The sequence below is a fragment of the Apteryx mantelli genome, chromosome 9 (assembly GCF_036417845.1).
Source record: "Apteryx mantelli isolate bAptMan1 chromosome 9, bAptMan1.hap1, whole genome shotgun sequence".
Taxonomy (NCBI): domain Eukaryota; kingdom Metazoa; phylum Chordata; class Aves; order Apterygiformes; family Apterygidae; genus Apteryx; species Apteryx mantelli.
In genome coordinates, this window is record NC_089986.1 from 29,212,067 (window position 1) to 29,489,590 (window position 277,524).

At 50.3% G+C, this 277,524-nt stretch overlaps 7 protein-coding genes and 1 long non-coding RNA gene across 24 annotated transcripts in view; 4 read left to right on the forward strand and 4 right to left on the reverse strand.

Annotated features, from left to right (window-relative positions):
- The first annotated feature begins 269 nt into the window (after nt 1–269).
- Nucleotides 270–82,341, forward strand: MAP3K13 (mitogen-activated protein kinase kinase kinase 13). 5 transcript variants are annotated; one of them, XM_067302050.1, is made up of 17 exons: nt 282–306; nt 680–821; nt 9,305–9,430; nt 30,053–30,198; nt 53,228–53,802; nt 61,830–62,013; nt 62,491–62,682; nt 63,917–64,075; nt 67,693–67,851; nt 69,187–69,295; nt 70,253–70,362; nt 71,379–71,495; nt 72,016–72,153; nt 73,127–73,871; nt 75,332–75,402; nt 77,305–77,602; nt 78,376–82,341. In XM_067302050.1, exons 5-17 carry the CDS (start codon nt 53,301–53,303, stop codon nt 78,475–78,477), a joined length of 2,886 nt encoding a protein of 961 aa, XP_067158151.1. In that variant the 5' UTR covers nt 282–306; nt 680–821; nt 9,305–9,430; nt 30,053–30,198; nt 53,228–53,300; the 3' UTR covers nt 78,478–82,341. The 5 variants fall into 5 exon arrangements, 4 of the variants coding, with proteins under 4 accessions (XP_067158152.1, XP_067158151.1, XP_067158150.1 ...); XR_010885060.1 differs by lacking the exon at nt 282–306 and having other exon boundaries at nt 615–821; nt 78,376–79,017; nt 79,218–82,341; XM_067302051.1 differs by lacking the exon at nt 680–821 and having other exon boundaries at nt 270–306.
- Nucleotides 82,342–83,447: 1,106 nt separating this feature from the next.
- Nucleotides 83,448–85,540, reverse strand: TMEM41A (transmembrane protein 41A). The gene is made up of 5 exons (XM_067301493.1): nt 85,403–85,540; nt 85,137–85,290; nt 84,860–85,021; nt 84,202–84,340; nt 83,448–83,887 (listed from the first exon to the last, which is right to left on the reverse strand). The coding sequence occupies exons 1-5, from the start codon at nt 85,498–85,500 to the stop codon at nt 83,667–83,669; spliced, it is 774 nt and encodes a 257-aa protein (XP_067157594.1). The 5' UTR covers nt 85,501–85,540; the 3' UTR covers nt 83,448–83,666.
- A 947-nt stretch (nt 85,541–86,487) lies between these two features.
- Nucleotides 86,488–104,330, forward strand: LOC106493214 (uncharacterized). 2 transcript variants are annotated; one of them, XR_001294119.2, is made up of 5 exons: nt 86,488–86,571; nt 99,364–99,437; nt 100,176–100,916; nt 101,619–101,836; nt 104,032–104,330. It is a non-coding gene; the product is annotated as an uncharacterized lncRNA (long non-coding RNA). The 2 variants fall into 2 exon arrangements; XR_001294116.2 differs by having other exon boundaries at nt 100,176–101,836.
- Nucleotides 86,565–100,177, reverse strand: LIPH (lipase H). Of its 3 annotated transcripts, none has more exons than XM_067302062.1 (9): nt 100,019–100,177; nt 95,141–95,508; nt 93,696–93,804; nt 93,484–93,585; nt 92,153–92,242; nt 89,787–89,882; nt 89,165–89,276; nt 87,832–88,005; nt 86,565–86,741 (listed from the first exon to the last, which is right to left on the reverse strand). In XM_067302062.1, exons 1-9 carry the CDS (start codon nt 100,068–100,070, stop codon nt 86,651–86,653), a joined length of 1,194 nt encoding a protein of 397 aa, XP_067158163.1. In that variant the 5' UTR covers nt 100,071–100,177; the 3' UTR covers nt 86,565–86,650. The 3 variants fall into 3 exon arrangements, with proteins under 3 accessions (XP_067158163.1, XP_067158161.1, XP_067158164.1); XM_067302060.1 differs by having other exon boundaries at nt 86,654–87,030; XM_067302063.1 differs by lacking the exon at nt 93,484–93,585 and having other exon boundaries at nt 86,654–87,030.
- ANAPC13 (anaphase promoting complex subunit 13) lies at nt 102,943–106,710 on the reverse strand. 3 transcript variants are annotated; one of them, XM_067302065.1, is made up of 3 exons: nt 106,654–106,710; nt 105,999–106,124; nt 102,943–103,577 (listed from the first exon to the last, which is right to left on the reverse strand). In XM_067302065.1, exons 2-3 carry the CDS (start codon nt 106,095–106,097, stop codon nt 103,452–103,454), a joined length of 225 nt encoding a protein of 74 aa, XP_067158166.1. In that variant the 5' UTR covers nt 106,098–106,124; nt 106,654–106,710; the 3' UTR covers nt 102,943–103,451. The 3 variants fall into 3 exon arrangements, with proteins under 3 accessions (XP_067158166.1, XP_013808640.1, XP_013808648.1); XM_013953186.2 differs by lacking the exon at nt 106,654–106,710 and adding an exon at nt 106,419–106,570; XM_013953194.2 differs by lacking the exon at nt 106,654–106,710 and adding an exon at nt 106,234–106,368.
- Nucleotides 106,711–106,757: 47 nt separating this feature from the next.
- On the forward strand, nt 106,758–132,728 carry CEP63 (centrosomal protein 63). Of its 5 annotated transcripts, none has more exons than XM_067302056.1 (15): nt 106,758–106,834; nt 109,468–109,536; nt 111,264–111,441; nt 112,825–112,920; nt 115,194–115,319; nt 116,201–116,314; nt 118,753–118,989; nt 119,249–119,394; nt 120,196–120,324; nt 120,943–121,057; nt 122,926–123,123; nt 123,610–123,696; nt 126,454–126,659; nt 127,223–127,541; nt 130,323–132,728. In XM_067302056.1, exons 2-15 carry the CDS (start codon nt 109,493–109,495, stop codon nt 130,479–130,481), a joined length of 2,154 nt encoding a protein of 717 aa, XP_067158157.1. In that variant the 5' UTR covers nt 106,758–106,834; nt 109,468–109,492; the 3' UTR covers nt 130,482–132,728. The 5 variants fall into 5 exon arrangements, with proteins under 5 accessions (XP_067158157.1, XP_067158155.1, XP_067158158.1 ...); XM_067302054.1 differs by lacking the exon at nt 106,758–106,834 and adding an exon at nt 107,070–107,252; XM_067302057.1 differs by lacking the exon at nt 106,758–106,834 and adding an exon at nt 107,070–107,252 and having other exon boundaries at nt 118,756–118,989.
- A 4,124-nt stretch (nt 132,729–136,852) lies between these two features.
- KY (kyphoscoliosis peptidase) lies at nt 136,853–160,174 on the reverse strand. Its single transcript, XM_067302059.1, has 13 exons — nt 160,054–160,174; nt 159,708–159,719; nt 158,625–158,687; nt 156,154–156,216; nt 153,251–153,330; nt 152,315–152,342; nt 151,455–151,505; nt 149,248–149,330; nt 148,761–148,869; nt 145,044–145,161; nt 139,538–139,726; nt 138,749–138,939; nt 136,853–137,757 (listed from the first exon to the last, which is right to left on the reverse strand). The coding sequence occupies exons 1-13, from the start codon at nt 160,172–160,174 to the stop codon at nt 136,853–136,855; spliced, it is 2,013 nt and encodes a 670-aa protein (XP_067158160.1).
- Nucleotides 160,175–183,976: 23,802 nt separating this feature from the next.
- EPHB1 (EPH receptor B1) overlaps nt 183,977–277,524 on the forward strand; it is a 119,372-nt gene continuing 25,824 nt past the window's right edge. For all 4 annotated transcript variants that reach the window (XR_010885061.1, XR_010885063.1, XR_010885062.1 and 1 more), the window contains exons 1-9: nt 183,977–184,053; nt 215,889–215,953; nt 223,476–224,157; nt 257,272–257,427; nt 261,836–262,171; nt 266,233–266,414; nt 268,133–268,295; nt 272,153–272,261; nt 272,685–272,749. Coding sequence is in view for 1 of the 4 variants with exons in the window: in XM_067302053.1 (XP_067158154.1) it covers nt 183,990–184,053; nt 215,889–215,953; nt 223,476–224,157; nt 257,272–257,427; nt 261,836–262,171; nt 266,233–266,414; nt 268,133–268,295; nt 272,153–272,261; nt 272,685–272,749 (1,822 nt within the window). In the remaining 3 variants the exon portion in view is untranslated. The remainder of the gene's footprint in view (nt 184,054–215,888; nt 215,954–223,475; nt 224,158–257,271; nt 257,428–261,835; nt 262,172–266,232; nt 266,415–268,132; nt 268,296–272,152; nt 272,262–272,684; nt 272,750–277,524) is intronic.

Here is a 277,524-nt window from a genome sequence, read left to right on the forward strand (position 1 = left end):
CAACTGTTCTCCGCTGAAAACGGATAGGACCGGGGACGAGGCCTGCGCACAGAGCGCCAGCACCGCCAGGGCCCGCGACGGGCGAGAGCCGCCGCCGTAACCGCCGCAACCGCCGCCGCAACCGCCGTAACCGCCCCGGCCAACCGCCGCCGCAACCGCCGCCCCGCGCGCTCCGCCGCGGCGGCACTGCGCATGCGCGCCCCGCCCCCGCCCCCGCCCTCACCGCCCGCCGCGGAAGTGACGCGAGCGGGCAGGGCCGGCGCCGGGGCTGGGGAGGCGCTGCCGCTGCGCGGACGCGGTGCCCAGGTAACGCGGCGGCGGCGGCGGCGGCGGCCGCGGGTCTCCTCGCCCTGCCCGGGGAGTCCCCGCCGGGCACCGGGGCTGCGCGGCTCGGGGGCTGCGCGGAGCTGCGCGGGCGCGGGCAGCCGTTGCGCGGGGCGGCCCCTTCAGCCTGCCGCGCAGCCGGGCGCAGCCGCGTCCCGGCCCGTGCGCTGCCGCTGGCGGCGCCGGCTCCCGCTTCGGGGCGCCGCTTTACACCTGAGCGCTGCGCGTGTGCCTAGTGCTCGCGCTCCTTCGCGCACCGAGCTGCCGATAGCGCCTATAAAAAGCTTCTGAGCCAGCGCAGCGCTTGTGGGGTATTAACGTCGAAGAAGGAAGCGTTTAGGTAAATCTTCTCCAGACAGACGCTGGAGCAGATCGTTTCCGAGCCCAGATTGCGGTGTCCGTCCTAATCCTGTCTGGGCAAAACGTACCAGAGGCTCCTGGTGGTTCAGAGCAGTCTGCGCAAGCTCCCGGAGCGCTGCGCCTTATTCAGCAGAAAGGTAAGCGCGGTAGTTTGTGCGCTTCTCTGCTCCGAGGTGAAGTTTGGAAAGTGGAAGGGATGGCTCTAGCTGACACTGAGCTTGCTTCGCTTGGGCTGTCCCTGGCCTTGCCCGCTGGGGAGAAACAAGGTGGTTACTGGTAAGAAGTGCAGCGCTTCAGCTGTGAGGGAGACAGCACCTTGCCTCCTCATACGCGAAGGCAGTTCCCAGGGCAGAATCCAGGACCTCAAGCTTAGATGCATTGCCATCGCTTCAGGAAAAATCAACAACACTTGCAAGTGTAGTGCAATAAAAACAAACCATTAGGAGAAAATGGATAGGAACATGCCATTCTCCTTCCCCAGTTGAGCTCTGTGGGACTGTTGCTGCTTGAAACTACAAAGACCATGTTATGGCTTCTCTTGCAGCTTCTTTCCTGCTCTAGTTATGCTAGCTCAGAGGTAGACTGGCCTTGACAACCTGACCTTGTTCTCAAAGCAGCAGGAAACACTTCCTCCTGCATTTTCTCTGAGGTGGATTTGATTCCCGATCTGACTGCTCCAAGAAGGCAGTTGAGATGTTAAAGCCCACGTTTTCATGGTAACCGTGTTAGTAAGGATGGAATTTCAGGAGCATTTGAGATGATGCTACTGTCAAAAAGGGGTGGCCCTATGCACCTCTCTTCCAGCCGTGTGGTTATATGTTTCCGTTGCCTCTCCTGTGGTTGTGTGATCGCCTGGATTCATCCATCGAACTGGCTAGCAACTAGCACTGTATAAAAAGTGAGCTGATCGAGCTGCCTGTGTGCCGGTATTAACGCTAGTACCTATAAAAGGGAGAGGCAGGTCCACCCATTTTGGCAGTGTCATGGATGAAAAGCAGTTAAGCTGCTTGTGAAAGTGCACCCTGAGGCTGCGGTTCCCTGGGCAGCGGAGCTGGCCTAGTAGTCTGGTTTTTCCTGAAACCAGAAGATCTTGCTCCCGGCTCCCCTCCTCCTCCTCCTAGCCAGTGCCTCTAGCTAAGAGCTGTGCATTACTTACTGTGTCTCTTGTGTTCTGGTGTGGCTAATTTTCTACCAATTTAGTAGGTTGAATCAGCTTACAGAGGGGTCTGATGAGCACTAGAATTGACGCTAGTTAAGTGACAAAATGCTTGAGGACAGAGGTTAGTTAATTCATTTCATCACAGTCTGAAGTGTACTCTCAAGTGTTGAGAGAGTGTATCTCTCTGGAAGGATAAACCCCGTTCAGAGTCAACAGATTCACCCTCTCCCCCTTGCTACTTTTTTACAAAACAAATATTTTTATTTTGTTTATTTTGTTATTTCTGAAAGTTTACTTTTGGGTGATGACCAAACTGGTAAATATTAATATTAGAATGTAAGGATTAGGAGAGTAGAATTGTGGAAATCTTAAAAGTTTACCTGTAGTGATTATCACTAATAACTATGTTAAAATCATTTAAACAGATGTTCAATTTTAGAGTACAAAAGCAGTTTGCTAAATGTAAAGATGGGAGTACCAGCAAAAAACCCCCACATTCAGAGACAGTGAACAGGTGGATAAAGAATGGAAGCAAATGTGGTCAACAAGAAATTACTCTCCAGTGCTCAGTTTCGGTCTGAGCTGTATTTTAAAGAGTTGGTTTTGACATCAGAAGGATCTCTATCCAGAGAGATAATTAGAGATGAGAATATTATTAATGACTTATGTCAAAGGTATGCAAAGAATATTTCTGGGGTCTAAAGAATTTGCTTAACTTCACAAAGATTAAGAACAATATGCATTAAGAATATCAGTCTTTTGTTTATTGTACCGTTTTAAAGTCTGTATTAATAAAGCAGTTCGTACATTCTGTTCAGCTATTTAGTGGGAAATAAATGCTTCTTACTGTAAGGCCCAGGAGTTTTATATAAACCTTTATGACAAAATTTAATGGGTTAATTGCAGTGTTTAAAATGCTTTCTCTTGAAAAATGCTGAATTGCCAGAACTTGGTGTCGTCTAGTTTTAAATGACTTTTGCACTGTGGCTTCTGCTACTCTCTTGAACCTGTTCTGCAAGGTACGTGTCACATTGCTTAGATCCCCTTTTATGGAAGCATTTTCTTTTAGGTCCTTTATTAAGTTTACTAAAACCTAATCTAACTGCTGTCCTTGTAGAATTTATCTATGTTGCTTCTCATAAAGCAGATAAATTGTTGTTTGTTATCCTTGGTTAGAAAGGCTAGCGTAAGATTTAATAAATTACTCCATCAGATACTCTAGGCAGGTCTCAATAGTACAGTGCTTAAGTTAAATATTGACTTGCTGTATAGGACTTTGGTCTAGTGTAACCCCGCCGAACATCAGTTGCTGCAGCCAAGAGGGAAATATTGTGGCAAAAATAACGACAACTTAAAAATTACCCCGCTCCAAGTTGAAGGCAGTCTAGCTGTGCGCAGAGACTTCTGTCCCAAGCAGCGAGCAATCGCAGGGGAGTCTCAGCTGGGTAACGCTTGTAACTGTTTAAATGTGGCATTTAAACAACTCGCTCCTCTGTCTCTTTCCTATTTCTGTAGAAGATAAAAATTAATTAAAATACCATTTCAAGGAAAGTGGGAGTTAGAATGTAAAAAATGTTAGTTTTTTTGCAGCGCAGTCTTCAGCTACGTATGCATAAACCATCGTTTAGCATACTCGGGCCCAGTGACAGCAGTGTCTTTGTCCGCAGCATGACGTGAGTAGCTAATTGAGTTTGTACCTGGAGGAGCGGGAGCAGCCCTTCCCTGTCCCTCTGTACGTGGTGAAATGACTAGCATTTGGGGTCTCGTCGTTGGTGCCAAGTCTGGGTGAAGTCGGGCGGTCGTTTCCAATCTTGCTCACACTTGGTTATACTTAAACATACCTTTAGCTGGAAGAAATTTTGTGTGCAAATAGGCCAGTTATCGATAAAGTCTTGCCTCTGGGACCATTCCTCCCAGTGTAGAAGGCTTTGGGGGTTTCACACACATTATAATTTGAGGAAAAAAAGAAAAAAAAAGTCATTCTTGCAATTACTCGCTTTCAAATATGAACCAAATATAACAGGTTTCTGCCTGCTCCATGCCTCTTTCCTTGCTGCTTTGGGCTTTCTTGCAGAGTCTAAAACCCGACTGATAAAATTCCTTGAAAATAGAGGAATTCTTCTGGAACTGACAGGATTAGGTGCATTCCTCTGTGATACGGCATGTCTCACTCTTGAATGCTTTGCTGTGGGGAGCTCAGCATATGACGCTGAGAGGAGTATATTAAATAAAACTCATTTTTCTCTAGTTAAGAGGCTTTGTACATGGGGGGTGTCCGAGACAGTTCTTACTTCCCAGTGGGAAACAGGATTTTCAAACAGGTTGAGAGCTTGTTAGCAAAAATACAGCCAGTCCTGTATGGTGCTTTTGGTGAAGGAATTTCTGCGTGTTTTAATGGTAAAATCTTTTGAGCTATTTGTACATGAGTGAGGGGGAAATAAGTTATTTTATGTCTTGAGTAAGTTGGTTTACTGTCACAATCTAGTTCTAGGAAGATATTCTCCTGTATATTACTGAAAGACGGTTGGCTGTGTCATGCATCAACTTCATTTGCTATAATCTGAGGTTTTTGTTTGATGGCAGGTACACTTTGTTTTAGATGCGAGATTGGTTTGATAAATCCTGCCTTTTTATTTATTCATTTTGAAACCATTTCCCTAAATGTAGTAGACATAAATTGTCCCTGGCTCGCTCTGGTTATTCTGGAACGTGCTTTTATAGAGCTGTCTAAGAGGAGCCCATGGAATGAGTGATTCAGGTTTTTTTAGTGTTCCCGTCAACTTTTTTCACTTCATGGATTTAAAGTCATGATGTGGTTCATCCACGGATATGTTTATATTAAAATCCTGGTTTCACGCATGCATGGTTGTTTAGAGTGTGCGAGATCAAGATTTAGACTGAGCTCCAGATGGTGGTCGGGGATTACTTTGAGAGCTAATTATGAACGTTCTTTGTGCAAGTCTCAGTCTAATTAAATAGTTACATCACAAAGATTTTTTATTATAATGATTCATCAGGTAATTTAGTGAAAAGGGTATCTTTTTAACTTTTCAATGAAGCTTGCTTTCCGCTCTCCCATCAGGCTCACATTGAGTTGTACCCCAGCACTTGCAGGCTATTTTAATGGGCTTCATTTCTGGACTCTGCAAATGAGATCAGTGACCTCTTTGAAGTCTGAATGTCCCTTCTCTGCATGTGTGGCCTGCATTGCTCCTTGCATCCTTCTGCGGAGTGACTATACTGCTGTGGTGCGACCTGTGAACAAAGCCCTCTCTGTGGTCTGTTCAAACTTAGGCTTTGTTGAGTTAGTGTGTGCTATTTTTGGAGTATCCTAGTGAAAAGGTGGTCAGCCTAACCTCAAAGCCAAGCAAATAGGAGTGTAGCAATGCTTGGTGTCACTGCACTCATCAGCTGTTGGCTGCTGCCCTGTCAGAGAGCACCCTGTGTCACTGCAGGGAGGTGCTGGGGGTCATCCAGCAGCAAGTTGGTGAGAAAACATTCTTCATGTTCCTTTTGTCTAGTACTGTTGCCAGGAAACATCGAGTTTTTGGAGAACTGTGAGCTGTGGCTGCTCCTTTTTTGGCTTAACAAATTTGCTTCATTCATAAACGAAGGCCATGTGCTCCTGGCGTCTGCAGCTCTGGATCACTGTGCCACCATACCTTGCCAGGCTACGTTGTCTGCGGCTTATTTGGGGCCCAGTGCTGTGGCTGCAACAGTTTTGGCCTTTGCCAGGCACAGGAGGACTTGGTGCCAAAAGGGATGAAAGACTTCTCTCAATTATCCCTCTGTATTTCTGGACTACTCGGGGATCCCCCAGAAGATCCCAGTTTCCACCACTGGTGTGGTGTATCCAGCCCTGGCTTTCAATCAGCCAAACATTTATTTTTTGGTGGAGAAAACGTAGTGCTGGGGTCTCATGCTGGTGGTGCCAAGGACCTCAGCAGAAGGAGACTGATCTCTGAGTTTTCCTTAACGTCACCTGCTTTCTTCCTGGTTTCCTTGTGACGACCTGAACACTAAAATCTGAGGTGTTGCTCGGTGGCTTTAGGACCTCCCTTTGGGAATATTTGAATGCCCTAGTCACAGGGTTGCTGGGAAGACTCCTGTCTTTTTGTGTCTTCCCAAGTGGAAAAAGGAAGGCCTGCAGTGGTCTCATATTTGTGCCAGCAGGAAAAAAACACTTGACGGAGAATATAAAGCAGGGTGAAGGTTAAAGCTCTGCTGTTGTCTCAGTACAAAAGCTAATTGACTGGTTGCAGCCTGTTCCTATTTGTTGATACTTTGTAATCTGCTGGGACTTGTAGGATGCAGGAAGGATTTATTATGCCTCTCTCAGTGAAGGTTACTATGTTATATAGCTGACCAAGAGTACTTTGACCTTCCTGGTTCACTTACAAACACAGCACTGTCTGATGGGTTCTCTGGATTCCTCAAGGTACAATGTCCTGTAGTTTGGGCATGTTCTCCTCTCTGTAACTAGAGGAAATACTAGAGCTGGTTAGGTGATTCGATGTGTTCTCTCTGTTAAGAGACGTTTCTCCTGCAGCCTTGTGGGGAAGAAGACTGAGCAAAGGTGTTGGCTTTAAGCCAGGAATACTCTTTTCCTGTTCTATTACCTGTTGCCCATTCCTTGGGATTAAGAGCTGCTGGGGAGAGATAATGAAAACTGTTGAGGGGAACTGTTTGGTGCGGTCAAGTTTGGGAGCTCAGTAAGGTGCCCAGGTAGATGGCCATCTGAAGAGATAGCTGTATACAAATGTGCTAGCACTCGGAGCCATAGGGAATGTTTGCAGAGTCATTTTCCATGTCTAGGGCCATTACATACAAATCACAACAGACAGAGCCATCATGATGTCCCTTACAGATGGCGGGTTGGTACTGGTTTCCCTTTCCCTTTGGCAGGAAGCAGTTGATCTGGGGGGCCAGTGCCTCAAACTTGCTGGTGAGCTGATTGCTTTCCCATGGTTCTGACCGCAGCCAAGATCATTCCCCAGACTCTGTGTGATTTGATCAGTGCCCTCTTCAGAAACCATGTTACCTTGAAGTTGATTTCTTGCCTTGAATTCCACTGGGAATTGTCAGTTGTTCAAATCGACTACAGCTCAGGGTCTTGCAAAATGTGATGCGCTGTGTTGAATCAGATGATGCTTGTGTAATTTTGTTGATTCCCTCCTGGCCAAGGTGGTTTTGCCCCTGGAACCTTCTGCTTCTTTTGTGGGAGGCGCATATGGATGCAGGACTTGGAGACCCCTAACCTCAGATTTGTGCTTGTTGCATTTCATGGACTGAGTGCTGGGTAGATCTTGACACTTCAAACAGCCTGTTTTTCTCCAGTAAGAAACTGTCATCAGTAGCAGAAAAGATTTTAGTACAGAACCTGCTCAAGCAAGTAGCTAGTTTTCCCTCTTGTGCTCAGTGAGCTCACTATTTTCTTCAGAGGTCACAATACTTAATCCTCCTTAATTTCTCCTCTTTGCAGATGAGTCAAGTCATGCTTTTTCCATGTTGCTCCCTAAGATTTCATTTGAATCTATTTTTTCTTTGAAACCTCACATCTCCAGGGCAGAGGCACTATGCCATGCTTGTGTGTTGAGAGCACTTCTTTCCATAATCAGAGGATTAGATCTTCCAGATGCTCTTTGAGGCCACTACTGAGAAACCAGGGCTATTGCCAGAGTAACCTGGAGGTCCACTAGAGACTCTTACGAGCTTGATTATGCCTGTGTGAAGAGAGTTATCCCCCCTACCCTGGCCCATTCAAATTACGCTGATGGAAGCATTCTTCACTCAAACTAAGTCTGCTATCGCTCTACAGCAAAAACCTGGATGTGTGTTCAGATACTCACCAAGCACTGTCACTTTGCAGAGTCATCCAGGAACAAAACTGTGTTTTTTGGAGCTCTGGTGAGATTACCATTTGTGTGGAGGACTCTGACGTTTCTAGAGAGCTGGGAATGGGTGGCTCCCAGAAGGACTGCACACGTATGCTGGGCATATGAGCAGTTGCTTGAAGACAATTACTTTCCAGTGGTGGATGTTCTTAAATCTAGGTTGTCTGTATGAAATTCTTCCTACTCGCCTTCTCTTTTTGCAGCTCTTTTAAGCTGCAGCAACAAGTTGAGAAGAACTGACAGTATGGGATATATGCAAAACCTGTGTGTCTGCAAAGCAGTGTGGGACTTACCCTGCAGACACTGCCAAAGGGGGAAAAATCTTGAGACTGTGCATCTCAAGCAGTCAAGCATGAAAATGAAAATGGATAGTACATACTGCACTGTAATTATTGGGAAGTAGCTGTCTTTTCCTAGACTTCCTGGCTACTGGGAGCCTTGAGGGTATGACCTGAATAAGCTAAAATAGATGGAGAGTTTCACTGCCTCGGATAGTTTTATAACTCTTCGGCAGACGTTTCAAAGGACAGGCTACAGTGTGTTACGGGAAAACAGGAACTGCAGGACAGTCGGTGTTGAAATTCTATCTGCCTAAATAGCTGGTAGTCCAAATCCATTAATATTTGCTTATTTAAGTTGCTTTTAATGTCGGATTTTAATGAGTTGGAGGTTGTCTCTGAAAATCCAGTGGCACCAGTCAGAGTCTAGGTGTCTGGCTCTCAAATACGGATTTCTCACATTTCATAGGCATGAGGTCTGTCCTGGAGCACTCAGCGTTTGCTAGATTATAGCATGTTTTAGTTCAATTCATATTGATGTAGGTAAACAGTGAGTTTCTTGATTTGGGTGGAGCCCTAGGGTTAAGCCTTGAAGAGGGAGGAATCCTCCAAGAAGCTGGGTATAAGAAAACGTGACCTTGGCTATTCTCATACCAATCCATTTATATACTTGATGTGATTCTTGCTAGTGATGTAATTATTTTGGCTGCAAAATGGGCCTGTTGGGGAATTTGTTTCTATTTGTTTCTATGGCATTTGCTCGTTGACAATCCAAATACTTTTGCTTTGCCTTTTCAGTCCTAGCTTCCAAACATATACCAAACTCCTCAAAACCCCCAAGTGCCCTGGTGGTGTGGCACAGTTGGAATGGGATGCCCCTAATGAGGCTGGGGAAGCTGATCTATTACCTTGACAAAATTAAGCAGAAAAAGACAGTGTTACTACTTTTGAGATAACCCTAAGTGTAGCAAATATATATCCATAAGTAAAATGCAGGAGATGCAATGAAAAGGGATAAGTCGCTGCTCCCCGCACCCAATCTTCAGGTTAAATTCTCAACATGCTACTGTAATGCAGATAATAAATATGTGAACTGTGACGGTCAAAGATGTAAAGAAAGAAGCTCTTGCTGCCTCTTTTGAACTCTGGCAACATAGTTATTCAGTAACTGTACCCATCAGGTTGGTTTCAGGTAACTTTTCAGTGTGCCATTTAAAAAGCAGGAAAATGTAATGTTTATGTAGCATGGTATCTTTGAGAGCTGTATTTTAAATTGAAATTCTTTTCAGATGTCCGGAATACCAGTTTACAAGAGGAACAGCAGAGAGGTCTAACTACAAGAACTGATGGACCATTACATCTTCCAAAAATGAGCCAATTCACGCTTTTCTTCTGGAAACGAAAATGTCTTGAAGGTGAGTAGATTTTGTTTGTCTGTGACAAATGAGCTTTTCAATGTCTTGGGCCTTGACCATAAGTCTTCCCAAAGACTGGTCTGCCCTCATTTCGGCTCAGTGTGCACCTGCCTTTCTGGGATGGCTCAGCCCATAGAAAAACGCCTATGAATCTGTGCATTTTGTCAGTGGAGGAAATATCTAGCAAGTAGGTATGTTTTCCACCATGTCAGTTAATTATGTTTAATTTGGAAGTGTTTGAGAAATCTTGAGTACTTGGACAAAGAGGTGATTTATTTGGATTTTTTTTTAGTGTTTTCTTTAAAGTTTGTAAGATAAACTTTTGTTTAGTTTGGTGAATATATCTAACTAAGTAAGCCATTTTAAAGTTCTCTTCCAGCAGTATCTCAAGCAGTATTATCACTGCTCAGAGAAGCTGAGGAAGAGTGCTTGCTGTCAGAGACGATAAATCAGTTTCCCCAAAGTACAGAACATGCTTGAGTGAAATCTAATCAAAATAATGTTTTGTAGAGTTTGTGTTATCTTTTATGTTATTTTTGTACTCAGCCCCTTAGGGCTGTAGATGGTGACCGCACACTATTCTTTTATAAAATCCTTTAATAACAGAAATGAAAATGGGAAATGTCATGTAAGTTCTGCTCCCAATATTGAAATAGAGGTAAAGGATTTTTGACACAAACAATTAAGATTTAAAACATCTTATTTTAGACTTTACTGGTACTTTAATAAGTAACATATAAAAGAATGCTGTAAGCCTAAGTTTGCCTGATTAGTTACATTAATTCTGATTTTAATTAGGCTCCTTCCTCCTTTATAATACTCTTGGCTGGTAAATTTGCTTTTCCATTAGTTAATTTACCGATATATATATTTAATATAAACACTATAGTGCCTGTTAATTCAAAGCTAATAGTGGAGTGTAAATTGTGAGAAATGTGTCTGGGTGATTACCAAGTGTCATTCTGTCTGCACAGAAATGATTTCAGTGTCCTGTGCTGGAGCCACAGGCCTCTGGTGCACAAATACTTTTCAGCATGAGAAGCAGGCCTGGTAGAAACTTTACGTGCACCGAATTCAGTTTTCCTGTGTTTTTGCAGACTTGAAGCTCCATATCTCATTATCCTTGAGAGTTTTTTAAGTCTTTGTATACATGGTAGCACTGGTGAGCATCTCTCACAAGTGTAATACTCGACAGAGGTAGGAGAGGATGCAGTATCGGGGGGGGCATTGCTAGTCAAGAAAGAAAAGAGTCGTCGTAGCTGGCGAGGGGAATAGTTTGCATCATCTACATTATTTGGTCTCTGCTGTTATCTGTATGGGTCTGAATAAAGGGATGGAAAACTGAACCCCCAAACCCAAAAGTGTTGCTCAGTTCTGAAAAGCTTCTCTTGTATCAACTAATTGCCTATATTTTGTAAGAGCCCTCTTTGTATTCAGCCAGATGAATTGTGGGATGTTTTGGGAACGTGTTTGGGTAACTTCATTTATATATTAGACCCTTGGGACTTGTGTATGAAAAGTTGTCCTGAATGAAAGTGAGTTGCAGTATTGGGCCCATGTTTGACTTTCACTAATTGTGTGTTGCAATGGGCATTCCTCCCAGCTACGTGTGGGGAAAAGGTAATTCTTAAATGCTCAAAAGTACAAACCAAGGACAACTGAGTATCTTTTTTGCCAGCTGTGACAACCGGATTGTGTGTTTCTGTTATATATAGTTAGATTCTGAGGACTCCTGGAAGACTTTAAATAGGTAATTGCTATTAATGTTTCAAACTTTCTACTTGAAAATATGAACAGTAATCTAATGTTACAGAAAAGTTGTATGTGTTTTAAGGTCTATATATAAGTTGAGTGTCTCCCATGTGTAATTCACACTTTTTGCTGTACTGTGTTTACAGTCAACGCATTCAAAACACACTTGAAGTGAAACTTGTCATGCCCTAGTTTCTTTCCACGTTATGCATTTTTTGTGTGTAAAGAGGTTGTGAATGGTTCCATATATGTATAATGATTTTCAGTTATTTTGAGGGAAAGGGTCTTTTAAAAAATCAGTCTATGAATTCTGTGCCAGTTACTATCTGTATATTAATCTCCAATATTAAAAAGTTCTTCTTGTGACATTTGAGTGATTGCAAAAGTCAATAGTTACAGCAGGTGCTGTTGATATCCGTATGTTTCGAAGGTAGAGATGCCATCTGTGAATCCTTTTGCCAGAAAAGCTGGGAATTAGGGAATCTCACTTGGAAATATTTATTCGTGTGTAGTCTGTCCTTTCCTATTGATATGGGTCAATAGAAATAGCAGTTCTTCCTTCTACTCTGTCCTCTTTCTTCTGCTTTCTCACCTTTTCCTGTGAAAATCGCAAATTTCATCTGCGGAGAAAGATTGCGCGACAGAGTAAAGACAGACTGAACGTGAAAGGAAGATATTTTTCCTGCTATAAGGCTTTTTTATTCTCAATGGTCAGGAAGAGCTGAGCTCCCACTGCTTTCCCAAGCTCTGCTGTCACCTGATCAGGCACTGGTCAGCGAGCCTGGATGGAGGGATCCTCCTCTGTATGAGTCGTTAGGTAAATACCGGAGAGTGTTGGTGTTCCTGAGACTGTCTGCCTCAAGTACTTGCTCCTGTTGACTTACTGAGTTCATTCCTGCTGTCAAAACCCCAGCTATTTCTCCGCACAGGACCTTCCCACTGTTTGCAGTGGTAGAGAGAGACCTCCGCTGGAGCTAGTAGCTGTTCCGACCTTGTTAGAGCATATTTTCAACAGTCACTGGAAAATACTTGGAGGTGGAATACCTGGAAAATACCTGGGGAGGAATAACCCCATGCAGCAGTACAGGTTGGGGGCTGACCTGCTGGAGAGCAGCTCTGCTGAGAAGGACCTGGGAGTGCTGGTGGACACCAAGTTAACCATGAGGCAGCAATGTGCCCTTGTGGCCAAGAAGGCCAATGGTATCCTGGGCTGCATCAGGAAGAGTGTTGCCAGCAGGTCGAGGGAGGCGATCCTCCCCCTCTCCTCAGCCCTGGTGAGGCCACATCTGGAGTACTGCGTCCAGTTCTGGGCTCCCCAGTACAGGAGGGATGTGGCACTACTGGAGCAAGTCCAGCGAAGGGCCACAAAGATGATTAGGGGACTGGAACATCGCTCTTATGAGGAAAGGCTGAGAGAGCTGGGCCTGTTTAGCCTGGAGAAGAGAAGGCTGAGAGGAGATCTTATTAACGTGTACAAGTATCTGAAGGGAGGGTGTCGAGAGGATGGGGCCAGACTCTTTTCAGTGGTGCCGAGCGACAGGACGCGAGGCAGCGGGCACAAACTGAAACACAGACACTTCCATCTTAACATGAGGAAAAACTTTTTCACTGTGAGGGTGACAGAGCACTGGAACAGGTTGCCCCGAGAGGTTGTGGAGTCTCCTCCTCTGGAGATATTCAAAACCCACCTGGACGCGATCCTGTGCAACGTGCTCTAGGTGACCCTGCTTGAGCAGGGAGGTTGGACTAGATGATCTCCAGAGGTCCCTTCCAACCTCAACCATTCTGTGATTCTGTGTTTCCAGCAAAACAGTTAGTACTGGTTCTTGTCATGATCAGGGACAGCATCGTGGTTTGCCAGATGGCCTGCAAGCCAGATCTGGTCTGTGCTCTGGTCACATCCCTCCTGCAGGACAGGACACCAGTGGACATGCTGCTCTGGTCTCCTGTGGAAACACCAGAGCCCACTGTGCTTTGAGCTGTTACTGGAGCGGGGGGTGGTCAGAGCTCATGGCTGCCTTGCTGCTGTTAGGGGCAGCTGGCTCCTGCGTGTAGGGTTTTAGGTCTGGAGATCTGAGCTGTGCTCCTCAGGCAGCTGTTGTAGCCCAAGGGTGGCTGAGTAATGATATGCTGCTGTCTCGTTGAAGAGATTTGCAGCTCATGCAGAGGGACCAGGCACTTCAAATATTTCTTCAAATATTCAAATATTGGATGTTCCTTTGCTGTTACTGGTATTTTCTCCAGGGCATTGGTTATCCCCTTCTGCCAAGGGAATCTCTTCCTACCGTCTCCAGAGATGCTTAAAGAAGTCCAGCTAATTAAGGAGGTATCTCTGCCCCCCCCCCCCAACTTACCATTTTCAAGGCAAAGCAGCTGCCACGTGATGCTGAGATCTGAAGAATTTCATGTTGTAAACTGAAAGTGCCATGGCAGCAATTCAGCTGTGGCACAAGTAGTGGAAGCAGCCTAGGACATAACAGCAGGTTTCCTAGAAAGTCAGTCAGACTCATCCCCACATTGAGTTTATAGCTTTTGTCCAAGTTACTGCTGTGAATTTTACAGCTTGCTTGGTAGATATACACATAAACTTATTTTGGATATTTCATTTGCTGTGTTGGAAATGATTTGTTTTGCTTTGACCAGTGAAATATTATCGCTGGGGACTAATAGGATTCATTCGATGTCAAAGGAAGCCGTCCTATCAGTGTCAGTCTAAGGCGTGCTGTCCTTAAACGTTTTGTGCAACCGCTTCGCTTTAAATGGCTTTCCGTGAGCAAACCTTTGGGAATCCCTGATCCGGTTCCTCACTGTGCCAAGAGGGGTCTGCAGGCCTGTTTAGGTAGAGAATGAGTGTTGGGATTAAAGGCTGCAGCATGCCTTTCTGTTATTAAGATCTGCTATTAAGATCTGCTATTAAGATCTGCTATTAAGATCTGCTATTAAGATCTGCTATTAAGATCTGCTATTAAGATCTGCTATTAAGATCTGCTATTAAGATCTGCTATTAAGATCTGCTATTAAGATCTGCTATTAAGATCTGCTATTAAGATCTGCTATTAAGATCTGCTATTAAGATCTGCTATTAAGATCTGCTATTAAGATCTGCTATTAAGATCTGCTATTAAGATCTGCTATTAAGATCTGCTATTAAGATCTGCTATTAAGATCTGCTATTAAGATCTGCTATTAAGATCTGCTATTAAGATCTGCTATTAAGATCTGCTATTAAGATCTGCTATTAAGATCTGCTATTAAGATCTGCTATTAAGATCTGCTATTAAGATCTGCTATTAAGATCTGCTATTAAGATCTGCTATTAAGATCTGCTATTAAGATCTGCTATTAAGATCTGCTATTAAGATCTGCTATTAAGATCTGCTATTAAGATCTGCTATTAAGATCTGCTATTAAGATCTGCTATTAAGATCTGCTATTAAGATCTGCTATTAAGATCTGCTATTAAGATCTGCTATTAAGATCTGCTATTAAGATCTGCTATTAAGATCTGCTATTAAGATCTGCTATTAAGATCTGCTATTAAGATCTGCTATTAAGATCTGCTATTAAGATCTGCTATTAAGATCTGCTATTAAGATCTGCTATTAAGATCTGCTATTAAGATCTGCTATTAAGATCTGCTATTAAGATCTGCTATTAAGATCTGCTATTAAGATCTGCTATTAAGATCTGCTATTAAGATCTGCTATTAAGATCTGCTATTAAGATCTGCTATTAAGATCTGCTATTAAGATCTGCTATTAAGATCTGCTATTAAGATCTGCTATTAAGATCTGCTATTAAGATCTGCTATTAAGATCTGCTATTAAGATCTGCTATTAAGATCTGCTATTAAGATCTGCTATTAAGATCTGCTATTAAGATCTGCTATTAAGATCTGCTATTAAGATCTGCTATTAAGATCTGCTATTAAGAAGAACAGTTTTGGTAAGCAGAGCGTGTTAAGCTGTCATTTAGTTAAGGCAATAAACTGTAAAAACCTTTTAACACATGGGAGGGGAAAAAGGAGGTATCACTTCAGATACTTTTGTTGTTTCCAACTTCCTGAGTGTAACAATTTTATTCTTATGGTATGTTTTTCCTAAATCTTAAATATTTTTACATTACGTGGATAAATTTTAAAAAAGTTGGTTACATAATCATGTGTTAGGGTTAGGTACATGAGAATGAAAGAGGTACAGCATTCAACTCATTGTATATTTTCCAGCTAGCGTTATTTAAGGGCCTGCGTGATATCTTATCAAATAAGATGATATTGTTTCTCAAGCACACTGCACTGGCCATCTTGAAATAGAATTACCTTTCCATTACACTTGCATGCTTGCTCAGCATGCCCAAGTAAAGGGTAAGTTTAATAGGACTGCTACGGCCCACAATAAACTGGTGCTTTTGTTTATTTAGCACCTGACTTGGTCTCCGTTCTGCAGTGCCTAAGTGTTGCACTATTAGTTATTTTGAAACAGCTATGTTTTGCAAGGTGCTCAACTCTTCCGTTCAGACTCATGTTACCACAATTTATTCTTCCTTGCAATCTAAACCCTGTCTGTGAGTTGATGTATCTGTTTAATCTTGGTCAAAGTGGAGCTCTGATTTAATCTTTTAATTTAAACAGCTTTGATGAAAGCAGCCAGGTTATGCTGAAGTCACATTTGATGCTAATAAATAGAGTCAGTTTATCCACCTTCCGTTCGTTCTTAAGCTGCAGTGAAAGGGGAATAAGCTAAATTTTCTGGTTGTTCTTCATGCCTTTTTGTCCAGTGTAGGAAAAAATTAAGCTATATTGACCTTTCTCTGGCGTGTGCTGTCAGTGAAGATGAGGGCGGCGAAAGACCTTTTCAAAATAAATGAAGTAGGTAATGGTCTTTTTAAAATTGATATTAATATGCTACTTTATCGCTCCAGTTAAAGTCACAGCCTCTGAAGGAAAATGCAGGCAATCTCAGCTGCTATTCCATCTACCACCATGTATTACTTGGTTTTGGATTTTTGTTCTGATCTTTGAAACGCTCTCTGTCACAGAGGCTTTGAGTAGCGGCTCTGAGTGATTGCAGTACATCTTATGGCAGGCTTTTTACTGCCCTTCACCTATAATATACTTTTACCTCCAGTAAATTGGCTGTACTGAATCTGAGCAGGGCTAGCTAGAATCGAGAGTGCTGGGGTCTCGGACGTAACCTTGTCAGTGATATACGTCCATAGATCAAAAAAAGGGTTTGCAGTAAACTAGAGGATTTTGAGATTTTAACACTGTGTATACCTTTGCGAGTATTGCTGTGTACCTCTTGGAGAGAGGATCGTAATTCTCCATGAAAACGGAGAGGAATGAGGTCTTCCATAAACACTGCTAGACATAATACTGCCGAGTGTCAGAGGAAGAAAAATTGCCTGCTGATCCAGTGGATGTGCCAATGTTTTTTATTATATAGTTGATAATGGCAAGGAAAACGGGGCAGAGCTTTAGCTGCAAGTCGTCTGTGTTTAAGCTGCGCTGGCCTTGTTGCCTTCATCACAGGAAGGGCTATGAATTCGTTCTGCCAGGGTTGCGCTGAAGACGAGAAGGTGAGTTTGACAGCTTGTGGTGCCGGGTACTATCCCGTTCATTCATCTGCCCGCAAACTTTAATCCTGCGGCTGGCAGCTGCCTGAAGTGCTCTTCTGTCCCTGTGCTAATTTGGGGGGGGGGGAATTAGGGGACATGCAGATAAATCAAATGGATTGTGCATTTGCACTGTCCACTTTAGCTGTAACTCATGAAGTGAAACCCGAGCGTTTGTTGTTCCCCATGCAAAAACTAATTGCGAGTGTGCTGCGACTTTGTAGCTTTTCTGCTGGGTTTGAAGAACTGAGCTGTACGGTTTTAGGTTGATTGTGTTTACTCCTTAGATGACGGTGAAGAAAGGGATGGCTTAAGACTGTTTGCTTGACAAAATATTGTAGCAGTAGCAGAGGGTATTTGTTCTCAGTCCATTTAATTCCAGGTCTAACACAACTCCTAACCTACTTAGGCTTTGGTGCATTCTTGCTTCTCTACTGCGTATTTCCTGGACTTGTGCTTGCTCCCGTATCCAAAAGCATGGTTATACTGATATCTTTACTTGCTCTACCATTTATTGGTATCAGCCTTCAGTTAGCTCTCTTTATTTCCAGCATCAGGTTGGGCACGATGCGGACAACAAAATGAGCTGGTGCTTAATTCCTTGCCTGTGAAGGGGGAAGCATTGCACGCTGAGAATCTGAACAGTGTAACTTAGTGGTGAGCTCGAATCATGGCTGTTTGTCCCACATATGGACTCCAGGAAATTGAAACCAGCCCTGGTTTTGCCTGTCAGAAGGGTTATGCTTACAAAACTTAGCTGATGTGACTCGAAGAAAAGGCTTTTCTGGATGCACTTTTCTTCTAGAAAGTAATAATATGTTTATCTAGCATGCTGCTGCTTGCAGTTAATGATTGGCAGTTTATGGGTAGTGCCATCTGAAAAATGCGAGTGATTTGCTTTCTCACAGTATAGAAAAGAAAGCTTAAGTGTGTTGCTTCAGCGCTAGAAATGACAAAGCACCATAATGGAGTAAGAACGTATGCTATTACGGGCTTTCATTTTGTTTTTAGTCCGAAAAGAGCTCGTATCTTCAGTGGTACCCATTCTGTAGCTGGAAAACTGCTGCTGTTATAGACGAGTTGAACAAAATTCGTAGTCTCTGTTATGAAAAAGGGGATTGCAGGGAATCACTTTGCATCCCTCTAAAAAAATAAAAATGTGTGGGTGCAATGGTGTTGGGCACTGGATGGTGCAAAGAGAAGGTCCACGTTTGAGAAGAGCAGGGCTGTTGGTTGTGTCCTGGCCCGCTTGCATCTTGGTGAGTATACTCTGCCAGTTAAACATCCCTTGCGTTTTTGGTTGGATGTTCTAGCCTAGATTAAAACAAATGGGGGAGAGTGGCAGTGTATTCATGATTTGAAAGTCAGACCTTTTAGTTCCACGCCTAAACTGGTGGATAGTATTCTGCATTTTATAAGCATGCAATATTTACTAAGATTTCTGTTCTAAGGTATTATAAATGCTTCAGCATATTCCTTAAATAGCTGAAATTAATATCTTGCCTAAGAAATAACTACACTTTAGTGTTGGATAGAAATTTAACTTCTTAGAACTTCTTGGAAAGAATGTTGTTAAATAAAGTTTGTATGTCATGTATAGCAATGAACAGATTTTTTTTTTTTTTAACACTGAAGTATTTGTATGCAAAAAGGAAGTACCTATCTGTAGCAGTAAATGCAATTGCTATAGATGCTTCCAGTAAAAATGGTCAATTTTTTAAAAACATGAATTTAAGGGAGTATTAAAATGATTGCCTGGGGCTTCAGTATGACTTCTCAGTGCTCTGGATGGTTATTACAGAATACCCTCACTGCTAGGAGAGAGGAGCCCAGAATAATTTTCCTTGTCCCAATTAAGTCAAGAACTATTAGAGCAGTGGTAGTAAGGTTTCGACAAGAGGGGGAAAAAGGGCGAGGGAAGTGTCAGCTCTCACTCTTGCACAAACATACCAGAACTCAGGATTGGAGAAGTGTAAGTAGTAGTTACTGGTGGAAATAGAAAACAGACTAATGTTGCCAAAGTGTGTAAGTGGTTTAGGAATGAGTCTCAGTCTTTTCCTGGTGCTAAAAAAAAAAATAAAAAAATTTGGAGTTAAAATAGGAAACGAGCAAAGCAGCTTCTTGTTCTTCTCCTGCCATGTCTTGGGATATCTGACTATGATACCGCAGTAGAAGTAACATTTGTGAGCAGCACGCTCAAGGAGCAGGAGCTTAGGAGGTGGGCTGGTTTGTGTGCAAGGTATCCGTAACCTTCTCGCTGCGACACCCTGTGGGGATTTCCTGGGAGGTTTTCAAAAACAGAGTTTCTAGGCTCTTTTTGAAGTGAGAGTGATGCCCAGAAGGAATGAAACGATGTATTATAGAAGGTCAGGTGTTAGTCAAAACAGTCCAGTGTGAGGCTGTGCATGAGAAGGTTGTGTGCTCTGCGACCATTGTGCTTCCTGGCTGTTAGCCTTCAAGTCCAAGAAGTTAACAGTCAGCCGGCTGCCTGTTAGAAGAAATGGGTCTCTTCTCTACAGGAATGGGTATTTTGCTTTGCAAGGAACTCAGCATCACGTTTGAGGATTTATCTGCAGGAACCGCTATTGATAGTGGTGTATCTTTAGTCTCCCGTCAGCAATCTGGTTGATATTTGAAGCTACGAATTTGAAAAATGACTATTTCAAATTCTGGCATGACTTCATGGCTGACACTTGTCTCTTACCCCGACCAACTGTTGATGTGTCAGGATCCACACAAAAAGGGTCCAGGAAGCAGGAGCCGTCTTCAAAAGCCACCCTGCCTCGTTCCATGTCCCAGTGATTCCCTTTGACAAATGGATTTTGAATGTAATAGTCCTGGGCAACTCATTTATTATCAGTGCTGTCCTACCTTAGCATATATGAGGGATCTTCTGTGTGACACGCTTACCGAAACAAAAAGACTCACAGGTGTGTTCAGGCTTGCAGGAGAAATTACACCAAGGCGTAGGGAAGGGACTTCCACTGCATGTGTTTCCTCAGGCTGAATTTATGGTATGTCTGGAGCCTAAGGAAGCTGCTCTCGCACTTGGGTGGGCATATAACTCTCCTGCACTCCCTGGTGAATGTTTTTCAGCAACAGGATTAGTTTTTTGTAGTTCTCAAAGTAAAATACATGTGCTCCTCTGCAGCTGAGATTCATTACATGTCCAACACATTGCCTTTTGAACTATCCAGAGCAACAAGGTTATTTCTGTGATGCCTCCCAGTGATGTACATGGGAAGGAAGAATTTGTATCTTCCCCTGTGTAAGCAACAGGTCGATCAAAGGCATACCCCAAGGGGGGAACAAACCTGAGTGGTAAGTGTTCTCCTCTTCTCAGCTGGCTCCTCTAATTGTCCTTCACATCGTCTTAGATGATTATATTCACAAAAAACAACCTATAAAAAAATCCTATCTGTATTGGGCACCTACCATCTATACTCCAAGCCTTATTCTGTGCCTATATCTTGATTGCCTTTTTTACCTTGGGCACTTGGCAGGAGGGGAAAAAAGTCACATCTTTCTGATTGCTTCATGTTTCAAAGATGTTTTTTACGAGAGAGAATTTTTTCTGAGCTTCATTCAACCTCTGAGCTGGAATTCAGTCTATCTGGGAACCATGTGAGATCAAGGTGATTGCCTGAAGCAGGAGACTACATACTGAAGCTGAGATAGCAAAAATGTTGATATCAAAGGCCTTCTGCTCTTGCTGTCCTCCTTTTCAGTCTTAAAGTTTACCAGGTTACAAATGCAGCTTGTGATCTTCCTGTGTAATGGCTAGCAGTTCTTCGGCAGATGAAAAGGATGGTTTCTCAAGGGTTGTTTCATATTTCTATTCCAGACAGAAATCTCCTGCATGAACCTCAGTGAAGCCTTCAAAAGACATACTGAGTTGCCGCCTTTCTGGATGTTTTTTTTTACCACCTTCTTGGTCTTCGTAGTGTCTGTCAGCTCAGCTAGGGACAGTCAGCAAATCGGGCTGTGTTATACATTTCGGTATGAGCTTTCCTTGGGAGAAAATAGAGCTGAGTTTCAAATAGTGGTCATGCTGAAGGTGCTTTGATTTGCATTTAGGCCTGTTAACTGGTTTATTTGGTTTTGGTGCTTTTTTTCCTGCAAGTACGCTTTGGTCTGGAATAAAATTGTTCTAGATACATCTAGAACTTTGGTTTAAGATCCATCTGTGTAATAAAGCATTCAGCTTTACCCAACAGATTATGAAAGAGCAGGCTAGGGAAAAACAGAAAATTTAAAACAGGGCTTTGCTTAAATTCCCACTGCTTGTCCAGCATGCTAGTATATGTCCAGATAAAGGCTGTGCATGTTCAGGTTTCAGTTTGAACAGGCTCACAATCTTTAATCTTTGAAATACAATGTAAACTTGTACAGCAAGTATGCTGCTAAATTTAAGATCCATCCTAACAAACAGGAATCGGTGTTTGCAAGTGAACTTTTGGCTCCTTGTTGGCAAATTTGAAGCATCTTGTGTGTTTGGTGTGGGAACAAAGTTGAGCAGTAAGCAGCAGTAATGTGGAAAAAACCCTTTATATCCTTGAGTGTCCCTAAAATGGGAAGGAGACCAGAACCTCCCCCTCCTTTTAAAGTCAAATAAGAAAAATAATTAGTTTGGAATATACCTCAAGAATGTCTTAAACCAGCAGGAATTCAGTTTTGAGGGAGTCTCTGTAACAAAGATTTTCCAGACAGCTGGTGAAAGTGTGCTATCACCCCACCACGCTGGAAGTGGAGTAGTATTGGTTCCTGATAGATGCGCCTGGAGAATGTGCTGTAAATACCTGCAAAATATCTTTTGCTTTTTAAGCAGGTGAAATTGTTTTCTTCTTCTAAACTTAAAGATTAATATAATTAATAAACTGGGACTTGCCTAACTATGGCATTGACTGCAGTCTACTAAGTGGAAGGAGATGAAACTCATGTAGCAAGAAAACAAGTAACTCGAGCTATTCTAGACAGTCTTAAGGTCAGCAATCACTTTAAAGAACGTCCCAGTTTGTAACTGTGCATCTTGCTGTGTCACGAGCCGGCTGCTCTATCTCTTCCATCCCATACCTGGGTGGCAGTGATGTCCACTGTGAAGAGTGCTTTGTCATTGGAAATGTGCACGGTGTCTTTGTGGTCGCGTGTCCCTAACCTGTGTTGAGCGCTGAGTCTGGACTGGGGAGCTGTGCTCAGAGGAGCACCGATTCTGCTGCTCACTGCTGTGAGGAGCAGTATTGCTCGTCAGTCAGTCTTGCAGTGAGGATCCATGCAGACGTACTCAAAGGAAAGGGGATAATGTTGCTTCTTAAGGGTGTTTTAGTTGATGGAGTCCCCACAACCTGTTGTCCATTCCTCCTCTTCTGCACTGTGGTTAGACGAGGATGCTAGAGTTATGCAGGAACTTGGCTGTGTCTTTTGGGCTCTTTGTACTTTGCATTAGGTGTTTGCACAACACTGCAAACAGCACGTGCCTCATCTAAACTGCTGAAAGATCATAGCTTCTGATGGATTATTCTTTGTTTTTTCACAACCCGGGAGAGAAGAAAACTACTTGTCAGACCTGCTTCTTAAACTCATGAGCACTTTCTAAGATATACTCCTGACCATGAGGATGGTGCAGAATAAGAGACTACTACTGTGTGTGTTTTAAAACCTGCTCATACTTCGTAAAAGGGAAACCTTGTATTCATTGATGAATTTGTTGTGTGGAAGATCTCCAGAGGCTGGACAGATTTCAATAGGCTCAGTAGCATTTGTATTTTTTTAATTTCCAGCTTGCCAACATGTTCAGCTTCATGAGGCTCTCAGATTGGGAGTAAGAAAAGCTAAGCCAAAGCCTTTCCTGCTCTTATTTTGATACATGCTTGTCCAGTCAGTACTTGGAGATAGCTGGCCTGGGCTAACAAATAATTCTAATAAAATAAAGTTATGCTGCTGGGGTGAAATCTGGGTCTAATTGAAGTCATTTGGAACTTTGCCATTGATTTCAATGAAGTCAGGATTTCTCTTTAGGGTTGGAGACAAGGAGGCTGCCTAGATATGCTTGTGGAGGTGGCAGAAGAAAGTTGTATGAATTTAGGCAAGTGGACTCAGAAGCAGGAAAATGAGAATTAAGTTGGAGAGATGGCAAAGATATAAATAGGGAAGGAAAGTGGGCTCCCCTCTGAAGGCAGAGGGGAAAGAAGCAGATAATGGTTCAGGGGAGATGAAGAGCAGGAGGGAGAAGAAAAATGGAAGTGGAGATCTCCAAAAAGGTCATGGAATGCATTGGGGGTAGGGGGCGAGTGTTTGTTTGTTTATTCTTAAGAAAAGCTTGCATTTTAGAGAGTAAGAAAAAGTTAATTGGCAACTTTTTCCCCCCACAAAATTATTTAACCAATCTGAGCCTGCTGTTTAGAGTGGGATGGGAGTAATTCAAGGAAATGGTAGGGAAGGGACGATCCTTTTATTTGCAAGGGAAATGGCACAGAGAAAACAAGAGTTGCTCTTTTATGGGAAGCGTTGCAAGAGTTCCAGGTGAGTCCCTTTTCTGTTCCCAGGGCTCTGTGGTTTCGTTTTCTTTGTATTGCCACATGTATCTTCGTTCTCTGGTTCTACAGTTTCACTGTTTTCTTAGCTGGCAACATGCTGCCCTTAAGAGATTTGCAGCACTCGCTGTTCTCCAAGGTGCGGTTCAATAACTGTTGTTCTCTGGTGATGTTATTCCCAGTGTCTTTTTGGACTGTCCAAGTTGTGAAATTGAGGCAACTTCTTTAGAGCTCCGTTTATGTATTTTGCTAGCGCTTGTGCTGCTGCGTTGTGTAGTAGTGAAGGGAAGAGAGTCGAGTAGGTTTTTGCTGGTTTGTGCATACTGTATCTGCAGCGCTGGGTTTAAAGAGTCTCACTGCTCCTTTTTTATTTTTATACTTATGTTTTCACTTTGTGTCATCTAGAAATCAAGGCAGCAATATGCAGTTCAACAATGCAAGAACTATGCTTACTACGAATCTCCTGTTTTGCACAAATTAAACGTTTGTGGGGCCAGAGACTCCTCGCTGCTCTATCTTGAGTCTTTCCGCCTCCTACAGCGTGAAGTTGTGTCTTTGCACTTTGACACAGCTCCTGCAAAGAATGCAGTGAAACTATCCTCTGTTGGCTCCTCTCCTCTCCAGCCCATCTGTTCTTTGTGTGTCCAGCTTGTTTTTCCCTTAACCACAGCTTATGGGGAGAAGTTGTCATGGTAAGTAATACTCCCTGCGAGTTGGAAGGGAAGATTTCACCCCAACCCGATGGGCATAGATCTGGCCTCAGTTATTTGTACCTTTCTCTGCTTTGAGCAGTCTATAACAAGGTGGTGTAATTGGGTAGGAACTTCTTATTCCTCAAATGAGATAGCCTGCAGCATTCTGGGTTGGTACTTACTGGCACTGTAAGCTATGTTGACTGGCTTGGTTCTGCAGGGAGCATTTAGGTACCTTCAGAGGCTTGTGTCTGGTCTGCCGGCTGCTCTGTGGTCTGCAGCTTGGAGTGAGAACTGGGCAATGGTTCTGTTTCTCAGGCACCCTGCTAACTTCTGCAGAAGAGAGAGTTGTCCTTGAGCCTAGTCAGGGACTTTTACAGGAACTGAGGCATGTTGCAAATGCTCAGTCTTCCATGCAAAAGCATGGTCTACTTCTTTGATTTACCTTTTTTTAGCTCAAAACAGTGCTGCATGGATGCTTGAAAACCCACGCTCCTAAAATAGATTGAGTAGAACAAGCACTTCACTGATGACTGTTCTTCAGGAGAGAAGAGAGAGAGAAGGTAATAATGAACAGATGGCAGGTATTAGTCATATCATTTAATATATCTGAAGAACTCAGATACTATGGGTACAAAGGTGCTGGAGGAACTTAGAAGAGATGAGTCCTCCTAATCAACCGGAGTGGATGTTAGAGTTGCATAGCATGCAGACATAACGGACCTGAGAAGACGAGAGGACCTGTAGCCGAATGAGCTGTGTCAAGATGAGTATGCTCACAGAGGTTCAGCAAAGCCCTGAGCAGATCCCAAGCTTGCTTCTATCTGCTCAGTTTGCAAAGCCATCTCTCTTCTACATTTGACATGTCCCGCAGAGCAGAGCATCGCTGCTTGGAGCTCCCATGCTTATAACACAGCCACCTGTGTAGAAGGGCTAGTACAAAGGTCCGATACCCCAGAAATAAATGAATTTTTCCAATTTCAATATCAGTTTGAGTTATTCTAGCTTTTAGCGTAGTGAATGCCATACAGCAGCTGCTTGATCTTTTCACATCGTAGCTCGACTGCCAGTGGGCACCTTGCAGTCCAATTTAGCTGGCTCAGCGTCCCCTCAGTTCCTGAGGTCGCCTGTATCTACGCATTGGCTTTGGACCAGTTGGCAGCAAGCTCATAGGAAAGCCTCTGAGATGCTGCTGCCTGCTGATTTGCTGGGAACACATCTTGTAAATGAATTATAAAATATGTACAGCCATTTTTACATTAGTGGCTTCCAGCAAACTTGACACCGCAAAACGAGGAGGCCGCTGAAGTTCCTGCCGAAGCATAGTGGGAGAACTGCGTTGTTTCCAGTTGCTCCCTCTGACTGCGTTGGTTGTATCATAATTTGCTTTCAAGCCAGCCTGTTCAAAGGCATCGTGGCTGTGGGCTCGCTAAGGCAAAGTGCACACGTGGGCTCATTCGTCTCCCGTGTGCAGAGAAGGGGTTGTCAGAAATCCCAGCCCGCTCTGACCTTGATTTGAAAAATCTTCAGGGGCTGAATATGCCATCTCCTCCTGCTTTTCTTTTGTTTCACTTTTTTGGCGTTTGTTTATGAAGGGAGCTACTCTCTTGGAGATGCTCCTGATCTCTGCCTAAGCCAGCACCGCGTAGGCCTGGAATTACAAGTACCGTTTGGATGGCGCCTTACGTCTTCGGGTTTTAGCTTTCTCCAAGCCTGCAGTGAACGTATCTGAGTGAGTAAACCACCTTCTCTGCTGTGGACCCTGCTGATGCATCAGGGGTTAAGCTAGGCTTTGTTTATTAATGTTGATACTTAAATTGAGCCAGAACACTTGGAGAATGTGACAGCGGACAGGGCAGCAGGCAGTAAACACCATTAAACGACGATACTGTTCAATATTTGCTGTTAATTGAGAGAGGCAGCAGCTGCTGGTATGCAGCTTCAGCCAGGATGAATTAGTAATGAGCCGGTAACTCAGGGTGTTTTGTGTTTCCCCTGTTTTACAGTTGCATCAGCCTTTTGCAGTTCCGGAGTTTGTTTGGGATAGAAATCAAAGGCACCCCCAACAAAACCAAAAACTGGTTAAATTTGAGAAATGATACTGCCCCTCTAAGGTAGAAGGAATAGTTTGGCTAAGATTTTGTGATATGGTCTATATAGTGTAAGGTATTTAGTGCGTTAGCCGATATGTTGAAACCACCCTAAAATCCACACAAAACTGGACAAAGTCAATAGAAAAACCCACAGGAATTTAAGTGGAAATCATAGCAGGCCTTAAATTGAGGGGTTTCATGCTGTTTTGGTTTTGTAGTCAGCTGTCATGGAGCTCTGGTGCCAAAGTGATAAATTTGGCAACAGTAATAAAATTGCCTTGTATTTAGGAATCAGCCTTAAGGAGTTGGGTTAGTCTTCCCAACTTGTGTGCGGCAGAGGGTGGGAATGCAGCTGGCAAAGCAATCTCCTGTGAAAGAAAGCATTTTTGTGGCTTCTGAAGCCCTTTTCAGCTATGGCTTCTTTTTACCAGAGTTTTGGTTTAACCTTTGTGGCGCTGCAGGTGTTGGAGCATGAGGCTTGTTCCTGCAGGGCCCCAGCCTAGCAGGAGGGAGAAGCCAGCTGGAAAACTTCCCTGTGCTTCCTTTGTGCTTTGGCTAGGCAAATATGTTGAGGCCAACCTTTGAAAACTTGCTGATAAGCTGTTATCAGCCCACAATTGAAATAACAACCCCTCCCACCCTGCTGAGTTGGGACAGGAGGCTTCGCCACCTGGGTACCGCACGAGAAGGCTGCGTTAGTCCGGGCAGAGCCGCCGGCCTGGGGACAAAGTTCCCTCTCTGAAGAAATCAACTGCAGCCGCCGGTGTCGTGCTGTTTGTGCGGCCTTCCCCGTGAGTAGGTATTTAGCACAAAATGCTTTGAGCTAGACGTGATCACGTGCACGCGGAGCCACGTTGCGGGGTTTAGCAGCATCCTTAAGATCGGCAGTCGGACGCAGGAAATGAATCGGAGCTCGGCCGCGAACAATGCCAACGGTCCCATTGATTCCAGCACAGCCGGGCTTTCACCACGAGCGGGGGAATTTCGAAGCAAATAATGTTCTGTTTGTTCAGTTCTTTTAAACAAAATGCATCTGCGGGGGATAGCGTTCGAATGCAAACGCTCCGGATTCTGCTGGTATTTGGTTAGGAGGAGGAACACTAGGCTGAAGGGATTCCTTGGGTCTAGGATAACTAACTGTGTTTTTTTTTTTTAATTAATTATTATTATTATTTTTTTTTTAAGGAGGGGAAAAATCCAGTCAGCAATAGTTTTGTGACTCTGTTACCAATTTGTATGATTTTTTTGTATTACGCACTTTTGGTTTTTGTATTTGTTCTATCCACACTAACAATTTTTATCAAGGGGGTAAGTGGATTTATGCCTTTTTAAGAGTTTAGATCCATGAGGCAGAGTGCAGTTTATATACTGGCTTATATATGCGTAAAATCTTTCAGGTTGAACCTGGGAGGCAAAATATTAAAAGCCGATAGAAGGCTATAAAAGACCACGGTAAATGGAAGCGTCTAAACTGATCTGCTGGTAAAAGTGCTTCGGCCCCAGAAGGCTCTTCTCATCTAGGCTACCGGCAAGTCTTGTCTTGCTTACGGGTTAGGAAAAGGTGTTTTAAACTCTGTCCTAGAAGGCTGTATTTTTCATTTGAAATTCAATAATTTATTTCAGTGGCAGGCTGCCAGCTTCGGGCATCTACAGCCTGATGGTTTTTAAGAGCATCTCTTCCATTTAGTCTGCTGTTTTCTGTGTATGTGAATTATGTGTGTTTAAAACTACAGTGAGATCAACGATGGTCTCTCCTTTCTAATGGCTTTTTTGAGTTTCTCAAGTCTGTGTTGTTTTGTCTGTAGTATCTTATAGAGTACTTACTTTTTTTTGGTCAAAGAAAATAAACCTTGGGAGTGTGTGTGTATATAAATATATATCTATAATATATTAATTTGCACATCATTCTTGTCTTAAAACAGACATAAAAATCATAATCACTGGTTTTCTGGATTTTTTGTTTGTTTATTGACTTAAAAACAGAACCACCAAAGAAATACCTTGTGAATAACAACAAATGTTTACATTTGTGAACATAACATAGGTATGAACCCTGAAATTCATCCCATAAGCCTGTTGAGACATGATGCTCTCCATGCAGATTTGCTCTGGCCTTCTCATTTTCCAGTTCAGAAATCGTTAAAGCAGCCTTCCACGGCCCTGACTTTAACTGCTTAATGAACGTTGTTCTCAGCAGCTGCGGTATGCACTCAACGTGGCAATTAGTGAAATAAATTATATACTTATATAACCTATTTCTTGTTTTTTTGCTAGGTGTTTGACGTGGTCTGTAACAGGGCACATATACACTCACGCGCCTTGGAGCGGTTAAGGGTTAGCGCTTTGAATTTGGATGCTGCGTCTCACTCGTTTGGTTTGTGCCCTTTCCCTGTGCCGCGCTCGGGACTCGAGCACCTGGCCAGCGCGCTGGCGGCCGCCTCCGTGACGTGACTGCGCGTGCCCCGGACTCCGCCGGAGTAAAGCTCACGCTCACGGGCAGCTGTTCTGTACAGCAGAGCTTTGCTGGCCGGCGTCTGATTCGGGGACTTGCTCATGCAAGGGGCAACAAAACTCGCGTTGTTGTCGGTGAAAGATCAGCAAATGCTTGCTGAGTTGAGGGATCAGCTGGGAATTTATGCTGCAGGACTTGTGTTACATGCCAGTTGGTAGTTGTTGTTTTTTTTTTAAGGCATATTCCACAGAAATTATTCAGTTTCCAAAACTTTTAACTGTTTTTTCTCAAATACAAGCTGTTGTTATAAATCTCCAATTATCATGTTTCCTACAGAACTTCTGAAATAATACTGGAAGTTCATCTGGAGTTAAATCCAAATATGCAGTTTTGGCATGGGAGGGGAATACATGATGCTTACTCCTACTTCTGCAAAAGATTAGGAACATGCTGTGCTTGACGGACTTTGGGAGCGGTCTTGGTATCGGCCGAGTTGTGTGTGGTGCATAAAACGAAGCAGATGGTGCCTATGTTTTTGCAAGGCGATAGCCATCTACCTCTTGTTTTCTAAAGCCTCTTAATTCTGGGAAGGCAGTTGTTTTGGCATTACTGAGTCCCTTTTTCAGTGCTGCAGTAGTTGTGTTGTCTGTGATGATCCATGGATGTAAGGAAAATGATGTTTGCAGATAGAGCTCTTACCTCTTGAAGACCAGCTAGTTCAGTCTTTGCATTGCAGGGGAGCATCGGTCATTTGTGTAATTTCAAGGTGTTGTGAAAATGTTCTGTTTAGTTTTATAAATAATTGGGATAAGTCTTGCAGCCTTTTGGATTCTGTGGTGTGGGAAGAAGATGCAGGAGGCTCAGGATTGAAAGGCTCAAATAACCCTTGTTGTCTCTATGCTTGTAGGTGTGACAGCAAGAGGATTAATGGTATTGTGAACTGTGTGTGTGTTGGAAGACTGTAATGCCTTATATACTTTTCCTAATACTTAAAATAAAAAGAAATAATGTGAAGTGTAGGAATAAAACTAAGTGAAAAAGTTCATTTATAGATTATCTTGAAAAATATTTTTTCTAAAATCTAATCCAGGATGGTGTATTTTTAAAATATGGAAAGCTATAAGCCCTTTTATTGGAGCTACTTGCTTACTTTTACTGGTATTTTCTTTTTTAATCAAAAGGATTGTAGAGTTTATATGCCTGTGCTAAGAAAGGATGTGCTAAATGAGCCAAGAGGTCTTTTTCTACTCCCAGCTTCCATATTTCTTTTCAAAAGTGCACGTTTTCCATTGCATTTAAATGTGTGTGTAACACTGGGATGTGCTGATAGGATGCTTTGAGAGTCATTTGTCTGTATGGTTCCCATCTGAAATGGTCCTTCTGGCATTAGATTCTCCTGCTGTTATGTTTCAAATGGATCTCAAGGACATTTATTCAACTCTATTTTTGTTTAATGGGATTCTGAGTTTTCTCATTACTGCTCTTTCTAGAGAGAAGTCGTCAGTGCTGGACTGTATTAAACGTTACTCGTGATGCAACTTCAGAGAGCAGCTTGATTTATCTCACTTGAAGAGGAGGCATATGTGCAGGAAGGCGAGAGGACATGGGCTTTCAGTGCGTCTGGAAAAATGATCAGGTATCAGCAATCGTTTGTCTTTTAACTGTAGTAACTAGTTAGACACTTGAGGAGATGTGAAACCATAAAGCCCTCACTCCTGCAATTTTCCTTAAATTTTAGATATTCTTTCCCTTTAAAAGGCAGGGATGAAGTAAATTTACCTGTTGATTTATATCGTGTTCGTAGCTGTTTCATGGCTAAACTTGCTCACTTGCAGTAGCCCAGTTGCAGGACACCTAACGGGGGTCCAGTTCAGATGCAGTTCCTGAGTGAGTAGATAGGGACAAGTGCTAAAGGGGTGTTTGCATGGAGTATGAGTTGAATTTAATCTGATAGTGTTCAGATTTTTCAAATATTAACTTGACGTCTCAAAGCATTTGAATTTGTTGATTCAGATGTATTGATGTTACGAGGGGATAACTTTGATAAATTAATTTTCCATTACTATGGAATTACTCTTTCCATTACTATAAATACTCTTTTGTTGTACTTAACTCTGGTAATGGGCTGCTTTTTGGAGAATACAGATTTCGTCACAGGACTCCAGGCTATTTTAAACTTGGTAGAGATACCAGTGAAGCTCCGGCCAACAGAGAATAGTAGTTCATTTTGAAATCTGAGCATGTTATAGGGTAAATAACATCAGAGCTATATGTCTTTAGCTAAATGTTTGTTCTCAAGCAACTGCTCGTCTTTTATAAAATCCTAAGTAGTGTCAAACTTTACTACTGGAGATAACCCCTCTGCCATGGGATTTGGATTTGCTGGCTCACTTGTTGCCGATTCTGGGTCTGCTGTTCGGTGCCGTAGGTGGTGCAGAGCTGCTGCATCTCCGGTGTCCTGCCTGCAGTGCTTCCATGCGGCAAACCTCCGGTGCGATCGGGAGCTCTATTTGGGAAGCTCGTGGCCCACTTTGTGATAAGGTGGGGGGCTCATTTAAAAAGTGGCTTGGCACTTCTGCCAAGGCAGGCAGCACTCGTGCATTTTGTCCTTTGTTCACAGCTGTGCCGTCCCTGAGACGACAGAGCCTGGATCACGGAGGAGGTGGCTGCTGTCTTGGGAGGCAACCGGGTTCTGCTCAGGGAGAGGCCGAGCGTGGCAGGGGAGGAAGGAGCGAGAGACGCAGTAGGCAGCCAGGAGCCAGCAGCTCGCGCGGGGAGGCTAAGGCAATACCGACGGCCCTCGGGGAGGGGGGTGAGAGAACTTCCTAGGGACCAGGCAGCACCGCAGAGCTTCCTGCAATTCAGACGCTGAGGCGCTAAGTAGAAGCCTGGAAGCAAGGCACAGTAAGCAGGGGAGGTGGCGTGTAAGCCCTTCCCATTTCTAGTCTGCCTGACTTGGTCTCTTTAAGTTTCCTCTATTTAAAGTGTCCTAGTTCTAGGAAAATCTGTGTTTTCTGAGTTAGAAAGCCTTCCGGATGTCTTCAGGGAGCCCACTGTAAGGCAAAGGTCTTGCATATGCCTCACAAGGACAATCCTGTTGACTGACTGCAATTTCATTTTCTGAGGAGCGACCAACCATGCAGAAACACCTTTGGACACCATAAAGAGATCACTTAGGACACAGTGTTGGAAGCTTTAAGATGACAGTGGCGAGACCTTTTAATTTCATACGTTATTGGTACTTTGAGCTTTGAAATTCAGCCTGCCTGTCTTCCTATTAAAAATGGTGCGTTTCTAGCACAAGTTAAGCTTGATGCTGCCGATCCCGGGATGATTCTTTCTTCTGCATTGTGTGAGGGGTTAGACTAAATGGTTGGATAGTTCCTTTAGTCTTCAAGCTTATTTTGCTTGCTCTCTGTCTGCAAAGGGAGTCTTTGTGATCTGCTTTCACTTCTGAAGTTTGAAATAAATGGCAGGAGGCTTCTTTCTTTGTGTCTCCTGTTCTCTAATCTCCTAATGCGTATGTGTGAGCCTGTGACATTTTCTGTGATGTATATTGCCTTTGATGGTAGCAGGTTACTTAATGTATTTTGGGTATTGCTATTCCTAAGGATAGGTCATGCTTTGAATGTGTCACATATGCAGTTTTTTAGCTTAACCATATCTGTTCTCTGTTTTTGCAAAGTAAAATGGTAAAACTTGTGCATCACCAAACAATGCTTTGTTGGTGTGCAAGCACTCGGGTAGAATTTATATTTACTTTTAAAGTGGGAAATGCTTGATTATATATTTGTGTGCATGGTTTTCAGACTACTTCTCTTTTGCTTTTGTAATTAGTGTCAAGAATATACTCTTTCTGTTTGACTTCTGCTAGTCAGCTTCAAAACAGTTTTTGAAAGCACATACAATTATTAATTTCTGAGAAGTTGCATTAGTAAAATATTTTCACTGTATTTTTATTTAAGAAGGATATCTATTTGACATTCTGCATTGCATGCATATATCTATGCAAAGAACTGAAAAGGAGCAAATTGTATCATTCTGTGATCTTCTGGGCATTAAGTTTAGAGGAATATTTTTCTGAAAGTTTCCTTTTGTTTTTTGTTGTCTGTGCAGAAGCTAGCTGGAAAATCACTTGCCTGTGTCTCTCTATTTGTAAAATTACCTAAACAGTTTTCTTCAGGTAGTAAATGGGTATGTGCAGAATGCAAGAAAACATTTAGTTGCTTCTCGCAAGGAGACTGAAAATGATTTTGTCCTTTTTCTTTGTTTGTATGATCTTTTTCATAAGGATATACTTCAGGCAGAGAAAGCTGCAGATAGTAAGTTTGGGGAGGTAACTGAGCACCCTGTTTGTAGGATTGCAGGAAGACAAGAGGTGGAGTTGCATTTTGGGATTTGTTTGTTAACAGGTTTGTTAATACCTGTTCTGTGAGGAGTGGTTGGGTGCCTTAGCAGCAGAGCAGCCATATGTTTAGATTCTAGCTAGCTTTATATTATGGATGGTAATTAAGGTGAAGTATTTTGCTGAGGAATTAACTTCTCCTTTGATTTGAACATGGTATCATCTCAATGAAGGCAATTAGTTGCATGAACTCCCCTGTCCTTGCTTCATCAATGACAGTTCATCAGCTGCTTCATCAACTTTGCTTCTTCTTATTTATCTCATTTTTTCAGTTAATAGTCAAGGCTCTCTGGAATGCTATATATAATATAATGTAATAGAGGTGGCTTTAGGCCACAGAAGCACCGCTTGTAAGGGGGTTTATGATCTTTTGCAGATTGCGTGTCATCTGGGGATCAAGTGAATCAGGCAAGTTCAATCTAATCATATAGTCTGTCTTTGTCTTTTTTTTTCCCCCCCTCTTTCACTGTATTATATCTTTATGAAGAGGATGCATGTACTTTCTGCAAGCCTTGCCTGATGGCTAAATGGGAAATTGGAGTTGGAGCATGCTCGCATCTCTCAGCTTGAAGGGAAGGTGCAGGCTCCTGTTTTTACACTGCTTCTCCTTGTGCAAAACTATGCGTTTCATACACTCTTATGAAAGATTTGTCCTAGGAGGTCCCAGGTTACTGCTACAGCTAACACATATTTGAACATGGCTGTCACTCTTTCTCTCTTAATGATGACTTGTATTTACCAACATGGTGCTTATTTTTCTCTGGATAGGCAAAATCCTGTGCAATACAAAATGGGTGCCTGGGTTTAGTTGCAGTATTAGGACATTGGCTGGCTATTCTGTGCCCCCTTGTTGAAGGCCATTTAATTTCTGGCTGTCCTTTAAGGACAGCTCTACGACTTAATTTGAAAAGCAAGTATTCAAAACACCCTGCAGCATCTCCTGAGAAAGTCCAGCTTGGGGCTGCCTTCCGCGTGATATTGCAGTTGTCCAGCATAGTGCTTTAATAAGAAGCAAGATTGCCGCTGCTAACAAGTTTAACGCTCTTAATCTGAATATTCTGAACCAAAATTCCATTAAACGTAATGACTGTAACTGTTTAAAGTGTTGTCATTACTCTTCATAAAATGAGTAGTTCTGTGTTGTGGTTCCTTAGACAGATCAGGAGGATTGAATCCTAGGACCTGCATTTAGCAGCAGTGGAAAAGGAAGAAATGTTTTGGGGAGGAAAGAGAATCAAATAGAAGCACAGAGCTCCAAAGAGGAGGCGACTGGTACCTTCATGAGTGGTGCTAGACTTAGCAGAGCCTGAGATGAAGATACTGAGCAGAGCTTATTTCTCTTAAGAATATTTACATAGGGCTGATCCACTGTTCTTGAAGAAACTGCATCACAGTACTATAGGGAACTGTTAAAATACTAAAAATAGTGCCTTATTCTGGCAGTTTCTGATTTCTAAATGCTTGACTTCTCAGTGGGCTTTCAGCACTACTTGTAGCTTTAGATAGAAATCTGGATTATATTTCTCAAAGAGGTAGTACAGCTGGTAGCATGGGTAGGAAGATTTAATCCAATGAGACCTCATACTGCAAAAGATCAGATTAATTTTTTAACTTCTGGTCTTGCTACAAAGCTTTCAGTTCTTCAATATCTTCATAGGAAAAAAAAGAGCTGAAACATTCCAAAAAATCATTTTGACCCTCTGCCTCAAAGCGGCATCGCTATTGCTAGGCAATTTTTGGGAGAGGATTTTTTTTTTCTCTACCCTCTGATATATGAAGCAACATGACTTCTTTAGGCTAGTGCTTCACTGTATTTACCTTTTAGAAGATTTCTCCTGCTGGCTTAAGTAGATTTCTCTTGTTGCAGTTGAAGTCCATTACTCCTTCTGTTCACCATGGATGTGGAGGGGAGGTTTTCTTTCTCTTTGCAGAAACCGTTTCTATATTTAAGGACCCTTATCATATCTCCTTTCAATATTATCTTCTCTTTTTACTTTTTCAGACTGAGCAACCTCTATTAGTTCACTCTACCCTTGTAGCTCATATTAACCCTTTGGCTTTTCTTGTAGTTCTGCCATGGATTTTCCCTTTCTCTTATATGTGGGCAGATCAGTGCCTTTTTGTAGGAGTAACATAAATCATAGTACTTTCCTTTCCAGCTAGCATGAATAGTGAGGGTTCACTGTCATGGTCTCCCATTTCTTTCTAGCAGTGTTTTGCAGGCTCCTAGCAGGGGAGAGGAAAAGTGACTGCATCTGCTGTGGGAAGCTCAGTCAGCATTACAGGAACCTTTTGCAATATTTCTCATGGCTGGCAGTTCTATCAGTGCTAATTGTTGATATGGAAGACTTTATTTTGGAATGCTTTCTTGGAGGAACATTATTTTGTGGCTGTTTTCCCTGAACAGATAGCTTTTTTTTCCTCACAGGGCCTCTGCTAAAGATTTTTGCAAATGGCTTCAAGGGGGAAAAAAACCAGAAGATGAACACATTTCTTCTCTTTACTGGTGTTACTCTACTCCTGACGATCTGTATTTAGAGTGACTTCCTGTTTGTTCATCCTCTCCTTGATAACTTTCCAACCTGTTGACTGCTTTCAACCACATCTGATAAAGGGATAGAGGTTTTAAGATAATGAAATTCCTACAGATTTTGTGCAAACAGGTGGGCAGCTCAGAGAGAGTTAAATGCAAGTGCCCTTACATGGGACCCCTGACCAAGGGAAAGGTTGTGGCCTGAGTCCATGTAGTTTCAGGTAGCGGCAAATTCTCCAGAGAGAATTTGAGGTTGAGGTCTCCCAAAGACCTCAACGGCTTTGCCAGCCACAAGAAGGGTGGTGTCTAGGTGCATGCTCTGCTTCACGTGTCTGCTCTGTGCTTCTTGCCAGCTGGCCAAGACAACCAGAAATCTGGAAAGAACGTTGTTCTACTGCTGCTGAAGCTGCTGTTTAGGACAGCAGTGAAACAGGTTGTGACCTTGCTCACGTAGCCGTGTTTTCTTTCCTGCTGGAGTTGTAGTGCTTTTCCTGATGTCTGAGGAACTGGGCCTTCTTCCTCCAGGAAGATAAAAATCAGCAGGGGGATTCTTTTGAATTTCCCAGCCGCACGTTTCCCCCAGCCTCATCAGCGCGTGCTCTTGATATGTAGTGGCATGCCTTTCTGCTAAAGCTGCACAGACTTTTATCATGCTCAGGACCTGGAAGGCAAGGCTCATCTGAAAAGGGTAGGCTCACTGGAAAAAACATTCAGAGAGTCCTTAAATAAGCATTCATGCCAGCCTCAGGCTCAGACAGAGGAAGACACAATACTTTTTGTATCTTCATTGTCTTTTATTCCTTTTTTGTTTGGTGGTTGCTTTTTGTTTTTTGTTCCTAGAGTGTTGCTAAAAGCGGTACAAGGCTAAAGCACATTTCTATATACTCCTACGTACTCCTGCCATCATACTTTGCTGAACATGCTTGATCTAAAGACCAGGTAGTAGCTGTATGAAGGATGGTTTTGCTTTAAGAAGCCTCACATCTATAACAGAAACTGGTAGCACTTTCATTTAAAGGCTGTGCAGTGGTGGTGTGAGTGGTGGTATGAGCTGGAAGCTGTGGTGGTTCAGCAGCCTCCACAAGGAAAAGGGAGATGCTCAAGGGCTGCGATCACTGTGGCTGTCTTGTTGTAAACAGACCCCCTTACTAAACAGAGCTTGTAATTTAGGGCCTCCAACTCAAATCACAGCTTGCTGGGTTAGCCTGTTCGTGTGATGTTGCCCATGTCCCACTTCTGGGATTTTTCTCTGTTCTCCAGCCATTTTTTCCTTTGGTCACACTCCAGGTGGCTGTTTGAAATATGTTCTTACATGTTCTTTGGGCACTCGCCATGGGTACCAGGTACTTTGAAAAAGTCTCCAGGTCACACAGAGGACTTCTGGGGGATGTTGGTGTAAGCTAGTTTTTGAAAGAAATGTAAACTTTCTAGAAGAGCCAGTTGCCTCGTTCTGCAGGACTTCCACAGGGAAGTAAGCCTGGGACGGCACCTCCGTTCTGGTGCTCTCATCGTGGCCTTCTGGGCCCCGGCTCTTGGCTCCAGTCCTGTCAAATTCCAGTTCCATTCACCTGCCTTTGCAAGCAGGACTTCTCAAAATCTCAGATCTGGGGAGAGTCTGGTTAAAAACCTGGAGATTGCTGAGATCTTCTGATGCTTTGAGTATGACCTCCTTCCTTCCTGTCACCCACTGCTGAAGATTAGGGCATTTGGAAGAGGGCTGTATGCCTACGGGGTTGGAAAAGTGAATCAAAGGCTTCGCAGATTTTAGAACTTCGGAATATAATGTCTCTTTAGCCATCTTACCTCTGCAAATATTTACCTTCTGTTAGAGAATCATTTGTTCCTTCACTTTCCCTATATATTCCTCCATGTAGAAAGCTTTCACAGTGAGGTCCCTCTTGAACCTCAAAGTCTGCAGAATGGTTTTATAAACAGCCTCATGGACATACAATCATGAAATTACCCTTTCAGTCGCTTTCATTTCTCTTCAAATTTTTGACTTTTTGGCAGAATACACTGCAGAAGTGTTACGGATTTGCTTTGTTCTTATGCGCTTTCCTTTGTGTCTATTACTGGCCAGGACGCTGAGATGAATGGTCCTTCTGCAGCAGACCAAAAAGCCTGTTCTTTTCAGTCAAAGTTTGTATTAGGATTTTGGCCCAAGATCAGTGTCAAAGTGCCAGGCCTATAAATAGCAAACTTATGCTATTTCTTGAATATTGGCATAATGTTGTTATCCTCAGTCTTGTGCAGTTTCGGTAGTTTTCCAGTTTATTAAAATTGAAGGTCACTGGGTCGAAGAACTTGTTAAATGGTTATTTTAGGACTGGGCTCAAATTAATAGTACATGCCAACTTGAAATGTTATGCCTAGCAGATGCTGTATAACATTCTTATTAGTTGCTAATTGGCTCCAAAATACTTAATTATCCTGTCTTTCAAATATGGCGAAAAGATATTTTTTGACTACTTCTGTCTTTCCTTTTGTACCATGATTACTAGTTTTGCCTGCTGTGTCCCCTAATGGTCTAGTTACTTGGTTATAGTATGTATTACTCTTACATCCTTTTAGAAATCCTGCTATCTTTGAACTTGTCACTAGCACTTGTATCTTCCCTTATGAATTTTCTGTTTTTTATACCTTACACCCTTGTCCTCCTTCTTTAATTTGTTATAAATGTCTGTCTTTAACTTCTGTCTTTACTACTGAACTAAACTCAAGCATAGAATCATATTTGGGCACCTTCATAAAGAATTACCTAGTTTGGCTGGTGTTTTTGTCTGAATGAGAGGGGCAGAATAATTTCTCTTTCTAATGGTGATCAACTTTAAAAAGTTAGCTCTCTTGATGCATCAATGGTGGGTATGTAATGTGTGTTATTTTAAAACCAAAACCAAAAAAACTCTGTAAATGGTTGCAGCTGTTCTGTTTTCCAATGCTGCTGTTGGCTACCAATATGATCTTGTAAACAGCTATCAATTTTAGGCCAATGGTTGCTTTTTCTTTTTCATGGTGAGTTCAAGTGGTTATTTGCATTGAGTTCAGTATGCTTGTTTTTGAAAATTTTAACCCTTATCTTCTGAAAAGAATTTTCCTTTCTAATTTTCTCTATTTTTACTAGTTCTTCAGCGATGTGTCTCCTTCTCTTCCAGTTCCTGCTTGTTATTGTGTTGTTCTTCCCTTCTAGTTCATAATCTTAACCCGTCTTGTTCTGGGTAAGAAAGTAACTTACCATTTTTGTTTGTGTTTTGGAGATGCCGTGGAAATCTGTTGGTTTTGTAACATGATGGTGAGGTCAGCTGAAAAGCCAAGCATTGTGCTCTGGAGAGGAAGGACAAGCAGGAGTTCAGACCAGGTCCTCTGAACTAGGGAACCACATGCTTTTGGAGCTTGGGGTTTGGCATGAGGTGATCCCTCTGAAGAGATGTCTTCACTGAGCCTTCACCCCTCCTTCTCCCTGGCATGCAGTAGCCCTCAGTCTTGTAGGAACTGCATTATCTGGGTGGAAATCTCATTATTTGGTTCTTGAAACTTTTGGCTTTAAAGAATAGATATTTCTTCATCACATTTTCTCACCAGAAGTTGAACCTGAAAGTAGGTAACAAGGAGTTTGCATTAGTTTGCATTTTGCCAGGCCAGCTCTGTAAAGCTCAAGTCCAAAATCAAAGCTCAAGTTCTCTTGGCTGCAGTTGAATTCAAAGCATACTAATGTGTTCATATAATGTCAGTTCCTTGGAGTCGTTGTGTTTAATATCCTATGGTACAACTAAGAGATGAAGAAGAGATGATGCTAAAAAATGTCTAGGGAGACCTAGAAGCCCGGTGATTCCCAAATGGTGTGTTTTGGTGCAAGAGAATTGGAGAATTGAGGAACTGGCTGGTCATGCTGTTCTGGTTGTCCTTTGAGATGCTAGTTCCCATATCAAAGACGTGTAAAAAAATCAGCTGCTGTCCTAACACACACAAACACCAACCTAACCCCTCTTATAAGTATATTTTTACATAAATATTGTCTCTGTAGGGATGGATTTTCTAGGCTTCAGGAAGGCTTTTGCAGCCTTCCCTTCTCTTCCCTCCACAAAAAGCTGGTATCAGTGGGTGCTTGCTCACGTGGTGTTAAGTAGCGCAAAACCTGCTCTTCCTCTGTTTTCCAAACCCAGATCCACGCTGCTGTTACATCCAGCCCCAGTTTATTTCAGGGCATTATCCGGTTTCCATAAGGAAAGGCGGGAATATCTCAGGTGTTCTCTTAAGATGTGCTACTCAGGATAAATTTTGGGACATCCTGTTTTAGCTCAATTGCTTTCTACTTGCTAGGAAAAGGGGCAGTGGAAATATGGAAATTCTGGCTCTTAACATCCTGGAGGCCACGTTGTTAGAAGGAATTCTAGACACCAGATCGATTTAATTCTGGTTAACCCTGAGATGGTGCAGTTGCATAGCTTACCTATGCCTGGGTTTGACTTCAAACCTTGACCTTAACTCCTGGTTACGCTCATCTCTGCGCTCCCCCCGTGTTATTTCAAAGACATAAAAATAAGGCAAATTTTTTACCCTTTCTCTGTCCGGATCAGAGTCAGTCATAGCTTCTCTTGCGGGCATTTACCGGGAAGCTACTGGGGCGTTCAAAATGATGCCCGGTGTCCTGGCATGTGGCACGTGGGGACGAGGAGGCACCTTGGCACGGGCTCTCGCGAAGCGGCCACTGGGCCGTGAGAGCGGGGTGACAACCCAGCTGGGCTGCTGCATTCAGAAACCTGTTTAGTTTCTGAACGTTTCGCTGCCCGTTGTTGTGAACGCTGGAGAGGCGAACGCTTGGTATTTTTTTGTCAGCGCTCCTATTTTGATATTTTTTGTTGTTTTTTGGGTGCTTTTGCGTCGTTAGCCCAGCACAAGCCGCCTATTGTTCTCCCTGCAGCTTCCTTCCAGGGCCGGCTTAAATCCAGTTATTTTAATAATAATCCCCCGGCTCTGTGATCCTGGCAGAAACCGGAGAGCGGAGAAAGCCCTTTTGCCGATTAGCAAACACGTTTGATTCGTGGGACAGATGGCCGTCACTCGATACGCCGCCGGCGCCCGGGCAGCGCCGAGGGGCGAGAGGCCGCGCGCGCGGGGGAGATGCCCGGGGGGCGTTCGAGGCGGAAGGGCAGCGGCGGCGCCGTCTCGCCCGGCCGCTTGGCCCGAGTTATTAGCCGAGCGCGTGGGGTGCCCTCTCCCCGGCGCTGCCCGTGGCGTGGCCGGGGGGGCCGGCGCCTCGGGGCTGCCCCCCGGCAGCGCGCGCGCCGCCCGATCGCCGCGCGGCCCCATTTACATCCATTCATGAATCCGTGACGTCAGCGCGCGTCGCTGCTTCTTTGCAGCAGGCTGCAGGGGTGTGTGGGTGGAATTTCCTTTTATTTTGCAACACTTCCTTTTTTCTTTTCCTTTTTTTTTTCCTCCCTTTCCCTTTTTTTTTCTTTTCCTTTTTTTCTTTTTTTTTTGCCTTCCATCCTTTTAAAACAAGAAAATGGAGCATTGCACGGGAATCGGGGATGCTGGTAAGTAACGAGGCGAAAATGCCTTTCCTGCCCTGTGCGTTTGCGTGCGTTTAATGGTCAGTGTTACCCTTTCGCCATTGATTCGAGAAGGACAGATGGATGTTGCATCTGTGGTGGGAAGGGACTGAAAAAAGGAGGCAGAGAAGGCAAGAGGAAATGCGAGACCTTAATTTATCCATCACGGCGTAGAAATGCGGTAGCCCTCCTCTCCTTTTGCTTGCCTGCACGATAGACATTTTTCAGTTACGATTTTGCACGTTATCTTTCTTGTGTCCCCCCCCCCTTTTAAAGGGGGAGGGAATGGCAGTGGAGAAGGGATATTTATGGAATATGCAGGCAATGACACAAGAATCACTCGAGACAGTATAAAGAAGCAGAACTGCATTTTTTGCCTTCCAGGCGATTGTAATTTTTTAGCTTGTGGGCTAGCGAATCAATTCTTCTGTTGTGTTACAATAATGAATAATTTACATTTATTCTTGAAACGATGAGATGTGTTTTTCTTTGTAGCAGCCTGGTAGGAATTTGCTCTATTATTCTTGCAAGCGGCAGTTCTGGCTGTCTCTGTCTGTTGTGCTGAACACATGATTTTAACCCCCCGGTTCCCTAGTAGATGAGGGAGCCGGGAGTAGCGCCGTTCCAGTTGATGATACTGCTCGCTGGGGCAAGATCGGTCCTGTTCTCGCTTAGCCGAATGTGGAGCATGATGTCATGTTTTCTCGCAGTGAAATGAGTGGAAACGTCCCTTTTCTGGGGGAGGCTGGAGGGGGGGCGTTCGGGTGCCGCAGCAGCTCAATCAAACCGAGCAACGCATCCCTTTTCAGTGAATGAAAAATTGTGCATTTTAAGTTGGTCTGCAGAAAGGCGACCGCAGGCCCGTGCGTTTGGGCACGCTAGCAGTCTGTTTCGATGGAAGAAACCGAAGGGAAGTGTTTTGATCGGTAATTTTTTTTTTTTTTTTTGGGGGGGGGGGGAACGTGAACGTGTTTGGGAGAAAAGCAAATGGGCGAGTGGGATGAGAGAGGGGTTCAGCTGGTCTGACTGGCAGACGTGGGCGCTCCGCACGGTGACTGATGTCAGCGTGCTCACGGACATCTTGGGATATCCTCGCATGCGGAGATGAAAGTTGTCTGTCTTTTAAAAGTTTTTATTACTTTTCATTCCTAATCTTTTCTGTTGCGTCCCCAAACGTATGTGGGTTTTTGTTTCTAGAGAGTCACAACGCTTTGAACCTCTGTTTCTGTAAGAGGGACTTCCGTTAGGAAAAGCAAACAGATCCTGATTTTATTTTATTTTATTTTGGCTTTAACACCAGTTTTATTCCTGATTACTCCTTATGTAGCATATTTTATATTTTGGGCCTTCATTCTGATTTGTTGACCTAGAATGGTCCTGTCACTCAGGTTGGTCTTTGTCCCCAGCTGCCCAGTGCTTAGGTTTGTAGCTGGGATTGATTTTGACCCCTCTGCCTGGAATTAGCAAATAACCTATAGCACAGAATATCTCGTGGGCACTCTGAGCATTTCTTAGATAAACATGAGCTTCCCTAAATGTGTTTCAAAATGGTTTGTTTATTTTCTGCTTGCATTTTTAACCTTTCTCTTTTGTCTCCTGTTGAAAAGAGTTGGTAAGTGGCTTATCTCCAGCGGATCAGAAAATTGGGTGATGATTTATTTGAAAATCTTTTCCTAGGTAAGCTGTTTCACAATCGGTATTTATGAAAATATGGTTCTGCTCTAAGTAGTGGCAGCATAAGAAAGGTTTGATAGTATTTCCTGGTTTTTCTGACTTCTACAGCAAATACGGGAAGGGAACCGTGGTTAGACTGGAGGGAGTCGTACCCATCGCAGGCTTTCTGCAGTTTAGGTGTGTGAAACACGTTTCCAAACTTCTCAAAATAGCAGAATCTTTAAATAAAGCTGGTATATAAAAGAATGTTTGATGTCAGTCATGGGAACAGATTTAAAAGCGGTAGGGAAAGTGCGTGACCCTCGTGATGCCTAGAACATTTTAGCCAAGCCTCACTTGAGAGACGGCGTTTGGAGGAAAACGCAGCAGACTACTGGTTTTACAACTTCCCGTCGGCTTCCCGGCCCCAAACTGAATCCAAACAAGTACGTTGAGGCAAACATCCTCTCTGCGCCTGCAGCCGAGGCTGCAGCTCTCGGGAGCTGGCGCTTGGGCCAGGCCTGGCTCCGGAGGCCCAGCTTATTGGCGCCTTTCCTTCTTTGCAAGTTGAGGTGGCAAATGGGCCCTGTTCAGTAATAAACGTAGGCTTTCGCCGGCTGCTGCGGTTGTGACGTTACAGCAAATCACTTTTGCTTGCAGAAAAAGTAAGTATTTTACCTAAAACGCATTCCTCTTTGGACTGGATAGCAAGCAGGTAGCTGCAGCCGAAACGGGGAGACGGGCTGGAAGCAGAAACTCTGCGCGGATTTACTGCCACCCTGCTGAATACTCCGTGGGCGCTTTGACCTCCGTCCTCTTTCCCTGCTTCTGAAATGTGCTGAGAAGTCGGATGTTGGAGTGGGTTCAAAGGCGTTAGCGACGACTGGGAGTAGGCCAGGGGGCAGAACAGATTTTCCTGTAAAACATGCAGTTTTATAGTCCTGCAGTGAAACCCCAGTTATTTGCGCTGCTGCTTTTGTAGCAGTTGCTTGTGAGGGGCGTTGCAAGGGGAGAAGGAACAACTCCTGGTGGGGAGCTGTTTGTAGCCTGAAGGTACCTGGCCGGGATGAACTGAGGAGCTGGGTGTGCTTCGGGAGGAGTCTGGGGGGAGTTGGATGGCACGTGTCACGCCGGGCCTCAGGAGGGTCCCGTACGGCCCTGCGGTCTGCGCCGGTGCACGCGGGTGCCGTCTCCAACGTGCTACCATCGCTTGTGGCTCTGGTGACCTCTGAATAGGATCCTGCCTCTCGGATGCTGGTCCAACCCTGAACGCTGTGCCGGTAATACAGGCTTAGCACAGGCTCCCGAGCAAGTTGTCGTGCTGCCTTCTCTAGCAAGGAATAATCCTCTTTCCTTGCAAAAGTGTTACGATGCTTGCGAAGTGCAACTTAGCGCTACCGTCATTCCTCGTCTGGGGATCTACCAGCTGCGTTTCACGTGGTCCCCGACTCTTTGCATCAGGAGCATCCATTACATGTATCCCAGTGATTTTTGCACTTTTATGGAGAGCTGTTTAATTATTTTAACACTGAGTACTAAGCATGAAACTGTTAGTGATGAGAAATTCATGCATATAGTCTTTATGTCAGCTTTGCAAACATTGAACAGTTAATATCTACTTCAGATATAAGCAGGTGAGTGAATGATACCTGGGACCAGTCTGATGCCTCGCATGAATTAAAGTGAGATTTTTTTGATTCGTTCTTTGTATTGCTGAAAATAGTACCTTGATATTGATCTTCATCCTCAAAGATCTTTCAGACATTAATTAAACTTTACACTACTCCTTGGGGGAAAATGCGACGTTTCAGTTTTATAAATCGGGGAAACGGCAAGGTATGGTTTGTTGGTAGTAGTAGTAGTAGTAGTAGTGTGTTTTAATGGCTGAATGTGGCAACGTTAAGGAAGCTGTAAGGTGTCTGTGAACTTAACTTTGAATTTGCCTGGCTTTTGTAGTTGTAAAATCTTTGAATTTAAATGCTGCAATTGGTTATCGTTATTTAGTAGTGTACATGAATCTTTAATGAGAAAAAAATTGCAGAATTCTGCAGGGTGAAGAGAGAAGGGCTAGAGCAAAGCGTCAAGTCTGCGATTGGGTTTTAAAAGGTGTTTCGTGCTATGAAGGCAGCTGGAAAGATGAAAGAGCGGAGTGTCACCTAAGGTTGTTTCTAAATTTTGTTCTAACGCAGCTTCTAGTAGGAATTCAGTAGTGTGAGAGACTAATCAGAGTTTAGTCTTGCTTTTATGCCAGTTAAATGTCTTGAAATAGTATCAATCAGCCTACGGTGAGGGCTGTCCAGCGGGCCATCAGGCATCACAACGTTGCATATGAAACCTCTGTTTAACATCTGCCTGTAGCTCTATATGTGCAAACAACCAGAGCGAGGGAAGACGGAAGCAGCAAACAGACATTCAAAGCTAAACCAAATTTTGCAGTGTAAAACCGTTCCAGCGGTACTGCACCAGGCAGTGCTTGGTCTGCTACCCTTTCCCCCGCCCCCCAAAGGTTGATAGGTTGTCCTCCTTTCGGTGACCGAGGACCTCGATTTAGAAACATAGAGAAGGGGACTTGCTTTCCAACAGAAATGTCACGTAGTACCCGAATCCTGCAGTGAATATGAGAATCATTATGCAACATCACTTATTTCCTATGGCAGCAGCTTATGCAATTTCTGAGCAGAAGAATGCAAAGCCCTGGAAGAGCACAGCAACATTTCAGCAGATCCAGAAATACCTTCCACAGGATAGAGGAAGCGTTTATGTCTGTAATGCTGAAAATACCCAGTTATGTAAGCTGCTTATTCCACAAACGGCGCTTTGCAAAGCTGACTAGCACGCAGGTGAAATAGGAGTCAGTCTAGCTTTCACAGAAATGAGTTGAGGAGGTCCCCCCGAATGCGAGGGAGGGTGCCACTGGCTCTTTGTCCGCCTCGTTCACAAAGATGATTTTTTGCTTTGTTTGTTCCTTGTTCCAAAAGAAAAGTGGATGCTTGATTTCTTTCTCCAGATCAAGTATTCTTTGCCCCCACCCCTCACAAATTTGTGATCGCATAGTGAAGGGGTTCCTGGTTAAATATTTGTCCTGTGTTTGTGGAGGCAGAAATCCATTCCTACACTGAGACCCAGTGCAGATGCACAAATGTCATGTAGTGGGAAGAGTTGACACAGTTCTTGTAAGGGGAAGTGCTGCCTGGGGAATCTACTCCAGTTCTTTGAAGGAGTCAAGAACATGTGAAAAAAGGAGATCTAGATGAGGGGTTCCATTGAGATTTTGACAAGAGAGACTCTTTTTACCAGATATTCTTAAAGAAACGAAGCAGTTATGGAATAATGGGACACCCCTCTCGCAAATTAATGATTGGTTAAATAATGTGGAAGAAGAGTAGGGATAAATAGACAATAATGTTGAAAAATTTTTCATTGAAAAAGGCATCATCATAGAGCTGTTCTGGAGATTGCTCTGCTCATTCTCTTTACACCTTTCTTTCCTTTATCCATCATTTAGGAATATTCTGAAGCAAGAGCAGTTCTCTCTGAAAGTAAGCTATTCGGGAGAGGAAAAATGTAAACCAATTGCAGAGAGTACTAGAAAGATCTCATGAAACTGGATGATACGGTAACAGTCAAATTCAGTGTTGGTTAAATAGAATTGAATCTTAACATCCTGAATATAGGAATTAGGCTCTGAACTAGCTTTTATCGCTCAAGAATGAGATCTTAAGGTTCTGACAGACCTATGGAAAAGTTAGTGTTCTGAAGCGTGCTTAGAAACCGCATAGGATTACAGGGATTATTAGATAAGAAATGAAAACAAACCATCCTTATGCCTTTGTGTATTCCTGTGGTGGGCCCCCATCTGTATTTCTGTCTGTGGTTTTAGTCATCGTCTCTAAGATGATACGGAAGAAATGGAGAAGGTGCAGAGAGGGATGATCAAAGATACTAAACAACTTTTGTAGGATGAATGACTAGGTAGAGTGGGATGGTTTGGCCCCGAAAGGCCATGTCAGAGAGAAGCATGTGGTGCTCCCTAAGATCGCATGACATCCAGAAGACAAATGGCGTTCAGGTGTCATTGCACCGGTGATCAGCTCTGTTTTGAAGAAAGGAATTAGCACGTAAGAGATTCAAAACAAACAATAGTTGATGTTGCATTACGCAACGTATGGTTAAGTTACAAAACTTCTTGCCACAGCATAGTAATTGCCAAAGTTCTCCTGGATTAAAAAAATTCTTTGACACATTTGTGCAGGAAAAAATACATGGTGGGCTATAAACCAGGAAAATACCATGGCATATGGTTGATGCAGAAAGTCCGTGAGCTGCAAATCCCTGGGACCTGGATGGGACTGTCCTGGGAGATTTCCCTGTCTGCAGATCCTTTTCTTCTCTTGGTCTGTGGAAGCAGGTAATGGGATTAGATGAACTTTTCATTCTTCTCTGGTGTAGATTCTCCCTACGCTATAGTCTAGGTGCCATTTATTTCTTTGCTGAAGAATTATTTGGAATATAGAAGGTGCACAGCAAACCTCCAGCTGGCTCTATGCACAGAGCTTGATTTCAGCTATTATGAACGCTTCTTGGCTGGTACGCCGTACTATTTTTGTCACTGTCAGCAAAGGTTCAGACCAGAAATATCGAAAGAGTTGTTTTTCTCACGGATACAATTGTAATATACTTTTGTCTGTCGCCGTAAAATCATTTTTGCCAAAAGTGACAAGTCCCTATTTGTTTTGGGATACAGACTGAACAAATTGAATAAAGGCTGTAAATTTATCAAAATCAACAAATTTAAATCAACAGACACATGAATTCTAGTTTCTGCTGTCATAGTCTGGATGTAGCTTCATACAACTTGCACTTACATGTCTGGGGTTTCACATGCTTAATCCCTGCGGCTATGTTAAAGTGTTGTGCTAACATTTTGGTATCTGATGGTTGTAAACCCTCAGCAATAGCTATGGCTCAGGAAATGCTAACGGTGTCTGCAAAAGCTAAGCATCTTACGTTGAGGTGGCATCAAAGCATTTGCTGAAAAATGAGTTAGAAGTATATATTCCCATATTTATGGCAACCAGAAAAAAAACCCAGGGTGAAGCACCAAAAAAAGGTCAGTGTTGCACCATTTAGTCTTCCCAGCTAAATCTGCCATTCCGTTGTAGCGCACGTTAGGGTGCATGCAAGAAGTGTTTGGGTCAGGACTGCTCCGGTGTCAGTCAGACAATCAGTCAGTGCTTGTGTAAGTGGTTGCAGCTCCTGTCTCCTCTCCTGCCCCCGAAACAAGAGGGGACCGGATAGACGGCACCCGGGCTCTGCCGGAGTGCTCACGCGGGTGTGAGGTGGGACGTACGTTGTGATGTGGGAAGAGCAGGCCCGTTTGAGGAGAAGGAGACTGGCTCCCTAAAAAGTAACCTGTTGTCTTGGGCTACTTCTGAGTTAGCTTGAGGATCTGCCCTTGCTGTGGACTAGGGTGCACCAAGCTGGTATGGGTTGGCTTAAGAGTGTAGGTTTTGGGGTTTTTTTTGTTTTTGAAAATGTAACAAGATAAAAGTTTTTGTACGGGAAGGGAAAGGAAGGCAGAGCAATTCTTGGCGAAGCACTAGGGTATGATCATTGCAATTCCTTCTCTGACTAGCTGTGCTTCGGGTGAAATAAGGCAGGGATTGCACTGTGATAATCTAGGTGGCTCCTGCTCTATTAATAAGCCTGCGGTTGCAGTTGGTGTTCAAAACAACCATGCAGAACACAAACGTGTAATGTAAAACCATAAAAGTGCAGCATAAGGGAAATAATCTGTTCCATTCGTACAGCTCTTCCCAAACCAAGAGATTATGAAGAGACGGAGTTTGAGGAACCTGGTGGAATAACAGAGGCAGATGACTTCAAATCAAAGGCCTTGAGCGAGCAGGGAGGCTCCAGTACGTGTCAAGTCAGCAACTCTCAGTTCTTTCATCTGCCAAAGGTATACGATGTGCCCAGTCAAGAAAAGGCTGCGTATCAACCTGTTGTAAGGATTCCCTTTGGAAACGGAGAGGTGATCACGAGGGATCAACGGAGCAGAGCTGGGCTGCGGAACGTGTAGGGAGATAACGGCGCTTTGTGAGCACAATCTCTGTGTTTTTGTGTTAGCTGCAGCTTCGGGTGGGTTTTAAGGTGGTGTCCCAAGCCAGGAGCATTGCACTCATCTTCAGAGAATGCATTTATAAATTGCAGTAGTGCTATTGGTGCCGAAAGGCATTGCTGCCTCACTGGATCTAGCGTAGCTGGTAGGGTGTGAGAGGAAAAGCAAGCTGGATCCCGGGAAAATGTGAGGCAGCTCCAGGTCTGAACCACGAGTATGGTACGGATAGGAATTCCTTCTGTCCTTAATGTGTGCCGTGTATCAGCCAGCTGCTTTCTGCCAACTGCTGTTTTCCAGTCCGTAAATGTGGATCAGAGGAATACATTAAGCGCCTTGATTTCCTTTGTAGCTTGGAAGCGCAAGCACAGATCGTGTTTGACTGCGTAATGCGAGAAACAGCGTTTCAGGGAAATTTACCTAATATTACTAGGCATTTGGGCTGTCGGGAAACCGAGCGGGGCTTGATTTGCGCTCAGGCAACCTTTACAGCACGCTAAGATTTTCTTGCTTGTGGGCTGTAGCTGGAACTGCGATTTGCTACTCTATTTTTAACACCGCTCCTTAAAGGAGCAGCTTTCGTTATGGTCTGTGCGTGGCGTTTGTGCAACTGCAAAGCCTTCACACCTGACCGCTGCTTCGACACTGTTATAAATGTTTGATGTCTATAGGTATCTCGTGTGCTACTTTCCTTGTAGACATAAAATAACTTTTTTAGCTGCACAGTGCATGAACTCATCCAAACAGCTCAAATCGGAGGTTCTGCCTCGAAGTCTGCTGCCGCAGAAGCTCTGGGTGAAATCAGAGTATCTTAAATATGCACACAATCCTCCTACGCACGCACGCGGCTTTCAGCTCTTGACTCGAAGACTGTTATAGCACAAGCATCATTAAGATAAAAACGGAGCCTTGCTCGACTGTACTTCCCACTGTAAAAGTTCAGCGGGCATGTACCGGCCTCGAAAAAAGCCAAAAGGCAAAGATTTTGTATAGAATGAAACTCTGAACTTTCAGTAAAAAGTTTCTTCCAATGCAAAGAAAAACAAAGAGATATATATATGCACATATATATATTTTTTTGACAAGAGTTCAATATTATGAAGCTCAGCAATATCACTGGTACTCTGACCAAAGAAATGGGGAAGACATGATGATAAAGCTTGAAAAATTGTCCTCATCCCTTGTTGGAAGAGATGGCAAGGTCAAAGAAAACCTAATTTGCCTGTGTTAAATCAAATCCTGCAAGGGAAAGAGGCTGCTCATTGCAGAATTTACTGTAATATAAGATGATTAAAAAAAAGAAAAGAAAAAAAAAGAAAAATCATTTCACTGCCAAGTCGACATTAATGCATCGTGGCAGTAACTGCCTTCTGCCCCCCAACGAATCTGGAACTGATTTGGCCTCGTACATAGTCATGTTAGAATAAAAGCTGCCTCCTCATGCTCTCGAAGCAGGGAGTTCACTACACCCTCGGAAAATCGGGCTGCTTATGTAAGTACCTAAGGAAGGCTCTATCGTACCGGTTTGAACCCAAGCGTCTCACTTCTGCGTGGCCCCTGTCCCCTCCTCCTGCCCTCCGTGAAGCCAGCACGCTGGCCTAGACTGTGAGACGACTGTTCAAAGGCTTCTGTTTCCTTAAAATAGCCAAGGCTTGGAGAAGACAGCTTGATTTAGTAGGACTGGAGGTCCCCAAATCCGGGGCGCTGCTCTTGGCTGCCTTAAAGCCGTGGCCAGCCAAAGCCACAGCTGACTTGGCCTCTGTAGCGATAGTCCGGCTGCAAGCGGGAGGGAAGTTAAATTTGGTGGTTCCCAGACTTGATGACTTTCCAGCCCATGTGCCCGCGATTCTGTGATCAGCCTACTGTACGGTCCGGAAAATGCATCTGACTTGCCTAAACTTTCGGTGTTTTACTGCAGTCTAGGATCTCTCTGTACGCTTGCACTGCCTGCTCTATTAAGTCTCCGATTTTGGTGGGAGACTTGCAGGCTCCTGTAGAGAAAATAACGCCAGAATTTAAACGAACTGAGAGTCAGGATGGTCTCGTAGCTATATCTGGCTTTACCTTGAAATGCGTGCGCCATCATCAGGGTAACATATATACGTAGTGGGGCTTCATTCACCAGCAGAATGAAAGAGAAATGCTTAACTTTCTAAGCAATACTGAGAAATACACCGGGGGGGGAGTGTGTGTGTGTGCGCTGATAATCCCTTTAGAAACTAGGAAGACGTGAAATATGTGTGAATCAGTACAAACACTCTTTTTTCCCTGTTAAATCACATGCTCAGGCATTGCAAAGTCAGTAAACTGCATAGGAAGGCGAGAGCAAAATCCCAGCCTGTGTTAAGTAGTGTATTTTGAGAATCGTGGAGCAGCAAAACACTTTTATCCTCTAAATCCGCTTTAATGCTGTGCGGACTTCCCGTTATTTGGATTGGAAGTGCTTTCGTTGGGACATTATTTCCTCAAATTCTTCGTTTGGCTCTTATTCTAGGGTTTCTTGAAGGAGAAAATGAGGCCAACCTTTTATCGAGGTTGCCTAATATTCCGTGGTATAAAAAGCAGATTCCTCCATAGAAACGTTGGTCACATTTTGCTTTTGCGTAAGGAATCGCTTGTCTCTTTCCGACTCTTGGAAGTCGGCAGGGACAGTGCCCAGGAGCACCAAGCTGGAGTTGTTTGGGGATTTTTGTGAAATTCTGTTGAGGTTTGAAACTTTTCCCCTTTCTATATCAACAACAAAATCTGTGGTCCTACTACTACTAACAGCAACCATAATCCTGTTACCCCACAGTTTCCAGGGAATCGGGCACTCTGATGCTGGTCACAGGTTAGGGAAAAACCAACCGTGAGGCTCCTGCATGAGTTTAATTCAGCTTCTTTATGAATATGGACTACGACACAATTTTTGCCTCACTTGCTATTTTGCTTGTTCTTAAAGAACTAACTTTACAACCTAAATGACATTCTTCTAGTGACACTTTTATGTGTAGCTGCCATGTGAGCAGGCAGAAATAAGCGAAGGTAAAGCAGGCTCCTGGATGTTCCCATTCGATGCTTCGGCCGCTTGGGCCTCCCACGGACGCTGCTCTGGCGAGGAGGGACTGACGCGGAGGGCCTGAGCTTTTCCTACGCCAACCCGAAGTTCTTATCTCTCGTCTCGGAAATGATTTCATCTCGAGAAACTACGGGGCCTGAGCTGTTCCCTTATGATTGGCTGCATGCAACCTGGCCACCTCGTTCCTCCTTGCAGTGGCTGTTTGCAGAGCCTGGGACTTTGTACCCGGTGTGGTTTGTCTTACTTTTCCACAAAATAGTTTCCCTTTGCCATTTTTTTCTTCTCTCAACCTCAGATGGAGTTTAAGATTGGACTTTGTTCTGCTCCAAGCTGAATGCGCTTAATCAGTTCTGAAACAAAGTTAGCGACTTGTGTTCCAGAAGTGGCTTTACCCGAGAAAAGCGCTTTGGTGCGGGGAAGCTTCACAGTGCAGCTCGGTGTGGCTGGCCGCTGGTGGCCCAGCTCTGTGCGCAGATTTGTTTTGTGCAAAGGTGGGACTGGGCTGGCTTGCAGGAAAAGGCCTTTCGGTGGAACGAGTCCGGGGGGAGAGAGATGGGGAGACTTTTTGAGAGGGACACCTGCTCTGAATTTATATGCAGACTTCCAGTGACTTCACGCAGGGGGAAGCAAAGCGGCGGGAGAAGATGCTCATCAGGCTTGCAGAAGAAGGGAGATCAGATAGGAGGGTATACAGTTCTTGAAGTTCTTTTAGAGATAATATGTGCATAGTTAAAGAACGTGTGTGTTTTTCTACATTGACCTTGAAAGCATAAAACTAAAGGACTAGGATGGTCCCAACTAGGTGGAGCTCTGAGGGAGCAGGTACAAACCATCCTTGGGTGGGTTTGGGACACCAGTATCACTGTGCTTTGGTTCCCTTAACACCTTGTCTCAAGGGTTTGCAGGGGAATCCTGAGCTTGGGGACTGTGCCAGACCCAGGAACTGTGACTGTACTCTACCCATATCAGAGCTGGGAAACTCCTGAGGGTCAGCTTCAGTCTATTAAAGGCTATATAGTAACCCCGAAGAGACAGTTCTTTGCTGTAAAAAGTCTTGACAAGTTTTGACCTTCAGGCTTTTACAGTAAAAATTGTGATGTCTCTTTACCAGGCATTTTTTGCAGTAGGTTACTGAGGAAAAATGCATGCCTTCCCAGTGAAGCAGATATCGTACTGTGTGAGTGGACTTTCTGTAGGAATCATTTATTTTCTCCTTTTATATAGTAATTATTTACTAAGTAACAGCAGTCATCTGGTATTACTAGTTAATTATCAGCTCACCTTTGCAAAAGCACTTTGTGAAAATACTTAAATTTGAAAATTGTTTTTTTTTCCTCTCATTCCAGGTACTGGGTCCACATGTTGCATCTGAATTGTGTTGTACTAATTCTCTAAGTACCAAATCAGACCATCTTCTTGATGCACCCTCACGGCATCATGGCCAGTACTCAGGAGCGCCTGAGCTTGTCTTCCTCTCCAAACTCAATCAGCAAAGCTTTCTGTGAAGATAAAGACTTTGGTAGGATACACGACGAGCACGCACCTTCAGGAAACCACCCGTCGCCTGAACTCATAGAGGACGTGCGCGAGAAGGGCTTGCTGCAGGCAGACCTCATTGAAAACATGAGCAGCCCAGTGACTGCAGCAGTACTGACCAGCATCAGTGAGGACTCTAGGGACCAATTTGAGAACAGTGTGCTGCAGCTGAGAGAGCAGGATGAATCCGAAACACCCATTCCTCAGGGCAACAGGAACACTATGGATGGAGAAAGCAACAGCGGAGCAGATGATGTTAAAGTCCAGTTCAGCAGATCAGGCAGTGGGAGTGGTGGGTTTCTTGAGGGACTTTTTGGCTGCCTGAGGCCAGTGTGGAACATCATAGGCAAGGCATACTCCACGGACTACAAATTGCAACAGCAAGGTAAGCAGGGGAGCAAGCCTTCATTTCTTCTGGGGGAATATGCGAAGAGGAGGAAATCAACCCCGGGCCTTTCCCCAGCTCCCTATGTGACCGTTTTTGTCTGATACTGCCCTCTTATGGGTTTGCAAAGAGAAATCCTGTATATACATCCAACAGCTATCATCTGCAGCAATGGCAGCTAGTGGTGGAGGAAAAAACTGCATGTTCTAGACCATGCCTTGGACCGCTGTGACAGTCTGAAGTTGAACCAAGCATTTGCGTAAGTGAGGATTAGAAATAATTGTTGCAAACCCAGGGGTCGTACCAACTACTTCACTTTTGCAGTCTTCTCATGCCAGATGAACTTAACATGGGCACTTCTCCTGCACATGTATGTGAAGGCTGTCTGCAGTTGAGTGCCAAATAGCGGAAGTATTGCTTGTCTGTGAGTGTGCTACTTCTATGTCTTTTTGTCAGGAGTAGATTCACTGTTTCTGATGTTGTCCAGTTCTTATCTTTCCAGCACCTACGTAGGAAAGTTTTCTTTAATGTTTATACTTCTTTTTTTTTTTCCATGAAAAAGGTATGTAGTTTGAGACTGAATAATGTCCCAAATAATCACATACTTATATCTTTAGCGTATACTGAAAGCTTAAGAGCTGAGTGTATAATGCCTTTGGTGTCTAATTTCTCCCCTAGCATAGGGAGAGGGAAATGGCAGATGGGAATAGAACAAGCTGTTATTTGAATTAAGGAGCTGAAACGATTGGGGTGACTGCTGACTGAGAACGGGAGCAGCCTGGCCACCATGCCCCTGCCGTGGGGCAGAACTTTCTGGTGTGTGGCCGTCGTCATGACTCAGTGTTAGTAAAATGGTTTTCTGACAAAGACAAGTTGTTGGAAAACCAGTTGTTACCATTTGAGATGGTTCGTATCTGAAACCCAGCGTTTTGGTGGGGAAAACAGTTCCTAATATGAAATTCTATGATTTTCTTTAGGGACTGAATATGTTCTCTATATTGTGTTATAGTTGGGCCCGACACTGAACCCATGAAGAGGCAAGAGGGTATGCTCAGAAGTGAAAACAGTAGGGATCTGCATGGAAAAGTTTCATACACAAACTCTGAAATACATACAAAATCTCCTAGTTAAACATAGATGTAAGTGTGACCATCAGTGCTTCTTGGCCAGCCATCTGAGAGAGTGGACTCGCCAAAGGCTGCCTGAGCACCACCTTTCTGCATACAGCAACACCAAATGATCTCTGAACCCAAAGCAGTGGGGTTATGCTAGGCAATGGTTAGTTTTTGAAACAACAGAGCTGTTAAATAGGCTGGATCGAGTTAGACTTGTTGCTCCTTCTGGTTCTCGACTCTGGGCAGGGAGAGCGCTCTCTGCATTGCAGAAGGGCAAGGACCTTCCCAACAGCAGCAGCAGCCTCTTGCACATTGGACTTATCTGCTGAACAAGAGTTCGCTTGTACTTCGGTTCCTCCAGAGCATGTAATTTTTGACAAAGTTGGTTCTAAGCTTGTCGGCGTGTTTTGGACTCGGTATGTCACGCGTGGTTGAGTCTGTAAATAAAAAATGTGACTGCAGGCTCCTTGGGGAATTGACACCACCGGGGGACTGTGCACTATGCAGAGTCGGATGTGGTTAGTCTTGGAAGAGGAGGAGTCTGGTTGGGGATCCTCTCTTGTAAAGGAAAATGAGCTTCTGAATAGTCAGATATCATTCAAAGGAGGCATGGTATCAGTATATCTATGTCATGCTGCTTTGGTTTGTATGCCAAATTTCTCTTATGCGAAGCTGAAGTTTTCCAAGGAAAGGACATGTGCATGCTTGCTTGCTCTCACCCCCTCTCTAACAACAAATATTAACAGCTTTATGTTAGAAACTGTCATGATGAAGGGAACACAAGGCACAATGTGTGTATTGTTCTCAAATGAATATTCATAATTCAGGGTCTTCAGCCCCTAATTTCTCCTGTGTTTTTTTTATTTTTATTTATTTTCATAGAACTGAGGAACCCAAATTTGTATGTGGTATTTCAGAGCAAAAACTATACAGTCCTTAACACTGGAAACTCTCATTCTGAATTGCCCTGCTGTTTGAGGGCCGTATCGTATTGCAAATGCACCTTGCTTGCTGTGATTCCTAGGTCTGTGTAGAGCGCTTTGAACGCCCGGCTCCATCTTTATACTGGGGAGTTATATTGGCTACTCGTAACAGTTCTGTGAATCTTGCGTACAAGCACTGTGCTACCAGGTCAGAGTTTTCAGAGCTGAGTGCTGCTGAGCCATCGCGTGCTTGCATGTGCTTGTAAGCTTGGATGGGTAGCTTCAAGGAAGCGACCTCTGAGGCAGTGTGTTATATGCTGTACATAAGTGGGACGGTGGCTGTGCTGGAGACCGCAGTGTAACGCATGCTTTGACGGTCTCTAGGGGACACTTTCTGTTGTGTGAAAGCTGATAATAGGAAAGATTTAAGCACTAACTCATGAAAATGAACTGCTGAGAACATTGTTGTATGTAGGGGGTCTGCTTAGAGCTCCCGTTGGTATGTACAAACGTTGCTGTTCTTCATGTCGTGAGCATGTTCAGGGCTCCAAATTCCTGCATGCTTTGCAGGTCGCTCCGGTGTAGAACATGTGGCATTAAGCCCTTCCTGAAAGGACAATTTTGAGACAGCTACTGATGTGTCAGAGCTGGAGATTAATTTACATTTGCTGTGTGTGGCCTGTGTGGTTTAGTTGCTTCTCTGAAGCCTTCACTGTCATAAAGGAGTGTGAAATGGAGAAACTTTTCTCTCGGGAGCTCTTCGGCTGGACAGGTCACTGGTGTCAGTGGAGGAGTACTGCTCTTTCCACTGATAAAGCTCGTTAACCTCATTCTGTGCTAAAGCTTGAGGGTTTTGCCAGAATATCCATATTCTGCTCTCCAGATGACCTCGTTCTTGCTTGTTGCCACCATGTCTGTGCATTTCATTTGCTACAATTTACGAACCACCCATTCAGTAACTGATGTTTGGGATTTCTTTTATTTTTGCTGTCTTTTAGCAAGAGCGCAGTGGATGCTAGGTTTGAGTTTATGCAAATGTTATGAATCTGTTCAGAGAAGACAGGCTGAGGAAATGTCTCTGGCTCTTTCAGCAGTAGAGGGAGGTTTGGGATAGCTTTTCATTCCAGGGGAGCTTATTCTCACCTTTTGGGGGTCCTACAGATCTGTGCAGGTGAACTTCCCCCTCTTCGTGAAGAACTACTTTGAGCAGGAGAAGCGGAGCTGGCTGCCACAGCCCTTGTCCCAGAGCTCAGCTCCTTTTGACTCACTGTGTCAAGGCTATGGAGCACCTTGGAGATACCTGGAGCTTGCTCTGTGCTTGTGTGGGAGGGCAGTGGAGGACAGATGTAACACACTTCCCTTCCGGGATATACAGCACAGCACTACCCTGTACTAACTTGTCCTTGGGCCCTGAAGATGTTGTGTCCAGGTACCATGTCACAGCAGTGCAACTAGGCAAGCTAAGGTGGAAAGGCTGAGGCCAAGTAGCAGGATAGGAGCATCCCGTGGCTGTCTGGAGAGGCTGGTGAGCACTGCTCGTGGCACTGCCATGGGAGGGGTTACATTCGGCAGCTAATCCAAGAGCACTCCTTCACGCTGGCTGAATCACCGACTGGAGGAGGGTTTGGTCCTTCAGCCACGGGAGACCGCACATTGCCTGCAGATGCTTCCTAGTCCTTTTGCTGCTCACCAGCATCCCTGCTTGCTTGCTTTGGTCTCCTTCAGGCAGCTGCTCCCCTCCTGTGAGTAGAAGTTGCCCAAATGCTAGGACGTGGTGGTGGTAGTGGTGTAGTCATACAAGGTAAAAGAGCAGTAGATTTCAAGTCATTGGAAATGGCTAGAACATGAGTCCACATTGCCCTCAAGGCTTGGCTAGTGCCTGGGAGACTGGTGAAAAAGATAGGGAGGAGAAATAACTTTTACAAGACTCCACGTTCTCTTCTTCCTGAAATTACTTCTTGGGTTTCCTTCTCAGCACTTGAGGTTGTTATCAAGGCCTGTGTTTTTCCTGAGGGCCCGTACCGGCCAGAGCTTTGATCAGCTGGACACTGGCTTGCTGCATTGTGGTCTGTGTGTGTGGTCGACTAAGCAGTGCTAATTGCTGTTATTAAAAGGCCTGCATACTTTGTGAATAGTCATTGCTGTAGGGAGTGTCTGCTTTTGTATTGCTCAGGGTCTGTCAGTTAATTCTCTGAGGTTTAAATGCATTGGTTTTGACCCAGAAATTCACTTTTGACTGTGTTTTTCCAGTTGTTTGCACTGGTGTTAAAGGTCGTTGGTGGGTGTTTTCAGGGAGATGTACTCAGTTCTTCAACTTGCCTTTACCGGTTATTTGATTGGGGTTATTGGAACTTCAGCACTTTACTGTAAGACTTGTTTGTGTTTTCTGTAGACTCATTAGACTCCTGAACCATTTCCTTTGGATTTACAATCCATTTGCAGGAGTTGCTTTCACCTTCCTTTCCATGAGTTGCAAATTTACCATTGCTGTGTTCATTTCTTTGTAAACCTGGAGAGCAAGGTGCTTTTTAAAGAGTGTGTTTTTGTTCATGGCTTTTTGGAAATCCGGGATGCTTTTTGTCGTAATGCCAGTGCTGGTGAGCGGCCAGCGCTGGCAAACAACGAAAATTTGTTTCAAATAGGTTGACTCCATGGCTCAGCCTGCTTGTCTGCTCCAACATTTCCTCCCCATGGGAAATGCATTCCCGTCATTCTGCTCGGATGGTTCTTAATCGCCTTAGAAACGCAAGCTCTTGGTTTAATTTCCTGTTGTTACTATAATTTATTTAGGGGAAATCTCTCTCAGGTTTGTTTAGGGAGAGTCTGGAATAAAAACTGCCCCACCGTGGTGGAAGATGTCTACCTCTTTCATCTGCTGGAGGATGCTAAGTGCTAGGAGAGCTACAGCAAGCCCTGAACCTGTGCAGTCTCAGAAGATGTTTAGCCAAGCAGTGTCACACACTTCTGAAACCAGGCTAGCAGAACAGCCTAGTCTTGATTAGTGTGTCCAGACATGTCTCTGGGCCAATTCCTTCGTTAGTGTTACTCTTGTAGACAAGCCTCAGCACCTTGAGTTAACCATGGTTATTTGTCATAGCCATGTACCCAAGTTCTTACAGCTGGTTTATGCAAGTCATTTTGGTTTCAAGTTGTTAGGTATTATGGGCCGTTGAGGATGGATTTGTATAGGCGGTGGGGGAGCTCTATAACCTGCTCTCCAGGAAAGGTTTATGATCTTGACTTTCAGCTGTATTCGGCTGTTTCTCAGGTGGTGTGTCATGAGTCCTCTCTCTTCCAGCCTTGCCTGTTGCCCCTTAGTGGAACTGGTGAACTTGATTTTTCAACATTGAACCTTGCCAAGGTGTCCTTGAGGGTAGTTCTGAGGAGCTGTAGGGAGCACATACCCGGGGTAATTTATACATTTTTCTACTAATAGGTAGGTTTGTGTTGTAGTGGAAAATACAGATTTGCACCACTGATGCTAACAAACCCTGTTTTTCAGCTGAATGTAGTCCTCTGCTTTTCTCGTCCGGCCTCAGTTTCTTTGGGAAGTTTTTCAGTGCTGGTTGTGTTATGTGAGCCAAAGTCATCTCTGATGCTGGCTGTCTGGAAATGCAGTAACACATTCCTGTACAGTGAAAGGTTTTTTAATGGATTTTTGTCGTACTGTTGTGTTATATAGACTGGCTCTTTGTTCTTCTTGAAATTCCAGAAGCTGCAGGATGCTTCCCCGGGGGAGTATGCGATTGCTGCTGCCCCTAAACCTCTTCCCTGAACCCTGTCCCTGATATTCAGGGAGCAGGTGGGATGTTCAGACCCTGCCCCATCAGGAAAGGATCTTACCAAATATACACTGGGTGACTTTGCAGGAGCAAGCTATGAACTTGTGCTTACTCTGTTTGCAATCTCTCTCTGCTTTTGCCATTGCAAAGGGCAATAGGTGATATTAAGAGACAATTAAGGCGATATTAAGTGATATCAGCCATTACCAGGCACAAACTCTGGGTGCTTCAGGGAAATCAATGACAAAGTCATGTGCCTTTTATAGGAAAGGCAGTCTTCTCCCGTGCAAAGAAACAGCTATTTCGTTACAATGGAATAGTTTCAGTACTGCCTGGCTAAAAATACTGTTCATCGAGGAACACAAAATGTTAGCTGAATAGGCCACCATCTTCCATAAGCAATGTATTTGTGAATTAAAAATAAATACAGATCCTCTCTCAATTTCTCTATAAATGTATTCTTTCCTTATTTAATTGAAGAACTGTCTTAAATACCGATTGTAAGCATTTTGACAAAAAGTGTTCAAGTTGTTTGATGAAGAAGAACACTTATTTTAAAATACTTGAATGTCCTGTGATCAAGATAGTGGTAGTAGCCTATGGAAAGCATATTTCATAGATCGGTTTATGGTGATGTCTTAGGATAAGACGCAACAGGAAAATACACATATTTGTTAGGTGGGCAGTATAACCTTCACAACGTCTTTTGTGGTGTTCTTCAAAACTGAAGATAGGGATTGTCCACTGCATGTCCACCAGTGCTGCGGGTTGCTTAGATATCCTGTGTTTTAGCTGAGAGCTGCATGCTCTGTTCTCCTTTCCATATCCTTGTACAACGCAAGGTTGCAAGCACACGTCTGTACGAAAAATACTTGTGTGTGTGAAGAAACATATGCTGAAGACTGAACTTTGTCCTGCCAAGTCAAAGGGAATTTTTAGCTGTAGATTAACACTGTTGTTTTTATAGTTCAGTGAGCAGCATGGGCCCCGAGCTCTGTGTCTGGGTGGGAGATGGCTCTCCTCAGCCATGCCTGAAGAGCAGTCGCTTGGAAGGAGGAGCACAGCTCATGTCTGAGGGTCACAGGAGTGATCTGAGGGAGAGCTTTGAATCAGAATCAGTCCAGCTAGAGCTCGGGAGTATGAGTTTCTCTCCAGCGGTGGCAGTATTTAGGATGGACACTCTTGCATGATACAACTGCCCAAAGCTGGCAACACTCCAACAGCTCATTGAGTGCATGAAACGGAGAAAGACGTGTCTTCGTAGTGATCGGAAACAGGGCTCCGTACAGGCATGACTTTATTTCAGAAATAAGTGGGTTAACTTTTGCTGCTACTGCTAAATGAATTTGTACTCTAAGCTCAAATGTCTGTTGAGTTATAGTAAAGAAATTATTGTTTGCCTTTTATCTTACTGGTTGTGTAATGTTAAGGTAATTTAAAGATAACTCGCAGATATCGAGGTTTTCTGTTCTGATGGGCACAACTGTCTTTAAGCAGTTTAAACTGTGTTATTGGACCACTCTAGCAGTACCCCAACAAGATGCATGTGGGTACTAAGAGGAGGAGTCTTTTCCTTAAGATCCCTTTGCCTGTTTGACAATATGCAATGTTGGTGTGGGAAAGACCTCTTTCAGTGACCGGTAGTGGTGGCTAACGGGCTTCGGGCTGGGTAACTTGGTGGTTGCTGGTCTGGATTTTACCTGTCCCCTCTGACTTTCCTTTTTGTTTCCTATTTTTGTCCTGCTTCTAGGGAAAAACCCTTTGATATTTTTCCCCAGTTGTGAATGTTAAATATTTCTTTTCATCTGTGCTTTTCAAAGGGGTCATGTGCTTAAGAACAGATACCATCACCCTTGAGTTTTGGAGTAGAAGAACGCTCCTAAGTTGCAAATACAGTGTCTCAGGTGTGTTAAGTTGTTGCCTGCCAAGTCGAAGTGGCTCACCCAACTGTTGAAAAGTGGTGGTGTGCTCTGCTGAAAAAGCAGCAGAGAGGGTGAAGAGGAAGAGGCAAGTTTCATGGGGGAGAGGGGTACTGGCACCATCCACAGCGGGGCTGTATTTTGGGGAGACCCTGTCTCCCTCCCCCAGCAAAATCCACTTCCAAAGATAACGAAGGAGGTGGCAGGCGCTGCCCCGGGGTGACCTTGCAGCAGAAGTTTTGTGAACTTGCTCTTTGAAGCTGTTCCCCTTTGCTTGCCTGCGCCTAGATACCTGGGAGGTGCCGTTTGAAGAGATCTCGGAGCTGCAGTGGCTGGGCAGCGGCGCACAGGGAGCTGTTTTCCTGGGCAAATTTCGAGCAGAGGAGGTGGCGATCAAGAAAGTGAGAGATCAGAACGAAACGGATATCAAGCACTTGCGGAAACTCAAACATCCGAACATCATTGCCTTCAAGTAGGTTGTGGTATTTACTAGAACCATACCAGCGCTACCTCTGTCAAGGGAAGAGGCAGTAGCTCTCATACCCTGGCCGTGTTTTTAATTCCAGGAATTAAGTTGTCTGTAGAACAAAGTGGGCAGTCACCCTTTGCTTCCTCTTTCAAATTGTGCATTGCTGTGAAAACGAAGCTGTGGACACCACTCCCACCCAATGCTGTGCTTTGGGCATGCTAACAAAATGCGTGCTGTGAACTCTGCTAATGTGCAGGTGTAGGAAATCCAAGAAAACCAATCCCTGTCACAAATGAGGTTCCTCCTGTGCAAAGCACGCCAGAAACATTCCTCTTCCTATTCAGTAAGGAGAGCTGTTAGCTGAACCTCGCCCAGGCAGAGTGCACAGGTTGCTCTCCCGACCCTTGACTGCCACGTTTAGGAGTTGCTCTGGGAGTTGTACTCTGCTGACCCTCATTCCGTGTTTGTTTTCTTTGACAGGGGAGTTTGCACTCAAGCCCCGTGCTACTGTATTATCATGGAGTACTGCGCACACGGACAGCTCTACGAAGTCTTGCGAGCGGGGCGGAAGGTCACGCCTCGGCTGCTGGTGGATTGGTCCACGGGGATTGCTAGTGGGATGAATTACCTGCACCTTCACAAAATCATCCATCGAGACCTCAAGTCACCAAAGTGAGTCTCTGGCTCCTTAAATATGCCCCAATTTGTTTCTTTTTTTTCTTGAGGAATAGTTTAAAGTTAGGTCCAAGACCCCATTTTTTCCCCACGTTCTCTCAAAACTAATGAGAGATCTTTCCTGTGTCACTCTCCTCTTGTGCTGGAATTTGCCTCGACTATGGAAGCTGCACCAATTGCCTACGTGGAAGAGAGCAGTCAGGAAACATTTCCAAAGATGTGATGGTGTCTGGTCCTATTTGAAAGTGGGACACTCTGTTGCCTTCTGTTCTTTTATTTTTCCTTCTTATTTGCTCTTCTATTATTTCTCTGGTTTTCTGGAATGTGTCTTTCTCATTCTTCTGCAGCTTTCTGGCTAAAGCTATATGGCTGTTTATGTCCTTGTCCCCTGATGTTTCTTGATTGCTTCTTTAGCCTGTGACATGACTGTGATAGCGCGTTAGGGTAACACCTTTAGATGATTACAGTCTGTTAAGATACAGCACTGCTAGAAGTTTGAAACTTTCCCAGGCGCAGTGGATCTCTGTTTACTTTAGCATGACTTGCTAATTTGCAAGTAATATCAAGACTGATTTTTGACTTGTAGGATTTAGAAATGCAGTTGAGGCAACACCCCCCCCCCAAAAACAAACAAAAAAAGAAAGTGTGTGCTTTCGTCAATGAAAATACAAAATCTTTTTCCTTGTTCTGTAATCCTGAGCAGAATGGCCTCATCAACTGTTTGTGTTGATCAAGGAGGCATTTACTCCCAAGGGCTGTTGCAGTACCATCTTGAGAGATGTGTGCTGCAACTGTGATCTCAAAGGGAAGACTCTTATTTCCAGAGCTTTGTGGTTTGGGAGAAGCTGGCTTCCGACATCAAAGCAAACCCCGATCTACAGGGCTGGAAACAAGCAAGTTAAAAACAGTCTGACTCGCATATGAATCTCACTCCAGCATAGTGTTGCTTGAGATATCAAGCAAGGAAAGGAGGTGCACTCCTTCAGTAGTGGACAGAAGACGTGGATCTGCTGGGATTGACCACTGGATTTGTGAGTTTAACTGTGGGACTTAGCTTTTGTGCTTGAGGGCCGCGTCGGCCACTAACTTCAGAGTGCCTCAGCTGCTTGTCTAGAATAAGCGTTGTGTGCAGCTCTCAGTGTGCTAACAGGAGGTTGAGACCAGTTGCTGAAAGTCTGTTGTAGAAGTAGAAAATTTCCAGGATGCTGATTTCTTGTTTTCTTCTTTCCAGTGTTTTAGTTACGCACACAGATGCAGTAAAAATCTCAGATTTTGGTACATCTAAAGAACTTAGTGATAAAAGTACAAAAATGTCTTTTGCGGGTACTGTGGCTTGGATGGCCCCAGAGGTGATACGCAATGAGCCTGTGTCTGAAAAAGTGGATATCTGGTGAGTAGTATTGTTGTTTTAAATAAATATCTTCACTTTTTGTTTAGCTGCTTGCTTTTCCCAGCACTCGTGCATTCAGTGCTCTTTTCCCGTCCTAGGGATGGAGATAGTTTGCTCTCTGGTGGAGTATTTCATTCTCAAAAGATCTGCCTTAGGCCCTGAACTGTGTCACTGAACCACGGGCTAAAATGGCGAGAAAAATGACGTGTATGTGTAAAAGCTTAGTGTTGAGATCTGGAAGGACGTACCGAGACTCAGTACAAACTGTCTGCATCATGCAGGAACTTCACAGTAAACAAATGCAGCAATTCTTCTCTGTCTCGGTATTCAGGCCAGAGCTTTCTCTTCCATTACTAGCGCTCGAGGCCCCCTCAGCAACTTCTGCAGCCAGAGTGATTTTTCACTTGCTTTCTATCCTCTTCAGGGCCTCCCTTGAACTGCAGAAAAGCCTCTACTCTGCTGGCTTGAAGGGTCCAACCATCTTTTCCTTTCTGCATATTGGGCTTGGCTGTTACGTGTACAGCCACAGGATTATAGTCCGGTGGAACTAACTCTGGATCCAACAGAGAGGAAACCAGGAAACATCATAGGAATTTTGAACACCTATTTCCATCCCATGTGAAATGTGCTCTTTGTCCCAAGGGTCACAAGGAAAGGTCTCTGTGATACTAAAAATGCTTGGGAGAGAACTCCGCCTTGGAGTTCCTTTGGGATGCCTCTCCACAGGCTTCCGGGTCTTCAGAGAACCACATCTCTGTTTCTGCCTTGTTATTTCTGGTTATTAAATGACAGTAGCCAGGACAAACGTACTTCTCCCCCCTTTATGGCCATGATGAATTTTCCTTTTTGTGGCTTTCAGCTTTGAATGCCGTCAGCCTCTCCTACAGTGTGTGAAGCCCCAGGTCAAAGCTGCAGGTGGTTCAGAGTGTAAGTGGTGCCAAAAAGCTGCTGCTGCGGGTGGTTCAGCTCAGTGCTCTGCTCTCTGTGCTGGCTCAGAGTTGGATCATGACTTTAAACTGAAATTTCCTGTAGGGAAAGGGAAAGTCTTGTAACACGTGGTGCACCGTGGTGAACCTGTGTTCTTGTGCCTTCTCCTGAGAGCCTCCTCCTTCCAGAATTAGTCAGCAAGAACAGTTTTCCCTGAGATTGGCCCATACGCCCAGGACTCAGTCCTAAAAGACATCCAAGTAACCACACGCTCCCATGCCTTGTTTCTTTGAGAGAGCTTTCTTCGACTGAGCCTCAGGACTGTTGTCAGCACTCAGGGGTCCATCCCAGCAGACTGGAGGAGCAAGGAGAAGCATTGTTCGTGTGGTCGAGGCTATGGAAGAGACTAGGGAGAATGCACCTGGGAAAAGCTCTTTCCCCTGTCTAAAACAAACATTACTTTTGGAAGACACAGGGATAAAGTGATGTTTTGTGTGTTCATTTTGTGTAATTTGGCATCTGGGCTTTGGGCAGGAGTCTGGGCATTCAATTTAAGGCAGGCTGCAACATAGCCAACTCTTCTGGGAGAAGCTCTTGGATTGTTTTAGGAAGAAATTACAGTCACCATTTGTCTTCTGAGCTCTTCCCTTTGAATCACAGATTCATTAGGAGGGATGTTGCTGGATTTCCACCCTGAGCTTTTTCTCCTTTAGAGTGGCTTCAATTCACGAGTGTTGTGTGGAGCGACATGTCCAGTAAAAAAGAGTTGCTAGCCCTGCTGAGGACTCTGAGCACTCCTCAACTCCTTTCCCGAATGACTTGCAGATGTTCTTTGGTGTAAACCTAGAGGTGCCTTGGATGCAAGTTGCTGCTAAACACCCTGCCCAAACTCCAGCACATACCACTGCTGCCGTTCCTTTACCACCCCTTCTTTCTGCTCCCAGTATATGGTGGCCTCTCTAGGGTTACTTGCAGTGTTCCACTGAGGCAATATAGGCAACGGCGTGTTTGGCTTTTGCTCTTTGCATGATGGGAGAGAAGCAGACCTCTCCTTCGCAGTGATGGGAGGAAAGACCTGTGTGGAGGTGGTAGTAAATTGTCCTTTGTCGGAGGGTGCAGCAACGATTGCTCAAACTCTTCCTTGACATCCATCCCTCCCCCAAGATGAGTAAAAGCCCCATTCCTGAATGCTGACAACAAATGAGAACAGTTCCTAAGCTGCTTATGTGTCTGCTCTCTCTCATCTTTAACAGCATGCTAAAAAAAAATCTATAATCTTATCAGGAGTCTTGAAAATCCTGTGTCAGGTCTTAATCAGAACAAAGCTGAAACCAGATGGGGTTTCCTGGTAGCTTGTCCAACCACCTGGGATCCCTGCTTTCTTGCAGCCCATGGAAAAATGTTTCCAGGGAAAAAACATTCAGATTCTGACTTTTTTTTGAATGTGCTTTGAAGCCAATGGGGTTTTGAAAGTGAGATGTTGTTTACGTGAAGTACTGTTTCCTGACTGTTGTTCGCGTCCAGGCCGTTTGTCCCTTGGGTGGTCTTCTGTACTTAATAAAAACAATTCAATATAGTATGAGCCAGGAAAACCCGTGTCACTTTTCACCTGGTTTGGCTCACCGGCCGAGCCGGTGCCCCATGGGTGTGTGGGGACGCAGGTGAGGAAATACCTGCAGGTGTGAAATTGAGACGGCTGTATGTCCCCTCTTATCTCAGCCTGGTCTTAATGCACACTATGAGTGGTGCTGGTTCACAGCAGCTTTTGTTTGCTGCTGTGTTGACTGATTTGCTATTTGTTTGCTGTTTTATTGGGTGGATGTTGTAAATAAAACCAATAACTGCTGTCATAAGTGAAGGTTTTGGTCCTTACTTGGTCATTTCACCAATGAAGGGAAGCAAAGCGAGTTTTATAGCCTGTATCTTTCATTCCTTGTAATATGAGGTTCTTACCCAGGCAAAGAACTTTTCTTCTCTTTAATTGTTTGTTTAGTCTCTCTTTGGCCTTTCTTTTTCAGGTTAGAGCACACAAGCAATTCCAGATGAAATTACACCTGCTTTTGATACTGACATTTACACGTTTCATTTGTGTCTTCCTTTCCAGGTTGCAGTAGTTAATAGTGATGAGTCTCATAAGCTTCTGAAACACCTACCTAGGAGTATTATGGGTGGCTGAGTATGCACAGCAGCACAGGGAGCTTTTGGCTAGGAAAAAATGTTAAATGATATAAAAACACAACTTTTCTGCTGCCTTTATAAAACACATGAATTCTGGCTGTCCTGTAGTAGATGATCTGTTCTTACTGATAAAAACAGTCAAAACTGTCTTGGAAAAGCTAACTTTCCCCTTTAACAGAAATTGGTAAGATTTTGTCTATGTAGAAAAGCTTCTAACGTACTCTCAGGATTTTTAAAATCTCCCACTGAAACGGGAAAGGGTGAGTGAAAAACGATGTGGTTTGTTGTTCGGCCCAGGCTGAGACTGGGGAGGAAGAGTACCTCATATGTGAAATAGCTACTCTTGATTAGAAGCTAGTATTTAAACATTGTTGCATCTGCTTGCCACTCCAGATTAGACATTCTTAGTTCCCTGTTTTGCCAAAGGAACGACAGTTTTCCAAGCTCCAGGTGCTTCTGTTAAATTGCATTCATGTGGAAGGTTTTCCCTGATCTTGTTTTTTGTTCACCAGGTCGTTTGGGGTAGTTTTGTGGGAGCTGCTTACAGGAGAGATTCCCTACAAGGACGTGGACTCCTCTGCCATCATCTGGGGCGTGGGCAGCAACAGCCTGCACCTTCCTGTCCCGTCCACCTGTCCGGATGGCTTCAAAATCCTCATGAAGCAGACCTGGTAAGAGCCTCGTCCCCGTGCAGAATGAGAGATGACTCCTAGCTCTCGCCAGACTCGCGGAGAAACCAATGAAATGAAGGTCAGGGTGGGAGTGTTGAGCCCAGAGCGTAGGACACTCTTAAATACTCTGCTGCTTGGCACAAGAGCAGTAAGGTGTAACATTATGGATCCCGCTTTCTTGCGGCAGAAGGCCTGGGTCCCCGAGGACGTTTGGAGCGTAGGGGAAGGAGTAAGAGAGCTGTGTGGTTTGCTGTTGGGTTGGGAAGATGGAGCAGAGGGAAGGAGTAGGCAGACACTGTTGAGATGGGCTAGTGAGGGAGAGGGGGTTGGAAATGGGAGAGTGGGGCTTGATGGAAGCCCCAGGAAGGTGACAGGTTAGTCAGGAGTTGCCAGTCTTGGCGAAGCAGGAGCCCACAGCATAGAGGTCATCTTCAGTAGCCTTCACAGGGTTTGTTGCTTGAGGATCTAAGCAGTTGATAGAAGATAGCTCTGCGGGAAGGGAAGAGAAAAGGAGGTGGTAGCAAGGGAGCGGTGAAATTTCTTGGGGCTGGCTGCAGACTGAAAGCAAATGGATTTTTTTTTTTTTTTAAATTCTCTGAAAATGTCTTTTAAAGTGACTGGTTTTTGAACTGGACAGAGAGAAACTCGTGGTTTGTGTATGAAACCAGGATTTTACATGTGTATATATGGGAGATGCTTCCAGTTTACTCCACCTGCCAGTTGAAATTGGAGATGAAATTCTTGGTCTCTGGTTGTGCATTAATGCTTAATCTTTGTAACTGAGTCTTTCAGCATTTCCCTGCTCTGTCGGTAGGCCAGCACAAGGGGAGAAATAGGCTGAAGCATCAGTGACTCTTAACGTGGCTGTTTACCCTCCTGAGCTGCAGCCGGGCTTCTACACAGGGCTGTGAAATGCAGATGTTGCAGCGCTCAGCGCTGCGTGCGTACACTTGTATCCCCACCTAGCGGAACTAGGTCGCTTGTAGGGGAGAGGTGGCCTAAGAAGCTGTTTCTTCCTATCTTTAACGCTGCGTCCATGCAGCAAGTCTGGTGCGTTGAGTCTCGAAGCTAGGATGCCAATCTCTTTTCTCAAAGGTACTAACGGATTTGTACTTAAGTGGGATCTTATGCAGATGTTTGGTATGCTACAGTACTGCAGGCTCAGTCTTGTACTATATAGCCATATAGATGTGTCTGGTTTTTATAGCTTTGGCTCTAGTCTGTCAGCTACAGGATCCAGAGGACTGATTTTGGTGATAAGCACTTTCAGAAAGGCAGGATTAGATAGTGTTATTAACCTGATCTCATGTTAGTGACTGGTCTGTTTTGTTCCAGGCAGAGCAAGCCCCGGAATCGCCCCTCATTCCGACAGACACTGATGCACCTGGATATTGCCTCTGCTGATGTGCTGGCTACTCCTCAGGAAACCTATTTCAAATCACAGGTAACTAGAGAATGGTTGTAGCCCAAGAGCACCAGAGGTGGCTCCAAGGGTCTCATTTTAGGGGCTGCACTGTGTGCAGCAAAAGTCATGACCCGTGATTTTAGTTTGATTCTTGGGGAGAAGAAAGCTGAGGGGTATTTAAGTCTCTTACCCAGACTTTCACAGACTGAGACATCTGCTAGCTTTAGTCAGAAACTCAGCGTTGTCTCATTCACATGTCTCTGGAGACTGCTGACTTCAGATGTTCTGGTCCCAGCTGTTTCTGCTGGTACAGTCGTACAGGAAACCGGAAAACTCTGCTGTGGGAGGACACACTGCATTTATTAGTGAAGATGAGTAGGGCAGCCAGTGGGACAAAGAGCTGTCACAAAGCACTGAAGGGACTCAGGGACACTCGGGGAAGATCTAAAAGGACGTTCTTAGAGATTCCTCTGAGTCCTTCCCAGTTGGCTTCTCCCAAGGTGGGATGAAACCTTGCCTCGAGTATCGAGGATCTACAGAGTGTTTGGTGGGGGTATGTGCGTGTGTGAGGAAGTGGGTGCCTTTTGTTAAAGCTGCAAGAACGATGGCTTCAAGGGACAAATAGAGTTAGTATCACCCTAGTGACAGTCATCTTTGTAATGAATAGAGCTGCACAAATGATCGACCTTTCAGTTTGTTTTAAGTGCCAAAAGAAAAGAAAATGTCTTAAGTTGAAAAGAGCTTTTGAAGTTTGATTTTTAATATTTCAGAAAATGCAAGTATATTTTAAACAAAGTAATTGGAAATACCAGTTGAAAATGCTGAAATGAAACATGCTGCAACTCTTTCAACAAAATAATTCAGCTAACAGAGGCACGTTTTCCACATGAATATACAATTTCTGCAGTCACAAAGAATATTGCCCAAGAATTTTCTTTCGGAGCAACCAGAGTGCTCAATGCTTTGTAAATACCTGAGAGTAAATTATTTCCCTAGGCTGAATGGCGAGAAGAAGTGAAGAAACATTTTGAGAAAATTAAAAGTGAAGGAACTTGTATCCACCGGCTAGATGAAGAATTGATTCGTCGTCGAAGAGAAGAGCTCAGGTTTGTTGTCAGTCTTCTATGACTACTACTCACTTTTCCCATCCAGCCTTTTCTTCTCCAGGTTAAGTGAACCCAGCTCCCTCAGCCTCCCCTCACAGGGCATGTGCTCCAGGCCCCTGACCATCTTGGAGTCTGTCTTGTACCGTGGGCCCCAGAACAGGACTCAGTATGCCTGGTGGCATAAATTCAGGCAGCTGAAGTTCCTCCTGAGTCCAGACGCTGAAGTTCCTGCTGGCATGTTCTAGGTCTTTAGAACTGCCTGCTTTCTTTGGATTAGTTATTTCCAGAGAAGTGAACATGCTCCTGATTTATTGGTCCACTTGAATTCATTTTGAACATTAGACCAACTTAAAAATGAAAGCAAAAAATTAATTTAAGAAAGCGAAGTGTCATCTTCCTTGCTATAAATTTGCGAGTATAGTTGTGAAAGAGAAAGGTAAAACACCAAGTAGAAGTTCTATGTCAGACCTGAGAAACTAAAGGAAACCTTGTTCAGCCAGTTTAACATAGTTGTTGATCAGTGTTAGCCCTGGGAAGCTTTCGAAGGCCACATCTTTCCACCTTGGTTCAAGATACAACCACAGTGTAGCTGTAGAGACATACTGCTTTTTATGAAATACGAATGGATGACTTCTTTCCCTGTTTCTTTAGAAGCTGTCTTAACCTCTTCTCTATTGAATGCAAACAGAATGGCCAGGGCTTGGCTAAAGGGCCCGTGGATGCATGTGAGGCATTTGCAGCTTTTCTAGTGAGAAGTGTTGCCATTCTTTCAAGTCTGTTAAACGTTTCCTAAATCATATTGTGATTCATTCACTGTATCAAACTCTTAATCTTCGTTCACTGTTAGGTCTACCTGGGATCCGTAATCTATCTGGGGTCCACACGCAATGTAATATAGGTGGCAAACTTGACATTTAGGAGGCGTTATCCTAAACCACCTGTGCTTTTCCTCTTCTCCTCTCTTGGTCCAGGGACAGCAGACTGTGGAATATTGATTTTTCTTTTCTCTTTTGCAGGCATGCATTGGATATCCGTGAACACTACGAGAGGAAGCTGGAGCGAGCCAATAACTTATACATGGAGCTCAGTGCTATTATGCTACAGCTGGAGGTCCGTGAGAAGGAGCTCCTAAAGTATGTATCTCTGGGCAGAATGGCGTACCACACGCATGGCAGTGTGCATAGAGGAGAATAAACCAGTGCTTCTTTTCTAAACTGCATAATCGTACTTGCAGATTTAGTCTCCACTGACATGCTTCCAGGGCTAAAGAAAGGGCTGGCAGGCAGAGGGGCCTGTTAAGAACAGACTACTGCACACCACCGTGTGCACACATCTTTACCCAGCGTTTGCCAACTGAGAGAAAAGCACCTTTCCCATTTGGCGTTGGTATCCTTTGTTGGCCCCTTGGTAGAGAGAAACGCAGTGCTGCTTCCGGACTGTGTGCCAGGGCCGTGTTCCAACTGCCTGATCTCTGCAGAGAGAATTTAGAAAATAACCAGGTCCTTTCCCAGAACAGCGTGTCGCGTTGCACCCAGCTGTAGCTGTGAAACAGGCACGCAGCGTGCTCATGCGGAGCTGCGTTCCTGTCCAGCAGGAGCTGCAATTAGAGAAGAGAGAACTGATCTGAGTTTTTTTTCTTCCCCAATGTTTCAGGAGGGAACAAGCAGTGGAAAAGAAGTATCCTGGGACTTACAAACGCCATCCAGTCAGACCAATAATCCACCCCAATACAGTGGAGAAGCTGATGAAGAGGAAAGGGGTCTCCCATAAACCAGGCAGCCAGACTAAACGGTAAGAAGTAACAACCCAGTCGCTAAGGAAGCAACTGTAGATCCCCACTGAGTTGAGCAGGTGGCTTACATCCCTTTGAGACTGATGACAACTCGGGACAGGCTGAAGGAGTGTTCTCTCTTGGGCCTGGTCTGATCCTGCCTTTCCTTCTACCTGGACAGTTTTCTGGAACCACTTGATCCATAGAAATTTTTCAAAGGTGATGGTGCTCTGGCAGGAGGTATCTGATGTGTCTCCTGAATTTCTTACGGTCCAAGCAAAGAGCAGTTAGCTCATCCTTGACTTGGATGGTAGTAAGCAGGATGAGGGACTGTGGAAATCAGCCAGTCCTCCGGGAGGATGGATTTGTTGCTCGGGAATTAAATTGGGATTCAAGATGTGTGAATTCATTGTCCTTTCAGCTATTTCCTCTCTGCATGACTTTCAGAAAGTGAGATACGGCTGGATTTTTCAGAGGGGTTGTATATCCTCCTCCTCCCTTTTCTAGGATTTCTAGGAGTTAGAGAGTTGCTGATTAACAATGAATAATTACTTTTGAATTAATATTCATATATGCATCTGAAATGAGCAGGCTGACACTGTCAGCAGATTGGGACCCTATTGGGCTGAGCGTGGTATATGCATATGGTAAGAGACGTGCCCTACACCAAGGTCTTAGACATGGGAGGGAGTTATTTTGGGAGTAGATCATCAAACTAAGGGTGAAAGAAAGGAGGAGTGTGTCTCATATTGGGAAGGGCAGCAAGAAAGCAGTGTGGAGCATGATGGCCTGAACAGAAAGGACATTGAGAGGAGAGATCAAAAGAAACTGAAGGCAGAAGTCAAGCATCTAAAGGGGAGGAAGGCCTGTAGACTAAAGAAAGCAGAGTCTGCTTATGGCTACAGCTGCCTCTTCATCCTGGCTCCAAGCTGATGTCCTTTCTCAGTTCTTAGTTCTTCGTTTAATGTTAAACTTCTGCTGACTGTCTCTCAGGCCAGATCTGCTGAAGTCAGAGGGCATACCCACCACAGAAGCAGCATCCAATGGTTCACCAGTCTCAGGAAGTCCCAAAATGTCAACACCGAGTGGCAAAAGCCGCTACCGCAGTAAGCCCCGTCACCGCCGAGGGAACAGCAAAGGCAGCTACAATGATTTTGCAGGGATCTTGAAAAACCAGCCAGTGCATGATGATGCACCCCCACCTCCTCCTCATAATCATTCTCATCACCCCGGTCTACAGCAGCAACACGGCCAAAGCCATCCCCATGGCCATCACTCACGGCTTCATGCTCATGGACAAGATATTGCCAACTGCGCAAACAACTTAAGGTACTTTGGCCCCGCGGCAGCGCTGCGGAGCCCTCTCAGTAACCACGCGCAAAGGCGGATGTCTGGTTCCAGTCCTGATCTCATCTCTGCTGCCATGGAAGCAGATTGCCGGAGGAATCTGGAGAGCAAAGAAAGCAAAGCTGATCATTGGGAGTGTTGCAAAACAGATCCGTATAATTCCTGTCTTCAGTGCAGGCAAGAGAATAGTGGTCAGGTACAGAGGTCATCTCTTGAGACAGGGATCAACCATTCTCAATCACCAACTTGTGTTTCCCTATATGAAAATGCACAGTTCATTGAGAAGATGGAGGAAGAGGGCTTCAGCGGCTGTAAGTCGGCGTCAGCCCTAGGCACTCCCCAGCACATGGCTTCCTCAGTGCTACCTTGCAAAGCAAGACCCATTCAAAAGGTAAGGATGGCGTAGAGATTTTGAAAAAGGGAGGCTTCCTCCCTGTGTGTGTCTGGATACGTGATGGTAACAAAGCCATGTGTCCCATGCACAGAGCAAAGTTGCATACAACTTTATCTTAAAGAGATCATACCTATGTGAGCTTTGCTTTGTGATCTGGACAGTCTTTTAAAGTCACTTCTTATTGAAAAGTATTGTAGGCCTATTGATGAGTACTGCTAATAATGAAGGTGGTTAAATGTGTTTTTGTTAAGACCCTATTTTCTGTTACCTGTAATTTAGCCAGTTTTTGTTTGAGCTGAAACTTGATCTGGCAAATTTTTTGTTGTTGAAACAGCCTCAGAATGTTTTCAAGCCTTTCTCAAAACAAAGGAAGGGGTAAATGCATTGTTTTACGCATGTTAAACACCTTGCACCAGTTTCATTCAGAAATTCTGTAGATCTGCGGTGCTTTGGAACACAAATACAATCCTTGCCGTAGCCTCAGGGACATGCCTTTGGCTGCTCCTGCGAGAACCTGGCCCACTTGACTGAAAGTCATAGTTCTTACGTGAAGATCTGTTAGCTTAGCAGCTAAGCCAGGAGCACACTCTGACCTGGAGCTGCAAGATTGAAAAGAAGTTCCTCAAAAAGGTGTTCCTCACTAGTGGGGAGGAACAGTTGTAGGGAGATGGAGTTCCTCTTTATTCCTCCTGCTTCCATCCAGGTGGTGAGAGAAGAAGCTGGAACCAGTCTGACTGGAGTGCAAAGAGCAGAGAAACTGGGCCTGGGTGGAAAAGTGAAGGGAAAGAGGATGAATACCAGAACAAGAGTGTGTTTTGGGCCCAGAATGAAGGGAGGAGGAGCCCGTGGGCATGGGGTGAGATAGAGGCTGATCCTGAAGTGTGAACCAGGAGCTGGCAGCTTAGATGGGACAGGATTAGCCTGGAAAAAACAAGATTGTGATGGGTTTGGATGGAAGGAGGAGAATAAAAGGCTGTGCTCACCAAAGTAGAAAATGGGACAAAACTCAGATTTTCTAGTTAAACCCACCAGAAAAGGATGTGTCATCCCCTGTGCTGCTTTATGATGGCTTCATGTAGAAGAGGTTGAAGTGGTAAAGCTAGGAGTGCTAAATCAGCTCAGTTTATGAGGATTTCAATGTGATCCTAATTACTTGGTTTGCTTCTGTAAAAATCTAGAAAATTGTGTACGCAGTGTCTTCTTAAAGTACTCCAGTGTGTTTTGAAGTTAAGCTCTCCAAATTTAGGAATGACAGCATTAATACCACCTGAAATAATCCCTTTTTAAGAAAAAGTCACAGTCAGTTCTCGCTGTTAAATAGGTTCTTTTCTCTTCTGGACTGCTGCAGCCTGTTGACACAGTGACTTTGTGCTAGAAAACCAATGGGCAGCCATGTAGCTGTGTGTTTGTTCTTTTACGAATGCAAAATCATTATTCTTGTCCTTGTTCCCTGCCAGAGCGGTGATGACTCCTCGGAAGAGGAAGAGGGAGAAGTAGACAGTGAAGTGGAGTTTCCTCGTAGACAAAGGTAAAAGGTGAATTCACTCTAATCTTTCTTTGGTGGGACAAACCTCAGAAGGAGAACTGTCATAGCAACTGCATGCCAGCATCGAAACTGTGGAAGGTGCTAGCAAAAGAACAGAGTTGCATTCAGTGTGTCCCATCCGTCATCCTCAGTGATCCTGCACATTGACTTGCTGTTTTCAGCCTGTTCTGAGATGTTCTCTCTAGCATAGCTTCTCTCTCGCAGGCTATTTGCAACACAGCTTGGTCACACTTGGTTAGCAAGGGTTAATATTATTCAGCCTATAAAAATAAGCTGCTGCATCTTTGTCACCAGAATCAGCCTTATTGGATGTTGGTAGCCTTTGTGGACTCTTTCAAATGTTGTTTATTAGCTGTTGCTGCAAGGGGCTGACTCCAGCACCTTTGTAGTGGGATTCAAGTAGGATTCAAGAGTAAGGTGACAACACAGCAGATTAAATTTGATGATGTTTCCTATAGAATAATAGACTTGAGGAAGAGTTCCTACCTCAGCATACATAATAATGGGCTTTACAGTCCTGTGCTCAGGCAAGAGATTATGGCATTGTTGCAGTAGCTTTATGAAAACAGCTGCTTGACGTGCAGAAGTGATGCAGCGGGCAGATAGGTTAAGGCATGCTAGGAAAGGAGTAGAGAAGAGAATAAAACCTCATCTACTGTTGTTTACATCCATGGTACACCTGCAGCTTGAATCCTAATTATCACCTTGGTTGCCCCAGCTCAAAAAACGTGGTAGAGGTTTGAAAAGGTACTGAGAAGTGTGATAAGGATGGTTAGAGATGGCTTCCAGAGAAGAAGAGATTAAATGGATTAGAAATCTTTGTCTAGGAGGAGGAGAGGGTATAATGGAGGTCCATGAAATTGTGAATTATGCGGAGGAAGTCAATAAGGAACAATTCCTCATGTTTGTACTAGGGACACCTAGCGAATCAAGCAGTGGGTTTCAATGAAAAAAGAAAGTGCTTTTTCCATCCAGAACTTTGTCAAATGTGGAGCTCATTGTCAAGGGATGCTGTGGAAATCAAAATATAAACAGGTTACAAGTATTAAATTTATGGAGGATAGATCAATTAGTGGCTGTTAAGCACTGTAGTGCCGGTTCAGTCTTCAGCTCAGGAAGTCGGATCTGCTGATTGCTGCAAAGCAGGAAGATATGCCAGGAGAAAGCAGGCTCTGTCTGCACACCCTGTTCTCATAATTTCCCGATTATTTCGGGAGAAAGGGCTGATAAAGAGGAATATGCTCCAGGGAAGATCAGCTGGTATGAACGTGTACCAGAGAAAGACAGATGAAATTAAAGATGTGTATCTTAAACTAAGTCATTTGAAAGGTGGTAGATTCCCTTAGCTCCAAAATGTGAGGGGCAACCCTACACTTGGCAGTGCTCTTGCCACCTGCCTTGCGGATCAGTTGGGACTTGGCAGTTGGAGATACATACTTATGGCAGGGAGAGGCACTTGGAGAGTTGACGGAGAGCCTTTCCTAGGGATAGGACTTGTTCTGCTCCATCAAAGATGCTTCTGGGAGGACCATGCCCTTGACCTGGTGTGGAGAGGAGCTGCTAGACAGCATTGCATGCCCTGTGCCTGAGAGGTAGGGACAACAGGACTGAGCTATTCAGTAACACTGCACTGGTTTGCCAACTCCTTCTGTGCATGTGCAGCAGTGGGAGACCTCTCCACTGAGAAGCTGTAACTTCTCTAGCTAGCAGTGGGCTCCTGGGGACAGGTTCACCCAGGGTTGAGTAGGCACCACGAGTGGGATCGGTTGAGGCCAGCAAACTCTGGGTGATAGGCAGGGAGCCTAACACAATACACTGGAAATTGCTTTACTTTTGCAATGAGAGGCACTGTGATACAAGCTGAACCACTGTCCTGGTTTGCAGACCTCACCGCTGCATTAGTAGCTGCCAGTCCTACTCGACCTTCAGCTCGGAGAACTTTTCCGTGTCGGATGGAGAGGAGGGGAACACAAGCGATCATTCGAACAGTCCAGATGAGCTGGCCACCAAGCTGGAAGATGAGCTGGCCGAGAAGCTGGAGGACATGTTATCTCAGACTCCAGAGATCCCCATTGAAATCTCCACCCAGTCTGATGGGCTTTCAGACAAAGAGTGCGCTGTGCGGAGAGTCAAGACTCAGATGTCTCTGGGCAAACTTTGTGCAGATGAACACAGCTGTGAGGTGAGTTGCGTGCTTAACAATTCCCACTTCCTTCTATCCGATAATTAACAAAACAAACAAACAAAAAAACTTAGGGAAAGAAATCCAAGAGCCAGAAAGCTGGAAGACTGCCTAGGAAACGGTGTGGTAGATGGACCACAGTGAGAGGACTGCTTAAATACCTGGTCTTTCTCATACTAGGCCAAAAGAATAGACAAAATAAGCACAAACTAAGCTGGACATAATTTACTGTTCAGGCTGAGTGAGATATTGGGAGGCCATTGGATCTGCAGTTGCATTAAGGGGGATAAAAAGTAGCAGATAAAGTAGATAATGAAATGGAAGGGAGATAAATATTCTGCCTCAGACCCATCTGTCAGCCTTGCTGATAGACCTGAAATGATTTTCTTCCTTTTACTGTCTTTCAAGTTTTTGGAAGGGGAGAGGACAGAGGCTTCTGCACCATCTTTTGGTACCTCCATCTTTTCATTGATGGTGCAGATATTTTTCTGCCCTAGAAGTATCCTGTGAAGCATTTTAGCAACCAAACACTGCCGTAGAAGGCCTGAAATGCAGTGACTGACTATCATGCTTTCTGCCAGCCCCTCTTCCAGGGGAGAGAAGGGACCTTTGGTAGGGTGCCTGTGTGCTGCTGACATCTCCTGTGTGCCACTGACCTCTCCTCCTCATGCGGTGGTGACCTTTCCCCGTCTCCTGTTATGGACTGGGACAGTGTGGTTGACCGGTGGTGCAGGAAAATCGCTCCAAACGTCTCCTTTCCTTTTGCTTTGCAGAACCCAGCACAGTTTGGAGAATCAGACTGTGACTCTTCCGAAGGGGAGTGTTCTGATGCCACGGTCAGGACCAATAAGCCCTGCAGCTCTGCTACTTGGTAATACAGATCTCCCCCAAAGCTTCCTGATACTGGCATTTTGATTTCCCTGAGATTCCACTTCATTCCCCTTCACCACACTTTACAGGAAGAGAAGATGCTTCTCCTTCCCACCCCAGGAGTGATTTGCAATAACCCGAATCTCTGGAAAATGTCCAAATGAAATTAATTCTCTTTGAGCATTTCAATCAAGAATGGCAGGGATGTATTTTATTGAATAATCTAGTTACTGTAACATGGATATTTATTTTTTTGACATTTTAACACTTTTTACTGTAAAGAGTGGATTGTATTTATAGACACACAGACTCGTTGCAAAAAAAAAAACACAAAACAAAAACAAAAAAAGCTCAGAAAGCAAGCACATTACAGAGAAACATCCTGGGAGTCCTGCCTGGACAGCATTGTGTACGAACGCGGGGGATTCTCTTGCTGCTTTCACAGGGGACCAGGCCTCATGGCCCTGAAGATTGGCGAACAGATCAAGAAAACGAAACCACTCAGTCTTATCAAGTGAGGAAGCATAAAAAGACCTTACTACAAGGTAACCTGTGAACAAAGCGTATTCAGTATAACCAGCTGGGTCATTTTTAATCAGAAGGTGGACATGTTCCTGGAGAAAATTGGTACTGAGGTGCTAACATCCAGGGTCTTCTGAGTCAATACATCCCCAGGAATGTAATAGTGGGTTTTAATTTAAGGGTTTTTAGTTTCTTTTTTTCTTTCTTTTTTTTTTTTAATCAGCATTTTGTTGTGAGATCCTGCAAATGTATTCTAACCTCGTCCTCTTGAGAATTGGTATAAGAGCACTTCTTAATGTCACCCTTGCTTCACTCTGGCAGCGTCGATCTCCAGTCGAGCAGGGAAACCTCTTTCAGATGCAGCGTGCCATTTCCCAGTTTACTTCCTCCTCTTACCTCCTGCCTGTTTCAGTCGGTTGAAGAAATCAATCAAATCAGTGTTGGCAAAGCAAGAAACTTGCAAGCCGTGGAAAGCACATTCTGCAGAGCCTGAGCACGCTTCTGGGAGGAAACTGGAGGGGCCTGTACTGAACATGGAGAAGCAGTCTCTCACCTGCAACAGCATCGATAACCAGCAGAGAGCTGTGCGTTGAGGGGGAAGACTGGGAATCGCTGGCCTAGACATGAGCATCAGCCCTGCTCCGTCTCCTTATTCACTGTACGTTCTTGAAAGCATTAGCAGCTGCCTGCCCTTCATGTCAGGCTTTGTGCAAAACAGACGAGTTGCACAGGGAGTCTTGATTGCGGTTGTGGCACAGTCGTGTGTCTCGGGCGTAACCCTGAGGCCTCCGTTTCTCATCTGAGCTGGTGAAAGTGAGGATAGTCCTGGCACATGGCATTGGCAGATGAGAAAAATTTGTTTTCTGGTAGAACTCATAGTGCCTTCCCTTCAAACACTACTCTTCTAAATCAACGTTCAAAGAGAACAAAACCTAGAGCACGTCTCCCCCACCTTAGTTGACCTCCCCCTGCGAGAGCTTTCGCTCTGCCCTTCCTAGCGTGCTGGCTGGGCCGGGCGCGTGCGGCCCGGCCGGGCGGCCGCTGCTCCGCACGCCGGCACACCAGCCTGAGATGAACGGCAGGAACGGACCACGGACAGGTACTTCTGTTGCTTTGTTTGTTTACATTTTATGTTAAAATATTGGTTTGAATTTAACTGTGGTAATTTATAGCCTCACGGCGAAATGAAGGAAAATGTCTTACTTATACAGAGAGCAGTATTGTATGAGTTAAATTATCCCATATTTTTAAATTTTTGTAGCTGGACTACACACAGATCTTAAGTTATGATGTTATTTTATTATTTATTATCGTTTCTGTAGATCAGAAGGTTGGCTTCACTGCTAGCACAATTGTAACCCATTTGTGTGATGTTACCTCCTCCCCGCTGCCTGGGGGGGACGGGAGCGGGGCTGGGCTCGGAGGCTGTCGGCAGTCGCTGCCTCCCGCGCGCAGGCAGCCCCGGGGGCCGGTGATGCTCCTCCCGGCCGATGCTGCAGTTCGCCCGCGTGTTGCCGGTGGAGCTGACAGCCCCCGAGCCGATGGGGAACAGCGATCAGGGGGCGAGTGGTTTCATACTGATCGCAAAGCAAGTAACCTTTTAGGAAGACCCCCTGGCGAAAGCGTCCAAAAGGACGGGTGGAGAGGAGGGCAGTCGCTGCAGGCAGTGGGTGCGGGATCAGGGGTGGCCAGCGGTGGGGCCATGCTGTGCATCACCGGCGCAGGACCAAAGAGGCTGCTGCTGAGGAGGAGCTACCGCTCCCCGCTGCTGCAGCAGCAACACTCAGACCCGGGGTGGAGGAGGAACGCAGAGGGGAGCGAGGCTCATCTGACTGTGTTTCATGTTCCCTTTCTCTCCCCATCCCTCATTTTTCCTCCCAAATGCTCTCTTTCTTGGCCAGTGGCACGAGGAGGTGGCAGGGCCAGACGCAGCTTTGCTGTCGTAGTGCGACAGGGGTTTTGGGGTGGAAAGAGGTGGTACAGGCGGTTACTCAGGAAGCTGGAGGCGAGGGTGCAGGAACGTGGGCCAGGCCAAACAGTGGAGAATCGTGTGTATGTGTAACGCCCACGCGCACGAAGGGGAAGACCAAATTATTGCGGAAAGAGAGGGGTAACATACGCAAGTGTTGAGAACTACCATCATAGCCTACGCCAAATCTCCAGCACAGCAGAGGGTGCCAGGCCTTACACCCCAGAGAGACCCTGCTGCTCGGATTTGGTGGGTTTCCCAAGCTCCGACGGGCCGGGCTGTTAGCTGGCCGCGGGTCCAGCACGAGCCCCAGCGGTGCCCGCTGCCTGCGCAAAGCACTTGCTCCAGCTTGGGCCTGTCAGAGTCTCAGTGACTTCAGTCCGCGATGATTCGGTCCCTACCAAAAAGATGCTCGAGGGGTTTGGTAGCTGCAGCCTCGGCTCAGCAGAGCTCCACGATGTGATGGAGCTCCCTGGGGAGTCCCTGGCCTTCACTGGCACTTGCTGAGGTGGGGAGAGGCCTTGATGTAGGGGAGTTTGGGACCCTCCTGGACAGCTGTCCTGGATACGTGCTCAGATTTCTTCCTGCCTGGGTCACGGGACACCCGGACAGCCTGGAAAAGCAGAGCAGAAACTCTGGTTGTCTGTTGCCGTGCTCCAGCCCCGCTTCGGTCTAGCTGTTTTCCTTGCCCAGGTCATTGCACTGTAACCTTCCAGCGTCGTTCCTCATAACTGCTGCCTGCTGGGCAGCGTCCCTTTGGGACTGCCACCTCCTTGCGTAAACCAATAGCCCGTACACCAGTGGCGATAGCATCCCCGCCTCCCCCCCGCTCACGTGTCTCTGCACCTCGGCCGCGCGCAGGCAGGGGCCGCTCAGCAGCCCTCCTGCAACCGTGGCCGTCGGCTCCCTAAAAGGGTGTGTAGGCATCTTCCTTAATGCAGCTCATCCCGAATTGCACATAGACGTGGTCTCCGCATCGCTGTACGGGCGCCTCCGCTACGGTTCCTTGCACTTTCTCTCCTAGCAGGATACGGGGGCTGAGGTACCTACATCGGCCTGCTTCCTCCTCCCTGTAACACCTCACTTGCGGGACAGAGGTACGTTGTGGGTTCCCTTTCCAGCGTCCTGACTACCCTGATCCAGATCTCACGGCTGCTGACAGCTCCTGAACACTAGCCTAGATTTTCTCCCAGAGCTGAATGTTGCCTTCCCCACTGTCGTGTTAAGTAACCATTTCATCTTGGCCCTGTCCAGTAGTGTTCATCTCTCTCTTCCCTGCTCTGCGGATTCCTGATACAAACTTGATTTTTTTGTATTGAACAGTGTACAGTGATGGAAACAAGAATGACTATCAAAGCAAACAATGCATGGAATAAAAAGCCAGTGTACTTCAATGCTTCTCAGGCTGGTCTGGTGATCTGGGGATGGTTTGTGATGGACTTCGGGATAAAGTCATGAAGCCTTTTAATAACTAACATGATGTTTGTCAGCAAACAGCGTGTTTGAAGTTACCTGTCGCTGAACTCAGCTGAACTGTATCTCCTGGGTGCTTCGAGAACTAGGGCAAAGGCTTGGTGGGATGCACGTAGCTTACCAGGCACCTTTGCTCTTGGCAAATGAGCGATTTTGCTATGTGAGCTGGGGGGTTGAATCTGCAACCTTGTCTTCTCTCACAACCTTGGGATTTTTCCCTTTGCTGTCCCACTCGGCCCCAACTCTGCTGGAGGGGAAGGTGGTAAAATGGAGTAAGCATCCTCCGTCAGCTTCCCAAATGCTATGGGGTCTCCCACCATGGCCCCTTCCATGCCAGCTAGTCTGCTTTTATCCTTTGAGGGGAGGGCAGAGGTGGGGGGAAGCAGAGCAGTGAAGTGCAAATAACAAAAACCCAGGAACATGGTCTCTTCCCTGGGGAACAGGCTCCAGCAAAGGGGACAGAGCTTACCTACTTATTTGGAAACCATTTAGTGTGTGTTTTTTCAGTTTGGGCCAAAAATGCTGAATGCTTATGGGTGTGGAGAAGGCTGGGGGAGGGAGTAAGGTCTGCCGAGAGCTGGGGAATGATGCTATTAGAATGACAGTGAAAAACAGCCAAGGCTGCTGCTGTTGCTGCCCAACATGAGTCCCTGTGTGCTATGGACTCTGAGTGCTCTCCGATGACAAGGGACAAGGTTGGGGCAGAAAACCACCTGTCAAGGCCCGTGGGGCTCTTTATCCCTGCAGCGTTGCTGCACCCGTGGCAGAGCTGGGGTCGCGAAGCTGGACTCGGTGGGGGATGCGGCAGCCTGTGGCGTGGGCTGGGAGGCAGACTGGAGGAAGGAGGGAGGTGGTTGCCACCCTTATTCAGGAGCCAGCAGGGACTAAGGCGTTCTGGTTTCCCTTCCTTAAGGGATCACGCTTTTTCCTCTGTTGCTAACAAATTTGTAGTGGGCTGGCAACACCGTCAAGCACACTGAAGACGCAAGTTTGCTTAAAAGACACAGGCAATTTAACTAAAGTGTTCATAAAGCCCCTGTATAGCGCTCTCAGTGCAGATACAGGCACAGTTACAATTTAAAAACAAGACCCTTACACCTCCTCTTAGATGCGAGGTGTAAACACTGCACTTGTCCTTGGTCCAAGGTGGCGCAGAGCATGCAGAACAAAGCCCACGGGAATAGAGACCTTCCGTGAGGCAGTCCCCTGAGAGCTGGCGCGCCGGAGCCATCACATGCTCTTTTTGCCATTGAGTAACTGAGCATGCTTGTCCTCCTCCAGTTTCAAGTGCTGCTTGCTGTATTGCTTGATGAGGGTTCCCGGTATCAGCGCTGCCAGAGCCATAGCGAGCAGCTTGAGCAGCGTGTCCCAGGAGAAGATGGCATCCAGAGAGGTGATTTGTGAGAGAATGGCACCTGTCTGCACACAGATGAAATTATATGGTGCAAGACCTGAAAGAATGGGAGCAAAAAAGCCTGTTAGCACCCCCCTTGCCTCCACGCAAGAATTCGAGATTAGTTCAGCCCCCCCCCCCCCCCTTTCGCTAGGCCAGACACAGGGGTCTGAGATCGCAGCAGCAGAACGTGATTCAAAACTCTGCTGCATTACAGCAGCACTAAATTTTGCACAAGGCGGCAAACAGGTACACGGGGCAGAGGCACAAGTAGGGGAGCGCTGCTCTGCCGCCCCCACGTCCGCGCTTACCACCCAGGGCTCAGTGATGAGGAGAGAGACCGTGTCACACTCCAGCCTCCCCAGGCCTTACCGATGAGAACAGAGAAGAAGAACTGAGCCACAGGAATGTTTAAAATGGGGGCTGAGAGATTCAGAAACCAGTTCGGTGTCATAGGGAACAGTCTCAGGAACAACAAGAAGAAAAATAAGCAGCTCCTGTTCTCTTCTACCTGCCAAGAGAAACGTTCCAAATTACTCCTGCTAGTCAGACAGCAGAAACATCTGAACGGCCAGGATGTCAAGGAATACAAGTTTCGTTCTAACACGCCAGAACGTAACATCAGTCCGGAACTGATTAAAAGGGGTGACTTTACATATATATGGGAGCTTAATGGTGGGCCACCCCCTTCCACAAAAGCTGTGAAAATAGGGCTAACCTGAGCATGACGGAACGGAGAAAATCAGCAGCAGACCAACCTCTGGCTGTACAACACAGCACGGGTTTGGTGGGAACACAGGGGCTTCCCAAACAAGCCGAGATGCTATTTTACATCCAGTTTTCCACATATCCCCTCTGCAAACAGATCTGTTCCCCAGAGAGCAGGAGAGGGGCAGTCTAGTCCTAGAGCACGGTAAGGAAGGTCCCGACACATCCATCCCCTGCGTGCATTCATTTTTACCAAGCGAGACCAGAACGCAGTCTCGCCAGAGGGTATTCCGGATATCGCCGCAGAGCGACGGCCGCTTACCTTTCTTTGCAGCACGGCCACTTTATCGGGAAAGTAGTGGACGACGAACTTCTTCCCGAACGCGCCGGAGAGCAGGTAGCAGAAGGTCGCTCCCACGGACGTCAGGGCGGAGCACAGGGCGAGGCCGGTCCACGGCCCGAACAAGGCGCCGGCGAGCACGTTCTGCGGGGCGAGGCCGAGGCGGCGTGAGCGCAGGGCCCGGGCCCGCGCCCGGCACGACGGCCGGAGCAAGGGGCGCGGGCAGCAAGGGGCCGGCGGGCGGGCGGCGGCGCCGTACCAGGAGGCTGGAGCCGGGGATGGCGAAGCTCTGCTTGTAGAGGTAGGCGGCGCAGAAGAGCAGCAGCGCGGCGCCCCGGTGCTCCCGCTCGTAGTCCCGCAGCGCCTCGGCCAGCTCGCGCAGCTCCTCCAGGTCCGATGGGAAGCGCAGCGGCCTGAGGGGAAGCACGGCGAGCGCCGGAGCACCGCGCCTCCCGCCCCCGCCGCCCCCCAGCCCGCCTCGCCCCGCCCCGCCCCGCCGCGGCCCCCCGCCCCCGCCGCACCCACCTGCGCGCGTGCCCCGCGCTCAGCCGCGCCGACAGCACCGAGAGCGCCGCCGTGGCAGCCGCGAAGACGAGCAGCAGCCCGCCGAGCCGCCGCCACATCCCGCACCCGGCGGCGCGCGCCCGCCCCGCCGCCGGCAGCCCCATCGCCCCGCCGCCGCCCCCGTGCGCGGGGCGAGGCGCGCGCCGGGCCGCGCAGGCGCAGGCGCAGGAGCGGGGCGGCGAGCGCGGCCGTTGGCGGAGGCGCGCGCCGAGGGCGGGGCCGCGGCCGCTGGGGGCGGGGCGAGGGGCGGGGCGCGCGGCCGCTGGGGGTGGTGCGCGGCGGGGGCGGGGAGAGCGGCCGTCAGGGAAGGTGGGTGGCGGGGGCGGGAGCGCGGCCGTTGGCAGAGGCGCGCGGGGCGGGGAGCGCGGCCATTGGGGGAGGAGGGCGGCGGAGGCGGGACCGAGGCCGCGGGGGCGGGGCGAGGAGCGCGGCCGTTGGCGGCGGCGCGCGGCGGGGGCGGGGAGCGCGGCCATTGGGGGAGGAGCGCGGCGGGGGCGGGACCGAGGCCGTTGGGGGCGGGGGGCGGGGCGGGGAGTGCGGCCGTTGGCGGCGGCGCGGGCGCCATGCCAGGAGGCTGCGTAGCCGGCAGACTGCGTAGCCGTTGGGTGTTGCGAGCGCTTGTTTCGAGCATCGGAACCGGCGCGGAAAGAGCCGGTTGGCGGGAGGAGCGGTCGCCCGTCGCGGTGACTGACTTCACTGCGGCTCCCGGGGAGCGCTGCCCTTGGCGCCCGAGCAGGCCTGCGCCCGCGGCAGGCCGTGCCGTAGGCTTGCTGCTTCTAAAAAAGCCGTTAAACCAGTAGTTCCGCCTGACAATTACACGCTCGTTACACTGAGTCCACAGGGAACATAAAGCTGTATTTGCTATCGGTGCTTTACAACAATACAGTTTCCTATGGTTTCATAAGCGAGTAGTCGAAGCGGAGGCCCTCATCTTCCCAATTAAAGCCTCTCGGAACAAAGTGGCCTCCCAGCTCCACGGAGGAAGTATGCTTTAAAAATCTAAGCTGTCATAATTTTTGGCACTGCTACAGACTGATTTAGAAATCTCTGCAGTGACGGAAGAACCCCTGAAAGACTCGATGAATTGTACCGGTGTTTGATCTCCACGGAAGACACCAAGAAACTTTACGGTGAGTCCGCTGATTCTCCCGTTTGGCTGTGGTGCACAAAATGCCTGCCACTGCCACGGTGAAAGAACACGTTCAAGTCTTAGCTCGTGTTCTGGCTCTGACATGGGATGGGCTTGAAGGTTATTTTGGTGTTCTCCATCAGGACAAGGTCATACCTGCACAGCTGTGGTCTGCATAAAAAAATCAACCCAAGCCAAAAATGAAAAAATTGCCCTCTGTGTATCATTTTTCCATCCAAGTCTTCCAGCTTGCTGGAGGTTTATATAAAATAAGTAACATTTTCAGGACAAGTGGAAGGCTCCTAAGGTGAGGTGAAATTCCAGCGTGACAAAGGTCAGGGGTGCTTTGAGCGTATCTTCATTCTGTTCTACATGCAGGGGAAAGGGAGTGCCAGGCGGAGGGAGTTGCAGAAAAAGGGCGTTGCACATTAGACGTGCCTGTTCTTTCCTTATTCTGAACCTAAGATAAGGGTAGCAGACCTTCATGAACTGGAAAGAAGCATATTCTGCAGCTCAGTCCTTTTTTGCTTCCCCCTTCTCAGTCTGAGAGATACAATCCTTGTTTTAACACTCATTTAAAGCATATATGGCCTGATGTCCAGACATAGGGTCACCCCAAGAGGTTCTGTACTCACTGGGCTCGGGCAGAGATCTCCTCTTTCAGAAGTGCCCCCAAATCAAGGAAACTTAAGGGTATAACGACATAGCAGGTGGAGGTTAACGAGGTGACTGAAGCCACTGAGGAAATCTCATGAGCAAATGATGTGGTAGGTACCTCATACATGTTGAGGGCAGTCAGTGCTTCAGGGCATAGTGGCCAGGAGCTCCCACATCTCTGGAATTTCAGGATTAAATTAATCTCCCTACTTGTCTGGATATAGAAATTGACTGGGATATACATGTATTGGGAGCAATCTGTGTTCACCTGAGAGTCGCATCTACTTTCAGTCCAGTTTTCAGGCTTGGGCGCCTTATCTGTAGCTACACAAAGGCTAGAACTTATTTTCTTGACCAAAGGTTAAAGGGTCAGACCACAAATTATTATTTTTTTCAATACAATAAGGCAACCTCTGTTTTCAGGGAGGTGTTCAACTATGGGATTTGTTCTGCACTAAAGGCAGAATTTACACAAGGTGCACAGGGATTATTAAGTGTGAAATAAATGTAATTCTTCTGGACTCAGCTAGGCCAGGACTCTAGGAGACTCATTTGCTTCTGTCTAGTTTGCAACAGTAGAAATGGTTTGTTATTCTCTGCTTACCTTTCTGGATTTGTAATTGACCGTAACCTCATTTGGAGAATCCTGAGTTTGAACTTTGGGCCAATGACAGACCCGGTGGAAAACGTCAAGGAAATTCTTTCTACTTTTTCAAGATCCTGGTCAAATCCAATTAGCAAAGGGATTTGGTTGTACTGCTGAAAGGCTGCAGTTTCTCTAAAGATAAAGCAGACAAGGTGTCACAGTCACCAAGATATTAGAAACAGTGCTGGGGAAGGAGGACTGGACTTATGATTAGTTTCTGATCTTGAGGAAGGGGATATGGGTTCAGGTCCCCACACGTGAACCTGCTCTGCCATTTTTGCACTCAGTCGTTCCTGGGGCGGTGCACAGAGGTCTGATGCCATTTACTCTGGTCCCAAACCAGAATCCTCACTGCAGTTCTGCTGGGTGCAAAAACAGCAGAGCTGCTCACAAGAACGCTGTTGCTATACAACACGTTCTTTATACGGCAGGTTGTTGTTTGGCTTCTCTAGCTGACCAGAGCTGCAAAATTCCCTTACAAATGTGCAGAGTGGAGATGTGATTGGAAGTGTATCCCAGTCACAGCATTCCAAACAGCTGGCCTGGCTTAGCAATTTTAGGAGGTCTGTGGAATTGGACCAGTTTTAACCCGTCAAGGGTAATTACGGCACGTGTGTGTAAGCGTGCTGAGCGGTGGGCTGCCGTGCGCTCAGCGGTGTGCGGTGGGCCTGTTGCGAAACCTCAGAGCGCTATGCAGATTACCCCGGTGCAAGCATGCGTGGCTGACAGCCGCGAGAATATGCAGCTGGAGCTGCCACTCCGCACTCGGAAAAACTAGTTGAGCAGCGCTTGTTTGGCCGAAGGGTGTTCAGTCTCTGTTTGCATTGCTGTTTGCGTGTCTGCATACAGACCAGCCATTAATTTGCCTCTCCAGTAGAATGAGTTGTTTCGGGTGTTACGTATTCAGGCCCAGGTTTGTCCCAGCTCTCTTGGGCACCTGGAGCTGGAACTCAGCCTACCTAATGGCGTGGAGCTGGCCCTGCTCCCAGGGAAGGGACGGAGGGAGGGGGAGAGGTGGTTTTCCTCCTGCTTTAATGCAAGCATAGGACAGCCATGCCACTGGCTGAGATTTTCTTAAGTGCTTAAGATGATTGAGAAGTGTCCGAACCAAGGGGTTGGGCTGGCAGCTGACGGGCAGTGGGGGAGTCTGTGGAAATCACACATGGCCAGGCAAGCCCTTACTATTGTGTATCAGCAAAGAAATTTGAGGGGGATATCCTTCCTCTTCCCTGATGCAGTTGTTCTAAGCGATTTGCTATCGTTTGTAGATCATCGACTCAGTAAGACTTACGGATTGCCTTTAGATTCTGCTTTCTTCCCCGTTTCATCGGCTAATATAACGCTGAAGGTGCCTCTTCTGCTACCTTTGTTCCATGTAATAATATCCAAGAAGTAGTGATAAACTGTGAGGGGACAGAGGGAGAGCGCGCAGTCGGACTCTGCCCGCCTGCTTCCGGGGCTGGTGGGCGTTCTTGCGGAGGCATACGGCGAGCACCGAGGGAGAGGGGTGCGGGGGGGAACGACGAGAGCCAAACGACTGAGCTACACCAGGTGTGAACCTGAATCGCAGTACCACGTGCGAGCCCAAAAGAGTGGCCTGTTGCTGTGAAACCCAATTTAAGCACTACCTTTTTACGCTTCGCTCATGTGTTCTCAACAAATTCCCTCGCTCTATAAGGAAGATGAGCCTGTTCTTGCACATCTCTGTTTAACTAGCGCTTTCACAGCAACAAACATGTTTGCAGTTATGGAATATAATGGCAGGCCTGCAGATGGACATAATTCTATCCAGCAGCCCCAGGCTGTATTTCTAAAATGCTGGGTATGATGCCAATAGCAGCTAACCATCTCTCCTCAGCTGTTGCTGAAGGAGGCAGTACACAAAGAAAAATCATTTCAGAAATCTTACTTACTACAGAACGGCTCTTTGTCCGCTGTATCAAAAAACATGCTTGTCACTGGATGACTCTGTTGCGTGAAATAGCTTTTCCACTTACTGGCGTAATAACCTATGGATGGCAGCATAAAAATGAAGCAGAAGGTTACTGCACAGGTATATAAGCAATTAAATAACTGAAAATGTAAAACAGCTATTTAGGAATACTATATTGCTTTTCAGCTGCAAAGTAGTACTGTGAAACATACTCCTATGCGCCGTAGGCTTATACAAGGGCTTAATTTTACTTGTGGTAACTAAAGCCAACTCTGTGTCTAAATATATCTGGTTACCGTTCATCACTTATTTTAAGATCCATCTTTTTTCACCTCTGATAGCCCTGGTCAGGAAGGCTTTCGTGGTCCAGAATGAAAATAATCCCCTGAGCTTTGAAAGCTAATTTCTGGAAGTGTCAGAGTTTTGGCAGCATCAAAATTTCAGACATGACAGTCTGAAGCTGTGCTGTCACGCCCAGGCTGGGACACCTCTGCGGGTGAGTCGCAAAAAAGCAAAATACCCTGTGTTTGCCCCCTCTCTGCCATCCCTTTTATAGTCAAAGAGGGGCGTGTGGTGCTGAAAATTTCTTAGAAAAGATTTTATTTTAGCAGGAACATGCCCTTATCCCTCAAAATCTGCAGCTAATGAACTTCAATTCATTGCTTCTGTGACTTCAGTCTAAAGATCCCAAGGCTTGTTTTGGCTTTTCCAGTTCTGGATCCTTTATATGTGGATTTCTGCTGTAGGTTATGATGTGCTGTGACCATACAAAGAGCAGGGGAACCTCTCAGGTCTCTTTTGCCTGCAGCAGAGGCTTGTACCTCTCAAAGTCAAGGAGAAATCATCCCCCAAAACACAGTGGAAATAATTTATATGCTTTTGCAAAGCACAATGTTTTGTTAGTCCTTTAGCAAAACATTTGTCACAGTCACATGGATGGATTAAAAGTTACAGTAACGGTGGGCAGCTACATCAGAGACGTGTATTCACAATGTATTCACATTCCCTGGATTCACAGTTCTCTTTGCATCTTCCTTACCTAGGATGGGGCATGGCAAAGGCTGAAAAGTTTCGCAGCTGGTGCATTTGCCATTCCTGTAATTTCTGTACGAGTCACACGGGTATGCAGTAATATTGCAGCTCTTTTTCAGGGATGATATGAACAAGAAAACAGACCTCTGGTGGTCACATTTAAAATACTCCAATCCTTAATCATATATAGAGAAGAAATAATTCATTAGCAATCCTTGTGCTTCAGGAGAACAGTGTTAATTTACTAGCAAAAAAGGACACAGCAGCGGACAGTCACTGACCAGTCTGAACACAACAGATTAAAATGGGAAGCACTGGACTGTGGCAGAACAGTAAATGGGCACCAGCCTCTTCCTTTGAGTGCACTCAGCTCTACCAGTGTCTACTTTAGTATTCTACTAGTCTACTTTATTTTTTAAAAGCATACTTGTTCCTACTGTTGCTGCGGTTCCTGAGGACCAGCTATAGATCCTACTCCATCTCAGATGTTGTCTTCTTCTCTCTGAGCCCAGGTGTGACAGTTGGATATCGCATATCTTTGGCACAAGACCTTGCCATTTTTGTTAAAAAACTCTTTAGAAAGATATAACCAATAAAATGAGTTGTTCCATGAGCAACAAAATAAGTGAAGCCTCGTTTCCTCTGCATTTGTGTTACAGGGTTGGTTTTCCTGTGCAGATTCCCTTGAGCCTGATAAGGGTTGAGTTCACATTATTGCCTTTCCTTCAGTAAGGTCTCTTCTTCACCCAGCTTTCACAGAAGCAGTTCTGCTGCCGAGCTGGGAAGGAGAAAGGCTTTCTTGCGGTCAGGACTAGGGCTCTGCCTACTGGGCTGCACTGTCCGTCGCTGCCAAGAAAGGCTCCTTGGGTCTAGTATACTAGTCTAATCTACACTGCGTGTGTCATGAGTCTGTTTTCTGAACAGGTGCTTGCTGTTGCTAATTGTTGGGGTTTTGTATGTTTTAACTATGTAATTAAAAAAAAAAAAAAAGCCCCACCGTTTTTTTAAACATAGTCACAAAATGAGGGTACAAATTCACCTGATGAGTTTTTGCATGCAAAATTCATCCCACTGAGTTTGTGACAGAGAGCAGAAGGACCACCCCGACTCATATCTCTGCCTAGTGCACATCAGCTCAGCTCCTCTTGTGTCAGTGTGCCCCATCGATGCTGGGAAGAGATTGCTTTCGTGGCTTCCCAGAAAATTGTTTTCATATATTTTCTAGCAGTGATGATGTTTCTCTGGCCTTCTCCTCCTTTTCCTGACTGGAAATATTTTGTCAGTATTTTTGCAATTCAGGGCTGAATTAATTACCAGAAAATATTGTTTGTGGACAGCCTGGCTGGTCAGTCCCGCTGTTGGGGTAGAAGTCTATGTGGCCTAGTGCTTCTCTGTAACCTAGTCCTGGCAAAAGAAAATATGGAGGGAAGGGAAGGGATTATTAAACCATAAAATACAGAAAAAAGAAACATAAGAAACTAACTGGAAAAAAATAACAGTTATTTAGCTCTGGGATGCCTGCCTGTGCAGGAGTTTTAATGTCATTCGTGTATTTATGCAGCAGGCCAAACAGTTGTGACCCAACTGTGTCATTTTAGCAACGGCATCAAATGCCCCATATAAGTCTGTGCATGTGACAGCACAGAATTAGCTTTTTTGTTATAGCTGCCTGCAGGAGGGGAAAAGGGCTGTGAAATAGTGGGCGTTTCAGTGCTGCTGAAGTCCAGGCTCTAGGAGGGTTTGGGAGAAGAAAGAAGGCAATGAGGTGGGAAAGCCAAGTGCTTCAGGGAGGATGCCTGCGGGAGCAGAGCTGAGGGATCGCGTCACACCACCAGCCTGGCTGGCGGATTTGAAGACATGCTCCGCACCAGTTGGGAAAGGCAAGAGGTAAGGGAAGTGCCAGACTCAGCCCAGAAGGTGGTTTAAGCCACAGCGGGTGGGAGGAAGGCAGGAAGCATCATGCTGAGCAACCTCCTTTGAGGCTTGCAGGGGACTTTACAGGGAGCAGGAGCGTTCTGGATTACTGACCCTCCGTGCAAGGCATTAAGCTGTGGGACTGGCTTTTGCAATGCCGCATGCTTGGCTGCGGCTGGACCCAGCAGTGCAGTTACTTTGGGATGGCTCTGGCAGGACTGTGTGGTGGGGTAGCAACAGGGTATTCCTGCACTGGTGGCCATCCTTGCACTTCTTGGGCTGTGGGACCTCCAGGGCCTCCCTCCCCAGGGCCATTCCCTTCACTTCTAGGGCAGCAAACCAAGCTGCGCTCAGTATGGTCCAGCACTGTCCAGGATGGTCCGTCCCTGGTGGCTGGGAGGGTTGGTACCTCCCCACTGGCGGTCGTGTCCACCAGACCCTGATGGCCACATTCAGCTGTTACTGCGAATAGCTGTAAAACAGCATGTTTTGAAATGCAAATACAGCAGCAGCGCCTGAGGGAGTCCTGACCACAGAGTGAACAGTACAGGCCCCCAGAGCCCTTCACAGCCCCACGGCGTCTTGCACCTGGAAGGAGACTGCGGTCCGCCTGGGCCAAAGGAGCAAGAACTCCCCCAGCCCAGCTGCCTCCCAGAGCCTCTGGGCTCTCCGATGCTCCCCATCAGTCTCTAGGTTTCCTTGTGACGATAAAGAAGCGAAATGTCACTCACCGTCGGTGTCCGAATGAATGACATCAACAAACTGGGCGTCTGTAGGGTCTAACCTCTCGCTAGGCAGCTTCCCTCTGTACAAAGGGCCTGCGGGGTCAAGGCCTGCAACGCAGAACCAGGCGCGTGGCCTAACGGCAGTACTGGGCGGCTCACGCCACTCGCTGCGCGCAGCTGTGCCCGAAGCGAAAGGACTGACTGGGGGGAGGGCTTACCGGTGATTCTTCCGAGTTTGCCTTCATACATCTGTCCCACAAAGCCGGAGATATGTGCTCCCAGGCTGACTCCTATCATGTGAAAGGAGTCAAGTGATGCTCCCGCAATCTGAGATTTAAAAATACCCATGGTCATAGATGTTGGGCACATTGAAGGCATAAAAATGTCAAGGAGAGGGAATGTAAATGCATCTCCCTACTTTTCCCATATTTTTCAGTGGTATGTGCTGCACTCCATATAAATATCCCCCCTTTCATCCCTTTGATCATCCCACAGTGCAACAACTACTCGTGTTGAGGCCCTTGAGAGAGCTGAGGAGAACGGTTTGGGCAATGGTTGTGTTTTCTTGGGGTAGTGACAACATGTGTGGACAGGAACAAGTAAATATTCATGGACCTCATGAATATAACTCCGGTTGCCAGCATGTGGTTTCCACAGGGCATTAGCAGACACAGAGAGTCTAATGATCCCAGAGCCTTAGTTATGCAGGTGGGTGACAGCAGCTACTCGAGTTAGGGGCCAGTTCTCTGCAGCAACAAGAAGTTTCCCTGTACTTAGGAGGTGGCTCTTTACCTTCCACAAGCATCAAAGGGAATTAATATATTTTTTGAGCAAGTTACCAGCATGGAGAAATAAATAGAACTGAAAAAAATAATAATGTTTAGTGAAAGCTCAAGCAAACATTATAGCCAAATGTATTAAATAAATGGAAGTCAAGCAAGCACAAATATGTTTAGATCCTTGTCTTGCATCCAAATATAAGCATGATCATGGGAAAAAAATGCTGTGAGTTCCAAGGTAATCACTTCTCGTACCAGGAGAGCCACTGCATAGATGTGGAAATTCAGCAGCCTTTTTTTTTCATGGAGCAGCTATAACTTAGTACACTAAGATGTGTACTCATAATCCCTCTTCTGCCCAGTTTAAGGATATCTAGTTAAAATAGTTCACTCCTACTGCAAACTAACCTGCAGTATAGTCTCAGAGACAACTCTTAGCAGTGGCTATAATGAACATGTAAAAACCCCCTAACAACCAGTATCTCTGCCTGTAAGTGCCCAATTTTGGAATCTAATGTCACAGTTGAGCGTGTCTGTGCAATGACAACTAGAGGAGCTGCAAATTGTAGCTGATCCGCGTAAGCTGATGTTTGGACATCCAGAACATGCAAATCAAGTGTCTGGGCATGTGAAAACAAATCCTTAGAGTTTCATATCCAGAAATGTAGAGACTTAGAGTATAAATTGAATATTGCAACAAAATAGCAACATACCAAGACCAAGGATAAAATTTGGCACTGCAGTATAGTTGCACTTATAAAAATGAATGTATCTCTTTTTAGAAGTGTCTTTTCCCAGATATCCTACTGTTTTTAAACACTTCCTTTATGGCCTTTATATATTGTGCTTTAACAACTAGGTAATATTATGAATCTCTAACTTACCAACATTTCATCAATAAGTTTCTTCAAAATCTCAGCAACTTTCTTGCAGTTTCTGGAAGCATTGCTATATATGAGAGTTGTTGCCCCACGGTTCCAGTCCACAAGGATGATGTTCGTGTCTTCTGCAGAAAGCAGGAGATGAACCAAGTCAGGAATCCACAGCGGGGGAGAGCCTGTGAGTCGGTATCCATGGATAATGAAGGTAGTTTTCTTGGTTATATCTAGATACTTGGAGGCTGTTGAATTGAGCTGTTCAGCACAGTTCGGGTTCTGCCTGGTGTAGAGCATTAGCTTCACTTTGAGGTCTGTCCCCGTTAAAGCGTTGCCCAGGCTGAGACTTGTGAAGGCAGGGCATGCCTCCTCAGGATCTGTAAAGAGCGCAGCATGGCAATCCTCAGGTTAGCACCAAGAAACGCCTTGGACTTTTCTACCTGCCAGCTCCACACAGGCTGAAGAACATGCACTGTGAGCTCCCTGAGCTGGGGCTGCTCCTTTCCTCTCCATCGCGTTCGTGACTAGAGTTACCATGAAAATTAGGGGGTTTTGCCATGTTGGGACAAGGCCCTTCATTGCAAACTAGCACCTTCTGTCAAAGGACATATCTCCCTGCTCTTTTAGCTGCCTTTTGCCTTTATCCCACATAACCCCTTTGAACAGTGCTTTTCTGGGCCAGACTGCAAGTGTACCTTATGGGAAGAGCATTCCCTGAAACAGCACACTCCTGCTTCCACCAGCAGCTGGGAGAGAGCATGGGCTCTCTCCCAAAATCTCCTTAGTGTATGTACTGCCTCCGTTGGCTGGGAGATGAGCCCAGCAGGTCTGCAGCTGAACCTGGTCCCACGAATCCCCAGGGGGATTGTGCGGCTGCTTATTTGACTCAGCTCTCCATTCACATAACAGCATTTCTTACAGAAGGTTCACGTGGAAGGGACTAGGCTCTGGCACTCGGGCTTTATTCTCAGTTTTCCATAACTGACTCCCAACACGTGTGCCCTGCCAGAGTGCCTTGGTACTCACCTGCATGTTGTTAATACATAACATACATCCCTCCCGGAAAGGGCTGTCTTGAGACTTAACAGCCATATTGACGTCATGGTGTCTCAAGTTGGGAAGCTGAACTCCGTCCAGAGGAAACATTTCAAGATCTTTTTTGAGGAGGGGCATTAGTGGCTAGCGTGGTTGCTATATTGGTTTGAGAGCACACCCAGATGCTCTGGACAAGTTGTAGGGCGAAGAGCCGCCGCTGTGTTTTGTTTATAAGGAACTCCAGCCTGAAGCTGACGTGCTGCATGGCATCCTGCTGTTGTGAGGGACAGCTCAATGCTTCATTTGCGCTCGCAAATGCAGCCTGCCATTTCAAACTGTGAAATGGGACACCCTTTAACCGCATGGGAAACGTTACTGATGTTGCTTTATACAGAGCTGGGGAGCTCCTGAATGTTTTGTAGCTGCTGCTTTACGCGGTGGTCTCTGCCGTGTGAAAGCCTTTGTTCATCGCTTTTCAGCAGGCCACCAGCCGAGCCTTCAGAGTCCAATACAGCCTCCAACCGGGCAATGGCAGTGAATCAAATGAGTGCGTCTCCTGACAGACACTGCTTATGAAGGCCCTTCCAGGTTTTGTAGCCTCTCCCTGCCTCACAGTCCTTCTCCTCACCCCCCCTTGTTTTACTGAAGGACCTTGTGGGAGGCAGTTGCACTCTCACACATACACCCTGGGCAGCAAATATTGTTCAGGCGGGCTTGCTAGACAGATCTCCCAGACCTTTGATGCTTAAAAGGCAGCGCGGTAGGTGGAAGAGGTTTAGAAAACCTGCAAGTGTAAGCTAAGTGTGCTCTAGCAGATCTCCTGTACCCTGCGCATTTTAATTTTTAAATGATTAATCTGTCACAATTTTACAAGGAACTTCTCCTCTTCTCCTCCTCCTCCTCCTATGGAAATGAGGAGCACGGAAGTGATATAAATGCTATGTACCCAGCACATAAAATAAATCTGTTCAGCTGCCACAGTTCTCCTAATTACTTTGTAAAAGCCCCAGGAACTCCTGAATAAATGTGAATAGGCAAAGAGGATGTTGCAGTTAAGTCCTACTGGATATTTTAAATTGCTATCATAAATTCAGAAACAATTTTATATCTGAAATCCATGGAATCCTTCCTGTGTAAGCCTGTGGTAAAATATGAAAGTGAGACAGGAGCAGTGGAAACTGAACTCTCAGCCAGGCCCTGCGAATACTTGTTGAAATCAGTGGCCTTTGGAATCAGCGTGTTCTGCCTCTGCAATACTTTGAGCAGGGCTCCCAGGGTCAGCGTGACTCCGAGCCCTGCTTGCAGGAGTAATGGTGACCGAGGCGCCTGTCTCCTAATCTGCCAGTCTTAGAGTGCCGAGATACTCCAGAAGAACGCAGTAAGAGTTCTCCTGTTAGACTGCTCGTTTGCAGATCTTGAAGTAACTGGTAGAAACAGGGGATCATTTTTTGCTGACATACATCAGCATACAGAGTGATACTCAGTGACGGTCCTCTAGGTACTACTGCCGTATAAAAAAAATACAATTCTATTTATTTTTGATTAATAACTAGATATTGCCTTAGTTATTGTATAGTGTTATTGTAGAGTACTGTTAATCATCTTTACTGCCACTGAAGCTGTAAAAATGCAGGCAGAAATGCCAGGCAAGAATTATTTCTGTGTGGTACAAGACTGCACTCATTGCTTAATTTGTTCCTATAGCTCGTGCGCTGTGCTGAGACTTGCCCAGGGGAACAGTTAGTCACCCGAGCAGCCCAAACCTTCTGGTAAAGGAGAGCTTTTAAGGAGCTGATTGGCATTTGCTCATACCTAACACAGGAAGTGTTTAAAAAGCCATGTGATATCTGCATCAAGTCTATTAAATTTGTTCTATTTTGATTAACAAAATCAGAGCAGTGCTAATTGCGGGGGACCTGCCAGCTTCTCTTCTGGCAGGCTGGTGCATATCCCAGACTCCTCCACCATGTGTTAGGAAAGCTGGCACATGAGGACAGCCAGTTATGCTGGCTTTGCTCCTCATTCTGACAGGAACAGTGAATCCTACCCAAATGGCTGGAAGTGTCTTTCAAACTTCAACATGAGTTCGCTGATGAGGCAAGACACTTCCTGTGATTAACTCTGCAAGCAAACAAGTGAGCGAGGTGGAGACTCACACCCTCACACTGTGCTCACCTTCATCCAGCAGACCGTTTCGCTCCAGCGAAGGGGAACAAATGCTAGCAATTAACTCAGTGTCCCCTTAACTTACTTCCAGCCCTGCCTTGGCCATTAGCTTGCTGGACAGCCTCAGGCAATTTCTCTTTCTACCTCTGCTCAGTTTTCTTATATATAAAATAGGATGGCAAACCCTTATTTCCTGTGCAAGGTGCTCCGATATCTCAGCCTCCTGCAGCAGGTGGCATGCAAATCTGTTAACTGAAATTCCTGTGTGGGAGCTGGCCATCTTCATCTCACGCTTGAGGTCAGCCTCAGATGCCCTACTGCAGCAGGAGGGACATCTTCAGACTAGTCTTGTTTTTTGGACACAGTGCAAAGATGGGAGTGTTTTAGGAGGATGGCTCCAGGCAGACCCCGTGGTACTTAGTACAGTCAGCGCTACTTAAGGCCTATATTCCCTCTGTCTCTCTCATTCCATTCTTGGAGACAGTGTTCAGAGACTTCTTCTTCTTTTCTCCTGGATGTCCACCCTATGGACAAGCAAGGTCTACCATAGTGATGGTTTTGGGATGTGATCTTGAGGCCTTCTGGCATGAATATGTATCATCTGAACTTTTTAATCCCATCAGTATATCCATTTGCAAAATGAGTTCCAAAAGATTTTTACTTCAGTGGGTCAGATTTGTAGTTACCCTAGCTCTGATCCTTGGAAGGCTGTACTGCTGCTGCCCACTGCAGGGGCTGTTCACCCAGTCTGCACCCTGCGCCGGTCTCAAACAAATGTGTTGCTGCTTCTGTGTCTGTCCACAGTTTCCCTGACTTTCAAAACACCATCACCTTGCTTGGGGTTTACAGTTTGTTTCAAAAGACTAGTCTTAGTAATGAAGTCTTCAGCTTTAAGCACACTTCAAAACTGAGCAGCATTATCAAAGATTTCATCACTTCTCCTTCCACCTCTTATATGGTCTTCATTATCTGACTGGGTTTCCTTGGTGCCTTTTCACACAATTTTATTTTACCATTTACTATTTCCACAGCTCCTACTGCATATCCATCAAACTAAGCAGAAATGAAACCCCACGATTACTCCGGGGAACCTGATGAAATGCGGGTCAGTATTTATAACAATACTGTTTGTCTGTTTGTTTTTAAATCCCGTGTATTTTCCCTACAAAGCAGGGAGCTGTAACATGACTAACCAAACAACTTGCTCCCATGTATATGCTAACAGAAGGCAGTACATTTGTGTATTATTATACAGAATTATTCTTGATGGGGCTATGAAGATACCAAATGAAGTTTTGTGTTTATAAATGCCAATTTATCCTTTGCAAAATTCACTATGAAGTCCTTCATGTCTGTCACAGAAGACACTGCTGAAAAGAAATCATTCTTTGAATATTTCAAACCACATTTTCAGCGTCAATGTATAGTACTTACATAAGAGAAATGCTTGCAAAGTGAGGAAAAGATAGTAAAAATGACTTCTAGTTTTACAATTGAAACTCTTAGAGCTGGTTGCATGCATGTAACCAGTATAGTTTGCTTTGCCAAAATAAATAATAATAGTGAAAAACCCTGCACAGTAACTTTATGATGAGTGCAGAGGGTAGATACGTTCACGTTTCTGCAAAGCACAGAAAACCTGTTTTATTTGACAAAAACATTCAAAACAAATGGTTGATTTCCTACCTGTTTTCACCCCACACGAAAGGTAGATGAACATGACACACAGCCTCAGCATATGGACTTCCACATGGAACTTCTACAGGCAAAAGTTTTAGGGATCCCACAGTTTCTTTGGCATGTGGTAGCTGTCTCTGACAACAATTTGCTTTTTTTCTGCCAGTAACAGTAGGTGTGGTGAAAGGAGGAAGTTACCAGCCAAGAAATGGAGGCCAGTCTTTAGTTATACAACCAAAGCTGCTTCTTAAGAAAGGTGAGGCACCTTCTATTCTAACAGGATTCCTTATTTTAAATATAGTTTGCCCTGGGGAATGACTAATCAAAGACACAAATGGTTTGGTAACATACTGTAAGCAGCAGTTTGACTAGATGTGTTGAAATTAAGGAAATTATTGCATGGCTGTCTTTTGTGAAGAATGCCAAAGGCAGCAAAGAACGTAGGTGTTGCTGCCGGTCTGATATGCATCTGGGCAGGGCCAGCATTTGGTTTCGCAGGGCCCTAAATTGGTAGCAATCATGATGATCCCCACACTCTCGTGTCCCCTTGGCTCTCCTGCACTCTGGCTGTCTCCTGAGGGCTGTGGCCCAACATCCCTTCCGATCTACAAGTTCCTGTGATCTCAAGCAGAAGGCGGATGTGCAGCGCTATGTCATGACAGAGTGAAAGTACGAGCGTCAATTCAGTCTGTGTCTCTGTTGGACTGCCAAGCAACTGCCATCTTGGATGACATTCATACAGCTGGCATCCCTGCCGCGTTTTCTTGCAGCCCTGCTGGAACCTCATGAATCCAATCCAAGTAAGAAATGCTGTTTTCCCTGCTGGATGGGAGGTGGATGCAAAGGCAACTGTCAAAGGCAGAAAAGGACGTCTGAATTGGAGCTGGAAGATCTAATGACAAAATTGGTAAAATAAGACTGGTGTGGAGTTTGTAAAGGGGTGAAAGAGAGGAGGGAAAGAGAGATAGCTGCTGGATAGAAGCTGCTCCACATGTTTTATAGCTGGTTGTGGTGGCTTTGCCTAATGTTTTCATTGCAAATTCTTCTAACCTATGCCAGGGAAGAGGAATATGGGGAGGATCAGAAACATCTCATTGAGCACAGGCTCCCATTTCCCCTGGTGATGCTCGACTGAGGAGCTGAACTATTACGGTTTGCAGCTGCATAGTTCTGTTTCTTTGGTCTACGCTGTACACATTAAGCTTCCTGATTTTGCTGATTCTTGGATTAATCCCTATCTCTGCCTGCTGGCTGACTGCAGCTCCTTCTTGTTCAGGCAAGCGCATGCTGTTTGTCTGATGCTGACATTGCCTGCACCACAGACAGGGGGGCACACCCAGCAACGGCCTTGCTTTTTCCACAAAGCACCCTGAACTCTCCGTCCTTGTGCAGCTCAGCAATCAGAGTCTCGCAGGACACGTGCTGAGCTATGATTCCATTTGGTACTCACACAGGCTAGAGTTGTTTTTTGATATATTGAAGAGGATAAACACTGAGAAAGGACACCAGAAAAACTTCTGTAGAGTCTGGAAGCTGTGAGCTCAAGGAAAATACTTTTTTCTGATGCACTGGCAAAGCAAAACCATTTGAAACATTGTTTTTCTTCCAGATCCTTTCTCAACTTCTCTACTAGTGATCCTAGACTCTGTCAAAATATTTTCTCCTTAGCAAGTTCTGCCAATGGTGTGAAGGAATCGGTCCAACAACAGTGAAACACGCAAGATGAACAGAAGGATTTTACCTATTGCAAAAGACGTTTGAGAATCAGAGATAAAATGGGACAAAGAAATCAAGAGGCCCTTGCCTTTCTTCTCAGCATAAAAAGAGGTAACATCTTATTGCCTGAAGCTAGGCCCCACTTGCTTCTTTCCCCCCTCACTCCCAACAGATTTCTGTTTCCTGGCCTGTGCAAAGGCTGCACATCTTTTCTAGACAGTAAGATGCAAGGCAAACCCCTGCTTGTGGTAGATAAGGCAGCTGTAATTCTCCCTGCAGAGAAGCACAGGACTAGGACTAGATCTGTGAGAGACAACTGAGGTAAGGCGAGGAAAAGGTGCACCTGGAACAGGAGATAAAAGGGCAAGAACCAGGAGTAGAAAGGGCTGTAACTATCTGACCAAAAAGGGAGAGAGAAATCAGAATCCCCAAATCTTTGGTCCCATGGACAACAGCAGCTTAATAATGAAGCTGCATTCACAAGGTTGTCCCTCAAGTCCTGCTCATCCTGTGCACTGAGCGAAGCATGGATCTTGTGAGAGACCCGCCATGCCGTCCTAGAGCAGAAACCTGCATCACAGGGCTTGCAAGGCTGCACTGAGGTGGCAAGGGGCTCTGCGATTCTGGCCTTCCCTAAGGCTAAACGGGTCTGTAACATTCTTGTACCGCTCTGCTACGCGCAGCTCTTAGAAACAGCAGCCCTGTGAAAGGCACCTCTGGCTGCATTACCTGTGTTCCTCTTGCGGCTACTATTCATGCAAATTAATACAATAGGTATCTTGGGCCAAAGCCAGCCCAGATGTAAGAAGCTGCAAATCTCAACAGCTTCCTTGGATATTTCCACTTCTTGTCTCATTCCCTGCATTTTAATAACAGAGTTGGTCCTCTCCCGAAGATGCTGTCTCCAGGGAGAGGTGACAGTTTCATGGTTTCCCAGGTGAGACAGCTCATCCAAGTGTCACTACCCTGAACTAGGACAAAGACAATGACTTTAAATAACTACCATTTTAGCATAAATTAGACTGTCTGTTTACAGTATGTGCATTGGCAAACATGCTGAGGATGTCATCGCTGTAAATGCTGTCCACCACCACTGTCATATCCCGAGGTGAGTTCAAACAGAGCTCGCCTGTGTTTACAGATAACTCCCATCTCTTTCATCCTATTGACCAGTCTTTCACTCCTGCCCCGTACAATGTCCCTCGGTCACACACTAGTTAAAGATGGTAACAACTGGTTTATGGTTATTTGGATTTTGTACAGCAAACTCTAAAACTGGCCCCAAAATACACAGTGGCCCCAAAATACATAGGAACACTTCTTGGGACAAAGGCCTTCACAGCCACAGATGCTCCCAGCGTGAGCTTTGTGATGAATGAATGACTTCAAACAGTAAAAGTTACTTCTTTGATCATATGTGGAAAACAATTAAGATCAGAATTGGCACCAACTTAAATTAACAGAAGATATGAAATAATTTTGTATAAGTAAAGAGAAGCATTCTGATACCAGCTCTGAGGTTTCAGATAGCCATAGTTATTTCACACTGATTATAGACGCACTTTAAACTGTGTTCCATCACTGTGAGCAGAACAGTTGTTTGAATACAAAGCTTTTTCAGAAGCTTTGTTTCCTCCTTAGAGGAACTTATGACAGCAATGGTTAGCTGAAAAACAATTTTTGTATTGCCTTCATGCATTCACTGCATGAAATCTCACTTGATTGGCTAGTTTCCTGTGGGGGGAACATTTTCATGCAGATACTGGAGAGCCAGATCCGTCCACTTCATTTCTTGCTCTTTCACAGACTCCGTTGTGCCACCATTGTCTTGTTCTGGTTCAGGAAGCTCATTCTAAAAACAAAAAAAAGGTACAATGCATTTCACACATCGTAAGCTTCCTAAAAAAACAGGTTACTAACACTTCACACTGATAAATACATAAATCCACACACGAGCCTGGAGGGCGCATCTGAACAACACACATCATACGTACTGATCCAATTAAAAACATTACTAAGCCCTGTTCTGAAGACAACTCTTTTCATATGCATATGGTGCTTAACCTGAAAAGCAGACTGGCTAGCAGGGCCCTGGGGCCCTGCTAGCACTCAGACTGTGCACTTGCAGTGAAGAACAAGAACATACAGTAAATGCAAAATAAGTAAATAATAGCACAGTGCAAATATTCCATTGTTTGTTTGCAATGTATTTCTTTTGCTGTTCAGTCCCGAGAATATAGATATTGCATTTAGTGCAGCTGTTATTAAGACAGCTGGTGGAGTAACATATTATTGTCCTGTTGCAGGTGAGACATCCTTCCTCTGTGTGCTGAAGTCAGGTGTGTCTGTGCTGTATCAACAGGGGAAGTCAGGAACCCTTCCCAGGCGCAACACAGAACTGCTCAGGAGACAGTAAGGAGGAAGTATGGTTTAATGGAGATTTAATCTTCCTTCTTTATATTTTTTGTTCTCTGTGTGGCTGTACTGGTGCAGTCACACAGGGGGCGTGTTATTCTGCAAGATATCATCTGGGCAAGAATTTTGAGTTCTAGATTTCTGGAAATCCCAGCATGAGCTAAATAAAATTCCTCAATTTTGAAAATGGCATACGATTCAAGCCCTTTTCAGTTCATGGGATCTCTCCAGAGAGCACTAGATCAGATACTCAGGACAGCTCAAATATGACTTTACAACCATTCTTTTGGCTCTTTCACAACGTTGCTGAGTTAAGTCTCTTGTGAATTTGTGCTCGTTTCTCTATGTGACCAGAGCCAATCCCATCCCTGGGAATCTTTATATCCACAGCCAGGCCTTTCTTTCTGTCGGTAATTGATCAGGGTTCCATCTATATGTGACTGTAAGTAGCCCAAGGGATGGCTGTAAGGAAGGAAAGCCTTCAAGTCAAGGAAATTTGGGTTCTTGTGTCTGAGAATCATAGTTCTGCAAGATCAAGGCCAAATCATGGCAGGAAAACTTGTGTGCTTTATATGCGGAGGTTGAAGGTGTGCAGCTACTCCTTGCCCTCTCTGAGACAGTGCTGCGTACCTCACTCTGACTGGATCGCAGCAGGGGCCCAGGGGACCAAAGTGATGGATGCAGCATGGTCAGGCAGCACACGAGCAGGTGCCCCAGCTGCATTTCTACCTGGGGTCCGAGCATCTGACAAACCAGGGAGGGCAATGGATGGTCAGAGCGATTCATCTCCCTAGTAACCTTCTCACACAACTACGCTGACTGAAGCATGTAGGCAGCTTAGCTTGTGTCTACAAGACCACAGGGAGAAAAGGACGTGGTGGGAAACCAACTCCTGTGTGGTCTCATCACTGCTCTGAGAAGGGGCTTGGCAAAACCTGAGCTGCAACTTCTCCAAGAATGTTGGGATATCATGATTTAAGGGCTAAACCTTGAACAATATTCGCTTGGTGAGCTGAAGTTACTCCAAGTCTGAAAGTGTCTCTTTGCTAAAAGAAACTCATAGCCAAAGCAGCCCAGGGAGAGCTTTTATGTGTTAATTTAGGACTATGAAATCCCCACAATTTTAGTGTGACTGCTATGTCAGTGCTAGCCAGGATAAAGCTTATGTACCAGAGTGAACGAGGAGAGGAAAAATCCTCAAATGCCTCTCAATTCACTGCTAGCCCCCGAATGGCTAAGGAAGGGGATCAGTGAGGGAGATCTGAGGCTCTGACTTGGAAATCTGTGGGACCAGAGGCAGCTCTTCCCCAGCTGCAGCTCTCTGGCTCAGTAGCTGTACAAGGAGCAGTTTACTGGACGGAAGGATAGCTGCCATACACTGGATGAGGCAGACGCTGCTGTGTTCACTACTATCCTTGAACAGTCCAATTGGGAAGATATTTAATAAATTTTCAGCTTCTTTCAATGGAATTTCAGAAGATGGAAATAAACTATAATCAAGACTATTCAACTGTCAGCATAAGGTTGATCCTCCCTGTTCCACAAACCAACTGGGCAATGACTTCAGAAACAGTTAACATGAAGGGAACCCTGACGCCAAACCCACAATTATGTGATGGGAAAGGCAGTCCAGTTCTAAAGAGATACGGCATCTGGCCAGGGGCAGAGAGAGAGAAACATCCGTGCCCTCATCGGCACACAGGAATCACTAGGATATGGGAGAGAAAAGAGTTAGTCATATCCATCCCGGGAAGCTCTGGTACAAATTAGCTGTACCATGAGCAATACTACCTGCCGTTTCTTGGAAGGGGTTGTGAGAAAAACCTTAACTCAGGTTGATAAGTAGCAATTTACCTACCAACGGGATGGCCACATCCTCATAGGGCAATTTATCTTCCCTCCACGCATCGTCGATCAAGTCCAAGATCCTGCCGTCCCTTTGCACTTCGCTGTCCATCTTCGTGGAGGGCAAGTACAGCTAAACCTGTGACGCAAAGCAGATACTGTTGCAACATCCGCGTTCCCAAGCAGCCGGAGCTTAGGCTGCAGGCTTGCCCTAGTTACGATCCAATTATTATTAAGCTTAAACTCACATGGAAAACCTTGATTTTCCTAAAGCACTCAAAAGGGCTCAGAGCCACAGCAGAACTACTTCATCTGAAAATAACGGTGGCAAATTGCCTTGCAGGTCGGTAAGCATCAGAGGTGAAGCAACCCATAAAAGCGGCCTGTTATTACGGCTTGCAGTGGCTCTCGTGCGGAGCGTGCGGTTACTGACCTTTGGAAGTCTCCCTGGGGCGGGCTTGAGAGCTCCGGTTCCCCCGCGCCCTCTAAGCCGGCGCGGAGCCATTGCTTACTGCTCGCTGCCCCTCTGCCCTGGGGCCCGGGAAGGACAGCGCGGGGGCGGCCGGGCGCTCCCCGGTGCTGCCGCCCCCCCCCCCCAACCCCCCCCCCGCCCCGGGCGGTGCAGCCCCGCGCCGCCCCCGGCCGCGCCGCCCCGCCGCGCGCCCTACCGCGCCCATCTCGGGGAACCGGCCTCCGCGCCGCCAGGGCGCAGGCGCGGGCGCAGCCCCCGCCCCCCCTCCCCGCGCACGCGCAGTGCTCGCCCGCCGCCGCCGCCGCGTCGTCCCGCGCGCGCCGCGCCGCGCCAGCGGCTGAGGGCGGGAGGAGGGGGCCCGGCGGGGAGGCAGCGAGGTAGGGCCGGCCCGCCCGCCCGCCTGAGCCCGCCGCCGCCCTCCCCCGGCCGCGGCGGCGAGCAAGGGCCCCCTGCCCGGAGCTCGCGCCGCCCGGCAGCGCCCTGCCCGCGCGCGCCGGCCTCGCGCCGCCAACGGTCACAGCGGCCGGGGCCGCGGCCCGCCGTGAGGGCACCTCCGGCCCGCAGCGGCCACAAGCCGCGCTGGAGGGAGGGAGGGAGCGCGGTGAGCGTAGTCAGAGCTGAGCTGAGCGTCCGGGCGGCGGGAGCAGGCGGGGCGGCGGCAGCGCGGAGCTTCCCCCGGGAGCCGAGGCGGCCCCGCGGCTCGCGGCCAGGCCGCTGCGGCTCCCGGGGCTCTTTCTCTCGCCTCTGAAGCAGCCGCGGGTGGAGTCTGCAGCGGACAGCGAGCTGGTTCAGCACGTGCGTGTCCTGAACTGCTGGGAAGTTCTCCCTGAAGTCTGATCCCTCTTGCCGCACCTGCTTTTCTCTTCGTTGCAAACCTGTGTCCAGCAGCCTTTTAAGCACTTGGAAATTGCATCCTACCGTAGGGTCTTTCTAAATGCTAAATAATCCCATTCTTCTCTCACGAGCTGTATTTTCAAGGCCTTCTGTGTGTTGTCAGTTTTCTGCCCTTGGCTATTCTGTTGCTCTGCTTCCTTCTTGAGGTGGGATGCCAATAATGACTTTTTTTTTAAAGTTTTCTTTTTCTCTTTATTCAAGTACTTCCTCCTTCTTCAATTTCAAAAGTGACAGGCCAGCTCTCATTGCTTCAGCTGGAATTAATGGTAGAGATTAACCTTACTGTCGTGCTGTGTATTTACTGTCTTTACTCATTAGTCGCCTGTCGTTTGCACATCTTGAGTAGAGGTGTCCAATTCTGAGGTTCTTTTCCCCAAATCAGGATAAGCCGCTAGGTATGCCAGACAGGCAGGCTGAGGCGTTGGATGCTCTTCTTAGAGCCTAACAGAAGCGGGAGTGGATGCTGCCCGGCTTTTCATGGCACTAAAGCTTTTAGCGTTGAACTTATTCCAGATTCTCATGAAAGGAGCGGCTGAAAAAGGGGCCTGGATTGCTCTCCATGTTTTCTTTTTGAATTTTAGGAGAAGTTTTCTGTAATGAACGATGAAATCTCTCTGCTACCCATTGAAAACTAATTCTGTGTGGGCGTGATTAGAATAAAATAGAAGAGCTGCTGCTGGTTAATGTCTGCTGTGGCCACCTGGAGAACTCTCCTGGCCTGCTGTCAGCAGCTCTGGGGAGCTGCTCCTCTGCTCTCACCGGCGGCTCTGCCATCAGCAATACAACCAAGAGGCTCTGCATACTGATTGAATTCTGTCAAGCGCGGGCAGAGCTAAAGAGAGACAAAACACTCTATCAGTGTAGGGTCTTTTTTTTTTTGCCTCCATGAAATATTTATTTTGCGAATATGTGTGGTAGAAAATGCATCTGAACTCCAATGACAGGCTTTAATCTCTTCATGGGGTTTTAAAATGTGCTAGGAGCAGGATGGAAGCTCTGACTTAAGAGACCAAAGCCAAGTCTGCGTGTTTCTGAAAATCTCACTTTCTGTGACCCATGGTGCCCCTTCTGTTGACTGCGTAATAATACCATAAAGATTTTTAAGGAAAGATGTTGTGAAGATCCATCTCTAAATACCTGGGAGAGTGCATGGGTGCTTTGGTAACAGAAGATTGCATGAACACCTCCAAATAGCAAAATGAAGTGTATTTTTGTGATCTCAGGCTGAGTTAACCAAAAGGGTCACTGTTTCATGGACATTTTCATCACATTTTCATGGACAACCCACTGAAATAAAATTACAGTTCCAGTGTAACTTTTATTTAGTTTTTATTCTCCTTTTTTGCCTTTAAACCTTTCTTGCTTTACAAGTGTGTGAGACTTCTGTATGTGCATATGTACATGCGTTCATGACTTAACGGTCAGGTACTGCTACTGTAAACCCATGAAACTTATTTTCGTAGCTTAAGGCACCAGAGGAATCTTTTAAAAAGTCAGTGCTATATTGAGAGAACCATATTAAGCAACAATGTGTCTTGAAAGCAGTAATGAGCTTTGTGCTCTATTTAAGCTGGTCTCTATTAGAGACCTAATTTATGGATAGTTTTTTTCACTGCTGCTTGCTTGCAAGGTGCTTAGGTTTTTTTCTCTGAAGCAACAAATATCCCAGTCAGAGATGGCTCTCGGGCCTGGAAGTTCCTGAGTCCGGCTCTTCCTCTGCAGTTCAGTATACCCAAAAGGCTGGAGATCTGCCAATCCTAGTGCGTTGAGCTAACCAGTTTGCTAAGGCGCATGTTCTCTTTACTGCTCTTTGAGTTATTCTGTTCATTAGGTAACACTGTTATATCATCCCAAATTGATGGAGCTGAATGCTTGAGTGCGTGTGTGTGTGTGTTTGTAGAAAAATCTATTTTCCTTTGTTTGGCAGATGTCTGGCTTGTAAATTCATGAAGGTGACCACTGTTCTCCTCACCTGTAATTGTGCACCAGCAGTATATTATGTGATTTTTTAACTTCTTTTCTGTGGACTTCTGCTGTGTGTTTTGCGGTCGGATGGAGAAGTAGGCTTGCTGATATATTGCCTTAGGTGACCTCTGTTTCTTGTTTACTTTCCTAGCTGCTAACGCCACCAGGATTTGGCAATGGAGGCTTTGCTGGAAGGAATGCAAAGACATGGGCAGGGGAGGTATGTATGTAACAGTATACACCGGTCCGTCAGACTAATTCAGACTAATTCCCCTTTTATTTAGAACCAAATCCTCTATTACCAGTCAGGCAGAACTGCCATTGCTCAAATAAGGCCTTTGCTGTTTGTCTGCTCGTGCCTGCTCTGTACAGCAGCCTTCAACTAAAACAGAAGCAAAGCCACTGGGTGAGCTGGCTTCCCAGTTAATCCTTGCTGTCTCATACTGTGGTCTTGCTACTAATGCTATGTTTCATCTTCCCTAAAAACTTTACCTCCTTTTGTTTTTAAAACCCTTCTTACCTTCTAACACCAGGAGCAGTAGTAATTAAAAGTGAATAAGTATCTTTCTAAGAGCCCTATTAGCTTAATGAGACATGCCTTTGCTACCTGTTTCTACTGGAAACATCTGATTATTTCTTGAGCATGCTGGCACTGTAAAGCACCGTTCATCTCTGAAGAGTTCTTCATGCTCTGTCGGGGCGAAAGTATCTAGGCTTTTGGATCCCAGAGAGACTGTAATGCCAACAATGGGGGAGAAAAACATTGTTTTATTTGTTCAACAAGTGTGAAGCAAAAGTCGTTGATGCTGTTTTCATAGCTGTCTTTGAGAATTTGACCCAAATTTAGCAATACCATATATTTCTTCTACAAATAACTGGTTGCAGAAATCAAGCTCAGACTGAGCTTTATATTAGCAGTTGCTGAGAAGGAAATGTTCTTGTTCTGCATAATAGCTGCTGATTTCTGGTTAACTTGCAGGACAGGGTGAACTTCAAATTTAAATGATTTGGTCTCCTTTAAGAACTATTTCTTTCCCTATTAAAACAACTGTCAAGTTGTGAAGCGCGCATATGCTCTGGGAGAACAGAGACATTTCGATCCCTTAACCTATTGATTTCCATTTCTTCCGAGTGCTTCCCATTTGACAGGCAAATTAAAGGGGTAAAGATCATCATAGAGTTCACTGCCCTCTAGGGCTGTATCTTGCAAGCCTTCATATTGTCCCTGGCTTAGCAGCTTGTGAAGTTTTAGAGGAGTTAGCTGAATTGGCTTCAATAATTACTGCACCAAATTAGAAATTCCGCAGTCACTAGGGAGCATGCTGTCCCCAATGGATTGTGAATGTTTTATTCTTCATTATCATGTTGTCATCCAACCCCCTCCACTTAGGATTTTGTTTGCATTTGTGATAAACTTCTATTTTCAGGAGCTGATAGCTTGGCTGTAAGATTCCTCTGGTGACTGAAACTTGGTATAAAATGTCTCTGCTTGGAGAGCAATTAAGAAGAATAGAAAATATGGATAAAACCTGTTCTCTTTTACTTAGATAATGCATAGTACCAAGACAAAGGGATAAGTACATGTGGGTGCTTGTTATCCTTCTATGATTAAAAGGAAAAACATGTCTATATTTAAAAGTGTAGCTCATTTATTCTGGCTAGGATTTAAAAAGTGTTCCTCAATGGTCATTGCTGAAGTTAGGTCTCGGCTCAGTGATACGAACGTACCACTTGTGAGGTATTGCATTAGAGGACTGGATGAATGCGTAAAAATTGTATGTATTTCTTCCCAAGCTGATTTGCTTAGTGTGCAAAGTCCTATGTATGCCCAGTTGGTCCCTTAGCACGAGTCAGTTTGTTCTGCTGACCGTGGTGGTACAGGAGTGCTGGACCTGTGCTGGGTGGTGCCTGCTTTGGGACTTCAGCAAGTTCTTTCCCTTCCAACAGCGGGTTCTTGACTTCGTGCGAGGCCGAGCTGCAGGAGCTGATGAAGCAGATCGACATTATGGTGGCTCACAAGAAATCGGAGTGGGAAGGACAGACGCAGGCCTTGGAGGCTTGCTTAGATGTTCGAGAGCAGGAGCTTTCCTCTGCCAGGGCTGCTTTGGAAGAAAAATACAAGGAGGTACCGCCTCGAGTTCACTGTTTCCTGGTCAGCATGGTCCCTCGTGTTTTACCTGTTACAATTCAGTGTAAAGACTGTTGTTGACTTTGCACAGAAGCATGCTGTGTATCGGTTGTTGTTTCATCAGAACTGACTGATTATTGTGGTTTAAATGCCAAGCCAAAGCACGAGGTTAAATTTTGCAAATAGCTGTGTTATGGGCAACAGGAACCTGTCTCATAATTGGAGATGAGCGCTAGAATTTACAAAAACGAAGGAGCCTGTTGGACCAAGGAACCCAATTCATAATTCAGAGTGACGTGGTCAGTTCCCTAAGGCCTGACTGAAGTTCACAGTGTGAATTGTCAGAGTTTCTACAGAGAACCCAGAGACTCTGAATCTGGATACAACAGTAGTCAACAGCCCAGTTACCTGTAATCATAGGTAGAAAAAAAAATGTACTGGTGTAAACTGGGAGGTCCTCAAAGGATTGTTTTGTGTGCCCTGTGGTGCAGAATTTGTAGTCCTAAAAAAAATAAAAGGCTACTATATCTGGAGTGAGGCCACGGGATTTTTGTTCAGAAGGGCTGTGATTTTTATTAGGTAGGTTATCATTGTTCTTATCAGTTGTGTTTTCTCTAGACGCTTTTGAAATATTTCTTGCCATCGGAAACAAACATTTATGTCAAAAAAACCCTGTAAAGTATAGTTAAAAATCACTGCTGGAGCATATTCATGCTTTTGGTTTATTCATAGGATTTTTTTGTGATTATTTCTTTTAAGACTGGCGTGTATTATGTATTTATTGGATTGCTATCTTTTGGACCCACAGTTAGAAAGGTGGCTCTCCTGTGGATAGGAGAAGGATGGGAAGAAGTGAAAATGAGTCAAAGGAGCATTTGAATCAATATAAGCGAAGTCCTCGCCATGAGCTTTAAAGCCCCACGTCGTCCCTCTCATCTCCCTGCATTATTTAGAACTCTCTGCTTCACCTGAGAGTTGTAAGATGATGACGTGGCTCTCTTTTCTGGTGGTAGATACTTTGAAATCTAACGTGCATCTATGAACAATTTGATGAAAATGCCACAGAAAAATAGCCTTTTGACCCAGGACCAAAATGAAAGCCAGAATCTCGATGGCTCAAAGCAAGAGTCCAGAACAGAAACAGTTCTGACCCCAGCCCAACAAAGATTTAGGTGCATGGTTAACCTGGTTCATGGTGAGTGGCCCCATTGCAACATGCATTTTTTAAAAAAAATTTAGGATCTTTTAACAGTCACTTACCACTGTTGCTATAATGTGCATGTGTGTCCATGGAGTGAAAACTTATTCCAGTACCTACTGACAGTGTAGTTTAAGTCTGCTTCTGCTGTTTATTCCTTTGCCTTTTAATGCTTTATTTAGGTTGGCATGTTGCGTCAGCAGTTAGAAGACACAGAAAAAGCCAAACAGGACATGGTTAGAGAATATGAACAGCAGCTGAAGAAATTTCAAGAAGAGGTGAGTTTCAGAAAAATAAGATTGGTCTTTAGTTCCCAGTTGATAAGTGATCTGACAGGTGAAGTACTTTGCGTCACTGCTGTGGTTTTCAACCTTTCCATTCTTTTAATCTTTATGCTCTTACAAAAGAGAGCGTTGAGTGTAGACAAAGTAATGTTTTTATGCTTCAGTAGCCCTGTTTCTCTTGCGTTGGAGGACCTTGGCTGCTGGAGTGGAAGGATGTAGTAAATGTATTGTTGTAATTTTCATCTGCACAAATTTACTGCAAAAATTTCCTATATTCTCCCACTGTATTCACCATGGTGCTTGTGCTGAAGTTGTCATGGGTACAGGAAGTAGCAGTTTGTTCCCTCAGCATTTCATGGAATTAAAAAGGAGCGATGGTGTAACTGGCCGTTGTCGTGTGAAGAAAACATGAAATGAGATTGGTATGCAGTCTCATCGCTTTTTGCCTCCATTTATTCTCTTTTTTTTTTTTTTTGGTGAGGGTTTTGTTTTCTGAAGCCATATTAGTCTTAATGCACTCAGTAGAAACTAAGTATACTTACTTTTTAAAAATAATTTTAGTGCTTTTGTCTCGTAAAGAATTTCTTATTTACTGCAAGGTGGTGCACGTGCGGATGTCCTGCAGGTGGTGTAGCAGTGTTCCCTGCCTGTGCCTTCACTCTGCCTGTCTCCGCTTGCTTGTCAGGAGCAGGGAGTTAAACAGCATGAACAGCTAGTAGAGCATTGACCTGCTTTCTCTGGAGGGTTTGGCTTAGTTCCTGCTCACCGTAAGACATAAGTTAAACTAATTTTGTAGTTTCAGCTTTGACGACAGAAGGCATCTGTCCTTGTTTAAAACACCTTACTACTCAGTATGATCAACTGTCTTCATTCATTAGGTGTTCCCACTGGAATAACGGGCGAGCTGTAAAGCAAAGCTGAGATGCATTGGCAGATCTGCCTAATTTCTACAGTAGAATTATTATTTAATATTTGACTTATTATTATTTATTTTAATTAAAAAGTGTGTGTTGAGGCCAAAGTTGCAATGCATTGGTATTTTATCCGCAAAGGATTAATGTAGAGGACATTAATTTCCAATATTCCTCAGTCTCCTATTCTGTTCTTAGTACTGTTTGTGGGGAAGTTCTCCCTGCTTCAGTTTACCACCATTTCCAGTAAACTGCATGTACAGTGTCCAACTCACTGACTTTGTTAAAAGGATAAATCAGTACTTGCAGTCTTCCTGACTTGTTGAAAACATGTTCATATATTAGTTGTAAGCCCGTACATCTATCCATTCCCATTGAACATGCCTAAGCACTTTGCTAACTCAGGGCTCTGGAGGACCTTTCAAGAACAGAAGTCAGCTTTTGTGACCAGTGCATGGGGCTGTGAATCATGAGGTCTTGATTCAGATGTTTTTCTTTCACAGTCATCCTCCTCATCCACGGGCTTAGCTTTCTTCCTGAATAAAACGGGAATGATGATTTCTCAAATTCACGTGGCTGTTTGGAAACGTAACTTGTTTAATAGTTGAGTTGTGTGGAGCTCCTCAGATGGAAAAATCTGTGCAAGTTGCTAGTGACTGTTTGCACAGAGGGTCATCTAAAAGTCAAGGGCTTCTTCCTCATTTGTGGTGCTGTTATGAATTCAGAACTCTAGCAGTAGGCATAAAAGTGATATTTTCTGTTGGCATTCTCCAGTCACTGTGAAATGCAGAAAATGACAGATGAAATAGTGTTGATACTATGTGTAATAGCAATGCTCAAATCTTCCTTCTCCGGCTAAGTGGAAGCCTTCCAGTTGCTCCTTGAGCTTCATGGGCGCTCTTTGGTCTTAAAGAAGCTATCTCCATGTAGACTCTCCCTCCACGCTTGCTGTGTGGTGTGCCCTTCTGGGTTAGTAAATGCACCGCACGTACTGCCTGCTGCTGCCTGTAGAGAGAGCGGTACCACACTTAGCTACATCAACAGCTACACTTAAGCCTCCATCTTATCAATTTCTTAGTCGTGCCTTAGTACTGATAAGACAGAGATTTAACTGTAGCTGCTGATGTCGTGACCGAGCGGCATCTTGCTCCTTCTTTGTACAACTCGGCTTATTTTGTGTTCATATCGAATATGATAGGTTTATACAAATAGAAGTCTTCACTTGCAAACCACATGGCCTTGAATTGAGGGAATTGTTTGCACAGAGCCATTTTGTGTGCCTTCCTTCAAAACGCTATTTAATTCTTGCAGAGCTGGACTCGAGCAGTGTAGTCTTATTCACTGACTTCCTTGCAGTTGGCCAGGCTGAGGAGAAGCTATGAGAAGCTGCAGAAGAAACAGCTGAAAGAAGCTAGAGAACAAAGTGCCAAGCGAGAAGAGGAGGACCAGTTTGAAATGAGCCGACTGACCAGGAAGCTGGAGGTACGTAGAGTTAGAAAGCAGACACTGATTGGGGTCATGGTATTGACTGCCTGGGCCTCAGTGAGGACTCTGAGTACTCAACCAGGGAGTGGACAGTGAATCCTCGTTTAAAAACAAAAAATCTTTGTCTGCTCCAGGTTAGCTCTTCTCAACTGCTTGTGTAATACAGGCCCCAGTGCAAAAAACAGCCTTTAAGTACACGGGAGAACTCATGCTGCTGTTCTTGATCTTAGACTAAATAAAAGGAAGAAGGTGCTGGAAGCATAATTAATTATGCGAACAAAATGAATTCCGGTGTGAAGAGGTTGTCATCTCACTGCTTTGAGGGGGAGGGAACCACATATCAAACTTCTTTTCAACTCTGTCTCATCTTTTAATCTTCCTGCCATGCTGAGCTCAATTGCACCCAATTTTCTTCAGCTCTACCCTTTAGTCGGGGCTAACAAACACATCTGACTGATGTAGCGTCCAATTTCTGGATCAAAGATTAGCATTAAAATTCTATATTTCATGCTTGCCGTCTTAGCGATTTCAATAGCAGCCTGTTTTAGAAGCTAAAGCCAGGCTGAATTGTTAAACCTCTGACAGCAAATTCATGAAGCCTAGCCATGAATCTGTTAGCACTTAACATTTGTAAACAGCAATAATTGACACCGAGGTTTTAACTCAGGAGGGAGAAAAATACAGCGAGCACAGTGTGCGAGGGGTTTTGTACCGCTGAGTTGGTACATCAAATGACTGGCTAATGGTTTCCCCGCTGTGGGGAAAGATGCAGGAAGATAGAGCGGAGGGAGAAAGCAAACATGCGTATGAACTGGAAGGGGGCCATCTTGTCAACTGAGCGGACGTGCTGCTGCAGGCCACCCCTGCTGTCTTTGCAGGAGTTTCGTCAAAAATCACTTGACTGGGAGAAGCAGCGCTTGCTCTACCAGCAGCAGGTGGCATCGCTGGAAGCGCAGAGGAAGGCTTTGGCTGAGCAGTCTGAGCTCATTCAGGTACAATTAACATGTGCTGAAAGTTTTTGTTGTGCTTGTGGCAGCAGGAGGGAGGGGGGCAAAGGGGGAGAGACTAATGAAATCTCTCGGGCTTGAATCCAGTTTAGGTTGCCATTGAAATGACTTCTAATGTCCTGGCGCAATAAGCTTTATTTGTGTACGCGTATGGGAAAAAAAGATCTGGAGTCTATCGACAGAGGTTAGATAAGTGTCCCCCAGCTCTTCCCTCCCGCCCCGCTGCCCCCTTTTAACCTGTCATATTAGTACGGAAGACAGTAGGATGAAGCTTTCTGCAAGAGTCGGAGACCACAGCATATGACGCTTTAAAATGACTGTTAGGTCACGCCGCCTGGTTCAAAGCTGCGTACCTGACGGTAGCTAAATATAGCTTCTAGGTCCAGCTCAGAGGATGGTGTTGGAAAATAGTTCTCCCCTACAACAGATGCCTCCACAAAGTACCAAAGCAACAGCAATTTTCAGCACCCCCCCCCTTAGCACCCCCCCCCCTTAAAGGCAAAGCGTAATGGAGCTGCTGTTCCTGAAAAGCTGGTCGCTCGGTGAGCTGGGCTGCGGCAGGGCTGGATGAATTGACCTAGAGCACAGCTGTGAAGCCGCGCTGACACAATCACAGCAGACGCTGCTAAGAAGCTCTTGCTGGGGGCTTTACACTTAATGGGCTCCTGAGTTGTTCTCGAGTGGAAGCTCCTGCAAGGAGGAAGTTTGTGATGACAGGATTGAAGCTGGCTCTGGCAGGGGCTTTGTGAGGGGCTGACACTGGTAAATCTACAAATGCAGAGCGCGTCTTTGAACAGAAGGTCTTGCTGCTCTGCTGTCTTTGTATCATTGATAGCTCAATTGTCTGGGAACAGATGTGTCCTTGGAGTGCTGGCTGGGATCCTGGATCACAGGGGGATGGCTGTGGAGCAGAAGAACAGAAATTTGGGGAGGTTTTTCCTAAGCAGCGTAGGCGAGTTAGGTGCATGGTTACCACGAACAGACCGAGCCCTCAATTTCTTTGAAAAGCCAAGCATGAAAGAACTAAATTTGTCTTGCATGTTTCTATTCAATTCTAGAAGTCTATTCTATTTTATGTGCTCGCTTATTTTTTTTTGGCGTGAGGTCAAGTTGAGATGCGTGACCCTGGAGCGCCTTCCTGTTCCCCTTGGTTCAGCCGCGTTCCCCTCATGCCTTTCAGTGCAGGTTATGGAAGCGTGGCGCTCTCGTCCGGTAACACCTCCACGTAACACCTGCAACCTTTAAAGTCAACAGGTGAAATCTGGTTTTCTGTGCTGCGCTGCATGCTCTGTGGCAGCAAATAAAAGATAGCTTAATGTTTTCTTAACGCCGAAATGAATATTCGGGTAGTCTGGCACTCTGGTTTCTTGGGCTGAAAAAAGCTATACTTTAAATTCTTGCCCCTCTTGATTACATTTTCTGTCTTGACTATTCCGATAATGAAAAGGCTGTAATCAAAATTATACCATAGTCTTCCAAACACACAGTTCCCATAGTTTTCTCTGTTATGGGGCATTATATGCCAGCAAATAAATAAGCAAGTGCTGATTCTGAAGCTGACAGGAATTGCTACTCTTAGAAATTGATAGCAAAGGAGTACTCAAATATTTTGTTTCAGCCTTTAAAAATTATAAGGTACTACACAGAAAGGGTAGATACAAAGTAAATTTTCTTAGAAAATTATATGAGAGCTGGCTTGTTAAATTCCATCAGTTAGGAGTGAGGAAAGAAATGCTACGAAATAAAGTATTGTGCCAGTAAATAGTAGAGCACGTATTGTTTGCTAGTCACACGTTCCTTATAACTATTACTCTTTTTTTTGTCTTCTATTAAAGCGATAAAACATTCAAAGCCAGCATTCTAGCAAGCTGTTAGAAGCAGATATTTACTGCATAAAGCAAAGCATAATTGACTGTTGCACTCGGTTCAGTTTCTGATTTGTTTGATGCCCTCCCTCCCTCCCCCCCCACCCCACTGTGCACCAGGAACTGCTTTCTGTCCTGGTGTGGAATTAATGGTTGGGTTATCTCGAGCTTGTGTATGGTGCTTGCAAACCTTCTTACATGCTGTCATCTCTCTAGGTCTAGTCTTGGGTTAATGGGCAAAAAAAAAACCAGCCAGCTTTGTTCTTGGTTCATACTTGGCAACTTGAGCTATTTGAGAACCTCTTTTCCCAGATCCTGTTTGAACCCCTTTTGGAATTGGAGGGACCCCTCAAACTTATTTATTTTAATTCTATCCATTTTCGGAAGTTTTGCTCATCTTGTAACCCTGGAACAGTGCTTCCCCTAGTTCCCTGAAAGGTAGTTTTGCTTATTTTGAGAGTGTGATTTGCTGCACAAAGAAATTGGTGTAAAATCCATGCAGTTTTGATGCGCTGTGCTTTCTGTAGTTTAGCTTTAATACAAACCAATTGCTGTTAGCAGACTCAGCTTGCCGGTCGGAAGCAGATGCTGGAGTCGGTGGAGCTGGCTAGCCGATCGGAAATCCAGCACTTAACCAGCAAGCTGGAGAGGGCCAATGATGCTATCTGTGCCAATGAGTTGGAGGTGGAGAGACTTAACATGAGAGTGGACGATCTAACCGAAAACAATCGGATGATTCTGGAAGATCAGCAAAGAGTTCAAGAAGAATTAAGGCAATCCAAGAAAATGTCAGAGGTCAGTGGAGGAATTGTCAGGGAACTGAACATAAAGCAGGGTCTGTGAGAAGCAGCAGGAAGGGTTGTCATCCCAGAGCTCCTGTCTCTTTCTAGAGCCTTTGTAAAGTTCCAGATTGGCCTCAAAGCTGGCTTTGTACCTATGTGGTGCTCTGCAGTGTTTCCAAAGGTTTCTTAAAAATGTCATCAACCTCTCATCTCATTATAATAAACTGATTTGGTCCATCTGGCAGCAGTCATTCCTTCTCCCTCCTGTGCAGGTATTACAGGATGAGAAGATGGAGCTTAGGGCCACCTTGCAGTCTCAAGAAGATTTCATTGAGAGCTCCAAGCTGCATCAGGAGCAGTTACAGAAGGAGCTGGCCAGGCTGACTGAAACTCTTCACACAAAAGAACTCCTCATCAGGTAGCAGCTGTGCCTTTTTGGTACTTACCCTGTTGAATCCACATTTACGCTCCAGGTTCTCTGAGGACAGTGGCGGCATTTTCACAGAGCTGAATCTGTATTGGTTGATATATAGAATAGTGAGAAACTGTAAAGTGTACAAGTGCTTTGCTTTCTTGCAGCACTTGTCAAATTGCGTTGCTTTTGAAATCAGCTGATTCTCAGTAAAGAATACGGATGGAGTCAGCTTTCTACTCTACTAGGTTTCTGGAGGCAGCACAGACCTTTTGGGTGGGTTCCCCCGCTGCCCCGGTATTTTCAGTTAAGTGCCGGAGGCCTTTCAGGACTTGATTCTGTACATACTGATGTCAGTGAAAATTCTCACCAATTTAATGATGTCAGATTAGGGCGTTGGTAAAGTAATTACACAGGTGGCAAAATCATCTCAGCCTTCCCATTCTGCACGGGCAACATGCAAATGCTAGAGAGTTCCGATGACCATGTCAAAAGGTGTAGGCGTACCTTACCTAGCGGCCACGCCGTTTCTTGCAAATAGTTACTGGGTGTCTGATAATGGCAGTGAAACTGTCTGGTTCAGAGACGCCAGCATCGAAATAGACTGTAGTCCTTAATCAGCCTGAATTCAAACAGGGAGCTGTCATTGAGCTGACATGTTTGTGCATTCGGAATGTGCACAGGTGTCACCTAGTGTTGGTTTTCTTGTATTTCCAGAGAATTATGAGAAAACAGTTATGTTCCCCGTATTAGTGAAGCTGGGCAAGATGTTTTTGTGTTGAGATTTAAGCCCATGTCTCTGCATAGGGCCTTGGAAGAACGCTTGCAGGAGAAACAGCTGTCTTCTCCGGGCCTGGAGCATCTACTCCTGCAGTTGGATGTTGCCCAGAAGAAGGAACAGCACTTACAGTTGGAGGTGACTCATCTTGAGCACAGGTAGCTGACTGTTTAGTTCCTCAGGATGCTCACTGAAACTTGCATAATAATATAATACACTGTATTCATCAAGTTAACCAGACCCACTGATTTCTGTAAGCTTATTTAAAATATCAAAGGGCTAAAGAAATCCAATGCTATTCATTTTGAAGTTTAATAGCGAGACTGTTTTGCTAACTGGTTGGCTGCTTTTCATTGTATGCTGTGGGTGTTTTTATTTTATTTTAGCTTGCTTAGGCTTAGCACCTTCATTCTTAATAGGTTAAGGAGTCTGTGTTAGTCAGCTCGTAAGACCAGATCTAGACCTTCCTCTTGAATAAGAATTATAAACAAGTTTTCTTCTCCGAGTTTGTGGTTCAGACTAATATTTGCCAGGGAAGTTGGTACTTTTATTATGGTAAAGAAACAAGAAACCACTATATCTACTAGATCAGATTCATCATCTTTTTTTGAAATGATTTTGGTACACAGACTCAAAGGGTTGGTAAGGAACTTCTAGGTTAAAGTCCAGTTTCTGTTATGACGGACACTGGAGACGGCTTGGAAGATCAAAGTTTCTTCTGACCATGTTCTCCTCCTTGGAGAATTCTAATCTCTAGTTTTATGTTTGGCATCCAGCCTGGTGTCTTCAAATGCAAGGTGTGTACAGCTGAGTGAAGAGCTGGCTGCGAACATCAAAGAGCTGCAGTCAGTGGAAGAACACCATAGTGACTCAAAGGCAGAGATTAAAAAGGTAATGTCTCTTTGTTCCTGGGCGCTTGTGGAGTCGGCCATTCGCACGTGTGTCGTGTGCCTCAGCAGAGACTGCGGTGCGCTCTGTTAGCAAAGCTCCGAATGGGATCCGAGGCCGGGAGCGTTGTGGAAGCAGTGGTATGCTGAAGGGTGAGGAGCAGACCTGACAAAGGAGGAGATGAGGATGGTTTTGCGGGTTTCTGTGCATCGGTGTGAAGCTTACTTCATGAGCCTCTTCTAGGCCTATCCCTACATCGTGCAGTGCTTCTTTGTGGTGTGGAGATGCTTGAATTACTGCTGGAGGGACTGAATGAGCAAAGATATTCAGGCCTGGAATCCTGACCTTAATCCTGATGCGGGATTCCAGCAGCATGAAAAACAGAGAAAAGGAGATGGGTTCTGCTGTAGTATGTCCCACCATACTCAAGGGATGGGTTCAAACATATTCTAGTCCATCGTGTGAGTGAGTTTGCTTCAAACTGGACATCTACATGTGTATATCCAGGGTGTGAAAGAGATGGAGCAGCCTCAGCTGCTGTGAGAACCTCACCCTGCTGCTGCGTGCACCTAAGGGAGGCCAGTCCTCCAAAAAGCTCGGCTTTAGTAAGGGTCTAGATCAGGCAGTGTGAGAGCTTTCACTGGAGTCCGATTAGGCTAGACACCTTTTTGGATTAAATGTGAAAATATCACTTTGAAACTTTCTATCCCGTATTCTTAATGTACAGAGATGCAGATTCTGCCAGATGTGTGCGTGCTTACACATTTAAACAACCACACAATAAATAAATCTTCTACAGGCTAATGAGGAAGAAAGAGATTTGTTACGGTTGTTTCTATTTTATGTACGTGGGAAGCACTGAGGTGACATAGTGATAAATCACTATATATATATAAAAAATATAGTATATTTACATGGCTAGGCAGAGATCTATTGGTTCAATTTTTCAGAATGTTTGTAATTCTCAGCAAAATCCTGGTTTTGGATGGTTGGTGCTTCTGGCTAACGGAATGGAATATTAGCAAAGGAATTATATTCTCTATATGTTGTTCTGTTATGACACTGAATAAACACGTGGTGTGCCTGCCAGAATGTTGCGCGCAAGGCTGTTCCTCCATCTCAAAAAGGATGTAAGACAAGATAAGGTATGGAAAAAGATGACCAAAAGGTGGAGTGGCTTTAATACAGGGAATAGCTGGATAGAGTATGACTTTACCAAGCTGGAGAAGAGATAATTGAGACTGAATATACTAAAAGTAAAATCATGCATGTCGTGAAGGTAAATAAGGAATGATTATTCTCTCTTGTGATACAGAGACTAGTTGCCATCAAATGAAGTTATGAAAACAGAGGTGTATTTTTACCCTTTGCATAGCTAACCTTTGGAAATTTGCCCTGGGTAGCTTTGGATGCTACAAGTTAATATTGGTTCAAAAGGTTGGCCAAATTCATGGAAGAGAAGTCTGATCAGGGCTATTTAAAGATACCATCTCTGGCTCAGGAAGGCAGAGGAACAAATTGCAAGGGCATAAAATGGAAGTATTGCTGTGCTTGCCCAGTGTTTACATCTTGCCTTGGTTATCTGATAGAATGATGAACTAGAGGGACTGTGATTTGATCCGTTATGCGTCTTCTCAAGTTCTCCACAGCATGTAACTTGCATCTTGTCTCCGTTGGCGGTTTATGGTGTGGAAAAGGAATGGGACGAGGTGGTTATCAATCAGGAAGGACAAGCGTGCACACGAGGATTGCTACATAGAGCTTTTTGTTTTCTGGTACTTAGATTTCACGTGACCATGTCCAACGCTTTTGCTTACTTGGTGAAATATCTTTTAAAATCTCTTTGGTGTTGTGTGCGTATCTTCCTCCAGCTGAAAGAGCAGCTCTCTCGAGCTGAACAGGCTCACAATAGTGAGCTGGAAGGGATGAAAAAGGAAATCTCCAAGTTAACACAGGAGCTACACCAGCGGGACATTACAATTGCATCAAAAAGTGGCTCCACGTCAGACCTAGAACACCGGCTGAGAACAGAGATTGAAAGAGCAGAGAGGAAAGCAGTGGAGCACAGGGTAAAAAATGCAGAAGACTCTTATGCTGCCTCTTTAAGAGGTCTGAGGGCTTGCAATACATCAGGCTTTTTAGCTATGTTAATAGCTTCCTTCTGTCTTCAGTCTTAGAAGGAAGACTTTAGAGACCCTCCTAGTGAAATCTTCCTATTTATGGTGTTCGTTACGTCTGTCTCGCCTCTTCTTCTTTTCAAACCTGTAACTGTTTGGCAGTCTTGCAGATTTCTTTGATACAGCTCATGTTAACTAGGCTAGAATGATGGCATCTTTGAAAACTGAAGCAAATGACTCTGCACAGTTACTTGTATGGTCTTTCCTCTAGTCTTGCAGGAGTAACGGCCCAAAACTTGCTTCGTAAAATGTAGTTACGCTTGAACTGAGGGTGGAAAATGGTTGTAAGAGGTGGGCGGGGCATGCTTTCCGTGTTTGTGGGTGTTTGGGGATTTTTTGTTTTGTTTTTTGACCTTTTGTTTGCCTCTGTCTCTTCAGGTAATTCTGGTTCAGCTGGAAACCCTGAGGCTGGAAAACCGTCATCTCTCAGAGATGCTGGAGAAAATGGAGTTTGGTATGGTGGAGGTATGCATTAGGGAACAAAGATGGGAAGGAGCTAGCCTCGTGGGTCCCCTACCTGGGAGCAATAATACCCTTTGTCCAGGCCTCTCAATGCTTGGTAGAGTTCAGTGAACATAAACGCCAGGTAAAAGGGCCAATTTGTAAGGAAATAAGGCTGAGAAATACTGCGCATCCTGCTTAGTCCCAAAGTATTCAGGAGAAATGCAGAAACAGAACTCTAATCTCACTGTTCCCTCTCCATGGGGTCGGACCCACGATTTTCAGCACATTGTGGTACTCTTCCATTTTATGCCAGTTTGCCTTAAGAATCTGATTCTAAATCCCTGATGTCCTTTTGACCTAGTCCAGAGCAGTTCCAGCTCTGGCCCTTGCAGTTCCTGGGGTGGAAGCATGTTCCACACCTGGTGAGGGGGCATTCAGCAGAGCTGTCCCCTGTGCACAGCCTGTGGGCTGGAAGCCTCGGGGCGATGTGCCGGCAAGGAGCTCTCTGGTGGGGTTGGCTGGTCACAGCACTCTTAAGGCCAGGTTTTCGAGCATCTCACCCGGAGGGGAGCAGGGAGACCTGCATGGAAGAGTGGTGGTCTGTGCAGGGACGATGCCTTGAAGGTGGTTTGTTTCAGTGCCTGCAGGAGGTAAGAAATGACCAGTTTGCAACGGTCAGATTGCAGATGACCAGCCTAGATGCCTCACACTGGGTCAAGGGCTGGATTCAGGCAGCTGGAAACCCAGTGGGAATATACTGTTGGAGCTTTTATCCTGGCAGAACTGTGGGAGGGGAAACACTTGGCTCTTTAATATTAGTTTGGAGTGGTGGTGAAATGTGCCAAGTTCCCGGGAAGCTGCTCTGTGGAAGTTTGTGGCCAGTGAGCTGGAGAAAAAGCAAAACTTTCTGGAGGGCTCACTTGAGATTGAAGTGACCTAAAGATCATTACCTTCTGCTTGAAGTGCCAGGTGGCCTTCTACCCGCCTGTCTTACCAAAAGCTTGATAGTGAAGTGCAAACCAAGAAAACTGTTTAAAAACAAAACAAAAAAACAATCGTTCCCCCCCCCCCCCCCCCGACACAGCCCCGTGGCCCCTGTGAGCCTACCTTGGGTAGGATGAGAGAAGGAGAACTCCTGCTACAGACACTGGCTGGGTTCTTGAAATGCACATTAGAAAAATCCTTAAATACAGCTGTGATGAGAATGAATTAAGCATCTGATTATAACAGAATGTGCAAAAAAAAAAAAAAAAAAAAAGTGGGAAAGTCACAGGAGTAGAAACAATGGAAATGGTATCCACCTGGCCTGGTAAGGAGGAGAGATGGGGAGAAGAGAAGCAAGTTGTTCCGAGTTTCCAAAAAGAAAAAAAAAATCGTGTTTCTACCAGTGAAAGTTGTTTGAGGCAGACTTGTTAAGTTGCATAATGTTTAAAATAACTCGTCAAATTCTGGAGAGGGTTGGAAATGGCAATTCAGAGTTACAGATTTATTTTTTGCATGGGCATCATATGGGTGAGATTGTGTGCGCTTTGTCTTCTGAGAGCTGCTTCGGCTCGGAAGCTAGGCAACAGCACGAAGGGGTTTGCCGCAGCAGAGAAGCGCGATTGTTTGCGTGTGGTCACACCGCCCCTTGTAAAGGCTACTTAGTGTAGGGCAACCGGCTGTGAATAAACACGCTTTGATACGGCTGTGTCGCTAGAAGTGGTAACCAACCGTTTGTCTCCCTGTATAGTCTCCCATCTCTGTTCCCTCTGCCTTTGCGGTATTAACAAAACGTTAATGCTCCTCTCGGGTCTGCCAATAGAGCTACTTACGTAAGTGCTTCTGAAACCGTTCTCCTCATCAGCCCAGTTAGTTTCATAATTTCAACAGCACTAGATTTTTACGTGCTATAACCTGTTGGTTCAGGAAGGGGGACAGGATGAGACATAGAAACAGTATTTGGGCAGTGGCATATATTGTTCATGTGGGTAATTCTAGGGAAAGTTTGTCCCAAAAAACAGTACTGAGGAACAGTTCTTTACCCTGAATGTAGAGGAGCCTTTATTTCCTGGCTCAGTATTGTTTGCTAAGGCAGAATATTTCTAAAGGGTTATGGATCACCCCAGTTGGGGAGATGAATGTGCAGCCTTCGGTAGTTACTACTCCAGGCCTTTTCTAATTTGAGTGAGGGAACCTGGAAGTGTTCTTGCAAGCAGCTTTGCTGCTAGATGAGATGAAAGTCAGCTTCTCACTGAGGATGGTTACTTCTCATCAACAGCTAAGCTTCTCATCAACAGGAGCAAGTGTTCCTCTGCACCATGGGAAGTCTCTGGTGGAACCTGCTACTTTGGTACACTCCAATGAACACATGTATCTGGAGAGTTGTTCAGACTCAGATGTTTTATTTGGGTGCCACCTGAGTATTCCCAGCTTTGGCTGTGAGGCTTCCCCTAGTGATATGAGGAAAATCCTAGAATATAAGGCTGGAAGAGAACTTGAGGTCATTATCCCAGGGCCAGAGACAGGTGCATCTGAGTTATTCTTGGTCTATATTTTTCTGACTGTTTTTAAAAGCACCTAATGAGAAGGGGGACTTCCTAGGCAAATTAGCACAGCCTGTCTGGATGTAGACACAATAAGACATATAGAATTGATTTGTTTTTAGAAAAGCCTTGAAAATTTTGCCAGTTGATACAGGATATGCTTTAATGAATCACTTACCAACTTCTGCTCTGGATTTCCCTACGGTGTCTTGCAAAACAGAAGTTTTGACTTTAGCCCTTTGCTCTCTCTTAGGGAAAAGATGTCACCCTAAGAGCTCTCAGAGAAGGCTATGCTGCTGAACTAAATAAATTAAAATCTGAGAACCAGCAATTGCAGAAGGATCTAGCAGAGGCTAGAGCAAAACTGCAGCTCTCTACTCAGGTCTGCCAGGATGAACCTGAGATCATTGCTCAGCAGGTCCAAAGTGAAGAGCCTGAGACCAGGGCTGTACAGTACAGGTGAGTGTTGCGTGACCCAAGAATGCTGCCTCCTTCTTATGAAAGAGAACGGAAGGCAGGTGCATGTGTGGGTTTCTAATGCCACGTGCTTTGTGTAGAGCATCCATCCCCAGCACACAGTGTGTATGGGAGAGCACAAAGGGCTGTTCTGGAATCTCCTTTTGTGGCTTATGTAGTGCCCTAGCGTTTAGCCTCGGTCGTTTTGCATTCTGCGAAGCCAGCTAGCCTTTGGCCACTGCTGTTCTAGATAGAGAAGCACTATGCACTGGTTTTGGTGAAGGGATTGGATTTGGCCCAGGTGGCTGTGCTCTTTTCCCTTGCCATAATCGGAAGTGCAACAGATTGTAATTTTTGATATCCACGGTAGTAGGACAGTGAATGAGAGTTCCCTGGGAACTGGATATACATCTGGGAGTCCTGTGAATACAAGAGAGAGCTGGTTTGGATTGCCAGGGCTATCAGTAAACTGTATGTTAATTGTTGTCTCTGTGCAAGTTCTTGCTGAAGTTCAGCTGCTATGTGTCAAACTGTCAAACAGTTGTGCTTTCAAACCTGCCTTCCAGGACAACTCGGGAGGCGCAGCACAAACATGAGGAACAAACAGAGAAAACGCCTCACAAGCCTGACAGGACTATCCAGCATCATCAAGGGGAACCCCAGAAGTGGAAAATTCAGCCTTTGCCTGCTGAAATGGGTGCTGCGACCTCCGAGACTGGTGAACCACCTGCCCAGACCAGCCGGAAGAACTGTGTGGAATCTCTTGCTTCTGGTGCCCTGCTGGGAGCAGATTCTTTGCTCCTTGTGCTGGATGGAAACATAGGTTTCACTGATGAAGCATCTGGACAGTCTATCTCAAGTCTTCAGAGAGAATCCATGCCTTTGGTAAGCAGTCATATGGAAGCTGATGGTTGCTCCTCAGTGGCTGATGATACAGCTGAGTTCTCATCAGGCAAAAAGCAGCAGGTTTTTGAATCTACAGTCTGACCCTATGGCATGTGTGCTTATAGATCAAAACTAAAGCAGGGAGAAAGACCGCTCTTGGGTGGTTAATCCTTGAATGATGGGAACCATGTGATTATTCCTCAAAACTGTCTGAGGGTAAAGTCTTTCTATTTGGTATAACTGCTAAGCTAATTCCAGAGATTCGGTATTAGATGGTTCAGGCTGTCATAGTTCTCTCCATACTGGAGCTGTACATCCATGTCTACTGTGACCTGTTTCTGTCACTTCAAAATGCTGCTTGGTCTTTTGGGTTGGGTCTGTAGTAGAGGCTCAGATACCAAAACGGATGTAGAGTGCCGAGTATTTTAACATACAGTTTCTGGGAGGAATCTTGAGCCTGGTGCTGCGTGTCTACGTTCCCTGTTTAATGCGTGGGGTGAGTTTGACTCCTGTGAATGGAACTGCAGCGATCAGCACACTGAATCCAGAGAGCCACTTGTGCCAGCTGATGGGAAAGCCTGAAATCAGTGCTTCGCTCAGCAGAAGTGGAGGTTATTGACTGAAGAAGTGCAACCCAGAGTCTTTTCTAGAAAGCAGTTGAAACCCTTTTTCGTAGTCACTGATCATACTTTTTTTAGTAGGGAGCAGTTTTGGTGTCTTCTCGATCCTCTTACTTAACTGTTGAAGCACTTGTCCAAGATGCAGGAAACTTGGATTCAATCACTTCTTGCCTGAGAGGTTTAAACCTTTGTTACCCAGTACCCATTGGAGTTCCCAGGCTGTAGCCTGACTTGACAAGGACAGGGTGAGGGGGAGTGAAAGAGGAAAGCTGAGACTAAATGTACGCTAGAAGGTGTTACGTACTGAGTCAGACTGCCGGGCTGTGGTGGTTCAGGGACGGGAGAATCCTGGGGACTGCTCCCTGCTCTACACGTCTAGATACTAGCAGTCTTTGAAGTTTTTCTCCTCTGGTTGTGTTGTAAGCAGTGACAAGAGCTATTATTCATTTTGTAGGGAGCCCAGAGAAGCCTCCAGGGCTGATGCACAGATAAGTGGAGGCTTGTCAGGTTTGTAGATCTTGATGAGGTTTGCTACCAAAAGTAGGTGTTGATCCTTTCAAGGCTAAGTCACTTGTGGGTGTGTCCAGAAAACGAATTTTAGGAGCCTGTATGTGTTCTAAATGGAAGCTCTTCAGATGGTGGGGCTGGAACAGGTCCTCTTCAGGGCCCGAGAAGCTCTAGGGCTTGATATCTGGTAGAAGAGAACGTATTGCTTTGGCTTCTGTATTGTCTGAGTGGCAGAAATAAGGTTTCTGAGGAAATGCAGGTTAATATTTCTCCTAGTGTTCACTGAGACTCCCTGTTCCTAGTCAGGCTCCTGCATCTTTAAATCAGTACCGTTAACATTAAGAGAGGAGAGGCCTCGTCAGTGGGCAATAAGGGGATGGAGGAGAATTGCGTGTTTTCTGCAGCCTTTTTTCCACTTCCCTATGTTCCTGTGGGTTGGTAGAAAGCCAGAAAGCCATGAAACTCCAGAATTTGGAAACAACCAGTTTCATTCTCTTGCCAAGATGCTGAGGCAAGATTTCTGTAGTGGAAAACAGCTCCTTAGTAACTTGGTAATTCACCTGCCAGTCCCTATGCAGGAAGCTTCTCTTCATCTACTCTTAAATTAAGTTTAATTACAATATTGTTCTTGTAAGTTCAGGACCTGTGGGTGTTCAGAACCATGCGAGTAGCAGGAATAGCTTTTGTCTGCAAGGCAAAGATTCTAGGGTAATTTATCGACCGTTACTAGCTGAATTGAAGTGGCATTTTAGTGGGCTGTGATGGGAGTTCAGTTTGTACTTCACACATGCAAGTGTAGCATAAACCTATTATTTCAGGAAGAGGAAGTATACAAAAGAAAGCGGAGAGATCCTCGGTGCTAGCCCAGTTTGGTAGTGCTTTCACTTCTTCCACTGGAATGGAAGACTTACATACGGGGTAATGATTTTATGTTACCCTCTGTAGTTTTGGCAAAGGCAAGGGAGATTTTCTTTGCTTGTAGGAGGCTCCTGAGAGGGACGTTTACCTATGATACAAGTGTGAGACCTGAGTGCCTAGTCTGCCCTAGTAGGATAGAAATGACACAGCAGCCCTTTGGGAGCATGTTTACTTGCCTGTTTTGCTGATCATTGGTGTACTTGACTGTGAAACTTGGAATGAAAGAATACCAGATGTCTACTTCTATATATACATTTTATAAATTTCTATAATGGTTTTTGGAGACAACCAAGGAATGTTGCTATCTTTTCATTGTTGACTGCCATTCTGCAGAGTAGCTGGCTGGCATAATCCTGAGTGGGACACTCAAGCACAACTTCTAATGATGGTTTTACTTGATATCTTCCAATATAGGTGCTTTTGAAAATCTTGTCTGGTGCTGGCAGGACTTTCCTTTGAGAAATCTTAATCATGTCATTATTCTTGCTCTTTGAAAATGTTAGTGGTTTCAGCTAACTTTTATGGATGTAGTAGATCATGAACCTGAAGGTAGTATTGTGCTGCTGATGCTTGCATTGCTTCTCGAGTGTGTTGAAACAAAATGATTATGATCTCTGTAATTTCAGTTAAATCTACTGTTTTGTCCCTGATGCTCTAGTGGCAGAATGTATTTTGAAGCTTCTTGTTGGAGTTTTCTCTGCTCATCAGCCCTGTTAACGTTTACGTTTCTCTTTAGTGCCCCCTGCCTACAGCTTCAGTTGGATCGATAGCTGCAAGATATCTGGAAGAGGAAGAACTGAGATCCCAGCACATCCTGAAACGCCTAGATACTCACATTGAGGAACTGAAGAAAGAGAGTGAAAAGACAGTGAAACAGTTTGGACACCAGGAGTAATGGTTTTTCAGAGTCATTGAATTTGAACGTTGGTTTACTTAAATGATTTAAAGGTGTGAGGGGGAAGGTTCCCATGAACCAGCTGCCCTTGGAGCTTGAGTGAGAGACCTTACCTTCTGCTTTGAGCTGAGCCAGCAGGCTGGGTATCGAGGGGAGGAAACTCCTCTCTAACTTGTTTGATCTGATGGAGATGATTACACTAGTGGAACTGCACCTCCACCTTAAACGCTTTAGTTGGCTTGTTGTGGGTCAGAAAGCTGCATCAGAGAAGTGTTTGTGCACTGACTCACAAAGAGATTGTGGTATTTTTAGAAGCAAACCATTTGCTAATTTTAATGTAAAGTATTTAAAGTATATTTTATACATGTAAAAGCATTGAAATAAAAGGGGAAAAGACCCCTTTGCTTTTTCTTACAAAGGTAAAGAGTAGATCTCTCGTGGCCTGTGCTGCCTTCTCATCAGGAACTTTGGCACTTTTTCCATCCTTTCCCTTCAAGAATAGCTATACTCTTGAGAAGACAAAGTATATGATTCCTCTTCCTTTAGGCCAGCTGTATTTTCCCCAGTTCATTTTTTCCCCGTAGCAGAATTTCTTAATATTTCCTGGTTCGTCTTGCAACTTCTGCCATTTACTGTTTGTACGGTCTCCAGCGTCTTCATCTTGCTTGCCCGTTGTGTGAAGTACTGCAAAATACCTGAGGGACGAATGACTGAATTCTGACTGTGGTCACAGCTCTTATAAAAGAGGAGTAATTGAAACTGAAAATGAATTTGAATGGGTGGGGAACCGCACACAAGTGAGATTCATCTGTACACCAGCTGTAATTACAGCTACTGCATAAGCTGGTATCGGCCCGATTTGAACCCAGTCAGTGTCTCAGACGCTGTCCCGTGGAGTTGAACTGCTTAACATATATTTTGTGACCTGCTTGGGGGTATATATCCAGCCCTTTTCAACAAAAATAAGTTGGTAAGGAGTGAACTGAACCCATTTCCAATGGATTTGCCTTTCTCCAAGTGGGATTCTGCAGCTCTTCCTGTGGCTGTGCCTTGCAACCTCTGTACAGGCAAATTCAGGCATGGAGACATTCCTCGTCCGTGTCTGAGTTTAAATTTCCTCTTCCTTTCCCTCACCTTCACCTTGCCCTAGAGCAGCTTAATGCTGATGAGAAGCAGGAATTCAAAAGCAAGATAAGGATGCAAAAAGCAACCACTGGGTCGGGCTGACCTGCTCTGTTCAGCAAAGGTGGGGATGCCTCTCTGCAAACTGCAGCCTCTGTATCGTGCCACAAAAGTAGGTCTGTGTTCTGGAGATGTAAAGCATGGAGCACTCCTGAATCCTGGCCTCTGCAGCAACAAATCCTTTCATTTTAGATTTCTTCTGGAATTCTCTGAACAAGGATAAGACCTTCGAATACATTCTAGATTCTCAATGTGCACTTCTTGTAATAAAGCGTTTAGCTGCCCGCAGCTGGGGATATACTGTGGCCATGGATTTTGCAAACAGCCAGCATTGGCCTCAGCTTCTGTTCAGAGCTGCCCACCAGTAAGTGGTTTCGGAATATCCACCGTAAATATCCAGTGCTCAAGTAAGGACTTGTTGGTCATGAGGTGTTTTGACAAAAACTGAACAGCAAGATAGAACAAACTATTGTTTTCCCTTCCCGTGTGAATCTGCAGATCTGCTGAGTGTGCAGTAGTCCAAAGCTCCTATGGATTCCTCATGTTCCTCAACTGTGAGAGCAATACCATTTTTGTAATACCTTTTGAACGTGCCATGTGAACTGCTTTGTAATTCTTGAAGGCTTGTTAACTTACTGAGAGTTACATCATGCACTGCTTTCAGAAATTTAAACAACGTTTTGGCTCGTTAGTACGGTTTGCTTCCCTAATCCCTTCTTTTAGGGATGTTTGACATTTAATCTTGTCAGAAGTGAGGCGTGAAATTGAAGATGATCCATTTGTTCAATGAGCAGCTGTAATCCTACAGTGTTTATTAATCTCTAGTACATGTAATAAACAGCTCCATTCAGGGAGTAAACTGTAAGAATTTGATCTAAAGTGATCTAAAGAGTAAAATTTGCAGCAGGGGAGCTGTTTGTCCAACTTGCACTTGTGGTCTCCTCCCCTTCCCCCCATGGAAACGTACCATCTCTCTTGCTCTGTTGCAGCCTCTTCCATTTTCTTCAAGGTCGGGAAAAATATTTAGGTGAAGGTCCAGGAAAATACATGTATTCTAAATGGTGAGCTTCTTAGAAGTTTTTCTTTCTAAAAAATATGCCTGCTTCCTTGTGGGCTGACTTCTTTAGGTGTCTTTTTGTTTGTTTTTTTAGAAGTAGAACATCCCCCTCCCTATTCTAGATGAAGAACTTGGTGCTTCCTGTTATCCTTTTCTTTGTATTTCCTTAAGTGATAAATAATTCAGAAAGGGGGGGATTCCTGTTGCTTCGTGAGGAAGAGCAAACCATTGTGTCCTGAAGAACTACTGATTTCTAGCGGGGGAGAAGATCGGCCTGGGAAGCTGTTAGTAGTGTTGGGAAGACAGACTTTACTGGCTGTCAGGAGGAAGGTCTTCTGCTGTAGGTAATCACTGGCTCGGCTCAAGCAGGTGAGTGTGTCATGCAGCCTTCTTTCAGGCATGATAGAAGGGGCACTTACATTCATTCAGTAAGAGTTAGAAACACAGGCTGTTGCCTTGGGCAGTAAATTCTATATAGAAAAGTCTGACCAGAAGGTAAGCTATGGGACTGAGTGGATGCTTGACTTAAAACAGAAGGTTACAGTATAGTTTGTGGTAAGCCCTGTGTGGAGGAGGCAGAAAGTCTTTGGCTCTGAGGTGGCAATAGTGGGATAGAGTTCCTGGGAAGCAGGTGTGGCTAAAAGCTAGTTTTTTAAGCTGGCCTGACAATGCTTGCTTATATATTCCCAGGAAGAGGACTGGAAGGTTATGGGATTCTTGGCAAGTAGAAATGTGCCAGAGACCATATCTACCTCACCAGCGGCCTGCACGCTGATGGAAGCAATCTGAGAAGGTCTTTTAAGTACTGGCTGGTTACATGGGCTGTTGGGACAACACTAGAGAATGTCTGGAAACTGTCTTAAAAGGGCCAAAGAATATTAAAAAAAAAAAATCTTTTTTCCCCCCGCTCATTGATAGGTTGTCAGGCATGGCCAAGATGTCTTGGAAGCCCCAGCAGCAGTGCACATGCTCTCTTTCGTGCCTTCTCTGTTTGCAGATGTGCAGTGCCGTGGACTCTTGTGTGTTTCTGGAGATCCTGTGCATGGACAACAGGGGAGGAGGACAGAGGTTTAGCAGCCAGTGCAATGAGTCAAACAGTTACCTGGTCTTATTGCATGGCTCGTTTTTGGGCGCGTGCCTTTCTTATAGCTGGCATGGAAATACTGTTAGCATCCCATTGGATACGCTTGTCTCTGTGCCACTGGTGAGGCAGTTAACTAGTGGGTGGGTGGAAATGCTGAGAGACACTTGCCAGAGATAGAGATGTTCAGTTTACCTTTATTGAGAAAGGGGACATTTTCAAAACACGCTGAGTGCTCTGAATTCTTCGGATTACAAAAGCTGTCGAGCCCCAGTGTGTGCCAAAGGAGAACTCCGACCGGAATGGGAGGGCCGATAGTCTGGAGATAACTGAGGAGTCGGTTCCAGAGATGTTCTCTCAGCTACACTGAGGAATGTGCATTTTTTATGAGGGGGAGGAGAAAGACTTGTTTATCCCCGAGGGAGATGTCACAGCACGTACAGGCTTCTGAGGTGCTTTTATCTGGGGCTGCAGGGTTTCTCAGGCATTCTCCTCTGCCTTTGCAGTGTCAAGCATCCCTTGGAATAATTGCTTGGTCCCGGCAGCTTTATAATTAATGAAGCTGGAGAGGGTTTTTTGTGTCTTTGAACTCATCCTTTCAATAACACCAAAGGATTTCTTACACCCTTGCAGGGCTGAGCCAGATGTTTGCTTTCTGTTTGAAACAAAAATCTGGAAGTCTGTGTGCAGCGCTTCTGTGTGCACCAGCTGGGCATCCCAAAAGCGGAAAGCTATTGCAGGCTTTGCCTGCCTTTAGCGAGAGGCAGATGCTCTTCTGTGGGTGTGATGTGACAGCCCGTTGGGTCACCCTTTACTTTGGGGGGTTAAATGAGTATGTGGGCTTGTATACGTGTGCATCGTTACAGGTATCTGAGTTTTGTGGCGTTGTGTATGGGGAGGAGGGAAATGCTCCCTGAGATTTTTGCTAGGCGGAGGGCAATAGTGTATGAATTGTCCTTCCTGCTCCCGTGGGATAAATTTTTTTTGTCTTGCCATCTTGAGACAGAAATAGAGCACACGGAGAGGTCTTTTGAAAGGAAGTTTTGGAGGTAGAGGAGCGTGGGCTGTATTTATACCTGTGTAGCTGGGCCGAGAGGCTTTACCATGGTTGGCCACCGGAAGGGAGCCCAGGCATCTGCGCATGTGGGACGGTGAGGGTCTTGGGAGGGCTGGGGCTGTGTGCTAGCCCCACAGAGCTGCCTGTCGTAGTTGCCTGTCACTGCGGTCGCAGCTCTGAAGACACGAGACACGAACCTGGCTGAACAAGCATCAAACAGTGGAGGTGGAGACGGATTCAGTCTAAAGGAGAGCTGGAGAGATAGCAGTTCACCTAGTCGCCTCTGCATACATGTAAGTGAACATGGCACGTCTGTTTGGGTGACTGGTATCCTTGACCCTGTTATGTGGAAGTACTTTCCTTTAGTTCTCAAACCCTCTCTTTGGGGTGCCTCCTTATCCCTCCCCGTTGCAAGAAGTGAAGTAAGTGGCTGGATCGGCTTGGCCTGTAACAGAAAGCTGTACTGAACCTGTGTCCTCCTTGATCTGAAAATAGGATCTAAAGAAAAAACAATTCCCCTGCTATAGACCAAAATAAATGAGGGCTGTCTGTGCCTACAGAGAAGGCTTGCTTTCACCTTCAAGGTCCGAGGCAAGCAAAACACCCCTGAGTTTTTTCTGGTATCTGCATCTGTGCTGTTCGGTATGTGTTGCTGTCCGGGGAATGGATGCCTGCTGGGCTACAAGGCTTGTTAGTGTTCCTGCAGGGAGCTGCTGCCAGTTTTTGAGGGCAAAGACACTTAGCTGTTTGGGGAGCTGCTTTTGTCATGTGCGCAGCCTCCTTGTCTCAAAGTATGAAGGAAAAAAGCCTCAAACCCGTAAAGCATTGCTATTCTCCCGGCATTCTGTAATAAACTTTGTTAAATAATGCTATTTATACTTAAAAGCTGTGTTTCCAGTAGCCTGCATCCTTTTTGAGAGCTCTGCTACTTGAATATGGCTCCAGGTTCCCTGCACACTTACCAACTTCCTTAAAATCAGAGCTTGAGTCTGGATTCCGGGGTAGAGGGAACAACCTAGGAGGGACCAGAGGTGGTGAACTAGCTGGAGGTGAGGGGCAACCCTTCGTTATCATGTATATAACTTTTACCACCCAGTCATGCGGGGAGGAGAGGTATAGAAAGCACACTGGAAAATACAGCAACTTTGCAAAGAGGAGTTTGTATCATTTGATCAATGAAATAGAATGCAAAAGCATAACAGATTTATTTTAAATTCAAGTTCAAACATAATATCCCTCGGGTCACGCTAACAGTTACGGACATCTGAATCTCTTATGAAAATGTTGCTTGATCTTATGACTTGTAATGCAGGTGAGGTTCACCAGAAGACCACCTCTGCCTTATGCGTGTACATTTTTCCAAGGCTAGGGCACCGAATAAAACTTTCTCTGTGATAATGAGGTCACTCAGCCTGTAACCCCTTATGTTCATTAATTCCAGTCTTGCACAGATGAATTGGAATAAGGAGTGATTTTTGAGAACTTTTATTCTCCATTTTGCTGTGGTTTTAGTTTTGGAAACACCTTTATGCTTGAGATATGATCATAGTATTAATATTGCAGGAAAAGTGTTTACAATTCAAATACATTAATATAAAAAGGTAAAAATTTTGTTTATTGGATTTAAGATGCAGTGTAAAAAGTCATTTTGCAGTATCACTTAAATTTGTAAGACAATGAAGTGCACAAGAAAACTTCGCATTCTGTATCTTCTTCCTAACGCTTTTCTCTTCTAGGATGTATTTTGCAACTAAACTAAAGATAAACAGAAATCTGATTTAAATATCCTTAAATTCCTCATGTTCTACATCACTGCTTAAAAATATAGGGTGCTTGCTTCATTCTGCTGTGTAACTAGCTGGATTCCTCTTGGAGTAGCCATAATAAGACTTTTCTTATGGTCCATAGCTAACAATCTCATAAAGCCTTATTGCTTTTAGGCATGTTGAAAATGTTGGTTCATGCAGGTGAGTGAAAAAACAAGGGAGAGTGTTTTACTGGGCCTCAACTTCGTATTTCAGAACATGTGAGTAAAAACTGTGGTTAGCGTTCTCGTGCACCATCACAAACACCTCTGTGCATCCAGAAGTGTTGCAGGTTCCCTGCCAGTAGCCGTCTCTACTCCGGGTCAGAGGATAAGTGTTGTCAGCTTGAACGAGCACCTTCGCTATCCCGTGCAGTTTGAGTTTAAACTGAACGTTGCGATTCGCTGGCAGCAAGCTGGAGAGCGGCTCCAGTATTTCGTAGTCTTCCGCCCACTTGCTGTAACTCTGAGGGAAAGCTGGCCACTTAACTTCAGTGTTCAGGCAAGAGATGAGGTAGTTGAAGATGTAGTCATAATTGCCAGGATCTGACTTCTTCTTGGCATAGATTTTCAGAACAAAGTTCCCTGCGTGGGGGAGGTGGATCTTAAGCTCAATTTGGTTCCCACGATGGATTTGCATGATGTGCCGCCTTCTCATGTCCTCTGTGAGGCTGCTGTTATCAGAGTGCAGTGAGGCTAAGACACTTATGTCTTTGCCCAGGGTGAAGGTAACAGAACACCGCCCGTCGTTGGTGTGAATGATGGGGTTAGGGTGTGACGGCCTCAGGAATCCTTGCCGCTCTGAGAACCAGCTTGGTCCAACAGGCTGGTGGAGGTCCTTTGGGAAACGCATGCTCTTGTCCACAGACTTGCACTCCAGGACATATTCTAACACACAGTTGTAGACATCTTCTGAGGCTTTGGAGGGCTTGGCAAAGATCTGCAGCTTGTGACTGCCTGTCTTCTGGGGATAGACTTCTAACGTCATTCCGTGTTTTCTCAAAGTCATTAAACCGTGCTCCTGTATTCCCTTCAGCTTAAATGTAAATAACATGGAAGAACGGCAATCCACCGATATAGCTGCTTTTCCATTTACTATGAAATACAAGAGAAAAAGAAAACGCATAGGAGTTTCCCTTAGTGCATTTTTGTGTGTATGCCCTATCCTGGAAGACTAATGTGTCCCAATGAATTGCCACTTCCTTCACAGTAAACTGGTTACAGCTTGTCAACTGTTGTCTTAAATGAGCATCCTTCAAAGTGCAAGGTGAAGAGTGGCTTCTGTTTGGGAGATGTCCTATTTTGAAATAAAATGAAACAGAACTGTGGTCCTGTAGAATATGAAAGTCTATGTGAAGTGTAGCTGAAAGTATCATCAGCCCATGTGCTCAGGACCTGATCAGACCCGATTTCTAGTCCAGCAGTTGCTCCAAGCAACTTCAGAGAGGTGCAAGAACCCTGCAGTGCACAGCCGTGAAATAATCTTCCTACGAGTCCACTCCCAAACAACTTTAAGACAACATTAAGTCCTAAAATCTTGTTGCCTTTCAATTTTAACTCTAGGTGCTCTTTGCATTTGAAAAACAATTATCTAGTGCCTCGGCTAAAATCTGAGAAAGGTGATTTTGTGTGTGTGCCCTATAGGTCAGTGGTGTTACCTGAATAGGTTTGGTAGGAGCTGCTGGACGTAAGGTGCTGAGCAGTTGCATAAGAAAGCGCCTGTTTATGCATCAGTAAGGCAAGCTTTTGGAACACGGTAAAAGTTTTTGTTTCGTTTTCGCACTGGAGTTGCTAATACCAAGGCTATCTCAAATTGCAAAATATAATAGCAACACGTCTAATTTCACACCGCTGATACTGATAGGGTAAGCTATCCTCAGCTGCTTGCTGAGGCTTTCTTTGGCCCAGGGGCTGTAACAATATTTTTGCAGCTTAAAGCCAACCAAACCAACCAACCCCTTGACCCTCCTGTGCCCCAGGAGCCTAGGAAGTGCTGTGCTGGTAACTCATCAAAGCAAGGGTGCGTGGTGAGTGCAGGGCTGCCCAGAGGGCGAGTGCTCTGCAGCTCCCCTCCGCAGGCTGTTACCTGTTTGGATGACCCCTGTCGCTGGGTGTGCGGCCAGCAGGCCCAGCGTGTAAAAGGTACTGTTGTGCAGCATGTTGTTCTCGAAATCTTTCAGCGCCAGAGCTGGTTTAAGAAGCTGCCAGTTACTGTTGTCCGGGAAGTGGTTGTTAATGAACAGAGCTGGGTGGGTCAGAAAATAAAACTCATTGTACCTGGAACAAGAAGGAAGAGATTAAAGGAAATAGAGTAACTATAAATAGCTAGTTCTGCTGCTGCTAAGTGGTAGTGGTTTCAACAGGAGGAGGCTGGAGTGTTTTGGTCTGCTGAGAATCCGTGGGTTTGAAATCCTCCAGGCAGAGGAGGAACCTGAGCTTTGGTCTTCCATATCCAAGGCAAAAGCTGAGCTTTTGGATAAAACCAGAGTATCTTTCTCCAGGAGCCACCACGGGCTCCTGGAGAAAGGCTTGGCTTGTTGTTTAAGTGTGGGACAACCCCTTAGGCAGCTTTAAGCTGTGAATCAAGTGCCACGCAGTCTTGCGTAAAGTGCCTAGCCCTGCTGAAGCTGTGATACATGAAACTAGTGTCTCTATTCTAGCAGTTACATTGCTTCCTGCTGAGGGTCATTGCCTTTCTACAGGAACACCCTCCGTGCCCTGTGTAGGCAGCCTGGATACCTTGCTCAGGGCTTTGGGTCTTGCTGTGGGGCCTAAAATTTGGCACTGTTTGGTGCCTCTTGTATTCACCCATCAGCTTTCCTTCTGCCTTTGTTTGTGGTGGGTTTATGTATTAACATAGAGATTGGTCCTTTACCTGAAGGTGAACTTGCTGAAAGAATCATCAACAGAACCACTTCCCCAGGTGCTGTCGAGCAAATGCCACCTTCCGTCAAGATAGACAGCGTTCCAGGTATGGTCAGAGTCCCCTGTAAAGGTCTGCCCCATCTTGTACCCGTACCCCTTAGAGTATCCCGATAACTTCATGCACTGGATTCCTGCAATGCTAAGAAGAAACAGTAAGATGTAGCAGGAGACTTCTATTTTAAGCCATTTAATGCACTTCTGTGAAAGGACATGAGGAGCAAAATCAGCACTTCTGCAGAACTTGAATCCTGTAGTCAACTGGGACCAAGTCCATAAGCTCTTTATGTGCCTCTTTGTAGCTGAGTTTTGTGGGAGTTAGGGGTTTTAAAAGTCTGAGTATGCAAGCGTAATTCTTTTTAAAAACTAGAATCCTTGACCCTGGTGACAAACTACTAACACTATTGTCCTAGATACCTAGGTTATTCCATGTTCTAATTCATGGAAACCTTTCTGTTAGCTGGGACACCTATTCTTGTTGATATGCCAGTCTCTGTACTTTGTGCAGGGTTCCTTTAACCGCCTTCCCATACCAGTATATCAGCACATCTGCGCAGTCTTTTTGCTGGCTGTCCAGGGTGTAAAACTCTGGGCACATTGCATCTGTGACAAGCTGGTGGCTCTCCCTACAGCATGGCATGATCTCCTCAGCCTTCTGTAGATGGGCAAGTCCTCCTCTTTGACTAGTGACATCAAGTAGAGACTGTGGCTTTCTGGGCTGTGGGAGTGAACAGCTTCATACGAGGTGGGCAGGTGACAGGAACCCAACGCAATGATGCCCAAGGCTGTTGATGTTGTATAGGGGCCACTCTTTCTTCCTTACAGTCTTTGCACAGGCACTCGGACAGTGTCCCACTGGAGGAAGGGGCCTTTCTCTGCCATGTTTTGAATCTTCCCTCTTTTGCCTGATGCACCAGGCCTCAGTTCAACATTTGTGGAGGAAGATGACAACATGTGTTAAATTGTTCTCTGTCTTGTCATTCAGTGGAGTCCCTTTGACGCTGTCCACAATTAGCCCATGTAATTATAAAATGAGAGTGCGTTTGTGCATGCTTGCGTTCTCTCTGAAATAGTGGGCCCAGATGTTTGACACCAGTGACTAAGATCTGAGACCTCACTGGGTTGTAGATGCTGGCTTAGTTTCCTTAAAGAGTGAACTTGTGTTTTCTCAGAGCACAGATGATTAAAGAAAGTCTCAGTATTTTTTTATAATGAATGCCTGTTGATGTGTAAATAGGATTTAAACAAGCAATATGTTAATAAGCTCTCTGCAGCTGACAGCGATGGATTCTAACGTTGGCATCTTATTTCAGCATTGGTCTAAACTTGCTTCACTTAGAGGATTGTTTTGTGTAGGATGGTACTGATTTTTTTTCTGCTTCATTGAAAAGTATGTTAAATGGAACAGCTATCTTAAGTAATAAACTGTGCATGCTTCAAGAGCAAGTTTATCTGCAAAATGTGGATTTAACTCGGTGTGAAGAAAAGTGATATGTATGGGAAAGATAAGTAGCCTGCTATAAAACGATGGACAGATGCTTGGCCAGTGTCGGACACTTTCAAGAAGTCTAGGGCTGATAACTGAGAGGCTGGCTAGGAACTGGCACTGCGGTAGTGTTTGTAGGGAATACCTCTTTTTCCATGAAGAAGATGTTGGTTTAAAGGGAAGGTGGTCTCATCAGCTTTCCATACAGACGTACTAAACTCAAGCCTGCAAGTCTTTGTATTGTTTAGTTATTCGATACTCCTTCTGTGAGAAAGAGAATCAAAAACAGGATCACCACTGCAAAGAGCTGATTGGGCATCAGCTGGGAGCGCAAATTGGGTAGCCCGCGGAGAGAAGGCAGAGGTATGCCGAGAGGGGAGACACGGCAGTGCAACGTTCCTACCGAAGACAGCTAGTACAGAACCAACGCAATCTGTAGTAGGGAACATGCAAGTCAGTGCTCTAGCGTAATGTGGAATAGACTCTTACGCAGGGGTAGCGAGGCACAGCCTGTCACAGGAGGAATTCAAAATGAATATGGCAAGACTGGGAGGAATTCCATTGAGAAACCTGGTATCGCGGGTCATCCATCAAGTCTTTGCCAGCCCTCAGTTGCTCGCGAGCCAAATGCTAACATGGAGCTGGGCAGTAAATCTGGAGCAACTCCACTGACGTGACTGGTGAGAGCTTGGATTTACACGATGTAACTGAGATTAGGAGCTGGCCCAGGAGCTTTAAGGAAGATTTGATCCTAGGAGTTTGAAAGAGGCCTAGTGGGAGCTAAGCACCAAATTCTCACTGACTCCGTGGGGATTGGCATCTAATCCTTCCAGGCTCCTCTAGGCATTCCTCATTGCTGGCATATTCAAACAGAATATTAAGGGCCAAGTTCTGCCCTTTATTCTCTCTGCTCTCACTTGAAGTGGAAGTTAGCTAAGTGCGACAAGCGGTTTGTGCTTGGATGTGTTCAAAGTTCCCAAGAGAAAGGTTAGAGCATCTTAATAATGGGCTCTTTAATAGTAGTTAAACAAAAAACAGCCTAAAAGCATCCTTGTTAGAGCAATCCGGTATTGATGAGAAGAGTGAGTAATCATGTCTGTTGTTTAAATGATTTTTATACAGATAAATTAACCACACAGAAGGAGGACTGAGAAGATCTACAGAAATGCTTAAGGTGGGTGGTATGATGATAGAAGATGACCTAAGTACATGGTGGGCTAGAAGAACTGATTTAAGAAACAGCTGGCAACATCTGCTTAGTGCACCAAGATGGTTAAAAGCTAAGTTGCTCTTCTGTTTCAAGAAGAATGGGAAATAGTCTGGATCCTATTGCAAGTGTCACTTTAAAATTCAATAGCACTTTCCCTTTGATTCCAGGTTTGACTTTGATTTCAGGTTTGACTTTGATTTCATCTAAAGAAGCAGCACCTCTGGCTTCTCCAGAGGGAGACAGAAAGGTTTATACTTGTGGTAGGTACTTGTACACTCCGGTGCCTGAGAGGAAAGAGGCAGTTACTCCCTGTAGAAAAGGTGAAAAGCAAGAAGAGGTGAAACCTGGATTATTTGCAGACTAATTCTAAATAAGGAGATGCTCAGTGGTCAGAACTGCAGTCAGTTCTCCTAAAGATTGTGCTGAAACCCCTGAAGTGCAAATGATTGTTTTGCCTTCACTGCTAAATCTGGTAAGTGAGTTTCTCCCTGCATCTAGGCTAGGTTTGCCTTAAGTTGAATTAATGCATTTACCCTCCCCGATTCACTCGGCCAGGCTACCTCCTAGAGTTTGGTTGTCAGCTGAGATGACAGTTTTTGACAAATGCTCCTAAAATATTGGTCCTAAACTTGTTTACATTCATTTCTGTTATGGCTGATGTTTGGAAACTGATGGTTTGTGACTAACTTCCCATTATAAATGCCCACCTTTCCTCTATGACAGGACTTGGAGCTAATCAGAAGAAATTTGGCTGCCGAAGCAGTGGCCAGGGGTGACGGCGTCCTGTTTACAACAGGAACTCTGTGCTGACACTGAAACAATTAGGACTCAATCAGTGTCAACCATTGACTTCAGCAGGAGCTTTGGGGGGCTCCTGGTGATTGGCAAATTGGGCTGTTTGTTAAAGTTGCCTCAACAGGAGCTAGGAAAAAAAAAAGCAAATTAGAAGTCCCCCTTTCCCCATAAACCTTTAAATAGGATGGCTGCTCTTTGCCTCCTGCCTTTATGCTTAGACTCAGCATAAGACTTGAACACTGTGCAAGAAGAAATAATGAGGAGATCTTCTCACAAGAAAGCTGTCTTTGGTTATAGTTTTTCAGTAGAGGAGTCTATGGGATAAACATTTAGCTATTTTGGGGGGCAAAAATAATAGACTGGATGGCTGGGAGGTTTTCTGAATGACAAAACAAATAATCAACCTGGAACTGAGGAATTGAGGAGAGTAAATGAGCAAAGTTTTTAAATAATAAAAGGTATCCTTGGAAGATCGCTTTTTATAAATGAACTAAGCATATGCTCTTTAATGAACAGATGCTAATTTCCCCCACTTTTTCTAATTGCTGTTTCCTAAGATACAGTGTTAAATTCATACTTGATCATCCTATTTCTTTATTTTGCTCTTTAGAAAGCAAGATCAGATATCATGCGATACGCTGTTGGTTGGAAGTGTTTACCACATTAGCAGCTGGCACAATATTTAAAAAATATATATATGTGTGTAGCCTTTTCCCTGCACATTTTGTTTATTTAATGGTGGAAAATCTCCCCAAGTCTTTTTGGATGGTGTGGAAAGCCAGTCATTACTGAAATGTGCCACTTAATAACTGGGGTGTGTGTGCATGTGTGTGTGTTTTTCTCTTCCAAAGGTGACTTGTAAATGGAAGCTGGCCTGCTGAGAAGGGAACGGAGTGATCCTCCGCGAGAGCCACCTTGCAAGCACATGCTCTTAGGGAAGTACGGAATTAATTTCTGTTAGTTGGAGGCCCCTTCCAATTTTGTGTCTCCGAGCCGTCAGATCCAGTTGTCTCCTTTTAGACAACCCTCTCATGTAAGGCTCGTCCCAAACTTAACAGGCCCCTTCATTGCCAGTCTTCACTGCTCTTGTAAGCCAACCTATTGCGTACAGCTGTGAGAAGTGAGATACTGTTCCCTGCTGTGACGCTCGGTTTGCCTTATACAACAGCTATCTCGTTTCTCTGCCGGGGTTGGAGAAATGTGAGGGAGAAGCAATTTGTGCTACATTCATATGAAAGGCATCTGTGCTTTCTGCCAGGGAATGAGCTGCCTCTTATGTGAAATGGACTTGTAATTATTAAGCCCTACTCTCTTTCCTTTATGGGGTAAATGCTGCTCATTTGTGCAGCTAATCCCCGGTGAAGTCAAAAGTTTTTGTAGGCAGGAGAATGGATTTTAGTCGTTACATTCCGATGCATCTATAAAACAGGAATTAGAATATTGACCTCGACTGTGAAGAGACTGACTGCTGAAAACACTGAGGTAAGTGCGAGGCGGTATCAGTATGGCAGCCCTGCAGCGGAGGGAGAGGGCATTTGCAGAGGATTTGGGAAAGCTCCTTCTGCGACGTCGCCTACCTCTTACATGGCCGTGTGTTGCAGACAACGTTCCTTGTTGTTTAAGTCTTGCCATGCTTTTAACCTTCACGTGCAGATACTCAAAGGGAAAACCTAGCCTCTTCTAACCAAATTATCTCTGTGTTTTCATCTGCCATTATGTTAATGCAATGCGAAGCTCAGCAGATGGCACAAAGTAAATTATGCTGGGGAGGGGGGAGTAAGGAGGGGGATGAGGAAGCAAAATTGACCTTTGTAGGACTTGCTGCTATTCCACAGCATGGTTTGAAAGCTAAGGTTCCAAGTCCTGCTTAAAGTCACATTAGTCAATGCGAAGGCAGACAGAATAGGCACAGAGATGACAATGAATGTTAATTCTCCCTGGCATTGAATGTTTCTGAGCTTAATTTACCTGCACATTTGCTGAAAGAGCCCAGCGTATCCCTCACAAATGCTCTTCCCCGTCTGAAGCACATCTATGGGTTTGCACGACAGCTGGCTTTTGTTATGGTAGCCCACTACGTCGTATTCTGCAGGAAGGAACACAGACTAAAGTTCATCCAAAAGCCTGAGGCAATAGGATCGATGGGCAGCAGAAGCAACGCTCAGATTATTTTCCATCTCCGTGAGCACAAACAACGAGAAACGAGCTGCAGTATGTACTACACAAGGATGTTTCCCTTGTGGACTCTTGCGGGGAGAGGGGACAATATCTCTATCTCGCATCACATGTATGTGTCTTCTGGTCACCTTTCGTTCCAAGACTGGGCTTGGATTCTGTGGTCAAATCCAAATGGGAGGTTATTTGCACCTTTTTGGAGAAAACGGGCCTCCTCAGGGGCATGCCTCCGTGCAGGGGAAATTGTAATCTGGAGGTAAAATACAGACCTCTGCATTTGAAGGAATCTGACTCACATTATTGTCAAAGGAAACCATCGAGCCTTTTGCACTCTTTACCAGCGATCTGTATTAAAAATACCTGGAAAGTCTTTTGTTGGCAAACACCTGAAATGTTTTATTGTAGGTGAGTCATATTTCAGTATAGGCAGGGCATTAATACTTGGAAGGGGAGGAAATCTTGATTTGTTGAATGAATGCAGAAAAGCAGCACAGCAGGGTTCCTTCAAAAAGAGCTTGAGAAACTGGTCTGGGAAGGTTAATTCAATACTTAGCAACCTTGGTCGTGTCCATAACCTCTTTCTTAAAATACGAGCATAGTTTTCTGACAAAGCTCTGAGGAATGCTGCGTCAGCTGATTCACCCTTCCTTTAATGCTGTGGAAGAGGAAAGAAGCCGGCAACACGCTGTATTTATGCTTTGATGAAATGCTGCAACTGCTTGTCTTTTATGGAAGCGGCTCAGCTAATAGGTGCCTCGGGGCTGGCCCATGGGGCTGTAGGAAGAGGCAGGCTCTAGACCTGCAGCTTTCACTGGGTCACTGGCGAAGCTGCAGAACACTTTCTGAGGGGTAGGGAGAGCTAGTTGGCTGCACAGTCCCGGCTCTTTTTCTTTTATGCTAGTTGGCATAAAAGATAACTAAAAATGTGTGCGTTTCTTTTAGTGCTACTGCTGCATGGAGGTAGTTGTGAATCACAGGCAGGCAAGGAGCTGAATGGGATGGGAGAAGCTACCCAGGAGGCAGCTATCTCGCTTTAAATGAGGTCCAAACTAGGATGGGGTTTATAATTTCAGTCCTCTTTAAGGCACATTTTGTTTCTTTAAGCAGATTTAAATTCCTAGCACTGTATTTGTTTCCTATGCATGTAAATAGGGGTCAACCTATGCAGGAAGGAAGGAGAATAGGAACCCAGAAGGTGTAAAAAAAAATATTGTGGAAAGATCAAAACATACTTGCCAGGGACCAGAGACACCCTGAGAATTGTATAAGGTGGGTGGATTCCTGGTCAGTTCAAATCAGGCCAGGCATCCCAGGTGGACCTGGGCTACGAGTGCAAATGTAGGGGGTTCTCTGAGGAACCTTAGATCCTGGAGACTGAATCTCAAGACAGTATAGGCCATTTAACCCCAGCTCTTAAATGGAAGAATCTTAGCCCAAAGGCAGGACTCTACTATTTGTTTTATGCCTGATATGGTCAGTGTCCCTTTTCCTCAGGAGATGTCTCCCATATTGAGGATGACGCTCTGGTCACTTAGGACTATTCCATCTCCCACCTTTACTTTTTGTTGTTGACCCAGACAGTCATGGACAGAAATGAGTTAATGTAAAGGCAGTCTGAATGATCAGCAGCCAACTGGAGTGTAGTGCTGGGATGAGTCAAATTCTCGGTTTCGTGGAATGCAGTAAAATCAGCAGTGTGCAAATTTAAGGGCAGGACTGAGGCTGTTTGGGACTGACCTAACTATGCTAACGGTGCAACTGCTGGCAAAACTCCTACTCATCTCAGTGGGAGTGAGATTAGGCCAATGCTTCCGAAAATCGCTCTTCTGCTTTCTGACATCTGACCCGTTTAGTTAGTGAACTGCACTGCACCAAACCTGCTGTCAAACCTGTAGCTCAGCAGACCCCGTGCTGCCCATCTCTTGGGGTATTTATCATAATTTGAGCGATTCGAGCATCGCTTATTGTTACATGTGTTGTGAATTGGCTTGTGTTGAGACAGGCTGCCATGTCCAGCTTCTGTCTGTGCCCTGAAGCTAGGAAAATATCTGCCACTTGCATCCCTGGCCGCCTGCGCGTGGAGCTGCCAGGGATGCGAGTGAGATTAAAACCAGGACGCTAATTCTTTGGTCCGAGGCGCTGTGCAGGACAAGGTTAGGTGCCTGCCCTGCAAAAGGTGCCTGAAGAGTGGGATGGGCGAAGAGGCAGGAGGCCGGGGTAGGGCGTGTGGAGCCGGGGCATGGGAAAGGGGCTGGGGCAGTTGGGGCAAGGATTGAGGGAATGCAGAAGAGGCGAGGGGAGGAATAGCTGTACTTCTTCCTCTCCCCGCAGGAGTTAATGGGGGAAAAAAAAATACTTTTGCATATGTTATGCAAAATGCAATCAATCTGCAAATCCGGTCCTCCCAGGGAGGCCTGGGCCAAGGAGGTTTTTCCTCCCTCTGATGTGCCAGATTGGAGAGGCTTTCCCTTCTGCTGCCTCCTCTTTTTGTCCTCTGCACGTACTGGTTATTTTAGAAATGCCGGTGTTTGAGGTGGAGTTTGGGAGGAAGGGCCAGGGGAAACTGGCTGACTGTGATTCTCAAGCAGATTGAGGAAGGAGTGCAGATACAGGCAGGGACTGCAATCAAGCAAGTGACAGCGTGTTTTATGGAAGTTGGCCTCCCTGATGTGCTGCTCTGACGTGGGCTGATGTGCACGCCAGTAGGATTAACACAGTCAGACACCAGGTAGAAGATGGAGCATGAGATGTATCCACAAAACACAGGGGCAAAGCTGGCAGTGAAAACAGCCAAGAGGCAGGGGTCAAAGGCAAAAGGGTGCTTTGCCCAGGATTAGCTATGCTGAGCCCAGGGCTGGGCAGTCACAACTGCTCCTTGCAAGGGGTTGTCTGCTGCCCGAAGAGGGGGAGCAATGGAGAAGCTGCAGAAGTAGCTGTGGTGACACTGAGCTGGGTGGGCAGCCTGGTGATGCCTGGGAGATGAGGCACCTAATACCTAGGGTGCAGCAGCAAAATCCCTCCCAGAGCAAAGGCGGCAGGATGCAGGCTGCTCCGGGAACAGCTATATGGGGCGTGCGTGGATTCAGGACAGTGGTGGCAGTGAAACTTCTGGTGACGTTGGGTTGCTCTGAATGTGACAACCAAGCCTTTGGTAGTTGGCAGCCTGGTTTTATGCTCCAGCTGCTTAGATGATAGTAAATTATATGGTAACACCACTGAATAAATCGAGCAGGAGTCGCAGGCTTAGCACATGGAAAGAAATCATGTACAGACAAACCTTGTAGGACTTGGAAGTGCTAGGAGAGGGAGTATGGAAATGGTGATGGTAAATAACCTCTGAATATATTTCTGGATAAATATATACACGTATACAACTCTTCCTTCCACCCACTGCAAGTCCTTGTGTGAGTCTGCCCACAAGATATATAGTAAACTGCAATTGCAGTGTAATGAGAGTGACAGCAATGGCATTATGTACAGAGGCTCTGTCAATCCAAGGTCTCAGCCTACCTATATGGTGGCATATCCACATCCAAATGGCTCGGACTTTCTCCAGGTCAGTCCGGGCTTGTTTAAGCAGGGCTGTAACGAGTTCTTCTACGCTGTTCTTGACATTTACCTGTTTGTAAGGAGAAAGCGTTGCAAGATTGTAATGACGAAATGGTGTGGTGGATCTACCTTTCCTCCTGCTCCCTTATCCTGCTAACGCTAGGAGGACCCCTGCCAGCACTCTGCTCTAACTTGAGCTTCACTAATAATAGAAATACAAAGCTGTAATTCCACACTTCAAGCAAGAAATATTTTGGGTCTTAGTTTTCCTCCTGGAGTGGGATCTCTCTTGCTGATGTATGCACAGAAATGTTTTTTCACCGTGGACTTTGAGGCACTTGCCCGGTAGCTCAGACTGAGCTGACATTAGTGCTTGCAGCTAGGTTTCAAGGAGCGGCCGCAGTGGAGTGAGTGCTGGGAGGGGGACAGAGGCGAAAGCATGACTTACTTTTAATGCGTAGGCATCCAGCTTCTCAAATTGCTGCAGGTCTACTGGCATGGATTTCAAAGAGGATTTGTCCCATGGATATGCTGTGAAGAAATGAGTTGTTATTCTCTCAGGGGAAATTTTTCCTGGCTGAACACTAGAACAAGGGGACACAGCAGAGCTTCCTGCCTCCTGTCTGGTCCCCAGAGGCGTTGCCCATCAGCAGGTGCTTAGAAAGCAGGGGACACCAGGGCACCCACAGGATTTCCTTGCCAGCTGCATGGAGAGCAGGGTTCATCCTGCCTAGCTAGTATAATCTGGGCATAGCTTGAGCAGGAGGTGCCTCTGCATCTTCAGCACTGCATAATAGCATAGAAAATCCCAGAATATTGCGTGTAGGTGAGCAAGATGTAATGCAGAAGTACCGGGGAGCATCTGTGCTGTGGATACCTTAGCAAAAACACAGACCTTTTTCAAATCCGGCAAAGAGCTGCATTTCTTCGGTTAGTCTCGCTGAAAAAGATGGCTGTTTTGCCCAGGAAAGGGCCACGATTCTGCACAAATTCAGGCATGTGAGTAACACTGCACGGGGAGCAGTCGTGTTGAAATCGATGCGCTTACTGCTCTGTGTGCATCTTTGTAGGCTCTGGGCTTCTCTGTGTGGATGAAGGTGTAATAAGTTATCCTAATTCATCCACTAGCTTATTTCTGTGACATTTTCCAAATGAGCTGACGTTTCTCTCACCGGTCACTGAGCTACCAGAGCGTTCCAGCTGCAGCTCAGCGCACGGATGGATCAGATGGACATCTCCCCTGGCCCGCACTCTGTGCTCAGCGCTCCTGTTTCTTCTGAGCTAGCAAGAATTGAGCTCTACAGCTCTCTCTCCCCCTGCTATGTGCTGTCAAAGCCATTTAGGACTAAAGACATTTTTCAAGGTATCTCTGTAGGATTGTTATTTCTCAGGAAACAAGGATTTAAGAGGTCATCAAATGAAAATGCTGTCGTGCAGCTCCAAAGTGCTAGAAGAGGTGAATGAATGGTGCTTGTAGAGCTGCTGTTTGCTTAGCGATGGGTGGCAGGGAGAAGGCAAGCGCCTCGGGCTGCGTGCGGGGGCACAGAGACTTTGGCTTATTGTGTGCTGGTTTGGATATGAACCTTGCTAGGCGGGTGGGATATCCCTCTGCTGCCTGGCTGCCTGCTGCCTTGTGCCAGTGGGATCCAGATGCGTGAGAGGCGGTGAGAGCTGCCTATCTTAGCTGGAAACCTGGGGGCGCTCCTGAAATCTATTCATCGTATTCCTTCTCCATCTCCCCCAAATTGGGCTCTGGCCTCCTTGCCATCAGCTCCCTCCAGCCCTCTGGGGGGTTGGCCACCTCCTAGTGCCTTTCCCCTTCACCTTGAAAGTCTGTGTCTGAACTGCAAAGATAGCTTGCTAACACGAGCCTCGCTCTTCTCGGAAGCCTCTGCCCCGGGGAGGGATTAGGGGAGCGGAGCTCTGCGAGTCTGGCTCGCACGAGCGTCCTCGGCTCCGTGCGGCCTCCCCATGTCCTGGCGACGGTGGAGCCTGCCAGTTAGGACACAGGTGACCAGCACCTGCTGTCCTTCCCCGCGCTGGGTAGGTGCCTGTCTGCCAAAACCTGGGTGCGAGCACGCAGCATCTGTTTCTCTAACAGGCTTGTTTGTTTATCTCTGTTTTCACTGAAAAGGGCTATTACGCTGACCTAAGGAGAGATAAAGCAGATTTACACATTTAAAGGTTCCTATTCTATACAGCTCTGGAAATTACTTTTTGCCTTTTGGGAACTGGATGGTTTTTTAAAATTGGTTATCAGTTTTAGTCTTTGTCAGGTTATGGCTGCAAAGGCTCCCTCCAGATGCAGGGTCCTCCATTCCTCATGTAGTCTTGTGCTATTACCTTGGCAGTTAGAAAATGTGCATCATGCCTCTTTACAGAGTAGCCTTCCTCAGATGTGGAGAGCCTTGAGAACATCTCAAGCAGGTGTGACATTCCCCAAACCATCCTGTTTTACCACCCAGATAAATAGAGGATAGGGAAGCTGCACCTACTTGTGATAACGGAAATTAAATCACTTGTCAATGCACTTTGGTTTAGGTCTGGAGCAGAGCAAGTTCTGTTTCTAGGACTGATGGGTTTCCCGTGTGGGGCTGCCCCACATTGTGCCCAACTGTGCCGGTGGCATCGAGCTATGACACAGGTAATAGTTACCGTGCAGGTCTTTTCCACTCGGTGGCCGTGGGGCTTCAGTCTTTTGGAAACCTGGCAAAGTGGAGAAGAGAGCATGAGTCAAGCAGCTCTTAATAAGAGAGAAAGAACAGACAAAAATAAGTGAATTTGGTGAACCGGCTTGGGTGGAAGAAGTTGGAATTCAGGCTTTTCTCTGCCCATTTGCTTGCACTTGGACATGCAAGTTAATCACATTGGGGAGAGTGGGCACAGAGGGTAGAAAGCCCCCTGGATCATCACTGTGCCCTGCTTCCCCTCCCCGCGGTCCTGTGGCTCTTGCAGATGCCACATTCCCGAGCAGTCAGACATCTCCTGTTCTAGCCTGGGGTTTGGTGTTCCCAGCCCTCTGCTCACCACCCAGCCAAACTGCTTGTGGCATGGAAGAAATGAGAGTGCGTGCGTGTTGTGGAGAGATCTGAGCTCCAGCTCTTGCCTGAAGCAGTTGTTAGATGATAACTTTGCAGAGAGCCCTGCAGCAGCTGGAGGGATTTTTGAGGGACATTGCAGCCTCCAGACTGTCACCACCTGTGTAATCCCATGGCCTTTGGAGGAGACCCTCCCACCCCAGAAGCAGAAGGATTTTGCTGTCACCACCAGCTGCTTCTTAAGGTCCAGGCACTGGCAGGGTACAGCTGCATCTGCCCAGCAGGGAGACCGGGCATAGGGCCACCTCCAAGCAGCACAGTCAGCATCTGACCTCGGGTGGTGGCAGCTTCTCAAGAGCTTCAAGATGACAGGCCCCAGCAGGGGAGAAGGGAGTCTATCCCCTTCTGGGAGCAACTCCCCTAAGCCTGGGCGCGTGGGTTTGCACGGAGAAACGTGCTGCAGTAGAGCAGCCTCACCTTTGTTGTCCCGGCCTCTCAGACTGGGCTTCCGGAGACCTGCAACGACGGCGGCACAGTCGGTTAAATCACTGCGCTGCTGTGGCAACCCGTACTCTGGCTCGAGGGGCCTCTCGTGAGCAGTGTGACGCCCTGTCCTGGCGGCAGCCCCCTCGAGCTCCCAGAGGCTCCCCACAAAGGGAGGAATGCTTCCCCGTTTCCCGTTGGCCTGTCCTTGGTGCTTTCTGCTGGAAAGATGTTAAGTCTATGGGCCCGGCCCACATTGTATTATGCTTTAGAAACCTTTTTGTTTCTGTTGGTAGTGGTTTATCCACTGTGGGGGGAAAGTTCTGCCCTCAACAGTAGCCTCCAAGATGTGGGGACTCAATGGTGTCAAGAAGTGATAGCACTGGAATGACAAATGATGGCAGATGTGGCTTTACCTACTCCCAAGAGGTGGCTGTTCTGAGGCTGAAATGTGGTTGCCACTCTGGTGGTTGCATGTTCAGCGGGGTTAAGGCTGAGAACTGAACTTTACTCTTGCCGTTTTGCTGTTTTTAGGCTCCCCTCCTAAACTTGTTTGCCTGGGAGTGTACGTGCAGGACACGTCGCATGGCGTCTCGCTGACTCCCGCAGAGACACCAGGAATATTTGTGATTCCCTGGCCACCACAGTCCCTGAAGCTCCGAGCGAGGCACCAGCTGTGTCCGCACGCGAGACCCTCTCAGTAAGGGCCCTCTGGCCTGCGCTCACACGAATGCCCGAACGCGCCCTGCGCTTGTGCTGCAGCGCTAGCTTTTCCTTTGGAAAGCATTTTGCTTCCTTCCCCAATCTCATATCGTCTTTCTGTCACCGCGATGCCCTGAGCGCCGCAGCACGCGGACGAGCCGGCGACGCGCTCTGCTGCGGCACGCCTGCGAGGCTGCAACTTCACTGCGCCAGCACGTCAAGCAGGGCCGTACCTTTTCCGAAGGAGAGTTTCTTGAGCAGTTGTGGGGTGGTGTCTCTGGGGTGTATCTCCACTGTCACCTGAGTTCCTGCAAGAAACAGCGAGAAACTCTGTAAGAAAGGGGAAACAAGCAGCAAGCGAATGCGAACGAAGAGGGAAATCGGTGCAAGGCATCAGGCTGCTGAGCCCAAGTCGCGTTGTTCATTGGGAAGAGAGTCCTGCTGCTCGGGGGTGCTGGCCATGCGTGCGGGAGGTGCAAACGGCAGCTCCTCTGGGCTCCTTTCGTGCTGGGTCCGGGATTTCCTGCCATGGGGCAAACCCATCTGCTGATGCCCCTCTCCGAAACGGCACTAAAGCTGACTCTTAACTTTAGCAAAACGGGAGGTACCTCTGGCATTAGTGACGGTACCAAGCAGGTCCATAAATAAAGCAGAGGTCCTCAAGGAGGATTATGCTGTGGTTTAATGAGTGTTTTGGGTTTTTTTTAAACATATTAAATGTTTCTCAGTGGAGGTATGGTAAAAAGATCATCAATTTCTTTCACCGATTTTTCTCAGGAGTAAAACAGAAAAAGATGCAAAGCTATGAAAGAGATTTGACTTGTGATATTAAAATATCCGGACAGGCTATTGCGTCTAACAGGCAGAACCTCGTCAGAGCCGTCTGAGGGCAGAAGCAGTTGGGCGCTGAGAAACCCACACTGTCCATGTCACGATTCTCAGAGAACCTCACAAGAAAATTTGGGGGTCTTTTGTTTAAAGTTTCATTCTGAAAGTGAGAGAGAATTAGAAGGGAAAAAAGCTAGGGGGTGTCTTGCAAAAAATTCTAGAACTTTTTGAAAGAGACTGCATTTTTTGGCAAGTAGTTTAGAAGGTTTCTTAACCTCGAGGTTTCTCTGGAGGACTTTGGTACACTTGTGGGCTCCTCGTTTTGGATCAGACAGTGAGAAGTTATTTTGGAGACTAAAGGTCAAGATGTTCATGTGTCCTGGGACTGCCATCTAATAGCCCTTGTTAGCTCTTGCAATTTCATCGAGAGTCTCGTGACATTTGGGGTTTTCCATAAAACCCATCTCTTGGAACAAGTTAATTAGGTGGGAATCTGCACTTTCATCAAAGAATAACTATTTCTCAGAATTTAACTTTAAAAAAAGTTTTGTGTCTCTTGCGATTATGCAGAAATGTTCAGTGTCATTTAAACCTCAACAGCAGAAGGTGAGAAAAACTGTACAAACTGTAAAACCCTTCTAAATCCTGGAGCTTGACTCCAGTTCTTGGATGGTTGCAAATATCAGGGTGTCAGGATTAGAGCTGGTTGGTATATCGCATCAGTTAATTCTTAAGCAAAAGGTAGTTGTTTCTTGAAGGCACGCCTGTGTGCAAATAGTATGATTTTCTCAACATGTCTTTCTTCATTTTTCAAGATTATTTTTATCTTTTGGATTTTTGTGGGGTTTCTTGCTGACTTCCACTTTCTCCATTTTTCCCCATAAATTAAAATTCTTCATTCTCACAAAGCAGATTTAACAGTGAGGAATGCATTTTTTTTTCTAGTGAACTTAAAAGACATTTAATAAATCCTAAAAAGTAAGCCCATAGACATTTTTCTAAGTGATACATCTGTCTGCTTTAAAAACTAATGGTATGAAATGGCTGCTGATGTTTTCATAGCACTTTTTTACTGTTCCCAATCAAGACCTACTTTGTGCGGAAGTGGCAAGCCTTTGAGTGTGTGAGCACTTCTGTGGAACTGACAGAGGAGATGAAACGGGAGATGGTTCTGTCATGAGGTATAAAGATATTATTTTGACCTACTGCGGAAACGCTTGCTATTTTTCTGGTTCTCGCCTGGATGAGTCCCGGCAGTGCTTTGTGGAAGAGCTGTGCTGGCGCTGCCCCGGCAAAGCGCTCTAGTGCAGGGAAGGCACCTTGTGCAGTAGATCCCTATGAAAGGGATCAACTCTTAAACTGAACTTTTGTGAGCATTATTTTTTCCAGTCCTCACCCCCTTCCACCAGTACTGGTGAGAGTATGTTTTTTTTGCTGGTCTTTTTGGTTACATCTATGCTGTGTCCTGGCGGTCAGGGAGATGGTGGAAAGGTAGGTGCTCCAGGAGCACCTCCATGCATCCACAGCGAGAGGACAAGGGTGCTGGTGGCCCCAGCTGCCAGCCTTCCCGCTGCCCTATGGGTGGCACGGGCTCTAGGTAAGCCATACGTGCCACCTACCGTAGCAGCAGTGATGTTGGGCTCGTTCCCACCTTGTCTGTTTGCCGTTACTGTTGCAAGGACGGATCAGGTGCACGGCGGTGGTGTGCCCTGGGACAGTGTGTAGGCTGTCCACGTGGGCTGAGGCTATGCCCTGAGGAGCAGCGCGCTCCCAAGCGTCGCCCTTGCCGGCTATACCTTGAGCTTGGCTGTGGCTGAGCGTGGGCTCCCAACGTGGACCGCGGGGAGCTTCGGCTGGGAGGAAGGTGTGGGCTTGTTCTGGGGTCCAGGAGATCTGTGTTAGGTGGGCTTGTCAACCCAGCTGTCCTGCTGGTGATGCACCTCTGGCAGCTGAGTGCTATGGTCGGGCTGGCACGGGTCTGCCGGGCGAGAGCTGGAGGGAGGCCTGGGGTTCGCCAGGAGCGCTTTGCCAGCGGGCAAAACCCAAGCGCACGGGAGCAGGACTGCGGGAGCTGTTCACAGCTTCTGCTGTGCCCCGAGTGCTCGGGCTGCAGAAAGCCCAAGGAGCCCGAGAGCTGGTCTGGGGTTTTAATTCTTCCTGCTCGAGATAAGGAATCGTCAGCGTGGCTTTTTTTTTTTTCTCTTTTGGGTGTTCTGAGCCTATTTTATTACCAAAAAAAACTCGAGCAGGAGCTGTCTGAAGCCCTGCCCTGAAAAATCGTTATCCCTTGGGTCACCACTCACCTTCGTTGGAGTAAGAAGTAACGGCTTGCGTCTGCTCGTAGGGCTCCCTGGGGACTTGCTGGCCTGATTGGATGAAGAAAAACATCTCAGTGCCTCGGCGAGAGGGGAGGCGTGCTGATGGAGGTGCCCAGAGCGGCGGCAGATTAAACCCGTAAATTTGCTCGGCAGCGAAGTAAGTAATGACACCGCAAACCCGACTCGCCGCTCCGGCTCGCGAGGCGAACGGTCCGGCGGGAGATGATAGCGTGTGGCCCGGTGCCAGGGGCTCGCGCTCGCATGGCGCGAACAGCGGGGGAAAGCGGCCCGTCGGGAGCGAGCCCTGTCGCTCGGGGAGGACGTTGGCTGGGCGCGGGGAGCTGCTTTGGGGAGGCCTGGCTTGGAGCGGAGGAAATTTGTCTCTTTGTGGGGAGCGCTGGCCCGTGCACGGCACCTCAGCGCCGCCGGGGCGCGAGCTGCCCCTTCCTCCCCGGCGCCGGCTGGGACCACCGGTTCCCTGCGGCAGGGGCCGTCTCGCCGGGGACGGAGCACCCGGCGGGCCCGGGGCTGGGGGTGCCGAGCGCTCCCGCGTTGCACGCCGTTGCACGCGGCGTAAATCCATCCCTCGGGGCTGCGCTGACAGTTCGACAGCGCAGGCAGCGAATGCCGGGCGTGATGGCTCGCGTACGGCTGTGCGTGCCGGACCCTGCCGCAGGGAGGATGGATGCTGGCCAGGACGTGAGGGCGATCCCTTGCTCTTTTTCAAAGTGTCATGGGATCCGTGTCCTGCCAGCCACAAGAGACCAGGGCAAGGAGCCTCCTTTTGACAGCTTGTCCTGAAGGCCAGATACCATTCGTAACTCGTGGCTGTGACAAGAATCAGGCCCGTGAATTATGAGATTTTGCTGCACTGTATGGGGCAGCAGGCTGTTTATTGCCGTATGGTTCAGGGTAGGCTTATGTAATACAGTTTGTAAATATTGCAGCAGCCCCAGCTGCTCAGCGGCGTCAGAGACTTCATCAAGATGCTAACGTGGCTGATTAAAGGTGAATTTATTAACCCCTGTGGTGCTAGAGGATCAAGAGCTCTGTCTGTTCTTTTGACATCAGAATTTCTTAGTGATCCTCAAGGGGATTTAAATTGTGCCTAAGGCAGAGCTGCAAGAAAAAGTTTCCCGTATGCAGATCTGCACTAAATCCTCCTAGTCCCGCAGTTAGTCCTGCGTGGTAGCTAGTCAGTGCTGTCCCTTCGCTCGTAATAGATGCTCTGGCTTCTGCGCTGCAGCAGAGTTACAGACCCTCCTGAGCATGACGGAGGAGCAAGGGAGCGTTCTGCAGAGATGGGTATTTGTCTGCTTTGTGGAATTAAGGTTTTTGTTATCTGGTGTGTGATACCATCAGATTTGTTTTTTTTTTTTTTTTTTTTAAAAAAGAAGTTGTCTCTTGCTGTGAACTATCGCTTGCTTGCTCAGTCTGGGAGCTTTATCCGGCTGCCACTGATTTCAGAGGGACGTGGATCAGGACTCCTATCAAGCAGTGTGCTGGTAACAGCCACGGCTTTTGTGTGCTGCTATGGCTGGTCCTGCAGAACCAAAGCTCCTGTGTAGTATAACCGGAATCAACTGTTTGGTACTATTAGGCCTAACTGGTGTTTATTCTAATGAACTGGCTTTTTGCTTGATCTTTGTCCCTTGCCTTTCTCTGCTAGACATCGCGTTGTGTTTAGACTGCCAGGAAAGCGAGCGTGCTGGTCTGGTTCCCTTTCCTGGGAGCTGCTTGTTCATGTTGCGCCGCAGTCCTGCAGCACGGTTGTGTGCAGCCAGGGATAACCTCTTCAGCCGTTACTTCTAACTGTTTCAGGGCAGAGAGGTGAGGAACTGGCAGGGGAACATTCAAGACTAGCAGCCACATCTTTCCTTGAGAGCAGTCGCACCTGACTCGCCCAGCTGCGCTCAGCAGTCTGAGGGGCAGAGAGGAGGAAAGGAGTGGTGGGCAGGCAGGTTGAAAACCCAAGCGTTTCTTGCACGCAACAGATCCTCCTTAAGCTACGCGAATCCTGGGGAAGTCTCTGGAAGCTCTCTCTGCAGCCTGAGCAATTTGGGGCACTGAGTTTCCCCTGCCATCAGCTGGCTGTGAAATGTAAAAGAGCTCCATGCACCTGAAATATGACCTAGCTCCGTGACAGCTTGCGGGAGAGTCCCCTGCCCATGGTGCATGGGCTCTGCGGTGTGCCACCGCCGTCCTGATGTGCACCCTGCCCACGGGGGACGGGCGAGCTCGGAGGGGACACGGCCCGTCCTGCGACACGTGACCCCAGGGCCTCCGAGCGCCTTTAGCAAACCCCGCCAAAGGGCTGAAGCAGATGGGTTGTCTCAAGCACGTTGTTGCTCGAGAGGCACAGCTGGGTGCTAAAAGCCTGCAAATGGATTTTGTGTACTGTGGTTAGTTTATCTGCAGCCCGGTTTTCCCACACGTAGAGTGAGAAGACAACATACCGTTACAATCTCTCCCCTTCGGTGGCTGTGATCTGTTGTTTCCATTTCCATCCTCCTGTAAACCTGTAAAATACAAACACAAGATTGGCAGACGGTCCTTCTGCATGCAGCATGGCCCCAGGAACAAAACACAGATACAGGCAGAATTGCCCCGTGAGAGGGGAGCACGTCAACTAGGCATTATTTCTCAAAAAAAACCACTCAAAAATGCTGTGGAGTTGTCAGTCATTAGATCCCTTCCCATTGGGCTGCTCTCTCCTCCTCTGCAACCTGGATTTTAGCATGCATCAGCCCTGCCTTGATGGGACCCAAGCTTTGGTCTCTGCCGTGCAGACCAAACCTCCCAGCTCGTCGGGGGTCTCGGTGAGGGATTTCCGGCACTGCGATATGTGCATGCCACTTGCGCGTACGAGGTTCTGGCGGGGGCTGAAGGCCAAGCATCCCTAAATCTTTCATCTGATCCATCACAACAACTGAATTCAGGTGTCATCAGGAGACACCTTTCCTGCCTCATCTGTAGTATTTGTTGCAGCCCCTGTTGCTGGAGCATGAAGTGCCAGAAGGGAGACAGTACAATCTTTGAAACCTGAGTGGCTTCCACAGGGCTTGCTTGTATTTGGGAAGCTATAAGATGCCCCGTTAGATGAAGCATGAGCATACCTGCTGTGTCGGCCCTGCCTACCCTTGCTGACCTGGACCTGGTTGTATGATAGAGCGAGCTTTTCCCCAGGGTTTTAGAGCTAGGGCAGAAATATTCCTTTTTTTCCTTTCAGCTCCTTGCATTTGCAGAGCACAGCCGTAGCTTTTTGGAAGATCCCCTGAAGGGATAGCAGCTAGGCCAGGGGAGACTGTCCCAAACTGCTGCTATAAATGGCTCAGGGTAGTCATCGCTGGAGACAAAGCCTAGGCACACTTCAAACCAAACAGTTTTGTCCCTGGGTTCCTCTGCGACCGGCGCTGGTCTGGGGCTCAGCAGCTGAGCTCGCTCCCTGCTGCGCGAGCCTGCGGAGGCTTCTCGGGGCTGTCGCAGGACAGAGCAAGGTGCAAACACGGTCCTCAGATTAGTACCCGTGCGCGTGTCGCCTCCTCCGCGCCCTGGCCGCCGAGCGGGACGCCGGAGCCGGACGCTGAGCGACGTGCAGCCCGCGGCGTGCGCCGTGCCCTGCCCGTGCCGTTGCGAGAGGAGGGGTTCTCCTGCACGAGAAAGGACCTGCGAAGCCAAGCTGGGTTTCTGCGAGAAAGTTTGGAGTTTGGGGGGTTTGCAGCGTGCTGCTTTAAATAGAAGGGGTAGAGGAGAGAGACGGGCAAAACCCCAAACCCTGTTCCAAAGCTGCCGCTCCACTCAGCGTCTCCGGCGCTGCGTCTGCAGCCCTCCCCTCCCTCGCCACGAGTGCAGGCAGGGCTTTACCTGGGCGCGGGGCTGAGGCACCGCTTTCCGCCCGTCTGTCCCTCGGCACTTTTTGCTTGCTCGTTGTCTTCTCGGGGTGGACAATAAGCAGCAAATTGATGGTGACTGCACTGGGATCTGCCTTAAAGTCCATGGTACCCATCAGAGCATTGCCCCGGCGCCCTTCCCTGCGCAGAGCTGCCGCCGCTGCTCTGAGCCGCTGGCTTTGTTTTCCGCCCTCGGAAAGGCGAGTTGCCTGCCCCCAAGGCAGGGCGCGCGCAGGCTGGCCCTGCCAGCTGCACCATTAGGGCGCTGCCAAAGCCTACCCTAATGAAGAGGTTACGAGTCACCTCTGAAAGGAAATCGCAGAAGGGATCCGTTTCCTAACGCGGAGGAAGGAGCCGCGCGGCAGCGGCAGAGTTCTCGTTTCGTGCCCTCGGCTCCCCCCGCCCCTCGCTGCCCTTTCGGCTTTAAGCGCTCGTCTGCGCTCAGATCCCCCGAACGGCGCTGCTTAGCTGGGGGGCCGTTCGCCTTCTGAAGCTTGCAGAAATCCTTACAAGGCTTTCTGTCTTGGTTCGCGCCCGGCGTGGAAACTCCGGAGATGCTGGGGAATATAAATAATAACAACAACAGCCGCAAAGAGAGGGCAGAGGGAGGCGGCAGCTGCGCGGGGCGGCTGCGGCGTCGTGTTGCACGGAGCGAGCTGCTGGAGATTGGGTCCTAGCAGCCATTTTCGGAGGGGAGGCTTAGTCTTTTCAAGGCTTAGCGAGCAAAGCAAAGGTAGTGGAGAGACTCGCGCGGTGGAAAGGGGACTGTCCTGGCGCGGCAAGGGAGCGATCGCCCTCTGCCCCCGTCAGAGCGCCGGCCCTGCTCGCCGCAGGCAGCGCTAACGGGACGGCGCTCCCGAAACGTGAAAGCTGTGAAAAATCCCGTCTTTCTAGAAACCCTCCGAGCCCCCAAAATGGGGGACAAGGAGGGCTCCAGGAAGAGCTAGCAGCCCGGTTCAGCTGGCCCCTGCGCTTTGGAGAAGGGGCTGGCAGGGGACGGCTTTCTAATTTTATCGCTGGCGTCCGTCCCGCGCGAGCGCTGCCAGCGGAGCGATGTTTGCCCGGGGGTCTCGGGGGACCGGGAGCACCTGTGGGCTGAAGGCCTCTGCGGCACGGCGACGGAGCGCGGCACCCGTTCGGCCCCGGGGCGCTCACGGCGAGAAAGCGCAGCCCCCGGGCTTGGTTTGGCTTTTCGGGGGCGTCGCGAGCCCTTCTCGCTGCAGGGGTTTCGGAGCGCTTTGCTCTGCTGGCAGCAGTTTAGGGGAGAAGTCGGTGTCCTGAGCGCGTGGGCAGGAGCTGGTGCTGCTGCCCGGTGTTAGGTTACGCGTGTTCCGAGACGCAGGTTTTCCCCGCGAACCTCCATATAAGTCCCGTTGCCTCCCAATCTGCTGCCCCTTGCCTGTTCCTGAGCCCCTTCCAAAGCACGGACAGCCGATACGCCTCCGTGCTCGCCTGCAAATCCAGCGCTAAGCGGCTCCCCGGCACATCCAGAAATAGCGCGGGTAGCCTCGCTTCGCCCAGCTTCGCGGGTGCCCCGCGGCCCCCGCGCGCGCTGCCGCGCCGTCCGCTACGCCGGGACGCGGCGCTCGCAGCTGCCCTGGCGAGGGGGCAGCCGCCGGAGGAGCTGCGGGAGCCGCGCCGGGGAAAGGGGTGGCTGCGCCTGGCTCCCAGCAAGGCGGCGACGGTCCCCGCTCCCTCTCGTGCCGGGGCTGGGCGACGCCGGTGTCTCAATCCCACTCGCTCGTCAGCTTAGCTTGCGCGGCAGAGCGGGCGGCGTGGGGTTCGGAGGCGCTCGGTTCGGTCCTCGCCGCGAGCAGCGAGTTAAAGGCGGCGAGGTCTGGTGAGAGGCAGGGAAAGGAGCGCCGGGCAAGCGGCGCGAGGGAGCGACAGATGCACGCTCAGGCACGCTGGGCTCGAGCAGGCAGCCTTTCCAAGCCATCTGGGACTTGCCCGTCTCCAGCTCGGGTCCCCAAGATTTATGACCGGAGCGGCTTTCTAATCGCAGTTTTGCCATCTGCCTGTTGGCCTTTAGCGCTCCCCTCCTCACCTGTCGCCGCCGAGCGCTGCTGCTTCTGCCCGTGCCACCCGGGGACAAGCACCCTTTCCTCTCCGTCGTCTGAACCCGTCTGCTGCGTTTTGGCCCCCTTTTTGGTACGTCCTTTCTCCCTCGTCTCCCTGGGTGCGCGCGCGCTGTCTGATCGTCCGTCCCGAGCTGCTCGTGAGCCCTGCCAGATCCCTTTCCTGGCGTCGCTCAGGGGCCCCGCGCCAAACCCGGCTCTGGCCTACGCGTCTTCCCACCGGCTCGCTTCTCTGCCGCTGCCTCCCGCCTCGCCGCGCGCCCCTCGGCGCTGCGTACGGCGTGCCCTTGCCTTGCTCCTCCAGCAAAACGCCGCTCTCCTCCCCGAGACCTTCTCTCAGCCTATTTCCGCCCTAGCTCCAGAGAGGGGACGACGGCTCGACGGTAACAAGGAGAAAAACCTGGTGGGGGATGTTGACGCAAGAAGGTTTCGCCGCTGTAACGTGAACGCGGGCCAGACGCAGCGGGGCTGGTGCAGCCCCCCGAGCGGACGCCCTTCTGGTGCCGGTTCACGTCAAGCTGGTGCGTTTCCCCCTCGGCAGCTGTGGGCCTGGACCTCCGCAGCCGAGCATGTGATGCTCTCCGCCGCCGTCGCCGCTGCCGCTTTCCTCCTCGTAGCTGGGTTTCTCCAGCCTTCCTGCCTCGCAGGCTGTAAAAACAGTGTAGTCACAGCTAGCTTTTATTTCTTTTAATGATGAGTTTGATGCTGCTGGCCCAGCTGCTCGCAGATACCGGTCCTGCCGCTGCAGTCTGGTCTGAGCAGCTCGCGGCTGTCTTGCTTACGATGGTTCAGCTGCTCCCAGCCCAAACGTGTTTTCAGTGCAATCAAAGAATTTGCAGGAAGTTTCCGCTTTCCAAAAAATAATAATCCTCAGGGGAAGAGGTAACTGCTTTTGGAGGGGTTTGACTGCATTTTTTTCCCTACTTTTTTTTCACTGCAAAGAGATATTTTAAGGGAAAGGGGAGGTTTCGGAGTGTCTTTTCATAATGGTGCCGTAAGTGCAAAGGCTTTGCTTGAGGTGGGTGCTGTTACCTCCCCCTGTAGCATCAAGCCTGGTTGTAGTCCCGCAGTGTTTGAGTTTTAAATCACAGAATCACAGAATCACAGAATCACAGAATCGCTGAGGTTGGAAGGGACCTCTGGAGATCATCTAGTCCAACCCCCCTGCTCAAGCAGGGTCACCTAGAGCACATTGCACAGGATTGCATCCAGGCGCATTTTGAATATCTCCAGAGAAGGAGACTCCACCACCTCTCGGGGCAACCTGTTCCAGTGCTCTGTCACCCTCACAGTGAAAAAGTTTTTCCTCATGTTCAGATGGAAGTGTCTGTGTTTCAGTTTGTGCCCGTTGCCTCGCGTCCTGTCGCTCGGCACCACTGAAAAGAGTCTGGCCCCATCCTCTCGACACCCTCCCTTCAGATACTTGTACACATTGATAAGATCTCCTCTCAGCCTTCTCTTCTCCAGGCTAAACAGGCCCAGCTCTCTCAGCCTTTCCTCATAAGAGAGATGCTCCAGTCCCCTAATCATCTTTGTGGCCCTTCGCTGGACTTGCTCCAGTAGTGCCACATCCCTCTTGTACTGGGGAGCCCAGAACTGGACGCAGTACTCCAGGTGTGGCCTCAGCAGGGCTGAGTAGAGGGGGAGAATCACCTCCCTCGACCTGCTGGCAACACTCTTCCTGATGCAGCCCAGGATACCATTGGCCTTCTTGGCCACAAGGGCACATTGCTGCCTCATGCTTAACTTGGTGTCCACCAGCACTCCCAGGTCCTTCTCCGCAGAGCTGCTTTCCAGCAGGTCAACCCCCAACCTGTACTGGTGCAGGGGGTTATTCCTCCCCAGGTGCAGGACCCTGCACTTCCCTTTGTTGAACTTCAGGAGGTTCCTCTCTGCCCACCTCTCCAGCCTGTCCAGGTCTCTCTGAATGGCAGCACAGCCCTCTGGGGTATCAGCCACTCCTCCCAGTTTTGTATCGTCAGCAAACTTGCTGAGGGTGCACTCTGTGCCTTCATCCAGGTCATTGATGAAGAAGTTGAACAAGACTGGACCCAGTACTGACCCCTGGGGGACACCGCTAGCTACAGGCCTCCAACTAGACTCTGTGCCACTGATCACAACTCTCTGAGCTCTGCCATTCAGCCAGTTCTCAATCCACCTCACTGTCCACTCATCTAACCCACACTTCCTGAGCTTCTCTATGAGGATGCTATGGGAGACAGTGTCAAAAGCCTTGCTGAAGTCTAGGTAGACAACATCCACTGCTCTCCCCTCATCTACCCAGCCAGTCATTCCATCATAGAAGGCTATCAGATTGGTTAGGCATGATTTCCCCTTGGTGAAGCCATGCTGACTACTCCTGATCACCTTCTTTTCCTCCACATGCGTGGAGATGGCTTCCAGGATGAGCTGCTCCATCACCTTTCCAGGGATGGAGGTGAGGCTGACTGGCCTGTAGTTCCCTGGCTCCTCCTTCTTGCCCTTTTTGAAGACTGGGGTGACATTGGCTTTCTTCCAGTCCTCGGGCACCTCTCCTGTTCTCCATGACCTTTCAAAGATGATGGAGAGTGGCTTAGCAATAATGTCCACCAGCTCCCTCAGCACTCGTGGGTGCATCCCATCAGGGCCCATGGATTTGTGGGTGTCAAGTTTGCTTAAATGATCTCTAACCCGATCCTCCTCCACCAAGGGAAAGTCTTCCTCTCTCCAGACTTTCTCTCTTGCCTCCAGGATCTGGGGTTCCTGAGGGCTGGCCTGAGCAGTAAAGACTGAAGCAAAGAAGGCATTCAGTAACTCTGCCTTCTCTGCATCCTTCGTCACCAGGGCACCCACCCCATTCAGCAAAGGGCCCACATTTTCCCTAGTCTGCCTCTTGCTACCGATGTATTTGAAGAAGCCCTTCTTGCTGTCCTTGACATCTCTAGCCAGATTTAATTCCAAACGGGCCTTAGCCTTCCTCGTCGCATCCCTGCATACTCTGACAACGTTCCTATATTCCTCCCAAGTGGCCTGTCCCCCTTTCCACTTTCTGTATACTTCCTTCTTCTGGTTAAGTTTTGCCAGGAGCTCCTTGCTCATCCATGCAGGTCTCCTGCCTCCTTTGCTTGACTTCCTACTCATAGGGATGCACCGCTCTTGAGCCTGGAGGAAGTGATGTTTGAATATTAACCAGCTCTCTTGAACACTCCTTCCTTCTAGGGTCCTCACCCATGGGATTCCTCCAAGTAGGTCCCTGAAGAAAATCCATGCAATTTCTCATGCATAGGAGATCTGTCATGGGCTTAAGCTAAGGTCAGGACCAGCAGCATCTGTCTGTGCGCCAGGATATTTTTGAAGTAAAAAAAATTTACGATTTGGGGAGGCAAAGGAGAAAGCCTTTTAGTATTGTGTTGATTTTAAAATGATGGCAGCTCTATTAATTTGCTGCAGGATTTAAGATGTTCACCTAAGTCCCAGGCCAGGGAAAAAGGGAAGCTGTCGGAGCAGCATGATTAAATGTATTTACCACATCGGTGTCATTCCGACAGGGGTGATCTGGGTGAAGAAGAGGCTATACAAATGTAGAGCAAGAATTAGGTTATTAAAATCCCATTAGGCAGAAAAGAACTTTTTCCTGAAGAAACTGTTTTAACTCTTCTACAGGTATTTTGCCTTAAGCGTGTTTTGGTCACTCACACCAGCTCCAGCAGGATGTGTGGCGGGAAGCTGCTCTGCCTCTGCCGCGCCGGAGGGTTATTGCTGGATTTGGCCTCAGTCCTGCTAGGGCCACAGCTGTATCTGAGGGTGCCCAAATACTTTGAGATTGTCCTCAGTTTTAACTGAGACCGTTGTAGGTATCTGCACCTGAAAAGAAGTGCGAGAGCTCCCGTTCTTCCCAGTGGAGAGCCACAGGGAAGCTTGCAGGGCATGTGCTTTTGATGTGCTCTGGCTGTCCACCTTGCGGGGAGATGAATTCCTGCCTTGGGGTGCTGGATCCTCTCCGCTCTCTGGAAAGGAAGCCTTGACACACAACTGCGATGGAGACAACACTGCTGACATCTAAAGGTGGATAAGACGAGCCCCGACCCCTGTTCCTCGTGGCTTTAGAGTGCCTTCAGCTTTGCTGCCAGCCTGAGCCGCTGTGGAAGGGCGCAGCTTTCATGAGCTGCTGTTGCATGCGTGGCCTTGGAAAGCCAGGCCTTTTTAGGAGCTGGCTGAATTTGCACAGCTCAGCAGTCACCAGCCTTGCTTGGAAGCTTGGACCCGGAGGCTGAATCCCGCTTGCGTTGTTTGATACATTACCAATGGCAAGGGAAGTACAACTGTAGCCGGTCAGACCAAAAGTGCATCTAGACTTGAGCCTTGCCCCTCGCGGTGGCTGGTAGGGGATGCCTAAGGAAAGCATGAAGGAAGCAAGAGGGCAATGCTTTTTCCGTGACAAGCCCTCCTTGCTTAAGGCAACCTGTAATTTAGGGAATTTTGTGGTCACCATGTTTACTGGCTCCTGATGGACTTTTCTGCTACAAATGTGTCTGATCAGTTTTGGAACTAACTAGTTTGGCCTTGATGACACTCGTGGGTAACGAACTCCACAGGTTAATACAGGCTGTTTGAAAATCTCTGCCTGGCCCTGCCATTGAGGTCTACCGGTTCTTGTGTTTTGAGAAGCAATATGGCCCTTTCCTCCATCGGCGCTGTCCGTGAATGCGTGCACCTACAGCACTAGTCACCTCTTTTCCAAGTTGGAGGGCCCCAGCCTGCTTTCTTCTCTCTGTGCAGGAGTTGTTCCGTATTGCTGGTCCTCCTCCTCTCTGCCTTGGTAAGTTTGACCAAAAGCCTTTCCGAGAGGAGGGACCGGGACTGGACATGCTGTTCCACGTGCAGGCACAACTGGATTTCGACAGTGGCATACTGATGATTTCTGTTTTGTTCTCTGTGCCCTTTCTATTAAAGTCCTGTCCTAGCATTATCTTTGCTTTGTTTGCCTGCCACTGAGCTGGTATTTTCATAGAACTATCCACAAAGGCTCCCAAGATCTTTTTCCTGACTCAGAATAGCTAATTTAGAACCCATTATTGTGGGCACATGTGTATATATTTGGAGTTTGGTTTTTTCACATCCATTACTTTGCATTTATAGACATTGAATTTCAGCTGCCATTTTCTTTCTCAATTACAAGTTAACTTTGAAGCTCCAAGACTTGTTTGTCTTGTATAACACATTACAATTGCACTCTGATGAGTTTTAATCTACTCTTCTGGCCTGCCTGTCCTTTCTTTCTTCTTCTGACAGAGCTGTGAGACACTGAATGCGCGCTTCTTCCAGCGGCTTCCAAGCCACAGATTGCTCAAATGCTCTGTTCATTTTGCAGCTTCTGCTGTGTCAGCAGCTGCGCTTTATGATTTAAGGCAGCAGCAGAACTTTCCACTGAACTATAAACCCTTGTATTCAGTTTCCTGGTATCCACACAACCAGGAAGCGAATTGAGGGCCGGGATAGTCCTGCGAGGAGAGGTCAGGACGTATTTAGATTGCAGCAAGACAATGAGGTTTGTTCGCGTGCGCAGAGCTGAAGCGAATGCCACCAAACCCGGGAAGAAACACTGCCGGGGCAGTCCTTTGAATTTGCAGTCCACCTGTCTCCTTTTCCAGTATGGCAATGGCTGTCCCTGGACGAGAGAGCGTGTGTTTTCTGGGAGCAGACAGTGCTAGCACCTTGCACGGGGTTTTGGTTGCACCCTCAGCTGGTGTGGTGCGTTTAATGAGCGATCTTCTGGTGTGGGGACACATCAGCCAGGCTCAGTCAGTCCATGATGTTAGCGATACGACACAACGTGGTCCCAGCCGTTCCCCGGGGGTGCGCGCCGCTGTGCGGACACCCGCGCCCTGGCTGCCAGCACGGAGAGATGCCCCATGCACGAGTCAACTGAGGGCTGGTAAAACGCCCGGTGAAGTCAGTGGGGGCTTCCTATGGATGCCGGAGGGGGCCAACATGATCAGTACCTCTTTTTCTGGAGCTGGGTGGGAAATGAAGCCGTAGTTTGGGGAGTGTGAGTGTCGCATTTCTGTGCTTGAGAGGACTGCAAATATTTGTGTAGGTTTCTGCTATGTTTTCACTGAAAAATGGCATTGTCATGACTGTTGCTGCTCTTTTTTCTTTGAAGAATAAGCTTTCGGCACCCAAAGGTTCAACAAGCGTTTTGATAGGTTTTTTGAAAATGAGAAAAGCCATTTTCATGCCCTGTGGCAAAGAAGTGTATGAGTGGCCTTGTTTCCTCATTCCTTCCATGCTCAGCTATTTTTGGGCTGCTTTAGAAGGCTGTTTCTCCTTTCTTTGTGCAGTGGCAGCGGGATGTTGCTGTCTGCAGCAAGACTAGCCCACGGCAGGGCTGCTTCTGTCCCGAGCATACGGGGTAAGTTGCTGCTGCGGGGAGGGAGGGAGGGAGCCTGTTGGCAGGACATTTGCCACGAAAGGTTGCCAGTGCTTGAGAGTTATGCTGCCTTGTCTGTCAGAGCACGGATCTGTTGACCTTCAGCATGCTGCTTGGCTTACTTTTCGTTGCTGGCCTTTCTAGATGGGGAGAGCGATTCTGGCCAGGCTGAGCGCAGTCATTAAGGCATTAATCCCTTGTATAATCTCCAAATAACTCATCCTTTGAAGGCAGTGCAGGGGACTGAGGCAAGTGTGGCAGACCCCCTCCCTGTGACCTCGCTTGGAGGCCAGTGAGCTCTGCTGGCTGCCACTGGTCCCTGAGAGAGGTTGCGCCCTCTCCAAACCACCCTGAGACCAGCTCTCAAAATGGCTCCTTCAGGTTTTCCAGGGACAGCCTTGGCTAGTCTTTGGATACCCTGCGGTGGGTTTAGGGAGCATTTGCTAAGGTGTCCCAGTAACCTGAATGATGCATTAGCCATGCCCTTGCGCAGCGTGCTGTATTGTTAACCATGTATCGTAAAATTGTCCTCAGACAAGCTAGGTTAAGGTGCAATGCAAAATACGTCTCAGATAGGTAATACAGTTACAGATATTTTAAGAGACGTGAAGAAATGAAGGGGAAAAAAACATGCTCTATCTGCTTACAGTAGTAATAACCATAAAAGCAGAGTGGCTTTCTTGTCACACCCCTTCTCAGGAACTCTAGCTTTTTGCACACTGTCTTGTATTGTGCAAATCTGGTGGAGATTTTATGGCTGTTCTCTTTTTTAGAGTCCTCTAGATTACCTAGGCCCGTTTAAGCTTTTCCCTTGAAGCCTGTTCTGGTTTTGTTAAGGAGACACCCTTGCCCCTTCTAATTAAAATAAGCAGCATGTCACTTCCTGAGAGATGCAGAAGGTACTTTGCTAGACCAAGTGCCATCTTTTGTACTTTATCAACTCTTTTTCTTGTTGATCTGTGGACATAAGAGTTATCTCCTTTGCCCAGTCTTCCTAATGCGTAGGTCAACTGGAGGCTCAGCCTGGTTGCTTGGAGACCTATGTAGAGAGGAGTCTCCCTGAAGTTTCGGTGGGTACCTCTCTGAACCGCTTCTACCAAAAAGTGATCTCAGGTGCCTCTGAGATAAGAATCCGGTGCTTATCAGGACTTAAGAAGCTGTTATGAAGCCAGTAGGAGGTGGATAAACACATTTAGGGGGAACTGGGCCTGGTTTTGGTACATATTGTTCACTGGACCAGAGGTTCTGCATGTGTTCCCAGGACCTGGCATGACACAGAAGAGGCCTGTTATGTCCCTCACAACACATGAAGCTAGCTGGCAGGAAGAATGTCTCCAAGGGGAGACAGGACTATTTCCTGCACACATAAACGCATGGGTTCTTGCCAAGAACCGGGCCGTAAGCGCTGCCTGGAGCTGCCCCATCCTTGCACCGTGCTGTGGACAGTGGTGCTATTCGCAGACCGGGGACAAAAGCACAGGTTTGCTCTACCGAGTTAGCACTACTGGCAGTCTCCTTCATCACCTCTCCAGCCCTCCTCCAGGGGCACACCTTCTCCTAGACTAATGGTGCATTGCTCCCATTCCCACCGAAAATGTCAACAACATGCATGTAGCGCTGCCGTTTTCCCCTGGGGCATGGCTACCTTCCTGTGGAAGATAGCTGAGGTGCTTGCTGAAGACACAGGCAGTTTGCTGTAGCACACAATACCTGCCAAATACGGGCTGCCTACTCCCTTCTGCATTCAGTGCCATTCCTCCTGGCCATGGGAGACGTCCAAAACATCAAATCATTTCTGCTCCTGCTCCTGCCAAATCTTCACTCTTTCCCAGGTATTTTGTTACCACCTTGAAATACCCCGTTCCCTAGGTTGAAGCCACCAGATGCACTGGTGCATTGCTTCCCTAGCAGCCTGGTAGTCTGTGAATCAAGAGTAATCAGACACCTTCCTGGTTCCTGTTCCCGTTCTAAACAAGCTGTAAAAGATCAACCTTACAGATTGCCACTCCAAAATGAACACTGCGAGCCATCTGATTCCAGCCAAAGCATGTCTGGAATGAACATCCTGGGGTTGCCATGGAGATGCCCAATGGGTATCTCTAACTTTTCAGAGACCTGGCAGGATGCCGGGGCATCCTAAGCAACAGTGCTTTAGCAGTGCTGAAATGTATCCCCTTTGCTGCAGGAGACAGGAGCCCAAAACGCAGCCAGGAAAGACTTCTCTCTTTGAGATGGAATGGTCTCACCTGTGGAGCTGGGCTGTCGGTCTTCTCCAGTTGCTGCTCCCACCTCCACGTGAGCTGTTGAAAATATGAGCAAACGCTATTAGACTCGGTCCTAGAGCAGCTGACCAAAAATCACATTATGCTCCCCTGTGTAGTTTCAGGAAGCTGAGGCCTGAATGGCATAACGCTGCAGGCCTGGCAAGATGCGCAGCATGTTATTCCGAGAAGGAGAAAGTTGTTCTGATAAGGAAATGAAAAAAAGGAAATAAAGCAGTCAGTGCCAGTATATCGGACTTAGTATTGGAGCTAGGCCCAAAGGGTTAAAGCAAACCAGAAAGCCTTAAGAGAGTCCCTCAGGATAGCTCCTGAGCAGACTCAGCTAATGAATTTTCACTTCTGTACTTTCATTATCATTGTTCTTAGCTGGAGATTTACCATTTGTCCCCCTTAGCTCTGCGGCACATTATTCGTGTCATTGAGACAGTTGCAAGGACAGTGCTTTCGTTCGGCTTTTCTATTGGAAACGTGATGGGCTCAATTCCTGAGGGCTCCCGCTAAGCCTGAGATCCAGGGAGGGAGAATTGTGCATGGGTTGTTACCCCAGCAATGTTCTCCTGCTTTGCCTGCTCACTCCTGCTGTCTCCTTTAGATTGCCTGAAGAAGTCCCAGATTTACTGTAGCTCCGAAACAGCCGTTGTCCTCAGCAAAGCCCGTAATTTGGCTTTTTCAAAGATGAACTGATGACTAGCAACCACCCTTATTTCCCTGCTAATCCAGTCAAACATATATATCACGTTTAAAGGCAAGAGAACGCGTGCTTAGATTAGCATTGCTAAAGTCAGTGGGAAGGAGTATCATTCACTTCCTTGCGAGCAAGATTAGTCTCTTATTTCAGAAATGGATTTCGTTATGTCACGTAAAATACTTTTTGTGGGGTAAAGAGAAGAATAAATTTAAAAGCGCGCTACAGCACTCTAGTAGAATACAAGTGGCAGTGCTTGGCTGTACCACGGCATTGCTTCCGAATCAGATACTCTTCTTCATAGTTCTTGCTATTTATTAGTTCCCTAGAAATTACAGAGCTGGGGAGGCCACACTGGTAATTCTTGTGTCACTCTCTGCGTGCTTCACTTGGAGTTTCTGTACCCCCTTGAGTTAGATCAATGAAAGTGGTATTGGTATTCCCAAGAATCCCCAAAAGTCAAAAAGCAGCAGGAGTAAGGCAGTTTCCTCCATGAACTGATCCTTCCCAGGATGCTATACTTGAGGTTTTTAAACGTCGCTACCACCTAATCTAGATAATGCTGGTCCCAGGATTGACTTACTTAGGTCGTCAGCTTTCCCTTCATCTTCCTTTCCACAGCTCCAGCACAACCTGTAGGGATATTGTGACCATCAGTTCACAGAAAGATACATTTTACTCTTAGTAAGAGTCCTTTATTAATGGAAGTGTTTTGTAATTGAAAGATGCCCCATTGTGTCCCCTTATGGGACGAGGTATTACTCAGAAGGGTTGTGATTTTTTTTTTCCTCCCACAGGTCTCAAGTGACCAAGCTGCCCCCACGGAAGTGAGAAGTTCTCTGAAAAATACGTATTTTACTTCTTTCACCCAGTTTATTTCAATGTGGCTCTCATTTCTGAGCATTATTTTCTTTTTTTTCAAGATCTGCTGTGTCTGGCATGGGCGCTCATGGCTCGGCTCTCCATATTGCTGCAGACAGCCCTACCACCCGTGGGACTTCCCTGCCACGCTGCTGGTGGCCACACACGTGGTGGCCCCTTTGGCCTTCTTCCCGCCGGGTGACGCCAGGGCTGTGCTAGGAGCCGGTGCCTTTGGTTTGAGGTCTCGCCTTGCTCTCTGATCTGGGTCGCTGCCAGCCGTAGGGTGAGTCAAGCAGGGACGAGCCCGCTCCTGTGACACCAATGGCCGCTGCACAGCCGAGGAGATGAGGAGCAGGTCCTGTTCGGCTAAGGAAAAACGCAGGAGCAGAAGAGGGGAGCGGAAAAAGAAGGCGAAGGAGAGAGAAGCCGACGGTGACGTGCAAAGGTAGGGACGTCCGAGGAGCAGGGTCGCCCCAAGTGAGCCGCCCGCCGGGTGGACGAGCCGGGCTCGGGGGCCGAGGCCCTGGGGCAGCAGTTTGCCGCTGCCTCGGCTGAACCTGGAGCCCCAGCAACGTCCTCCCGGCCTGTGCTTCGCCGGGTCCCTTCCTTCAGCTGCGGCGGGGAGCCAGGAAGGAGCAAAAACGCGCCGCGAGATCCGAGCAGCCCCTCCAGCTTGCGGTGCTGGTCGGAAGGGCTGACTCAAAGCCGGGGGAGTGACTCCGGCGGAAAAATCGCCGGTGGGGCGAGGGAAGCGGCCGCCTCGCTGCCGGGGAGCGGGGAAGCGCGGTGGCGGTGCCGAGGGCCCTGGTGCCTGGCGGCGGCGCGGGAATGTGGAGCGGGCGGTCGGGAGCCTGGGCACCGCCGGGGCCGCTGCCAGCCCGCTGCCTGCGCCCCGCTCCGAAACCACTGCCGGCCTGTCCCCATCGGCCGCCAAACGTCAGCGGGTTCAAATCGCTCGCGGCAAGTTTGGGCGGCCGGCGCTCTGCTCTCTCCACCGGCGCTGGGTCGGATGACGGCGCGCTAGCGAGCCCCCCGCGGTGCTGTTATCCTTATTTATTTGTACCGCGGCAGCGCCTAGGAGCGTCCCCCCGCGGACCAGGAGCCGTTGGCGCTCTGCGCCAGTGCGGAGCGGGCCGCGGCGTGCGGCGCCGGCCCTGGTTGGAACAACGCTGTCCTCCTCCGCACCGGCTTGGAGGGCGGCGCGCGGGCAGCGCCGTTAATACCTACATGTATTCTGGCTAATACAGGCGTATATAAACATTCCCCTCTGGCGAGGGGCGTTCAGAGCAACAACGACGCTTTGGTTGAAGCAGCAGGTCCCCAGCGGAGCACAGCGGCAGGGAAGCGTTCCCCTGGGTTTCGCTCCGTCCGAGCGGCTGTTTCAATTAAGCGGCTCCTGTTACAGTGTTTTCCAACTGTACGGGGATGAGCCAAGGACACATGAACGTAACGCGATGCCGGAGGATTCCCCGCGTGCCAGGAAGTTGGAGCCGCTGCTCCCCACCGCCCGCGCCGGCTTTCCTCTTTATGGCTGCGCGCGGCCCGGCCAGCGCTCGTCCCTGGCGTTCGTGGCGTCCCCACCGGGATGGGCGCGCTCGGCGAAGCCGGCTGGCCCGGCGGAAACGGCGGGAGGCGAGGAGCCGGGGGCGGGCGGCAGCGCGGGGCCGCGGCGCTGGGGCCATCCGCTCGCGGCCGGGTCGGGCCAGGCCGGGCCGGGCCGGTGGCCTCCGCGGAGAGCGTGCGTGCTGCGGCGCGCCGGGCATCTAGCAGTAACGGGATCCGAGGGGCTCCGCGGAGGAGCCGGCTCCATCTTTTCAGCTCCGCGTCGGGCACAGTTGGAGGGGACCCGGGTGGCTGCCGCTGCACGGGATCGCTCGGGATCGCAGCGCGGAGGAGACCACGTGCCCTCCGCTCGACTTACGCCGGCTGCAGCGCGCGCCTCGGCCAGGAATGTGGCTTTTATCTAAAAAACACACCCTGGCGAAGCGGGAAAAAAACCGGAAAGGGGCTTTCATTCAGCGCTGTACGTTAGCCGTCGCATACCTGACTCTGCGTTTTGATTTCGGCCCACAAAATTAATGCAAGGTTTTCTTTGAAACCGGTTTTGATTTTTCAGGAAAATGCTTTATCAAAGGCAGAAGCTTGGCCAAGCGATTGCATTGAACGCGGGAGGCTCGGTGCGGCGTGGAGCTGTGCTCTGCCGTGCCTGTATTAGCGAATTTTTAATGCTCTGCCTTTGAATCTCAGTTCACTCCCTTCCTTTTAACTCACGAGGCATGTCCTGGCCGTTCCTAGCTGAGTGGAAAGAGGTTTTCTTTCTAAAAAGACTCGGACAAACCTCAGGAACCTGCTTAACACTTGTTCTGGTCAGGTTGAGCTTCGAGTAAAGATTAGTTTCAACTGAGCTTTAAAATATTTTGTGAATCGGTTAAAAAACCAAGGTGATTGCAATGCGTTAACACTGAAAAGCACCTTTTAAAAAATAAAACGGAGCTTATACTCATTGAATTTAGGGAGGGGAGAAATGGGAGAAAAATATGGGATAGGCAACGACAGCTCCCTGAAACGTCTCTTCCAATTAACAGGATGCTGCGTTTTCATCGAAGAGGTGCAGCGGTCTCAGCTGAGCTCTCGCCGGTGCCCGGTTTCGGCGGCGGCTGTCCGGTACGGCGGGAGCGAGCCGACTGATCCGCTCCTGGACACCCGAGCTTGGATGCTTCTGTGCCGATCTCTCCAGACGTCCCCGTTTGCTGCCAGGGATGTTCCTGATCCTCCTCCTCTCGGGGAGGTGCCGTGAAACCCAGCCCAGCAGCAGCGGTGAAGCAGCCCGGTAACGCTGGGAGACGCGGCGGGGAAAAGCTGGCCCGGGAACGCCATCGCGCTGTGTCCGGAGGAGGGTCTGACCCGCTGAGCTGACGGCGAAACCGGTCGCCGTCCTCCCCGTCCCTCCCGGGGTCGAGGGGCCTCCAAGTCAGTGCAGCCTAAAACGCAGCCGGCTTCGGGTGCAAAGAGCCCTGGTAGCTCGGCGAGGGCGAGCGCCGCTCGCTCCGGTTTTGGCTGTGTGCGTTTCTCAGCGCGTGAGAGTTATGCGATAGTTACTCCGTTCCTTTACTCTTGCTCCCGAAGCCGATTAATTAGCCAGAATCTCCGTTTCAGTTGAAAAACGGGGTTTCTAGCACTCGTAGGAATAGAGAAGAGCGTGGATACGTGGACCTTCCAGATCAGAAACCAAAAGTCAAAGGAACCTAAATCTATTTGACTTAAAGGTCATGAGACTTAGCGGCGTGATATGTCGTGATTTTCAAATGTTAACACTGCAAGCCCTCGGCTTGGCAAATCACCGCTGCAGGTTATAAACTGCAACTTGAAGACTTGGGTTGTTTCTAGTCTGCTTTAACAGAGGTTTGCTGACGGAGTGATTACCTGCAGAAAAGGTTTTGTGCAAGGTCCGTTAGAGAGCATGGAACCGCAGCCTGGCCGCCGAGGAGCCCTCGCTCCCTCGCGCAGCACGGCGGAGGGCGACGCGCGGCTCGGGCGCCTCGGAGCATCTTTCGGCCCGGGACGTGTTCTCCTATCGCAAGTCAGGCACTGCTTAAAATGGTGAAATGTGGCGGCGGGGTCATCAGACGATGCCGTAACCCATCGTGCTGCTGAGATCGGAGCTGTCGTCTATTTTAAGTCCGACCCCGTAAAGCAGTATTGACTGCGCTTTGCCGTAAAGGCCGAGGCTGCAGCCATTCTCCGCTCCCGTCCTTGGCTTAGGGCAGCGTAACTTGTGTCCTACCAGCAAGCGGCACCTGCAGCGCTGGTGGAGAGCCTGGCACGCGGCCGCCGGCGAGAAACACCGTGGCGAGGACGGGGAAGCAGCCAAGCCGCCCCGGCCCCGCAGCCAGCGCGACGCCCTCCCCAGCCGAGCCAGGGCCCCCAGCGTCCCTTTCCTGGGCTCTTTTCGCATGGATGGGTGTTTTCCCACCGCGAGTTACTTAATGCATTAAAAAAAAAGGTGATCTGCGATTGCAGCGTCAGCGGACGGAGCTGCAGTTCACGGGGCCAGTAACGTCGCGGGGGCGCGATGTTGCCCGAATCGCTCGCTCGCGTAGGAACAGCAATATTCAATAACTCGGTAGCTAACGCAGATGGTTGAACATTGCCATAAACGATGCAGATGAGGCGAATTCTTTGGCTGCCCTTAAATACGCTCAGCTGGTGTAAACGCTCACATCTGCCTTTGCATTGATTAATCCCCCCTCAGGCAGTGGAGCTACGGTATTTCCGCCGGTGGAGAGCCGGCTCCCGGTCTCCTAACCTCTAACGCCCGCGTGCCGCGGGGAAGCCTCTCCGATGGTTACCCGCGTTACGCCTGGTGCCTGCCGGCGCGGTGGAAGTCCCTCACCTCCATAAACACCTAATTAATTTCTGTGCTTTTAAGGAAATTAAGCCGTGCAGCGATATGCCGCCAGCGAGCAAATTGCACGGTGCTGATGTCACCAATTAATGCTTCAAGAAATAATAGTGTACTTCAGATGCTGACTGTTTCTTCCCCTAAATTAATTTGTCGCTGTACAATAAAACAAGACTATTGTCCTACGCAGAAGTCGCTAAATTAATATTCAGGCCATGTCCAAAGCAGTAGAAGGGGAAAAAATATAAGGGACATGTCTTTTTCTTTGCTTTTCCTTAGGTCTCCGGGCAAACGGCATCCATTCAGTTAAGCGTATAAGCGTATAAGAGCACCCAAGGACTGCGGTGACTCGGGCGCTGCTCGCGGAGATGGTACCAGAACCTGCGCTCGGCGAAGCAGAAGCGTAAGTACCGTGTACGGACGGCACGCGCGGCCAGACGCGCTGGCTGCAACGCGTCGCCCGTCGGAGACCAGCGCTTGCCCAAAAGCTCGTCCTCCCGCCACGCTGAAAAAATATATATATCTATATATGGGGGGGGGGAAGAGGAGGGGAAAGCGAGCTGCAGCCCCGCGCGGGTGGAGGACCTGGGTGCTCTCGGCCTGCCGCCTGCTCGCTTTGTTGTTACCTCCTTGCCAAGGCGACGCAGCGGCTTCGGACGTTTCCCACGCGGGCGACGCTGCGGGCTGGACCAGACCGGAGCGGACCGCAGGGCTGCCGGGGCGCCGCGCAGCAGGATGAGGAGGACGAGAGGAGGACGTTGGCACAAGTCCACGGTCACCAGGGACTGATCTCCGCGCCCGGGGCGGTGCCGCGTGCACGCCCTCTCGAACGTTTACCCGGCCGGGGCGGTACCGCCGTGCTGCCGAACGCGTGGCGGCTCGGGCGAGCGTAGCGGGAAGCGCCGCCGCGTGCGGGTGCATCAGCGGAACGAGCTGAAGCCGGGTCTCATCCTTCCCTGCTGGGCTGGGGCGTGCGGGAAGGGAAAGGAAAACCGAAAGCGGCTTTGCTGGGCGGTGGCGGCTGCAGGTGTGCAGGGAGGAGGCGTTCGGGTATTTAGGCTGCGGCCGCTTTTAAAGCGCTCTGGGGCTATCAGCGGGGCGCTGCGGCCGGCTTCCCACAAATGCCCCGGAAATCAAATTGTCCTGCTGGAGGAGGGCTGAGAGGAGCAGGAACCAAATGCATCTCGCTCCCACCGGGCCACGCGGGCAGGAGGCAACGCCAGTTTTGAGCGCTGGCTCAAAAATAGCCAGGCTACTTGTGTTTGTTATTTATACTTTAATTTATCTGCGTATCGCTTAGAGCCTTCCTAAGCTTCTGGTGACTTGTAGCTAAGGAAAAGCAACATCTGGAGACCTTTACTGCTCCACCTGGATTGCAGCGCAGCCATGAGCTGGGGTGGGTCGCACCACGGCACGGTTCGGTTAAGTCAAGCCCAGCATCCTTCTCGGAGGCGATCAGGAACGGTCTCCAGGGCGTCGGGGCTGGGAAACCCCTCGCTCCTCGGGGACGCGCGTGGCCTGTTACAGGAATGGGGTGTGAAACTCCTAAGCGTTAGGCGAGAGCAGCCTGCTGGAGCGGCTCTGTGGCAGGCAGGGCTCGAGGCCGAGTCCGGCGATCCGCCTAGCTCCCGAAGCGCCGGCTGCCCCCGCGGGTAAGGAGAAACGCGTTCGATAACGTGCAAAAGCTGGGAGTTATTGAAAAGTCAGCTCAGTCGCCCACGGGATTAATTCGGCACCAGTAGTTGGAAAAATTAATAAAGCGCAGATCTGTACCAATCTAGGCGATTTTCGTAAAGCCGCGAAGTGGGAACGTTATCCGTTGCAAACCGCTGGAACGGGAGCCGAGGCCCAGGTCCGCGAGAGGCTTTGCGCAGCGGGACGCTGCGTGTCACGGCGCCCCGGGGCGGCCCCTGAGCCCGAGCGGTGCCCGGACGGCGGCGCTGCCGGCAGGAGAAGTCGGGGCCGAGTAGACTGAAATCCGTTTGGGCAGAGAAGGGGGCTGAACCAGGTCTCACCGGTCCGAAGCAAATGCTGCGGCGGCTGAGAAACCGGGGAGGGGGAAAGCGGGATTTCTCCGTGCTTTCCGCACGCGGTTGGCGGATGCCGGTGTCCCCGAGCTGTGAGCTTTGGGCTGACGGGTCCCAGCCGCGCGAGCCCTCGGGAGCCGGTAGCTCTGCGCGGGGCCCGCTCGCCTCCCCTGGCGGGCAGCACTGGAGGCCTGTTCTCCATCGTCACGTAGACACGTAAAGCACGAACGTCCCGAGCACCAGCTTCCGGATGCGGCCTTCGGAAAAGAAAGCCGGATGAGCTGAACTTTGACTCCATAACCGCGATAAGCACCCTGGAAGTCTGTTATATGCATTTCTGGAGAATAATTTCCTAGGTGATCCTGGAGTCATCATCACGGGTGAGGTCTGAATTTGGGCTAGAGACTTAAAAAAAAAAAAACCGCACAGACAGACTAAGGTGAGTTTTGCACCTGCCAAGAACAGTTAAAGGTTAAACCAGCCTTGGCTGGTGTACAGGGGCGTTATCTGTCCTGGCCGTAGATGGAGCAGAGAGAGCTCAACTGCTCGCTCGCAGTACCTAAAGCGATGGCTGCGATGTTTGCTCTGTAACGGAAAGGGGAGCTGCTTCTGCCGAAAGATCTCGGCCAGGAGGAAGCTGCTTCAGCCCGGGGCGCCGGGACGCGGCTCGCTTGGCCCAAGCTGCTGGGACGGGTGCTCACCTCCGGCGTGGTGCCCCGGGCGCCTTCCCTGCTGCGACGGAGACCAGGCCCCAGCCGCAGCCGGGCGCCTTCCCCAGCGCCTCCAGCCAAGAGCGACCCCGGGAGCTGCAAAACCTGGGTGGTGTTTCAAGGGGAGATGAGAAGCGGAGTCGCCCGGCAGAGACGGCGGGGGAGTCGCGAGGCCGGGGCGCCGCTCGCGGCCCGCGTGCTCTGCTCGCCCAGGGCGTCCGTCTTCTCCTGGGCTGGCGACGGCACGGGCGCTTCGCTTACCCCAACCCGGGCAGGGCTGCGTTGCCCCCGGGCCAAGCAGGGCGTAGGAAGGGGGTGTCCCCATCAACCAAAGGGTGTTTTGCAGCTGATCTGGTGGGGGATACACTCAACCGTGCTAAATCTCACCCCGTTAAACCAGCGTTTTGCCCTGGGCTCTGAAGCTTCCCATCCTGCTCCCACGTGGTGGCTTGTCCATGCTCGCCCCCCTCGCGAGCGCCAGCCCAAGGGTCTCCTCCGTCTGTCCGTCCTTCTGCTGACGCAGCCGGCACGGCTGGGGTCCTCTTGCTTTCGGCGGGCTGCAGGTCAGCCGTGAAACGCGCGGGTGTCCTGCACGCGTGGAGGCGCTCCTGGCGCGCCGCTGGTGCGGGCGCTCGGCGCTTTGCTAGGCAGGTTGGGCCGGTTTTCTTGGCTCTGGGGTGGCCGGAGCCCACGGTAAAACTCGTGATGACCGCTTCATCCCTAATAAACGATTCAAAAATGATTTTGTCCTGCAGGAGTAAGAGAAACTGTCACTGAGCTCCAGCCCCTAGGGAGCGCGCGGGAGGCGTGCGGGATGGCGCTTGCGCGGGGCCGGGGCTTCCCCGCGCCGCCGCTCTTGGTGCGCGCACCGGCCGCTCCGGGAGCTGAGCGACTGGGGGTCCCCCGGCCGTTCCGGCCTCTCACCGGCTTCAGAAGGCGTTATAAAATCCTCCCCTCCTCTGTGCTAATTCCTGTCCTTCTAGAGAGAGGAAAATCCTCGCTCCCGGCTTTGATCAGACGCTTGCTCCAGCCCAGGTGGAAGTTGCAGACCGGCACCTTCTCGGCTTTGCCGCTTTTTCGGGAGCAGGCTGCGTCCGAGCTCGCTCCGAGCTCGCTGGCGTTTGCAGGGAGCACGAGCTTCACTCGAGCCGTTGTTTCCCGTGGACGGTTTGCTCGGCCGCGTTGCATTAGCTGTCCTCGAAACAACCCGCTTCAGCGGCGCTGGGTCGAATCTCCGCAGCGCAGGCTTGGGGAATGGGGCTGGCCAAGGCGCCCAGGGCTCCCGGGCCCCGCCGGCCTCTCCCGGGGTTACTTCCAGCTGTCGGACCTGCTCTCGGAAATGCTACCGCTAAGGGTTTTGGGGGAAGGTGGCGCACGCCCCGGCCAGACGCTCGTAGCTCCGTGCTGGTGGAGCCCGGCAAGCGCAGCGGCAGTTTTTGGAACAGAAATCAGACGTGCATTCAGCAGACGTGGCTGGAGCTGGGCCGTTCGGCTGAGCCAGCAGAAGTATTTTTGCTGTTTTGCTGAAAGCCTTTGGTACGTGTTTATGCGAGGAGCCGCGTCACGCTCCTTGGGAAAACGTGGACTTTCCGCCGAGGGCCTTTGCTTCTCCCTGCAACCCGCGGCAGCTCGGCTCTCGTGGCCCCGCTCCCCGGCGGCGTGCTGGCTCCACGGAGGTGCCGAACCGAAGGCGTCACCGCGCGAATGCCGACGGAAACGGGGAGAACGAGCGCGGGCATCCAGGGTCCTCGCGCCCGTGCGGGTCACTTCCCTGCGTTATCCTTATCCTCAGCTGCTTTCTTGCTCCGAAAGGGCCCCGCTGCTCCGAGCCGAGCGGGCGCTTAAGCCTACGGGAGCTGCGGGCGGCCCCTCGCGCCTTGGCAAGCTTTCGGGGCGCTGGCGGCGTGCGGGGGCCTCCAGCCGAGCCCGGCGCTGCCGGGTGCTGACCTCCAGAGGTCGGCGGGAGAACGCCTCGGACGCACAGACAGACGGACGCACGGATGCCCGCCGCGCTCAGCTGCCGTTCGGGCAGTCGCCTCTGCAACCGGAAACACCGCCGCCCGGCTCTGCTACGCCAGCGAGCGGAGCAGCGACAGTGTCACCCAGGCTGTCGTGGCACGCTGGCGCTCCTCTTTCGGAATTACCCCGGGAAAAAAAGGTGCGTGTTTTTGTGAAAGATCAGAGCAGGCTTGGCTTTTTTTTATTTTATTTTATTTTTTATTTAAAACCAGATTTTCCTCTTGTTTTCTTTCGGTAACCGCAACCCAGCGTTGGTACCTGGAAGCAATTTGCTTTCGCTGTTGGCTTTTTAAAGTGGAAAACCAGGTGACCGTTAACAGCTTTCTTTGCAACCTTTCCCTTTGATCAGAAAGCCGCAGATTTTTGCCCTCGCGGTCGCCTTCATGGGACCACTGAGCAACGCGTCACCCCGCAGCAGGGGAAAAGGGAGTTTTCCCACCAACGAGAGGCGACCGTGGCCCAAACTGCGCCGGAGTCGGGGGGCGACTCGGGTAGACGTGTCCGCACGGGGGCCCGAAGCCGTGGATCCGGGGCACTGCGGCCGCTTGTGCCTCCTCTCCAGCTGGATTTCCGATTTCGTGCCCAGGAAGGCGCTTGCGGAAGCAGAAGCCAGCTGAAACAAGCCACGCGCCGGCGGCAGCTTCCCCTCCCCGTTCTTTTTTAATGCCTCTGAAGACAAATTGCATTTTGCTTCAAGATAATGAAATTTCCATGGAGGAAAGACATATTTAGCCAGAGCGTTTGCATTCAGAACACAAGAAGCATTTATATATATATATATATATATATATGTATGTATTTTTTTAATTTTAAATTTTGCTCGAAAGCGTTTGTCTGTCTGTGCTTTACTTTCTTCACTGCAGATGCTCTGACTTCGCAGAGCCAGCGGAGACCCGGAGATGGGGAGTTTCTGCCACTTATTCTAGCTAGTCCTGGCATAAAATTTAATCTTCAGATTCTTTTGTACTGAAGAAACGAAAGTTGAAGCCCGATTAGAAGAAGATAAAAAGAAGCCATTTTCAGAGTAGTTTCTGCCTTTTTTTTTTTCTCCTTCCTTTCTTTTAGGTTTGCCTTTCTTAATCTTCTGTCTTCAGAGGGAACAAAGGGATTTTTTTTCCACCTTTAGCAACTGGAAGAAAGGAAAAAAAAATCACGGAGCAGCGAGGTGGAGCAGGCAAAGCCGTGGGTGCACCCGGCATCGGAGCCCAGGCTGCGACTTTGCACCCGTGTCCTTCACCCACGCTGCAGCGGCCCAGCAAGCAGTTGATAACAATTATTTGGAAAAAAAAACAAAAAAAACCCCAAATGGAGGCGTTTTTCCGGATAACTCGCACGCTCGGCTCTTTGCCTCCCGTATTTTTTTTGCGCTCGGCGTTTTTTTTGCTCGGCGCGTCATGAATATTCCATCCGCGAGCTGTTACGGAGCTGTGCCGGATGGGATAAACAGCGTGGCGTCGCTTTTGCGGCAGCCGGGACGAAGATGCAAATCACCCTGCCATTCGCTTCGCAGTTTTCTCGCCGCGATCCCCGGCGTGAGCAAACGGGTTGGCTGCGGCGCCGGCAGCCGGCGCGGATCCTTCGCGGCGCGATGAGCCTGGAAGGCGCCCGGCTCCCGCGCTCCGAGCTTGGGCGAAGGCGGCGCCGTTGCAACGTGCCATTTCATGCTCTGGAAAAAGCCGTGTCGTTGTCGTTGTTGTTGTTGTTGTCGTTATTTTTGTCCCCCCTTGCTTTAACCCTTCTGCTGCAGCGCGACGACGGCTCCCTTCCCCGGCGGGAGGAGGACGGGCTCGTCGCAACCGCGGCGCAGCGGCTGCCCGGCGACGAGCTCGGGGCGAAGCGGCTGCTCGGGGGCACCGGCTCGGTGCCGGGGGCGGCGTCTCCCTTCGCGCGGGGCGAGGAGGAGCTGTTCCCCGGGGGCACCACTTAAATAGCGGCTAAAAGCAGGGGCGCGGAGGGGCGCGGAGCGGCGCGGAGGGGCGCGGAGCGGGGCCGCCCCGTCGGGGGGCGGCGGCGGCCGCTGGGGGGCGCCGTGGCCCCGCGCACGGCGGCGCGGGGGCGGGGCGGCGCGGGGGCGGGGCTGGGCGGCGCGGGGCGGCGCGGGGGCGGGGCCTGGCGCGGCGCGGCGCGCGGATTGGCGGCGGCGGCGCGGGGGCGGGGCGCGGCGGCGGGGGCCGCGGGCGGCGTGGCCGCGCGCCCCACTCGCGGCGGCGATGTGACCGGGGCGGCGCGGCGCGGCCCCGTCCCGGCGCGTGGCCCCGTCCCGCGGCGCGGCGCGGCTCGCTCCCTCCCGCGGCCGCCGGACGCACCCCCATGCCCGCGCACGGCCGCCCGCCGGCAGCGGCTGACGCCTGCGGAGCGGCGCGCGGGGCCCGGGCGGGCCGAGGCGGCGGCGGCGGCGGCGGAGGAGGCGGCGGAGGCGGCGGCGCGGCGCGGCGGGGGCCGCCGGCGCGGCGCGGCGATGGCTGCGCACCTGGTGCTGCTGCTGCTGCTGTGCCTGGCCGCCGCCGCGGCCGCCCTGGAAGGTAACGCGGGGACGGGGGGGGGGGGGGTGCTCCGGTTTGGGCTAAAAACGAGGGGGAAAGGGGGGTGGGGGGGTGCTCGGGTTTGGGCTGCAACCGAGGGGAAAAGGGCGGGGGGGGGGGCGGCGGTGCGGCCGCGGGGGTCGCGCCGGGCTGCGCGGCGAGCGGGAGCCGTCGGGTCGGAGGCTCCCGGCCGCGGCCCGCGCAGCCTCGGAGCCCCGCGGGAGCCGCCCGGGCGGCGCCGCCTCCCCCGCGGGCTCCTGCCGCCGCGCCGGGCGCGTTCCGGGGCGCCGGGGCCGCCTCGGGAGCAGCCTGCCGGGTCGCCGCCTGCCCGCTCGGCGGGTGGCTCCGGGGCGGCCCGGCCTCGGCGCCTCGGCGCTCCGCGGCAGGTTTCCCGCCCCCGGGTGCGAGGGCGGCGGCGGCCGGACGAGGCCGGAGCCTCCCTGTTGCGCTGCGCCGCCCGGCCGGCCGGGCCGAGCGATGCCCTGGGCCGAGCCGCCCGTGGGAAAGGCCCGGCGGGAAGGCCGCCCCGGCGGACGCGGGCCGTTTCCTCCCGTCGGCACCCGGCGAGGCAGGAAGCGACGCCTCCGCGGGTGGAACGGCCGGCCCGGTGGCCACGGAGTGATCCGAGCGCAAGGGTTTTCCTTCTCCTCGGACTTTCTGCCTTATCGCGCCCGCGTCCGAGCGGCTCGAGGTGGAAACGCCGAACGCATCGCCTTGTGTGCTGGGCTCCCGTTGCCACGGTTCGGCACCTTGTTTCCCGCGGGGCTCCGTTTGGAGACGTGGCGGGAACGCCGTGGACAGGGACGCGGTCGCTGGAGCTGCTCCCTGCCCGGCTCACGCCTGTGGGAAGCAGCAGCGAGGCGGCTCCTGCCCGGAGCGGGTCGCAATGGGGTGGGCGCCCGGGCGCTCCGCGTTTCCCCCGCCGTTCCCTTTAGCCTGGGCCGCGGAGCTGGGGGGCTTTCGGGTGCCTTCGGAGCGTGTCCCCGCGCTGCCCCGTCCCTGTCGGCGTCTCCGCGGCTTCAATCACATCCCCTCTTAACGGCGCCTGCTGAAGAAGAACGTTATTATTTCTACCCTGCTGAGGAAATTACTTGGATAGCGAAGTAATATCCTGGGAGAGATCTCAGATTTAAAGGAAAATTGTGGATGGAGAATTTCCGAGGCAGAGCAGAGCAGCTGAATCCGATCCGGAGTTGGGGCGACGGTCCCCTGGCGTGGTCCTGTGAAGGAAACACCTTTTCCTGGAGCTTAGTTAAATCGCCTGCGTTGTCCCAGTGCAGGAGTTTAATTTGCTGGATGAAAAGCGCGGAGCCTGGGCTTCCTTAAGGAGCCTGAAGCCGGGCCCCCGTCGCCCGTCTTCGCCCCCGCGGGACCCGTCGCCGGCGGCTGCGTGCCGGCACGCTCGCATCCGAACGGGGAAGGTCGTGTAAATACCACGCTGCCTCCTGCGTTGCGTGCCGAACGAATATTGCTTCCGTGTAAAAATCGGGAGCTTAGCTCCGTGCGTTTTGCAGCAGCGATGTGTGCACAGGACTTAGGGCTTGCGCCTCCGAAACTCCGCGTTGCGCTGGAGCTGAAAAGCCCCCCCCCTCCCCCTTCCCATGCTGTGAACGCCTCCGTGGATCCTTCACGTGCCGAGCGGCACCCCGGAGCGTTTCCCCGGCTGCCGGCTTTTGATCCCGTTCGGGGGTTTAGCCGACCGTGTTGCTAGCCGCGGTTTTGCGGCTCGCGAAGGCAAAAAGACAGGCGTGAAAAGATGACGGGAACAAATACTTTCTCCCCCGCTCCGCGGTCGCTCGGGAAAAGGCTCGCTCGCTCTCGTGCCGGCTGAACCAAATACAATCGCGCTCCGCACGCGGAGCGGCTCCCGATGGGCTGCCGGCAGGCGTTTTGACTCCGTGGCTGGGGGAGTTTCCCGAGCGGCAGCGGGTCGGAGGCGCCTCGGGGCCGCGCGGCTCCGCTGCGCCCGCCGTCCGCTCCGCCGTCCGCGCGCCTCCTCGCCTCTGTCCTCCCCCTTCCTCGCAGCGGGGGTTCGAAGCCGAGGGTTTCGCTGCGAGCGCGAGGCCCCGCTGGCTTCGCGTGCCCTAGCGGGACGCCCCGTGCGGAGGTCCGGCGGCGGCCCCGCAGCCACCCGCTCCGCGCGTTGGGGTCCCTCGGGTCCTTCCTCCTGCCCCGGCACCCGGTTCGGTTCGGGAGACACGTCCCCGCGTTTAGTTCCTGCAGCTGCGTTTGGTGTGCTGTTTGACCTTGGGTGCCCGCGTCCTCTCTTGTCCTCTCCGCCTTGGGACGCGCGCGTCTGGCAGCCTTTGGTGGTCTTCTGCTTCCACCAAACACCGGGCCGCTTCGTCGGCGCCCGGCCGGAGAGGCCGAAGGCTCGCCGCAGCCGTGCCGCCCTTCCCACCGCCACGTGGGCTCTCGCCTTCGGTCCGGCTGCTTTGCCTGGAGCAGAGCCGTGGCCAAGGAGAAGCCAGCAATGAGGTAGAGGTCCCGGGTTTCTGTAACGGCCCAGCCACCCCTTTGCTTGCTTGCGTGCACGGCCTGTCCCCCAAAAAAAGAAAACCTGGGGGAAAATAGCACGGCCTTGGCCATGCCCACGCGGGAAGTCATGGAAAACAGGCCTTAGACTGCGAACGTCTCTGCTTTTTTGGACTAATTTCTGGTATCGCCGTCTGTCCTACCCAACGCTCCCCCTCTGGGGTTGGTTTTTTTCCTTTTTCTTCGTTTTATGCTCTTGCTGCAGCTCTCCTTCGACAGCAGCTCCCCAGCTTCACCGGCGCCGCTGGCCCGAAGGCGCGTTCGGCCGCGACCGCGCCGGCTGCGGCGTTCCGGGGGCGCGAGGCGAACGCGGCTGCTCCCGGGCTGCGGGCGGCCTTGGCGACTCGCGCGGTGCCCGCTCGTTAAGTGCCGAAAAGGAGGATTTCTGTTCCTCCTCGAGGAGGAGGAGGCTCGACTCCTGGCGGCGACGGCCACGGGACGGCCGTCCCTGCGGGAGCCCCGACCTTGCGGGCAGATGCTCCGTGCCCACCGGCCAACGCCGGCCCTGCGGCGGAGCGGCCGCCTTCCCGCTCCCCATCCGGCGGCACGGGCGCGCGACCAAGCCGGCCCCTCCGGCTGCCTCCGAATCGCACGTGGCTGCGCTTCCTCCAGGTGAAGCTCTCGACGTGGCTTTTGCCTTAATTAAAGCTTCGCGTTTCAATTTCCCCCAATGCAGCTGAGTGACTCGCGGTGCTCAGGCGTGGAGCCTGCTGGAGGCAACAACGAGCGCCAGGAACGCCGGAGAGATCGGGAGAGCAGCCCTGAAGAGGGAAAGCCTGTCCGTCGGTCCGTCGCTATTAGCATTTCCGTGCTGCCGAAGGCGCTCTTTGAGCAGTTAGTGCAAATAAAGGCTCCGGAGGAGCTTCCCGAAAAGCGAGCGTGGAGGCGGCGGCTCGGGCGATCGCTTCTGCTGCTGTTTGCTCCCCGCTTGCCGGCGCCGTGCGGCGGCTGGGTTGCGGAAGATGCGCTCGTCGGGGGCCAACGTGCGGCCAGCGGGGTCGCGACTCGTTGCAGGCGTCCGCGGTTTGGACGGGCGAGTTGTCCCCGCGGAAAGGAGCTCCTTGCGCGCCCCGGACGTCGGAGCCGCGTGGCTCTGGGTCCAGGCCGCCGCGGTGAACGCGTCCAGCAGAGAGGGGCTCTGCGCACCCAGAAACGTTCGGGGCTCGTGGAAAGGGAGACCTGCTCCGGGGGCAGCAGGCACCGCGACCCTGGTGGGGTGGGATTGCTGCGGGATGAGGCCGGCCGGAGAGGCGCTCGGAGGCAGCCTGGGGCTCGCCGAGCGCTCCTGCCGCGACTCTTACGGTGCGAGCTGCCCGCTCTTCCGTCCAAAATCCAGCCGCCTTGCGGAGGCTTCCCCCCCCCCCCCCCGGGTGCGGGTACCAGCTTATCCCCCCCCCCCCCCCCCCGGTTTGTAAGCGTGGTGCCCAGCAGCTCTCGTCGTCGCGCCTGCCTTAACGCAGGGGCCTCCAGCTCGCGCGACGTCGTCGGGAGGGTGCTGCGGTGCTCCGTGCCCTCGAAGCGGGCGCCGGCTCTGGAAGTAATCGTCTAATGGCGTAGCGAGCCTGAGTAAATAGTTGTGTGTGTGTGTGTGTGTGGGGGGGGGGGGGGGGGATGTTTTCCCCCCAAATTCATTAGAACGTGCAGGCACATTTCCATTTGACCTTGTTCGCGTTCTGCAAACATTCGAGCTATCGAGCTTTGCACGCTCGAATACTTGCGCCAGGCGGACGTTAAGCTTGGGTATTTGCCGGGCGGCGATTTGGAACGGCGTTTTCTCGGCCGCGACGCTGGAAATCTGGAGCTCGCGTCGCGTCCGCCGTTGCCGGAGGCTGCCCGATTCGGAGCCGAAGCCGGCGCGATGGAACCGCCGCAGATGAGCGGCGCCGCGGGGACCTGGGCGTTCGCAGAGCGCGCGTTCGACCGAGTGCTTTGCAAAGCGGCGCTGGGCGAAGGAAATCGCAAGCGCGCGTGAATCCGGGAGGTATTCCGGCACGTCGTGGTGCGCTCCCGAGTGCGCCGCCAAAAAGTCACGTAATGAGGAACGATGGCAAGACGAATCGGCCGCGTGTTTGCCGGAGCTAAAGGGTCCGCGTTTTATTTATTTATTTCTCCCAACTTTTGAATTACTAAAGCGCGTCGGGCAGAGATTAACTTTCTCTGCTCTGTGTTTGTTATTGTTGCGTTGCCGTGGAAGTTGGAAGTCCAAGAGCTTTGATAAATGGCCCGAAAGGCTCTGTAGTTTCTCCGGAGCTGATCTAAATACCCCGGTATCCTTTGCTGAAAAGCTAATTTGTGATTTCCTACGGCAATGCCGCTCGGTGGATCCTAACGGTACGCCGGGGTCTGCTTTTCCTCCTGGTTTTTTGCTAGGCGGATAACGCTCCCCTCGGAAAATAGCGTGAAATCTGGAAGCCGGCCATTAGTCCTGCTTCTGCGTTGTCGGTCTAATAACACCGCCGCAGCGCGCGCCTGTGGACCATATGGTCCACCTTCTCCCTGGTGGGCTGGAATGCTTCCGTCTCCCCGGAGGAGCCCGGGGTCTCCGGGAGGGCTGGCGAGCGGCGGCCGCGACCCTCGGGCGCCGTCACCCCGCGCGTTTGGAGCCCGCGAAGGAGGCCGCTCCGTACGCCTGCCCTCGGGAAGCGTCTCCAGCCGGGCTGTCTCCTGGGAAGCTTTTGAAGACCAAGTCCCGTTGCGTTATGCGCGCGCCAAACCCAAAATCCGGAGGCTGAATCCGTGCGCGCGGTGTAAAGTTTAGCAGCGAGGCGCTGGAGCCTCGCAACGAAACACGGAAGAAAAAGATTCTCTCAAACTATTAAAGAAAAAACCCCACCAACCCCAATTATAAACAAGTGTTATCCTTCTTTTGAATAATTGAAGAGCCTTTCTATTGAATATTTAATTACAATAATATTTGGTTAGCAGGGATCGTTGGTCTCCTTTTGTGCAATGGAGAATTGCTGCAGGAAAACAACCTGTTAAAAGAAAATGTTTTGTCTATCATCATTGATTTTTTTTTTTCCTTTTTCTCTTTTTTCCCCTAATCAGTTATTCAGTCGAAATTGGTTAATTAGCTCAGCTCCATTAAGACTCCTTGGCATTTAAACTTGATTGTTTCTAAATAATTATAGTTTTGCCTGCGAAACCCACAACCCAGGGCGACCTAGTTCATATTAAAATACGTGTGCTTTCGCCCGTCTTTAATAAAGTCCCCGCTGGGAACCCCGGCGGGGAAAAATGACGGCGGAAAGAGTTCAAAGGGGAAAGGTGTCGGGCTCGAGCTCCGGCCGAGGAAGACAACTTTGATTTGGTGGCACTTCGTTGAAAGTAAGCCGGAGGGGAAGGAGAAGAGGTCAGGGACCTCCCCGGCAGTGGGGATCCCGTCTCCTGCGCCGTCCACCTGCGGCATCCCGGCCTCTGGGGTCGGAGACAGGGGCTGCGTCGCTACTTTATTTATTAAATTTTCGTTAGCCTTGCGCTGGTGTCTTCTCCCCAGCACACGGTCCTCGAAGGCCTGCTCCGCTCGCCAAAGCACCGATGCCTCGTGCGCCGGCGCTGCCTGGGCACCGAGTTTTTGGCTATTCGAACCCCCAGCGCCGGCTCCCCACCTTGGGTCGGCGAGCGCAGGATGGGCGGCGAAGTGCCCGAGATGCCTCCAGGCGGCGAAGCGTCCGAGATGCCTCCAGGCGGCGAGGCGGGAGAGACCCGCCGCTGGGGGGAACAATGGAGAAGGGGACGGGGCTGATTGAAGTTTTATGGAGCTTTTTTTCGTGTTTTTTGCGCAATCGGATGCAGGGACAGGCCTTTGATTACTGGAGGCCTCGGCTTGCTTAAACCGCTTTCTCGAAGTGCTTAGCCGCGGGGTCTGAACCGACTCATTATCGTCCTCACTAGGGTCCTGTTGATACGAGGATAGTTGCTTTTTGCTCCAAAGACATTAAATCGCTCTGGAAGAGCTGAATGGGTGTGAATTACATCTTCCCCCTGGAAAACGAGGAACCCAGCGGAAAAGTTATAAAGGAAGCGCTGCGCTCGGGAGCCGGAGCGAGCCGGGGCCGGGTGCTCGGTGCCATGGCCGGGGCTGGTCCCACGGGGTGGCTCTGTGGCCCGGGGGAGCCGCGAAGGGGCAAGGCGGGCGTGCTGGGGACGGGATGGGGTGGCCCTCGTAAGTATTTGGGAGCTGGCCTTGTGCCGAGCTTGCTTTATTATTATTATTAGAACCGACATTTGCGCTGGTATTTTTCTAAAAAGCTGCAGAGCAAGATGGACAGCAGCCTCTCCTCAAAAGTGCAAATTCGGTTGATTTTCCTACCTCCTTATGGACTTGGGAATCTGTTTTCGCGCTCATCTCCCCAAAAAGTCTTGGGCCGGGTGAGAGGCTGAGTCTGTCCGAGGGGTCGAAGGGAGTTAGGCGCTTGGCAGATCCTCCCTGTAGATGGTCCCAGGAGGTGGATGGGTGTCTAGGGGGCTCTGGGAAGTGAACAGCCAAGTTGCGCGCCCAGCTCCTGCTCGGCATCTTGCTCTGACGCCAAATGGTTGGGAGTTGTTGCAATGGGCATTTGATGTGCCCTGCATTTTTTTTCCCTCTTTTAAATCTTGCAAAGCCATTTCGGTTCTCGTGTCCTAGAGAAAGCCAAGGGCAAGTTGGGCTTCTGGGCATCCTGCTTGCTTCAAAGCAAGACCTGGGCTCCTAAATCCGCGAGGTTGCCTTAATCCGCTTCGCTTTGTTGTCTGCGCCCCTGGAGTTCCTCTCGGAGCCGGAGGAGATCAGACAACTTTGAAGCCGGGACTTTAGTTTTATAAATGTTCGGAGTAATCAGATGCAGTGGAGGATGTGATAGAAATACGGCATATGAGCAGGGCTGCAACGGGATATTTTCAGAGTGCTCCATGAGGCGTCAGCTGTGCTTTTAATTTGAAACAAATGTGTTTGAAACGAATAAGATTTAGCTTTTCGAGCTCACAGAAATAGCTCGGTGTATTGCCAAAAGTATTTAGTACAATGTTTTCAAGTAGTCGGAGACCTTTTTGCTCCTGCTGCCTGGCGCAGCTCGCGCTCGGCGCGGGTCTGGCGTGCCCGCCGGCGGGGCTGGTGGAAACGGGGACCACCTGGGAAGGCCACCGGCGGTGGCCCCTGGACCAGCAAGCGTTGGTACCCAAGCGGTATGAAGACGCCTCGCGGCACGGTGCCGGCGGACGGGGTCTCTGTGCCAAAGTCCCGCTGCTGTCCGAGTGGGGCGCTTGGGGAAACGTTCAGGGGAGACCGTGATGTCTCGGAGGCAGGTTAAGCGTTCCCAACAGGTTACCTTGAAAGTTCCCTTAAGCCTGGGATGAATCAAAGCGCAAACGTTTCTAATGCAATACCCACGCGGACTAGGAGAAGCGTTTTATTAAGGGAGAAGTGTCAGAAAACAACGGGAATAAAACATGTTTTATGCAGATGGCGAGAAACTTATAAACCGGGCGAAGTTTTATGGCGTACGCGATGGATGCAAGTTGTAAATTTTGAATTCCCAGACCGGTCCTCGGGTCTCGCTCTTTATTACCTGAAATAACGTTTTCCACTTTTAATAGTTCACTTCGGCAGAGCGAGCAGAGCTTTATCTTTCGAAGTGATCTGCTGTTACCGTTTTATAAGCAAACTTTCACCCGCCCTGAAGACTGCTTTGGGCCCTTCTACTGAGTAACCCGGAGGCTCTTGATGGTTAGCAAGTCGCTGCTGTTTGCTTTGCTGGGGTGGGGGCACCTTGGAAATCCTCATATACCTCATATGGAAAAAAAAAAAAAGGAAAAAAAAGAAAAAAAAAGAAAAAAGAAAAAAGCAAAAAAAGGAGAAAAAAGAAAAAAGAAAAAAAAGGAAAAAAAAAGTACTGAATTGCAATGTTGGCAGTGCTTTCAGCGAGGGATGTATTGCACGGGCAGGGCTAGTCTCCATCGCCTCTGGGTCTCCCCGGGCTTGACCACATCCCACGTTGCAACCAACCACGCACGTCTGGGGTCGGTGCTGCCTTGTCCTGGCGAGAAGGTTTCCTAGGGGAGCCATCGAGTGGCTCTAGGGCTTTGCAAAGCCCTCTCCTACCGCGTCTGTCGTGCGCTCGGTTCCTAGGGAAGTTCCTAAAAATGATCCCTCAAAGCCCTGCTGTATACGTGTGCGCACACAAGGAGATTATTCCTCTTTAGCCAGTGCGTATTTGCTTAGGTAAGGCATTCTAGCTAATCTCTGGATTATTCCTTTGAAAAATGGGAAAGCAATTAAGGACTTTTTTGTTTTGTCTTGTTTTTAAATAAGCTTCCCACCCTTGGATCTAGCTGGGATTAGTGTACATGGGCGTGTAAATATTTAATTTCCAATGACTCTTCCCGCCCTCCCCTTGAAAAAATAGCAACATGAAGAAATGGCGACGAGGCAGCAGCTATGCTTGGACACTCTCCACGCTATGCAAAATATAATCCAATTTAAAGATGACCTGCAAAGGAAGATGAAATTGGACTTGTGCTTGTGTAATGTGCCAAGAAGGCTTAAAAGCTCTCTTTCAAAATAAAGTTGTGTTCTGTTCGCATTTGAAGTTCAAAAGAACAGGTTTTGCCTTGGCTGGGATATTGCGGGTGACGGAGAAACAGAATAAAACATCGACTCCGCAAGACCTGTGCTCAAGCAGTGGGTCGATAGCTGGGCTTTTAACGCGTCGTCGTTCTGGGGTTGTTTTTGCTGGGTATCATTTGAGATTTGCTGCTAAACTAATATTTTTGGAGCAAAGGCGAGAAACAAAATTCCAGTCTCTGGAAAAATCTTGGCATTTCGACTGTGCTTTTATTCCGCATTGGAATGAAAAGCGTGCCTTTCCGGACCCTTGCCCAGGGGACCTCCTCCCTCCCTCCTTCCCGGGAGCGCGGAGTCTGCGTGGGAGCAAGGAGACTTGGCTTCTCGGGCTTGCTCCAGGCTTGACCAAGTGGGGACCTGTCCATGGGTCTTGTGCGTCCAGGCTGAGGACCGCGGTGTCCACCAAGTTGCTGGGTATTCGGTGGTCACGTGCTGTTTTTTTGGAGCGTTTTGTCCTGGATTTGAGAAGGGAGGGGGCAGCTGTGAATATTCGGGCACTGTTTTGGAGACCAAAGTGGGTTGGTGTTCTCCTGGGAAGCATCTAGGAGACCTTACCATTAGAGGAAAGCATTGGACTCGGTCGAAACGTCTGCCTTTTCAAGTGTGTTCTTAAAAAAACCAAACCAAAACAACCCCAAACCCACCTAGTTTGGGATTGTTTCCATTCGTGGAGGTTTCTTTTTATCGTCTAAACAATTCAGGCTTTTTGCAACATGACACTTCAACGTTTGGATTCAAAACGATGTTTTGTTTTGTAGGCTTCTTTCAGTGTTTGCTAAAATATTTTTGTGAAGCTGGGAAGGCGGATGAAAAGAAGCTGGAATCAAAAGCACGATGTTTAGCTTAACCCCAAAATGATTTGAATGGAGCGATCTTGTGGAACTGCAGATTAAGAAAAGGGGAAAAAAACAACAATTAAACAATTATTCAAGACAACTCTCCTAGCAGTCTGCATCCTTCGAGACATGCAGCAGTTCCTACAGCCAGCAAATCCCCTAGCAAAGCCAGGCAGGATCAGAATTTGCATTTCTGCTCTATTTGGGTGAAATGATTAAAAAAAAAAAAACCGTTGAGCCTTGCGGATGCACCGTGGAAGCCTGCAAAGCGCGGGGGCCACATTTTTGCGTGCCGCTTGTAGCGAAGGTTTGTGGCTTAGAGGAAAACCTGCACGGCCCCGGTGTTTTCTGGTGGTGGGGTTGGGAGCCCGGCGCCGCGGTGAGGGGCTGGGAACCGTCGCTGACCTGCTGCGCGGCTCCGGGCTCCTCCTCGGACCCCCAGGGACCACCAGTACTTATGTGCAAGCCCAGTAGGTACCTGTGAGGTAGTTCTGGGTCATCAATATTTAAAATAGTGCGTACGCTTGTTTCTCCATCTGGCCAGGGTTATTTATTACCAGCATTAACCCAGGACGGTCGTTCCGATGCCTGAGTCTTTCCGTAAAAATTTCATCTGTAGCGTTCAGCCGTGATTGGCGACTTTGGTCTTTTTGTTTCCTTGCCTGGGTTCTGGAAAGTCTTCAGAGGTTATTTAAGAGGAAAGGCACTGGGGCGCTTGTAGATCTGGATTTTTGTTATTATTATTGTAGTATATTATTATAATTAAGAATATATTTTTAGCAGCTGAAATTCAAGCCGTTCTGGGTATTTATACAGCAAGATGTGTTGGATGAAGAATAGGCCAAGACGGTCACGTGCTTGGGGCCAACATGAAACAAAAGAATCCATTTATTATCCAGGCAGGAAATTTGTTCTTCTGGATGTTGTAGCTGCAGACATAATGATTTCATTTCCTTTGGTTCACCCAGATTAATAGCTTGTGCTCTTTTGTTTGTGTGCTTGTGTTATTTCTGAGCTGCGGTCTCCCCCCCTCTGTGCCTGCGCGCGCGAACACGTGTGCAGCGGCTCTAGGCGGGGGCGTTTGCGCTTGTGTTTTAACGGATAGCGTTTCCCCCTTGCTCTCCGGCAGCCCCTCCGGATCGCGGCGGCGGCGGCGCCGTGAGCCGAGGGCGGCCTGCGGGAGCGCCTCTAGCTTCCCTCCCGGCGGTGACGGATGCCCTGCTGTCCCGGGGCGCTCAGGAGAGCTGAGACGGGTCCATAAATCCGCATTAGTTCTCCTGGGGGCCGCGGGGAGACGTAAGGAAGAGGAGAGCCTGTCCGGCGTGGGGAAGAGCCCGACCGTGGCGCTGAGCGTGGCATGTCCTCGCCTACGCCGTTTCCGCTTCTCCCATCCGCGCGCGGGGCCCCGTTACCTCTCGTGCAGCTGGAGCCGGCTGCGGGTTTCCCCGGGACACGTGGACCTTGGTGGGGTGGCCGCCTGGACCCGTGCTGCCATGGAGGTGGCACGGGTGGCAGAGGGACCAGGACCAGGGCAGAGGCACCGGGGAGGATGGTCTCTCTTCTTCCGGTCCCCGGAGTCCCGAGTCCTCCCTGACCCCGGGAAGATTGGGGTAGACTTTAGGAGACAGGAGGAGCACAGAGCTCTCCTGCCCCCAGAGCATTGCTGCATGGAGGGCAGAAGCTTCCTTAAGACCCAGGACTCCTCATGATGCCAGGAGACCCCATCAGTGTCGCAGCCCCTACGTTCTCAGAGTTCAGCGGTGCGTTACTGGCACCGAGCTGACGCCACCGCTTACTGAGTCAGCCTCGGTGACAGTAGTGAGCTTTGCTTTTAAAACTCACAAGGATCCTCCATTCTTCCATCCTAGAAAGTTAAGGGGTTTTGGGGTAACTGGTGACAAGTCATTTGGTTTCCCTGCCCCCTGGCACGTGACGGTAGCCCTACAACAGTCCTGCTGGATCTGAAATGCTGCTTCTGCTGAACTTCACGGAAAAACTCCTTTCGCTGTCAGTGAGATCAAACTTTTGTCTGTAGTTAGCTTATACTGTTTCCTCTTTCTGCATTCGCTTGCATGCTGGTACGCTCAGGTCTGCCCAAGAAAAGCCTTGTGGGGTCCTGAATCCTCCTGTTCTACCTGTAGCTTGGTGACTGTGACTCTGTAGGCTTTGACAGTCAGCCTTAGCCACCGCGTGTGAGCGTGGGTCCTTCTCGTTGGTAGGCTTGGTTTGGTGGATGGCTTTGTGCACCCAGCTTTGCTCAGCTGCCTTCTCCAGTCTGGGTCACTCGCGAGAGTGGGAAAGGCTGGTGACATTTGGACTCAAGGGTTCTTGATCCTTGCTGGTCCGAACGTTGGTGATGTCCATTTATGAGCAAGCCAGATATGAAAAGCTTGTTGCTTTCTGAGGTCAGTCTGTAGTACCGCACTCTTAGTTTGCATTTGTAACGTGTCTCGGGGCGATTCTTTACAACATTTTTGGTACAGTGCCTCGCAGTAGTTCCTCTTTCTCCTTACCCAGCCCTAGGGACGGGCGAGGTGGAGGAAGGAACGTGCGTGCTGGCCTTATGGAAAGCAAGAGTAGCGCCTCATCTCATGGACTCAAGGATGTGAATAGCAGTTGTGTCCTACCAGAACCAGAGAGGAAAGGCAAGAAATATCCTTGGTAGGAAATCTGTACCTTCGCACGCTTCCAAGCATCGTGTCAGGAAACAACTGCTTTTTCTAGCCTCTGTGGCCCGGGCTGCTGGGGCCGTGTTGCTGCGCGTGCAGCTGGGTGCTGCACCGGAGCCAAGTCCCCGCCACGCGCCAAACCGTGCCGTCGGAGCAGGGACCCGTGGCAGCGGTGCGCCCTGGGGCGCTTCTGGCCTGGACCTTGTCACTGCGCGGTGCCCGGCTCGTATCTCGTCCGCTAGACCGCGCGGCCTTTCATGCCGGTCAGGTCCCGTCCCCTTGCGCGCCCGCCGGCCATCTGGAAGATGATGATACTTGCACTTTATGCATGATAAGAGTAACAGACTTGCTTTTGATGTGGACGCTACAAGATTAGCAGCGGGTTTAATTGTTCCCTGTTTTGCTTTTAAGCGTATGGCTTTTGATAGTGATTTGACAGGCAAACAATGCGACGGCATTGTTATCCCTGGAGCAGTCGCCGCAGAATTTTGGCACCAAGTTTTTAATTTACTGTTTGAAGTATAATCACGGTATTCTGTTTCAGATTAGTCTGGAGTAACCTAATGGATTTTAAAATGCGTTTCTGTAATGAAGGGTTGGATCTGGTGTGGTAGGATCCGGAGCTGGAAAGGGCGTAGTAACCATCTTGCTCCCCTTGTGCCGCTGCACAACTGTTCCTGCTTTCATCTCTTGGGTGCTTCCATGCAACCTGCTTTAGATACGGGGAGGAGCGAGGGTTTCGGCCACCCCTCTTGGAGGGGGAGTCCCCGTGGTGAGAGATCTCGTTGAGAGAAGACCGACTTTGCCGTGGAGGTGCGTTTTCCATGCCACCGCTCCTGCTTACGCTCCCCGCTGCTGTGCTAAGTACTGCTTGCTCGGTGGCTTCATCTTTGGGGCGCTCGTGTGCAACGGTCCCGTCCTTCTGCCAACTTGCGCGTGTGTTTCCTGGTGGGTTCCCGAAGCTTGTTTTGCTCTGCCGCGAGCTCCCGACGTGAGCTTTGAGGTACTAAGGGGTGCTTAGGGCTGGCCGTGTTATCCCAGGGTCCAAACGTTGCCTGGAGAGAGGGGCTGGGAGCCCGGCGGGGAGCTGCCGCCGCCTCCCCTCTCCACCTACCTGTCCTCCGTCGCTCCCCGGGCTCTTCCGTGTTGCCAGGTGACAGCGTTCGTACGGATGTGACAGCTCCGTTGTGCAGGCGCTGATGAACGGTAATGAGAGCCGGAGCACAATGCGCGCGGCGAGTGATTTATTTCGGTGAAGGGACACCAATCAGGGAGGATGGGTCAGTGTCATCAGGAGAAGAGGGGTATGGAGATGAGCTCGCCGGGAAGTTCTTCATCAGCTGACGCCGCTTCGGAGATGGCTTTGGAGAGCAACGGCGGGGAAAGGGGAACGCGGCTCGGCTTTGGGGGCGCCGAGGGGTTTCTCTCCTTGCACCTTCCTCCTCCTCCTCCTCCTCCTCCTCCCCCAACGAAGTTTTTGATGGGATCTTGGCCGCTCCCTTTCCCGTGCGGTCAGGAAGGAAGCTGTCCTAGCAAGGCAAAAAAAAAAAAAAAAAAGGAAAAAATCCCCGGAGCCCGGTGCTGGCCCGGCTCCCAGCTCCCAGATGGCTCTCCCTCATGCCTGCTCCCGCAGAGTCTTTTCCCAGCTTGCGCTCGCGCGGGCGTCTGGGCTGGAGGCGGCGTGTGCGGGGCGGGACGGGCGCCAAGCGGCGTCTCCTGCCAGCCGCTCCCCGGCGCTCGCCCAGCGGCAGCGCCGTCGGACGCCGCGGCCGCTCGCGCTCCCCCTGCCCAAAGCCCGGGGCGGGCGAGCGGGTTCCCGAGCGAAATCGCGCCCTTCCGGCTCCGCGTGCGGAACGTCCCGCGCGGGTTTTTTCTCTCTTCCTCCGAGACGAGGCGGCAACGTGAAAATCCATGCTGGCAACCTCAGCGTGGTGGGTAGGGGCTGGAGACCCAAGTCCTTCCCTGGCTGTCGGAGACTCGGTCCACGCGAAGGACCACGGCTGTGCTAAATTAAGTTAAAACGGGCTTCCTCGATGGGCCGGGCCTGGTCCAGCGGGGCGCGGAGGCTCTCCTGCTCCCTCTTAGCCGTAGGCACGTTCGGGGAGGGCGTCGCGCGCCTTCCTTGGCCCTGCGGAGTCGACGCAGTATATCGCATAAACGGGCGTAGAGAAATCTTGGCAAACGCGTTTTGTTATTTACTCAGTCGACCAGCTGTCACGTAAATACGGACCTAAAGGCTGCTCGCGTCGGTAGCCGAGTTTTCGGGAGAGGCCGTGGGGCGGTTGCAGCCCGTAGCCGTTGGCCCCCTTGGCCAGGTCTTAAAAGTGGAGTCCTTGTGGAGGATTTTTCTTCTTCTTTTTTCTTTTTCCCCTTCCCCTCCTGCTTCTCTCTTTCCGTCTCAAGCTTGTTTTAATGCAGCACGGAGATTCGATCAGACCCGCGCGCCAGACACGTTGGTTTGCTGCTGTGCCTACGAGGCTCTGGAGGTGCCACGCTGTGCGTTGAACCCCCGCCGCCGCCGCCGCCACCTAACGCAATAAGGAACGGGAAGCTGCCTTAAATCCCACTTTTTTTTTTTTTTGCTTTTGCAAGTCGTTGCAAAGCAATCGGAGAGGTTCGGTTTGGTTTGCAAGGCGCTTTGGGAGTCGTTTCCTGCTCTGGCCTTGGATAGCAGGATGGCTGCTGCTTCGTTTAAAGTATCATTAGAAGAAAAAAATAATAATAATAATAAAAAAGAAAAACCAAAGCTGCCCGGCCGGGGTGCAAACGCCCGGCGCGTCCCCAGGAGCTCCCCGCGCGCCACTGCCGCCGCCCAGATTTCTCTCTCCCCGTCCCCGCCGCTGGCCTCGTTTGCGCCCGCGAGCCGACTCCGTTCGGCGCAGCGGCGGGGCGCGAGGCTTGGAGGGGCCGCGCGGGGCGGCGGGCGGGGGGGGTTCGCGCGCGGGGGCTCGCCGCCGTCGCCGCGCTTTTTACAGCTGTTCTTTTCGCTGCGGCGCCGCTGTTTCCTCGCCGCCCCCCCGGCGGCTCCCGCGCTGCGCTCCGGCGGCGGGTGCTGAGCTCATCCCCTCCCGCTGCAACCAGCGCGTCGCCGCCTGCTTCCGCTCCTGTTCTCCTGGATTCCCCTTTCGCTCTCCCGAGCCCGAGCAGGCAAGAACGGAGTATTGTCGGGACACAGTCCCAGACTACCGCGTGTTGGGGTTTTTTTGTTTTTCTTTGTGTTTTTTTTTTTGTTTTTCTTCTCCTTGTTCGGTGCTTATTTACACATGAGAATAGTTGGCCGGCTTCTCTGAAGGCTTTGGTACGTCGGGTACGTGGCGGCGGCTGCATTAAAAAAAACCCAGCAGCACGGAATAAAGCCGGCGGCAGCCTCGGTGCCGTTCGGAGGCCAGGCGGGCAAGGCGGCCGCGGGGCGGGCGCTGCGCGGGAAAGCTGCCCCCGAGTGCCACGCCATGCCGTGCCGTGCCGCCGGCCGCGCGCTCGCCCGTCCAAAGCTGCGTTTTTCCCCCCCCTCCGCGAGCCGTTACTTTCGATGCCGGGGATCAGGCCGCCGGCGGTCGCCTTCCCTACGCAAGCAGGGGACTTTGGGCTGGTTCGGTGCGGTGATGGGGCCGTCCGGGTGGCCAGGGAGGGTGCCGGCGCCGGGGGAGCGTTGCGCCGGCGGCCATGGGGCCAGCCCCGCTCCGGGGATGGCGTTCCTGGCAGGGTTACGCCGGGGGGCAATAAATAATAATAACAAGATTAAAAGCCCCCACCACAGTGGCTGCAAGCAGCTGAAGAGCCAAGTTTTCCCACCACTGTATCTCTTCCCCTATAGCTGTGCCTGCTCGCGCTGTATTCCGGTATGCGTATCTCCGTTCATTTTGGGGGAAAAACAGGAGGTTTAAGCTAACTTGGGGGATCCTCTGCACTAGGACCATCGGGAAAGTCACGAGTGGGCTGTGCCTGTTATCAGACTTGACAATATTCTAAAAACTTCTGTTCTTTTATAGCTGTGGGAGAAACCAGTTTGGGGCTCCTCTCCTCTACGGGGCATGTCGGAGAGGACTCGGGGAAGTGGAGGCGTTGGGGAGGGGTTGAGGCGGCAGCGGAAGGAGCCCCTGGGATTATCCCGTCTTGCTGTCCAGCCTGCGGGTGCATAAGCCTGTTCTCACCCTTCGAGGGGATGGCGGAGAAGGAGCTTGCTTGCTTCCATGCTGCGATGTCTATCTACGATAAATGCGCCCATGGCTGAGGCTGATCAAGGCAGAGCCACCCTGGACAGCAGTCAAGGTCCTTCAAGAAAACCTTCCACAAGGAACGGGCTCAGTTTGGGAGAGGGAAAACGCTAAATCCCTTTCCCTGGAGCTGGACCTATGGGGTGAGCTCTGCTGCGACGGCTCGGGCAGGTCAGACCCAGGGGCACCCAGAGCCGCAGGCAGGAGCCCTTCCTCCGTGTTGAAGCTGTCCTTGCGTAGCACCACACGTGCACAAGGCAGTGCCATGCACCTCCAAACGCCTGTAAGAACGAGATCTGGTCTCGGAGTGGTATTTCTGCAGATGGGTGGCAAGAGCCAGGGGAAAAAAGTGTACGTTTAGTGAACGAGTAGTGCTCTGAGTGCTAGGTCAGATGGTTGGGGCCACGTGGCGTGGATGGTGGGCTATGTAATAAGGTGGGAATACGAATACGGACTAATGGCACAGATGCTGGAAGAGGTCTGCTCAGTAAGGTGAAGTCCCGGTGTACCTCTGGTGCAGCGAATTTCTTGTGACAGGAAAAATATGAAGTATGAGCGCCACGGGGCAGTGCCAGGAGGTGCCAAGCCCGTTGCCTCATTTGTTGAGGGAGGTTTTTGCTAGCGAGCTCTCGTGCTGGGTCTTTGGACTGAAGGTTGCCTGGTCTCTGTACCGCTCTCGATTTCGTCTGAGGGGTCCAAGGCTGCAAGGCTCAGGCGACTGTGCTGAGTGTCTTGGCCGGGGCCGAGCAAGGGAGAGGTGCGGAAACCCGAGGGTACCGAGATAGCAGGGAGGAGCAGCGGAGGAGGGTGCTCTGATGACAGTGTCGGATGGCTTTTCCCAAGAATTTGATGTCTGGGGAAAATGCCAAGGACTTCATTGCAGCATTGATTTAGGAGGAGGTGTATACGGGTGAAAAGAATTCAGTTTTTAACCCCAGAGTCAATAAACTGTGCTTGTTTGCCATTTGAGCAGTCTGTCATGTTCATAGCTCATGCAGAATCCCTTTGACATTTTAAAATAAGATCTAGTAAATAGGAGCTGGACTATCCCAGGTGCATCTCTTGTAGTAAGGGCTCTTTGACAGTGCGGCTGGCATTTTAGATTTAGGGCTGTGTGAGATGCATGATTTTGTAGCAAGCTTGAAGCTTTTCTGGAGAATACAGTCCAAGACAGTGAGTCATCTTGATTCTCTAAAGAAATAACCGCTTGTAGGGAAATGCAGGATAAATGTTTTGATTTTTAGAGCTTTCCTCATAGGCGGTGCTATCCCGGAATAAGGCAAAATAAATCCACTGGAAAGAGAGCCGCAGGAAAAGGGAGGACAGCTCTGGGGTGTTTGTTCAGCAAAATTTATTGCACCTATTCTGGCGTTGCATCTCTGCTAGTGGCCAGTAAGGTCGCCTTTGTAGCCAAGCGTGACGCAGCCATAATACACATAAACACGTATATGACCAGGTCCCCTAGCTGAGCATAATTCCAAGGAAATCCCTCTGTAATCCCATGGGTGAATGTCCTGTGCGCTGAGGCGTGAAGGCTGCTCGTCCTTTTAATTTATCCTAACAAGTGCAATCGAGGATGCTATTGATGTTTATGGCTGCTCTGTCTTCTCAGTTCGCTAACTAACTCTATAGGCTATCATTTCCCAAGAAATCTGTTGGTTAAGAGCCCAGTTCTGCTGAACTTGCTGGGCTTTGGCAGCCCTTGTCTTTGAAATCTCAAACTTATTTGTTCTTATTTGTTTTCTCATGGAGGTCCTCGCTTTCTGATACCCTACTTTGCTTCCTTCCGACGATGGCTATTTCTGCCACACCTTCCTCCCCCTTTTTGAAGAAGAGGAGACCAAACAAGGATGCTCACAGTAAGCCATGGTGCATCACTGATTTGTCTAAAGGCAAAGTAGGATTTCTCTCAGTCTGCTGCTGCGGGAGGTTGAAGAAGCTGTTTTAGACATCCTCTCCCTTTCTCAGTGTGCTTTGACCTGCTATCCCTCGACTTTCTGTCACTTGGGATGCCCAGTGTCATCACATTTCAGGTCAGGGCCTACCAGGTAATAGGCCAGGCCAGGATCTGGCCACAGCCTTAAAGGACTGATACAACGTGGGTAAAAAACAATCCCCATCTCCCCAAGAGCAGAGTTCTTGAATTAACTCACTTGCTTCCATACAAATTGGTTGAAGCACGTCATGTGCATGTGAAGCTGGTATGTAGTTTTTGGGTAGCAAAAAATACAAAGCTGTTGAGTTTGATATCAAGCCTCTGTGATTCATATCCAAGTTTTTGGAAAACATTCAATCAGTCCTGACCAAGGAGAAGATTGAGAAGTTAAAGGCTACATTTTCTGAATGGTGCGTTCCTGATGATGATTCTGTTTGGCCCGTAACTACCCACTGCTGTTAATCAGGCTGCAGCAACTTATGTTGATAATTTGTCATCTAATATCAGAGAAAAGCAACAGTTTGATGTGTTCCATCCGAGAGGCCAACAAAGGCTTTAGACAAAACAGACAGTGAAGCCATTTTGTGGGAGTTAGAGCAAGTTCTCCCAAATGTTTGGTTTATCCTTGCTTCCCTTAAGATGATGTGGTCTAACTTGGATGTGCGGTGAATTGGGGTAATGGATCTCCATTGCTCGCTTTGCTGTTGAGATGCTTATCCAGGCCAGCTGGTCCCCACCCAGGAGATCTAGTGGTGCGGGATGAGGTGGCTGAACCCAGCTTATGCCAAAACCACCTGGACTGCATGGCAAGGGACGGAGTGTCCTTGGGCTCCCGACCTTCAGCCATACCCACTTTGGAGGGTGTTCTTGCTGGAAACAGTGCAGCTGGTGAAGAGATCTGGCCATAAACTCAAGCTTGAGCACTCTCCTAACTGGTGGTGTAGAGATCCCTGCTGAGATGGGGGCATGCGTGCCCCAAAGCTGTGCTGAAAGCTGGAATAGCAAATAGCCATCAAGGACTGCTCACTGGTGCAGGACATTTCATATGGGACGTGCAAACCACCTTCTTCTGTGAAGCTGTCTGTTCAGCTAGCTCCCACAAACGTTTTCTCTTCCCCAATCTACACACAAGAAAATCTTTTGTGAAAGCCAGATCTTCTCACACCGTTTAGATGGAGCTCAAATTGGAGGGTACTACTTCCTCTAAACAGTTTTGCTTCTTTCAGAGTTTAAAGTTTACTGGAAGGCTCGTGCCCATCTCTGGGTGGCTGAGTTCCTGTTCAAAGCCTTCTGGAGGATGAAATGAGGATCTGCCAAGCTTGACATATGGTGATTTTTGGGGCAGGCTGTGGAGTTAAGTGACGTCTGTTGGCAACCCAGGCTTGAGAAAGCAAAGAGGAGGATTTAAATGCATAGTGACATTGTTCTAGAAAATGTTCTCCTGAAAGATAGCCTTGTCTCTTTAGACCCCGGAATCGCTCCTGCGCTGTTTTAGTGGAGTCGTTACGCCTTGCTGAGATGCAGCGCGTCTCTGCGGATCTGTAAACACCTCCCTGTGGTCCTGGAGTGTGGACTATAGTCTATTCTGTAGTCTGTGCATGCTTTGCATATCTGGCCTGTGTATAATTACAATGGTGTAATAGTGGAGACTTATATTCCGTCAGTGCGGGAGCAAATGAGCTCTTTTTGTTTGAGAATAATGTGTTACTTGAAACCTGAGATTTTTCCCTGCGTCGTATGTCTTGTTTGAGCTCAGGTTAAAGCTTGTTCCCAAATTTTTAAAAGTGGTTTGTATTTTGGAAAATAAGGTATTAAAAGCGCTATCTTCCCTCTCTTATCTTTATAGCTGATCTGGTCCTCTTTGTCTCTTTTCCTTGTGATGCCTGCTTTTTTTTGTAATTTTCTCTCGGTTTCCTTCCCTCCCTCTTATCTCTCCCTCTGCAGTTCTCTCGCTTTTTCTCTCTATTTCTCTCCTTCCCGCTGCCTCCCCCCCCCATAATTTATTTGCAGGCAGGTTGTCTCTTTGATTCACTGTATCTTGTCTCGGTAGGATTATGATAAATGGATTGCCTTGCTCCGGCTGAGCTAGTCCAACACGGCAGCCTCGCGCTGGGTCAAGCCCCTTTAGAGCATGAAAACCGAGCAGAGACGTGCGCGCAACCTCCTGCCCCGGCGTCCCCTGCCCCTCGGTTAGCCGTACCGCCCCCGCGGCGCCGTTAGCCCTCCTTGTCTTCGGCGTCGCCGCGCGCTCTTCGCTTTGGCAGCCGGTCGCCGCTTTGTGCGCGCGTGTTGAATGCACAGCGCACGCACGTTTGGAGACCCGCTGCTGCTCCGCCGCGGGAGAGCTGCTGAGTTTGCTGTAACGGAGCCTGGGCCGGCTCCTAGGCGTTAAACGGGTCTGGTTTTCCACGAGAAGGGGGGAAAAAAACACATCGCGGTTGGAAAAAACGATCGCTGCAAGCATTCGCGTCGCAACCAGGCCAGCGCTAGCTCGTGTACGCAGCGGACGTAGCTTCTTGCCGCCTGTTAAAAATACCCGGCTCTGCACAGCCCCTCCTGGGACGGCCAGAAAGCCGTTCAGCATCGGTAAATGTGCCTGGTTCACAATGGTCCAAACTGGGGAACGCTGCTTCCTGAATTTCCTGTTTTTTAAGCCTGTGTCAGGCACCGGGCTTGGTGGAGGGTGTTTTTGTCCTTGTTTTCCTGAGGCCTGATACGAAGCGGGTGGCTCTGTGTGCACGCTCACAGAAATTCGGGCAGGTATTTCAGGCGCCTTCAGCTGCGTCAAGCAGCATATTTCAACGGAGCATATCCCGATATAGGCAGTGGTTGCTCCTCGTAATTAGAGCATCTCATCCAACAGTCGCAGCAGGCAGCAGTTTATTGACAAAGTTGTTATACAGTTGCTGAGCAAACACACCCAATCCTGAGCTTCATTAAGTTGTTGCAGGCCCTGCTGTGATGCAGCATCTTCACCGTGCATCGAAATCCATGCCGTTGACGGCAGATGCCAGAGGAGGGCCGGGGCTGCGCTGCCTGGCCGCAGCTTCGCGTAGCCTGTCGCGAATCGACACAGTATGTTTATGCTCAGCTGATAGATATTTTTTCCATTCCAGCGCAAAGCAAATTTTTGCTGGCGCAGACCTGCTTACATAGGCCGGTGGCTAGGCATGATGTTGTCACAGCTAAGACGTCTTCGTACAGCAGATGTATCTGCTCTTATGAAAGATTCATCATAAAGACCCCAAAGCGCTGGTGCTTTCATTCAAAACACCGGGCAGATGATGTTTCGTGTTGGATTTTTTTGTTGTTTAACGTGTCCTCTATGTTCTGAACTTGGTTTGTTATTCTGTGGATAATCCTTCATAATGAATCCACGGGAGATTGATGGGGATAGCTCGTTATGCACTTCCAGAGCAGTTTCCCTGTAATTCTGTAGCAGCAAAATGCACCATTAAAGGCAAAGAGCCATGGGAATGATGGGACATAATTAGTTGTTGCTGTAATATTTTTGATTGAAAGTGTATAGATACTGTAAGCGGCTCTTTTGGAAGCTGGTGCTCTTAGGAAACTATTAAGAAGAGCAGTGCTTATCAAATGGAAAAGGGTGATCCTGTTCTTACCCTGCCCGCCTCTCCAGCACCGTAATTAAAATGTCTAGCAGTTGTGGGAGAGCTTTGAGAGATGTCACAGTGTTCAAAATGCACAGTTTGGTGGGAGCCGCCAGCTCATTCACTGTGCGAGAGAGGCGAGCCGCGGAGCTCAGATGAGCCTGCCCTCCCTTCCAATTAGAAATGAAAACCAGACGGAGAGTTCTCCTGAATAAAAGACTTTTTTGGGTCAGATGTGTGCTGAGTAGCTGGCTGTCTCTGTCCCTGTGGTAGAATTGCACGTATGCTTTATTCCTGCTTTTCTTGTTCCAAATTAATCTGAAGCCCAGGATATATCGAAACCTTGCGTAGGCAAAAGTGGACTGTAACGCGGGATCTGCCTCCTTGGAGCACGGTGGTCAGAAACGTGCTATGATGGTCATGGAGAGCAACCCAAAACTGTTCAGGCAACCTGCTGGTACCTGCTTGAACTCCAGTTCTTTTTGTTTGTGGCGGACAGTGAGAACTGAATTCATCAGCTATTCCCCTGGCACCTCTGCGGCATTTTCCACTTGCAGTGAGAGACTCTGCATCTAGACCCTTGCACTTCAAAGGATACAAGTAGTGAGCGTATAGGTACTAGTGATGAAAGCCGTGGTGTAATCTTGACTGAACCTCTTGCGGTCATGACAACCACAGGAAGGCAGAACTGAGGCGTGATTTCAGTTGATATTACAAAGACCGATGCTAAATAATAAAGCCTCTTGGCTTTATTTTTGTATTGTTCCCTTTTCCTTATAACGTAACCAAAGTTGGACTGAAGTTTCCCAAGCTGTGCATCTGCCTTGGGCCGATTTTGCTGAAACTCTCAGGAGAGAAAGGGGGGTGGAAAAAAAAAAAGTTCAGCTGTTTCTGAGCATGAAATACAGGGGGAAATGTGGTACTTTGCTTATGAAAAAAGTCTTGCTGCTGTCTCCCTTTAGAAGGTCGTGCGATGGGACAGGGACTGCTCAGGGGATGTGCCCATGGGCTCGAATGTGCGTTGACCACTTCAGCACTTGCTCAAGTTCAGTAGATGCTTTGTGGGGGCACATCAGGATAAGTCTCCAAAGATGCCACAGGCAGAGCATCCTCTGTCCTTACCAAGCTGATCAGACACAGGGACTGAGCACGTTTCCCTGCGATGCCAGGATTGAGCAGGATTTTCCCTGCAGCTGGTTCTCCAGGGCGCAGGGGGATCTGAGATTTCTGTGAGCATTCAAGAGTAATTTTTCCTCTCCTTCATCATCTCCTACCCTTTCACAGAAAGGTGAGATTCGCTTGGTGCCAACCCCTGTGCTCTGTGACTCCATACCCCCCCCTTGTCTGCCTCCAAACTGAGAACAAAGGTCCTTCAGATGCTGATCCCGTTGCCCCAGAAAGGATGCTAGATAGCACAGATTCATTTCTGGTGGGATGCGGACGCTTATTAAGTTGAGGCCAGTAACTCATATGCATCTGTGCCTAACTGGCGCGAGGGATCAGGAGCCAACTGGCTCAGTGTCCCCATCCCTTGCCTCCTCTTCTCCCCTGCACGGCCGTGTGCGTTGTCCCCCAGGTGATGGCTACCTTCTTTTCTCACTTCTCTCCCCAAAGTTTCAGCTACCCACATAGACCTCTCGGCTCCCCACGCATCTTGGGGGGCTTATTTCCAATAGCTGGCATGCTTTCTGAATCTCCCTCTACCCATCTGTTGTTATCAATGCTTCTCTCTCCTTATTTTGCTTAATTTCTAATTTTTTTCCTCTTGGTCGTCTTAGACATGCCTGTGTCTTTTTGCATATGCCCAAGCACTTGCTTTCTAGTGCCGAGGCTAGTTCCTGTCGTTATTTTCTTGTAGGAATGAGAGCTGCTGCTTGTTTGCTTTGGGAGAGGGACTATGTCTCTCAGCCATCTATTGGAAAAATGCAGCAGTAATAGAAGTTTTTTCACAGCCTCCCTGAGCAGAAAATTTGTTGTTATATCTCTTGCCTTCCACATTATAATGTTGAAGCAAGATTAGGTTGTTTGCCTCCTTGGCACTTGCCAGACTTCAAATACGTTCTCTCTCTCTCTGCCCATACTGGAACTCCACTCCTTCGAGGCTGGCCGTAAATCTGTATGAGTTAGACCTTTTTCTACTGTGTAACTGTCAAGAATATTCTACACTGGAGAGGTCTAAAATGTGGATTTCAATCTGTAGCTCAGGGAGGGGATTTCAAGAAATGAGCTTAGCTTTGCTTCATGGAGGTTCAGAAAGGTTTTCCTGGAAGAATCTTGTACCCTATTGGGAAGAGCAGTCAACAAGATGGCATCAGATGATATGAAATGAAGGCCTTGCTCTGTATTTTATCTCGCACTGCTCTGTTCAGCCTCTGGCTACTCACTATTTCTGCTCTGAGATTCTTATTTCACCCTGCTGTTTGAGTTATGCCAGCTTACTGTTTGTTGCTCTGAGATGTAGCTTATCCCAACGTGGACGTCAGCTCCGAGTTTGGCCTTGATTGCATCTTGCATCTTTTGCTTTTGCAAAGGAAGGTGTGGGAAGCCCATGCAAGCCCGGGAAGACAACTCGCTGCTGTCAAGAGCAGCAAATCCTCCCCGCCTGGTTTGTGTCTGGAACGTGAGAATAACATCGCAGATGGATATTCTGCTCCACAAAGAGTATGTTCGTGCATTCTAATTGCTGGCATCTTTACTTGTTACTAGTGTAATTGTGAGTAGACGTTTGTTTTTGTATTGATAATTAGGGAGTGGAACAGATGGTGAAGGCTTAGTTTAAAGTAATGTGTCCATTAAAGAAAATCTACTGTATACAGCTGAAGATTCTTCACTCTAACAGAGCTTAGCTCTCCGTAACAAAGCTCATCTTCTCTCTAACGAGGGCTTCAGCCATTACAGCGTGGTCAGCTGCTTTCAGTGGAAGCTCAAGTCTCTAACAGTGGACTTGTCTGCTCCTAAGTGAGCGTGTTATGCTATCTCCAGGGGCAGAGTATTTGGATGGGCAAGCCCTCGGTGCTCCTGGTGGGCATCCACCATGCCTGCAGCAGGCACGCAGGCGTTTCGACGTGGAAGGAATTGCTTGAGGAGCATGTTTTTTGAGCAGGCAGGGTTGTAGAAATAGCTCGGTATTGCAGAGCAGACTACGGCAGCTTAATTTCTACGGTTAAGACAGGGCCATCAGTCTTGGAGCTGTATTGAAGCCAAGCTTTCCCTAAGATGTAGTGAAGGATTTTTGGGTAGCTCTCCTCACTGTTCCTCCTCCTTCCCCTGCTTGCCCCGGTGATGGAGGGGGATCTCTCACCTACAGCCTCTGTGGCACCAGGGCTTGCTCCATTTTCTTGAAAGCTGCACGTTTCTAACCTGTAGAAGTTCCCTGAAGTGGCCAGCTTGGTGCTGGAGAGAGGAACTCCCAGCAGGGTCTTTCTCTGCCGTCCTGCTTCAGCTTGCAGGTCCTGTGGCAGACGGAGGGCAGCGCGTCCATCTCGGACGGGGACCTCAGTGATCTCCAGCATCCCTCGACTCCTGTGGGAAGGAGTCCCCAGGGTGGGGAGAAGCCTACCCAGGAGAGGCAGAGCCTAGCAAGGGGGGGGCGGTGTGTCTGCCCGAGCTTGTGGAAGCGAGCTTGCCTTCCAGATGGCTCACTGAACAGATCCGCTGGTGGTTTGGAGGCACAAGCACCAGATGAAGAGGGAAAGGAGCCAGGCACACAGCTAAAGCCTCTAGAGAACACTTGTTCCTGATGAAACCTCTCTAGGTAAACTTGTGATCGAGATCAAATAGCGTGCCAGTAGAGGTGTGGAGTCTAGCAGCTCAGGGTGCGTCACGCTCGCCGTGAGACACGTCTTACCTGCACTGGAAAACCATGTTGTACAGAACGCCGACGGAAGGAAATGTCTTGACCGCTGCAGAAGCACAGCGATATCATTTAAGGGCTAAACCTCGCTGTAGGGGGTTGTCCCCTTGATTTAGAGCCGCCGCAGGGCGCGGGACACGAATTTCATGTGACACGACTAATAATATTGTGTTAGATGTAGGAGGCAATATGTCCAGTAGCTCAGCCTTGCCCCGGTACCCCTCCGTGACTTGCCAGTCACCTCTGCTCCTGACGACCATGTAAGTGTTACTTCTGATAGCACGTTATGAACTGCCTTATTAATCACCTGCAACAAGCCGTTATTTCCATTGCTAATGGCACGCAGGATAGGCAGGCTGAAATCCAGCCTGCTGCCTCCCTCCGTGTGCGCGGCGTGCCGGGACCGTCTCGGCTGGGTGGGCGAGCGGTGCCTAGCTCCTCGGGACCCCTCTCCCCGGGCCAGTTGCTCTTTAATATGCAGTGCTGAACAGTGAGGAGGAGGGAGCTCCGAGGCTTGGGGAGATGGTTCCTCCGTGCTCCCGTAGCCTCAGTGTGCGTTGACGCGCACAAACGTTGCGGATGGAGCGGCAGGAGAAGAGCTTGCTGTGGGGCAGGGAGCGGTGCCTGCAGATCAGGGCTTGGGGTCCTGCTGCTGCCTCTAGTGAGGCACCGAGAGGGGACTTGGCGTTCATCTGCGTACGGTATCAACGGTGTAATCGACAGATACCCTACTTCAGGGCTGCTTCTGACCGGGCTTGACATGCCTCTGTTTCTCCTTCTGTTTCCTGGCTTCCTCCGAGCCATCAGAGTTCAGCCACCAGCAGAGCAGGGCGTGGGATTTGTCACGCTTGGCTCTAGCCACCTAGCAGCTATTTGGCCTTGGGTAACTCCGGTCCATCTCTGGTCGGCCCATCTGGAGAAGCACGAGCATTTCCAGGGAGGCTCTCATGCCATCTGTCCAAGACATCTCCCTCAGGGCCGCCTCGTGGCCTGCAAAGGTTTGCCTCACCTGGCCCGCAGGACCTTTTACTGCTATTTCTTTAACGCAGAAGAGCCAGAAGGCCAACCCAAGGGACTTGCATGGCAGCCTGCGGTGCGGGCAGGGTTCACGGGATGACTCACTTTCCTGTGGACCTTCTGCACGTGCTGCAGCCTGGGAGAGCAGGATGAGCGTGCCGGGCTGGCTGGGAGCTGGCTCGGCCCCGGGTCCCGGTGGGGGGCTCCCTGGCTGGGCTCTAAGCGCAGAGGAGAGGAGTGTTGAAGCTATGCAGATGGCTTCCCGGTGGGGAGGAGAGAGTCGGCAGCCGAGATGGAGCGCGGCTCACCCTGCCCTCTGGAAACCGGTCAAGATCCCCGGGAAAATTAAATGCAGAGGAGAAGCCTCGTTGGTACTAACTGGTTGTGCGTAGAGTCAGACAGCTGACTTGGTTTTCATGGCTTGTTTTCTGCCAGTCGATTGCGTCGTTTTCTGTCGGTCTTGATTTTTACCCTCTTCTTGGTTGGTGTGGTGAAAAAGGAGCACGGCAGCTTTCCGGTGATCGAGCCGCTACGCATGGTGCAGCGGGACGAGGCAGGCGAGAGCTTTCTCGTGGGCGATCGGTGCGCGGAGGCAGCTCTTGCGGCGGGAGCTTTGCGAGAGCGCGGGCTCGGATGGCCTCTCTGTGGAGCCTGCTCTCTGCTCCGTTAATCCATCCGGGATGGGATCCCAAGGGCCGCGTGAGCGCAGGCGGCTCCCGCTGGGCCGGCTCTCGCTGTCCACGGAGCAGGGACGAGCGCCCGGCGCGGCTCTCGGCGCCTGCGCGGGGCGGAGGCTGGAAAAGGCAGGTAGCTAATTGCTCTCGAGGGAGAGTGGGAGATTGATGGCTCCCGCTTTGCTCCGGGAGTTATTAAGGAGCTCCTGCACAGGATCCGAGTGACTTCAGTTGTCTTAATGGGGTTTGGCGGTAACCTGCAGCCGCTCGGATTGCTGCGAGGTGCACGGAAAGAAAAAGCGTGCAGGGGAAGGGGGGCCATAAGAGAGGGGAGAGCATCCGCGTGAGATGGAGGGGATGCTCCAAAGGGAAGGAGGGGCAGGACCAAAAGAGCAGGCGAGATAGAGCCGGACCAGCAGGCTGAACTCAGCCAAGGGGGAGCAGAAACCCCAGCGGAGATGCCAACAAGTGCGAGCGAAGCAGCGGCGGCGAGGTGTCCGCGAGGCTGCTCCGCTGATTAATGATGCTTGGACTCGGAGCCGTTGTAATCCTCTCATTAGCAGGCTGGGGAAAGTAATTTTACATTGGCCCCTGCCTGCCTTCCCCTCCTCGGCCCCGCTGCCGGGTGATTGATTGCTCGGTGCCGCTCGCGGGGTGCCGGCTGAGCCGGGGGATCCTCTCGTCCCCCCGCCGAGAGCCGCGGTGCGCCCGGGCTGGTCCCGTAGCGGGTTGTAGCATTCGCAGCCTGGAAGGGGTTTTGGTTGGTTGGGTTTTTCTTCCATACTTGGGTTCGAATGGCAGATTCACGCTCCCAACTGCGTTGCCCAGAGCTTGACCTCCAGGTGGGAGCTCCGACGGCTGAATCCTGCGTCCGTCCTCCGTGCTGACGTGGGACAAGAGACAACAGCGTCTGCCAATCAGCCCCCTTTTAACGGAAGGCGTTTTGTAAGCCTTACCTACAAGCTGCTTGGCTGTAGACATCCCTGCGTGGTCTTCTCTTGGGGGTCACAGTGTGACATGGGATCCAGAAGGTCAGAAGCAGCGGTTACGGGCCATCTGACCAGTGGAAGCATCCTTCCTGGAGCAGAGGGCCAGGTTTTCTTAAAATCGGGCCTCGTGCCTAGACAGTGCTGTCGGGAGGGTTTGGGGAGGCATGAAATGGAGATCCCTGGGGAGATGTTGACGTCTGTGGCTTGGGGGAATCGCTGCCGCTGGGCGCCAGGAAGACACAGCCGAGTGGTAGGTGACTCTAAAGGAGCTCCCTTGGAAAACCCGTGGCTGGAAATCTGTGGTGACCGCCCTGCCGTTAGATCCGGAGAGCTGGCCGTGGCGTCTTGGGGGCACTGATGGAAGATTTTGGTTACCGGAGCAGGAAACGTGTGTACAAGTCCCAGAAAGCGAAATAAAATCAAGGATGGAGCACGTGGGAGTCCTGAGATGCGCAGGGCTGGATAGGCGCCTGCTCTTCAAAGTCATTTCTGGCATCTGTGCCTTGGGAGTCACGGGATTCGGGTTAGCTCAAGAGGAATTTGAGCTGAAAAGGAGGATTTAACTGAGGGGGTTTTTAAGGAAGTTTTGCTAGGTTGCGGATCCTTTTGCTGGAACTTTTTATTTGCTGCATGTGGCGAGGTCAGTTCTTGCGACCTCGGGAATCAGAAGCAGCGTTTGAGCAGGAAAAGGTCTGCAGAGGATCACGCTGCTAGGGTTGGCTTTCAGAGCCTCCTTTTCTTTTTCAGACCGTTTTAGATGCGTTTTGAGCTGCTTAAGTACAAGTTACTGTGGCGGAAACTTTGGGAGTGTGACCCCCCCTCCCTCCCCCCCGAAAGACGCAGAGTCCCGCTGGAAACAACGGAGCCTCCGAGGCGAAAGCCCGGGGAGCCGCCGTGCGCACGCGCGGCGTTGGCGACGCCGTCGCTCCTCACTGCTTTGTTTCCCGAAAATAACGGCTTTGGGGGCTGTGGGCGTTGGAGAGGAAGAGAATAGGAGGAAAAGGGCGAGTTTGCAGCGGGGCACCCGGCCCCGCCGGTCGCGGGGCTCCGGAGAGGAGGCTCCGGAGCGCGCAGCTGGCCGGGCGCCGCGGGTGCCAAGGGTCCGGCCGCTGCCGGCGACGGGAATGCTCCTCGGGGCCGCTTGGCCGCCGCTTTGTCCAGGTGCAAACTATTGTTCCTGCGAGTTGCATTTAGAAAGCGGAGCTGGAGAGCTGGGAAAAGGCTGCCCTTCCTGTGCCCCCCCCTTCCCTTCCCTTCCCCTCCCCTCCCCTCCCGGCCGGTGTTTGGTGGGAGCAGCCGGCTGCGGAGCCGAGCCGAGCCGGCTTGCGGCACGGGGACCTCTCTGCAGCTTGGCAGCTCCCTCTCCCCCCGCCAAAACATCTTTATTTCTTGCCCCGAGCAGCGGGGTGGAGACCGGGATCGATGCCCAGCCCGGCCGCGCTTCCCGCAGCGGGCGGGTTTAGCCGAGGGGCTTGGAGATGGGGATCCGTGGGCTGCCGAGCGCGGGGCTTGCCAGGGATGCGATGCTTCCCAAGCTCCGGAGCCCCTGCTTGCTGCGGATTGGGGTGGTTTTCCTTGCTCGCCCGCCCTCGTGGCCGGCGCTAACCTCCGCGGGAACGTTTATCAGGAGAGGCAGGGTGGAGGGTTCCCGGTCACGTGCCTTCGGCTTCCCCTCCCGGAGCTGCGGGCAGAAGGACGGGCGGAAAGATCGATGGGAGTTTCTCACTTCCCGCTCGCTGGAACGTTCCCGGGGAAATGCGGAGCGACAGTCCGGCAGCATTCCCCATCCTCTTGCCCACACTGTGGTTTTGTTTTTTTTCCCATCGTTTGTCTCTCGTGCGCCACCAGTTTTTCCCATGCTCCGATACGGTGCCGAAGAGTCCGGCTGCTCGTTCGGGGGGAGCCGCTGCCCTCCGGGGGCTGGAGCGGAAAGCGGTGTGAACGGGAGGGACGGGGACGAGGACGCGGACGGGCGGCTCTTCCGCACGCTGACGGCCCGTTTCTCCCCCGCGTTTGGGCGAGACGCGGGGATCGGGCGGGTTAATCTGCCGGCTGAAAGCGAATAAATGAAACCCGGAGGGTTTTTCCCATCTGCTTCCCTGTGTCGTTGTTCTCGCTGTTCTTCTTGTTACTCTTAAAATAAATAAATAAATAAATAAATAAATAAAAATTAGGGAGATGTCAGCCGTATTGCAGCTTTTTAACGTTTCCCATCAAATCCGCCATCAAAGGGACCCCCGGCAGAGGAACAGCGCTCCTGCGATCTTATTTCCATTCAGGCATTTGAAATCGCTTTGCCGGATGATAACCGCGTGCAGCAGCAGCAGCAGCAGCCGCCGGATGCCAGCGCGTCGAGTGGGACGCGTAACGTCGCCGGCGAAGGAGCCGGCTGCCGGCGAGCTGGCCTCTGCCGGCTCTCGGGCTGCCCTCTGCCCGCCCGGGAGGAGTTTCTCCCAGGCTCCTCCTGCTTCCAGGCAATTAATGGCAAACTGCAACGAGGTTTTGTACATGCTTGTCATACACGTGCATTTTTTTTCTTTCTTCTTTTTTCTTTTTTAGTTGTTAGTGCTGTTTTCCTCTTCTAGACTCGGGAGATTCAAAAATCCCCAGAGGTGGCAGCACGGGTTAAGGTCACACCCCGATATGTTTGCAGGGATTCAGGGCCTGCACCGTTTATTCTGGAGCGAATCCGGCTTTAGTTCATTCCCTGTATTAGGGGGCCGATTGCGTTATTCCTGTGCGGCTCAGAAGGTCAAACGTGCGCTCCGCGAAAGCAGTGGAAGGTTTCTTGTAGCCGTTCATGCGGGGCGAGCTGCGGCACAGCCACGCTCGTGTGCTCGTAGCTTCACGGAAAACTTCGGAAGTGACTCATTTGCTTTTGCTCTCTTGTGTGCCCTCAGAAACCCTGATGGATACCCGGACGGCGACAGCTGAGCTGGGCTGGACGGCGAACCCGCCTTCAGGGGTAAGTGGCGGCCGCAAAACTGCCGCCTGCCTTCGCGTTTGTGCGGCCTTGCAGGTTTTTCTCTTGAGATGTTGATTCGCATCGCTTTTCAAAGCAAGACGGTGATGCTGGTGGCCTCCTACGCTTGGGCAAAGGCAGGGATTCCCGCAAGCTGCCAGCCGGCGCAGGAGACATCCGCCTGCAAAAGAAGCTACAGACCCAAGCAGCCCTCCTTATGCCATAACAGCGTAAATACCGCTCCAGAAGTCCTCAACCCTAGAAAATCCTTAATTTGTTACCTGTTCGGGGGAGCGATATCTCTAATGGGAGCGAATAGCAGAGAACGACTTATTCTGGGGGGGAAAGAGTGAAGATGATGCTGTTTCCTTCTTTGCTTCTTGGGTCTTTTGGGATGCCTCTGTCCTTTAAGGGATGTAGTTTAACAAGTCTCCGCACAGCAGCAGAGAGAAAAGGGTCTTAAGGGGGACAGGAGAGAGGAGAGAGAGGGAGGTTGTCCCTTCTATTTTTCCCTTGCCTTGCAAGGAACCTTTGAAGAATCAATGAATGAGATCAAAAAGGGGAAAGATGAAGAATAGCTGCTCCCTGACAGCTGCCCACCTCCCCAGCTGTCCGATCCCAGCCTAGCAGCATGAGAGGAAGAAATGCCGAGGAAGCCTTTTTCCTAAGGCACATCTTAAATGGAGGCAGCACCACTTGGCTGTCCCGGCACCTACATGAAAGGGGAAGCGGCCGCTGGCCTGCTTCCCGAAAGTCCTTCCCCTGAGGAGGAGGTATGCTTGCATAGCGTTGCCTGTAGGCGCAGAGAACATCTTTGGTGCTTTGTGGGGCTATTCTGACCCTCCAGAGAAAAGAGGTTTCTTCAGAGACTGAAAGCAGTTAGATTTTTTTGTCTGTTTGTTTGGTTTTTTGATGCTGTGTAGATCTTTTGAGCAGAGGCATAGAAAGCGACTGCTTCCTGAGAGCGAGAGAGAGAAGTTCATCAGTCCAGGTCCAGCTAGGAAGTATCTCCTGTTGCTGAAACATTGCTTTGTTGCTTCCAAGCCATAAGGAAATGTAGCCTTTCGACACCTCTGGGCTTAAAGCTGGAGGCACCAAAACCGGTTTGGAAACTCTTGGCCAACACGCCTCAGCCCGAGCGTTGCAAAGGCCAGATGTGGTGCTAGCTGCCCCTTGCATCCTGCTTCTTGGGTCGTGACAGTGCTTTCGCCCCAGGTCAGGCCTCCCCGCGGCTAAGAGGAGGCAGCTCACCTCCAGTCCCGCTCCCTTTGAGCCTGGGCGATGTCTCGGCGGCCCAGCAGATCCTTTCGGGGTGAGGTCAGGCTGAGCATTTGCCCCTCGCTGGCTTGTCCAGGCAGGACGTATCGCAGGCGTGTACCTGCGTGCTCCATCCCCCAGGCCCTTGGGCGCTGCTGGTCTCTGCTATCCGAGCTGGACGGCGGGGAGGGTGCTTCTGACCCAGCACACAGGACTGTCTGTCTTCAAACTCATCTCTCCTATGAGCTGGCCCTGGTGTCTGGAGAAGACGGAGCTTTCCTCCATCCAGACAGGTCCCTGAACGTGCTCCTCCCCTTGCGTTTCGCCTTCCAGGTAAACCGTTCAGCTAAGTCACCGTTCTCCATCCTCCCGCTCGTGCGTTCTCTCCCTTTCTGTACCAAAAGGCTTGTAATTAGGAGACATTAACAGGCTCAAAACAGCTTTCATACCTGGAACATCATCCATAATTGCACTCAGCAGTGCTCTTCCCTGGCTATTAATGTCACTTTTATGAAGTAATGAGGAACAAAACACCCTGAGGCACTTAAAACATCTTTTTTATATAATACGAGTCTTTGAGGAATGGAAGCATAAAATAACCTGACTCACATTCCCCTGACAGAGAAAGTGATAGACAAAGACAGGAGCAGACAGGGGGAAGAAGATCAGTTGGAAAGGCGGGTGCGAGCTTAATAGATAGGCATTACAGATTGATAGATAGCAGGTTGGGTAGAGATGGATTCAACAGCAGGGGTGACACTCAGGTGGGTCAGCGGTTGGTTCGAGAGATGGATGGCTCCGTTAAATCGGTGGAACTAAAGAGGCGGATAAATGCCTCGGAGAAAAATCTAATATATTTTATTTAGTTATGTGTGTTATCTTGGTAGACCCTTTCAGTGTGAGGGGTTCATCCCTGAGGCCTGAAGGACACGGTACCAAACGAGAAAGCGTACGAGCCAGAGTCCTCATTAGGGCTCGGCCGGCTTGGCCAGGTTTTCTAAAGAAAGCAACTTCCATATAGTCACCAAAACTACATGGCATAGCTTTAAAAGAAAAAACAGTACCGTGGATATGCAGTGGATACTAAATCCTGTCCAGGTATGTAAGACGCCCTTGAAACATAGTTTTACGAGTGTTTTGAAAGATCTGGACCAGGTAGAACATACAGAGGTGATGATACAGAGGTGGTACCAAGTCTTTTATTAAAAAAGGCATAGAATTAGTCCACATGTTTGTTGGAGAACGTACTTCTGGTTGTGAAATGGTGCTGCTTGCCCCTACCGTGAGAAATGGGCTGGGAACTGCTGTTGTCCGTTTGGCTTTTCCATGGACAAAGCACTTAAGAGAAGCTCCTGCTCCGATCTGGGGCTCGCTGTTTTTTATGTATGTGGTGATAAGTCCTGGTCTCAGTGCTTGCCCTGCGTTCCTGAAAAATCAGAGCTCGTGGACTGAGCCTTTCTTGGTAGCACCGTTTCACTGGGCAGATAGGAAGCATTTCAAGGTGTGCTTTGGACTCTTGGAGTGACCTCCCACGCAGTGTTTGGGACCCAGCTATAACTGGGATTCGTTGGTTTTACCTCTTTCTGACCATTCAGTCTGAAACTCAGACAAACCTGAACGACGAAAGAACTTTGCCTGTGGATACCCAATTAAATAAATGTGCATATATGTGAACACGTATAAATAAATACATAATTAAAATACATAATGCTATCTCCGTTCCTGCACTGAGACTGTAACTTCTGCCTTAACTAAACAGAAATTTGTCTTTAGGAAACTCTTAGGTCTAGCTCTGTTGGGGCTGCCCAGTAGTTAACTAAGCTCACTGTTCAGAAAGTGGGCATTGCTTTTTGTTTTTCTGCTTTTCATCTGATGCTAGCTCGGGTGTGCCACCATGGCATATGGCACTGCTTTTTATGCTGCTTTAAAGGATTTCCTACCTCTACTTTACTCTCTCCTGTAGTAAATTGACCAGGATGAACTTCGGTCTCTCACCTAGAAGAGTTTTCCGGTCTTCTTGTAGCCCTTTTCTGAATACTTTTTAAATTTTATCCATGCTTCTGAAGTGTGGGTAGCACAGACGCTACTGTGGATCTAGCAGGGGCATTTTTGGAATCGGACTGGATCAGTGGAGTCAGGCTGTGGCCTGGGTTGCACACCAGTGGAAAATGAGCAATGCCCTTTTCTCCTTCCAGGCGTGCAAGAGCCTTCAGAAGCTATCCGGTTACGGCACTGCGTTTCAGGTTTTGTTCAATTTAATACTCGACACTAAATGCTCGAGGGCAGACTTGTGTCACTTCCTCGCTTGTCCAGCAGTCATGGCCAATATTCGGAGAAGGGCTGTCCAGAGCAGGGGTTGCGGTGTTGTAATTCACCCAAGCGGCCTCAGCTGTGTCTCAGTCTGATGCAGTCCCACTAAGATGTGCATGGTTTTTGCTTGCGTTTTAAGTCAGCGAAGACCCTCAACTTTACTTGGTGTTTTCCTGTTTTTAGCTTTCATTTACCAGAAAATGTTGTCTCCCCTTATCATGGGATTTTCACCCCGATGGTGTTTGGAGAGATGTGCTGCAGACTCCTAGGAGCTGGGCAAATGCGCAGGAAACGGATGCTTTCAAATGGGTGTTTGCAAGAGGCAGAAGAAAGTTGCTACGGGAAATGCAGCATTTTGACTGTGACAAGTCGTGCAGGACAGGAGGGATTTGTGGGCTTTCTGCAATCCCGGCTCTCTGACCCACCAGCATGTCTCGCGTAGGGGCTGGGGTAGGTTGCTTGCTGGAAGGCACCCTAGGTTATCTGCTGCATGGGGAGAGTTTGGTCCTAGCTTGAGGAGCTGATGTGGTCCCTTCCTGCCCACTCGCTACTGGTGACCTGTCTCTTTTTTTTATTTATTTTATTTTTTCTATGCCTTTGTGGGTTTTTTTTTTTTCTATAATGGATTAGTGGCAGGCAAATTGCAGAGTGGTCTCCTTGCTGCTTGTGGCAAGGCCTTCTGCTGGCTGGCCGCACGTGGCAGGAAGGGTCGTTCCTCATCGGAGAGATGGCGACGTGGGCGCTTCTTTCTGCAGTTGCGCAAGGGGGTGAGCTTTGCTTTCCTGTGCAGCTCCGCAGGGGAAGAATTGTGGTTTTGCATGGAGCAGGGCCTGTCGAGGTCTGCAGGACAGGCACGGGGAGGTTCACAGATGGGCAGATAGCGACGGGGATGACAGATGGGGCCTTCCTGCCAGCAGCAGCTGCTCTAGGCAGGTGAAGAGGAGAAGACCTGGCTGGACATGGTGAGATGCTGCACAGCCCCTGGCTGGGGGGAGATAAGGCGAAAGGAGGCCAAAGAGGCAGGAGACGGCAGATAACGAGCTAGATGGATGGGTGCGCTGATAGATAATGTAGCGATAAGATCAGCTAAAAAGGGAAAACGAGCAAAGAAACGAGGGAGAAAAGCAGCAATTGTCTATGAAGGGCTTCTCCCTTGCTTTTTGAGCCCCCTTTTCCCCCTTTGCCTTCGGTGTGCTTTCTCCCTGTGCCCCCGACGCCCCGGTGGCCTTTCCTTCTCCCGAGGGCAGGCTCAGCTCGCCCTGCAGATGCCTCTCTGGGGGCTGCACGGCTGCTCTGCAGCGCTGCCTCTCCTCGTTTCGCCTCGGGCTGGAGACACGCTGCTCGCCCCGATGCCCTCGTCCCACCGTGCCCGCATCCCGCCGGGGCAAGGCTGGAAGACGAGGGGCTGGGAAGCTGCCAGGACGTGGGTGCTCCTTGAAGGCTCCCAGCTGGAAGTGTTTTAAATCTCCGCGGAGACGGGGAAGAACATTGTCTTAATGCCCAAGCTCCCCGTGAATTATTTAGCGGGATCTTGTTGAAACAATGAATTTGTCACCGTTGGAGCGTTAGCAGCAGCAGCTGCTGGCGGCGCGGCACGGGGACTTCCAGCCGCCGCCGGGTAGCGCCGGAGCATCCCGCCTGGCCCCAGCCTTCGGGCGTCTTTGAGAGCCGGCGTTCCCTCGCGCTCCCGGCTGCGCGGCCGCGTTTGCAGCGCCGGTGCCTGTCTGATACGGCGCCGTGGGGCTCCGGGTGCCGGGGCGCGCGTGCTCGCCTCCTCCGCTGCGCTCGGCCCCGAAGGAGCATCTCTGCTGTCTCTCCCTTCCCCTGCTGCGCGGCCCAGGCTGCGCGGTTGTCTTGAGCCGGGAGCACCGATGTACGGCCGTTCGGGCAGGAGCACGTTGAGCCGCCCTGGCTCGACATCCTAGGACATCCCCAGAAGGTCCAGGCAGGTTCCTGCTCTGCTGGTGTCTTTTGCAACTGCTGGGTCCCGGCTTGCTCTGTTTGTCCCCGCTGTTACCGCAGGTGGTTCCTTCAAAGCAGCGCAAGCCCGCAGCCTGGAGGTGTTTGGCAGATGCATCCCGTGCATTGTGGGTGAGACCCTCCTGCGGGCTCTGTCCCCTTTTAACTGTGGCTTTCGCAGCGGCCAACTGTGGTGGTTCCTACCTGAGGTGCTCCTCTGCCAGGAGACCTGACGCCAGGAGCCCCGTGTATTGGGCACCCGAAGCGTGGCAAGGTCTGCTGGTGTGTCTCCACTCCAAATCTGAGGTTCGACGCTCCACTTGCAATCCAAAAAACCACAGGGAACGGGCTGCGGAAAGAGCTGGGGAGCGCTGGCTTCCCGACGCGCGTCACGAATAGAAGAGCGTTGGTTGGGGTCTCCTCCCGCGCGCCAGCGAGACGGGTGGTGAGCGCCGGCCGGGGCGCGAGAGGCGGCGTGCCGGATGAAGGGGACGCGTCCTGCGGAGCTTGGCAGGGCTGACGGTGGACGGGCGAGCGCTGAAAGGCAGACCGTTGTCTGACGTTAGTTGGGTGATGGCCTCTAACGCGAAGCTCCAAAGGGGCTGGGAAACAACGCCAAGCCGGCCGGGCTGGGCGGACTTTGCAGCTTGCTCGTACGAAAAGGTGCCTTATAAAGAAAGGACGTTGAATTTGCACATTGTGTCCCGCGGAAAGCATGTGCTTGTACTGCTTGCATGGCACAGGGCGACGAGGGGGAGAGCTCGGCTGGATGGATGCGTTTGCCTGTCGTTATTGCTGGTTTGGTAAACATCGCTTAACAACAATGCGCAACCTTGAGCCATGATCTTTGCTTAAGCTTACAAGAGCTCAATAGTTAGACCTGGGAGCAAATATTCTGACTCATTTGTTGGCAGTGTGTACTGCGAGAGGATGGTGTTTTAAAACAATAATGCGGTTTTTCCATCGATGCTGCAGTTCACAAGGTGGGAACTTAGGGAGCGGATGAGGAACGTGATTGTTTAAAGGGAAATGGAAGAGGACAGAAACCTGCAGAATTGCAGTGTTGGTCTGGTTCCCTCGTCGGGAAGAGCTGAGATACAGGGCAGTTCAGTGTTACCTCTTTTGCAATACGAGCGTGTACGGTGGTGCCCCCACATAAGTGTATGTAAATAGGCGCGAGTGTTTCTATAGTGTCACTCCGAGAAATTATGCATGATATTCACAGTGCTGCTTAAAGACTGCCATATGAATAATGCTGTTACGAGGAGACTGTAAACATGGATTAGTTAAAATGAATGGATTATGAGGTTGTAAATCTGTCTGTGGGACTCTAATGCCATCGCAGACTATTCACAGTTTGCTGCTGTCCCTTAATTGAAATTGTAGCCAAGATTATATTAATGCTCTTCTATAAATCGAATAGCAAATCTATATTCTCTCCCTCTCAGCTGCAGTGTGGCTTTGGTTTGGTTTGGTTTGGGTTTTTTTGCTCACGGAAGTGAAACTGTTCTGCCTCGCGCCTGGGGCCACGCACGTTCTGCAGCCCAGACGTTGACTTGGTCTTAATAAAGACATAGTCTCATGTGGTGCTTTCCCTCCCACTTCTGAGTGCGTGGGCCATCTTTCTTCCCACTTTTATGTCCTCCTAGCCTTCTGGAGGCAACTAATGCAATTGTCCACATGGAAAAGACATTTGAGGAGATAAGGGGATGGCGGAAGCAGGCAATTGGGTGTTTTCTGCTTGGGGCTCTGCCAGCAAGTGGCCTGCTGCAGCTTGAGCCCTTCTGTTTCTGTTTTGTCCCAAGGATTAGATTAATTAAGAAACTAAAGTGTGATTTTTATCTTGTGGTCCCAGAAGTGAAAGCCAGACACGCTAACTCAGAGTCCTCCTTTCACCCCAGCCCTGCCGGTCTAGAGTGACCAGCGCCTCTATGGGCTCGTGGGCCATGCACGTTCCCTCTGCCTCCCTCTCACAGCCTCTTTCTTCTCCTTTCTGCAGTGGGAAGAAGTCAGCGGCTACGACGAAAACCTGAACACCATCCGTACGTACCAGGTGTGCAATGTCTTTGAGCCGAACCAGAACAACTGGCTCCTCACCACGTTCATCAACCGGCGCGGCGCTCACCGCATTTACACGGAGATGCGCTTCACTGTGCGAGACTGCAGCAGCCTCCCCAACGTTCCTGGCTCCTGCAAGGAAACCTTCAACCTCTACTACTACGAGACAGACTCTGTCATTGCCACCAAGAAGTCAGCCTTCTGGACGGAGGCACCCTACCTCAAAGTGGACACCATTGCTGCTGACGAGAGCTTCTCCCAGGTGGACTTTGGGGGCCGGTTGATGAAGGTGAACACAGAAGTGAGAAGTTTTGGGCCCCTGACCCGCAATGGCTTTTACCTGGCTTTCCAGGACTACGGGGCTTGTATGTCTCTGTTGTCAGTCAGGGTCTTCTTCAAGAAGTGCCCTAGCGTGGTGCAGAACTTTGCCATTTTCCCAGAGACGATGACGGGAGCAGAAAGCACCTCGCTGGTGACTGCCCGGGGCACCTGCATCCCCAACGCTGAGGAAGTGGATGTGCCCATTAAACTGTACTGTAACGGGGACGGGGAGTGGATGGTTCCCATTGGCCGCTGCACTTGCAAGGCTGGTTACGAGCCGGAGAACAACGTGGCTTGCAAAGGTAAGCTTGGCCTTGGTTGTGCCAGGTGCTTTATGCTAGCTCTGCTAACGCGTGGTCTGTCCGCATCCAAGCTGCTGGGGGTCACGTCTGTTTGGGAATCTGCTCTGCACCAGTTACCTGCCGTGACGCAGTCTTGCTTTCAGGCAGTGGTTTGGGAGCAGCAGCGCAGAGCTCTCCCCCACGGATGGCAGCAGGCACCTAAAACCAGAGGTCCATAAGTGGTGTAGTACTGCTGAGAGCACTGTGCCTTGCGTTTCACCCTGACGCAGGTCAGGTGGGACAGCTGATGTGTGTCACTTCTGCTGGTGCCTAAGGAACCCTGGAGCTTTGGGGGGTCTTTATGGAGTTATGTGTGTAAGCTCTGTGCTGGCATCAGGAATGCTTACCTGGAGGCCACCGCTAAGCAAGGAGGCCTTAGAGGAAAGGTGTCTATGGAAAACGGCACGTATAGACATCCAGTAGATGTAGCTTATATGTGTGTGAATGGAGCTGTCATGAACGTGGGGCCCTGCTTGTTTAATCTGGAGGCTCGCCTAAAGGGTCGAATCCGAAGCTCGGTGCTCCTTTGGAGGTTTTAGGCGGCTGATGGCCGCAGAGCAGCCCGTGCCTTTCTCGGCGTGGGAGGGCTACGGCCCCAGCGCTGCTCTGGAGGCAGTGGGGTGCGTGGAGGCACTCGTGCCCCTGCCTCCTTCCCTGGTCTGGAAGGGTCCAGAGCAGTCGCTTGCTAAATGGACGGGATTATGAGGGTAAGGTGTTTCCAGAGGAGAATTTTCCCTTACGAAATAAGATGCTGGCAGGTACTCTATGAGGGTCCGTCTTGACGTTCTCTGTGCTGTTTGGCTGCTTCTCAGGTGGGGTGCGTTTGTCCTGCTGGTGCAAGTGCTGCTCTGGGTGAGGGAGGAGAGCTTGCCTGCTCGGCCCGCGGTCGCCGATGCCCTTTGGAGAGCTGCGATTTGGTCCGCTCGAAGCCCCGTGAGCCCCTATCAGCCACGGCGGCCTTTGGCTCGTGGCCTGGCTGGGTCGCGGCTCCGGTTTGGGCATTAATCCTCCGTTTGCCCGGAGGCAGCAGCGAGGCGTGGGAAGCTGCACGCGTGGCAGAGCCAAGGAAGGGCTGGCGGGAAGGAGAGCTCCAACGGCTGCCGTCAGAGCGCTTTAAAAAGGGTCAGAGTCATGCCCTTGTGGGATAACTGTAGGATACTGCAGGATATTTTGGGGAGGGGAGCAAGGAAGAGGGTTTCCCTCTCGTTCCGTGAGCCTTCTGGTGCAGGTGGCTGCCGCGGCGTTTTGGGCAGCCGTGGTTCTGGATAAATGCAGGTGCCGAAGCTGAGATTCAAGCTCTGCAGAAACACATACGTTCGTTTGCCTTAATAAATGCTTCCCGCTTAAAAAGGACCCCGATCCCATCTATCACCCCGGCACGGGCAGAAACGTCCCCAGCCTGGGAGCTCTCGTAGTTTTTCCACCGTGAAAAACCACTTTCCTGTCTCTCGGAGGTGGGAGCAATCGTGGGCTCCGAGGCCAGCGCTCCGAATACCGGGAAAGAGCCCCGATTCTGCACCGTTTTGTGCCTCGCGCTCTCCCGCACCGAGAAACGGGAGGCGCTCTGCATAAATCCGGGTATCCGACCCGTGGGCGTAACTCCTTACGGATGCTGTGTAGCAGAATTGCACCAAGAATACCTGTGGTTTTTATTTATTTACTTATTTTTCTCTTCAAGTTACACATTTGACCCAAAGCAAAGTTTTGTTCCCGATGGAAGGTGTTTTATTCCCTTGCGAGGAATTAAAGTGCTCCTTTTTGAAGAAGATCTCTTAATAAACCAGAATGTTGCTGGTGAGACGTTCTTCCTCTATTGACTAAACAAACGGGAAACCCACATGTTTTTATGGCAAAATGACATTTTTTTTTTTCCCCCTGTGTGCAAAAATAGATAGTAATTTTTGCTAAAAACTGGAATTGAAAAAGTAATCCTATTTTGCCAGAAGTGTATAAAAATAATAATAATGTAAAACTGCCTCAGGTTTTGTTATTGGTAACTGTTCAGTCTGCCGCCTTCTGGGGCTGTGGAAGATGTCTTGAGTGTGTCTGTCCTCTGCAGGAGGGCGCTGCACAGGCCAAGTGCTCGTCCTTCCCTGAGAGTGACTTGGTTCGGTGGTGTATCTGGTACTGACCCTGAAGCTACACCGAGCATGTTCGCGTTCTTCCAGTGCTCCCCGTTTCTGCAGAGCGCCGTGTGGGTAATGCAAGGAAGAAATATAATTGAATTATAAAAAAAAAAATTTGGGCTGGAAGGGGGCTGACGATGCCTATCCCGGCTGCGAGGGAGCAAATCCTGGCTCTGCCTGGGTACCGCGGAGACTTTGACCGTTGCCCGGGTGTGTTGGGACGTCGCTCGCTTCCCCGGCTTGGAATTAGCTCCTCGGCGATGCCTGCCCCGAGCATCCCGGCTGCCGGGTCCTAGAAGGGACTCTCCTCCAGTCGCTGCAGCAGGAGGAGCTCCTGAAGGCTCCCAGGAAGGGGGACGTGTGGATTTGGAGGTCCTGTTAAACCCTGGCGAGAACCAGGACATCAGATGAACCGGCCCTTCTGGAAGCTTGGGACAAAACGATCCTAAAAGCAAGTCAGGCTTTGCATCAGGACTGTTGGAGAATTAGCTATGTTTGAGTAAAAGTTGGGCCTTGGGTTGGGCTCTGGCTTCTCCGTAGCTTGTGTGCACCCATCGCCCATGGGCTTGGGTCCAACCTTGCCCGAGCAGAGCCGAGAAGGTGGCAAAGCCGGCTCGTGAGCCCTGCCAGCCCTGGGAGGGTCTGCGCTCGATGCTTTTGGGGGAGGAGGGCAGTGCCGGGGCTCTCCGGCCCCGGATCATCCCGCATCAGCTGCTTTCCCGGGCAGGAGAGGTGGGAACAGCTCCCGCATCTCCCTCGGCTGGTGCTTGCTCTGCTCCCGGGGGCTGGCGCGGGGCGTGCAGACCGGGCTGGCGCCGGAGCACGTCCTCCTCGCCTCCGTGCGCTTGGCCGCGTACCCTCCTGGCGAGGGACGGAGCGTCGGGAGAGCAGCTGGAGCTTTGCAAGGGCTCAGACCGGTTGCGGCCGCCGAGCCCAGCGCGCCGGGGAAGCTCCCGGGAGGCCCCACGCTCCCGCCGTCCGCTCGCGGCCCCCGTCGAGCCGAGCGCCTGGGATGAGCCGCTTAATAACCCCGGGGAAACTGCCGCAAGAAATAAATCCCTGGTGTCTCAAGGCTGAGAAAATGGGCTCAATCCCTCCGCCGCGGGGGGAGAAAGGGAAAAAAAATAGGGTTGAATTGGTTCCCCCCTCCGTGGGCTCCAGCTCTCCGGCGTTTTCCCTGGCAGCGGGTGCGTAAAGCCGCGCTGTTCCCAGCCGGCTGGTGACGCGCCGCATCCGAAATCCTGAGCGGGGCTGCCCCCGTCCTCCGCGGCCCTCGAGGCCTCAACGCCGTGCCCGCGCCGCGGGGCTCGGGGTCGGTTTGCAACGGAGGCCGTTCCTGCGGCCGGAATGAATAATTCACGCGGCGCGCCAGCCCCTGTTCCGCTCGGGTTGATATTAAACCCATTCGTCTTGTTCCGCCCCGTCTCTCGGCCTCGCTTTATGGCTTTCCGCGTGGTCAAGGGGCGATGCATCATCGCGCCGGGGGGAGGAAGAGCGGCAACGGGGAGCGCCGGCGCGGCGGTAGGCAGGGCGAACGGCGAGGCGCCTTGGATGAGCGGGCCGGGCGGCTGCTCGTTTCTCCTCAAGCAAAATGATTAAATCCTTTATTCTGCTGGCGTTTGACTCTGAAACCTAATGATGACAGGCTAACGCCTCGCTGGAACGACTGGGCGGTGCGTGGGTCTCTTGGCTCTGTCCTTTCCGCCTTCGAGGAGCAGGCAGCTGGCACCGCATTTATTTTTGCTGGAACTGCGCTTTCCTTGCCGCCAGAAGAGGTAGAGCAAAGGAGGAACGTGCGTCCTTTGTGGCACTCCGGGGTGAATTCCGGAGGCCCGGGCGCTCAGAGGGTGCAGGTCCGGGGTGGCGCTGGCTCCCTCCGAGTGAGGGCGGGGGGGTGACGGACGGGCTTTTGGGGGATGAGCAGATCTCGCAGAGCTTGGCATCCGACGCAGAGCGGGTGCCGTGCCGTGCCGGGCAGCCCCGCTTTCCGTTTGACCCCTGCGGTCCCCGGCGGGACCTTGGTCGCAGGGAGAAGCTGGCGGAGGGAACGAGAAGGCCGACGCGGCTCTGTGCCGAGTTTCTATTTTGCATTTAGAAAACCGGAGAAGAGGTGTAAGAGAGTGATATATATATTTTTCTTTTTCTTTTTCCTTTTTTTTTCCTTTTTTTTTCCCTTTCTCCTCCCTCCTCTTGGCAAATTCCTGCCGTAACGCGGTCAGGACTTCCCGGAGGATGCTCTCTCCGGTTTCTTTGCCGTTTTTCTCCGCTGGCGCTTCCCTCCTGCCGGGCCCTGGTCGGTGCCGTGAGCCGGATTCACGAGAGGGGAGCTGCTTTCCGCTGGCAGGCTTTGAGTGAACGAGCGGCCCCGTGCCTATTCATCGCGCCGTCCTTCCCCTTCTGCGCCGCGGCCCCGGCGATAATTATTGATTTCCTCTATTTATAAATCGCAGAAGGCTGGAAACAATAGCGGAGCGCAAGATTTATAAAGCGACACTTTTTCCCTTTCTTTCTTTCTTTCTTTTTTTTTTTTTAAATAATTATGAACGTTCTGTAATTATCGGCCGCCTAATTCGCTAACGTTTGAAACAAGGGAAACGTCAAGATTTCCCAATCAAAACATGGCTCGTGCCGAGATCTGCGTCTCGTCGGGCTTCCCAGCCGCGTGTCCCCACTCCGGGTGCCTCCGAGCCGCCCCGGCCGCCGCGCCGGTCCCGCGGCTCCTTGCGTGCCGCCAGGCCCTGCGGCCTTTCGGGAGCCCTTTCCTGGGATTTGCCGGCAGGGCGGCTCCGGCGGAGCTTGAGGAGGTGCCATCTGCCTCCCTCTTTCACGCGTCCCAGCTTTGCCTTTCTCTCCTTTCCCTTTTTTTTTTTTTTGTGTGCGAACACCCGTATGGAAAAAGCAATCGCTAATTAGAGCGCGAGAAAGCCGAGGGGCGAAAGGGGGAGCGGGGAGGAATGTGGCCGAGCGAGGGGGCGGACGGGGGGGCTTTTCTCCCGGAGGGCTGGGAACGCCCTGCTTTGACAGGGCGAGCGACAAAAGTCCTTCCCGAGCCAAAGGAGAGCGGTTGCTTGGCTTTCTTCTCTTTCGGAAAACTTCCCCCCCCCGCTTCCTCGGCATGAAAAGAAGGGGGAAAATAAAGAGGTGGAGAAAGAAAGCGTCAGCGGCCCATCGCTCTTCCTGCCCGTCCACCCACTCAGTGGCTCTGTTCGGTGGCCGTCTCCGTTAGCCGGCAGCGGGAAGCGCCTCGTTCTCGCCCAGGCCCTGTTTTACACCGGCGGCCCTCCATCCGTCTGGCTCCGGGGTCCGTGCGCGAGTGAGCTGCCAGTGCCGGGACGCTCCCGCGGCGGCCGCCGGCGCCTCCCCGAGCGGGCAGGCTGGCACATGCCTCCACGGCTAGGTTGTGCGCGGGGACCCCCAGGTGCCCCCATAAAGCGGGCAGGAAATGTGGGAACGCTTCCTGCAGCTTTCTCCCGGGGTAAAACCAGGCCAGTTCCGCTTGAAACCCAAATTAAAGTGGGCAAAACTGCCTTTTGCACGAGTTTGGTTTTAAATCGAAAAACCCAATGTAAGTTGAAGTGGTGCCGGCTCCGTGCATGGATGTGGATTGAGTTCTGGGCCATTTCAGGTGCGACCTTCCCTCCGGTTTGTCTAGCACCTGCTGTGAAAAATACCCTATTTTTGACGTTTTTTGAGATCTCCAGCACCCGTCCCTTCTCCTCCCCAGTGCTGGTGCATCCCTGCATCCTGAGCCCCATCTGGAGGATGGTCCCCACTTGGGGGGGGATTCAAACCGTGGGGTCCCCAGCCGCAGCGCTGCCCCACCGAAAGCCCCTCCTTGGCTTGGCGATGGGGAGGAGGAGAGACGCAGAATGTCCGAAGGCAAAGAGGAAGGACACGAGGGGGATGCGGAGAGGAGGACAACGGGAGGAAGAGGGTCCCCCACCCCGGCGGGGGTCTTTCTGGGGCTGCGCGCCGCCGGGGAAGGGTGCGCTGGCTTTGGGGCGCTCGGGTGAGCGTGCTGGGGAGGTGCGGGCGTCGCCCGAGATGGGCAGGGTTTGGGGAGGGGAGAAGAAGGAGCAGGAGAAGACGAGAAGAGAAATGAGGGAGGGGGAGAGAGGAGGAGAGCTGGGGAGAGCGGGGGTCGGGAGCAGCTGGGGGAATTGATTCTTGCCCGGCCCCGGTGGGCTTCACAAAGAGCGTGCCGTGGGCGGTTTGCATCTGAATGCAGCCCCGCCGGGTCCTGCTGCCGAGCAGAAAGCAGCTGCTGCTGCGTTAGCCACGCGCCTTTTGAGACGTCGGAGCGAACCCTTGCGTGGTGCCTCGCCGGCTCCCCCAAAACGGCGGCGCTGCGGTTTGGCCGTGCCGAGGGGCAGGCTGCCGTGCCGTTCGTGGACCGTCCTGGTCCACACCGGGACGTATGGTGCAACTGTGCAGGTTGGATGCCCCTGGTGACCCTTGGTGGAGAGGGGGCTTTGTCACAGTGGTTGCCCACGATGGTTTTGGATGTTCTGCTCCGCACTGAACGACGATGGCTGAGCTAGCAGAGCGCTTCAAGTGTTTCTGGCCAGACAAGCTAGACACCAAAAAGCCTCTTTTAGACTGCAGTAAGAGCATCTGTGCAGCCGTGGCACCTTCTTCGCGTAACAGCAGCAGCAAAGTCCTCAAGGCGTTTTGTAGTGGGTCTAACAGAGCAGTGCAGCACTCCGTATAAACGCTTCTTCGGTCCGTTTAAATACATCTTAAACGGCCTTCGCTTTCGTTACCTAGAAAAGCGCAAGCAAAGCAAGCAAGCCCAAAGCCGACCTAAGAGCAGAAGGAGGAGTTTGCGCTGGCGTGCGTTGGGGTGGCAGGAGGTCCAGGCGCGGGTTTGCAGCGGAGCTTCAGAGGTCCTCCCAGCAGCCCGAAACGGGCCTTTCCCCTCTCTTTTCAATCGTATCCAACCAAGCAAAGTTTTCCGCCGCCTCTCCCATCCTGCGGCGCTGCAGAAGGCTCTTCCCGGCTCAGTCGCTGCCAACCAGCCTTGTCATCGGCGCGCCGAAAGCGCTCCATCTCCGCTTGGCGCTGTCACCAGGTGGTTGCTCTTTGGCGCTGAAAGATGGCCGCGCTCCAAGCGCTTCCCGACTATTGCGGAGTGACCGGAGGGCCGGAGCGTAGCCGTCTCCGGTGGGTGCCGCGGTGCTTGCCCTTGTGCTGGGACTTGGAGCTGCTTCTCGCAATCGTTCCTCTTCCCACCACTGGGTGGAACAGGCAGCCCAGTTTTACCGGTGGCCTTGCTTCAGTGCGACTTAGGTAGCAGATGTGTTTGAATCGCTGCACTTTAAAAAAAAAAAAAAAAAAAAAAAAGGAAAATTTTTCTTAAATTATGCTTTAATGAAGACATCCATTAACACCCATAATAATTTCACAAGGAAAACGTCCAGGAAAACCTTGTTAAATTTTTTTTTTCTAATGAGTACGATGGTTTTTTATGGAAGTCTTAATTAGGCATTATTAGCCAAAATGTTCCTCCAGTGGATTCGGGCCCTTTCTCTGCCTGTTCAGACCTCGGAAGCACCGCACACTCCTTGCTGTCGTGGGCCGGAGGAGATGACCTCCTGGAGAGGATCACCGCGCTCGAGCGCCTCCTTCCCAGGCTCTCCCCCTCCGAGGTCCCAGGTGGGGCTCATGAGACCGGTTGTTGGTAGCCCGTGGGTGATGATGCAGAGCGGCCTCGTTGTGATCGAGCCCTCTTTGGAGGAGAAGCGAAGGAGAGATGAGTCCACTGCTGAGTCCCCTGTCCCCGTACCACCAGGGCTAGCGTCCGGTCCGGTCCTCCTGATGCGAGGGTCGGACCCAAAGAGGTTTCTAGACACTTGTGGCCTATCTTGTCAGCTATGCGTCCTTGGGAAATGCTCCCTTGGGGGATTTACCTTTAAATAATTTGGGAGAGCTGGCTGTAAGTCCTGGCTTCTCCCACTTTGGAGATATCCGTGGATTCGAGGTTTCTTCCCCCGTTTCAGGAGTTCTGCGTGCCCGGGGGACGTTTTGTAGATGTTCCCTGGGAATATGTTTGTTTGCTCATTGTGTGCTATGGCTGATTGTTTTTTTCCTGACCTGTCCGTGTCCCTTCCGACTGTCTCTTCTTGGTGCTGCCTCGTGCTCGTGTGCTAAGACAGAAGTGGTAGCCCTACCTGACTGACAGTCAGACACAGTCAGCGCTGGAATACTTCTCCCCTGGGGAGAATTTAAGAGGAAACTGCCTTTTCTCCCCCTCGGTCAGTGAAGTGGGGACTCGGGGACCAGGCGGTTCTCCAGCAGGAAAACCAAGCCTGAGATGTTGTGCAGTCTTGACCCTACCAGTTAGGAGCCTGGGCGAGGAGAGGGGCGCTTGGAGGTGCACACAAGAGACGTGGGGAAGGTGGCGAGGAGGAGGACTGGGACCTCCTCGTTGTGAAGAAGCAGTCGGGACCTCTTAATCGTGGAGCTGGCTAAGAAAGGAGGAAACCAGTGTCTATCAAAGCTGCTCCATGACTTGGAGAAGTCCAGATCCGGAGAGCGAAGTCCTTTGGTGCCCTCCCCAAGGACCGCTCGCTGCAGGGATGCTCGCTTTGCCCGGATCCATCTCCGGATCACCAGGGAAGAGCAGCTGGCTTTGGGAAAGAGCCAGCGTTGCGGTGCACTGCCACGCAGCGATAGCATCGCGCGGGGGCCAGCTTCCCACGCTGGACAGCCGTTTCACCGGGCGTCAGAGGGATCGCAAAGCGGCCGTCGAGCCGTGAGATACGGCTTTGTTTTTCTGCCTGTGTTTTTCTCCTCAAAGAGCACTGTGGGCCATTTATATATCCCCCCCCCTTTTATAATGAGAACTTTTGAATGTTATATTGATTCTAGCCTTAAAAGAAGAAGAAAAAGCCCACATTGATTTTTTTCCAAGGGTTTTTTCATGAGCTTATTTACAAATGGGGGAATAAATCTGCTTCAAAATCATTGACTTTGTTCTACCATGTTAATGGTCAATCTAAGAAACTTTCCGCGGTAGCTTAAGTGCTTGGGGAAACTGGTCTTTTCTGATGCTGGTGATACCAGGGCCTCTCCCAGGAGCAAAAATCCTGCTGCAGCTTGCGTGCGTGGGCGTTGCTTGTGCTCAGACCTAATATTTCAATAGTATTATTTTTAAGACGTTCTTTGAGTACGTGCAGCTTCCCTAATTAGAGAGTTTGTGTGCCGCGTCGCTGTTAAGGCTTTGCAATTTATGGAGATAGGTGTCCTTTGCAAAGAGCCGTACGTTGCGCCTCGACAGCAGGGGCTGGTGACCAGCCCCGGGGCTCCTGCTCGTTGGGACGGGCACGTCCTGGGGACCTGTGTGCTGCGCGAGGCGTTGGGCTCGGTTTCGCCGGCTCCCTGAGCAGCAGCCCGGGGTCTCCGTGCAGGAGCGTGCTAAGGGAGCTGTAAGGACTACGCGAGGTGGGAGAACGGCTCCCGTGCTGACATCTGAGGAGACGTGGCTGGAGAAGGGGCGTATGGCTGAGGTGCTGCTGCATACGCACATCGGTCCTGCACCCTCTGGCCGGCCAAAGGGTTTTTTTTTTTTTTAAACCTTTCTGTAAGTTTTTCCTTTTCCTTATTAAGTTATGAAAAAGCTCTTTTATGAATGGCCACCTCGTAGGTCGCAAAGAGGAGATGGGGACCTCGCTGCTGGACAGCAGTGCAGAATACAGTGCCTTGCTGGGCAGCACTTCGACGCTTTTCCCTGGGGAGCCACGGCGGTGTCCTCTGCATCCCGTCCCGGCAGCGTTTCCCGGCGCGGGAGGCGGAGGACGGGGAGCCGGGAGGGCAGCGGGCTGGGGGCAGCCGTGCCACCGGCGCTCCGGAGCTGTCGCTGCAGAGGACGAGCAGGCCACGAGGACCTGCCCGGGCCGCCCGTCCCCGGGAGCTGGGGAGAAGCCGGGCTGGGGCACCCTTCGCTGGGTCGATGCCGGCGTTTCTCGTTGCGGCCCAGGGCCGAGCTCTCCGGGAACCGGTGTGTCTCACAGCTGGCTAATAAAAAAAGAGGAGGGAAAGGAAAAAAAAAAAAAAAAAGACGGAGCTCATCGTCTCTCCCTGCTCGGATGTGCGGGGGAACGTTTACAAGCCGTGCCCTCGGGCTTGCAGTCGAGCTTTTGAAAGTCTCATGTAATCTCCGCTCTGGGAAACGGGACTTTACCGATGACATTTTAATAAGCGAAAGAGCCGTGGCGTAAATGCGGGGCGGGAAAAAGCCGTCCGGTGTGCGGAGCGAATCCCGCCGCTTCCCTTCCCTCTGCTCTTGGGGGAGTTTTGCTGGTGTCCAGACCTTCGCAGCTGGGGAGCCGGCACCGTGGGGCAGCCGGACCCCCGAGGTCGAGTCGTTGCGGGAGCCGCCCGGGAAGGGAGAGCAGGAATACGTCGGCGGGAGGGTGCCGGCGCAGGGAAGACGAAAAACTGAGCAGTGCTGCGGGCGTGCGCTCCGAGTCTTGTAAAAGTGGCCGTTTTTCACTCCCGGTGTTTTTGTTTCTCGGAGGATGTGCTGAGAGCATGAACACAGTGATTAAATCAAAGCATCTCTCGTGCACTTAAACAGTACTTTAAAGGCGGACTGAGGAGCCATGGGAGAATCCATCAGTCTTCGGCTAGTCGAGTGGCCTTGCAGCCAGCGTATACTCTAGGTCTGGCCTATCGGAGCGTAAAAGCAGGTTTAATGGTCGGGGCTTGGTGCCTAAAATTAAGATGTGCCCAGCTGCCCGATGCGGGACCCGACGTTCCCCGAGCGCTGAGCGCCTGCGGCTCCCGTGGGAGCCGTGCCGATTGACCAGCGTTAGCCAAAACTTAATTAGCAGGCTTGCGCCGCGTCGTTTTGGCGTTGGGCACCGGCTCCGTCTCCTCGTGCAACGGCCGCCGGGGCTTCGGCCCTTTGCCGCCTCTTTGCTTTCCCGCGCCGCGGAGGGCTGCAAAGCCCGCGGGACCCGGCCCCGCTCGCTGCGGGCAGCGCGCCGGCGTCCGGCTGCTGTTTCCAGGCTCCGCTCTCTAAAATACACATAGAGCAAGAGCGGCGTCTTGGGAAACGGTTGCCAGGAGGGACTCGGGAGCTGAATTTCCGCCTTCGGTGAGCCGGCTTGCCTGCGCCGGCGTTCCCGAGGCGTTTAAAAGCAGCCGGGCGGCGAGCGTTCCCGGGGCGCCGCTTCAGCTGCAGAATTACGGGCTGGGGAGGCGAGCGAGAGGGGATCGGTGCGGTGCGCCTTGCCCCGCGGTCGCTTCGGGCCCTTCGGAGACCCCTCGCAACGCTCTGGCTCCGCCCGCGCGGCCGAGCGAGCCCCCCCCCCCCCCCCCCCCAGCTATCCTAAACGTTTCCCTCCGTATCCGATTTGCTCGCAGGCACCGAATCGCGTGTCGTTATTTAAGAGAACTTATTCGTAGAGATCCCCAAGTGCAAATTACGTTTCGCCGCGAAGCGAAGCCGCCGGAGCTGCCGCCGGAGCTGCCTCCGCGCGGTGAGTCCCCGCGATCTCATGTGCTTTTATCTCATGCACAGCAGATGTCAAGAACGGAGGGGGCTTTTTTTTCCTCCCTTTCCCCCCGCCCCGCGTTAATGTTGCTAACTCGGGACGCAGGTGGCTGCTTCGCTTGGCGGAGGCAGGCTGGTGGCAGCCGGAGGCAGCATTCCCGGGGGGAAAGCTGTCCCCTGCAGCCCTTGGACAGCCCTCCCGTCGCCTGGCCTAAATAGCGGCGGCTCGTTAACGCCGTCTGCAGCCGATCCTTCCCGAAACTCGGGTTGGGACCAGCTGTCAGGTGCTTGCTGCATTGAGCAGGGGCAGGTAGAGCAGCGCCGGTACCGGCCTCCCCGGAACGGCGCTGGCGCGCTGCCCGTCGAAGCCCGGCCTCGCTCGGCGCCGTACGGCGAGTTGCAGGCTCTGATTTACGGCAGCTTCCCGTGGCTGCGGCTCGTGCCTCGGCCTGACAGCGCGCCGGAGCCAGAGCAAGCCGCGGCGTCTCCGCCGTCGTCACACCACGTTGCCCCGACCTGGTTGTTATTTATCCTTTTCCGTGCTGCTCCGTTTCCTATTTCTATCCGGCAGCGGAGCCAAAGTGCCATAGGAAAACGTTGGTTCTTCTTCCCCCAAGGTGTTTGCGGCTTTGCTGGTAGGAGGGAGCAAAGGAGAGTTGGCCGAAGCCGGCGCGCCGCCCTCCGCGCTGCCTCCTCCGAAGCGGGAGCTCCCTGGCAGCTTCGCCCAACTCTTACATTACGCACGGACACCGCTAGAAGGCCTGCGGAAAGCACCTACGGGCCCGGCTCTGCCCGCCGAGGGGCGCGTGAGGAGCCGGGAACTTCTCCTGGAGGCCTGGTCACGATCTCCGGGGCTTCGCCACCTTTTTTTGGCCAAGCGGCCGAGGCAGGGACTTGGGCCTCCGGGCTGGGCCTGGCCCGCGAGCGGCGTGCGCGTCGCTCTCGTCTCCAGCCTCGCTTTGTAGGAGTAAGGTGTTACGGGTGGGCAGAAAAATCCATCTGGCCTGGTAAAAAAGCAGCAGGAAAAGCAAATTTCTCCTGGGCGCAATAAAACAGCCCTCGTGTGGAAATGAAATCGTATTTTGGAAAAAAAAGAGCAGAGAGGGAGAACCCAGACAGGGAAAAAAATAAGCAGCAAGAAGACGGGCAAAACTTTCAGAAATTGCTTCTTTGGCTTCCCAGGCGTTTCTGGCTCCTACCAGTTCACGAGATTAGGGCTGATAATAGCTTCTCTGCGGGAACAGGCAAAATCAATGGCAGTGGACACCACGCTCGCGCCGTTTAACCGCTTAGGGTGGAACAGGAGGCGTTATTAAGAGAGAGACGAATTATACAAAATATATATAAGTGAGGTTCGTGTCTAGAAATAATAGAGGGCCAATTGCGCCCGATTGCATGAAACGTGGCTTGATTCGCCGTCGAAGGTTGCGGGAAGCGCAGCCCCCGGGAGCGGGAACGGAGCGCTTTGTTCGCCTCGCCGGAGGTGGGAAACGCAGCCCGAGGTCGCGCGCGCGCTCCGCGAAGCGCTCCGCGGGGGGGAGCCTCAAGTGCGGACCCCGCAGGAGGGGGAGAGCGAGGGCCGGCGTTCCCCAGCCCGGGCGGGTCTTTCGCGGTGGACGGGGCCGTATGCGGGCAAAGATGCGATAGCGCAGCCGCAGCTGGCGTCTCTGGTCCCGCGGCGGGCTCAGCGTTTCCCCTTTCTGTGCGTGCTCTAAAGAAACAGCTAGCTTAAAATGCACCTTTTCTCCACGGACTAGTAATTACGGATCACTGCGTTATAAATATTCATGGGGGAGCGCACTGAGTTATGTTAATTAATTCCATGCATGGGGCTTTTGGGCTGGATGAAGGACTTGGGAGAGCGATCGGACCCTGGATGAGGACTTCCTGCCCCGCTGAATTTGTCTGCCTTTGCGATTCCCTCCGGCCCCCGTGGTGCGTGGCAGAGGCAGCTCAACCTCCTCCAGGTGGCTTTTGGCCGTCTGTCCTGCTGGAGCAAAGCGCAACGCTCCCCAGTCCGCATTGCCTGCGGCCTTCTTAGGAACGGGGAGAAAAAGTCAGAGATAAGAGTGTGAAGCTGTGATTTTTTTCCTGCCCTGTTCATCCTAGGTGCTTCCAGAGCCGGGGTTTAAATTGCAATGCCGGCTCTGGCCACCGCATCTCAGCCGGCAGGGACTTTGCTCCGTTCCCGCGGCCTTGCCGCTGCACGGCTGGCGCAGGCGTTCCCGCGAGCGAAACCTTTCCCGTAGCACCGGCCCCGAGTGACTCGTCCTTCCCGGCATCAGCGCTAACTAGGAGCCACTTCAGACCTAATTAATAAGCACTTGATGTTTTCTAGATGAAGGGGACACTGCATGGCGTGAGCTGGCAAAGAAGAAAAAGGTGCTTAATTAATTCCTAGTAGCAGGGGACAGCGTTTGCTTGCTGGCGCAGGGGGATGGGGGCGCTGGGATTGCACCTCCGGCCACGAGGAAAGGGGGCCATCCTCCCACCTGCTCGTGATTTCCTGTGCTGAGGAAGGGCCGGAGATAAAAATCAAGCTGCCGTCTGGCTTGTGGTGTCCGAAATCCCCAGGGGAGTTCTGGTTGCAAAGCAAAAAAGCAGATACATCCTTCTCAGGGGTTTCTAACTGGTTTGCGATTGCCTTCTCGCCTTCTCCCTGGCAGCAGAGCTTCAGTACCTGTTTTTCCCCCCCAAAATGATATGGCCATGTTTGATATAACCCCCCAGCCCCTAATAGCGCCTCGTAACTTTTTTAGCTGGGGGAAGAGCTATTCTCCGAGATCTATCTTGGGTTTTTGTGGCAACTCGCTTTCCTGCTCATTAAATGGCTCGGTAGATCACGTAGGTGTTGAGGGGTGAACATGATGTGCTGGGTTAAGTGGAACATTAAAGTATCGGCTCTTCTGTGCAGATTCCGGTCTGTATCTATTGACTGCTGGAGACAAGAAAAGGCTATATAAGTCTCACATTTTTACAGCACAGCAGAAACAATTTCACTCCGGTGACTCCTGTATTGAACCCAATAGCTAGGGTTTGAGTAGAGCATCTTCTATGTCTGCGTCCAGTCTTGGTGTGAAGACATGAGGACACGGAGACACCCCAGGTGGCTCTGCCTTGCTCTGATGGTCATTAGTGAGCACCCTGGCTCTGGAGGAGTCCCACCTCATTTCTTGTTGGGATTTGTCTGGCTTTAACAGGTTTTGTAGTTTGTATTTTTGGGTCTAGGAGTCCTGGCCTAAATCTCAATCTTCCGTCTTTTGCTCCAGACTCAGAGGTAGGTTAGTTAGTGGCTTTTCAGTGATGGGGATGTGCAGCTCTTCCAGGCTGCATCACCTTCTGGCTAGTCCTCAGAGTCCTCCGCCTGGCCGAGCCTTTGCAGGAGGAAAGGCAAGCGCTGTTTCTCGGTGTGAGTCTCCTGCCCAATGTTTGCTGATCTTCAAGGGAGCAGAATGACCCGACCCCGGCTCTGCATCCGCCACGGATCTGCAATATCCTGAGCAGGTTTGCTTGAATTACAAGCAGAGCAAGGTGCTTCCTCCTAAACCAGCAGCCCATCAAGCTCTGCTTGGGATGGTAAAATAAAGCGGGGTCTTTTCTGGCCTGGGAAAGCTGGCTAGCGCGCCCAGGGCTGCCAGCAGCAATAAAGGCGCCCGCAGCTCCCGTGTGACCGCGCGTGGCAGCCGCGTGCGCCCGGCAGCAGCGCTGCTGGTGAAGGCAACGGCGACTTGAGCTGCGGGTCTAGTTTGGCAAAACGCGCTGACGTTGCCACCACGAGGTCCTGGCTCGGAGAGCGAGATCTGCCCCGAGCAGCCGCGTGGGGACCCCCGTGCTTCCAGCGCAGACCCCAGCCTCCCCGCTGAGGCTGCTCTCCATGGCCCGTAACTGAATATTGGCCTCGTCCGGCTGAAACACTTCTTATCCCCCCGAGCTTGGGACCGTAGCAAGCGGTTTGCATGCAGCGCCAGGCCCAAGGAAGGACGCAGGCATCGAAAATTAGAGGCAGCCCGTACGGCTCAGAGCTTCCCCTTCTGCACTGGAGCAAACAGCTTCGTTGGAAACACGGAAGCAACCCTAAAAGCCAGGGGAACAGTGCCGTTAGCGGGAGCCTGTCCTCGGACTGGTCCCATCAAAGTTGTCCCTAGGAAGCCTTGGAGCACCGTGTCCGGCAGAGCCAGGTGTTGGCCAGCGTTGGAAACGGGCTCCAGGATGGCTTCTGCTGCTGTACTTGCTGTTCTTGCCCGTGGTCCAGGCTGGCAGGCTTTGGGGCAGGTGCCGATGTCCTCACTTATTGCAGCTGAAGAGACGGGCTGATTTTCAGAGTTTCTCAGCCCTCATTAATGTTTTGTCAGCTGCCGCCCCTTGGAAACTGGGCCGATTATTCAAGTGCCTACACGTGAGCGTGGCTGCCTGCTTCCGGGCCTCCAGGCTGGAGCAGTTTGGTCCGGGCACCTCGTGCACCAAGGCAGCTGCTTGCAATTTTTAAAGCTCAGCTCTGCAGCCGGAGCGGGGATGGTGCCAGCAGGGAGAGACAGCAAGGGACTTCCAGGTCCAAGGAGAGGGTCCCAGGTAGGGGAGGAAGGGCAACCTGGGTGGCCCGCAGGTGGGTTGGATGGTGGAGGAGGATGCAAGCGGTTGGGAGAGAGAAAGCAGAGTGAGAACCACAATAAGCCTCGTACACAAGTGGTTTCTATGCTGATGTGCCAGAGCTGATTTAGCGGGAGCTTTATAGCCCCTGGTTAATGCGCACATCAGCGGGGCTTACATTAACAGTGCAAACCAGCTTAAGCTAAGCCTTATGTAAACTGCCCTTATTAAGACAAAGCACGCCCGAATTTGCAACGGTTTAGTGAAATCCGGTTTACAGTTGTGTCTCTAGTTAAGATGGTGCCGGGCTGTGCGAGCAGGTGGGGAGGGTGGGAGGCGGCGGGGGGAGGACGCTATGGATCCCATAGGTGAGGACGGGTCGGGTTTCTTCCCGGCTGCCGGCACCCCTGCGGGAGTGGGGTCAAGGCGGCGCGCTGCAGTGCTCCTGCCCTGCGGACGGGGCGCGGGGCTCTATCACAGATCCGCACTGTGGTTTAAAATTAGAAAAAGGCTTCGGTTTAGCTTGAGGCCACGGAGTAAAGCTTTCCGACGGAGAGGAAGCACCCGGTGATGGAAAGGCAATGAGAGTGCGTGCAATTTGTCGTCCTTCAAGGAAGCAGTTTAGCTAAGCGGGTCCCAGGGGGACACCCGGATCCAGACCCATGGGGAGAGGGAAACCCCCAGGCTCATCCTCCCCGCAGCAGTGAGGTGGGGAAACCCCTGGAGGCTCCCGCTGCTCTTCAGGTGCTCCTTCATGACCAGAGGTCCATGGTCCCTTCCAGCTCCTGTTTTGCTTTCTAGCTGGGCGGGGGACAGCCAGGACCCCCGGTAACGGCACGAACCCACCTTTGCAAGCTCTCTGACATGGCTGGTTGCCCCACTGCCTGTCTTGCTAAGTGAGCGTTGGGGCCTCTCCAAGACTTGGACCTCTCCAAACCCCCCTCTGGTGTGTGCCGTGTGCTCGAGGGAAAGCACCCTCGAAGCCCCGTGGTGGTTTGGAGAAGGCTTGGGGACTGCTCAGGTCGGCGCCTGTCTCCAAAGGGCCCGCTCCATCAGGATTTCCTCTGAGGGACTAAGCCACTTTGGAAAGTACCATCTCGCAATTTTGGCCGTCCCTTCAGCCAGCAGTTCCTCGGGGGATTTCTGGGGTACCGTCCCTGCCAAACGGGGGGATTTCTCTGCAGAAGATTTTCATCCAGCTTTTAAGGTGGAAGCAACTTTTAAGTCTTTGGTCTCTCTCTTTTGCTGAACCACGTTGCCAAAATAAGGGCTGCCGCTTTGTCCCTGTGAGTCCCCTGCTGCAATGTGGCCTGGGTGGCTGGTGGCCAAGGGACACGGCGATAACCGTGTCTCCTTCCTCGGCTGGCGGGGTAAGGCAGGACGCCAGGGATGGTTGCCATTACTTCTCCACGGTGCGATCCTTTTCGTTTCTAGCGGATAAGCCTGGGCATGTCCCAGGCACACGGAGATGCTTGTCGCTGGCTCCAGGCTGCTCTCCAGCCATCCCAGAAGATCCCTCTCGCGGGCGTTTGAGGGGCGCTGCACCAGGGCTCCTGGCCAGCTTGCTCTTCCTGGGGGGACAAACGTCCTTGAAACCTGTTGCTCTGTGCAAACCTTTCTTCTGAGGCTGGTCCCAACCCGCCTTTGTGCTTTCAGAGATGGGTCCATGCAAAGACCTTTTTGGCATCTCGCTACCCTGTTAGGAGGAGAGGTGGAGGTGGGCGCTCGGGTCTGGACCTGGGAAGAGGAGCCGGCTAGCAGCCCGGGCTGGGGCAGAGCTGTGCCCCTCGGATGAAGCCGCGGCTCTGCTGGGTGACGGTGACATTGAGCTTCCTGCGGCTCATGGAGCGTTACGAATTTCACCCGTTGTTTCTTGAGCCGCTCGTAGAGCGTGAGAGCGGTCGCCACCTCCGTGCGCCTCTGTGCTGTCCTTCCTGCTCGGGAAAAAGGATCTGGAGTGGTTGAAGACGTGTAGTTGGGGGTCCCAGAGCTGCTCCTGGCAGCTCTGCTCCCGACGTCCTTCCCGTCCAGGCGCTTCCCGACGGCACGCCGGGCCGGCTCACCCTTGCCACCCGCCTGCTTGGGTCCTCAGTCCTTTCTCCTCTTAAACCACTTTAAATCTCAGGTGCAGAGTTGACTTCTTGACTTGCGCGCCGCCTCTCCTCAGCCTTGTGGTCTCGCCGGCCTTTTAGCGGGGGCGATTTTGGTGCGAGTCGGGGCTGTAATTCCTCCTGTCCCCTCCCGGCAGGGCGGTGGGAGCTGAACCCTCGCTGTCCGGGCCGGGGAGCCCCTCTGCCCGCCCGGCCGGGGACGTTGCCCCGTGCCCTGCGGCAGAGCGAGCGTCTTCTCTGCACAACTCTCTTTTTTCCCTTTCCCCCCGCAAAACCTAGCCGAGTTTGTTTTTAAGGGGAAAAAAAAAAAAAAAGGCGAGACATTCACAGGCGTTTTGTTGCCGCGTTTTCAGGCTTAAACATTTGCGTTCCTTCGGTTTGGAAACAAGCTCCTGCATCGGAATTTGCTTTCCGTTTCGCCGCGAGCTGTCTTTGGAACGAGTGTAAAATCCGAGCGCGGTGTTTGACAACTCCGTCGCGATGCGAGCCGCAAACAGACCGCCAGTCGCTTTGGCAAATTCTCGGCGAGTTTAAGCAGGAACGCGCGTTTTCCTGGAGCCGTTGGTAAACACTGCGCTTTCCTAAACGCCGGCCGCGCGGCCCCGTCCCGGCGACGGGCGATGCACCGAAGTCGCCCGGCCTCAGCTCGCGGGAGGGTCGGGCTCTGCTCCGCGCTGCCGGCCCGTGCGGTGGCAGCGTGTTTCCATGTGTTTTTTTTTTGGGGGGGGGGGGGGGGTCTGCAAACGTGTGCCCCGAGGAGCCCGGCATTGGCTGCAGCTCTCGCAGCGTCTTCCCGTCTCCTCGCCTGCCCCTTTCCCTCCGGCAGAGCGGGAGGAGGACGCGCCGCGGCGGGAATGCCGACGGCCACGGGCTGTGCTCCGGGTCTGCCGGCTGCAAAAAGACCGATGCCGGGGGAGGGGGGGGGGTGGAAAAAAGACGAGAAAAGCCCTTTTACAGCAATTGGGTCAATCATGCTGTTCCTGAAGCGTTGGAGCTGGGCTCGGAGGTGAAAAGAGAAGAAATGCCCCCTGGTCCTCAAGTGCGCCTTTAGCCTGGCTCCGCGTGGTGGTAGGTGAGAAGATGCCCAATGGAGGCGGTAATTAGCAGTTAATGGAGAAAGAAGGGAAATGGGGAAAGAAGGAAGGTGGAACAGGCCAGCCGTCGCCTAAGCCAGCCCGCAAAAACGCGCAGAATTATCCAGGCTTTGCTCCGCGCACGCGGATGCTCTGCGAGGCTCCTCTTCTCCCGCGGTGGTTTTTCCGCCCGCAGCGGCAGAGCGGTCGGGGGCTCCCAGCTCGCGGCGGCGCCGCCGAGCGTTTTGCTGCAAGCCTGCTCTGCTTTGGCGCGTCCCGTCCCGTTATTCCTCCCGGCAAAAAGACCGGCTGGCGGCTTCGTGTCGCGGCGTGGGAACGGCGGCGCTCGGAGGGCAGCGCGGGCTGCGTTTGGCCCGAGTTTCGCGCGTTTAAAAAACCCCCGAACCCCCCTGCTCGGGCAGGAGGCCAGGCGCCGCTCTGCGTCGCGCCGGAGCGAAGCTCGGTTCACGCCTCTCCCTGCCGCCCCCTGAATTTTATTGTTATTTCCCCGGCCTTATTATGGAAACGAAGGGAAATGGCCCGGCAGCTGGGGGGGGGGGGGCATCGGCTTTTCCAATTACGGCTCCAGCTGCAGCCGGTGGTGTGGGGGCAGCAGAGTGAGACCGGGCAGCCTTTCCCCAGAACCGGATCAAAATCCAAGCACGGCCAACCCGAACCCCGAGCAGGAGAAAAGCGGCAGGTGCCGTTTGCGGAAGCGACCTTGAGAAGTGGTTTTTCCCTTGGCTGTGGTCGAGGGCGAAATGAGTTTGCCCGTTTTCCCGTGAGCTGGCGGGCCCTGCGGTGTAATCTGCTTCGGATGCAAGCAGCCGCTTCCCTCCTTTCTCGCCCTCTTCCTCGTCCAGCAAACCCGTCTGGGGCAGGTTTCACAGTTACTACTTCGAAATCCTTCCAAGCATAAAAAATAGAGAAGGCGAAACCCACAGTGGTGGTTAAATTGGTGCATTTTGACCCATCAGGAAGGTTGGCGCAACTGTCGATGCAAAATTGGCTGCGCGCAGATGCACGCCGGCTACTCGCACGGGGAGGATATCAGCCACCCTTAAAGGTCTGCCGTTTCGGTGCCCGGTTTGGGGCTGGGGAGCGTTATTTTGGTTCATAAACCAGCTCCCTGCCGCCTCTGGGCTGTTTTCTTTATGACCGCTTTGTCCTCCGTCGATGCCAGTTAGGCTGCTGCTGGTTTGGCTTCTCCCGTGCCTTTGCTAAACAGTTTGTGTTGAGGCTCTTCTGTATCCCGATGCCCTGGATTTTCCCAGGCTGTCCTTCGTGGAGGTGAAACGCTACCTCCTGTAGTTCGCCGCTGCCGAGGGGGTTTAACGGAGCGAAGGGACGTGCAGAAATCCTCCGTGTCGCGCCTGTCCGCCCCGCCGAGTCCAGCTCGGGTGGGGAGCGGGCAAGTGCTTGCTGGTTGACTCTTCTGTAAATGATACCGCAGCGTGTTGACTCATGCTCCGGTTATTAGCTATTAATAGCTAATATTAATAGCTCCGAGCTATGAGCATCCGTCGCCTGAGCCGTCGTAGGCGGTGACGGACGGCTTTTTGGAGGGGTGATATCCTCAAGTGGTTCAGATCAGGAGAACTTGGTGTTCCTCCATGCTCGCAGCTGCGTTGCTCCTCGCCGCCCAGCCCAGCTGTAGCACATCTCCAGGGCTTCCCTCCAGCTCTGTCCCGCTGCTGCTCCTTCCCAAGACAGGCCTCAGCCCCGTGGCGTTGAGGTGGCAAAATGCTTCTTATTTTTCTCCGGAAGGCTTTTGTTTTTCTTTTTTTTCTTTTGCTGGAAGGCCGTGAGCTGCCTCTCACCTGAAGGCTGTGCAACCACGAGCCGCTTTTTGTTTGCGGCGAAGCGCGCGCCGCAGTACGTGTACGGCTGGGTTTATTCCTGTGAATACCTCGATCTGCCCCGTAGGAGCAAATTGGTAGCTGAGGAAGGATGGGGTTTTCCAAAGAGGCGCAGGCAGATAAGGCACCCCCATCCTATTGCCGCTAACTGGCCTTACTCAGCGACCGCCCTGGAAGCGCCTTTGAAATCCTACCCCGCGTCTCCCCAAATCAGTGCTTTTCTCCTCTGTTAGAATAAGGGCAAAAAAAGAGAAGGAAAACCACACTGAATTCAACTTTTTCTACATGAATAAACCATTGTGGACCAGGCTCAGAAGCCACTGACTTTAATTTACATGTGTCCCAGGGCAGATGTGAAGCGCTTTTTCCCAAGGTGAAGGGCTGGTTTAATTAACTCCCCGCGTCATGAGAAGTGGGGCCTCCTTCCTCCCTACCTCTTAGATAAATGCAAGCCGTCGCCTGCAGGATGCGAGCCCAGATGCTTGGAAGCTCATGTTTATCTTATGAGTTTCTGTGTATATAGCGCTGAAATATGGCAACAAAATGTGATGAGACCAGCACAGTTTGTAATTATGTTGGAATAGCTCTCGGCTCCGAATCTTCGGTGGGAGCAGCTCCTGGTAATCAACCTAATCTGAGCGAGAATCACCTATTACGCGGATGCAGGGTGAAGTTACACGCTTGGCACGGCCCGCTTTCTGCGATAGACGCTGCAACAGCCTACGGTGCCTCCGTAAGAGCCGAGACGTCCTTTGGTGGGTGCATTTTTCGGGGGCAGATGGCCACTGAGACGGATGCTTTGGTTCTCGCCAGCGGACCGTAAACCAAATTGTGTCGAGCCCAATTCTCTCTCGTCCTGCGCCTGCTCTGCTGGTGGCACCGGCAGCCGTCGCCGGCTGCGCATGCATCTCGCCTCCCCCAGGTCGGCTCCAACCTCTACTACCGAGGAGCAGCAGACAGCAGAAACCTCCCCTTCAGGCACGTGCCCCTTCTCCATCGCAAGTTCTTGCTCTGAACAGCCCTGTGCAGAGAGCCGGTGCCAAATCTGGTCCTGCAGGTCGCTGGTGGTGCTCGGGTGGCCGTGTCCCGCCACAGTCCTGCCCCAAACTCAGGGAGTCTGTGGAGCCGGCTGTCCACTGAGGCTGAGATTTCCTGAGAGCTGCAGTGCGTGGCTATAAAGATTGTGACATTTGCACCAAAATTAGTTTTTTTCCTTCTGGGGGCAAGGCTCTGCAAAGATCTCTAGCCCCCGGAATGCCAGGAATGAAGGATTTCTGGCTTTGCTCAGGCACCCATGACTCATGATCCCTGGAGCAGCTGTCTCTGTGTCGGGATCCAAGGAGATCCAGCAGGCACAAACTGAAACACAGGAAGGTCCAGCTGAACATAAGGAAAAACTTCTTTACTGTGAGGGTGACGGAGCACTGGACCAGGCTGCCCAGAGAGGTTGTGGAGTCTCCTTCTCTGGAGATACTCAAAAGCTGTTTGGTCACAGTGCTGGGCAACCTGCTGTAGGTGACCCTGCTTGAGCAGGGGGGTTGGACTACATGATCTCCCGAGGTCCCTTCCGACCCCAACCATTCTGTGATTCTGTGAGGGCTGGAGGCGGCACAGGTCCTGTCTGTCCCGGAGGCACCCAGCCAGGGAGCAGCCATAGAGGCAACGGAGCAGGAGACGCATCTGAGGAGCGTCAATATTGAATGGCAGCTCCTTTTATCCTGACATGCTTCCAGGCCCTTGCTCCCGGCTCGTGAGGTGATTCACGGATGTTTCAGGGCAGGCTCCTGACGAAGGAGGCAGGGATGCTCTGACTGCAGAGGTTCCCCTTTCTCAGGTGGCGTTTCCCCCCCCCTCCCCGTGCTCCACCTGGTACAGCAGAAGCTTTAAAAACATGTAAGGAGATTTGGTGGCTTTTTCTTACAACCTGAGGTCTCGTTGAGCTAATGAGGCATGGCAAGCTGTACAGTAGCAGTAAAGATTTCAATTTTGTCTGGAAAATCGGAGCTGGTCACGGTCCTGATGGGGTGTTGCAGGGACTGGTCTCAGATACAGCCAGCGACTGCAGGCAGGAGGAGAGACACTTGGGGCTTCCCATCCTCACTGCTTCGTGGAGGAGGCGATTGCGTTTCCTCCTCGCACCCTGGAGAGCGAGGGGGAATCCTCCGGGGTCTTAGAGGGCTTTTGTCGAGCTGGAGCCTCCAGGGCGAGCTTGTGTGGCAAGTCTTGAAACCTCCTACCAGGAGACGTGGTGGGCTTCAGGATGCCTGAAGCTGAACGGCTGCAGGGCTGCTCGGTTAAACGCAGGTGGTGGGGGCAGAGCAGTGAAACCGCTGTGGACGCGGGCAGGAGCCGGACCACGCCATGGTCTCCTGCGGAGGCTGACGCAGCTGCGGATAGATACCTGGGAAGGCAAAGGCGCTCCGGCTGCGTTGCCCCGTGGGCTACAGAAACCGGTGTGCCTCCAGAACGCAGCTCGCCGGCCTTGCGAGGCGGCTGCCCTTTGGCTCGCCATCTCCACGCTGCCCAAAAGAAGACCTTGGCCTGTTGTTAGCCTGCTCGCAGGTGCCGGTGGCCTCCCAGCACCACTGCGGCGTGGTCACCATGCCGTTCGGCTCCCCGCCTTCCTTCTCCGTCAGGTCAGGAATCCGGGATGCTCGTGATAAATACCCTCCAGTCCCTCCTTGTCGGGGAGCGGAGGATAGCTGTGAATACCGAGAGCTTTTGGAATTAATTTGAGGAGGCCTGACGCTGGGCCAGCCGTGACAACCTGCATCTGACAGGCCTTGCGGCCAGCCACCCGCCATCATTACCGGCTGCCTGCGGCGCCCGGCGCGGTGCCGCCGGGGCTGAGGGACTCGGGAGAAGTGGCTGGCTCGATATAAAAGAGCATCGGATCATTAAAAAGGAGAAGTTAAAAAAAAAAAACAAACCCAAAACCCAAAAAGCCAGCGCAACCCCTCCCCGTGCCCGCCAGCGGCAGGAGGGGAGGGAAGGGCAGGTAGTCGCGGGGAGGCAGGGGAGCATCCAGCCCGGCTCCCAATTAAACCTGCGGCACCGGGCGCCCGCTCCCCGTTCGGCTTTTTTGCGGGGAAAATGACGAGCGAGATGAAAGCAGCCCGGGCAGGCGTCACCCTCCCTCGCCCTTTGAAGACGGGGAAGTCGCAAGCATCGCCGGGCGGAGGCTCTGCTGACGTGACAGCTGCCGCCGGCTCCTTCCGGCGCTTTTCCTCCGCCTCGGCGCTGAGCACCCACGACCAAGGTCTGAGCGCGTTTCCTGCTCTGCAGCGGGGCCCGCGCGCTTCCCGCCGTCCCTTGGTGGGGCGTCCCTCGTCCTCGAGCGCCCGCCCGCCCGCGCGCTCGCGGCCTCCTCCCAACGTCGGTTTTCCGCGGAACCCAGCGCCGCGGGGGCGTTTGTTTTCCTTTCCCGTGTCTTGCATCCGGAAGAAGCTAACGGGGCTTCCCCAGCCGCCACGCCGGCTGCGCGGGGAGGCGGCGGCGTGAGGAGGAGCGGCGCGGCTGGAGTACCTGCAGTTGGGGCTACTCAGAAAAACTCCGCCGGAACACTGAGAAACGGTTGTGGGGGGGTTTTTTTTGCATTTTTTTTTGTTTTTTTTTTTGCGTAGAGATAAATACATTTTTTGCGGAAGGTGTCTGTAGAATGCACGAGGGGTTCGCTAGCAAGCTGCTCTTCTTTTTTTTGGTTTTCGTCCAAAATTTCGAGCCTCACTCGGGAAGTGTCAGCTTTGCAAGCCAATTTTTTCTTAATGGAAAACCGTACTTTTCAGAACGGGGGAAGATCACCTTGAGCCGTTGTCAAGCAGGCTGTAAAAGCAGTAGCTACGGTTCCGATATTTTGGTGTTCGCATGTTCTTTTGCCCTGAGAAGGGCCTGGCGCCACAGTGCTTTGCAGTGATTTCCCTCCTCCCAGGGGGCCCGTGGTGGGAAGCCTTGGCAGGATGGTACCCCCGGCCACGAGAGCTACCAGACTGTCCCACAACCGTGGCCGCGGCACAGAGCAACCCCAGCTGTCCGCCCTGCGCTTCTGCAGCCGTCCCCGGGGAGCTGAGGACGCTTAGAGCGTCCTCTGCAAAGTCTGGCATGTCCCAAGGAAGATCTTGAGGGGTTTCTGTCACCTGAGTGGGATTTACTGTGTGAGTTCCTCGGATCTGGAGCCGACTTTCCCGCTAGAGCGTGGCTCCTCTTGGACTCAGCTCTGAGCGAAGGTGCTGCTACAGCTCCCGTCCCCACCGTGCTTGTTGAAAGTTAAACATACCTAAATTTTGTATCACTTCTGAGACTTTAATATCTCAAGGGATAGGACGGCACCCTGGTGTAGGTTGGTTCTCCGCTTGCGTGAGCACCTGCTCCCCTTACTGACTTCAGGGCAGCTTCGTTCCTTGACACCGGTGGCAATGTGGGTCCCAGGTTTTGTGGACCTTACAGCATGCACCTGAGCTTGGGCTGGCATTATAATAAGCACACTAGGTATGGTGGGCCAAAACCCCGCAGGCAAGTCCTTCAGGAACCGCAACTAATTTTCTAACCCACCTTGCGATGGTCAGATCTGTGCTTGCGGAGGGAAGGCTGCGGGCAGCTCACTCTGACATTTGCCGAAATGTGAGAACAGCTTTTACGGCATCGCTCCTTCTTCCAAAGAGCAACCGGCCCCAGGCAAGTGTCACTGTCCTGCTTCCTCGGCTGTGATGTGCCAGCAGGAGAGGTGTCCCCGTTGCCCTTGCCGTGGGGACTGTCGGTGCCGGACTGCTGGTGCCGGAGGAGATACCAGGTAGAAGGACGAGGTTGCACTGGGGTGCTGGAGGTAGAGCTGCCCGCTGACGATGGTGGGTTTTTCTCTCCCTCCCGCTTGGTGGGAGATGTTCGTTAGTAAAGGCGGTATGGCATGAAGCTGACAGAAGCACGGTGGTGTTGCCCGGCCCTTGATTTGAGCTGAGCTGCCTGGAGAGCCCAGGCCCTCTGCGCCGTTAGGGGTACCGAGTTATCCGTTTGAGGAAATGGCCAAAATACTGCCGGGCTTTTTTGGCTGGAGTCCTTTCTTCCATGAAGTGTTGTGGCGGAGGGACAGTCCTTACTTGCAAGAATTTGCGCCTGGCCAGGGGACAGTGGCTTCCTGCTGGCCGAGCGTGGGTAAAGAAAGGCTTGTTGCGGAGGTCCCTGTTTCAGGGCTCTTGTCTTTGCGGTTGCTTTTGAGTGGTCTTGCCGTGCTGGTTGCAGGGTTATGGCCACTGTGCTGCAGGGTCCAGTGCAGAGGGCATGGTCTGCGCAGCAAGCCGTGGAAGAGCGGAGAGTTACAGCCAAGCGAGGAATGTTTACCTGTTCCAAAAACAGTGCCAAAATCAATCTTGGAGCAAACACTAATGAACAAATCGCTAGGGACAGTTTGTCCGCTCCCAGTGCTAGCATAGCTGCCAACTGTAGGAGCCCAGGAGCGAGACCACCTGGCTCGTTGTGCTCAGCCCTGGCTGCCTCTGGAGACCGTGTCCTACCTTCCCTTTTATAAACTGCTCAAGCTTTGGCTGTTTTTCAATTGTGCTTTTCCTAAGGGACAACAAGTCTTTATCCCAGACTTTGGCAGTGAGAAACAGCCCCGGTGTCTTCATGGCCAGGATGTCCTCATTTGTTCTCAGGCCCATAGTGTCCTACAGACTGAATACTCATGCACCTTTCCTGCTGCTTGTCTCCTGGGCATGCTGGTGGGCACCGGCCATCTGTGCTTTGTAGAGCAAGGCTAGAAAATCCAGGCTTTGCCAGTGTCCTTGCCCATGCCAGGGTGATGGACCTTCAGGAAGGTGAAGCAGAAGGGAGGTTCAGAAAAGGCCAAAGAGGATGGAAAGGGTAAGCGTGGAGGGAGCTGGAGACAAGATGTGGACTAAGTGGCAGTGCTCTCGCTTCATCCTTATATGTCTTGTGTGTCCTCTGAGAGGGATCAGCCATGAGTTGGGGCAGCTGAAACAAGAATGCTATCGAAAATGACATTTGCAGAAAGCTCATGAGATCTGAAGACGGGAAACAAGTTTTGTGGTCTGTGTCTCTTGCCGTGTTGAGCAAGACCTAGCAAACATGGTTAGCTCTGCCGCGGTGGGGAAATTAGAGCCATGGAAATTATGAAATGCCACAGACTTTATTTGCTGCAAACGAAGGGAGCTGTGGTAGGGGCGTCAACGAGGGCCCGGAGGATGAGATGGAGAATTGCACGCCGAGGTCTGTAATTCTTCGCAGAAGCTCCTATTTTAAAAGCTGATCAGGAAAATGCCACTCCACATCCCCAGAGAGCTTTAGAGCAAGTTAATATAGAAGAGATGTCTCCTTCTTTGCCTTTTTTTTTTTTTTTTTTTTGACTAAAGCTTCCCTGAGAGAGTAATTAAAAAATGCAAGTTCTGGGCGTTAGCCAAGAGGATTTATCTTAAAAAATGAAATGCTCGGCTACCCCTGTGCTTGCACCCTTTCCATGTAGCACTGACTCCCCGGTGGTCAGTTGACAGCAGCTCGCTTTGGGAGGGAGCGTGTCTTTTTAGCTGTGCGAGACGAAGAGAGAGGTTTCTCTAGCCTTTGGCTGGGTGCTCCCTTTCCCTGCAAACGGCCAGATTTGCTTTGAAAGCCATGAAGTATATTTGCACAAAGCGGGGCACAGTTTGTCACTCTGCTTTGAAGTTACTAGCCGTTAAAATTAACCCGCTGCAGAAAGGTTGGGTTTTGCCTAATGCCACGTGTCCTCCTCCAGCGAAATGCTGCTTGCCCATATCTTCTTTTAAACCCACCAATGATGAAATCTGGCTGAACCCCTCCATGCAAGCTACTGGGAAAGCGAGTAATTTCGTTTTAAGCAGCCATTTAGGACTTTTTCTGGTGTTGCCAAGCTTCATTTTCTCTTCGTTTAGCTCCAGGAAGACCCCAGGCTGGTGGAGGTGTTGAGTGGGAGTAGTTTGAGAAGATGCGTCCATGCTAATGGTACTCCGCAGTAATAGCGGAGTATCACTGCAGCTTGTCCTGGGCTCTTGAAAGCGCCTTGCCGTAATTTCCAAAGAGTTTCTCGTGCTGCCAAACTGCCCTGGGTGAATTGTGGCTGACAGCTGGAACGTCTCCGGAAAACTCAGAATAAATTGTAAGGACTGTCTGAGATGAATAGATCAAAACTGGCTGGTTTTGAAATGTTGTCAGAGCGTCTGCTGCTGCTGCGTGCCTCTCTCGCTCCCAAGCAGAATTGCGTTGCTGCGCGAAATTTGAGGGAAGAAAAGATGCGTTCTGACATTAATTCCTGCAAGAGGCCGTTTCCAAGAGCAGAGCTGGTCCAGTGTTTTAGAAATGGCCATTAGGTGAAAGCTAGACAAAATTTGAGATCGCTGCGTGGAGGCGTGGGGAGAAACCCGTGAGGCTGAGTGGTTTTATTGTTTGCCTCTGACTATTTTTCAGAAGGGGAAGGGAAATGGCAGGGTTGAATAAAATGATGCTTCCTCCCACTGCAAAATGACTGTGCGAGCCCAGAGGAAAGGAGCCCTGCTGGGGAATCCGTGGCCCTTGCAACCCTCATTGAGTGACTGGACCCATTTTACAGACAGGACAACTGATCGCCAGCAGCGGTGCAGGCAAGCCTGGACTCGAGGCTGACCCTTTGTACCCAAAAGCGAGGGAGCAGCGGGCTGAGGCTTGTTTCTGCAGAGGTTTTTGAGGATGGGCTGCAGAGGTGCTTCTTCATGCTGGCTGGGTGCCCGCCCCCAGGCAGCAGGTGCTCAACACTGTGGTCCCGCTGCTCCGCTCCCTTGGGTGCACCGTGTCTGCAAATCCCCAGGCGGACGAGGGTTAAAGTTGCTAGATGACAGGGCTGGTTATCTGCCTCATCCTTTGCAAACACGCCCCAGGTACTTAAACGCAAGGCAACGGATAGTTAAGCACGTCATTAATCTTCTCCAGCCCACATAATAAACAATCAATTAACTGGTATCCAGGATGAAGACACGCGTGTTGCAGTGCGGCACGGCGGCTCGTCACAGGTAGTAACATGTCCGTTTGGGCAGCGCCTGGGCAGGGAAAGCAGAGGCAGACCCTGGTGCTGCTCCTGATCCGAGGTGCTGCTGGGGATCCCAACCTTGCAAGCTCCAGGAGATGCTCCTGCAGCAGCCCCTCAATCAAGAAAAACGTTGCACTTGCCCTTAGTGGGATTACCCTTTGCTGTCCCCTGGTCTCAAGCCCTCTCTCCAAGCTGTGAAACTGGACTGTGCATTTACTGTCCAGGGGATTATGGATCCCGGGCTGCGCGGGTTTCCATAAATCCCACACGCAGTGCTGCTTCCCATGTGATGCACGGTCGCCACTGGTGTGCGGTGCAGCGGTGGCATGCGCGCCACCCGTCTCTGCATGCTGAGCGGTGGTTTTGATGCTGTGCAGCATCCAAAAAACAGCTGTTACTGTGACAAGATGGGAAGGATTGGGTCCCATATGTTTTTTTTCTGTCGGATATGGGATTGATTGAGTAAGGAAAAGCGCCACTTGTGCAGGCGCAGGGGGCTCGGGGCCCATCGGCAGCCTGGGTGCCCCGTGTGCCCAGGTTTTATGGTTCAGCTACTGCATAAGGGTTTTGTTCAACCCCCCCTAGAAAGAGGAGTGGCTTGGGCAGCACTTAGGTTTGAGAGCAGAGGGCTCCGGTACAGAGCAGTCAAGGGAGGAAAGAGAAGGCATCAGCCCCAGCTGAAACTGCAGGGGAATTTAGGCAACCATAATATAATTACAGGAGAGAAATGCTAATTTGTAATAATAACAATTAAGAGACACGCGCATGCAGATTACAGGAATTTGCAGATAAGTGAAGTGATAAAAGAAACCCAAGGACGCCGTATTGCAGAATGTACTTTGTTCATTTATTTTGACAAGTGCCGTTTAGTTTAATTGTAATTAGAAATAAACAAAACCCTTTAACTGAACCACCAACATGCCCATATGCTTAAAAATGATGCATGTTCATATTAATGTGACCCTCTGGTCCTCATCCTCCTCCCGCGCTCTCCTGTCGCGTTCCAACTAAAATTAGATGGCTCATTCCCCGATACAGGAGCCCTCTCTTTCGGTTTCTCTGAAGAGCCCAACACATTTCAGATGGTTTTCAGAAGTTCTCCAAGCTCTGGAGCTCCTCTGTGGCGTTTGCCTTAAAAACAAACTGCTGGGTAGCTCGCAGAGCTCATGGATTTCAACACTTGCTCACTCGAGGGCTCTGGCACTGAGACCTGGAGGGGGAGGACACCCCGTGCGTTGGTGAGAGGGCAGAGGCAGGACTGCGAATAAATGGAGTTCCACCTTGGAAGTCTCCAGGTCCATGCGTGGTTAGGTCTTCTGCCTTGCCTGACTGATATGACTTGGTGTCCCTTTCGTGCCACGGTGGGGAACTCGTGCAGGGCTTGCTTGGGAGGAAGAGCATCACCTCTTGGATCTTAACACCAGGTCTTTTATCCATGATGTTGTTTCTGAGGCACTCATGCCTGAGGCTGGTACTAGCGCTGGGGAAGGTGGAGAGCCGTTGTGGAGGCATGGCTCCAGAGGAGATACTTACGACTGCACCGGAGAGAAGAAAAACAGTAATTGTGGGGAAACATCTTGACAGACTGAAGTGCTTTGCAGAGTTTACTGTTTCTTCTGCAAGTGGCTTTGATCAATGCCTGACCTTTTGTGGATGCTAGATTTAATAATTTTGCATTCAAAGCAGGAATCAGGTCCAAAATTTAAGATGGACCCACAGATGTGGGTACCTCTTGGATGCTCCCTGTCATACTGCATTTTTCCAGCTCCTCCTGAAAACACATGAGCGAAGGGCAGGAAGGGAGGGCTTGGATCAGGCTAACCAATGAATCAATTGATCAGCTGGAAAGTCGGCCCCAGCTATCTGCGTGGGTTGCCCAATCCTTGCCAGGCCTTGCTGTGTCTGCTGCTGTGCTGTGTTTTAGTCCTGCTGCTTGAGTGTCAGATGAGAAAACACACAACCACCTTCCCAGAGACCATTCCCGTGTCGGGAATATAGGGATATAGAGGCCTGGGTGGTCCTCACATGGAGAGGAGGAGGAAAGGACAAGTTGAGATGGTAGCTGGACCCTCTGAGATGCTGAATCCCCACTTGTGCTGTTTGCGGCGTCGGAAAGAGCCAGCTCATTTCAGTCCTTTGTAAAACACTGGTTGCATGCCGCAGGCGGGGGAAAACATCCCCTGAATAATAAAATTGTAAAATAATGTTTTGATTTATTCTTTTTTATCATCTTTTAATATCTGGAAATACCGTGAGAGCAAGAGGCCTTCATGAGTTTTGAATGACAGGTTAAAGGGCTCCAATAAAGATTAGATGGTCCACTATCTCCCAAGGAAATTGCATCAAAGTGGTTACTCCTGCTTGCTCCTATTAATTTCCTCTTCAGGGCTGCTAGGAGATGCCTCATATCCTGATGCGGCAGACAGGGGCTAAGAGGCACTTTCCATTATCTCAATCATCCCAGTGTTTATGAGACACTTAGCGCGTTTCTTTTCCGAGCGATGCTGCGGAGGTGATGGCGTTGTGGGGGGAGAGCCAGGAGCAAGCGGCTTGGGGGCCGCTGGGCTCCTTTGTGAACTGAGGAGTTGTCAACCCCTGGGCCAGAAAACAAAGATGTTCCCCGCCTCGCTCAGTCCATTGGAGAAGTCGCGTCTGGTTGCTGGCATTACCTCTGTGGTTGGAGGCATGTGCTCTCCTCCGCCTTGTGGGGTGCCCTGCTTTGGTCCCGTCCTGCTCGCGAGATGGTTGTGGAGGTGGCCCGAAGCTGGGACGGCCTGGAGATGCCCATGGCACCGCATGGGTCTGTGCAGCAAACGCTCCTTGAGCAGGACTCACTCCCTGCTTTGTGTGAAGGCTCCCAGGTCCTCAAGGAGTCCCATCGGCTCTGCGCCGTGGGGTGTTAGTGGTGCTTGTGCCAAGCGCTGCAAGCACATGTCCTGCACACCTGGATGGAGGTCTGGTCTTTCTGATACACGTGTCAAAATACCTTCTGCATCCTTAGGTTTTGCAGGAGTCATCTGCATGCTTTTATTAAATGTCAGGAACTCCAAGGTGCCTGAGCATCCGTACCTCAACAGATAGTTGGTGAAAGTCCCCTGAAAACTAGTAGGTGGGACGCGGGCGAGCAGGGTGGCCAGGCTGGAGAGCAAGTGAGCGGGTGCCAAGAGCTGGGGTGGGCTCTGCTGTCGCTGCCCTGCTCCGAACAGATTCGCTGTGTCCAGGGCATGAGGATGCCAAGGCTATATCACAGGCTGGAGTACAAGGCAAGGCATTACACCATACTGCAGGAAAACAGGTTAAGACAAAATACCTTTAAATCCCCATCCACGTGCTATTGCTTCGTCCAGATCAGACCAGGCACCTGCCTGGAAAATTTGGCCTCAAAGCAAAGGAAGCTTCTCTGCACCTGGGGTTACCTAGGGGGAGGAGATGTTTGTTTTTTAAAAAAACCAATGCAAATCAGGATCATTCGGTCTTTGCAAGCCGGTAAGACCATGCAGGGGTGGCCTTGCAGGTTGTCCCCGAGACAGAGCCCAGCCAGCGGGGACCCTGGCTGGGGAGGACGGGGGTGCCGGCACCCACTGAGCCCCCCTTTTTGTCCCTGCTTTACGCTCGCTGAGCAGAGAGGCTGTTGGTTAATGAAAACATGCTCTGCTAGGGATTAAAGTCATGCTTGCATGCGTGGTCGGGGTTTCTTCTCTTTGCTCAATGTCTGGGAGCTGCCATCCACGGGTGACGGCTCCAAGACACCCGGCAACGTTCAGCGTCCGACCCTTCTCCTCTCCTCTCTCTTGCAGCCTGCCCGGCGGGGACGTTCAAGGCCAGCCAGGGCGCGGGGACCTGCGCGCAGTGCCCCGCCAACAGCCGCTCCACGGCCGAGGCCTCTCCGGTCTGCACGTGCCGCAATGGCTACTACCGGGCGGACTTCGACCTGCCGGCGGCCGCCTGCACCAGTGAGTATAACGGTGGGGCGCGACACGTGGGGAGGGCTTGCGAGGTCTCGCTCCTCTCTGTAGGAGCAAAATGCTGCAAGTTTTAGCTCACGGATGGCCACCTCACCCACGTCAAACACCCATCTGTTACTGCACAACATGACACTGCCTTTTGTGCGGTAATAGAAATGCTGCTAGTGTCATAACACCAGCGCGAATCCCTCTGTCGCCACGCTGGAGTAAGTAGATGATGATGTGTCACCCTTCGCCTAGCGCTGCTGATCTTCCCACGATGCCACCGTGGTGCGCCCCAAATGATGAGTAATGGGACAGTCCCACAGCCCACATCTCCAAGAGCTATTTGGATTTATACTTCCCCGTGGCAGTGACGGCAGGGAGATAGTCCCCCAGGATAAATTAGAATTTAAAGTTATCTACTAGCGCTGTCGTGTTCATTGTCTTGCAGATGGAATATTTTTTTATAGGGCAGAGGGTGTATTAAGCATTGGTATTCTGCGTGGCTGTGTGTGCGATGCATCATCCTGCTCAGCCGTCTGGCCTAGCAGCCTCGGATGGCAGCAGCGGTCTTAAGCCGGGCTTTCCATTAGGAAAGAGCACAGGAAAGGGCTGGGAGCTCTCAGCAGCTGGTGGGCTTCTCAGCTGGTTGGAATTGTGAGTCCCAGGCTTGACTTCTGGCCAAGCTACCCCAAGAAAACATGCTCCAGGCCATTGAATCTGTCCATCAAGTAGTCAGGATCTTAAACATGAGGAGACTGTGGAACAGGGTAAGCAAAGATGCTGTCTCTTCTCCCAGATTTGGGAAAGCTGTGTTTGGCAAGGAGCTCTGTGGTGGGTATCAAGCGTCTCCTCCTCGTGTGTCTGGTCTGTATGCAAGGTGAGTGTGTGACACCCCCTTGGAGAGCTGAGCCACGTAGCTCAAACCACAAAAGTGGATGAGGTCCATGCCGGTGGCTGCGGGAGAGCACATCGGCAGTCAGGACTTTCTTCCTGGTGTTCTCATCTGGATCTCTGCTCCAGCCAGCTGTGGTTTACGATTTAAGGTGTGTGGTTTGAACTTTGCATGATATTTCTAATCTGCAGCTCCTGAAGACGATTCGGTTAGACTGTAGATGCGCTTTGCTCGGTTTAATATACAGAAACCACGTTTTGCAAGTGTGACAGGACATTTCCGGTGCAGTTCAACCTGGCTGTAGACATGTCTTCAAGACGGAGGTTGACTGCACCGTGTCTTTTTCTGAGCACATCTCTCTGCCCTTGGCGTGTCCTTGTACTCCGGGAATCCGCACGGATTTCTGCATTTGTGCTTGGATCTGCTAAGATGCACGTGATGCTAAGGAGTACCCGAGACATGCACCTGAAATAAGAAGTTAATGTGCATATTCTGCTGGGTCACTGGCGCTGTCACGAGCTGAAGGGAGTAATAGGCAGGTAGAACCATTGTAAATAAACCTGCATCTTTGTTATATCTTGTTATATAGCTGATTTACAGTATGCTACACTAAAGGAATACTGTATAAAAAAGTCCATTTGTCGATTTTTATTTCCTCTCATTAAAGCTTAATTTTAAAATGTTCTAATTTGAGGTGCCAGCTGCTTGCTGCTTGCTTCCAAAGTTGGTGTGTGTCACAGGAGTAAATAATACTGTGTGGCTGTAGACGCTTCTCTTTACTAGTGCAATAAAAACGTGGCTGTGCGTTTCCAAAGTGTGTCCTCCTAGGTGGCTCCCGTAGGTCTCCTGCGCTCTGCGCAGAGACACCGGCCGTTCAGCCCGTAAGTGCTTCGTTATCTCTTAAATGCAAATATGTGGCCTGGTAGCACGTCCAACTGCCGGAACCTTTTTGCATGGGTTGCTGGAAGGGAAATATTGCAGGTAGCATCTCCCTCTTTCTCATTTCTCTGGTTTTAGTTAATCTCTCGGCTGAGCCGTAGTGCTGAGCCCAGCGAGGGGCTGGAAGCGTTAGCCGCTGCCGAGCGTCGGGGAGGTGGCGTGCAAGGTCGTCCCAGCGAATAACGTCTAGGCGGGCGAGAGAAGTGGTTTGCTAGGAAACCCTCCGGGTGGAACGCCTTCCCTGCCGTCAGCTCGCGGTGGTGCCCGGGCAGCGCCGCAGCTGCCTCCGGCGAGGGGGCTCTTGTCAGAAACTCCTCGGCAGGTTTTTCTTTTTCCTTTTTTCTTTTTTTTCCCCAAGAGGCTTTAAAACTCAGAACTTGAGCAATTGCTTCGGGCTCTGATAGATCCTCACAAAGGAGGCGGTGGAAAGGGAGGAAGGAATTCGATAGCAAGCGCTTCTGAAGCGGAGGACTGCCGTAACCCTTTCCTTCCAGGTGCCGGGGAAGGGCAGGGGGAGCTCCGTGGGGAGCTTTGCCGTAGCTTTCTGTAGCAGCAGGATCCAACCATTTATTCTAGGAGTTTAAAAAGTTAAAAGACGGCCAGAAAAAGAGAGATTTCCTCCCTTTTCCCATATCCTCAGCATCTTTGTTAATGGTCTCAGGGGGTTTCCAGGCTTCCTCCTCCTCCGGGCGAAGCAGTGTCCATCCCTTGTGCTCTCGCCCCGGCGTTTCCCCGTGCCACCGCCTCCGTTAAATCGCGCTCGATCGCTCCGGCCGGGCGCGAAGGCGATGGCAGTGCCATGTGCCCGGGGCCGGGCGTCTTTGCCACCTCCAGCTCCTGAAAGCCCCTTGCGGCGAGGACGCCGCGAAGCCGTGCTGGCGATGGCTTCCCGACGGGGGCATCGGCTCCGCTGGCGGGGGAAAAAACGAAGCGGAATGGAAATTTTTATTTTATTTTTTTTAAGAACATCGTTTTTCTAGCCATTTTAACGAAACGCTTTCATCCGCGGTAACCGTGGCAACAGCTCAGCGAGGCTCCCAAAGTGCCAATCCCGGTGTAATTAAGGGAGACGAGAGGATGGGTTCGGAGCGGGGCTGGCGGCAGGAGGCTCTGCCGGGGCCGGAGCAGCGCAAGGGGCCGGCGGGGCCTGGCTTTTGGGGGCTGCTTTGGATCTGCAAAGCAGATGTGGGATTTTGCTGGGTGCCGCGCTCCCTGTGCGGTTACGCCGCTCCGGCTCCGGCTGAGCCGCCTGCCCTGGCCCGTTCCCAGCCCCTCTCTCCCGTCCCCCGCGCCGAATGAGAATAACGTGTCCGCATGCTGCTAGGAGCATTCCTCAGCGTGTGTGCGGGCAGCGAGGAAGGCTCCCCGAAGACATTTTTCCTCCGGACGGAGCGTGCTTCGCTCTCTTAACCTTTCCTCAGAGGTCACATCCTTGATCATTTTTATTGCGCTGCTCCAAACTCTTCCCGGCGTGCCGAAGCCCTTTTTCTTCTGCGCTCGAACCCGGACGCGAGCCCTGCCGCCGGCACCCGGCACAGCAGAATCATTGATTGCTCTCCGTGTTTAACGTAGCCTGCCAGATTGCCGTTTGCGTTTTCGGCCCTGCGGTCGTGCTGGTGACCCGTCCCAGCGAGCCCCCAGATCTTTTTCGGTGGCCCCGGCCGCCCGGGCAGCAGCGCAATTGGGTTTTTGTGCATTTGATTACTCTCTCCTGCCTGAGTCGCGCGGCAGTTGTTCCTCCTGAATCTCTCTCTATCGATTCGAGCCCCATTTCGCCAATATATGAAATTGGTGCTGTATTTAATTCCCATCTTCCGAAGCAGTTGTGATTGCTCCCAGCTTGGTGTTACCTGCAGATTTGATCAATGAACTCTCTAGTCCGACATCCAAGTTGCTAATAAAATACTGAATAGCGCCAGGCCCAGAGGAGAACCTTCCTCAATGCCATTAAATACCCATGCTCTCAACTTGAAATATTGAACCATTAATAACCACTTTCCATTTCTGACTTTCTTTTTGCCCATCGTTGCTTCGTTTTTGTGTGGTTCTATCCAAGTGACATTTCTCCTGCTGCGATAATCTGTTTGAGGTACTTCTGTGGGCTCCGTGTAAACACTTGAGCTATCTCAGCATCTCCCAGTCATTAAAATGGATTCATCCTTGCAGCACTCCACCGCAGAGCTGCTCTGCACGTTTTCACACCGAGAAATGGAGGCATTCAGACACTAGACAGGTTTTTGGTAGAGCAGGGCTCCGTATCTACGTGGTCCCCATCCAACACACAAACTAGTAAGCCCCTCTCTCCTGCCGGAGACGTGGCCATGAGTGTGGACGGGTTAGAGAGGGGTGCTAAAGTTGCAGACTGTGAAAGCCTGAGCCTGAACCAGACAAGGATATGGAGACTAAATCCCTCCTGAGCCAGGAGGAGGTGAGTAGACCTCGGGGTCTCTTGACTGTGGACGGGGCTGTAGAGTGTCCTTGTAGGTGCTCTAGTTGCCTGGGCTACCTCTGAGCCCAACAGTAGAGTTGAGCATAACGCTTTGTGCAAGGACCTGTATTAACAGATCTGCTTCCCCCCAGGTGTCCCGTCCGGGCCCCGCAACGTGATCTCCATCGTCAATGAGACGTCCATCATCCTGGAGTGGCACCCGCCGCGAGAGACGGGGGGCCGGGACGACGTGACCTACAACATCGTGTGCAAGAAGTGCCGGTCCGACCGGCGCGCCTGCTCCCGCTGCGATGACAACGTGGAGTTTGTACCCAGGCAGCTGGGCCTGACGGAAACCCGAGTCTTCATCAGCAGTCTCTGGGCGCACACGCCATACACCTTTGAGATCCAGGCTGTAAACGGTGTTTCGAACAAGAGCCCCTTCCCGCCACAGCACGTCTCCGTGAACATCACCACCAACCAAGCCGGTGAGTCCCAGGGGAGCGTGGGGCTGGGACCTTTTGCAGTGCGTGGAGCACTGAGGTGGTGGCTTTAAGTCATGCCCTTGGAGTTGCAAACTCCATGCATTAAACAACATTTGGCAGATGTTGTTTGGCAGAAAGACCAAACGTGCATGCAGGCACATCCAGAGTGTGCTCGAATACGAGTGTGTGTAACGGTCATCGGGAAGGGAAAATTAAGGATCCACCACGTGTCAATGCAAATAGATATAAGGCAGCGTGTCAGAAGTTCGTGTTCATGAGACGTGGTCAGATTCTGCAGAAGGTGGCACTGCGTGGAAGCTATGCCTCTGCTGCGCGTCCAAAGGAGACTCGGTGGACGTGAATGGTGTGCGATGTGTGGGGTTGTGTCTGCGTGAAGCCTTCTGAGAGCGCGAGACAGCAACCGGGGAATACAAATCCTGTCGGGTGGCCGTGTTGTGTTTGTGCCGGGCTGTCGTTCCCATCTCCTTAACCGCCTGCCATCAGAACTGCCACTTGGATCTAGACCTTTTTGCCGGGGTGGTTTGTTGGGGTGGCGGGTGGTTTGGGGGCTATTTGCCCAGTCCGACTCTCCATCCGTCCTGCTGTTTGCCCGTCTGCGGCTCCGCTGCCAGGGAGCCGCGGGCAGCTCTGGTGGGAACAAGCCGGGTGCCGGGGAAGCCTGTGGTCTGAGACGGACCTGACCCTCTGCTCCATCCGCCGGGGACCTCGCGCGGGGAAATTTCCCTTCGTTAGCTCCCTGGCTATTTTTTTTCTCTCGTTGTTTTGTTTCTGCCTGCCGCTCTGTTATTCCCCCATCTCCTTCTCCCCCCCTCCTTCGCTCCCGATTTGCCTGGCGAAGGCTGAATGGTGACAGGGAAGTATTGCCCCAGTGCCGGGCGGGCTGCGTAGGAGCCTAGCTGCAATGCCTGAGGTTGCAGCGCGTTAAGGGCGCTGTCGCTGCTGGCGAGACCACGAGCCGCAGCGCGCCTCTGGCCGCTCCCGGAGAGGGGAGCTTCGCGGCCCCGGATGGTGCCCAGCCTGCAGGGCATCGGCCCTTAACGTCTTATCCGATCCGAGCCTCTTTTCCCCGCCGAGCCGGCTGCGCTGCTTTCCCCGGCGCCGCCTGCGCTGGAGCCCCGGGAGAAGGTGCCGAGCGCCCGTTCCCGCGGCCCGGTGGTGGGAAGAGCGTGCGGCTGTGTTGCCCCGGCAGCCCCCCAGCTGCGTTTGTTGGTATTTGTTGTCCGTCCTTCCGGGCTAATGAAGCCAATTACGTCTCGTTAATGGAAGCGCACTTGAATTTCCTTAAGAGCATCCAGCCGCCCAGGTCTGTGCGCTTCCCTTAACCGCCTGCCCGTTCACCCGGAGCTGCGTCGCTCCGTGGATCCAGTCCTCGTTCTGCTGTCATGGCTGTCCACCCGCCTGTCCTGCTGTCCGTCCGTCCGTCCAGCTGCTCACCCCCTCCGTGCCTCCCTGCTCCTTACCTCGGTGCTCACGCGTTTCCAGCCTCGCTCCGGAGCCCCGCTGGCCCTCGGCGCCGCTGCGGGGGCGCCGGCACCTCGCGGGCTGAGACCTGGCCCGGTTATTGCACCTTGGGACTCCGTGTGCCTGTCTGCTGTCCCTTGTGGTCGCCCTCAACGGGGATGTCCTCGGGTGGCCCCTGCCAGCTCCTGCTCGTGGTGACCCGAAAGAAGGAGAGGGGGGAGGAGGGGCTGCGCCTTTCTCAGCGTCCCCTCCGCGAAACGTCTTCCCAGCCCCGTTACCGCTGCCCTCGGTTTGCCTGTAAAACCATTTGTTCGCCCAGGCGTTGTCGCCAGTTCTGGCTGGATAACCAGCTCAGCGAGCTTCGAGAAGACTTCCCGATTTTGATGCCTCTCGGTGTCCAAGACCCATCAAAGAGCTGGGCTCGGCTCTGCAGCCACTGCCCCAAAGAGGCTGTTGCTATAATCCCGGGAGGATTCGGGCGGGACGTTGGTGCCGTGCGAGTCAGGATGCTGTCTGTGCTTTCGGGATCCCGCGGGGCCCCCCGGCCCGGCAGGGCACCCCCACCCCGTCCCTGCCGCCGCTTTCTGCAAGCCTGCGCCGATGCTGGCTGCGCGGAGGGCTTCCCGCCCGCTTCCCGGGCGGCTTTTCCCGCGCTGGCGCGCTGCCGGCTCGCGCACGCCGTCGGGCAGGGCTGGCGGCCGGAGGCGCTCGGTGCCGATCGTGGGCGCAGCGCTCTCCGCGCTGAGCGGCGGGAGCGCCGGGGGCGGGGAATGCGGCAATTAGCAAAGCAGCAATCAAGCTAAGTGTTTAATTTCCGAAAATGAACATCTTCACGAAGTGGATGTGGAAAGATGCAAAGTGAAGCATTAAATACGCTGGGTAAACAAAGGCAGCGCCGGACTGTAAACATCTCCCAGCGCAAGGGGGAGGCGCCGGCAGGCGCGGAGAGCGGGGACCTGCTGCCCAGCGAATTCCCCGCGAGCCCGGAGCCTAAAAAGAAGGGGCTGCACTCAATCATCCGTGCAGCAGGAATCTCTGTTTCCCGTCCGCGGGGTGTGGGTTTCGTGGGCACCGCAATATGCTGCGCGGAGGGGATGCAAATCGCTTGCAACGTGCCTGATTTTTACGGGCTTGCCCAAAAACGCAGGGAGGCACCCGTGCAGAATCGGTGCCCGGGCTCGGACCCTCGGGTGCTGGTGGCTGCTGGGTGGCTGCGGAGAGGAAGGAGGGTTGGGAGCCGCGCTGGAAGTGTTCAGGCTTCCTCGTCTTGGGAAATAAGCTCCCGGCACCGCGGTCCCCACGGGATAGCTGGTCCCAGGAGAGCCGCGTTCGGGCTCCGAGGCTTTGTGTCCCCAGGGAGCTCCGCACGTGCCTTGCCAGGCATCTGCCTGCGATGCCGTGATGTCCCCAGAGGACCCAGCAGAAAATTAACTTGTTTAACAAAATGTAATTTGTGTTGCTAAGTGATGCAGGGGTCCTGCAGGAGGGAATTAAGGGTGTTTGGAGGAGAAATGCGGAGATGAAATTCAGTGGTGAAAATGAGCTGGGAAGATTGTGTTTTGGGGGCAGAACAGACCCCACTAATACTGGTGGGTGAAAGAGCTGCTTTTCGGCCTCTCCCAAAGAGCAGCAGTTGTGTGCTGCTTTGCTAAGAGCGAACCCAGAAGAAACCTTAGCACCTTTGGGACAGTGCCGAGCAGAAGCTGTGTTATGAAAATACGGGCTCAAGTCCAGCCGAGGTCTGATCCTGGTGGCTAATGCTGCCTCGAGATCCTCCTCCGGGAATGTAGTGTCCCCAGGGCATGCGTGGGGGTTTGGAGGGAGATCCCTGCCCTGGTTCCCTCAAGAGACCTGGCATGGTCAGGCCAGGTGCTGAACACTGTCGCCCCGCGGGAGACTCCCTTATGGTCACTGTCCCCACTGCAGGAATGGGGAGAGCTTTGTCCTGTTTGCTCCCCATGGGAGACATCCTTGGAACAAGAGCTCCTGTGGTATTGAGCAAGTCTAGGGAGAAGGAACCCCAACGATTTCCAAATCCCTCGTTAAAAATAGTAATCGGTTCGACTGTTAGACCTCCCTCACTGGCTCGCTGCTCTCGTTCTGCTCAAGCTGTTGGAATGATGCTCTTCCCCCATCCTTACACCCAGGAGCCTGGCCCACATGCTGAGCAACCACAGGCCAAGGGAGTTGGGGTGGCTCCCTGCGCCCAGGAGATTTTATCCTGCCCCGGCAGAATCCTGCTCCCTGGCACGCAGCAGGGCTGGCCATGGTGGCATTGGGGAGCAGAGCGGCACTTGGGACGTCCCCCCACAAGGATGGCTACGGTATCCCCCGTCCTCTTCACGCCCTTCTCAGTCCTGAATGGTTTCACAAATGCTGTTTTTCTGGGCTCCTTGGAGTGTTTGCTGCCAGGAGTCGGGTCACCTCATGTCATGTCTTGTCCTCCTTCCCGTCAGTCCTGTCTCTTTCCTGCCCTTCTCCTCTCCCAGGCAAGTTCTCCAGCATTTTCTCTCCCTCTTTCTCTGGATGCTTTAATTCCCTTTCACCTCCATGTTAACTTTCCCTCCCACCTTTCCCCGCAGCACCCTCCACCGTGCCCATCATGCACCAGGTGAGTGCCACCATGAGGAGCATCACGCTGTCGTGGCCCCAGCCGGAGCAGCCCAACGGCATCATCCTGGACTACGAGATCCGCTACTACGAGAAGGTGAGCCGGATCTGCACGCCCGACCTCAGCAGCACTGTGGGCTCAAGACCAGCGACGGTAAGTTCAGACAAAAACCTCGGGCAGGAGGGTGGGCTGGGGCCTCACAGAGTTTCGAACCACGCTGGTTTCTCTCTATACTTGGAGGCTGTTCAAAGCCAGCCTGGTCCAGAGGTTGCTGAGAAGAGGGAATACTGGCAAGCTTGAGTTGGGCTCTTTGCTGGGAGAGTCTGGGTAGTGGGACAAGGTGCATGAGGAGCACTGATCTGAGCAGGATTGAATGGGACAAGGTGCATTGGAGAGCTTGTCTGCCTGCTCTGGGGAGGGCCAGGGTGAAGCGTGTCCTGACGGGGGCTCCTTGGGTGGAGAAAGCAGTAGGTTTCCCCAGGAACATGTCCCCACCTCCTTGCTCCTGAGCATCGCCAGCGCGCTCTGCCTCACTGGCCGATCCATCTGAGCAGAGCAAACGGGGCCGGGGAGAGTCACGCTGGCTGGCCCCCGCTTGAGGCTCAGGTCCTGCAGCTCGTAGGCGGTGACCATGCTGCTATCAGAGGAGCAGGGCACGTGGCAGAGCTGTGCACGTGTATGGAGATGGCATCAGGAGGAAAGGAAGGCGAAGGCCAGCTCCGGTGAAGGTTATCATGGTTGTCCCTGTGTCTGCCATCCTTAATCACACCCTCCCTGCTGGGTCCTTTCTGCAGGAAGCCATCATTCCCCCGCAGGGGACGGACTCCTGACCCTTGTAATGAACTGTGCCAAGCCCAAGCTGTTCAGGCTCTCCTGCTTCGTGCCCGCTTTAATGAATTTCTTTAAATGTGAATAATTAGATGATTTCGCCAGCGGCCCTTTTACAGCAAATCACCAGGGAATGTTGTAAAAATGAGACCGGAGACACCTGATATTTCCACAAATCTTTAGCGTAAGGACCTATGCCAGCTTAGCAGTGACAGGAGGGCTGGGGCTCTCAGCAGAAGCAGGTCGCCCTTGAACTGATTCGAGCAGGAGCGCTGAGGTCTCGTAGGGTGGGTTGTGGCATTTCCATAATTGCATGATTTTTCTGAATTGTGCAGGAGCATAAACGGTTGAAAGGCAAGGAATTCCCTCCTGGGCTCGGCCCGTGGGGTCTCTCTGTTCATAAGCATTTCTTCATGCTGGCTCTGAATGCTCTTTTATTGCGTTTTCTCCTGTTGCTCCGAGTTATTCCCCGCGGTCCAGCCTACGCGAATGCACCGCCTCCTCCTTGTTTGCACCATTCACATAACCTCCAGATGGAAAATTCCTCTGGCTTATTCCAGCCGCCCGAGTTCGGAGGTGCACTTTGCAGCCCAGCTGTTGCAGGTTTTCCCTGAAATTGCTTCCTCTGGGGATCCTGGTCCCATTTTCCTCCAGCAGCCTTTTTTTTTCCCCCAAGAAAAGACACTGTCAAATATCCCTCCACACCCCAAAGCGTCTGCAAAACTCATCTCGGCCCAAACGCTTCAGGTCCTTGTTTTTCCGGGCGCCCTTAGGAGGGATGAGGGGGACGGCGTCCCGGCGCGCAAACCGGGGAGGCTGGGCCGTGTTTGATTCGAAGGGCGGCCGCACGCTGGGGTTAAGCCTGGCTAAACCGGATAGCCCAGGCTTAGGGGCGAGCCGCGGGGGTGCTTTGCTCCCGGGCGCTGGAGCAGACGTGTCTTCTCCCGGGGGTGCGTGAGCCGCGGCGATGTTCCCCGCTGTCGCTGGGGGGACGTCGCACTGGAAGCCGCGCTGACGGCTCCGCTCTCGGCTCTGCCCCGCAGGACCACAACGAGTACAACTCCTCCATGGCCCGGAGCCAGACCAACACGGCGCGCATCGACGGCCTGCGGCCCGGCATGGTCTACGTGGTGCAGGTGCGCGCCCGCACCGTGGCCGGCTACGGGAAGTACAGCGGGAAGATGTGCTTCCAGACGCTGACGGACGGTGAGCGCGCGGCGCGGCGTCCCGGGCGGCGGGGAGAGAGGGAGCGGGGAAGGCGGCGGCGGCGGCGGCGCCAGCTAACGCTTCGGCCTCTAACTGGATTAAAGGAGCTTGTCTCTGCAAACCTCTGTCCCGGCGGGCAGCGTGGCAAAAGCCGGGTGATTTACAGCCACGTCTTGTTAATCGCCAGCTGGAGGAGGAATCTGCTTTTAAAGCTCTTATCGCTGCTTTCCCCCCCCCCCCCATCCCTGCTATTTAGCTGCGGTTTTGTCTTTGCTGCACGTGTCCGTGGCTCTGACTGCAGCCGGGCGCGAGGAGACCGTCCCGGTCCCCTCCCCTCTGGACCTCGGCTTTCGCTTCACCAGACTTTTGACTCTTCCCTCCTATAAATCAATCCTTCCAGCCCTTTCATCGGTTTTATTGCTCTGCTCTGAATAACATCAATAAAAGATGCAGAGAGCAGAAAAGAAGAGACAGATGAAAAAGAGAGTCATCGTCCCCACCGGGCCCCCTCCCGCTCCGGGCAACGCTGAGCTCTTGGCTCCGTGTTCAGCTTAGGGACGAACAGAAAGTTGCAAACCCTCCCAAGGAGGAGGTGAAACTCTCTTGGAGACGTTCAGATTCACACCCATTTTGGGGGCAAACGGGCACCTGAAAAAGTCCAAACTGACTCCGAATGCTGGTTCCTACCCCGGGGTGGTAGGTTGGACGCAAAGGGCGAGCTCACAAACTTCACGGCTTCTTCTGGCTTCCTCGCCAGAGTCCTGCTGCCATTCCTCTGGTCCCAGCCGTTCTCTGCACATGAGCACCAAGAAATAACAGTCCCCTTTAAATACTAATATGTCATGGCCTTTTTTTTTTTTAAACCAAGATCTCCTGGCTTCTAGATGAATCCAGGAATGAGTGAGTGAAGCAGGGCTTCTTTGATGGTCCCTTTCCCCGCTCCGGACGCAGAGGGAGCCGAAGTCTCTGCTGAGAGCCTGTTCCCTGTGCACAATGTTCTCTCCCTTTTTGCTAGCTCTCCTGCTTTGGGCTTTGCCCTGCTAGAGAGAAAAAAAAAGAAAAGAAAAAAGAAAAAAAAGCCCGAAATAGATGGAGATTAATTCAGCAAGACTGGCTGTTTGCTAAAACACGTGGCCCACTCGGAAGACCCGGTGTTTGCCCGCGCAGGCTGCTTTTACCCAGGCAAACCAGGAATCTGGCTCTGCAGCTGCAGGGCTTTGCACGCCCACAGCGGCGGCTGCAAAACCGCCGGAGCAGCGGCCGCAGTTTCCGACGGAGCCTTAAGAAGGCAGCGCGGCCTCGCGGGGAGCGCAGCTCAGCTGGCTGCCGGACTCCGTTAAAAACGCTTCTCCGCTGCTTTTCGTCGGCATTTCGGCGGTGTGCGGAGAAGCTAGCTGCGGCCCTTTTGCGCTGGCTGCCGTGCAGAGCTGCGGATAGCAAGGGCATCAATTAAATAACGGCAGAAGCTGCTGAAAAAACGAATCCAAGCAGCTATCCCACGCTCGCAGCCCCCTGTGCCGAAAGCATCCTTCGAGGTTGGGCTCCGTGACACGGATGCACGGGACGGTCCAGCACGGGACGGTCCGGCAGCCCCCCGACAGGCTCCTGATTTTGCTTGATTTCTTTTAAACGCCAGCCCGTCACGGGTTGTTTCAGGTGGTGCCGCTTTGAGTCTGCAAGAGGAAGAGCAGCACGCAGGATGGCTGAGAGGATGGAAAAGATAACAGCTCCCCTCCTCCATGTCTTGAATATTCAGGATTAGAGAAGCGAGGAGAAAAATCCTGCCTCAAATAAGCAATTAATTGAAATTTAATAAGAATGGATATTGTAGATTATTAAATAATAATTGATTGTTAGATGAGAATTTCTCAGGATTGAGGCGACACGCAAGAGATAAATCTAGCTGCTAGTAATTAACTGCAGAATGGGGAAATACAGATAAAAGGGTGCTAAATGCTTTCTTTTGGAATGAATTTTCTTTTAACCCTTGCTTGTGGCTCCCGGAATGAACGGAGAGGTCTTGCCGGGGACAACTGCTAGGAGATGGGTGGTTTTTCCGTCCGACTGTGGAAGCAGGGTCCCCCGCACTGCCCGCTCCCGTGGCCCGAGGCAGCCGTACCGCCAACCGTACGGGCAGGGCAGGCGAGGGCAGAAGCGGGGGAGATGCACAGAGGTGGGAAATAACTTTTCCGGGGATAGTCCGGAATCCACGTGTCCCATCTCCAACACGGCAGACTGTGCTGTCTCCATCCATTAGTTAGATATCACTACGCAGGCACGAAAATAAAAAGGTCAAGCCTGTTTCTTGTTTACTCTGCCGTCCTTTTACACCTTAGCTTTCAAATGGCCTTAAGTTAGATAAAAACATCAAAATAAAACGGCCTTTCACTAGATGAGGTTTACAGCAAAATCCGATGCAAATCTCTATCCTGACCATATTACTCTCGGGTCCGCTCCCGGTTTTTAATCCCATCACAGCTACAAGGTCGCTGCCTGCACCTGTCCAATTTGTTTTAACAAGGTCTAGCTGCAGCGAGCAGAGCGCGGAAGCGGTGTGTTTTGGGGAGGGTTTTGGTGCTGGAAATGGTAAATCAGTGCCTCTATTGCAGCTGCTTCGCTGTGTGCCGCAGAAGCGAAAGCCCTGTTTCACCTGCAGCCTTCTCCGCAGGATACCAGGTTTGCCTTGCAGGCAGAAAGGAGCAATGGACTTCCTTTTACACCTTAGCTTTAAGATGGCCTTAAGTTAGATACAGAAATCAAAATAAAATGGCTTCTTCTTCTAGCTTGTGGCTGCCCTTACCTTACTGCGCAGGAAGGGCAGGAGACCGGGCTCCCGTTGGAGGAGCTTCACCTTGCGGGGCTGTGGAAGAGCAATTGTGCCCTGGGTTCCTCAGGTTGGCCCCCATCTCCATCTCCCTTCAAATCCTGTCTTCAGCTGCTGTCTCCTCTCTTTGCCCTGAGATTATTGTTCTCCATCTTTTTGGAGGTTCGCAGCCAGCCACTTTAACTCAGGTGAGAGCCAGGTGGGTGATGAGTGAGGGAGAAGCCAGATCAGGTACTGTCTTCCCTCTCCCATCCCTCTTCCACCCTGGGAACGGCCCGAGGATGGAGCGGGGTGGCTCCGCAGGGAGGCGGTGTGGTGCCGAGGCAGAGCAGCAGGGGTCAAGAGGGTGGTGTGGTTACTGCCGCTAAGGAGAAGCACTCGGCTGGTACCGTCTTTCGTGGTGTGGAACCAAGTCAGTTTGCAGCAGACACAGGCCAAAGGTGCTTGCCTTCTCCCGGGTTTCTGGCTTAAGCGTGGATTCTCTGGTGTCTAATGCGGGTGAGCTCGTGGTGCAGCCTGCCCCAGCTCTGTTGGTTATTAATAGAGTCTCTTCTCTGCCTGTTTTTAGGGAACTTGTAGGAATTTCATGCCTTTGAGACCCCTGTGCCAAATACAGTTGACCAACAGGTCCAAGAGGTGTAAATTTATTGAGGGAAGAGAAACCACACAGACAAACAGGCATGGACAAAGCCGCCCCCTAACCTTCATCTCTTTGGGAAACTGGACTGAAACGCTCTTGGTTTGGCCTTGTTCCTAGGACCTTCTCTTCCATATATTTAACCCAAAACACATGCGAGCCAAGCATGGTGATCCCTACCCGTGCAACTCAGCATGTGTCTCATCGCATGCTTGAACCTCATGCTCTTCCAGGAGCACCTTGTCCTGCCACCCGTCCTCTCGGAGCAGTACCCTCGAAATCAGCTTGTGCATCGCGGGAGCTCTTCCCGGCAGAGCCCGCTCCTGGCACGCTGCTCTCGTTTCGTGAGGGCTGAGCGCGCAAGGGAGAATTTACCCCGTCCTTTTTGTCTTGCAGATGACTACAAGTCGGAGCTGAGAGAGCAGCTGCCTTTGATCGCGGGGTCCGCTGCTGCCGGCGTGGTCTTCATCGTCTCACTGGTGGCTATTTCGATCGTCTGCAGCAGGTGCCCGTTGCACGCTCGGGGCTGAGTTTCTCAGGCCGTGGGGAGGGAGGGAGGGAAGAGGGGCTCCCCGGCGTGCAAGAGGGCTCGGAGCGGGGACAACCCCCGGCGAGCAGCCGGGTCGGCCGAGCGGCCACCGTGCGCAGCGTGCCGCCAGCGCGGGGAGAGCTGGAGAGGGTCACCAAGGGGAGGTGTCCGTGCCCGCGGGGGCCCGCGCGCGGCGGTGTGCATGCACGCACGCACGCGCCCCGGGGTGCCAGGCGTGCCGGCGTGAGCGGCAGGCACCGCTCTCCCGTGCGGCGCGGCGGCTAAACGCAGCGATTCCCCGCGCTCCGCCGCAGAGGCGCGTCGAGCGGCTCCGGGCTGCAGCGAGCCGCTTGCTTGTGACTCCAACGAGGCTGGTTTTCCCCCCCTTTTTTCCCCTAGGAAGCGCGCTTACAGCAAGGAGGCGGTTTACAGCGATAAATTGCAGCACTACAGCACCGGTCGAGGTGAGCGGCGGGAGAAGCACGGAGCGGGGCAGGCGGAAGGGGGGGGTCGTGCCGCAAATCCGCGCGGGTGTCTGCGGCCGGGGCGCGCGCAGGGCTTTGGGGCCGTGCAGCTCCACGGAGGAGCTCGGCGGAGCCGCGCTCCTGCCGCGCTTTGCTCGAGGCGGGGATGCCTCGCCAAGGGCCGGGCCGGGCCGGCTCGCCGGCGTGCGGCTGCCGAGCCGGCGGGCGAAGGAACGCGGGAGCCCGAGCGCGGAGCTCGCAGGGACTTCTCTTTCGTCGTAAGAAGCTTTCCTTAACCTTCGCGGCACGTGGACCCGCGTAAATCCCAGGCATCTCCCGCATGCCGAAAGCGTCCCTTGCGCTCAGGCGCCCCTCCGGAGCCCGGGCGCTGCTCCTGATAGCGCCGGCCTTCGTTATCTCTGTTGGGAAAGATAATAAACTAGCAAAGCAGCCGCTTCGGCCGGTGCAGAATTGCCGCGCAGCCTCTGCGGGCGCCGCAGCCTTCGCCCGCGCCCCGAGCCAGCGGCAAGCAGTCGCCGTCTGCGGTGCCCGGGCGTTTCGGGGAGCGTCTCCAGCCCGAAGGCAGCTCCTCGCCGGCGCTCTCCGGATTACGGGCACTGGCAGTGCCTTCACAAGTGGGGCAGGCGGCGAAAGCGGAGCGGGAAATGAGGGAGAAAATTGGGAGCAGGTGAAATCCAATTTCCGCTTTCCTCGAGAACCCTCCCAGGCGCGTTTGTGTCCTTTCAGAGGCCTCGGTGCGGAGGACGGAGGGGATTAATTTCAGTTTGACTTGATCGATACGGCTGATCGGGGAGCTGTGTGCAAGCCTCTGCTTAGGCTGCAAGGAGGAACCCGCGCGTGGGGCGGAGTAAAAGCTGCCTCTTCCTTTCATCTAACCTCGAGTTTGCTGCCTCGGAGCAGCCCCTGCGCGTGACCTTGGCGGGGTTTTGCTGTTCGTTTTGGAGGGGATATCCAAAGGGGCGGGGGGGTTAGGTCCTTCCGAAAGGGAGCAGAATCAGTAAAAGCACTCGGGTGAGCGGAGGAGCCAAGGCGGAGGGGATGGCCGGAGAGACGCGTGCCCGCGTGAAGACCCCTTTCGACCCCCTCAGCTCTACACCGGGACGGCTGGGCGTGAGCCTGGTGTCGCGGTGAGCCGTAAAGCTCGGAGCAAACGTTAAACCGCTCCCCGAACGTCGCTGGGGGATGCTTGAATACGATGGACCCGCGCCTCTCCTCGCTCTTTCCTCTGCCTCCCTGCGCCGCGGGCGGCGGCGGGGGAGATTTATTTACGCCTAACGGCTAAACCCTCGTCCGGCAAGTCGTTAGCGCTCCTCGCAGCCTCTCCTTGGCCCTCAGACGCGTTCTCGGCGCTGGCGCCTCCAAAAGCAGCACTTTGTCTCGGTGACGGGCAGGGAAATTTGCTCGAGGAAGAATTATTCGCTGGAAGAGGCGCGCGCGGTCCTAGCGGGCGAGACGGAGCCGGCCTGGGTCGTGTGCGGGAACCGGCCCCGAGCGAGAGCATTGCTGGCGGCTCGTCGTGTCGCCGGCCGGGATGTTTTCCGCCGCGGCTCTTCCCGCGGTGCCTGACCTCAGGGCCACGCTGCAGCTGGGTCTTTTTTCACGTTTCCTACCCGTTTTGAAACATTCCCGGCCTCTGTGCGTTCCTAGTCCGTCTGGAATTGGCCGCTGGCATGCAGCTTGGGGGCGTTCAGAAACGGGGAGGAAATTACCGAGCCTGATCTCCGTATTTATTTTTTTAAAGCGGGGCGATGGGGGTATTGGTGCCCGAAAGCACGTGGTGCCTGAAAGCCCCGGGCTCTGGGGCTCGCGGGAAAACTCTTCCAAGGTCAGAGAGGCTCCGGCCGCTGCGTTATTGCACCCGCTAAAGCAAAACAGGTGGGAAATTTGTGGCCAGCAGCTGATGGAGGAACGAGTGCCTCCACCGGAACGAATAACCCGTTTGCTGAGCTGCGCAGTGCTTCGCCCCCGCTCCTCACGTGGCTCTGCCGTTCCCGAGGGCGCCGCGCCGCTCGCTCCCGGGGCAGGCTGCTGGGACGGGGGAAGGACGGACGGACGGACGGAGGCGTTGCGGTGGCCTGGGGACGCTTTTTGGATGAGCCGCCTCGCGGCGATGCCCGAATCCAGTGCTGGGCGAGCGTGCGCCCACGACTCCCATCGACGTGTGTCCTGCCGACACGTTTCCACGCCGGCAAGGACGTGTCCCCGGAAATAGCAGCTGTAATTATTGGGGCAGAGAGTTTCGGAGAGTCTCGGCTGGGAATTTTATATCAAGTCATTGCAGCGCGGGTTGCAAAGGGAGCCTTCTGGAGCGACCGGTGTGTACTCCCGGCAAGGACTCGTGCTGATAATTTTTGATTTAGCTGCGGTCCAGACTTTGTCAAAAGCTGGCAGTAATTTCTTGGGCCTTATCTCCAGCGCTGCTTTGCAAGGCGCTTGGAGATAGCGTAAATATGGGAAGTGCCCAGGCGTTCGAAATCACAGCGGTTCGGCAGGCGAGACGCTGCGAAGGCTTTCTCTCTTCCGACCCTGTGATATTTACTCACACACACCAAAAAAAACCTATGGCAGGTGGGATCTAACACCCCTGGCAAGTCAGGGTCACCGCACGGAGTGCTTCGACTTTCTAAAAGTGATAAATAACTTGCTGTTGTCTAAGGCAGTAGTAAATGGCCTGATGCCATAATATAAGAGTATCCGGGCTGTTTTAAGGAACTCTTTGCAGGAAAGCTCAGCATTGATTTCCTTCGATGTTATGCTCGAATTCCCGGTGTTTTCCCCTCTGAACAGCCCAGTTTTTGTCTGCCTGGAGATGGCCAGCGAGTGGCTGAGATTTCCGGAGGTATCGAATAGGTTTAGGTGGGTGCCCTAAGCGCACCCGTTCTGAGGGGAAGTGGAAATTTCAATTCCCTGGGTGGCCCCAAGTGTCACTGCTACCAGTGTCCTCAGGGAGAAAGCCTGGTCAAACATAAATAAGGATGGTTTTCTATCTTCAGTTAGTTGCTGGGCTCTGGAGGGGGTTTCTCCATGTAGGAATACGGTCTGTTTCTTAGGCAAGAGCCCCGAAGGAGTAGTTTCCTTCCTCGGAGGGGGAGAGCCCGCGGGCACCTTGCCAGGCGTACCAGAGGGTGTCTAAAAGCCAGCCGGTATTGGCAGGGGGCAGGAAACTTCTGCACGATTTTCTCCTTTATTTATTCCATTTTGGGATCAGTAAGTCAGTCGCGGTTATGATCCTGTAAATCCCTTTGTAATCCTAGCTGGAGCATCAGCTGCTCCTGTAAAAAAATTTATGGGGCCGTTAAAGCGTATGAGACAGAGCCGTAAAGGGATTTATGAAGTGGGAGATGCACAGATGGCTTCATTGCGGTCTTCATCGCCGGCCTTGGAGGCTTAGAGGCTTTCGCCCAAAACGCCCCTTTGGAGGACGAGGTCGCTCCTGCCTCGTCCCTGCCGAATCCTGGGGCCGGAGCGGTCTCCCTCTGCGTCCTGTTTCCACCAGTGTGCCGTGGTGAAACGGCACCGTCCCCTCGCTTTTTTTACCCAATCGCTAGGATTTCGTGGCTCCTTCCGAATTACTTGCTGGCAAACTCCGAGGAAGCCAGGAGCTGATTTCAAGTCCCGAAGCGGAGCGCGCAAAGCCGCGCGGGGGGTATCCGGCAATCCGGGAGCTCCTGGGCGCGTTAGCTTTAGCAACGCCCCAGGAAGCGCCAGCCTGGCGGGATTTCAGGCCTTGATACGGCTCTTAACGCAATCGATAGCCATTGCTTGCTGTGCCGCGTGCCGGCGGCGGAGAGGCTGCGCGGAGCTCGGCGCGGGGCCGCGGGAGCGGGCCGGGCGCGCGAGGGACCTCACGCTCGTCCGCGGCGCTGGCAAGCCTGGGTTTTATCCGGCCGTACAGGTTTTGATTATAATTGCTCCGCTCTGTCAATTTAGTAGCAGTCACAAAACTATCAAAGGCCTTTTTGGGTAAATAAATATTTCCCAAGTAATGCACGAAGCCTCATAAAGTTGCCGCTTGCCTCGTGGTAAAACCGGCTAATTGTAGTTTGGGTTTGTAAGTGCACCCCGGTGAGCCGAATGCCCATCGGATGCTGGAAGCAGAGACGGGGACAGGCTCCCCGCTGGACCCGCTGCCCGTGGGCAAACCGGGAGTCTGCAGCAAGGCCCGTCCCTCCTGCAGAGGCGGGAGAGAGCTGGAGAAATCCATGCCGACTTGCCAGCCCTCCTGGTTTTACGGCATGGCTCTTTGATCTTCGTTTAAAGCCCCAGGTCCTGGAGTCATGGTGTTTTGTAATACTTGAAGCTCCTGCTGGAAGTAAAAGTCCCACTTCCCTGCTCGTGGAGAGAAGAAACTTGAGTACCTGATGTGGTGGAACCTGAAAAGCTCAAAAATGAGCAGAGGGCTCCCCCAAAAACCATTTATTAGGAGGCTTTTAAGCTCTGGGATATTTAAACCGGTCTTGAGAGTCTCTGAAGCTCTGCTTATGCCTTGTGTCGCAAGCCTTGTGCCTTGCGTTGGAGGTGGTGGTCCCAGCTCTCCTTCCCTGGCGCATCAGCAGCCCTTGTCGAGGGCTTGCCTGGCCCCTGCACAACTGTCTCCTCTCACCTAAGAGCCCCCATTTCTGTATTTATGGTTGCCTTTATTTACTGTGTGTTTGCCAGGCTGGAGCAGGGTCCTGTTACACCGAGCTCAGCACAGAGCAGCCCACAGCTGCCTCCAAGAGCTCGCGGTCACGTTAGCTGAAGCAGGGAGAGCT

What these genes read in the sequence shown, in the direction of transcription:
- MAP3K13 (XM_067302051.1), top strand. Translation starts at nt 53,301, where the DNA reads ATGCACCCTCACGGCATCATGGCCAGTACTCAGGAGCGCCTGAGCTTG. An exon ending in CGTGAGAAGGAGCTCCTAAA is followed by an intron (nt 71,496 to 72,015) that starts GTATGTATCTCT and finishes CCAATGTTTCAG; the next exon opens with GAGGGAACAAGCAGTGGAAA. An exon ending in AAGCAAGACCCATTCAAAAG is followed by an intron (nt 73,872 to 75,331) that starts GTAAGGATGGCG and finishes GTTCCCTGCCAG; the next exon opens with AGCGGTGATGACTCCTCGGA.
- TMEM41A (XM_067301493.1), bottom strand. Translation starts at nt 85,500, where the DNA reads ATGTGGCGGCGGCTCGGCGGGCTGCTGCTCGTCTTCGCGGCTGCCACG. An exon ending in AGCGCGGGGCACGCGCGCAG is followed by an intron (nt 85,291 to 85,402) that starts GTGGGTGCGGCG and finishes GCTTCCCCTCAG; the next exon opens with GCCGCTGCGCTTCCCATCGG. An exon ending in CTTCTTCTCTGTTCTCATCG is followed by an intron (nt 83,888 to 84,201) that starts GTAAGGCCTGGG and finishes CCATTCTTTCAG; the next exon opens with GTCTTGCACCATATAATTTC.
- LIPH (XM_067302060.1), bottom strand. Translation starts at nt 100,070, where the DNA reads ATGCTGAGGCTGTGTGTCATGTTCATCTACCTTTCGTGTGGGGTGAAA. An exon ending in CAAACTCGGAAGAATCACCG is followed by an intron (nt 93,586 to 93,695) that starts GTAAGCCCTCCC and finishes TCTGCGTTGCAG; the next exon opens with GCCTTGACCCCGCAGGCCCT. An exon ending in TCAATTACAAATCCAGAAAG is followed by an intron (nt 87,031 to 87,831) that starts GTAAGCAGAGAA and finishes CCCTTATCTTAG; the next exon opens with GTTCAGAATAAGGAAAGAAC.
- ANAPC13 (XM_067302065.1), bottom strand. Translation starts at nt 106,097, where the DNA reads ATGGACAGCGAAGTGCAAAGGGACGGCAGGATCTTGGACTTGATCGAC. An exon ending in AGGATGTGGCCATCCCGTTG is followed by an intron (nt 103,578 to 105,998) that starts GTAGGTAAATTG and finishes TTTTGTTTTTAG; the next exon opens with AATGAGCTTCCTGAACCAGA.
- CEP63 (XM_067302056.1), top strand. Translation starts at nt 109,493, where the DNA reads ATGGAGGCTTTGCTGGAAGGAATGCAAAGACATGGGCAGGGGAG. An exon ending in TGGAAGAAAAATACAAGGAG is followed by an intron (nt 111,442 to 112,824) that starts GTACCGCCTCGA and finishes TGCTTTATTTAG; the next exon opens with GTTGGCATGTTGCGTCAGCA. An exon ending in TGAAGAAATTTCAAGAAGAG is followed by an intron (nt 112,921 to 115,193) that starts GTGAGTTTCAGA and finishes ACTTCCTTGCAG; the next exon opens with TTGGCCAGGCTGAGGAGAAG.
- KY (XM_067302059.1), bottom strand. Translation starts at nt 160,174, where the DNA reads ATGGGTACCATGGACTTTAAGGCAGATCCCAGTGCAGTCACCATCAAT. An exon ending in TACTTCTTACTCCAACGAAG is followed by an intron (nt 153,331 to 156,153) that starts GTGAGTGGTGAC and finishes TGTTTCTTGCAG; the next exon opens with GAACTCAGGTGACAGTGGAG. An exon ending in TTCAGCAAGTTCACCTTCAG is followed by an intron (nt 138,940 to 139,537) that starts GTAAAGGACCAA and finishes TTCTTGTTCCAG; the next exon opens with GTACAATGAGTTTTATTTTC.